Genomic DNA, 288,358 nt, shown 5'->3' with positions numbered 1-288,358 from the left:
CACTGGACTGCTTGACCGTGTGCATGGCATTATGAAGTCAGAAGACTAACAACAAATTTTGCAGCATAATGTAGGGCCCAGTGTGAGAAAGCTGGGTCTCCCTCAGAGGTCATGGGTCTTCCAGCAGGACAATGACCCAAAACACACTTCAAAAAGAACTAGAAAATGGTTTGAGAGAAAGCACTGGAGACTTCTAAGGTGGCCAGCAATGAGTCCAGACCTGAATCCCATAGAACACCTGTGGAGAGATCTAAAAATGGCAGTTTGGAGAAGGCACCCTTCAAATATCAGGGACCTGGAGCAGTTTGCCAAAGAAGAATGGTCTAAAATTCCAGCAGAGCATTGTAAGAAACTCATTGATGGTTACCGGAAGCGGTTGGTCGCAGTTATTTTGGCTAAAGGTTGTGCAACCAAGTATCAAGTATTAGGCTGAGGGTGCCAATACTTTTGTCTGGCCCATTTTTGGAGTTTTGTGTGAAATGATCAATGTTTTGCTTTTTGCTTCATTCTCTTTTGTGTTTTTTCATTTAAGACAAATTAAATGAAGATAATAATACCAAAGAATTTGTGTTTGCAATCATTTTCAGGAAGAAACTGAGTATTATGTGACAGAATTGCAGGGGTGTCAATACTTTTGGCTACAACTGTAGGCCCCTGGTCGCTTTAGGCCTGCAGCCTCAATAATGGCAGGGACGTGCACAGGATGTTAGAGATCTGGCGCAGGTAGCGTGATGATGTCACCACATCATTCCATCTTCCTCTGAGGTTCTGACCATGTTGGTGGACTCCTTAGAATCCTGTGTTAGGTGAGTATATAGTGTTTCTTGTTTTATTTTATCAGTCAGTACTTCAGTGGACATTATACTTTTTTGGGGTTGAGCTGATGAAGCAGCGTACTTTGTAGGGGTCCTGTGGGGTCATTTTATGGTGTGTGGGACTGTGGGGGAGCTGTGGGGGTTTTATCCTGTGTGGGGATCTGTGGAGGCATTATACAGTGTGGGGGCTGAAGGAGCATCATTCTGCTTGTGGGGGGCATTTAATAGGCATTATTACATTATAGGGTAACTCAGGATATTGTAATCATCAATGGGGCACAAAGGAGGCATTATTACTTTCTAGGGAGCAAAATGTGAGCACTATTACTTTTTAGTATTCTCACAGAGGGCATTAATATTAACTTGTCAGCAATTTTACCATCTAAATGGCACAAAGGTGGCATTTTACTATATAAAGTGCACAGTGGTAGGCATTATTACGTGGGGCGCCGTCTCTGCCTGCAGTCTGCTTCCCCTGCAGAGACGCCTGCGTACTCACCACTGCGGTCTCCATCCTGCTCCTTCCGTTTGCTGCTACCCAAGGTGTGTGCATGGCACGTAGGTCCCCAGGCACTGTGCTTAGGGCATGTGCACACTTTCTCTTTCTTAAAGGGGCCACGCGCGTTCCTCCAAAGTGTCCACAGCCAATAGCTGGAGGACACTTACTATTTAAAGCACCTCCTCCAACATGAAGGTGTCTGTGCCATGTTGTGAGTTTGTTTAGTAACACTCTTGTGAGTTCTCAGGTCCCAGTGTTTGTATCTCAGCAGCTGCACCCATCGGTTCTCATCTCAATGGCTGCACCCACTAATGCTCATCTCAACTAGTTGGTCCAGTTGCACCTGCCAGCACTCATCTCAACGGCAGCTGGTCCAGTTGCACCTGCCAGTGCTCATCTCAACAGTGACCAGTCCAGTTGCACCTGCCAGTGCTCAAATCAACTGCAGCCGGTTCCGCTGCACCCGCCAGGCTCATCTCAATGACATCCAGTCCAGTTGCACCTACCAGTGCTCTTCTCAATAGTAGCCGATCCAGTTGCACCTGCCAGTACTCATCCATCCATCAGCAGGTCCCATCTGCATCTGCGGTACCTGTCATCTTACTCCGCCTGTCTGCATCTGTTGGATGTACCATTGAGCTGCCCCAGCTGCCTGTCCCTAGGGGTCAGCTGCCATCTACCCAAGGTCAGTCCTGGAGTAGCACCTGGACCACCACCCTTGTCTCTCCTCAGATCTCGGTGTCATTGGCTGCTGCTTATCTATGGTCAGTTTGGGTGAAGCTCCTAGTCATACCCCTCCAGGTCTTCCTTGGGCTTCGGCACAGTGGTTCCACCACCCAGCCCATTACAGCAGGTCCGGTAATAGGGATAAATATGGCAGCAGCAGGCATAGGATTGGGATGACAGTAGGATCAGGAGTTTGTGCAGGTTGGGAATAGATGGGGACAGTGCTGTAAAAGTGAAAAGTCAAATGTGTCCTTGTTGTAAATTGTAAATCGTCATAAGCTGAGAGAAACTTAAAACCCCCAAATGGACTATTATTTCCCAAATTGCGCCCCCAACACCTCATTCCCATAATCCCCAATCCCCTCCCCGTCACATCTATTTTCCTTACTTTGGCAACAATAAATGTATTTTGGTCCAGTCAATAAAGCCAGTTTGAGTAAATTCCGCAGATGAGTTGTGGCTGGTAGAAGTTGTCTTGGCAGTCTGTGCCAGATGCGAAAATTGGAAAAGTAAATGACGCCATCAGAAAGAACATCACCTCCAAATCACTATCTTCAAATGCACTGTAGTTTCTTAATATGATCTGCAGAGCCCATCTCTATACGGTTAATGTATAGCAGTAATATCAGTCTTGGTCTTTGAAAAGTGATATTTTTTTCTCAGTAACAGCATGGTGATCTGCTATAGCCACTATGATTAGGGCTGACCACTGTAGTTATGAACATGGTTACCTACTGTATGTTGGGGGTTCACTCAGATGTTTTGTCCATCCCATACTGAACCCCAAACTATTTGTCTGCCAGTCAGGAAATTTAACCAGTAGGAAAAAAATAAAATTATTAATGTAAATATAGTTATTCATTCTGACAAATATGGTGCAAAACTTTTATTATATCAAACTGTTGCAATCCAAATTACATAAATAGTTTATTTCCACAATATTTGAATTAAACAACCAAATTTATATACCGTAAATGTATCCAATATTTCTCAAATTATGGTTATTACTAATTAATGTAGAATAGTCCTCCATAGATTCAAGCTCATTCAGACACTAGAATATCATTATGGTCGGTCACTGTTAGGTAATGAGGCAGGGCTCCCAGCTAACCTTCTAATTCTTCCCAAAAGTATTCAATGTGTTTGAAGTGTGAGCTGAGTACAGACCAGTTGGGTTAAACTAATTTTATACATTTGGCTTTGTGCCCACTGCCATTGTCATGTTAATACCAAAGCCTTCCCCACACTGTTGGAACCACAAAATCCTGTATGAACGTTATATTAGGAAGTCTAAATGATGAAACACCTTCTCTATCAATTTGGCAAATGCAATAAAACTATGATTCATCCAGCTGGTGAAGAACCATTAATTACTACAGAGGGCACATATGGTGGATTGGTGGGCTTTACATAACTCCAGCCAGTGCTTGGAATTCCGCATGGTGATCTGAAGTCTTTATGCGGTCTATTAGCCATATAAATTCAACCCATGAAGCTTTCGAAGAATAGTTCTTGTGCTGATGTTGTTTCCAGATGCAGGCTGAAACTCGATAGTGAGTGTTTCAAGCGAGGTCAGACAATCTACGCAGCATGATCTTCTGGACTACCCAGGCTGTTTTGTGGTTTGTATCTAAACAGAACGTGCAGTTGACCTGGGCTGGGTGTAAGTTTTTTGCTCTATTGTGAAAGGTGTGCCAGCATCTTTCATCTTTCTCCTGCCCAAAATGTGCCGGTGAGCACATCATGATGATGAAACCAGTAACATGTCTTTACTTTCAGCATTAGAAAAACCCTTGACTGCAGAGCAATTTTTTTGTAAGAAACTTAATAGATAAATCAAAGTGTGCAGTGGCTTGTGATCTCTAACATCCAATAAGTTTGTGCCCAGGTCATTGGTATCCAATAGTTTAGTTTTCAGACGTTTGGTGCCCCAGTTCCTTGTACTCAACAGGTTGTAGTTGTGTACCTTGGTTGCTTTGTGACTTGGAGTCCAGAATATCTGGGCATTCAATGACTTAGAAATTGAATTCTTGGTCCAAACATTCCAATCGTTGTTTAGAATTGGTTGGCTATCCCAGTTCCTAGTGTATTACCAAATTACATCTACTTTTCTGTGGCTGGTTATAGGAGAAATCTGCAATAGTCCCCACACAACCATCTGATGTTTTATGAGTCGGTGGTGTCAAGCATTAGGTCAGTGACAGGAAGTATTAGGTACAGCTGAAAATTTCTTGCAGGTAATACCGTGCTGTGATTTTTTTGTGTGGGAGGTTTACTCCCTAGAAGTGACAATATCTGCACTTTGACTGTAAGTAAAGAGCCATAAATGATGTGGAAAGGCTTGTAATCAGTATCAGCAATAAATACTGTGCCCCCCATGACGTTCCTTGTTATATATGGATACGAATCCTTCCATGTATGGCCCTGCATAAATGAACATTCTGTTGCTGACTTTGATCCAAGCAAAAATTGACTACATCAAACTGAGCATTTGTGAAGTTACTCTCATAGGATATCATCAATGACTGATCTTAAGTTGCCCTGAATACCAACTTAGCATTTGAATCAAAGTCCGGTTATGCTTTGTTCACCTTAGGTTGAAAGACAATACACATCAGACATATGTACAACAGTATATAAGTGAATATCTTCAGGCTTCATTGATAACTGTGAATAGAGTTGTAAAGGAGCAGCATCTTTATCAGAAAAGGTGCAGCAGGGGTCAAAAAAGGCAAAAAAAAAAAAGAAATGGTGTCTATGAGAAGCCAAATTTACCAATACCTGTATGTAGACTATATCTAAATTCATGATGGCTCACAGCCCCCATGTATATTAGATGGCTATCAGCCAAACAATGCATCAGTTAATGCTTCAGCCAACAGTCATCTACTTCACATCTCCCATACACAGGAGTGCTCACTCGGCTGAACAATCCTGTGTTTATGTGAACAGCTGCCAAATGACACGTCAACCAGCGGCTTATCACATAGGAAACAATGTGATCAGCAGTCCAAAATAAGACATACCCAATCTACATCTCCCCGAAAATAATTTTGCCCCCCATACACATTAGGCTGGGGTCACACTGCGTTATGCAGTCCGTTAACGCTGCCATTCAGCCCCATTATGTGGCGCATCGCGACGCATGCCGTAAAGCGTCATGCGTTCGCAATGTGCCGTCATTCACTGACGGAGCCTCGGACGCGGGCTGCAGCGTCTGAGGCTCTGTCACCGCTAGCACTGATGAATCATCAGCGCTAGCGGTATAGCATAACGCATATCACGTTATGCTATAGCGTTAACGCAGCCCGTCAACACTATGGGTTGAACGGGCTGTGTTATTGCAATGTGAACCCGGCCTTAGTGTCGGTCAAACAAGTTGATATTTGTGGGTGCATCCAACATTAGTCTAATGTGTATGGGGGCTTAGCTTACATGTTCAGGTAGAGTTTTTAGTGCATTTCTAAACAGTTTAGGCTAGTTTCACATTAGCGTTTTTTTGCGCAGCGCATTGTGCGCATAAAAAACGCAAAGAAAAACGCAAACCAAACGCGTGTTTTTTTAACATCATGCGCACGCTGATGCGTCAAAAAAACGCAGCGTTGCTTGCGTTTTACATGCGTTTTTGCATGCGTTTGCTTTTTTTTATGCACATGCGTTTTTAGGTGTCACATTTTTTCCATTGTCTGGAGAACATTCTAGACTTGTTTCACTCAAAAACGCATGCGCAAAAAAACGCAACCGTGCGCAAGACCATGCGCACGCATGCGTTCCCATAGACTTCAATGTGTTGTTTTTGCGCATTCCGTGCGCAAGCGTGCGCATGCGTTTTTTTGCCGAGACAGGGCGCACCAAAAAATCCAACATGTTGCGTCTGGCGCGCCTGGCGCAAAAGACAAAAAAACGCATGCGCACGAAAACGCAAGTGTGCGCAAGACCATGCGCACGTCATGTTAAACATAGGTGCACGGGTGCGCACGATGCGCAGCGCACAAAAGCACAAATGTGAAACCAGCCTTACATGTTAATACTGACTTACGCTAAAGGCCACCTACATTTTAGTGTTGACAGCCGATTAATCTCTGTACTGGCCATTTAACAGCGAATATATATTTATTCAGGAACAAAAATAGCACAGCTTACAACTGGTATGTCTTACAGCTTAGCATCTTGTCTGTCAGCTTACAAAGTGAAAGAAAAATTTGCTCCAGCTACATACACACAGTGACCAGGAACTTTTTTTTTTTTAACAATACATTATTGACATTATAACATTATTGATGGATATAGAACTCATGCACTATTAAACAGCAATGAGTAGTTGATGCAGTGTATAAAACAATAAGCCTAAAGGCCTCATCACACACAGCGATATCGCCAGCGAGATCGCTGATTTTGTGACGTCACAGCAATCTCGCCAGCGACATCGCTGTGTGTGACATGGATCAGCGACCGGCCCCCCTGGCAGGTATCGCTGATCATGCAGGATCGTCCTGGGCCGTTTTTTGATCGTTGGTCTCCTGCTGGCCAGCGCGCATCTCTGCGTGTGGCAGCGAGAGACCAGCGATCAGCGACGCTAATTCCCAATGTAAACAGCAGGTATCTAAGAGCCGCGCGGCTCTTGGTTACCCGCTGTTTCCCTTGGAAACCAGCATGCATGCTGGTCCTGATCGCTGGGGGGGCTGTCTATGTGACAGCTCACCGGCGATCAGCTAACTATGTCCCAGCGATCCCATCTTCGTCGGATAGTTGGTGGGATTGCTGGGACATTGATATGTGTAGCGGGGCCCTTACTCTAATACCTGCATTTAACAACTACTTATCCTGCTAATCCCATAGTGGTTCTAGATTCTTCAGATTTGTCTCTTGGAAGTGGCTTTATTATACCATCAGCTATCATTTGGCCAGCCTCGCAATAAACAATCTCAATTATGCCACGTTCTATCAAATCATGCAGGTGATGATGTTTAACCTGAATGTGTTTGGTTCTCGCATTGATCTTCTCACTGCATGCAAGTTTAATGCATCTTTGGTTGTTGGTTCATAAATCACCATCGGTTGAATGGATAGCTTACCAAGATTGCCTAACAATTGGTTTAACCAAATGACCTCTTAAATTGCGTGGGCTGCAGACACATACTCTGCTTCCACAGATGATAAGGCTACAGACACCTGTCTTCTGCTAGACCAAGTAGTTAAACTTTCTCTAAACTTGAACAAATACCCGCTAATCGATCTTCAATTACTTAAGTCCCCAGCCCAGTCTGCATCAACGTGAGTTTTAAATCTCCTGTTGCAGGTATATTTATCATTTGTGTCAACTTCTGTTCATGTTATCAGGCCAAAATCACCAGGGTATGTGAACTTTTGATCAGGGTCATTTGGATGACAATAAATGGCTTCACTCAACCACTGACCATGAGTGGAGAAAAAATTTTGGTGTTATCATTCACATTCTCTGAAAAAAGGGCAATAAAGCAAAAGTTATACTGGGGTATTATATATAATACATTCCAACAAAACAATTAGACTAAAGGTGGTTGAATCTGTTGGCAGAATTGTCCAGCTGACTAATATTTATGGGAGCCTCCTGACTATTCTCTGACACAGTAATATTACAGACTGGGGGGTGAAAGATGTTCCTACACATTTAAAACTTTGTCCTTAATCAGGATAAAAGACAGTCTGAAATGTGTAAGAAAGTTTTGCTTATTCCTATGTAATCTGGTTGTGAATTTTAACCTGGTATAATGAACTTGAATTTTAACAGTACTAACATGCTCCTGTTGCTCGACTGCAGAAACACTGTTACATTGATATTTTTCCATGGGTTTCACAAAACTCTAAGACCTGCCTAAATTGGTGGGGTACTAAAGCCATCATACACATTGGACTAATGTCGGCTGAGTCTGCCAATATTGACAAGTTTGTCTGACAGTCAAATATGTATGGAGGCTTGGACAGTTTTTCGTCAGGGAAAGTAAAGAGCTGGCATGTCTGATTTCAGACTTCTGATTATTTTGTTCTCTAGGACAGTGGTCCCCAACCTTTTTTGCACCAGGGACCGGTTTCAAGCAAGACCATTCTTCCATGGTCCGGCAGGGATGGAGGTGTGGCAGGGGCGGGGCTTTGGTCATAAGGGGGCGGGGCTATGGACGCGGTTGTAGTGTAGCAGTGCATACTTATAATTAAATAACACTTATAATGTGACTCAACTCACCATAGGTTTTGAATGAGTGCTCCATCACCCCCATCCTTGCCTGCTCCATCACCCCATCATTGCCTTGACCCCATCACTCCCTTCTCCCCATTATTGCCTTCACCCCATCACTGACGTCTCTCCATCACTCCCATCAATGCCTTCTCTCCATCACCCCCATCATGGCCTTCTCCCATTACACACTCATGGCCTTCTCCCATCAACCCAGGCATCATGGCCTTCTCCCATCAACCCAGGCATCATGGCCTTCTCTCCCCATCACGGTCTTCTCCTCATGTCCCCATCTCCTCCAGGGCCAGGCTCCACCTACAAAAACACACACACACACACACACAGACATACATGTACACACAGACAGACATACATACACACACACACATTATACATACACACAGACACCACCTCTCTCCTCTCACCTGTCGCAGCATCGCCCGCGCTTCCTCGCTCTGACACAGCAGCGGCCGCGCTCCTCTCTGTGTCAGTCAGAGACAGGAAGCGCGGGCGGCGGGCAGGAAGCTGGACGGGTCCTTGCAGCTCCGCTCCTGCTATTCCCTCTTGCAGAACAGACTGCGAAAAACCGACCTGATATCCAAAAATATTTTATTATTAAAACATATACAAAAGATGTATATATGTACACATATATATATAAAAAGGGTGGTAATCCCAATACCCGAATGGAGGAATACCGGGCAACAATATGGCATTAATTATAATAAAGTGTCCCCAAATAGAGTAATGTACTATAATTTAACTAAAATGTGTACAACATAGCATAATTGAATCGAATGGTGTAACCACCAATAATGTGTAACAGGTAACAGTACCCAAAAATATGGGCATGTATTATATTGCAAGCTAGTGCTAACATGAAAAAATGTATATAGATATATAATCGTACAGTTACATGTTACACATTTATATATTGTAAACAACTCGATAAGCACCAATGTGCTAAAGGCTGAATAGCCCTGCCATATTGCGCACACCTAAATCAAATGGAAAACACTGGAGTATATAATGCCACAATGCACTTAAATATATTTGAAACTAGTGCCACTTTATGTATATCAATACCCCACAAATAGAATAGCCGTGCCATGAGGCCTACAATTGTAATAGACACATATCCAAAAAAAAAAGGCTATAAATACCTTGTAACTGTTAATGCCAAGTTCCCAGTATACGTCCGACCCCGACGCGCGTTTCGGCGTCTGCCTTCATCAGGGGGTGGCGTCATACACATAAGGGTAGGTTTTTATGTGATATAGAACCAATGAGAGAGGGAGCGGGGGGTGTGACGCGCATAGGCATCACACGTCACCAGGAAATCCCGCCCCTCCGCCCCACGTGATCCCAGCGGCTGTGAATGAAACTCGCAGACACAGGGGACGTGAAAACGATAGGCTGGGATACCCGGGACGCCGACGTCAATGCACGTTCTGTCCGGCCCTCTGTCATTGGTGGACGGAAGTCATGTGACTATAAGGTCCTTTGACATACAAAGCAGTCGCGGGGCTGTCATTGGTGGACGGGAGTCATGTGACTGGAAGGTCCTTTGACATACAAAGAACAAAAAAATGTGAAAAAAGGAAAAAGAAAAAAGAAGAAAAAACATGCCAAAACTATACGCTACAATCGTGTATGCAATATAGATAAGAAGCAATACCCTATATTAAGTTATGTTAATATCATTAGTGCAAAAAATAGTGATAGATGACAAGAAATGGCCCTCTTACATAAATGGTAAGAGAGTCATGTGACAAAAGGGTCCTAAAAAATAAGACCAAAAAATAGAATGAAATAAAAATAAAAAATAAAATTAGTACCGAATACACTGTGATATATGCCATAATTAGGTACACACCACAATGATATCTAACAATCAGACATATATCACAGTGGTTAGAATAACACTAATAAACCACACATCCACGGATGTTATAGTGGTAGTGACCGTAATGAATGCTGAAAATATGCAATGCATATAACAACACTGTGAAAAATGTATACAGTGCAAAAACAAAAAATAAATAAAAAATAAATAAAATAAAATAAAAAAAAAAAATAAATAATAAAAAATAAAATATAAGTGTAAATAAAATGTGAAAATAGTGCCATGGCACACAGATAGATATTCGTACCATAAATATTACATATATGATAGTGTTATTTATTGAACATGACAAATTAACAAATTATCAAATTACTCCTCTTCACTCTTCTCCCCTCTTGCATGTAGATATATGAAGATAAAGGACCCAAGACAAAAGGACTCCGCCGAAGGTGGAAGGTATGATCATACACATAAAAAAGAATTCACCCAACCAAGATGGAATAACTAAAAATGAATAAAACAGACAAATAATTAAAAATCTCATATCAACTACATAAGCACAAAAAACCTACAAAATTATGAATAAAAACACTTAAAATCAGATAATCAAATGTACATAACACCAAATGACAAGGGTGGTCATAGAAACGGAACAAAGCTTATGTTCTCATTTAAACCAAGGGGATGGATAGTATTTAACGTCCATATCCATCTGGTTTCTATCTGGGCCAATCTCTGACTGATATTACCTCCTCGTATATTAGATGGAATTTTATCAATACCTCTGATCCTCAAAAGTGAGGGATCACAATTGTGGTACTGCTTAAAATGCTTAGGGATTGTTTTTAGGAACATCAGTTCTTCCTCATTCTTTGCGGCCAAAATACCATTAAGGCCTCTTTCACACATCAGTTTTTTGCCGTCAGGCGCGATCCGGCTTTTTTTTGTAAAACCGGATCCGGCAAAATGCAATGCCGGATCCAGTTTTTCCCCATTGACTTGCATTGGCGCCGGATCGCGCCGGATGGCATTGCGTTTCATCCGTTTTTTGCCGGATGCGGCAACTTGTCTCATTCCGGCGTCTGGAAAAAACGGCTACTGTAACGTTTTTTGTCTCCGGCGAAAAAGCCGGAAGCGCCGGATCCGGCGCTTCCAGCTTTTTGCTACAATGAAAGTCTATGGGCGCCGGAATGCGCCGGATCCAGAAAAAGACGGATCCAGCCACCGGATCCGTTTTTTTTAAGTCTGCGCATGCTCAGATCCAATTGGCCAGTCCCCGGAAACAGATATAACCTGCCAGACGGATCCAGCAAAAAAACGGATCCGTTTCTACAGTTCTCCAAAATTTATGCCGGATCCGTTTTTTCTAAAAATAGCCGGATCCTGCCTGACGGCAAAAAACTGATGTGTGAAAGTAGCCTAACATGTTCACGTGTCCTGATTTTCAATTGACGGGTTGTTAACCCTATATAAATTTTTGGACATGGGCATACTGCATAATAAATCACTGTCTTCGTCTCACAATTAATGTGATGGTTTATTGAAAATGTTTTCTGGCCTGTAGAGTCTACAAATTTGTCAGTCCTATCAATATTAGAACAGGCCACACAGTGACCACATTGGAAAGATCCCTTTCTCTGTTCAAAATTGGATAGGAAAGTCTTAGGTCCATTATCATAATGGCTCCTAACAAGTTTGTCCCGTATATTTTTTGATCGACGATAAGTGATGCTAGGTTCATCTGAAAGGTATTTGGATAATATATTATCCACCATGAGAATTGGCCATGCCTTGGCCAGAGCATTTCGCATTCTCTGATCTTCAGAATGATAGGTAGAAATGAATCGAACTTTCGATGTTTTCTCGGATTTAGGGGATGAATATAGTAGATCATTCCTAAGAGAATGTTTCGCCCTATTGTATGCCCTTTTGATACTACGCCGACTATATCCCCTCTCAATAAACCTCAATTTCATTTCTTCAGCTCTCATTTCAAAGTCCCCATCAGTAGAACAAAGGCGTCTTAATCTCAAAAATTGGCTCACCGGAATGGATCTTATCAATGATGCAAGATGAGCCGATGAAGCATGTAATATTGAATTTGTGGACGTACTTTTTCTAAAGATATCAGTTTGTAAAATACTATTGCTGTCACGTTTAATCAGAACATCCAGAAATTCAATTGAATTTCTATCATAACGACAGGTCAATCGAATATTTAATTCGTTCAAGTTCAATTCAGTGATAAATAGATCAAGAGCCTCAGCTGAACCCTGCCAAATGAAAAATATATCATCAATGTACCGTGTCCAAAAGAGGACACGGCACATTGACGGCAATTGATCAGAATGAAAAAGGTCCCTCTCCCACAGCCCCAGGAACAGATTGGCATACGCAGGTGCGTAAGAAGCGCCCATTGCTGTACCCTGGAGCTGCAGGTAGAAGGACCCTTTGAAAGTAAAGAAGTTATGAGTTAAACTAAATCCCAAGATCTCAATGATGAATTCCCTCATACTGGGACACAAATTTGACATAGACAAAAAATATTTAACTGCTTTGATCCCATCCACATGTCTAATGTTTGAATATAGAGACTCAACATCACATGTGACAAGTAGTGTGTCGGTCTCAATATGGAGGCCATCAATTTTCTTCAAAAATTCCATCATGTCTTTTGTGAAGGAAGGAAGACATTCGACCATAGGTTGTAATTTATGATCGATAAATAAATGTGTATGATCATACCTTCCACCTTCGGCGGAGTCCTTTTGTCTTGGGTCCTTTATCTTCATATATCTACATGCAAGAGGGGAGAAGAGTGAAGAGGAGTAATTTGATAATTTGTTAATTTGTCATGTTCAATAAATAACACTATCATATATGTAATATTTATGGTACGAATATCTATCTGTGTGCCATGGCACTATTTTCACATTTTATTTACACTTATATTTTATTTTTTATTATTTTTTTTTTATTTTTATTTTATTTTATTTATTTTTTATTTCTTTTTTGTTTTTGCACTGTATACATTTTTCACAGTGTTGTTATATGCATTGCATATTTTCAGCATTCATTACGGTCACTACCACTATAACATCCGTGGATGTGTGGTTTATTAGTGTTATTCTAACCACTGTGATATATGTCTGATTGTTAGATATCATTGTGGTGTGTACCTAATTATGGCATATATCACAGTGTATTCGGTACTTATTTTATTTTTTATTTTTATTTCATTCTATTTTTTGGTCTTATTTTTTAGGACCCTTTTGTCACATGACTCTCTTACCATTTATGTAAGAGGGCCATTTCTTGTCATCTATCACTATTTTTTGCACTAATGATATTAACATAACTTAATATAGGGTATTGCTTCTTATCTATATTGCATACACGATTGTAGCGTATAGTTTTGGCATGTTTTTTCTTCTTTTTTCTTTTTCCTTTTTTCACATTTTTTTGTTCTTTGTATGTCAAAGGACCTTCCAGTCACATGACTCCCGTCCACCAATGACAGCCCCGCGACTACTTTGTATGTCAAAGGACCTTATAGTCACATGACTTCCGTCCACCAATGACAGAGGGCCGGACAGAACGCGCATTGACGTCGGCGTACCGGGTATCCCAGCCTATCGTTTTCACGTCCCCTGTGTCTGCGAGTTTCATTCGCAGCCGCGAGGATCACGTGGGGCGGAGGGGCGGGATTTCCTGGTGACGTATGATGCCTATGCGCGTCACACCCCCCGCTCCCTCTCTCATTGGTTCTATATCACATAAAAACCTACCCTTATGTGTATGACGCCACCCCCTGATGAAGGCAGACGCCGAAATGCGCGTCGGGGTCGGACGTATACTGGGAACTTGGCATTAACAGTTACAAGGTATTTATAGCCTTTTTTTTTGGATATGTGTCTATTACAATTGTAGGCCTCATGGCACGGCTATTCTATTTGTGGGGTATTGATATACATAAAGTGGCACTAGTTTCAAATATATTTAAGTGCATTGTGGCTTTATATACTCCAGTGTTTTCCATTTGATTTAGGTGTGCGCAATATGGCAGGGCTATTCAGCCTTTAGCACATTGGTGCTTATCGAGTTGTTTACAATATATAAATGTGTAACATGTAACTGTACGATTATATATCTATATACATTTTTTCATGTTAGCACTAGCTTGCAATATAATACATGCCCATATTTTTGGGTACTGTTACCTGTTACACATTATTGGTGGTTACACCATTCGATTCAATTATGCTATGTTGTACACATTTTAGTTAAATTATAGTACATTACTCTATTTGGGGACACTTTATTATAATTAATGCCATATTGTTGCCCGGTATTCCTCCATTCGGGTATTGGGATTACCACCCTTTTTATATATATATGTGTACATATATACATCTTTTGTATATGTTTTAATAATAAAATATTTTTGGATATCAGGTCGGTTTTTCGCAGTCTGTTTTGTTTAGTTTTCCGAATTATCCTATATTTGTCCATTTGGTGTGCATAAATTGGTTTACTATAAGTAATATATTCAATCAGGATAAGCACTATTGTCTTGGAATTTTTCTTTTTTGTATTCCCTCTTGCAGGCAGCGGAGCTGCTTGGATCGCTCCCTGGCCGCTGCTACACATGAGGGCAGTCTAAGAACTGCTGCGCGCCGCCCCAGCCCCCGCTACGCCACTGACCGCCCCTGGCTCCCCTTGTGTCCGCGGACCGGCAAGGGCACTGCAGCGGCCCGGTGCTGGGCCACGGACCGGCGGTTGGGGACCCCTGCTCTAGGAGACATCTTGCAGCGGCTCTGTCAAAGAGAAGACAGGAGCGCTCAAGTGAACAAGCGCTGCTGCAGGTGCGAGAGCCACCCAAGATTTCTCTCTGCCGAAAATCAGCCAAACCATTGTTCAGCAGACAGCCAACTAATGGGTATGGCAGGCTTATCGGTGATTGAAATTCCCTTATTGTGCACTTAAAAGAAAGGATTAATGAAAAAAGACACTACAGTCTAGAAGTACTTCCAATGAAGAACTGAATACCATTGATGTAAGAGAATTTTTCCAGCATTAAAGATAAGGATGTGAGTTTTTCTAGAACAGCTTTACTCTTTGTGTGCGTTTCATGTTCATCTTGAATGTAGTTGAGGTTTGTAAGCTAGACCTCTGCTCTGTTCCTTGTCTATGGGACTGTTGGAGACACCTAAATGCTGTACTTGGCTTTCCCTGACAGTACCACAGAGAATTTATTGGAGGTCATGCATGCACATCTCCACTCCATCCAAGACGCTGCAGAGCCCTGTTCTCAGGATCCCAGCAGTCAGACCTCCAGCAGTTAGTAACTTATCCATTAACTGATGGATGTGAGATCATTTTCAATTTTGGGTATACCTAACAAGGTTTCAGGATTGATAGACTTGGACCCCATTAATTATATTAGGCCCCTGTAAAGGATCGTGTACACAATCGTTTAAATTGGATGAGTGCTATCTGTGGTTTTGATGGATAGCATTCATACCCATGCTCTTCTACGAGGCTGTGCATCTCTGATTTTTTTCCCCTCGGACGACACTCGCCCATTCAAGTCCATAGGACCATGAAAAAAATCAGACCACACTCGAATGATGTGGTCCGACTTTCATGGACTGACAAAGGGAGAGAAATGTTTTGCTTTTTTTGTCTCCACCATGTGCTCTACACTTATCAGTGTGACTGGCGCTCAATACAAGCCTTAGGCCGGGGTCACACTGTGTTAATGCAGTCCGTTTAACGGATTGTGTTACACCGCGGCATATCGCAATGTAACGCAATCCGTTAACGCAGCCATTCACTCCCATTATTGGGAGCATTGCTAACACGTGCCATAATCGGTATGCACTAGCGATATGCAGTCATTCTATGATGGACCCTCAGACGCAGTCTGCAGTGTCTGAGGGTCCGTCACCGCTAGCGCAGATGAAGCATCTGCACTAGCGGTACAGCATAATGCGATCGCGTTATGCTATAGCGTTAGCGCAGTCCGTCAACGCTATGCGTTGAACAGACTGCATTAACGCAGTGTGACCCCAGCCTTATCCGTGTGCATTTCTAAGACCAGACGACCAGCCCCAGTGAATGGTAGACGTGTGCATGGTTGTTTCATCGGTATTTTGCACCTGTGCTGCCTCAGCCTTTATCATAGGGGGGCTGCGACGTCCTGCAGCAAATTAATATTGTGTCTTAAGGTGCTGTCACACTTAGCGATGCACCAGCGATATGACGCGGTCAGGATCGCTGGTGCATCGCTAAGTGGTCACTAGTGAGCTGTCACACAGGCAGATCTCACCAGCGACATCGCAGGGGACGGGGGTCGCTACTTACCTGTCACACCAGGCGATCCTGCATCCTCCCGCCCGGCTCTACGCGTCGCTCGTCGTCATAGCAGGAAGCTGACGACGAGAAACAGTCCAGGACGTTCTCGCGCGATCAGCGATAACCAGCGGGGGAGCCGGTCGGAGGTAAGTATCAAACATAGCGATATCGCTAGGAATATCGCTATAACGTCAGAAGTTATAGCGATATTGCTAGCGATATCTCTTAGGCCTCTTTCACACATCAGGTTTTCGGCGTCAGGCGCGATCCGGCGCTTTTGACTAAAAACGGATCCGGCGAAATGCAATGCTGGATCCGGTTTCCCCCCCATTGACTTGCATTAGAGCCGGATCGAGCTGGATGGCCATGCGTTTCATCCGATTTTCGCCGGATCCGGCAATGTGACGCGATCCGGCGTCTGGAAAAAACGGCTACTGTAACGTTTTTTGTCTCCGGCGAAAAAGACGGACACGCTGGATCCGGCGTGTCCGGCTTTTTCATACAATGAAAGCCTATGAGCGCCGCAATGCGCCGGATCCTGCGACAGCCGGATCCGGCTGCCGGATCCGGTTTCTTTGGTCTGAGCATGCTCAGTAGCTCTGCCCACAGGACATATATAAAAGCAAGACAATGGGACCCTCAGCCACACCCAACATGCCACCCAAGCCAAGAACCAGGAGCAGGAGAAGGCAGCAGACATCTGCAGCAGCAGCACCATCAGCACCACCCCAAATGGAGCAGCATGCTGAACAACGGGAGGGGAGTCCAGCAGCAGATGAGAGACGATAATTATCAAATCCCCCATTCCTCCAAACTAGGGCTATGGAATATCAAGATATTCATTGGCCCTTTGTTTCTCTTTATTCAACAGCCGCCCAATAGATGCAGCAGCAGCAGCAGCAATGGCAGCAGCAGAAACACCACCCACAGCCATGGAGTCTGGCCATGAGGAAGACAGCACATCTTCTGGGAGCCCTCCCTCGCATCGTCAGCGTTTGACGGTAAGTTTTTATTTCCAAAATCCATCATCTCTGTAATATATGTGTATTCATTGCCTTTTATTTCAAAACAGGAATCACAAGATGAAGAGGAGCTCCCAGAAGAAGAAGGAAGGGGTGGACAGACACTTGGAGTGGGCTCACAATTGGTAAGTTTTTTGCATCAAACGCAGAAACACAACATCACACTACACACAACACATAGAAAACAATATTCTGCAGACCACACACAGCAAACAAATGCCTACATCCAAAGACATAACATTTTTTGTTTTCTTCTCTAGTCTTCCCAATCTGGTGCTCGGCCAAGAGGTCCTCGCAGTGCCTCCCAGGGTTGTCGGCGACAGCAACGCGGCAATCACCAGCGTGTAAGTATAAATATTTTTGCTTTTTTTTTTTGCACTTTTTATTTCATTTCTTTTGTGGAGGCTAATTATGTTATTTTTGTCTTTTTCTTTAACAGCTTTCACAGCGTGCTCCCGACTCTGACGGTGAGGATGGAGGGATTGATGTGGACCGCCTCATCGATCTCGTCAGAGAAAGGGAGCCGCTCTGGAATATGGCTGACCGCCGCCACGCTGACCTGATCGTTACCCGACGACTCTGGGAGGAAATCTGTTCGCTCCTTGTGGACCGCTGGGAGGACCTCGAAGCTCGGGCCCAGATTAAAGAGCGTAAGTATATACAGTACCGGTTGATTTAAACCAGTGTTTCCCGAACTCCAGTCCTCGTGGTCCCCACGGATCATGTGTTCAGGATTTCTATTTACTTTGGAAATCCTGAAAACATGACCCCTGGGGACCATGAGGACTGGAGTTTGGGAAACACTGATGTTGTATACTAACCACTTTGTCCTTTCTCGTTTCAGGGGAGAGAATTGTGAAGCGGTGGCGGTCTGTGAGGGATCGTTTCAAGAAGGAGTTCAATAAAGAGATGCGGGGCCCGAGTGGATCTGGAGGACGCAGGAGCAAGTACAAGTACGCACGAGCCCTGTCGTTCCTCCGGGAGACAATGCTCACCAGAAGGTAAATATTACACACCACATGTGACAAAAAAATGTTTAGATGTAACTTTTTTTTTTCAGCCAGGGCCATACCATGTCACTATTTTAATTGTTTTTTTTTCTCTTTATTCCACAGCACGGTGAGCAGCACTCGGGAGCCTGCACGATTGGACCCTTCTGAGGCGATCCCTGAGGAGACCGGCACCGAGGGACACTTCGACCGCCCCGGTACATCTGCACCTTCCCACACATTCGACCCATCTGTCCCATCCACCAGCACAGGAGCATCGTGGCCGCCTACATTACATGAAGCTGCTGGTGAGGAGATCGCTTTCCCTTTACCCCACCCTTCTGCCCCTGCCACCTCTAGTACACCTGCGGGTACTGGGCGGCAGCGGCAGAGGGGTCAGGAAAAGACTTATGCGCCAGAGTTCTTGCATCTGAATGCATCTTTCCAGAACTGTCTAAAAGTCTTGTCAGAGCAAATCTCCGCAGGCTATCAGCAGATCAACTCCAGCATTCTGGAGGTGAAGACACTTCTGCAAACCATGCATTCAGAAGCAAGGTCTGTTGTGGAGCGCATGGAAACGCTCTCTCCTGCCCAGCAGATGCATGTAATGCATTCATGCCACGCTGCTCTCCAGCAAGTTACCTCCCAACCTCCTCCTCCCACCACAGTAGTTCCTCCACCTGCACCCCCTCCAGCCACTTTCCATCCTCCCCCTCCTATTACATCTACACCCCCTCCAGCCACTTTCCATCCTCCCCCTCCTATTACATCTACACCCCCTCCAGCCACTTTCCATCCTCCCCCTCCTATTACATACCATCCACCTCCCCAGCACCAGCAACCTCCCCAGCACCAGCAACCTCCCCAGCACCAGCAACCTCTCCAGCACCAGCAACCTCCCCAGTACCAGCAACCTCCCCAGTACCAGCAACCTCCCCAGTACCAGCAACCTCCCCAGTACCTGCAAACTCCCCAGTACCAGCAACCTCCCCAGTACCAGACATCTCCCCACTTCCAGCAACCTGCCCCGTACCAGACATCTCCCCACTTCCAGCAACCTGCCCCGTACCAGACATCTCCCCACTTCCAGCAACCTGCCCCGTACCAGACATCTCCCCACTTCCAGCAACCTGCCCCGTACCAGACATCTCCCCACTTCCAGCAACCTGCCCCGTACCAAACTCCTTCCCCATACAACTTGCCATCAACATCATCTGCTCCTACAGTCCCTGCCCAACCCTCCACTCCACCACCCACCACCTCTTCTGCTTCCCACATGTCCACCCATTCTGTAGTTTTTTCCACACCTTCACCTCTAACTGTTCCTTCCCCACCACGATCCCAGTCCTCTCTCCACACTCCCAGTGTCGAAGTGTCCCGCAGCCCCTCCAGCAGTATTTCCACCACACACTACACAGATTTATAATGTGTGTATTTAAATAAAAATGACCAGTTTTATGGTTTCAAAGCTTTATTAAACAAGTTTATTAAAATTTAAAAAAAGTTTACTAAAAAAAACATTTTTCAATAAAAGTTAAATTATTTTACACTGGTTGTCTGTCATTTCTTTCTGCGGCGAAAAAGGTTAAATACAGGGTATTTAAAAGGTGAAATGGTATTCAAAACTAGGTATATAACTGTGGGTAAATTTTAGCTTTTTGCCACAGTTGTGTTCCTGGTTGTGTTTGAAGCAAAGTATTTCACCTAAAAAGTTGTGTTTATTGTTGGTGATTTCCTAACAATGTACACAACTTTTGTTAAAAGGTGAAATACTTTGCATAAAACACAACCAGGTACACACCTGTGGCCTAAAGCTAAAAATAGAGACCATGACAAGATAGCCAACTTTGGTTGGCAAAGGTATATACTGTTGGTACAGAAGGTACACAAGTTTGGTTAGGGCACAAATCTTTCACACTCTGTCATCCTGCCAGTGTACTCTGCCTTGAGGTGACATAAAGTATAGTGCAAAATTGTCCCTCATTACTGAAACCGTCACAGAACTTCTAGTGGTAATGTCCTGGTAATCTTGCAAGGTGGTTTCTTCAGAGGTGTCCTCAATGGAAATGGGTTCCTTGCAGATAACAAAATTGTGGAGTACCACGCACGCTTTGATCACCTCGTCCACAGTTTCTGTCTTGAGGTTGATCGCTGTCAATAGGACCCGCCATTTGGCTGTCAGAATACCAAAGGTACATTCAACCATTCTTCTTGCTCTTGTGAGGCGGTAATTAAAAATGCGTTTTGGTCTTGTCAATCCTCTGCTAGAGTACGGTTTCAAAAGGTGTTCTGACAGCTGGAAGGCTTCATCCCCTACACAGACAAATGGCATAGGTGGACCAGATGTTTGCGGCAGCGGTCTAGGTGGTGGGAACTGGAAGGTGTTTCCATACAGTTTACGCCCCATGGCAGATAGTTTGAAAACTTGAGAGTCATTGGAGCGGCCATAGGCCCCAATATCAACCGCAATAAATTTGTATTCCGCGTCAGCGATGGCCATGAGGACAATTGAAAAATATTTCTTGTAATTGAAATATTCCGATCCCGATCCAGCTGGCTTTACAATGCGGATATGTTTCCCGTCCACAGCGCCCAAGCAGTTGGGAAACTGACATATCTGTTGAAACTTGTCAGCAATTTCAATCCACCTCTCTGTTGTGGGCTCTGGTAAAAACTCTTCAGCTAAGGAGTCCCACAGTGCACGGCATGTGTACTTCACAATTCCAGATATGGTGGAAATCCCGAGTCTGTACTGGAAATGCAGTGACGAAAGGGATTCTCCAGTTGCAAGAAATCTGTGGGGAATTAAAAAACAATCAATTAGTTTAAAATCACAGCATTACATACCAAAACTGAGCTATAACACTTGGAGATACAAACTACCACCAACAAGATTGCAGTGAAAGTGTGCTCTGATGCGATCGCATCCAATATTAATGTGGCTTACCTTAAAGTCACCATCAGACGCTCTGCGGGTGAAACAGAGAAGCGGCAATAGGTGTCCGCTTTTCTTATGAGGTGTGCAATGCGCTCCACCAAGTAATCAAAATTCTCCATTTTCATCCTAACATATCCAAAAAATTTATCCGGGTTTCGTCGAAGGTCCATGCAGAGTGTAGAATAGACCCCACACGTCATTCTCTTGGCTGTGATGGGGTGGATCCACAAACGTCGTCTACGATGCCTGATGCGCTGCTGTCTCGCTCTCTCCTTCTCCTGAACAATCACCCTCAAACGATTCGCCTCCGCTATAAAATCCGCCAAATTCTTCAAAATATTTCCAATGACAACATCCATCTTCGCCAGTAACTTGCTCTTCTCTCCAACCTGCACTTTCTCCTCGACAACCTGTCAAAGAAGGGCTGTAGGAACACTCCATATATAGTTTTCCAGTAGCCAATCCCGTTCGGAAGGCCACAAGGGTCAATTTTAAAAACCGGATCCGGCGTAATCCGTCGAAAAACGGATAGAAAAACGGATGAACCGGATGAGACGGATCCGGTTTTGTTTGTCAAGAAAAAGACGGATCCGGCAGAAAACCGGATCCGTCACATCTGGTTTTACTAAACATTTGCCGGATCCGGCGTTCCGGCAGGACGCCGGATCGCGACTGACGCCGAAAACCTGATGTGTGAAAGTAGCCTTAGTGTGACATGCCCTTTAGTGTTGGCAAATATGGCTGCCTTTTTACTATGATGTCTGTTGTTTGCTGACAAACAGAAAATCCAACTGAAACTGGAATGTCTCCAGGCAGTCCAGCTGTAGAAATATTTTTTAAGTCTTCCACAGTTTGTAAATGAAAGTGCCTAAAATGACTTACCAAAGGGAAAATATTAAGATATATGCAAAATATTTAAATACAAAATAGTTTTGTCATTAAATGCAATTTGCCAACGTTGTCAAAGAAGAAATGTACTTAATTTGGTGAAAAACAAATCAGTCTTTTATGTGTGCTCCGTGTGCGGTAACGTACATTAGAAATGAGGCTGTGGCAGTTTTCGAGTGACAACACATCTCATATTTGATGTCTGAAGTGAAATGTCTTGTTCAAGGTCAAAGCATCTGACAACTGAGGAATGACTCACCCAACTATAAAATCAGCTAACGGGTCCATTACAGTCATAACACCTAGTACTTAGAGCTCACGTCATGGCGGACATTTCCCACAATACTGTCAACCCAAAGCTCAAAATGTGATCCCTCTGCCTTAAAGCCCGCTGTCACCTACACCCATCTACAGATATCTGCGAGGGAGGAAAGAACTAACCTTATTCTTTCATTTACTGTGTGTTATAAGAATATTTTGTCTTCTAGTCAACTCTTAGCGGGCCACAATATCGTTAGCCATCTTGTGACTATTCGGCCCATAGGAGTTTCCGCAGCTCATGTGCTGGCAGAAGCTGACTGTTCTGAGGAAATCAAGCAGGAGCATTACATAGCTGCTCGTTTCCTACAAGACCTTATTGGTCCAATACTGGACCCAATCATTTAAATGGGAATTGAAGTATGGTGAAAAGTCTTCTGTTTCCCTCCTTTCCAGTTTTTCAGCTGGGTCTAAAGAACATGGTCTGCAAAATTTCCTTATCTGGCTGAAAAACGGATGACAACTGTATCAACGTGGTGTATGGGAAGCACATCATAATGGATGGTTCTGATTTTTCATCCTTGTTCGCTACTTTTGTAATCCATGTGCATGCATTTAAAAAAATAAATAAAAATACTAGATTGATGAAAAACAGATGACACCTGTACAGGTGAGCAGAGCTGAACAAAATTGCAGAGTACTTTACTTGGCCAAAATAATGTTATCACCACAAAACATCACTCCAAAGTGTTGGTTACTAGTTATCTCCATCCTGTCTGACCTGTTGTCCAATGGCCTGTTATCAAGTACAAGCCCTTGAGATGGATTACAGGAAATGGGGGCAGAGTTTTGTATCTTTGCTTCTGCTCTCCTCTCTGTAACACTGCATGCAGGCACAACAGAAAGGCAGGCATTCATGTTGGAGCCGTAGGACAATGGCTGATGAAACGTATGCTGAAATGTGAAAAGTTCTGATTCCTATAGTTTTGGCAGAATGCTGATAAAGTAAACATACCCGCAGAAAAGGAATAAATGGCATGGTCCAGACCATAGATATACTAGTCCATGGGGCAGTACCATAAAGGCTTTAAATGCTGGTGATGCATGTATATGGCAGTTTCCTGACTTTGATGGTGGGGGCATTAAGGATCACCTATGTTGGATTTCAAAGCCTCTGACACCTCTACTAAACACTGGGCAAGTTTTATATTAACATGATAAGCTCTAGGCCAAAATAAGCTTCATTGGTGCTGAAGTAGGTAGTTTTATACCATCCTTGGTCCCTGAAAAATTGCATAAAGCTATCAAATGGACAATAATTAAATTATCCCCTGTTGCACCTCTCCCCACTATTAGGGCACAGTCAGATGGCTGTATAAATCAGACCGAAACAGGCACGGTGTGATGTTTTATTTATTCTGCACTGTATTATAGTGGATAACTTTCTGATCTCTGGGGGTCTCCCTGAATGAACGATTCCATCACCCAAAACGGTGGGATCTCTATATTGATAGGATACTGAGACTGTTCGTAATGTCACTGCCATCCTATATACAGTTGTGGCCAAAAGTATTGACACCTCTGCAATTCTGTCAGATAATACTCAGTTTTTTCCTGAAAATGATTGCAAACACAAATTATTTGGTATTATTATCTTCATTTAATTTGTCTTAAATGAAAAAACACAAAAGAGAATGAAGCAAAAAGCAAAACATTGATCATTTCACACAAAACTCCAAAAATGGGCCAGACAAAAGTATTGGCACCCTCAGCCTAATACTTGGTTGCACAACCTTTAGCCAAAATAACTGCGACCAACCGCTTCCGGTAACCATCAATGAGTTTCTTACAATGCTCTGCTAGAATTTTAGACCATTCTTCTTTGGCAAACTGCTCCAGGTCCCTGATATTTGAAGGGTGCCTTCTCCAAACTGCCATTTTTAGATCTCTCCACAGGTGTTCTATGGGATTCAGGTCTGGACTCATTGCTGGCCACCTTAGAAGTCTCCAGTGCTTTCTCTCAAACCATTTTCTAGTTCTTTTTGAAGTGTGTTTTGGGTCATTGTCCTGCTGGAAGACCCATGACCTCTGAGGGAGACCCAGCTTTCTCACACTGGGCCCTACATTATGCTGCAAAATTTGTTGGCAGTCTTCTGACTTCATAATGCCATGCACACGGTCAAGCAGTCCAGTGCCAGAGGCAGCAGAGCAACCCCAAAACATCAGGGAACCTCCGCCATGTTTGACTGTAGGCAGGCCCGGATTGGCAATATAACCAACCGGGCATTTTCCCGCTGGGCCGCTGTCACGTGGGCTGCGGGCGGCAGCGCCCGATCATCTGGCCGCTTGCCAGCTGCTGCGGCCACTGTGGCTCCTGCCGCTGGCCCTCCGCGGGCACGGCGGTGATAGTTTCAAGTCCCTCCCGCACTGCAGGGAGATAAGCCGCCACGCCCCCCCCACGCACCCCATCCTCGCCTTAGCATGAGACCCCCTCCCCCCGCAGCCACTCACAGCGTCGCACTTGCTTGCCTGCTCGCTCTGTTCGCAGGACCTGTGATGAGGTCACAGGAGGGGAGGAGTCAGGGGGTCACATGATCAGGAGCCTTTGTCCAGACCCCCGATCATGTCACCCCTGACTCCGCCCCTCCTGTGACCTCATCACAGGTCCTGTGCACTCAGCCTTGCCTCTACCGTCTGCAAGACTCTGCTTTGCTGTTGTCATGGTGCTGGTTGAGGTAAGTATGTGTGGGGTCAGGATTTACAGTGTGGATGTAGCAGAGCTGTGTGTATGAGGTGTACGGAGCGGAGCCGTGTGTACGAGGTGTACGGAGCGGAGCCGTGTGTGTACAAGGTGTACGGAGCGGAGCCGTGTGTGTACAAGGTGTACGGAGCGGAGCAGTGTGTACGAGGTGTACGGAGCGGAGCAGTGTGTACGAGGTGTACGGAGCGGAGCCGCGTGTACGAGGTGTACGGAGCGGAGCCGCGTGTACGAGGTGTACGGAGCGGAGCCGCGTGTACGAGGTGTACGGAGAGGAGCCGCGCGTGTACGAGGTGTACGGAGAGGAGCCGCGTGTACGAGGTGTACGGAGAGGAGCCGCGTGTACGTGGTGTACGGAGAGGAGCCGTGTGTGTACGAGGTGTACGGAGCGGAGCCGTGTGTGTACGAGGTGTACGGAGCGGAGCCGTGTGTGTACGAGGTGTACGGAGCGGAGCCGTGTGTGTACAAGGTGTACGGAGCGGAGCCGTGTGTGTACGAGGTGTACGGAGCGGAGCAGTGTGTACGAGGTGTACGGAGCGGAGCAGTGTGTACGAGGTGTACGGAGCGGAGCAGTGTGTACGAGGTGTACGGAGCGGAGCCGCGTGTACGAGGTGTACGGAGCGGAGCCGCGTGTACGAGGTGTACGGAGAGGAGCCGCGTGTACGAGGTGTACGGAGAGGAGCCGCGTGTACGAGGTGTACGGAGAGGAGCCGTGTGTGTACGAGGTGTACGGAGCGCAGCCATGGGTGTACGAGGTGTACGGAGCGGAGCCGCGGGTGTACGAGGTGTACGGAGCGGAGCCGCGGGTGTACGAGGTGTACGGAGCGGAGCCGCGTGTGTACGAGGTGTACGGAGCGGAGCCGCGTGTGTACGAGGTGTACGGAGCGGAGCCGTGTGTACGAGGTGTACGGAGCGGAGCCGTGTGTACGAGGTGTACGGAGAGGAGCCGTGTGTACGAGGTGTACTGAGCGGAGCCGTGTGTACGAGGTGTACGGAGCCGCGCGTGTACGAGGTGTACGGAGAGGAGCCGCGCGTGTACGAGGTGTACGGAGAGGAGCCGCGCGTGTACGAGGTGTACGGAGAGGAGCCACGCGTGTACGAGGTGGACGGAGTGGAGCCGTGTGTGTATGGAGTGGAGCCATATGTGTACGGGATGTACGGAGCGGAGCCATGTGTGTACAAAGCATACAAAGCGGGCTTTTCCCACGGACACAGGAGTACACGGCGGAGCCCCGATGAGCATTTTAAAACACACACATGACGTTCCACCTGAAGTGATGTGCTGGAAGCTGACCGGAAATGAGATAATTTCTTGAGGAGATTGTGACGGAACCAGGAATGCTTCAGATCCATCACCGTGTCCTCCTCCGACAGTGCAGACAGCAGGATCGCCTTGGAATCGCGGATGTCGGCCATGTGAGCGGATCATGATAGGTCCTGCACCGGGAGGCTCAGGTGGGCACTACAATGGGAGCCAGGCTGCTATAGTATCTTTGTAGAATCTTTCTTTATTTCTTTCTCTCTTTTTCTTTCTTTCTCTGTTCTTTCATTCTCTGTTCTGTCTTTCCCTCATTTTCTTTCTCTCTCTAATCTTTCTTTCTTTCTCTCTCTGTTCTTTCTTCCCTCTCTTTCTCTGTTCTTTCTTTCTTTTCTTTACTTCTTTCTTTCTCTCTCTGTTCTTTCTCTGTCTCTCTCTGTTCTTTCTTTCTTTCCCCTTTCTTTCTCGCTCTGTTTTCTTTTTTCTCTCTCTCTCTCTGTTTTCTCTCTTCCTTAGTGCCAGTCAGTGTGCCCATAATGCCAGCCACTGTGCCCTCAGTACCAGTCAGTGTGATCAGCAGTGCTAAATGGGTGCGATTAGGTGTGGACATGGGTTTGACTAGTTGTGAAATGGGTGTGGCTGGGCGTGGCCAAAAATTTCCAGCGGCGCGCAGTCTTTGTCCATCTTTCCCTTCTTCAAAAGTTGGGAGGTATGATAGGGGCGGCTATGACCAGGGGGTCTGGTTGCCCAATAAAGAGCAGTTCTGCCAGGAATTCTGTAATCATGCATACAAAAGGGGACAGAGATTTGGGAGGAGTACTGTACCTAAAAGCAATAAATAGGACTGAGCTGAAATACTGGGCACAGCTGTGACTACATGTTATATAGTTGTGTTAATCCTCTCACTTCTTGTAAACTACAAGTGTACAAAGATATTATATAGTCACCATGTGACTAGTGGGCCTGTGTAACTTCAAATGCCAGGGCTGAATTTTAGTCCCAGTCCGGCCCTGACTGTAGGGACTGTGTTCTTTTCTTTGAATGCCTCTTTTTTTCTCCTGTAAACTCTATGTTGATGCCTTTGCCCAAAAAGCTCTACTTTTGTCTCATCTGACCAGAGAACATTCTTCCAAAACGTTTTAGGCTTTCTCAGATAAGTTTTGGCAAACTCCAGCCTGGCTTTTTTATGTCTCGGGGTAAGAAGTGGGGTCTTCCTGGGTCTCCTACCATACAGTCCCTTTTCATTCAGACGCCGACGGATAGTACGGGTTGACACTGTTGTACCCTCGGACTGCAGGGCAGCTTGAACTTGTTTGGATGTTAGTCAATGTTCTTTATCCAACATCCACACAATCTTGCGTTGAAATCTCTTGTCAATTTTTCTTTTCCGTCCACATCTAGGGAGGTTAGCCACAGTGCCATGGGCTTTAAACATCTTGATGACACTGCACGGTAGACACAGGAACATTCAGGTCATTGGAGGTGGACTTGTAGCCTTGAGATTGCTCATGCTTCCTCACAATTTGGTTTCTCAAGTCCTCAGACAGTTCTTTGGTCTTCTTTCTTTTCTCCATGCTCAATGTGGTACACACAAGGACACAGGACAGAGGTTGAGTCAACTTTAATCCATGTCAACTGGCTGCAAGTGTGATTTAGTTATTGCCAACACATGTTAGGTGCCACAGGTAAGTTACAGGTGCTGTTAATTACACAAATTAGAGAAGCATCACATGATTTTTCGAACAGTGCCAATACTTTTGTCCACCCTCTTTTTTATGTTTGGTTTGGAATTATATCCAATTTGGCTTTAGGACAATTCTTTTTGTGTTTTTTCATTTAAGACAAATTAAATGAAGAAAATAATACCAAAGAATTTGTGTTCGCAATCATTTTCAGGAAGAAACTGAGTATTATCTGACACAATTGCAGGGATGTCAATACTTTGGCCACAACTGTACGGGATACGTCAGACCTACTGTTAAAGATAGAATACTTGTTTGTAGATGATAATGTGCTACTGGTCTTGATCGATGTGGAAGCCTTGTACAGCAGCATTTCACACGATATGGGGATTCGGGCCACAGAGTTCTATGTAAGATCTAGAGGAATACATCTAATTACACATAGTAAATTTGTCTGTGAACTGCTGAAATTTATATTTACATATTGACATACAACTACTTCGTTTTTGATGGTAGTTTCTACCACCAGCTCAGGGACACGGCCATGGGAAGCCCTTGTGCTCCCACCTACTCTAACTCGCTCCTGGGCTGGTGCGAGGCCATGAAGGTATTTGGAGATGAGGGGTGTTCTTTGTGGTGCCCCCCAGAATTTATTCTGGGGGCAATAAAATAGGTGACATTATTGTATTATGATCTGGCGACGCAACTTCTTTTGACAGTTTTGTCCACGAACTTGACAACATCATAGCTCTAAAATTTACATTTTAATTTAATCCTAGGTCAATAGACTTCCTGGACATCAACATCACTAAGGATAATGAGGGACGTCTACAGACTAAAATCTACTGAAGACCTGCCTCAACAAATAACTTGCTGAGATGGGACAGCCATCATCCCCTCAACCTTAAGAGAGGTATCCTCAAGGGGCAAAATTTGAGGGTTCAGAGAAAGTGCTCCTCACCAAAAACTTTTTATACTAAAGCTAGGCAATTGAAGGAAATATCTCTCTCTCTCTCTCTCTCTCTCGAGAGAGAGAGAGAGAGAGAGAGAGAGGATATCATAAAAACATACTCACTGAGGCCTTTTGTAATGCATCCTCCTGGACTAGAGCAAGCTTATTAAAGCCAAGGGAGAAAGATCTTGGGTATTCCCTTCTTAGGGTGATAGAGAATTTCAATGATTGTTCCATAGAGGTCTGACAAATATTGAATAGACACTGCGGCCTACTATTGGTAGACAGTGACATTGCTGATTTCCTTGCTACCACTTCAACCATCACTTTTAGAAGGGATAGAACCATTAGGATCAGCTTGTACACAGCACCTATACTCCCCCAAAGAGGGCTGGCACATGGTTGGACCAAAGAAAAAACGACACCTTTAAATGTGGGAATGGTAATTTTTGTAAATTTGTGAGGGTTGGATCAGTTATAAAAACAAACATTTTGCCAACTGCAAAACAAAAGGTGATTTACCTATTCCAGTGCTCCTGACCCTATAATTTCATTGGCAAAACCAAGAGGGAGTCCATGAAGAGAATGGCTTTGAACCATTTGGGTGACATCAGAAATACACCTATCGCCAAATATATTAAAGAGAAACATTTTGGTGATTTCAGATCTGTCACATTCTCGGTAATTAAAGTCATAGCCCAATCCAATTGAAGAGGTAACCGGACTTGGAAAATCCTTCAGAAGGAACTTAATTGGATCTATAGGATGGATTATGTTCAACCTAAGAGTGTAAATGAACAGCTGCATTTTGGCTGTTATTTGTAACCTCGCCACCCATAAGCATTAATTCTGTTGGAACACCTGTCCATGACATATTGGCCCTAATGGGTGTGAATGTCGTGCTATGAATTATCTACTCTCATTTACAAATCATACTTATCTGTCAGTAATATAAAAGAATCCACTGATATCATATCCCTTTAATTTAATGTCATTATCTATTGCCCTGCTAAAACATACATATAGGTTCATGGAAAAGGATGATACCCCCATTTGGTGTGAAGTTCATTCTCAATATATGGGGCACCTCCTTGGGATTAATCATGGGTTTTCACCTGAAGTATGGACCGCGATTCCACTGATGTTCCACATGGGACGATCCTCATTATAAACCCTCTGCTCAATTAAAATGTGAGGAATATTTGATGATAGCAACGTGCCTCCAATTATGTGGAATGCAGTGTGACACAAGAAGGATTGTGGAGAACATGCTTAGAATGCATGGCTGTCACGGTCACGCGCAGCTGGACACAGCGTCCCCAGCAGGGCGGATTTAGATGACACACGTGACCCTATATACACCGCCTCCAGTGGGGCGAATTTAAATAATAAGTCGTGCAGCTGGATACGTCGCCTCCAACAGGCGAATTTAGGTAATACACGTAACACATAAATCTTGAAACCCCGCCTCCAGTAAGGCGAATTTAAACAATAGAGGAAACCTGGGTAACAATAACAATGGTGGGCCTGCGATAGGGAAACGGGGACGTGGAGACCTCCTGCACTCCCCTGAGTCAGTGTCTCTAAACTCCTAACGTTCCCGAGGCCGCTTCCGCACCGGGCGCCGATCTGGATACCTGATATCCCTAGCTCGCCCTGCACCTAAACCCTCACTAGGGAATTGGTCGGTGCAGAAACTAATCCCACCACTGCACTAAACACACATAAGGAAAAATGACAATACAGGGGAACACCACTTAGCTTTGCTCTGTTGCTTACGCTCCTAGCAACAGAGCCCACCACCTGCGTGTATCTTTTCCTCCAACCGGGTCCAACACCATAGTGCAGCCTTGGAGCAACCAGAGTCCACCATCTCCATGCAGCTGTCCTGAAACGGAGTCCCGCAAATGAGTCCAGATTTTCTGCCAAAAAGTCCAGCATGCTTGAGTCCAGCTCTCAACAACCAAGTCCAGCACCGTGAGTACAGATCTACACTGCAACTGCCACTCCACCAAGCCATGCAGGCACTCCTTGCTGACACCATCGCTGCGACTCCACCACGCCATGCCAGCACTCCTTGCAGACACCATCGCTGACACCACCAATCCACTCTAGGACTCTCTCTGAGCTGCCCGTGACTCTCCTCTAGCTCCATCCTTCACCCAGGCTTGCTTGCAAATGAAGACCTATCACCAACAGTGATTGCCACACCTGATACTCTTTTATAGAGCTATCACACCTGTTACCTAATCACGTGCACAAACTAAAGTAACCAAACTGCAATGACCCTAATTGCCACTGGGGGGAAAACTACAACTGAAATCACCACAGTGCAATGACCCTAATGGCCACCGGGGGCAAAATCACCCTTTGGCACACAGCCAAAGGAAAAAAAGTTACTTTGTGCATTTAAAACTGTCAGATCCAACCTGGATCATGACCATGGCGATACACATGGAGGTTTGACTTCCGGACATGCTCGATGACTGGATTACTCTCCAGTTGCGTGGAGCCTACTACCAGTCATTTGGCATGCATTGTGGCATGCAAGGCCACTGCTGGACAAGCTGGATAACGACCGGTTTGCATCACGACAGGCTATCTCAAATGATAGAGTGCTCCAAGCCTACTTTTGATACACATGGAGGTGTGGTTAATGACTGAGTGTTCCAAGCCTCCTTGTGGCAAAAAAACACACATTGAGGTGAGTTTAACAATACGCACATAGGCTTAATGAAACTGTATAAAGGGATTTGACTCAAAACCATGTAGATCATCTCTGAAATCACATACTCTCTATATCTGGAGGGGCCTTATCAAATGGCACTTCTGATAAGTTAGGTTTTTACCATTATGCACTGATTATATTACCTGATTCATCCCTCCTGATTGTTAGGAATGGCGGAACGCACTAAATAAAAATAAATAATAAAGTGTGTTCGCCGCTCGGGTTCCACCATGCAGTAGGTGTTACACCGCTGTTAGGTAATGGCAGACGCACAATATGGCGGTATATCGCGCACGGGTTGAACGTCACCCAAGTGCGGTAACCAATCTCTGTTTGCTCACAGTGATATCAGCAGAGTTAAACACAAAAGGTTGAGCCTGTTAGTGTCACAGGACTCAGGTAAATGCAAACACGGTATCTGGTCACAAGAGCAGGACCCAAGACAGAGGAGCTGCGTCTGTCTAGACCTATCGTGCGTGCGGCGTCGCTACTGTGGACGCCAAAGAGGGCTTCAACTGCAGCGCGGCGTAGAACACTGCCGCTAGCCGACAAAGCAAGGAAGCAGGCGCAATGTCGGACGCTAGCACTGTGGATGATGCTGTAGTGGCTTGAGGCTTGCCACGCGCTAGCGCTGACTCTAATCTAAGTCCCTGTACATATTCGTAATATCAAAGGAAGGGGATCTTAATGAGTCATTCGCAGGTTCATACATCCATCATCATTCACACTGTAGCAACTAGAGACTATACTAGTGCATGGCCAAACGGTCATTCGCGCTTTTTATAGCCGGGACCTTCCGGAAGCTTCCAGATCTCCGAGACGGACCAATGAGATCTGGAGCAGGGCCTGGCCAATGGGAGATCGTCTCGTGAGCATGCCCAGTAGAAGAACAGAGGGACTTAGTCTCTGGAGCGATCTGCTGCAAAGCCATCTCCTCTGCGGTAGACAGCAGGAGACCACAGAATGTGAGGCTCTGGATTCCTGCAGAGCAGATGCAGAAACCTGATGCCTAACACTGATGACCCTCTGAAAAGGGGAAAGACATTGAGTTTGTTATATGGTAATGAGCTTTGAACTTGTCATATGGTGCTCAGCCTTTGGGTCAGGCAAGGAGCTTTACCTAAGGCTCTGTATGTGATTATCACTACTCTAGAATTCTAAAGAGCATACTGCTTGACCAGCTATCTCTATCTTTGATCTGATTGATGGTCTGATGTACTCCTTCCCCACTGAGATTTTGTATGGCATACTGATTATCTGCTTTCCGATGAGTTATTTATAATGGCACTAGCACTTTATATATTTAATGTCTGTAAAATGCTGTGGAATTAATGGCACTATATAAATGAGTAAAATAAATAAATAATGCTAATCCCACCCTTTGTTAGGGCATAACAGGATAAGAAGGGACAAGCGCCAAAAAGCAGGGGCATCATCTGCGCAGGGCTAGGGTGTCAACCTTCGCTGAAAGGTAGGGGAAAGAGTGAGAGTGTGAACAAGGATTAAACTGTGTCCCCATAGGTTTTTATATCACAATTGGCGTATGCATTTTGTATTGTATTTTTAAAAAATAATGATTAAAGGTTATATTTTACTATCCTTTAAAGTACAACAAATGCAGTGATTAGGTTTCAGTGAAGGAACCCCTGCAATACCAAGATTGGGGCTTTAGAACCCCAAGAACGTGCAGTGACGGCTGGGGCTTGGGCACGGACAAAGGTCATTGCCGCATCTCTATAGGCCAGGACTTATGACTGCGTCAATGCCAGAGCTGCTCGTCATAAGTTTGCGATGGTGACTTGCCTTTATGACAAACAATAAGTTCAGGCCTGAACACGGACGGTAGCCTGACCTATAGTGAAGAGACCATGGATGAAGAGTGGTGCAGCGTAAAAAATAGTTCTGGACAGCGGCCGGAGAGGTCAGCATTGAGGCAAGTATATTAGGGGTTTTTTGAATATCCAACATTCATGACAAGAGGTCATAAATTAGTCGAATGTTAGTAAATTGGGGACAATTTTTTTTCATTTTAAAAGTCTTCTATTTCAGTAAATAACACTTATAATACACATTCGTCTATCTGTAACAAGAGACAGAAAATATTACGTAGAAAAAATAAAAGAAAAGGAAATGTATATTGCGCCATAAATTAAGTTAATAAAGTACAAATGTGAATCTCAAAATATTAAAAATAAAATAGCGACAAATCCCACCCAAAAATATCAATGGAGATAAAAAGTTATTTCAAATGGAATTCTAAGGACAGAAGTAAAAAACTAAATTTTGGGCTGCACCCTGATGGGATGAGGGTGTATTAAATATCACCGCGGTATAAAGTGTATCCACCTTATGACAAATAAGAGAATATTAACCTGTATACCGTTTTGTGTGACCGATGAAACGCAGTTCAGAACTTGCATAAAATGAGCTACTTCCCTTACTAGTGGATTATCGTTTAGAGAGGTATGTGAGCAGAGCACAGACAGGATTCTCAATTCCTCATTCTAAATTAAGTAGAGTCAAAGGGATGAATTGTTGCTGTGAATATCTACTACTGAAATCATCCCACTCCTCATTAGATGACTATCATTGTACTTCTTGGAATTCCCCACGAAGACCTATATAGACAAATATAAGTCATTAACATGTGAAACAAAGGGGGGGGGACCTCATTACCTATTAATCCAAATTGATATCTAAAACGCACATTACCAATAAGTCTGGAAATTGTCTTATTTATAAGAAGTGTGATTCATTTACTATAACATAAAGATTTCAAATTCTCTGTGTCAAGTGAAATAACATCAGATGTTTGTATTATTACATTCATATTAAGCCTAATATAAAAATGTGTCTATTTTACTGCATCCTTGAAATATCAATATTGATGTATCCATCCACTAAATACCGTTCCCACATTTTATTATACAATTTGATAAAATATAAAAAAAATAGATTTTCTTGTGTTTTTAACATTTCATCTGAATGAATAATATGTACAATATATAATTAAAGCAATAAAGTATTTCTTAACAAAGGTATCTTTTTTTGTTTCTTCAACTCCACATTCTGCTGTTCCTCTAGTATTCCTTCTGAAAATATTTTAATAAATCAACAGCTTGGTTTTCCTGTCATGGCCCTGATGTACAATTGTTTGGACGATAGCTATCCTCCTGACCCCCCCATATACAGTAAAATTCGGCTTGGCTGCCAATTCCCCCTATGTTCTCTATGATAGAGCCACTGCCACACTTCTCTGGCAGCAGTTTATCTCTGCACCCGACAAGAGAGGTGTTGAAATTCAAAAGACAGGAGTCTCCTTTTGCCCGACCATCATCTGTTGGGGAGGTGGGGGTGTTGGTAGTCATCCATACACTTTAGATCAGTGGTCCCCAACCTTTTTTGCACCAGGGATCGGCTTCCAGCAAGACCATTCTTCCATGGCCCAGCGGGGTGGATGTGGGGCGGGGGGGCTTATATATACATATACATACTGTGCATACACACACACACACATACATGCACAGATACACACACACATACACACACATGCACAGATACACACAAATGCAGACATACATAGATACACATATAGATACACACATACATGCACAGATACACACAGATAAACACACATACATACTCACACATACACACACAGCATACACACACAGATACACATACAGCATACACACAGATACATACACACACAGATACACACACATGCAGATACATACACAAACACATACATACACACACATATATACATACACGCAGATAAACACACATACACACACATACACAGATACAAACATACACACACATACATACACACAGAAACACACACATACATAAACACACACACACATATATATATATATATATATATATACAAAAAAAAACCTCTCTTCAGTCCCTGCTGCTTCAGTCGGGCCACGGCTGCAGTGTTACTATGGCCACGGGCGGGAAAGCAGAGGGCTTGCTCCCTGCCCACAGACAGCGCTGACACATAACAATGTCAGCGTGTTCCCGCCTGCAGCCACACATGCATATTGCAGTGTTCACATGTGATGAGCGCTGCGTGCCTCTACGCGCGACTCACCCGGTGATAATGAACAGCCAGGGCAGGCATCTGCAGTGTGCTCTGAGCCGCCGCAGAGCACACTGTCAGTGTTTACTGCTGGTCTGCGGCAGCTCAGCGGACCGGCAAAAGAACCCCAACGGCCGGTTCTGGGCCGCGGACCGGTGGTTGAGGACCCCTGCTTTAGATAGTCTGCCAAATTGTTTAGCTGACTTTTTTGTAATGTGTCTGGAGGCCTCTTCTCCTGTCAATGAGACTTATGTCTGCACTTTCTGACACCGGTCAGTTGCAGAGTCTGTACGGTCTTTCTCCTTTGGTATATTAAAGCAAACCTGTCATCTGTTTTGGCCGCTATAAGATACGGCTACCGCCTTTCAGGGCTTATCTATAGCATTCTGGGCCTTTAAATAATTATGCCCAGTTGACAATTTATTTGCAGGAGGAATAACAGAAATGTGACAAGATGTAGAGTTCTAAGAAAAGATACTGCAGAAGTGGTATTTTATGGAAAATGCAAGTGGTTACTAAATAGGATATGTGATCAAGCTGACAAGTTTTCTTGAAATTTTGCAGTGTTAGGCTATGTGCACACGTTTCTGAATTGCCGCGGAAAAACTAGCGTTTTGTAAGCGTAATTAGCTTGCAGAATGCTCGCGTTTTCCAAGCGATCTATAGCATCTAAGATCTAATGTTAACCCCTTCGCACCCGAGCCTGTTTTTGCCTTCGTGACCTGGCCAATTTTTTCAATTCTGACCAGTGTCACTTTATGAGGTCATAACTCTAGAACGCTTCAACGGATCCTGCTGATTCTGACTTTGTTTTCTCGTGCCATATTGTACTTCATGATGGTGGTAAAATTTCTTAGATATGAACTGCGCTTATTTATTAAAAAAATCGAAATTTGGCGAAAATTTTGCAATTTTCAAACTTTTAATTTTTATGCCCTTAAATCAGAGAGTGATATCGCACAAAATAGTTAATAAATAACATTTCCTACATGTCTAGTTTACATCTGCACAATTTTGGTAGCATAATTTTTTTTTTTAGGAAGTTATAAGGGTTAAAAGTTGACCAGCGGATTTCTCATTTTTACAACAAAATTTACAACACCATTTTTTTTGGGACCACCTCACATTTGAAGTGAGTTTGGGGGGTCAATATGACAGAAAATACCCAAAAGTGACACCATTCTAAAAACTTCACCTCTCAGTGTACTCAAAAACACATTCAAGAAGTTTATTAACCCTTCAGGTGCTTCACATGAATGAATGGAATGTGGAAGGAAAAAATAAACATTTAACTTTTTTTCACAAACATTTTACTTCAGAACCATTTTTTTATTTTCACAAGTATAAAAAGAGAAAATGAACCACAAAATTTTTGGTGCAATTTCTCCCGAATACGCCGATACCCCGTATGTGGAGCTAAACCACTGTTTGAGCACACGGCAGAGCTCAGAACGGAAGGAGTGCCGTTTGACTTTTTCAATGCAGAATTGGCAGGAATTGAGATTGGATGCCATGTCGCATTTGGAGAGCCCCTGATGTACCTAAACAGTGGAAACCCCCCACAAGTGACCCCATTTTGGAAACTAGACCCCTTAAAGAACTTATCTAGATGTGTTGTGACACTTTGAATCCCCAAGTGCTTCACAGAAGTTTATAACGTAGAGCCATGAAAATAAAATATCATTTTTTTTCCACAAAATGACCTTTTAGCCCCCAATTTTTATTTTCACAAGGGTAACAGGAGAAATTGGACCCCAAAAGTTGTTGTCCAATTTGTGCTGAGTACGCTGATTATTATTATTATTTATTGTTATAGCGCCATTTATTCCATGGCGCTTTACATGTGAGGAGGGGTATACATAAAAACAAGTACAATAATCTTAAACAATACAAGTCATAACTGGTACAGGAGGAGAGAGGACCCTGCCCGCGAGGGCTCACAATCTTCAAGGGATGGGTGGTAATACAGTAGGCGAGGGTAGAGCTGGTCGTGCAGCGGTTTGGTCGATCGGTGGTTACTGCAGGTTATAGGCTTGTCGGAAGAGGTGGGTCTTCAGGCTCTTTTTGAAGGTTTCGATGGTAGGTGAGAGTCTGATACCCCATATGTGGGAGAAAACTACTGTTTGGGCACACGGTGGGGCTCGGAAGGGAAGTAGTGACGTTCTGGAATGCAGACTTTGATGGAATGGTCTGCGGGTGTCATGTCGCGTTTGCAGAGCCCCTGATGTACCTAAACAGCGGAAACCCCCTACAAATGACACCATTTTGGAAACTAGACCCCCCCAAGGAACTTATCTAGATGTGTGGTGAGCACTGTGAACCCCAAGTGTTTCACTAAAGTTTATAATGTAGAGCCGTGAAAATAAAAAAAATCATTTTTTTTCCACAAAAATGATCTTTTAGCCAATTTTTATTTTCACAAGGGTAACAGGAGAAATTGGACCCTAAGAGTTGTTGTCCAGTTTGTCCTGAGTACGCTGGTACCCCATATGTGGGAGAAAACTACTGTTTGGGCACACGTCGGGGATCGGAAGGGAAGTAGTGACGTTCTGAAATGCAGACTTTGATGGAATGGTCTGCGGGCGTCATGTTGCGTTTACAGAGCCCCTGATGTACCTAAACTGGAAACCCCCAATTCTAATTCCAACCCTAACCCCAACACACCGCTAGCCCTATTCCCAACCCTAACCATAACCCTAACCACAAACCTAACACCAACACACCCATAACCCTAATCCCAGCCCTAGCCCTAACCCTAACCCTATCTCTAGCCCTAACCTGCGTGCCTGCTTTTTTTTTTTTTTTACTTTTTTTTTGTGACAAGATCACTGCCCTGCGATCTGACTCATAGTAACGCCACTTCTCCTCTGATCTCACACTGACAGATGATCAGAGGAGAAGCAGCATTACTATGGGACAAGATCGCTGCCTGGCACATAGTAACGCGACTTCTCCTCTGATCTCACACTGACAGATGATCAGAGGAGAAGCAGCGTTACTGTGTGACAAGATCGCTGCCTGACATATCGCGGTCTCGCGAGACCGATACGGTATTGCGAGACCGCGACGTCATCAAAGGTCATTGGCGCAATGCATCACTGGGAACGGCACCTGCCGGGAGCATCGCTGAGGCCTGGTGACGCTGTGAGGGACATCGGAAGGTGAGAATATGACGATTTTTTTATTTTAATTCTAGTTTTTACAGGGATATGGTACCCAGAGCCCGGAGGAGAATCTCCTCTCCCCAGATCGTGGGTACCATCTGCAAATGTTCTGCTTACTTTTCGCATGGTGGGCACAGCCACATGCGGAAAGTAAGCAGAACAATGCATTCCTATGTGTGCGGATTTTCCTGTGATTCCGCACAAAGAATGAGCATGCTGCGTATTTTTCCGCGATGCAATTCCACCGCGGAAAAATCCGCAGCATTAGCACAGCATGTGCGGAATACCATGGGATTGCATGGAATGCTGTTTTTTTGCATTTTCTAGGCAAAATCGCCGCGAAAACGCAAAAGAAAGCTATGTGTGAACACAGCCTTAGTATCATGGGCAGCCAGTTTATTAGGTCACTTTCACACATCCTTTTTACATGTGTGTCTTGTATGTTTTTTTAACAGATAATACTCACAAATGAATTATAGCTTATAGTTGTCTCACGTGACCTTTTTTTTTTTTTTTGCTCACCATTGTTCCTAAAAAAACAGATTTGTAGATGTTACAAAATTGCCCAATCAAGTGAAGTGAGAAAACAATGACAACACACCGATGACAACTAACAAGTTGAATTTGTGTGATTTCAGCTTTTCATTTCTTTTTGCTTACGAGACAAATGAAACGCTGATGGTACAATGGGCACATAGACCAAAAAAAGAACAAAATCAGATCCAGCACACTGATGAAAGTCAGACGGGTTTTTGTATATGAGAATAAAACTGACGTTGATTTGTCATTAGAAGCATGGTTGAAATTCTACCATCAATGTGGTCATTTTGACTGCAGTATATGGTTTTCCTGTTGATCTCATGAATGTCTTACTAAAATGCAAAATTGCAGATCACACATTAGTAATATCATGTCTACATCTGAAGCTAATCACCCAACCATAGAGCAAAGTTCTCATTCATCAATTGATGATTTATAAGCTTCCTTAAAAATCATTGTCCTTGGCAGCACATTGCTTTGTGTAACCAGGACATGTGCTGCTGAGAACCCTGCCAGCCTATGTGAACCAGGATATATATTTTTAAAACTGTAATTTTTATTGTGATTTTTGACAAATCACAAATAGCGAGTATAGAAACAACATTCACATGAAGTTTGTATAGCAGAGTAAAACACAATGAAACTTTTATCCGTGTGTACTTTATGTAGCCAGTGGGGTCCAGGCAAGAACGATAATCCATTCCAATGCAGACACAATGGTGGCAAGCTACTTTTTTGCTCTCACTATGCCACTTCATCATTCCACATTGTATTCGAGCTGTGTGCAGACAGAAGTGGTGCCGGTGGATGTCATGCAAACCTTTGGCTACGCAGGATGTGACGTCATTATGTTGTCAGTAGTGACCTTGTGTCCTAAATGTCCCCATACACATTGGATGGCTTTTGGACAGTCGTTCTGCCTTCTGCCAAAGTCCGTCTTGGCCGTCAACATATCACAGTGATTTTGAAACAGTTTTGTGACATATTTTACTTTATGTTAATGGTGAATTTAGGGCAATACGTTTTGTACCTTTTTTAAAACGTTGTCAGACATTTGACATAAATTATTATCAATTTTCAAACTTTTGTGTGTCATTCCACAAAAAAAAGTTAATAATAACGTTTAAGACATGTCTACGTTACATTGGCACCATTGGTCAAATGTCCTTTTATTGTATTAGGATGTGAGAAGGTTTAGTGGTCATTTTTCCTTTTTTTTTTCTCAACGTAATTTACAAAATTTATTTTTTTAGCGAGCTATTCAGTTTTGAAGTGACTTTAAGGGTCCTATACACTGAAAAATCCCCCAAAATGTTACAATTTTAAAAACAGCACCCCTCACCATGTTCAAAATTGCTGTCAAGTAGTTTATTAACCCTTCAGGTGCTTTTCAGGAATAAACCCAAAGTGCAATGACAGAATGAAAAAATCTATTTTTACCACTGAAATGTTGCTAACATCTGTACAGGTCACTATAGCTAAGGCCATTACTTGGCTTTGGATTGCCATGGAAACCATCAGGACCACATAATCACAATAAGGGTGCTTATGGTATTAAAGCTCCCACATGCTATTAACCATCTAGATGCCGTTGTCAGTAGAATTTAAAAGGTTAAATGGCCCTACTTGACGCTAACACCATATAGTGTACAGCTGCTGCATCTTCACCTGTCGGGGGATTCTTTTCTCTTTTATCCTAGGCTTTCAGGTATTTTAGGACCCCTACAGCACTAAAATGTTTCACCTGACTCCGGTTCCCATGAACTATCTTCTGGTCCATAACCCCTGTATTGCACCAAATATTGTAGGCCTCCTCTAAATCTTCTAGAGTCCAGAATTTTATCCACAATGTACTTTTCTTCACCATGGACATTTTCTGATGAAGGAGGTGGCTGAGTTCTTCCTGGAAACAGTTCTCACTGAATGGTTTGATCAAGGATACATTGAACATAGTGTGAATTTTCAGGCTGTTAGGAAGTTTTAAGCGGAAAGCAACACAGACACCGAATGCAAAGATTGAGTCAACTTCTCCCCTTTTAATCTGGTTTCAGGTGTGATTTTCATATTGCCCACAACTGTTACTTGCCACAGGTGAGTTTGAACAAGCATCACATGTTTGAAACAGTTTCTTTTACCCACAATTTTGTAAAGGTGCAATTTTTGGTGTTTTGTGTGAAATGATGTCCAATTTGCCTTTGTATTGTTCTAACTCACACAAAGGAAATAAACATGTGAATAACAAAACATGTGTAATTGCAATCATTTTCTTGGAGAAATACTTCATTTTCTGGAACAATTTCAACTGTGTCAACACTTTTGGCCATGACTGTATGTTTACACGTTTTACTTCTGCACAGGATGCAAAGTGCTTTAAACCATTACATCTCATGGGTGCAGGTAGCAGGTAGGACCTGTAGACTTAGGTCTATTCAGCCTTATGACTTGGATAGATGCGATGCTCCACTTTGTACATTCTTTGCAACTACTTGTGCATTGGTACAAGATTAAGTGATTAGATGGTCATAGACAGATCTTACACAGGAGCACTATTTCGTCGGTGTACGTCACAAGTGTGAGGTCACAAATATGTTTCCTGTAAGAAAATGTTGCAGCATAACAGTTAATTGCTATGACATCACAAGTGACATCAATCATGTAACTGCTATGACATCAATCAGGTAACTGCTGTGATGCCAGAAATGTGGTTATATTAAATTAACTTTTGTGACATCACAAGTGAGTTTCAGTTAAATAAGTTGCTGTGACATCACAAATGTGTCAGGCCGGGAGCTATGACATCAGAAGCGTGTCAGGCTGGTAGCTGTGACATCACAAATGTATCAGGCCGGGAGCTATTACATCATGAGCGTGTCAGGCCGGTAGCTGTGACATCACAAGTGTGTCAGTCTGGGAGCTATGACATCAAAAGCTTGTCAGGCCGGTAGCTGTAACTGTCAGGCCGGTAGCTGTGACATCACAAGCGTGTCAGGCCGGGAGCTATGACATCACAAGCGTGTCAGGCCGGGAGCTATGACATCACAAGCATGCCAGGCCGGGTGCTATGACATCAAAAGCATGTCAGGCAGGTAGCTGTGACATTACAAGCGTGTCAGGCCGGGAGCTATGACATCACAAGTGTGTCAGGCCGGCAGGTGTTACTAGTGTCATTTAGGTAAACTCAAGTGCAGACACACTATATGTACCATTGAATTAGGATTTGAAAATCAAGTGAACCCTATATACTGTTCTCTGCTTTTTGGTGTCTGAACCTGCTTCAGTGGTGTACATGCGTGCCAAATACTAGGTGTTATTATCATCTCTTGGTGCTGAGTGTCTACGTATTCTGTGTACAGTGTTGCAAAATAAGTGGCACAATAATATTAATAATAATAATAATAAACATTGGTGTTTTTTACGTTAAGCAAATAATTATTAAGTGTCATATGTTCTATGTGCCTTAAATCACAATTTCTATATAAATTTATAAGATTTCAGCTTATGGCATTCAACTATTTTGTTGATGTGGACGCAAAAAAAAAATCAAGCCATAATGACATCTAGTTGCTTGTACCAAGAATTCTTACATCCATAGCCAGCTTTATTGTAGCACCTGAGACTTTCGCCATTAGCTGAATGCAGTCTGCGGTGCTTCATATGCGAAGGAAGCGCTCACTGCTGCAGAGGCGAATGGGCAGGAGGCTCAGAACCACGGGAGCTGTAAACTAAATGAAGCATCTGCCAGAAACGGCTTTCATCCAATGAGGCTTTGCACATATTTCTTGACTATAATCTGAGCCGCCTGAAAGTTCACCAGGTACATTTATCTGCAAAATGTTTGAGCTCCTCAGAATATAATGAGTCTAAGGTAAAACTGTGGAAGACAGAATGTTTGGCAATCACTGAAACTTTGCAGTGCTGTATGGGTTGAACTTATTGATAACTACATAATGAAAATACAGGTAAAATAATAAGTACTAGGCTTTTACCGCAATCTAAAAAGGTGCTTTAAGACAGCCCAATCTTGAGGAAAATCCCCTAAACCATGTTCAATGGTGTGAGTACACTGTTGTGACCCCTAAAAATGACCAAAGCACTGCAGTCCTTTTATTGATAGGGAACCCATCAGTCAAAATGATTAACGAATATATCTTATCAGATAAATTTACTTCTGTCTCCTCTTGGATTGATATTTCTCTTTCAATATGTGGGTAAAATCTGTAAAATAGGTATTGGGTGAATACAGTCATTCCATTAACTGAGATTGGTCCTTTTAAAAGTCTATGAAGAGGACAAATAGGGCGCTAACAGCAAACACACATTCTGCTGCAAGTTCTCCTGAAACAACAGTTACAGTTCTCCATAGAAGTTTCTGAGCAGAAAATCTCCTAAGCCTTGTTCAATGGTGGGAGTACACTGTTGTGACCCCTACAAATGACCGGTGCACTGCAGTCCTTTTATTGATAGGGAACCCATTATTCAAAATGCTTAAAGAGTATTGTGAGAATCATGTGGGAATAGTGGATGAGGGCAGGTATATCTCGCCCAGATTCCTTTCCTATGTGGCCTAGTCTGGTCAGTATCGCACCTGCTTGCTAATAATGGGAGGTGGATATAAAAGGTTGCAAGGTGGTTGTGTGAGTGTCTCAGCCTGGGAACACAGAGAGCTTGTCTGTGTGAGAGACACACACGTGAGTGAAAGCAGTGCCCACTGCAACTGTGGTTTGGCTGGACAGGAGAAGCCCGCCAGTTGGTAGTTAGGTTGTCCATTGTTTAGTTAGTGCCAGACAGGCAAGGATTTGTTTTATGTTTTATTTCCTTTTGCATTGCTTTCACCATTAATAAACCTGACCCAGGGTCAGTTACACCCGAATCCCAGCTCTGCGCCTGAGTTTCATGCGGAACACACGTGACCTTTGACCCCAGCAAAGCCGATTCCGGAGTGTTTTATCACATTGTGGTGGAGAACGCGGGCATCACGTTGCAAGCATGAGCATGGAGGACGTGGTGAAAGCGCTGCTACAGTCCACCGCCGTCGAGCAAGAAGCTAATCGGGTGATGATGGCCCAGCTGAAGGAGTTGGTGGACATGACAGTTACCGATCGTTCGCTTCTCCAGCAGGTGGCGCAGCGCTTGGCAAGCTTACCTGAGCTTAACCTGGAAGCCGAGTCGAGAGTGATTCACGTGAGTCGGTACTGGCAGAAAATGACGACCGAAGATGACGTCGAGGCATACCTGACCACGTTTGAATGGACGGCGGTGCGAGAAAAATGGCCAAAGGCACGATGGGCCGGCCTGATTGCCCCGTTTCTTTCCGGTGAGGCCCAAAAGGCTTATTATGACTTAGAGCCTGAAGCCGTGCAGGACTTTGACAAATTGAAAGCCGAGATCTTGGCCCGGCTGGGAGTGACGACTGCTGTCCGTGCACAGAGAGTGCATCAATGGACTTATCAGCCGGATAAACCACCGCGGTCACAGATGTTCGAACTGATCCACGTGATGAAGAAGTGACTACAACCCGAGGTGCTGACAGCGCCAGAGATAATCCAGAGAGTCGTCATGGACAAGTACCTGAGAGCTCTACCGCCAGCCCTGAGGAAGTGGGTAAGCCATGGAAATCCTACGACGGCAGATCAACTGGTGGATCTGGTTGAACGCTACTCCGTGGCGGAAGGACTCCGAGACGACGCTACCCCACCTCGTTCTTCATCATCTCCACGTGGAACCGGTAAGACTGTTCCAGGGAGTAGGGGAGAAGGAAAAATCCCTAAGACAGTGGGGGAGGAAAACGGGACTGTCCGCACTGCGAGGCCGAGAGTAACGAACTATGGTCTAAGCAAGGGGCCCGTTAGGTGTTTCCGCTGCCAAGAGATGGGACATATTGCTGCGAACTGTCCTGTCACTACTGAACCCATGCAGTGCGACCTCACAGACTCTAAAAACCGCATGTCTATGGTTGCACGGGTAGTGAGTGTGAATGCCAGTCAAAAGGATGTGGAAAAACACTTGTGTGATGTAACTGTTGATGGCAAAAAGGTGGTGGCATTGTTAGACTCGGGAAGTGTGGTGACTCTGGTGAAGGCCAGTCTGGTGTCAGCCCCGACTGGACCATCAGACAAATTTTCTGTAACGTGTGTGCATGGAGACACCTGTTTGTACCTCACCACGGTCATATGCATTACTACTTCCTATGGGTCTGTGCAACATAAAGTGGGACTCGTCCCGGCGTTATTGCATGATGTTATCCTGGGCCGGGATTTTCCCCACTTCTGGCAATTGTGGGAGAATCAGTTGATACCCCAGGGTAATAGTGTACATGATTCTTCTCCCAGGGCGCGTGTGGGTCCCGAACCCCTGGAAGAGGTCTCCCCGGAAGACTCTGGGGAAGAGTCTGCGGGAAATGACCTGCAGTTCCCGTTTTCAGTCATGGCAGGTGATACGGAGGAGACCGGGGAAGAGGAGGAGGCCGACAGCCGTCCACCTCCCCGTTTGCCGGATTTAGAAGTTCAGAAAGATGACTTCCAAAGCGAGTAAATAAAGGATCCTACCCTTTCTCAGGCTAGGACAAATGTAAAAGTGATAAATCGGGTACCCGTAGAACCTGGCTCTAGGCTGGCATATCCTTACATGGTTCTGGAGAATGATTTACTCTATCAGATAGAGAAAAAGGGGGAAGATACGGTGCAACTATTAGTCGTGCCAAAACCCTACCGGCGGCAGGTGCTGGACCTGGCCCACGGACATGTGATGGGAGGTCACCTGGGAGTCCAGAAAACCACCGAAAGGATATTACACTGTTTTGTTTGGCCATGCATGCATCACGATATTCGAGTATATTGTGAGTCTTGTCCTGACTGCCAAGCCTCTGCACCTAAGCCCCGTTTCTGTAGCCCTTTGGTACCCCTACCTATTATTGAAGTCCCGTTTGAGAGGATTGGGATGGATTTAGTTGGGCCCCTTCCACGGTCTGCACGTGGACACCAACATATCCTGGTCATCTTGGATTATGCCACTCGTTACCCGGAGGCCATCCCTTTGCGTAACACGGCCACCAAGACGATTGCCAAGGAACTGGTGCATGTGTTTAGTCGGGTCGGTATACCAAAACAGATACTCACCGACCAGGGGACCCCCTTTATGTCCAGGATAATGAAGGAGCTCTGCCGATTGTTACAAATCGAACCGTTACGCACATCCGTGTATCACCCTCAAACAGACGGGTTGGTTGAACGGTTCAATAAAACTCTGAAGCAGATGCTGAGAAAGGAGATAGACAAGGATGGGAAGAACTGGGACTACTTACTTTCGTATTTGCTTTTTGCCATCAGGGAAGTACCCCAGTCTTCCACGGGATTCTCGCCTTTCGAGTTATTGTACGCCCGACGTCCTCGCGGACTGTTAGACGTTGCAAAAGAAACCTGGGAGGGTCAGGTCACTCCGTTTAAAACAGTGATAGATCACGTCACACAAATGCAGGACCGTATTGCGGCTGTTATGCCTATCGTCAAAGAACACATGATACAGGCTCAAAGAGCCCAAAAAAGAATCTATGATAGGGGCGCCAAGATCCGTACGTTTGCACCCGGAGATAGGGTGTTGATCCTGGTCCCCACGGTGGACAGTAAGTTCCTGGCAAAGTGGCAGGGCCCCTTTGAGATCAAGGAAAGAGTTGGTGAAGTAAACTACAAAGTATACCAGGCAGGTAAACGGAAACCTGAACAGATTTATCATGTAAATCTGATAAAGCCCTGGAAGGATCGGTCTGCCTTGTCAGCGGAGCTGGCCCGTCCTGTCTGCTCGCATACCGTACTGGAGGTACGGGTTGCAGAGACTCTCTCGGAGCGGCAAAAGACTGAGGTCAGGCAGTTTCTACTTCACAACCAAAAGTTTTTCTCAGAAAAACCCGGGCAGACTATGCTAATGAAACATGACATCTGAACGAAACCTGGTGTCACAGTTCACGTAAAGCCCTACCGAATCCCGGAAGCGCGCCGTGAAGCCGTTTCCCGAGAAGTGAAGGCAATGTTAGAGTTAGGAGTCATTGAGGAATCGCACAGTGCGTGGTCCAGCCCGATTGTGCTAATTCCTAAACCGGGCGGCACCATCCGGTTCTGCAATGACTTCAGGAAACTGAATGCGGTCTCAAAATTTGATGCCTATCCTATGCCCCGGGTCGACGAGTTAATAGATCGCTTAGGAAAAGCCCGGTATATTACGACCCTAGATCTAACAAAGGGGTATTGGCAGATCCCTCTGGCTGAGGCTGCCAGAGAAAAGACGTCATTTGCTACGCCGGAAGGTTTATTTCAGTATGTGTATATGCCGTTTGGACTGCACGGGGCACCGGCGACCTTCCAGAGACTGATGGATCGAGTCTTGAGGCCACATAGGCGGTACGCTTCGGCCTATTTGGATGACATTGTCATTTACAGCTTGGACTGGGAGACTCATCTCCAAAAAGTACAAGCTGTGATTGACGACCTGTGGGAGGCAGGTCTAACCGCGAACCCCAAGAAATGTCACATCGGGCTAGAAGAAGCCCGGTATTTGGGGTATGTAATTGGGAGGGGTGTTGTTAAACCCCAGGTTGATAAGATTCAGGCGGTTCAGGACTGGCCACAACCTGTCAACAAGAAGCAGGTGCAAGCCTTCCTGGGGATCGCCGGCTATTATCGTCGGTTCATACCCAATTTTGCAGCCATCGCTACCCCCCTGACGGATCTTACAAAAGGGAAAGACTCCGTCATGATTAAATGGAGTTTAGCGGCTGAAGAAGCCTTCCATAGCCTAAAACGGGCACTTTGCTCTCAGCCAGTACTGGTGACTCCGGACTTCCGCAGCGAGTTTGTGGTACAAACGGATGCCTCTGATACCGGTATCGGGGCCGTACTCTCACAAGTGAGGGACGGAGTGGAACACCCAGTCCTCTATCTCAGCAGGAAGCTGAATAAACACGAGCAAAGGTATGCAGTCGTAGAAAAAGAGTGCGTCGCCATTAAGTGGGCTCTAGAGGCCCTCAAATATTACCTGGTGGGCCGAAAGTTCAGGCTGATCACTGACCATGCCCCTCTCAAGTGGATGCACTTGAACAAGGAACGGAATAGCCGGGTGACCCGGTGGTTCCTTACCCTGCAGGCCTACACTTTTACGGTGGAGCACCGCCCAGGGGTACAGATGGGGAATGCAGATGCCCTGTCCCGAGTGCACTGTTTGGCGGGTGTCATTGCTCGACCAGAGTGGTCTGAGCAGAGGGGGGGGATATGTGAGAATCATGTGGGAATAGTGGATGAGGGCAGGCATATCTCGCCCAGATTCCTTTCCTATGTGGCCTAGTCTGGTCAGTATCGCACCTGCTTGCTAATGAATAATGGGAGGTGGATATAAAAGGATGCAAGGTGGTTGTGTGAGTGTCTCAGCCTGGGAACACAGAGAGCTTGTCTGTGTGAGAGACACACACGTGAGTGAAAGCAGTGCCCACTGCAACTGTGGTTTGGCTGGACGGGAGAAGCCCGCCAGTTGGTAGTTAGGTTGTCCATTGTTTAGTTAGTGCCGGACAGGCAAGGATTTGTTTTATGTTTTATTTCCTTTTGCATTGCTTTCACCATTAATAAACCTGACCCAGGGTCAGTTACACCCGAATCCCAGCTCTGCGTCTGAGTTTCATGCGGAACGCACGTGACCTTTGACCCCAGCAAAGCCGATCCCGGAGTGTTTTATCACAGTATATATTATTAGATAAATTTACTTATTTGTCCTCTTGTCTTAATATTTCTTTTTTGGGTAAAATCTGTAAAATAGGTCTTTGGTGAATACAGTCTTTCCAATAACTGAGATTGGTCCTTTTAAAATTCTATGGAGAGGAGAAAGGAGGCGCTAATAGCAAACAGACATTCTGCTGCAAGTTCTCCTGAAATAACAGTTACAGTTCTCCATAGAACTTTATGAGCAGAAAAGCTCCTATCCCAGTGAAGGGAAAATCTGTAGTTACTAAGGTCAGATTTACTGTACCTGTGAATTAAAAATGCTGTGAATGAAAGATCATTTGAGGAGAAGAAAGAGGCAGATTTGCTTAATAAGATCTATTACATTCCAAAGTTTATCTTCATGTGTACTACTGATTTATGGAAAAAAAAATTAAAACGAAGGTTACTCTTTAATTGTTCTAGCAATATGCCATTAATTCTAGAATGTGGAAAGATTAGAAGCACTGATATAATGTGCCCCTCCACCAGGACTTCTCTTGGGATGAGCTGAGGGGTTTGGCAGACTAGGCAGCTGTCTAGAGCACCACTGAAGGGGAATTTAACAATTTATGGATTTTTACATGTAAATTTCTTTCTTTAACTACCGAAATTGGGCGCTTTGTCAATTTAGACTGGGATTTTATATATTATTCAATGAAATTAAGCCTAGAAAAGTGGCTCTCCCAACACAGCTATCATCAAAAAAGAATTGCGGAAGCATATAGCCATAAAATACTAGCGTTTTATTTAATCAATGCAAAAGACACAAAGACAAGACATATGTAAAATAAAAGGAGATGAGTATCCAATATCACACTACAGAGTACGTATGCACTATATAAATGATATACTCAGTGCTGACACTATGCACATCACCTGTAAACAATTATGCAACAGAGATTCAAAGAATTTAAAAGTGTGAAGGTCCCCGACACACGTTTCGCGTGAGCTTCGTCCAAGGGGGTGTGTCTTACCCCCTTGGACGAAGCTCACGCGAAACGCGCGTCGGGGACCTTCACACTTACAGGTGGTATGCTCTATCTTCACTTTACCCTTCTAGGTTCTTAATTATTATACTCGTGCAATTTGTTCTGCATATCCCAGTTGGATATGCATACAGCCATCTACCTCTCAGTCCACCTTTTTACACCTAGTTATGTATGGCAGTGACAAGCAATACTTCACCAGTGCTCTAGTTGTTGTAATCATATTTCTAGCCCTGTCCACCCACTGCTTGGTGGAATTATTTTAAATTTTATTCTATAGTAAGAGGGCTACACATTGGTGACTTTTTGGCTGTATCACTTATAAATTCTTTGAATCTCTGCTGCATAATTGTTTACAGGTGATGTGCATAGTGTCAGCACTGAGTATATCATTTATATAGTGCATACGTACTCTGTAGTGTGATATTGGATATTCATCTCGTTTTATTTTACATATGTCTTGTCTTTGTGTCTTTTGCATTGATTAAATAAAACGCTAGTATTTTATGGCTATATGCTTCCGCAATTCTTTTTTGATGAGATTTTATATATTTTATGCAACTTTATAGAAAAGAATGTAATGAAGAGATGAGTATATTTGTTCAGTAGCAAGGAATCTCCTGTCATATACAACTATAAAGCAACACCGTCGCCTGAATGGCACACTGCTTATCAACCACGCAAATTATCTCTATAAATCTCATGTTTTTTTTCCTATCTGAATAACATATATTTTTGTGAAGATTGATTTAGCAAAAATGTGTACCCTGTCCATACTTAGGATCCCCAACAGAGAATAATGCTGATACAGAGATTTATACCTAGTTAGCTCTATACAAAAGGCGACCTGTGACTTGAAGAATGGCATTACACTAGTGCCCAGTTAGGATGGGTTGTAAACTCCAGACCCTGCCCTGTGCCCATGATATTACAGCACTTTTCATACGGCTCATTGCTTCCTTACCATGGGAACGAATAACCTTTCATTTCTTTCTTGTGCCTCTCACTCTATAAGTTTCCATTTCTGATGATGTTCAATAGTTTCATAACTTCTATTTCATATAAGGACTCTCTCTATCCCTTCCCCTCTCGCTCTGACAGTATCTACCAATTTGTGACCTTCAAGTTCTGTATAACCTACATATCATTAAAAGCTAAGAAACACCAGAAAATGAAACTATGTAAAACAATGTAACACATGGTAGAATTCTGTGTAATCCTCAAATGAAAATAAACTAGAACTCAATTTTTAAAATGCTCATATCAATATCAGATAGGTAAAAGTTGAAAAAAGGATAATAATGGTTCAGTAATCCTTATATATAAATGACCACTGAGTCCAGCTAAAGAGCCAGAGCTTATGAGTTCAAGCGATTTAGTCTCCACCCACCCAGCCTGACAGCTGCAGCTTGTACTGAGTAGTGTGTGATCTCAGCAACAGCAGCAGGGAGGAGGGACACTGAGGAGCCATCACTAAAGCTAGGTGGGCGGAATTTTGAACTAGCATAAAGGATTATACAGCCATTCTGACATGGATCAATGTAAGTACCCCTGCCTCATCAGCTCTAAGATATCAATTTATTTATGTATGCAGTTTATGTTGTGAAATCTAATGACATATCCACTTTAAGAGAAAGGATAGATGAGAGCGAGAGGAAGAGAAAGAAGGGGAAGGACCCTTGTGGGGAAAATATAAACTACTGTAAAGCAAAAAACTAGATAGGTAGATATTGGATAGGTAGACAGATATATAGATATTACATAGAGATTAATCAAATGGATCACATAGAACAGATCAGATAGATAAACACAAATCAATTAGATGACAAATTGAGAGAGATAGCTAAATTAGAAAGATAAAGATAGATCAGATAGATATGGAAGACATAGAAATTAGATAGACGTGAGAGTGCTGGATAATACAGAAAATATGTAAATAAATACAAATAAAAATATATATGGAATAGATAGATATGGGATAGATAGATAAATAGATAGATAGATAGATAGATAGATAATAGATAACAATGGAATAACTAGATAATTATGGATTGATAAAAAATAGATAGATATTGGATACATATTACAGACATGAATGAATTACGCATAAGATATATAGATATAAATACATCAACTATAATTATGCACACATATAGTAAAAAGAAACCAAAACAAATATAATCAAGAAAAATCTAAAAAAAGAAAAAATATATTATTGCCGTTCTAGAAAGCATACATATTGGATGAATTCTCTGTTATGCTTCTTAACCCTTTCTTAGGATTTCTTATTTTTTTCCAAATAGAGATGCTAGTGGGAGATTTAAAGCAGATTATGCTGTGTGCTGTGCCTGCAGTGTTAAACTTTGCATGCCTGACCATAAATGATTTTTATACCTTCGACCTATTTTACAGCGAAAGGCAATTTACAGACACAGCAAAAGGACGGGTGCAGTTGAATTGTGGCCGTGTGTAATGGAGAGGAGGAAAGTGCAATGGCGCTGGCATCTTTTTATTTTCAAATTACTGCAGCTCAGATAGAAGAATCATACACGGGCTGATCTTTATCATGGATATATAAAATTGGACTGCAGTATTTATAGGGAAAAAAAAGTCTGGATGCCTGGTTATACAGAATATACCAAATATGTCACAATATGAGAGATATTCTCTTCCATTTCTACCCTTACTACCTTGTGTATATTCATTATACCCACTGTGCTATTTAGAATTTATTTCATGAATTTCAAGAGGCCCATGGATCTTAAAGGGATTATCCATTTGGCACCTCTAGCCATAAATGGAAAGCATCTTTAATCATCTCTTTGGAAACCATTGCATTAGGCTGGTTTCACATTTGCGTTTTTTTTCCGCGGTAATTTAGCGCTAAATAGCGCATGCGTTTTTTTTTCCTATACTTTGCATGGGATGTGCTTATGTGCGCATACACATGCGTTTGTACGCGTTTTACCGCGCATGCGTTTTTTTGCGGTATGCGCTCGGGCGCACAAAATGCAACTTGTTGCATTTTTTGTGCGTCCGATTTGCCTCAAAAAAACGCATGCGCGCGCAATGCGTTTTTTTACAGCAAGACACCCAATATAAGTCTATGGGTGCGCATATGTGCGCATTGGCATGCTTATGTATGCGTTTTTTTGCACATGCGTTTTTTTTTTGTTAACCATGGAATTTAGGGGTTTGGGTTAGAGTTAGGGTTAGTTAAGGGGGTTTAGGGTTAGGGTCAGGGTTAGGGTCAGGGTTAGGGTTAAGTATGGTTTGGTTAAGGGTTAGGGTCAGGGTTAGGGTCAGGGTTAGGGTTAAGTATGGTTTGGTTAAGGGTTAGGGTTAGGGTTAAGTATGGTTTGGTTAAGGGTTAGGGTTAGGGTCAGGGTTAGGGTTAAGTATGGTTTGGTTAAGGGTTAGGGTCAGGGTTAGGGTTAGGGTCAGGGTTAAGTATGGTTTGGTTAAGGGTTAGGGTTAGGCTCAGGGTTAGGGTCAGGGTTAGGGTTAAGTATGGTTTGGTTAAGGGTTAGGGTTAGGGTTAGGGTTAGGGTCAGGGTTAGTAAAGTCATGGTTTGGGTTAGTGTGAGGGGCCACCTAATGTTGGAAAAAAACGCAAACGCGGTAAAAACGCACTAAAAACGCATACAAACGCATAAAAACGCTGCGTTTTTTTCATGCATGCTCATAAAAATGCTTGAAAAAAACGCAGCAGTTGTATGCTTTTGTATGCGTTTTTCAATGCGTTTTTTTGCGGGAAAAACGCGCTGCAAAAAAAAGCAAGTGTGAAACAGGCCTTAGATGGATAACCCACTGATTTCTGTAATGATTAGTGATTTTCTAGAAATTGTCAAAAGGAGAAGCCCCTTCAAATAAAATAGATTGCAGTCATTTCCTATACAAAACAAATATTCACGTTTTTAATACGGAATGGAAGAGCAATTGATCCGTTTATGAATCCCTTTGTTTTCAATGGCATTTTTGCTAGTTACTAGAAATGAGCGAACATGCTCAGATATCGTGTTATTGGAGCATGCTCAGGTGGTATCCGAATGTCTTCGGTGAGCTTGAGTAATATGTTCGAGTCCCGCCGGCTGCATGTCTCTCGACTGATAGTCGCAACACATGCAGGGATTGCCTGTTTGTTAGATAGTCGCAACACATGCAGGGAATGCCTGTTTGTTAGATAGTCGCAACACATGCAGGGAATGCCTGTTTGTTAGATAGTCGCAACACATGCAGGGATTGCCTGTTTGTTAGATAGTCGCAACACATGCAGGAAATGCCTGTTTGTTAGACAGTCGCAACACATGCAGGGATTATCTGTTTGTTAGATAGTCGCAACACATGCAGGGATTGCCTGTTTGTTAGATAGTCGCAACACATGCAGGGATTGCCTGTTAGACAGTCGCAACACATGCAGGGATTGCCTGTTTGTTAGACAGTCGCAACACATGCAGGGATTGCCTGTTTGTTAGATAGTCGCAACACATTCAGGGATTGTCTGTTTGTTACACAGTCGCAACACATGGAGGGATTGCCTGTTTGTTAGACAGTCACAACACATGCAGGGATTTCCTGTTAGACAGTCGCAACACATTGAGGGATTGCCTGTTAGACAGTCGCAACACATGGAGGGATTGCCTGTTTGCTACACAGTCGCAACACATGGAGGGATTGCCTGTTTGTTAGACAGTCACAACACATGCAGGGATTGCCTGTTAGACAGTCGCAACACATTGAGGGATTGCATGTTAGACAGTCGCAACACATGGAGGGATTGCCTGTTTGTTACACAGTCACAACACATGGAGGGATTGCCTGTTTGTTACAGTCGCAACACATGGAGGGATTGCCTGTTTGTTACAGTCGCAACACATGGAGGGATTGCCTGTTACAGTCGCAACACATGGAGGGATTGCCTGTTTGTTAGACAGTCACAACACATGCAGGGATTGCCTGTTAGACAGTCGCAACACATGGAGGGATTGCCTGTTAGACAGTCGCAACACATGGAGGGATTGCCTGTTTGTTACACAGTCACAACACATGGAGGGATTGCCTCTTTGTTAGACAGTCACAACACATGCAGGGATTGCCTGTTTGTTACACAGTCGCAACACATGGAGGGATTGCCTGTTTGTTAGACAGTCACAACACATGCAGGGATTGCCTGTTAGACAGTCGCAACACATGCAGGGAATGTCTGTTTGTTAGATAGTCGCAACACATGCAGGGATTGCCTGTTTGTTACACAGTTGCAACACATGTAGGGATTGCCTGTTTGTTAGACAGTCACAACACATGCAGGGATTGCCTGTTAGACAGTCGCAACACATGGAGGGATTGCCTGTTAGACAGTCGCAATACATGCAGGGAATGCCTGTTTGTTAGATAGTCGCAACACTGCAGGGAATGCCTGTTTGTTAGATAGTCGCAACACTGCAGGGATTGCCTGTTTGTTAGATAGTCGCAATACATGCAGGGATTGCCTGTTTGTTACACAGTCGCAACACATGGAGGGATTGCCTGTTTGTTAGACAGTCACAACACATGCAGGGATTGTCTGTTAGACAGTCGCAACACATGCAGGGAATGTCTGTTTGTTAGATAGTCGCAACACATGCAGGGATTGCCTGTTTGTTACACAGTTGCAACACATGTAGGGATTGCCTGTTTGTTAGACAGTCACAACACATGCAGGGATTGCCTGTTAGACAGTCACAACACATGCAGGGATTGCCTGTTAGACAGTCGCAACACATGCAGGGAATGTCTGTTTGTTAGATAGTCGCAACACATGCAGGGATTGCCTGTTTGTTACACAGTTGCAACACATGTAGGGATTGCCTGTTTGTTAGACAGTCACAACACATGCAGGGATTGCCTGTTAGACAGTCGCAACACATGGAGGGATTGCCTGTTAGACAGTCGCAATACATGCAGGGAATGCCTGTTTGTTAGATAGTCGCAACACTGCAGGGAATGCCTGTTTGTTAGATAGTCGCAACACTGCAGGGATTGCCTGTTTGTTAGATAGTCGCAATACATGCAGGGATTGCCTGTTTGTTACAAAGTCGCAACACATGGAGGGATTGCCTGTTTGTTAGACAGTCACAACACATGCAGGGATTGCCTGTTAGACAGTCGCAACACATGGAGGGATTGCCTGTTAGACAGTCGCAACACATGCAGGGAATGCCTGTTTGTTAGATAGTCGCAACCCAGGCAGGGATTGCCTGTTTGTTAGATAGTCGCAACACATGCAGGGATTGCCTGTTTGTTACACAGTCGCAACACATGGAGGGATTGCCTGTTTGTTAGACAGTCACAACACATGCAGGGATTGCCTGTTTGTTAGACAGTCGCAACACAAGGAGGGATTGCCTGTTTGTTAGACAGTCGCAACACAAGGAGGGATTGCCTGTTTTTTAGACAGTCGCAACACATGGAGGGATTGCCTGTTTGTTACAGTCGCAACACATGCAGGGATTGCCTGTTTGTTAGAAAGTCGCAAAACATGGGGGGAATGTCTATTTGTTAGACTGTCGCAACAAATGGGGGGATTGCTTGTTTGTGACCTCAGCACTGTGGGAAAACGCCAGTGATGAGGTCACCGCAGTTCAAGCTCAGTGTCTTCACAGCAGAACACCATGAGAATTTTTAACGGTGATCTGCTATGAAGACACTGAGCTTGAACTGCGTGGGACCACTCTATTCTTGATAACTAGCCTTGCTGAAGCTGTGTTTTGCCTAGCTGGTTACAGAATATAGAGGGGAACCCATGCCGGGTTTTTCCATTTATTTATTTAAAGTGCAAGTGGCGGGTGAGGAATACTCTCGTCAGCCGCTCCTGCTGTCACTGTTATTAGTGGCAGCAGGTGTAGGCTGATGGGAGTAATAGTTCCATCAGCCGCCACCTGCTGTCATTGTTATCTCTTGAATACAACGCTTATCATTTTCCCCTGCTTGCAGTGATCAAGAAGCAGTGTAGCGCTTCTTCCATGGCACTGTTGTGTGTCACAAGGATGACATCCATGCGTGTTCTCTGTGTTCATGTGTGCAGGACATTTTGCAGCCAGTGTTGACAGTAAAAAACAGACAAGTCAAAGTGTTTTGCCCACAGACACACAGTCCATGGTATCACAGTGACATGTGCACAGATCCATTCACATGAATGACGTGTACAGGAGACAAAGATGTGTGAAAGAGGCCTAAAGCCCCCGTTACACACTGCGATATCGCTAGCAATATCGCTGTAAAGTCACTGATTTTGTGACGTTGCAGCGATATCACTAGCGATATCGCTGCATGTGATACTTACCTCCGACCCGCTCCCCTGCTGGTTATCGCTGATCGCGCGAGAAGCTCCTGGACCATTCCTCGTCGGTCACTTCCTGCTGGGCTTCCTGTGGCGCCGACGAGGGACGCGTGGAGCCGGGCGGAGGACGCAGGATCGCCTGGTGTGACAGGTAAGTAGCAACCCCCGTCCCGAGCGATGTCGCTAGTGAGATCTGTGGCAGCTCATTAGCGACCACCTAGCGATGCACCAGCGATCCTGACCGCGTCATATCGCTGGTGCATCGCTAGGTGTAACGTTACCCTAATGTCACCTCTCTGTGTTATGCAGAACAGGTTGCCCAGAGTGACAGATGAGCTTTGTAACCATTCACCTCTCGCGCCAGTACATGAGGATCTTGAACAGAAGACCCCCTCTAATAACTAAATTACCCGAAAGGGTATATGCAAATAGTTTTCCTAAACTGAACAACCCCATTAAAGTTGATACCCAACATAGTACTACACTCATGCCCCCTCATATTCTCCTCACACCACTTTCCCTGAGACAGAGACACCATGCGGCCGCCAAACTGAGATCCCCACTGCCAGGAGGAAATTTACTTTATTACCAAATGTCTGGAAATTCCATGTAACTCCATAAAAATGGGGCACTTTTCACCCTATTCGTAATTTTTTTTAAAGGAGTCTGTGATTTTTTTGAAACTGAAAAAACTTGTCCAGATTATTTTTACTGCAATTACAAAGGTCTGCAAGGGTAACACTGTTTGAAAAGTAAGAGGTGATTTTTTTATATACTTTCAATAGCTGAACTCAGTAAAAAATATTGAAACAAAAATCCACATGTACAGTTTTTTTCACAAACACTGACTCATAGGCTTTTTCTTGCCCCACTTTGACTCCTTTGCGTGACCTTTGGTGGATGAATTTTGGTGCCATTAGATTGGTTAGAAATTAATGGATGCTGTGGGCAGAGGAGATTTTCTCCAAAGAGTGTGATGGTGTCCATAGCATTCAATCATAGCAGTTTTCATTTTACATCAGCAGTATAAGAAATGTAAGTTGAGCTGTGATTGGTTGTTATGGGGAGCAAAGGCAGATTTTTTTTTTTAGTCACAGTTCATAACAGTGAGGAGGTGTCCATAGCAACCAATCAGAGCACAGCTTTCATTTTACCTCAGCAGTCAGCCGCACAGTGACCGCCATTTTGCAGTGAATGCAGCTGATGTCTTCATATCAGAATTATGGGCTGTAAACACGGATCACTGGTAATCTAAATCATTTATTCCGGTTTTCCAATGTGTGTGTCCATAAAAAAAATTCATTTTTTGATAAATTGTCCAGAAAAAAAAATGAAAAGTCAAATTGGCAACCCTGGTATGTGGTTTCCTTTAAGCCTCACGTAGAATCCAGTTCTCGTTTCTCAGGCTTTTCCCGCCTTTTATTCATTTTTTTTTTTACTCTTTCCAATTCACTATGAAATTGGTATGAACGTTTTCGATAAAAATATTTTAACCACTTAGTGACTGGACCAAATTTTTTAAATCTGACCAGTGTCACTTTATGTTGTGATAATTCTGGGAATTCTTCAACAAATCCCAATGATTTTGAGATTATTTTTTCGTGACACATTATACTGTATGATAAAGGTAAATTTAGGTTGATATGCTTTGTGTTTATTTATAAAAAATATCAAAAATTTGACAAAAATGTAAAAAAAGTGAAATTTTCCAACTTTGAATGATTATCCCTTTAATCCAGATAGTCATACCACAGAAAAACATTAATAAATAACATTTCCCTCATGTCTGCTTTACATCAGCACCATTTTTAAAATGTTCTTTTATTTTGTTAGCCGTTTAGGAGGTTTAAAAATCCAGCAGTCATTTTTCATGTTCTCGAGGAAATGTACAAAATTTATTTTTTTAGGGACCTATCGATGTTTGAAGTGACTTTAGGGGTGCTATATATTGGAAGACCCCCAAAAGTGATACCATTTTAAAAACAACGCCCCCTGACATATTGAAAACTGCTGTCAGGTAGTTTATTAACCTTTCAGGTGATTTTCAGGATTTAATGTAAAGTGACATGACAGAAATAAAAAACTGTATTTTTACCACCTAAATGTCTCGAACTTCTGAACAGGCCTCTATAATCGGGAGACTCTAAGGCCGCTATTTGGCCATGAACTGCCATGGCAAACATCAGGACCACACAATCATGATCTCTGGGTGCCGATGGGGATAAATAGGAAGCCCCCACAACAGTTTACCGTTTATATGATGTAGTCAATTTTCACAGCAGCATCTAAGGGGTTAAACAGATATGTACGGTATCAACGCTGATCGTGGCTGATACAGCAAGTTGTCAGGCATAGTGGAGAGCCGACAGCTGTTGGATTGACACCTGTGTGGGTAGGCTATTCTCTTATATCACAAGTCAGTAAAAAGCCGTTTTGACGGTCATTAAGGGGTTAAATCTTCTAGTACATCAGATGTCTGTCATAAAAGCTGATAAACTGTCACTGCAATGGGGTTCTGCCTCTGTACAAATCCCTGGTTAGACCACACATGGAGTACTGTGTACAGTTTTGGGCACCGGTGCTCAGGAAGGATTTAATGGAACTAGAGCGGGTACAAAGGAGGGCAACAAAATTAATAAAGGGGATGGGGTAACTACAATACCCAGAGAGATTAGCAAAATTAGGATTATTTAGTCTAGAAAAAAAGATGACTGAGGGGTGATCTAATAACCATGTATAACTATATAAGGGGGCAATACAAATATCTCTCCGAGGATCACAAGGTGGCATTCTCTGCGTCTGGAGGAGAGAAGGTTTTTCCACCAACGTAGGAGAGGATTCTTTACTGTTAGGACAGTGAGAATCTGGAATTCCTTGCCTGAGGAGGTGGTGATGGCAAACTCAGTCGAGAGGGTTAAAGAAAGGCCTGGATGTCTTCCTGGAGTGCTCCCTCTTCACTATTGCATTCACCTTTAGTAGTACCCCCTTTTCTCTGGTACCAAATCCTAATTGGTGCTCCCTCCTCACTATTGCACCCACCTTCTGAAGTGCTCCCTCCTCACTATTGCACCCACCTTCTGTAGTGCTCCCTCTTTTCTGGTACCCCCTCCTCATTGGTGCCCCCTCTTCACTATTGCACCCACCTTCAGCTGTGCCCCCTCTTCTGTTAACCCTCCTTACTAATACACCCACCTTCAGTACTAGCCCCTCTTCTCTGGTACCAACTCTTAATTGGTGCCCCCTCCTTATTATTGCACCCACCTTCTGTAGTGCTCCCTCCTCACTATTGCACCCACCTTCTGTTACCCCTCCTTACTAATACACCCACCTTCAGTAGTGCCCCCTCCTCTTAGGCCTGTTTCACACTTCATTTTTCTGGCGTCAGTCAAAATCCGTCAAAGTGTTGAAAAAACGGATCCGGTGCAGATTGTAAAAAACGGATGCACTGGATCCTTTTTTTTTACAAATCCGTCAAAGTAGCATTTGGTGGAATTTTAAAGGGACAGGATGAGAGAGAGAGTGAGAGAAAGACTTTTTCAGTGCCAGAATAGCTTTTGGGGTTAAATGAAGAGAAATTGTTCTGGGCACGCTCAGTTTGAAGAAACGGAATGCGCCGACGGATTCCGTCATATGACGATGGCGACGGATCCGTAAACGGAAGACCATCCTTCACAATCCGTTGCTAACACAAGTCTATGGGCTCATACTCGCATGCGAGAAACTCGGAGGAGTCTCACACGTCAAAACCCGGCACTCGGATCGGAGTGTTTAGCTGCATATATTTCTATGCAGCTGAACGCTCCGATCCGAGTGCCGGCGGCAGTGCCGGGTGTTAACGTGCGAGACTCGTCAGTTTCTCGCATGCGAGTATGAGCCCTACAGGAAAAAAAAGAATCCGCCAGGCAAATCCGTCGGATCTGTTTTTTTCTGCTACCGACGGATTTTGACTGACGCCAGAAGACTGAAGTGTGAATCAGGCCTAGGCGATCCCCTCCCGTTCTCGGTGACTCTTCAACAGACTGCAGTGACCGCTCTTCTCCGTTAAGACTCCGGACTCCCCACTATGGGGAATGTTGCTGTGACCGCCATTGCTATCAGCTCTCCCTGTGTCTGCGGTGACACACACACAGTGTGATGCCTGGTACAGTGTGCTGAGGGGCCGGGGGTGTGAGAGCAGCAGTGTACACACAGTAGTGGGGCACAGGCGCGGGGCCCTTTAAGAGCGGAGGAGGAGGGGGACCTGAATGAAAAGCACTAGTGAATTCTTGCATAAATTATGCCTGGTGGCCGTGTGACGTCACGCCTGTGTGGCAGGGGAGCGGGGGGAGGAGTGTAGTGTGGGCGGGGCTTCCTCTGAGTGTGTGTGAGAGTTGTCGGGGGCGCGCTCGGTCCTCGGGGAGGGCACATGCACGCGGCTGGAGCTGGTGCCCGGAGTGAGAGGATCCCGAGCAGTGAGTGTCCGGCGGGGCCGCGGGTTCGCCTCCTTCGTGCGGACGCGCTCGTACACTATCGGATTAAAAACTTGAGGCGAAATTAAAACACAAAGGGAAAAAGAAGGGAAGAGAGAAGAAGAAGGAGCAGAAGCCGGGGCTCAGGACGGGGATACGGATACAAGGTGGAGTGTGGGAAAGAGAGCGTAAACTCCAGGCGCACACACAGCGCCTCCTCCCGCACAGCCCGGACAGGAGGGACGGGGCAGACAATAGGCTCCGGGGCCGCTCTCTGCCCGGTAAGTTGGGGTTGGGGAGTTGTGTGGTGGCGCGGACACCGGCCACAGCGTGGCCACAACAATGCCCACGGGGCAGCGCATCCTGCCGGATCCACGCCAAACTTACTGCTCCCGGGATCAACTTTGCTGGTGACGCCGGGTGTGCGTGGCCCGGGTGGGGGGTCCGGGGTCTGTGGCCGGAGGGGGGAGGGCTCCTGACCGCATGAGGTGCCTGTCCTATCGCGACATCTCGCCTGCTGCGGGCGATCACTATCGGGGTGCTGGCGATCAACTTGTGCGAAGTGTGTGTGCATCCTCCTCCTCTGTACCCATAGATGGAGGGCACTGCTGAGGGGACGTGTGACTGCCATTCACTCTGGGGGGAGGGGGCAGAGCACGAGGAGCCCAAAAGTGTCCAGGAGAAGTGATGGTGGCTGCCCCAGGTGTCCAGGATGCCCATGGCTGTGTGTGCCCAGTGATGGCGGCTGTGTGCTCACGCCCCCATCACCTCCTCAGCTGGGATAATGGGGGGCTGATGAGAGAGGAGGTGGGTGTGGGTCATTGTCCTCTGCTGGGATGTGATGGGAGAAGACATGGCCTCCTGTTTATTCCCCTGCTGCTCCTGGTGGTGGAGCAGGGGGGTGGAGGTGGGGAGGGAAGGATGAGGCTCATGGAGAAGGCGCTGCAGGCTACCAGCAGCCATCATTGCTCTGTATTCATCTCCTCCTGATGGCCTTTCACTGGAGGGTACCCCTGGGTAGGAGGAGGAGTGTGGGAAAGAGAGCGTAAACTCCAGGCGCACACACAGCGCCTCCTCCCGCACATACAACATGGCAGCTCTTCCCCTGGGTATGACTCACATACCCCATTCACTTGTGCACCTCTCACTCTTTTTTTTTTTTTTGCAAGTATTTTCTTTCACGTAACAAACAATAGACAAAGGACACAAAGTAGCAGTTGAGGAGGAGTTTCCTTTTGAATGGGAGAGATCACCGACCCGCACCATGCTCTGTCTCCTGTTCCTCCCCAAACTGCAGATCATCTCCATGTGGGGCAGGTGCTGGCCCACAAAACTTTTATTCCTTCTTCTCAATTTGTTACTCTGAATATGGAGATGTCCTCATCATTGCCCAATATAATGTATGTCGGGGGTGTGCGTTGTCAGCGCAAACCATAGAGCTGGGTGCCACACATGTCACCAAGTGAAGGCACGAAAAGTCCCAATCTTCCCCCCCCCCCCCCCCCAACCGTCTCATCTTTCTAATTTTTTTTTTTTTTCTCAATTTGAGTTAGAAAATTTGTCTCAGCTTTTCCAAATACCTATAAAATCCCATCTAGCGCTAAAAAAATGAATTAAAATTTTTTTTTTTGTATAGTCAGCCTAAATGTTACAACTTGAAAGTGACGGTGAAGTCGCCTCATCTGCTACAAAGATTGTTTTATTTCCCAAAAGTTGTTCCCCTATTCAGGGCTCCGTGTGCTTTGTACACAGCAGCCTCCCAGTCACCTAAAATGGCAGCTTTCATTTATCCGGGACCTATTCAGTGACACTGATAGCACCACAAGGGCACAATGGCCTCGTCCCAGGTTTTGTCCTGCGCCGTGAAAGCCAGATTTTATTAAAAGTCCCCTTATATCCATCACAATGTTTTAATGGAATTTAAAATAAGCTTTTTCTAGGATTTTTTTTTTTTTTTTTTTTACTCTTAAATATTTATATAAAGTTTCTACAGCACAGATGGATGCAATGTAAGAAGTCCAGATTTGTTTTAAAAAATATTTAAAACTAAGAATATGGAGGGAGAAATTTTTCTCAAATATAATTTTGTTAAAGAATTATAAAGTTCCATACAAGGACTAGATCAACACACAGGCGAAAAGTTATTTTTTTTTTTTCTGATCGGTGCAACAGGCTGATTGTAAGGGATGCTGAAAGATTAGAACATTTATTTTTCTGTAATTTACTATTACGGTAATCTAAAACTAACATGACAGTTCTGTAGGATTGATACTCTAGTAAAACATGGATGTGTTTGTGAATAGGATTTGCTTCAGGGACCATAGGTCACTTGTTTACAGAGTTATCTAGTGTGTTTCTGAAATTAATTGACATTTGTATATTTCAATATTCAATTTTTTTTAGGTTAGCAGGAAAAAAAGTATAGTTTTAAATGGCTAAAGTGGATTACAGGAGTCTTGTTTGTTTTTCCTTTGGTGGCCAAGATTTCAGAGCAAATGTTCTGATATTTAGTTGATTTTCTTTCCTTCTTTTGGGAAATATTTCCTGTTCTTTATGATTACAAACATGGTGCTCTGCTTCATCCTGGGCAAATCATTTGGATCCAGTTTTTCTTAGTCAAAAATGAATCCTTTTTCTGTTGCATGCATGTAATCCTTATATATAATTTTGATTTTGTCTCACTGGCATGGCGTTTTAGTTTTTCCTTCTTGATGTTTGTTTTTATTCTTTTATATAATTTTTCCCGCCGATTTGTTATCGTCTAATTTACCCAAGGAATTGTGCCATGCTGTGTGCTTTGCTTACTTCTGTGGACTCCACTTGTTTCCTCTTTGGGGGGGGTATGATGACACCGGACGGTGTTTATCCGCAGACGGTGATGGGAATGATGACATCACATGCTCCTCAGATGCTGAATGTGTTCAGCTGGGGGGGAGGTTAATTTGCCATCAAATGGCAATAGTTTTACATTATTTTGCCCGTATGATCAGTGTAGAGATTTTCTATATTCACCTTAATATTTTATAACATAACCCCACAGTGTACCATTGAAATGATCTCTCGTGTTAAACAGCGTTCTGGCAAATATATGCCATCTTTTCTGCTGTACGACTATATTTTTATTTCCTTCAGAGATTTATAGCATGATCTTGATATGTTGGCAGATAAGGTGGCAGAATATATGAATTAACATCTGTCGAGGATGGATGTCGGCGTTTAACCCTTAGTTGTCCTGTGCCGATAACGTGAATGCGATGGGTTACTTAATGAAGGCTGTGCCCAGCAACAGAAGGAAGTCTCCCTTTAATGCAGCCAATAGTTAATGTCCCTTATCTTGTGACAAATGTAACCAGAGAAGGCTGTGCTGGAACCAGAGCCATATGTGGAGCGCTGGTGAAACTGTAGAGAGGCTGGTCCCGTGGAGCCCATGTATAATTTACTATTGGGAACTTTGCTGTGACACTTGCTCAGTTAAGCTTGCAATTGTGTCTGATCTTTCATGTTCTGTCCCAGCCAGCGAGAGTTTACAAAGCAGAGTCTGAGCTGCTTCTCTGCATTTCTCACCGCTACTCCTGGGGCATCATGTACAACAGGTTACTGCACACTTTTTACTTTTCCTATATATATATATATATATATATATATATATATATATATATATATATATATATATAATTTTTTTTTTTCTGCTCAGAAATTGTCTTCCCAAGCTAGCTCAACATGCTGAGGCAGGAATAACCAATCTGTTCCTTGGGCCTTTAATAACAATTTATCCTGTCATTTAGATAGAGACACATTGTTTCCAAACCCTTTTTTATAAAGACCTTGGAAACTGTACTTTATAATTATTGTCTGAGCCACTTGGCTTTTGTAATATTCCTTCCGCAGTAATACTTTGCAGGTGTAAAACTTTGCCAGTAATTCAGCTTTGTCTCCAGGACTGAGCTTTAGCTTGGATGTACAGAAGTTTTAGAAACGTTTCCATTTCTTAAAAGTGCTACACTTTAGCGTGAATGTTGGCGTAAGAACTGAGCAATGTGAGACAAGCAGATGCAGCGGAGCTCAGCCTGAATCTGATATTTTACACAAGAATCAGCTGGTCTAATGGAGACATGGTGACCCCATTTTGCCTTTGTCATGTTTGTACCTCAGACAAACATGTTTCCCATGGATGGATCACGTACGTGTTAAAGTCTATGGTCCTTTTCACGTGTCTGTTTTTTTTTTTTTTTTTGTGGACAATGAGTCCACAAAAAAATATCAGAAAAACGTTTGTTTTTTTTATATTTATTGCATTAATGTTCAATCAATATGCTGTCCAAGATTATAACTCCAATTTATAAGATTAGAAATGTAATTTTTTTTATCAGTCAAAATCACTGCTGTTTAAAACTGACGAAACTCGGACTATTTTTTTTTTTGGGTCAAATTTGGATATCCGGGCGCAAATCATTCTGAGATCGGACGGCAATGCATGGACTGGCCGCAGGTCTCCCGACTTGAGCATGACTGCTTCATATATTTGTTTGAAGCCGTTGCGCTCGGATTGGGAGAGCCACGGCCAGTTCATTGTGGTCCGATATTGGTCTGATTTGCACCGATGTCTGAATGCACCTTTTGATTGCATGAAAAATCATGGACATCTGAGTAAGGCTTAAGAATGCAGGATCTTAGATGTTTACGGTTAAATATGACCGAGGCACTAATATACTCACTGTCAGCATTCAGCTCTGCTTGCTGGTTCCATCAGTCATCACATGGCCACTTCATGTGATTTTCAGACTTAGGATCATGTGACAATGAGCTTCTCTTCCTGTTTCGCTCAGTTTTTCACTGAATTATGACGAGCCGGTCGTTGGCACGTGACTAAGTGTGCAAATCGCATATGTGCTTGGGGTGGGTGCCAAACTGAATTCTTGTCCATGGTGCCAGAAAACCTAGATACACCTTTTGACTTTGCATTCTACTTGCTGCTTTTCCTGGCTCCTGCTCCACAGAAGTCCTCCTTGACGTGAAAGAGATCTTACGATTTACGTTATTGCTGTACTAGGTTTCTGCCTACCTGCACCCGCAACACATGTCCTTGACAAAAACAGCTGGAAATTGGACCATATCTGTTTTTGACTCTTTGCCGGATCTAAATAAACTATCACTGCAGCAAGACCTACCGTCTCATTTTCTTTAGTGGTGCTAAGGTTCCTTTTTCAACAAGTCTGGACCACAAGTCCCTTCCTCAAGTTCACAATTTTTGAATGGGACAGTGTGACCGTCTTTCTCCTTCTAATGCGTGTCAGAAGAATTAGGCCATGTGCACACGTTGTGGAGTCTACTGCGGATCTGCAGCGTTTTTGGCCCTGCGGAAACGCAGCAGATTTGGCTACGTTGTACAGTACCATTTAAGTCTATGGAAAATAAAAAACACAGTGCACACGTTGCGGATTTTTCTGCGCGGATTTGCTGCGGTTTCAAAACCGCAGCATGTCAATTCTTTGTGCGGAATTCGCAGTGGTTTTACACCTGCTCCGTTGTCCTGGTGTCAAACCGCAGGTCTTTTGACCTGTGGATTTACCTGCGGATTTTTCCAAATCCGCAGCACCTTCCACTACGTGTGCACATGGCCTTACATATTTCTCTCTGATGAACAGGCAGGGGTTAAACAGCTGTCCTGTATGATAAGTAGGCTACCTATGACAACAGGGCTCTTAAGGATGTTCTCCATAAGTATGGGAAAGCTGATTAGATCAGAGCCGCAGTAGCTGGTACTAGGTAAGATTTAACATCTGAGATGCTAATGGGACATAACATTTATGAAACAACATCAAAGCAATTTTTACAAGTGACACCCCCACTATACCACCCCTTGATAAAGGATGTACAATATAATGGTTACTGGAGGGTATGGCTAGGCCTGTGCTGCCACTATGCTGTAATCCCACCTTCAGTGTATGTTTTTTACCCGGTCCTTCACTAGGTTGCATTACAGACTTGTAACAGTGGGTTTACACTTATTGTGAAATTCCAAATCTCAATATTCATTTAAAAGGGCTTTTCCCATCTGATCATTATATATCCATATGCCTCCTACCATAGATTGTTTCTGCAAGGCCTTGTTCACACTGCCGTACTAAAAGTGGGGCCAGTCACCGCCACAATTTGCTGCTGTGATTGGCTCCGTGTGCTCGGACACATAGCTGAATGACCCAGGAACTGCCTACTTTGGATATGCACCAGTTCGGTCCAGAGACCAGACTAATGTATGCTGACTTTTCTTTTCTTAACATGGACCATTTACATTTACCTGAGGTCCATGTGTCACATAGACAAACATTGGGTCCTTGCACTGTCTGTTTTTCCGCACAAAATGAAAATTTTAATCTGAAGGTTGCCAAAACTGAGAGCTGCTACAGAGTGAGTCCTTTTCTGGAAAATATCGTATTTGGGTGCATTCATATGGGCTGATCCACCGTGGCAAAAGTGCATCAAACTGTGCACCTCTCGTGGTTTTCATTCACTTTGATGCTGGTTTCATCCTGTGCACAGTGAAAATCTTCAGGATATGGGAGCATCAACACAGGCCACATACTTGCTCATTGTGGCCAAAAAACAGTGTAAATTGAGCAAAACTGCTGATTTGACATCCGCAGTCTTTATCAATTTATGGTGTGGATTTTTCTACCGATTTAGCATGGATTTCGTCTTTTGCTTTGCAAAGGATGCAATCTGTGTTTATTTTGCAGTGAAATCTGCACCATTTACTAAAATTGAATTGGCATATCTACAGAACATGTGCCCAGTGTGACTTTGTTTATGGTAGGTTCACATGCATTAGTTAGTTTGATGAAATTTCTAACAAAAAATGAGCTCCATTCATCTGAATGAGGATGTTTTGGGGGCAAGCCCCGTTCAGTTGAATGGGATAGCTGTATAATTTATGGCAATAAGTCAGGTGTGTGTAAATATGCCATCATGCGGAAAAGTTGTCCTGATGAAGAGGTGTAGGGTGCAGACCACAGATCTACGGTATGAGCCTAGAGATGAGCTGTATGTGTCCTCTCACTAAGGATTTACGAGTAGTGGTTACCTTCAGCCAATATGAAGTTATTAATCTTTTTTTATTAGGAATGGCTTTAATGTGAATCTTGAAGTAAAGTATTGATGACACTGTAATACTGCTCCATGTGGATTCAATGCAGATAGCACTAACTGAGCAAGATACAGTAATAACCACCGTGTCTCGGCTATTATTCCTAACCTACAAGTCACAATTGCAGGTTGAGAAGCACTATTTATTTTTCCCCATTTACTTATTTCAGTTGTTAATCGGTGGCCCATCCTGAAACTATATCTTGTAGAGTTTGTGCTTGTCGGAGCTGTCAAAAGGCAGAGATGGTGCTTTTCACATTATCAGAGTGTTATTGTTCATCCTCTGGCATATAATCCATGGAAGCTAAGTTATTACCCCTTCTTACCATTTTCTGTGTGATGATAAGCCTGTTGTCAGTCTCTTGCATGTTATATCTTAGTGGTACCAAAATCTCTTGCCTTGTACAGTGTGGGCGGCAAATGAATAACCTTTTTCATGTTTGGCAAACTGTTCTAATGTGAAGTAATTTACTGATTGCTATAATTTTGATGGGCCAGGACGATTAGCGTGGAAGCCGATTATTGATGGTATGTGGAGACCCTCAAATTTCTTACAATGCTAAAGAGGTTGAGCTGATTTGTGCCTCTCTCGTACAACATGGATGGTTCCATGTACTGTGGGTATCTAATGCTAAGTGACTCATGATAGTTTTTTGAGGAGTCTTAAGTTAGCACTGAAATGTAACATATACAGTTGTGCTCAAAAGTTTACATACCCCGGCAGAATTTTTGCTTTCTTGGCTGTTTTTCAGAGAATATGAATGATAACACCAAAACTTTCTCCACTCATAGTGGTTGGGTGTAGCCATTTATTGTCAAACTGTGTTTGCTCTTTTTAAATCATAATGACAATCCAAAACATCCAAATGACTCTGATCAAAAGATAACATACCCTGGTGATTTTGGCCTGATAACATGCACAGAAGATGACACAAATTGGTTTCACTGGCTACTATAGGTAACATCCTCACCTGTGACCTGTTTACTTGTAGTCAGTGTGTGTGCATAAAAGCAGAGTAAGTTTCTGGGATCCAGGCAGTCTTGCATGTTTCATCCAGCCACTGACGTTTCTGGATTGTGAGTTACGGGTAATGCAAAAGAATTGCCAACGTGTCTACGGGAAAAAATAGTTGAACTGTATAAAATGGGAAAGGGATACAAAAAGATATCCAAGGAATTGATAATGCCAGTCAGCATTTTTCAAACTGTGATTAACAAATGGAAAATCAGGGGCCTGTAAAAACAAAACCATGGTCATGTAGACCAACAAAAGTTTTGCCCACAACTGCCAGTAAAATTGTTTGGATGCAAAGAGAAACCCACAAATAACATCAGCTGAAATACTAGACTCTCTGGAAACTAGCACTGTGGCTGTTTCAAGATGCACAATAAGGAGGCACGTGAATAAAAATGGGCTGCATGGTTGAGTCGCCAGAAGAAAGCCATTACTGTGCAAATGCCACAAAGTATCTTGCCTACAATACGCAAAACGGTACAGAGACAAGCCTCAAAACTTCTGGAACAAGGTAATTTGGAGTGATGAGACCAAAATTGAACTTTTTGGTTTTTGGCCACAACCACAAACATTATACTTGAAGAGAGGTCAACAAGGCATATGATGAAAGGAACAACATTCCTACTGTAAAGCACGGAGGTGGATCGCTGATGTTTTGGGGATGAGTGACCTACAAAGGCACAGGAAACTTGGTCAAAGTTGAAGGAAAGGTGAATGCAGCACGTTATCTGCAAATACTTGAGGCAAATTTGCAATAATCAGCCTGGAAGCTGCGCATGGGATGTACTTGGATGTTCCAACATGACAATGATCCAAAACACAAGGCCAATTAAACCTGTCACTGACTACAGCAGAGCAAAGTGAAGTTTCTGGAGTGGTCATCTCAGTCTCCTGACCTCAATATCATTGAGCCACTCTGGGGAAATCTCAAGCGTGCAGTTCATGCTAGACAGCCCAGGAATTTACAGGAATTGCAGGCTTTTTGCCAAGTAGAGTGGGCAGCTTTACCATCTGAGAAAATAAAGAACCTCATCCACAACTACCACAAAAGACTTAAAGCTGTCATTGACGTTAGATAGGGCAATACACGGTATTAAGAAATGAGGTAGGTAAACTTTTGATCAGGGTCATTTGAATGTTTTGGGTTGTCAAGAGAAAACAGTGGTTTGACAATAAATTGCTTCTCCCAACCACTAACCATGAGTGGAGAAAAAGTTTTGGTGTTATCATTCATATTCTCTGAAAAAAGGCCAAGAAAGCAAAATTTTGCCGGGGTATGTAAACTTTTGAGCACAACTATATATAGGTGTGTTTTTTTTTTTTTTTTTTGTAGGGTAATGCCCAGGATGTTTGTATGCAACATCTCATGGAATTTGGCCATAACTATTTTGGCTAAAAGCGCGTAATCTACATAGACTTCATCTAGATACACTTCAGGAGCCTTAATGCTTCTGGAAGTGTGCTACTGACTACATTGTAGGAAGATGAATGTGTAACCACAAAAAGCAAATTCTCTTGTGGAATTCTCTCATGGAAAGAGAGGTTCAGCTGTCATCTAAAGTACAGTCTCACTCTTAGATGGATATCAGCAGTATAATGGGCTCGACTGGGCAACTCAATGAGTTTGTGTGCCAGTGCCATACAATTCCAACTTTCTAAGAGAGTTAGTTACAGAGCTGGATCTAGTGGTCATTGATTACTGAAATGAGCCATTGGACAGTAGGCACCTCAGATCTTCGAGGTGCACGAATGAAGAACACGTCACTGCTGGGGACTCTATGGAGCATACTGCCTATGAAAGCCACATTGGCTCAAGAAGGTTCCACCTAGGACAACATTTTTGATTTTATTGGGCTAGCAGAAACATACAGGAATGTCAAGGAATGGCAAGCATTGGCTGAGTTTATCTACAGGTTTTTTCTCTGAGCTGTAATGGTATTTTGTGGATGCCAGGAGAGCTGCTCTTGTTCTTCCCGTGGCTGTGGTGTTTGGAGATGGATGACTAATGAAAAACTCTTTCACGGTTGGAGCTGGGCCTTTCTTGGTTCTAGTAATGAAGTAGCAGCTCCTTTTTTATATTGGTAAAATGCTTGTTGAGCCTTGGTTCTGGCCATCTCCTACATGTCCATGTTGTCAGGAGGTTTGCGTACAGTCTATACTATTCAGTATTTTGCTCTATCTTCTTGCCTAGACTTTTTGTTAATATATACGGCCAGGAGATTATTTTGGTTAGTTGAGAAGTCTGAAGACCTCATAAAGCTTTGTTGGCTCAACAACATACATGGGAGCGCTTGCTCTGCCGTGTTCTCTTGGGCTTTCTGACAGATGTCACTGGTGGCTTATCTCAGGGAGAGCAAAAAGGACGACAGTCTGAAATCCGATATGCTGGATCCTTAACTCCATATTCAAAAATCCAGTACTGTTTGATATCTTCCAGTGCTTCCTTTATAAAGCTACTTTTCCGTAACTTAAAAAATCTTCAGTGTGTAACGGAATAATCAATCGCCATTCTCGCCCATGTGAATTAGTCCTTTTTCTATGCTGCTGGCCCTTTAAATGATGAGCTTGTGCATTCCTTTATATCAAGGGTGATTACATTGAAAGGGGTCCTTGGTTTGCGGAGTTATCGTGTGTCTGGAGCCCCCCATTCACAATAGACCCGTCAGGTTCAGCCATTAATCTATTGCAGGGATACACAATTCCAGTCCTCTAGGGCCACCAACAGTGCATGTTTTCAGGATTTCCTTATTGCACAGGAGCTACGGTAATTTAATCATCTGCACATGTGATGATTCCAACACCTTGTGCAATACTAAGGAAATCTTGAAAACATGTACTGTTGGTGGCCCTTAAGGACTGGAGTTGTGCATCACTGGTCTAATGAGTATTGGGTGGCTTTAAGACTCCTTACACATTATATGCCTATCAGACGAACGATTCTTCAAGTGATTATATGGCTGATGGCCATTTCAGCCAACTCTACAATACACTGGAGCATTTATTTGTCAGCGCTCCTGTGTTCTCTAACACGTCAACCTGTGGCTCGTCTCTGAGAGAACAAGGCGATCAGCAGTCTGAAATCGGACATGCACTATCGACATCTCCCCTATCAGTTGGCCGACACTACCAAAAACATTTAGATTTTTGGCCGAATCTTTCAATATCATCGGGTTTGTCCAGCATTAGTCTAATATACAGCTCTGGCAATAATTAAGAAACCTCTGCAAAATTTTCAATTTGTCTGATTTTTCTCTTTATAGGTACCATATATTTGAATAAAATGTAAATTGCTCTTTTATTCTATAATCTGTTGACAGCACGTCTCTGAATTTCTAAGCATTAAATTTTGGATTTACTTTCGGAAATTGCAACATTTTTCATGTGTCTTGGCATACTTTCCACCAGTCTTTCACACTGCTTTTGGGTAACCTTATGCCACTCCTGATACAAAAATTTAAGCAGTTCTTTGTTTGATGGCTTGTGACTATCCATCTTCCTCTTTATTACATTCAGAGGTTTTCAATGGGGTTCAGGTCTGGAGATTGGGCTGGCCATGACAGGGATTTGATGTGGTGGTCCTTCATCCACACTTTGATTGACCTAGCTGTGTGGCATGGCGCATTGTCCTGCTGGAAAAACCAGTCTTCAGAGATGGGGAAGAGAACTGCCTGAGCAGAAGGAATGGACTGTTTTTCCAGATAACCTTTGTATGCGGTTTGATTCATACGTCCTTTGCAAAGATTAACCTGCCCAATTTCAGCCTTGCTTAAGCATCCCCAGATCACCGATCCTAAACCAAATTTCACAGTGGGTGCAAGACACTGTGGCTTGTACTCCCCTCAATGTCTAATCATTAGACGACTAGGTGTTGGGCAAAGTTGAAAATTAGACTCATCAGAGAAGCTTGCCTTACTCCAGTCCTCTATGGTCCAATCCTTATGGTCTTTGGCAAACTTCAGCCTGGCTCTCCTTTGCTTCTCATTGATGAAAGGCTTTTTTCTAGCTTTACATGACTTGAACCCTGCGTGCACTTCACCCCAGTTGCCATTTGCCATACCTTTTGTAGGTCACTTGATGTCCTCCTGCGGTTGCTGAGTGACATTCCAATAAGATGACGGTCATCCCGTTCAGTGGAGTCGTTTTCACCCTCTGCCGGTCTGTAGCTTTGCCGTCCCCAATGTCTGCTGCTTGACCTTGTTGTAATGGACATCCGTCTTAGAAATTTTAAGGATGGAGGCAACATGACGCTCACTGTATCCCTCTGCTAGTAAAGACAGAATTGAGTCCTTTTCCTCACTCAAGACTTTTCTTTTCAACTCCTTTGGCAAAAGTTATTTTTTCATTCCTATTACTTTTGGGATGTTACTAGCACTTGTTTTGCCATCCAGCTTGTCCTATTGCAAGAGGATTGTGAACACCATAGCAGGGTGTTTTTTTTTTTTTTTTTTTTAATACTTTCCTTCATTAAATAAGATTTGGTTCAGGTGACCCCCTAATCAGAAGCACATTAAGTAGAATGAGGTGTACGCTGGTTGGAATTCAACTGACACTGGAATGGAATGGCTGTCAGTCATGTAGAGAATCTGATTTTTATTAAACTGTGCAGTGGTCTCTTAATTTTTGCTAGAGCTGTATATATGGGGGGGAAGGAGAGACTTACCTTTCCATATGTTTTAATTTAGTAGTACATTGTTTTATAATGCTAGGGTTAAAAAATAAGTCTAGCACTTTTTTTTAATGTTGATTGTGAATGACCATATGATCGGCTGAGGTCAGTACTCTAAAATGAAAGATTAGTGGTTTTTTTTTTTTTTTTAAATTGGGATATAGTAATTGTCGAGGTGCATACAAATTAATCTCTGTTGATTTAAAGAATCAGGAATGCCCCTGGTATGATTTTTTTTTTTTTTTTTCTTTTTAAATTAAGATATGTAGTCACTTATAGTAATTATATTTTGTGAGGTACTTTATGATTGGCTGCAGACGTAGACACATGCAAATTATCTTGGTCAAGCAAAGGTTTTATTGGCCGCAGTTTAAGATTTAGGGTGTGTGCACACGCTGCGGATTCTGCTGCGGATCCGCAGCGGTTTTGGCCCTGCGGATCCGCAGCAGTTTCTGCTGCGGTGTACAGTACCATAATATCCTATGGGAAATGGAAACCGCAGTGCAGACGGTGCGTATTTGCTGCGGTTTCTAATCCGCTGAAAGAATTGAAATGTCAATTTCTGTGGATTCCACTGCGGTTTACCATCTCCTCCATTGTAGAGGTGATAAACCGCAGGGCAAAACCGCAGGCTAATCTGCAGATAAAGCACAGGTCTTTTGACCTGCGTATTTTGCAAAATCCGTGCAGATCAATCCGCAGCGTGTGCACGTACCCTTAGGATGCTCATAGGGTTATTAAACCAGCTTGCCACAGATTCTGAATGGCACTGACTGCTGCAGTGTTGTAGCATTGGAACGTGTGCACACATTCCGTATTTTGTAGCAGGAAAAGCACTGCGTTAAATCTGCATGTTTTTGATGCGTGTTCTCTCCCCCGCCCCCCTTCATTTGAATGGGTGAAAAACACCGATGGGGAAACTTCTTGAAATCTGCAAGTTAAAAATAAGCAATGTTTTCACGAGACTTCGTCAATCTCATTCACTTTACGGGTACTGTAAAAGGCTGCTTTTTTCATGGCAAAAAAACGCAGCGTGTGAACATACCATTACAGTGCCTGATACCTGTGCACATGATGCTTTCATGCTTGTACTTTGGTTCATTAAGCAGGAGCCTCATAACGAATTCCCCCAAAGTTCTGTGCGTCTGTTTTGAATGCCATTTTATTTATTTGAATTCTTCTTAATTTATTTTCCATTTTTATACACTTTGAAGCATCTGTGATTACAGATCAGCAGTGTCTGACAAGCATTGTAGTGTTCTATACCTCCTATATAGCAGAGTAACGCTTGTCCTTACAGTGGAGGGTTTGGCACGCTCGTCTCTTTTCATTGTTGGGCTGTTATCAATGTCATTTGTGTTCTGCTCCGAATGCTCGGACTCCACCCTCTGTTCCTACTAAATAAACACGTGTACTTGGTTTCGTTGGCAGCTCTCCCCTTGATTCTTAGTAGGATGTTTAGCGCAGACCACCATCTACTATGCTAGCCGAGCGCTGTTCTTAGATTTTCCTTTCTTGTGTGTGTGAGCCTCCGGCACTTTGGTTCAGGAAGCAGCGTTTTAATTCATGACTGCTCCTTAAAGAGTTCGCCTAAGGAGTTAAAAATATCAATATTTGTGTCAACAACCGGTGAGCATGTTTTGTAGACAGAAGGGGAAGTGAGGGGTGTAAGTACAGAGTGTATGTACTGTCTGCAGGACGATGGCTTCATCAGCTCACAATGGAGCAGAACTCCAGCACTGGAAGGAAGCTGGCTCTACCTTTCTACAGATTTGTTGCTTATAAAAACCTTGACAGAAGTTATTCTTTTATCTTTAAATGGTTCTGTGTCCCAGAATTATGCATTTGAGCTTAAGTGTGAGTTGTACAACTTGCTGCCGTTCAGTTAGGCCAGGGGCCCCTAACATTATGTATCCGCTCCATCCCCTTCACTTCCAGTATGTGAGCAGGGCGATGGCAGTTGGCTGTGAATTAGCCCTGTTCACACACAGCTCTGTATGGCAAAATAGCGTGAGCAGTACTGTAGAGGGTGTCGAGGTAGTTTCCCACACCATGTGATAAATATAAAGAACCTGGCGCTCTACTTAATGCTGTGAAAAGTTGATTTTATTTGTAGTACTAGCAAATAAAATCAACTTTTCACAGCATTAAGTTGAGTGCCAGGTTCTTTATATTTTTGACACACAACTCTGGTCATGTGCCGACAGTCAACTGGAAGTAAAGCTCCTGCAATGGAGTGGATAACTAACAAACGCTCTCCCCTACCAGCTTGACTAATCAAACTATATTGGTTCTTGCAGAAGAACATAAAAATCGGACTAGTAATAGTAGTAATTGACTGCTAACATTCGTCCTCATATTACTCTATGGGGCCGTGCACATTTCCATTTTTTTTCTACGCAAATTGCAGCAAAAGTTGGGTACAATTATCATATCACACCCAAGTCTATGGGTCCATGGAAAAAATCAACCTCGCTTGGATGACATTCAAGTGCGGTCCGATTTTTCACGGACTACCTGATCACGCTCTGATTTGCTTAATTTACCGATTTTTCTCGGATGACATGAGAACAGTCACGTGACCCTACCCTTTTAGTAACTCGCACTCATGGCAGATGGTGTTGTCACCCTTGAAATTATTCCAGAAAACGATGTGTTTCTCAAAGAAAATTTTCAGTTATATGTTTTGTTATACACATGTGTTTATTTCCTTTGTGTGTATCGGAATAACACACAAAAAAAGGGCAAATTAGACATAATTTCACACATAAATGCAAAAATGGGCCCGTCATAATTGTTGGCACCCTCAACTTAATATTTGGTTGCAGATCCCTTGGAATAAATAACTGCAATAAATTGCTTTCTATAACCATCAACAAGCTTCTTACACCTCTCACCTGGAATTTTGGACCACTCTTCTTTTGCAAACTGCTCCTGGTCTCTCATATTTGAAGGATGCCTTCTCCCAATAGCAATTTTAAGATCTTTCTACATGTGTTCAAGGGAATTTAGATCAGGACCCAGAGCTGGCCACTTCAGAACTCTCCAGCGCTATGTTTCCATCCATATCTGCGTGCTTGTTTGATGTATGTTTGGAGTCATTGTCCTGCTTGAAGACCCATGATCTCAATCTCATAGATTGTAAGCTTGCGAGCAGGACCCTCATTCCTCTTGGTATCTGTTATGATCTATGTGATTATTATTATGCTGTAATGTCTATCGTCTGTACAAGTCCCCTCTGTAATGTAAAGTGCTGCGGAGTATGTAGGCGCTATAGAAATAAAATTTATTATATCTAGAACGTACACCCAGCTTTCTAATACTGAACACTAGATTGCGACCCAAAATTCTTTGTTAATCTTCAGATTGCACACAGTCAAGGCACCCAGTGCCAGAAGAGGCAATACAACCCCAAAACATCTTTGAACCTCCACCATATTTGACTGTAGGTACTGTGTTCTTCTTTGTAAGCCTTACAATGTTTTTTAGTAAACAGTAGCATGATGTGGTTTATCAAAAAGCTCTATCTTGGTCTCATCTGTCCACATGACTCTTTCCCAGAAGGATTTTGGCTTACTCACGTACTGTATGTTTTGGCAAACTGCAGTCTAGTTTTTTTTTTTTATGTCTATTAGTAGAGGGGTCCTCCTGGGTCTCCTGCCATAGCGTTTCATTTTAGTCAAATGTTGACTGATAGATCGTGCTGACACTGATGCACCCTGAGCCTGCAGGGCAGCTTGAATTTGTATGGAACTTGATTGGGGCTGCTTATCTACCATTCGGACCATACTGCGTTGCGACCTTTCATCAATTTTTCTCTGTTACTTGCCACTGGTGAGTTTGAACGAGCTTGAGACAAAGTTGTTTACCCACAGTTTCGGAATGCTGCTAACAATTGTCTGTACGATTATTGAGGTTTTGTGTGAAATTATGTCCAATTTGTGTTTTGTTTTCCCTGTGTTTGTGTTTCAATAAACACAAAGCAAATAAAAATGTAATTGCAATAATTTTCAGGTAGAAATACTTACATTTTCTGGAACAATTTAAAGGGTGCCAACACTTTTGGCCATGACTGTATATAATATATTCTTTAAAGCTCATTTTTGATTGCCAAACCCCTTCATGGGGAGTTAATTTGGTGCTTTACTTCTTTAGAAAATGTAGTTTCTAAAAGCCATCCATTGTCCCGTGTGGGAGAAAATAGTGCACAAAATACTTGAAGGTTGCCCATTGTGATATTACATGTGAAAATGGGCAACGCATTAGCTGAAACGGGCTGATTTTTCTCATTGGAACAGATTTAATGTCCATAGGAGAATTTACGGTCTCCCAATGGCAAATTTTGGGTTGAAGGTAGGATTGGTCATGTGGAATTTCAACCAATCTTTAAAGGTGAAGCAATCAGAAAATGACCTACGTAAATCAGGTTTTTGAAATAAAAAAACAAAAAAGCAAAACAATAAAAAAACAAATTAGAAGTTTTCCAATATGTACACTGATCACTGGGGGCTTATTTGAACACATTCTCTTTGAAAGGCATGTACAGTAGACTAGTTTCATTGGACAGACTGACCCCATCTTTTATATTGAATCCTCTAATGAGCGTGTGCCAGAGTCATTGTGAAAGGAGGGGAGCGGTGCATCGCCTCTTGTGAATGGTGGATCCTGTGTTTTATAGCCCAGTAATTTTTCCTCTCATAATGAGCCTGCTGGACACTCTTCCTGAAAGCAAAGTACAAAATGCCCCCAGTGTGAAAACTGCTAATTTTTAAGTTTTTTTTTTTTTTTTTTTTTTTTACATGTAACACAGACCTGATTTAAACAATAGGTCATTTTCTGATAACTGCTTGACTTTAAAGCGAACCTGTCAGTTGTTTCAGCCACCATAAGATGCAGCCACTGCCTTTCAGGGCTTATCTACAGCACTCTATAATGCTGTAGATAAGCCCCCAATCTGACCTGCAAGATAGGAAAGCTGAGTTTTATTATATTCACCCGGGGGGGGTGACGGTGTGGTCCGGTCCAATGGGTGTCGCAGGTCCGGGTCCTGTGCCTCCCATTTTATTGCAACGCTGCCCTCCAGCTTGCTTCATCGCTCCCTGGCATCACGCTCCTGCACAAGCGCACTTCTCTGCCCTATTGAGAGCAGAGCAAAGTACTGCAGTGCACTGGGAAAGGCCTGCGCATTGCAGTACTTTGCTCTGCTCTCAACAGGGCAGATAAGTATGCCTGCACAGGAGCGCGATGCCGGGAAGCGATGAAGCAAGCAGGAGGGGCGGCGTTGCAAAAAGATGGGAGGCGCTGGACCCGGACCTGCGACACCCACCGGACCGCCCTCCACCAGGTGAGTATAATAAAACTTATTTTTCTTATCTTTCAAGTCAGACAGAGGGCTTGTCTACAGCATTATATAATGCTGTAGATATGCCCTGAAAGGCGGTGGCTGCATTTTATAGAGGCCAAAACAGGTGACAGGTTCACTTTAAGCAGAGGGGTGTAGCAGTGATTTATTTTCAACATTAAATTAGATTCTAGACATTGCCACGATGAATTTTAAACAAAACTATTCAGATGCAGTTGAAGTTCAGACTTTCAGCTTTCATTTGAGGGTATCCACATTAAAATTGGATGAAGGGTTTAGGAGTTTCAACTCCTTAACATGTGCCACCCTGTTTTTAAAGGGACCAAAAGTTATTGGACAATTGACTTCCAAGGCTATTTCATGGACAGGTGTGGGCAATCCCTTCATTATGTCATTCTCAATTAAGCAGATAAAAGGCCTGGAGTTGATTTGAGGTGTGGTGCTTGCATTTGGAAGGTGAGCTCTCCATGCAGGTGAAACAAGCCATCCTTAAGCTGCAAAAACAGAAAAAATGCATCCAAGAAATTGCTACAACATTAGGAGTGGCAAACTCTACACTTTGATACATCCTGAGAGCGAAAGAAAGCACTGGTGAACTCATCAATGCAAAAAGACCTGCGCGGCCATGGAAGACAACAGTGGTGGTTGATCGCAGAATAATCTCCATGGTGAAGAGAAACCCCTTCACAACAGCCAACCAAGTGAACGACAGTCTCCAGGAGGTAGGCGTATCAATATCGAAATCTACCATAAAGAGAAGACTGCATGAAAGAAAATGCAGAGGGTTCACTGCACGGTGCAAGCCACTCATAAGCATCAAGAATCAAAAGGCTTGACTGGACTTTGCTAAAAAAACATCTAAAAAGGCCAGCACAGTTCTGGAAGAACATTCTTTAGACTGATGAAACCAAGATCAACCTCTACCAGAATGATAGAAAGAGAAAAGTATGGCGAAGGCGTGGTACAGCTCAAGATCCAAAGCATATCACATCATCCGTAAAACACGGCGGAGGCAGTGTGATTGCTTGGGCATGCATGGCTGTCAGTGGCACTGGGTCACTAGTGTTTATTGATGATGTGACACAGGACAGAAGCAGCTGAATGAATTCTGAGGTATTCAGAGCCATACTGTGTGCTCAGATCCAGCCAAATGCAGCCAAACTGATTGGTCGTCATTTCATACTACAGATGGACAATGACCCAAAACATAAAGCCAAAGCAACCCAGGAGTTTAATAAAGCAAGAAGTGGAATATTCTTGAATGGCCAAGTCAGTCACCTGATCTCAACCCAATTGAGCATGCATTTCACTTGTTAAAGACTAAACTTCAGACAGAAAGGCCCATAAAACAAACAGCAACTGAAAACCACCGCAGTGAAGGCATGGCAGAGCATCAAAAAGGAGGAAACACAGCGTCTGGTGATGTCCATGAGTTCAAGACTTCAGGCAGTCATTGCCAACAAAGGGTTTTCAACCAAGTACTAGAAATGAACATTTTATTTACAATTATTTAATCTGTCTAATTACTTTTGGTCCCTTTAAAAACAGGGTGGCACATGTTAAGGAGCTGAAACTCCTAAACCCTTAATCCAATTTTAATGTCGATACCCTCAAATGAAAGCTGAAAGTCTGAACTTCAACTGCATCTGAATTGTTTTGTTTAAAATTCATTGTGGTCATGTCTAGAACCAAAATTAGAAAAATGTTGTCTCAGTCCAAATATATATGGACTTAACTGTGTGTGTGTGTATATATAATATATATTATATTTTTATCTATAGACAACATCCATTGCTTACCCAGCTGTTGGGGCCCGGTTTTCTATTGGAACGTCTCATAGCATAGAACTAGTTTTTGACATTTCCGGTAATGTGATGTGCTGCCATAATGGATCACTTGACAAGTATACAGTGGTTGCTTTGATATGGAAGTGTTACTATAGGTCTCTTTGATTCGTCTTTGAAGCAAATGTTCAATTTTCTGAGTGCTCCTGTGTCTTTGGCACATGATTAGGCAAATCCAGATGCAGAGTGAGGTAGCCGCGTTACTGGTAGCTAACTTTCTATTGATGACTATGAACAGACTGATTCCTTGGCTTCGAAAATCAGAAACTTCTGTGGTCAAACTCATGGAAACGTGAAATTGGATTTGAAAAACACTACTACCTCATGAGAAGGGGGGAAAACTGCTGTAAGGCTACTTTCACACTAGCGTCGTGCACTGCACGTCGCTATGCGACATTGCAGTGCACCGGCGCATAGTGTGGAAGCGCCGCACAACGGGGGCAGCGGATGCTGTTTTTCATCGCATCCGCTGCCCCATTGTGAGGTGCGGGGAGGCGGGGGCGGAGTTCCGACCGTGCGTGCGCGGTTGAAAATGCTGCAGACGACGCACCAAAAAAGTTACATGTAACGTTTTTTGGTGGCGACGGTCCGACGCAACCGTCGACGTGTGGCAATGCGTCGCACTGCGTCGTTAATAAAAGTCTATGGAGAAAAAACGCATCCTGCAAGCACTTTTGCAGGATGCGTTTTTTCTTCAAAGCGACGCATAGCGACGTGCAGTGCACGACGCTAGTGTGAAAGTAGCCTAATCCGTTCTGTTCTTAGTCTGTTTAAATTTGCGGCAGGTTGGTGATTGTGGATACAATCTAAATGGGGAAATAAAGAGCACTAGCAAAGTCCGTTTGTCGCAGTTATTGCTCCAGGTTTTTGATTGATCCACAGCAGACTCATAGTGGGGTGGATAACAAAACAAAAGCGGCCTACCTCCCTGGGGCTCTTTTGGCTCATTTGCCTGCTCTCCTGCTGGTGATGGTGTTCTTGGCCCATCTGACCGTGGTTACCAGATCCCAGGTTGCAGAGATTAGCATCTTAAGATCTCACCAGAGGTGACTAGATTATGCAGGGACTAGCAGTGCACCAAGCAAAAGACCCACGTAAGCACTTGTGGAGGTCAATATAAAGGGGTGTTTTGTTTTTTTTTGTTTTAATATTGCCCTATTCAAAACAGTGAATCGACAAACTGTTACCTAAATTTACACAATTTTATTACATTTTTCCACAGCGGATGTCTTTACATTTTCTATATAAAAAAAAAAATTCTTCCGCCCTATGTAAATATACCTTTTACCATTAACATGTATTTTTTTTTTTTTTTTTTTTGCTGTGGCTTTGAATCATGGAATTGTAGAGTTGGAAGGGACCTCCTGGGCCATCTGGTCCAACCCCCTGCTCAAAGCAGGATTCGCTAAATCATCCCAGTCAGATGTCTGTCCAGCCTCTGTTTGAAGACTTCCATTGAAGGAGAACTCACCACTTCTCATGGCAGCCTGTTCCACACATTGATCACTCTAACTGTCAAAAAGTTCTTTCTAATATCTAATCTGTGTCTCCTCCCATTCAGTTTCATCCCATTGCTTCTAGTCTTTCCTTGTGCAAATGAGAATAAAGTTGATCGTTCTACAATGTGACAGCCCTTTAGATATTTGTAGACAGCTTTTAAGTCTCCTCGCAGTCTTCTCTTTTGCAAACTAAACATTCCCAAATCCTGCAATCTTTCCTCATAAGACAGGGTTTGCAGACCGGTCACCATTCTGGTCGCTCTTTTCTGAACTTGCTCTAGTTTGTTGATGTGTTTTGTTTTTTTTTGTTTTTTTTTATAAATGTGGTGCCCAAAACTGGACGCAATATTCCAGATGAGGTCTGACCAAAGAGGAGTAGAGGGAAATAATGACTTCACGTGATCTAGACTGTATGCTTCTGTTAATACATCCTAGAATTGCATTTGCCTTTTTTGCTGCTGCATCACTGTTGACTCATATTCAGTCTGTGATCTATTAGTATACCCAAGTCTTTTTCACATGTGCTGTTGCTTAGCCCTATTCCTCCCATTCTGTATATGCTTTTTTCATTTTTATTGCCCAGATGTAGTACTTTGCATTTTTCCCTGTTAAAAACAGTTCTGTTAGTTGCTGCCCACTGCTCCAGTTTATTTATATCTTTTTGAATCCTCTCTCTCTCTCTTCTCTAGTATTAGCTATCCCTCCTAGCTTTGTGTCATCAGCAAATTTAATCAGTTTACCCTCAATTCCTTCATCTAAATCGTTGATAAAGATGTTGAATAATACAGGGCCCAGGACAGAGCCCTGTGGTACCCCACTTGAGACATTCTTCCAACTGGATGCGCAGCCATTTACGACCACTCTTTGGGTCCGATCACTAAGCCAGTTATGAATCCACCTAACAGTTGCCTTGTCCATTCCATACTTAGTCATTTTTTCAATAAGGATTGTATGAGATACTTTGTCAAATATTTTGCTGAAGTCAAGATATACTATATCTACAGCATTTCCTTGATCCACCCAATCAGTGATTTGCTGCTTTGTACCCTAAAATGAGGATGAGATTGGAAGTAACCGCTGTGTCCCTGGATCCTTCCTGATACAGTAGACCAGTTTTATGTTAATCAGCATGTCATTTGAAATTTTCCACTTCACGGACCAAATCGCGATGGCGGCTCCTCCGTTTTACCAGGACCTGTATGTCAATAATTGCCATTTTCTTGCAAATTCTGTCTAAAGCGTTCAGGGCTCTGTTTGCTCGTGGTGCAGTGGAGTCGAGGGAATCTGGCTTTGACAAGCATGTTTTAGTCCAATTCGTGAATAGCAAATCGTGTTGTCTGGTAGTAATTTGTGGTAAATGGTAAAATAGTTTTCCTAAGTGAATGCAGCCGTCTTTCAAAACTTTGGCCTGCACTCAGGCTACTGGACATGGTGTAGAAATTGAAACCACTTCCAGGAACTCCGCGATCTGATCTCGTACACTTTGCACTATGTCTTTTCCAGGTGTTGCACCACATAAAGCTGTAGAAAAGTAAAATGTGTCGGTTTACTATAACCTAATGTTACCATTCTATAGTGTCAACATTTTTTTTGTTATTTGGAAAGATATTAAACAAAAAACACTGCTTTCAGCTGTTCCTCTCGGTATCTGGTTGGTCCATCGTAATGTAAGCACTATATGTAGTGTAGCCGACCTCTTGTCACACCTGACACTTCTGATTTGAAGTGTGATGTGGCCTAAGTCACATATACTGCTGACAACAAACTTATACTTGCTGTACTCTCATTAAATGAAACGTTTCCAATTTATCACCCATTTATAGAAAAGGTGATAACTCGCTGACAGTCACTGCCCTCACCTTTTCTGTGAAAACTGGGACATCCACATTCCTGCGCATGCGCTTTGCAAAGCCCCGCCTGACTCGTAGAGGTTGAGCATGCGCACTGCTATGGGACAAGCGGAGATGGCAGTGTACTGCACGTCATTATTTCTAGCAGTCTCAGGTGATTAATTGGAAAAAAAATTGGACGGTCCCTTTTAGACTAATCTTACACATGAAGTAATTGTTGTAGATATTTTGAAAATATGCATATATGTAAACATTAAAGGGAATTGGTCAGTGGGATCATCCTTTCTAAGTCATCTATATGGGCATGTAGGTCATAGGAAGCTGAAAATTATACCTTGATATCTGATGTCTTATTCCAGAGAGAGAAATACACATTTTTTGTAAATGAGCTGTTGAGGACATTGTTCTGTATGAGAATCTGCCTTCAGAGATTATTGTACATTAAAAGGGAGTGAGACCTTTAATGACTGACAGTCTGCTCTCCTGATCTACATGTGTCGCACTGGTAATGTTTCCTTTCATTCAACATCCCTGGAGGCAGATTCTCAGGGAGATCTGTGTCTGGCCCAGAGCCTGGAACAGCTCATTTACATACAGTTGTCCTCAAAAGTTTAAATACCCTGGCAGAATTTTTGCTTTCTTGGCCTTTTTTCAGAGAATATGAATGATAACACCAAAACTTTTTCTCCATTCATGATTAGTGGTTGGGTGAAGCCATTTATTGTCAAACTACTGTGTTTTCTCTTTTTAAATCATAATGACAACCCAAATGACCCTGATCAAAAGTTTACATACCCTGGTGATTTTGGCCTGATAACAAGCACAGAAGATGACACAAATGGGTTGGAATGGCTACTAAAGGTAATGTTGTCACCTGTGACAAATGCCAGGAAAATTGATCAGTATTCAAAGAAACCCACACATGACATCAGCTGAAATACTGGACTCTGTGAAAACTAGCGGTGTGGCTATTTCAAGATGCACAATAAGGAGGCACTTGAATAAAAATGGGCTGCATGGCGAGTCACTAGAAGAAAGCCAAATGACCCTGATCAAAAGTTCCCATACCCCATTTCTTAATACCGTGTATTGCCCCTCTAACATCAATGACAGCTTGAAGTCTTTTGCAGTAGTTGTAGATGAGGTTCTTAATTTTCTCAGATAATAAAGCTGCCGACTCTTTTTGGCAAAAAGCCTCCAGTTCCTGTAAATTCCTGGGCTGTCAAGCATGAACTGCGCACTTGAGATGTCCCCAGAGTGGTTCAATGATATTGAGGTCAGGAGACTGAGATGGCCGCTCCAGAATCTTCACTTTTGTTGTGCTGTAGCTAATGACAGGTTGGCTTGAACTTGTGTTTTGGATCGTTGTCATGTTGGAACGTCCAATTACGTCCCATGCGCAGCTTCCGGGCTGATGATTGCATATTTGCCTACAGTATTTGATAACGTTCTGCATTCATCTTTCCTTCAACTTTGTCCAAGTTTCCTGTGCCTTTGTAGCTCACAGATCCCCAAAACATCAGCGATCCACCTCCGTGCTTTACAGTAAGAATGGTGAGCCTTTCACCATAGGCCTTGTTGACCTCTCTCTCCAAATATAATGTTTATGGTTGTGGCCAAAAAGTTCAATTTGGTCTCATCACTACAAAATACTGTGTTACAGAAGTTCTGAGGCTTGTGTCTGTGCAGCTTTGCGTATTGTCAGCGAGATACTTTGTGGCATTTGTGCAGTAAGGGCTTTCTTCTGGTGACTCGACCATGCAGCCCATTTTTATTCAAGTGCCTTCTTATTGTGCATCTTGAAACAGCCACACCGCTAGTTTTCAGAGAGTCCAGTATTTCAGCTGATGTTTGTGGGTTTTTTCTTTGTGTCCCGAACAATTTTCCTGGCAGTTGTCACAGGTGAGGATGTTACCTTTAGTAACCATCAAACCCATTTCAGGCCAAAATCACCAGGGTATGTAAACTTTTGATTAGGGTCATTTGGATATTTTGGATTGTCATTATGATTTAAAAAGGGAAAACACAGTAGTTTGACAATAAATTGAGAATTTTTGTGTTAACATTCATATTCTCTGAAAAAAGGCCAATAAAGCTAAAATTCTGCTGGGGTATGTAAACTTTTGAGCACAACTGTATAAGATAAACATGGATTCTCAGGAATAAGACCTCGGATTACAGATATCAAGGTATAATTTTATTCCTCTTCTTTTGACTTTTATGCCCATGTAGCCAACTTAGGAGGGTTGATCCTACAGACCGATGCCCTTTATGGTCTCCTTCAGACATACATCTGTGTGCTGGATGAGGTTTTGATCAGTTTTTGGGCTGTATGTCTGTCAGTCATTACCATCATGTTTCATCAGTTTTCCTTGTTTGCTGCCCCATCTATTATAATGGGTACATGTTTTCTCCCATTTTTAAAGGATCAAGCATCTGAATGAGGCCTGAATTTGAAAGCTCCGTGGCCTCACGGGTCTTGCACTGACTTCATTGTATGTTATATGCACGGACGTGTCTGCTTTTCTGGCGTTAGGTTACAGCATGGAGCATAGCAATATAACGCAGTGTGGTTTATGTAAGGGTTTGCAGATTAAATTTAGAACAGTAGCTATATATTTTTTTTGCCGAATAATAAACCCTTCCGAAAAAGCCTACAGTGTGGATTTTCTCTGTGAATTACAGACTTTTATGCCAAATCTGATTGACTTTTTATTCAGACCATATGTGCTCATGTTTTATCCAGGCTCCCGCATGAAGTTAGGACTTCCACATCCCACTCATTCCTGATCTGGTCCAGGGACAGTGGGTGGCCACAGTAGTTGGGCAGCACTTGAGTCCTAGTAGTCTTTAGTTAGTGGGGGAAGCTTCTGTTTTTTTCCGTTGCCAGATGTAAAATCTTTAAATGGAAGATTTTATACATTTTCTATCCAAATTACGGTACATTTCATGATTTACAACTCATGTTTTATGCTTTTTTTTTTTTTTTTTTAATTTGTATTGACATTTATTTCTATATTATTTTTATTTTTTTTTTTTATTGGCATTTTTATTTTTCCAGACTGATTTCTGTGTGTAAAATGATTATTTAAAATACCGTATTTGCATCCCTGTTCTCGATTCTCTGTAGTTGGCAGCCTGTAGTCTGACATGTGAGTGTGTACTAAGATTACACCTGTGAATTTCTATGTCAAACTTAAGCAGGGAGACTTTGCTATTGGGTTATAATTTTTACAGGCTGTGCCTTGAGCAGAACTGTATGGCCAGTACAAACCAAGCACGATATGGGCACATGCCCCAATGGGAAGGATATCTGCAGCCAGTTATGGTCACGTGAAACTGGCCTAACCCTAAATTCAGATGTATTGTTATCAGGATCAAGTAATCTGCTTGGGGAGAGATGGGCATGTTGTCCTTCAATTAAGGCTACTGTCCCGTAATGAGCTTTTGGTTAGTTTTTAATGTGTATTTTTGCTGCCTTACAATGCAGCATTTTTTAGTTGCATCAAGGTGGATAGGATGTATAGAAATCTCCTGCCCACTGTCCTTATTTTTAATGCAGCGTAAACTGATCTGCGGTGCAGGTTTCAAATTGACATGTCAATTTCTCTTGCGGGTACACTGAGTTATCTGTGCGGATTTTTCCCACAGACTTACGTTATGTGCAGAAATTCCACAGACAAAAAAACGCACATACATTAAGTGCGTTTCCGCTCCGGCAACTCATCAAAAAATGCATGTAATCTGCACTTAACTCCTTAGTGCCCGTCACACATAGTGACTCACCAGCGATCCCGACAACGATATGAACTTGTCAGGATCGCTGGTGTGTCACTACATGATCGCTGGTGAGCTGCCAAACAGGCAGATCTCAGCAGCGATCAGGACAGTGACATGCGGGTAACAAGCGACGCACGTCGCTTAGTTACCGGCAGTGTATGTTAAGATACCAGCGCGCTGGTAACCAAGGTAAACATCGGGTTTCTAAACACCGCGGGGCGCTTAGAAACCCGATGTTTACCTTGGTTACCAGCTCCAGCTCGCTAGTCTCCCACCTGCCACATGCAGCGATGCGTGCTGGCCAGCGGGAGACCAACGATCAAAAAAATGTCCAGGCTATTCGAGCACGATCAGTGATACCCGGTAGGGGGGCCGGTCGCTGATAAGTGTCACACACAGCGATCTAGCTGGTGAGATCACTGTTGCGTCACAAAACTTGTGACTCAGCAGCGATCTCGCTAGCGAGATCGCGGTGTGTGACCGGGGCTTTAGAGACAGAGCCAATTTGGTTACTTAATGACCATGCCAATTTTTACAATTCTGACCACTGTCACTTTGAGGATATAGCTCTGGAACCCTTCATCGTAGCCCACTGTTTTTTCGTGACATATTGTACTTCATGTTGGTGGTAAAATTTCTTCAATATGACTTGCCTTTTATTTATGGGGAAAAAAAAATCCTGGAAATGTGGCGACATTTTTGCAGTTTTCAAACTTTTAATTTTTGTGCCCTTAAATCAGAGGCATATCGCAAAAAATATTTAATGTTTCCCACATGTCGACTTTTACAGCAGCACAATTTTGGAATTTTTTTTTTTTATTTTTTTGGGACCACCTCACATTTGAAGTGCGTTTGGGTGGTCAATTTAACAGAAAATATGCAAAAGTGACACCATTCTAAAAACTGCACCCCTCAAGGTGCAAAAAAAAGCATTCAAGAAGTTTAACCCAGGTGCGTTACGAGAATTAAAGCAATGTGGAAGGAAAAAAATGAATGTTTTACTTTGGAGCCAAACTTTTTTATTTTCACAAAGGTATCAGGAGAAAATGGACCACAAAATGTGTTGTGCAATTTCTCCTGAGTACGCTCCGTATGTGGGGGTAAGCTACTCTTTGGATGTATGGCAGGGCTCAGAAGGGAAGGAGCACCATTTTGACTTTTTGAACGCAAAATTGGCTGGAATCAATGGCGGGCGCCATGTCCCATTTGGAGAACCCCTGATGTACCTAAACAGTGGGACCCCCCCAATTCTAATGCCAACCCCAACACACCCCTAACCCTAATCCCCACCCTAGCCCCAGCACCACCACCCTAGCTCTAACCGCAAACCTAACTCTAATGGAAAAAATACATTTTCTTTTATTATTTTTACCTAACTAAGGGGGTGATAAAGAGGGGTTTGATTTGCTATTTTTTTTATTTTGATCACTGTGATAGGGTCTATCACAGTGCTGAAAATGAACCAATAGGAAAAATCTCCTATTGTTGGTGGGTGCAACAATCAAGTGGTGGAAGGATAGTAGTAGTCCGCCCTGCTGTGCTAGATTCAAGAAATCTAGAGGAAGTGATGAGGAATTAGACCATGCGGTTTATGCTTGGCGCGTTTCGTAGTTAAACTAACTTCTTCATCGGGAGAATCACAACCTAGCACAGCAGTGCAGACTACTACCCCTTTCCTCTCACCAATTGTTTTACATGGTGGGATCTCCCAACCTGAGAGTACTATAGCAACGGTCATATTTTTTTTTTTTTTTTTTTTTTCTTTTCAGTTGTGGACTCCCAAAATGTGAGCAATTGTTTACCTCTCACCTAGACTGATTTCTTCACCGGATAAGACCCTATTGCGCTTGATGTCTCCTCTTCTTTCAAAAACTACACAAAAGCTCATCTTGCAAATGTAGCTTGGTAGGGTTTTGTAAGCCGTTTCACATGTGAAATATTCAGCCATACAGAATTGTATGCAACACATACCAGTTTAAGATGGAAGGTAGACTTGTTAGGCTGTGTGCACACGCTGCAGATTTTGCGGTTTTGGCCGCTGCGGACCCGCAGCAGTTTTTGCTGCGGTGTACAGTACCATGATTCCCTATGGGAATCAAAAACCGCAGTGCAGACGTTGCGGAATTTTCCGCGCGGATTATCTGCGGTTTTCAATCCGCAGAAAGAATTGACATGTCAATTCTTTCTGCGGATTCCCCTGCGGTTTGCCATCTCCTCCATTGAGGAGATGAAAAACCGCAGGGCCAAACCGCAGAGCAATCCGCAGGTCTTTTGACCTGCGGTTTCACCTGCGGATTTTACAAAATCCGCGCGGATGAATCCGCACCTAATCCGCAGCGTGTGCACACAGCCTTAGGTTACAGGTTGAACTTGATGGACTTGTTGACCTAAAGGCCCCCTTTACGCCTCCCTATAATATCGTTTTGGATCAGTATCATCAGTGTGTCACTCTTTTTCTTCTCTTATGGCTTCAGAAAAATACATTCTAAAGCATCCCCCCTACTCATCCCACATGCCACCCGTGTGCTTGTATGTGTTTTTCATGAAAACTTAGCCTTGTATTGGACCTTGTTTTCCCTGCTGCTGGTAAGACATGGACATGTGAAGATCACCGTAGGTTATAATGACTACGTGTGGTATCCGTGGGGGAAAAAACGGTGCTACATGGACATGTCAGGGGTCCTAAAGCAGGGTTTCCCCCAACTCTAGTCCTCGTGGCCACTAACAGGTCCTGTTTTCAGGATTTCCATAATGTTGCATAGGTGAGAACATTCATGATGCCTTGATACTTCCATCACTTGTGCAATACTAAGGAGATCCTGAAAACATAACATGTTGAGGTCGTAAGCACTGGAGTCATGAGAAACGATCTAAATGAAGGCAGAAACCCCATGAGGCAGACCCCAACAGTATGTGCCCACGATCCAGACGTCAGCGCTTTGGATGCAACATATGTTCGCTGCATCAAAAGCGCTGTCTTCTATTGAACACAGGTAAATCCGCATGTGTTCACCTATCAGTGCGGATTTACCGCATCCAACACATTCTATTGATTATATTTCTGCAGAGAAAATGACATGATGTGGTTTTAAAAGACGTGCTGCATATTGGCGTCTGCGGGTGATCTGCAGGAGACTATGCACACATCCTAGAAATCCCATCCACTATGCTGTAACATCTGACCGCTTCAGGTTTGACGCTTCATAAATACGCACAAAAATTCTTGTTCGTGGGCACGTAACCTCAAAGCACCATATTATGCCACCTTCAGTATTTTACATCAATATTTGTAGCCAAAACCAGAAGTGGAATGATCAGAGGAAAAGTATAAGGGTATGTTTTGGCATAGGTGGTTTCCATTGGAGACTGCCCTTCCCGTGGTTGTTCCTTCCCGGGGAAAGACCTGGCTAGTCATTGCTTGCGTTAAGAAACGTGATGGTGTCTCCGCGGCTTGTATTTTGCATATTTTACATATTTCCCTTAAGGGATGGGGGCATTGCTCTAGAATCACTGCGTTGAGAAACGTGATGGTGTCTCCGCAGTGTTGGCTGTTGATCTCCATAAGTTCATTCATCTTCATTTTTCACAGTCTTCTACTAGGCATTGCTCCTACTGGCCAGTTTCTTACTCCACACTGATGAGGGGCAATACCCCGAAACAGCTGTCTGTGGATGGATACCATGTTTTGGCATAGGTGGTTTCCTTCATTGGAGACTGCCCTTCCCGTGGTTGTTCCTTCCCGGGGAAAGACCTGACTAGTCATTGCTTGCTTTGAGAAACGTGATGGTGTCTCCACGGCTTGTGTTTTGCATATTTAAGGGTATGTTCCCACTGTCAGTATTGGCAGCGCTTTGGATGCAGCACATGTCTGCTCCATCCAAAGCGCTGCCGGCTTTTGAACGCAGGTAATTCCGCATGTGTTAATTGAACCGTGCGGAATCATCTCGTTCTATACATTGTACGGGTGACTTTATCTTGCGGAGACTGAGCGTCTCTGCAAGATGGACATGCTGTGGTCTGGAAAGATGTGCCGCATGTGCGTATACGCAGGGAAGCTGGATACGTCTCTGCACGCATAGTGGACATGGGATTTCATGAAATCTCATCCACTATGCTGTAACTCTGGATGCTGCGGATGTATGCAGCGTCCAACCCGCAGCGTTTTAATGACCGTGGGAACATAACCTATTAGAAACACTTGCACCACTTCTGCATTTTTTTTTTTTTTTTAACCCACTCTGGATTTTGGCTTACAAATACTGTTGTATTGATGTGAATACTTTTTCTGCTGAATGATAAAAGTATTCTCGGCGTGACACCTGAAATATACTGATGTAAAATACTGAGAATTTGAACGTGGCGTTAGGGGAAACATTCCTTCCTAACGCCACATACAACAGAATAGATCTCTGGATCAACGTCTCATCGCAGAATCTAGTGTCCATAAGCTATAATATATTTTTAAAGGAAGGCATCCAGACGCTTCTGGAATTTTTAGTAGTGAATTGTTGTGAGTTCATTTTCCCCTTCATTACTGAGGCCCGAGGAACTCCCTCTTCTGGTAAAGAAAGGTAGTGAGCCTGATTATCAAACACCTGAGGCTGATGATGATGACTGGCTGAGTGGAGTTACGGACTGGATATAAGGCTGCCGACGCCCTTCTGCCCTGCGGGTGATTTCTCTGTGGGATCCTTGGAGACCAGTCTGAATTCCTGCTCCTCTAAAGCTAAGTTTGCTGCTCGGCTTTTTGCTTTTGTGCTTTGACTTTGTTTTGCTTTGTTTTTCTGGATTTCTGCCATTCCCTGCTGGGGTGTGCTGAATTCATTTAGCTCTGTCTTCTGAAAATACCTGAGTGCTGATTTAGTTTTTGAAGCCTAGCTGCTTCAGGGCCTTTTTCATATCAGCTTGTTGGCTTATGTCTTTGATAGGGTTTTGGCAGATTGCAGACAGCAGCCTTCCTGTCCTTTCCTATCTAGATAGTTGCGGGCCCCGTCTTTGCTCAGTCTATCTTTCTGTCTGTGTTAGTATTTTCATCTTGCTTCACCGTCATTATATGTTGGGGGCTGCCTATTGCTTTGGGGTCTGCTCTGGGGCAGTTTAGATTTCCCCTTTCTTTCTTTAGGCCTATGTAATTCTACGGCTGTGATCGAGGGGTCTAGGGCTTCATAGGAAGCCCCCACGGCTACTGCTAGTTGTGTTGATAGGTTCAGGGGTCTGCAATCTGATAGTTGCCAACTTCTCTGGTTTTCTGGACTTAACTTGTATTTCTGCTTTTGCCTCCTACGGTGACTCATTCATAACAGTGAATCAACCATGACGTGATAGAGTTCCATAGTCTCACTGCTCTTACAGTGAAGAATCTGCATCTGTGTTTATGATTAAACCTTCTTTTCTCTATACAGAATGCCTTCTTGTCGCAGGCCTAATTGTAAAAAGATCATTACAAAGATATCTGTACTGTCCCCTCATATATTTGTATATTATTATAAGATCATAGAATGTTAGAATTGGAAGGGACCTCCGGGGGTGGGTTGACATGTCCAACCCCCCTGCTCAATTCAGGATTCACTAAATCGCCTCATACAGATGCCTGTCAGCCTCTGTTTGAAGACTTCCATTGAAAGAGAACGCACTACCTCTCGAAGTAGCCTGTACCACTCATTGATTACCCTCACTGTCAAAAAGTGTTTTTTATAATATCTAATTTGTATTTTCTCCCTTTCAGTTTCATTCCATTGCTTCTCCTGTTTCCATATGTAAATGAGAATATGGATGATCTCGCTATACTGTGACATCCCTTTATCTATTTCTAGACAGCTATAAAGTCTCCTCTTAGCATTCTTTTTGCAGGCTAAATGTTCCCAGATCCTTTAGCTGTTCTTTGTAAGACACAGTTTGCAGTCCGCTCACCATCCTGGTAGCTCTTCTCTGAACTTGCTCCAGTTTTTCAATGTCTTTTTTTTAAAATGTGCTCAGAACTGGACACAGTATTCCAAATGAGGCCTGACCAAGGACTAGTAGAGGGGGATTATTATTTCACGTGATCTAGACTCTGCTTCTTTTAATACATCCTAGAACTGTGTTTGCCCTTTTTGCTGCATCACAGTGTTGACTCATTTCCAGTCTGTGATCTAAAGCAGTGGTCCCCAACCTTTTTTGCACCAGGGACCGGTTTCAAGCAAGACCATTCTTCCATGGCCCGGCAGGGTGGGGATGGAGGTGTGGCAGGGGCGGGGCTTTGGTCATAAGGGGGCGGGGCTATGGACGCGGTTGTAGTGTAGCAGTGCATACTTATAATTAAATAACATTTATAATGTGACTCAACTCACCATAGGTTTTGAATAAGTGCTCCATCACCCCCTTCACCCCATCACTCCCTTCACCCCATCACTCCCTTCACCCCATCACTCCCTTCACCCCATCACTCCCTTCACCCCATCACTCCCTTCACCCCATCACTCCCTTCACCCCATCACTCCCTTCACCCCATCACTCCCTTCACCCCATCACTCCCTTGTCCCCATCACTCCCTTGTCTCCATCACTCCCTTGTCTCCATCACTCCCTTGTCTCCATCACTCCCTTCACCCCATCACTCCCTTCACCCCATCACTGCCGTCTCCCCATCACTGCCGTCTCCCCATCACTGCCGTCTCCCCATCACTGCCGTCTCCCCATCACTGCCGTCTCCCCATCACTGCCGTCTCCCCATCACTGCCGTCTCCCCATCACTGCCGTCTCCCCATCACTGCCGTCTCCCCATCACTGCCGTCTCCCCATCACTCCCTTCTCCCCATCACTCCCTTCTCCCCATCACTCCCTTCTCCCCATCACTCCCTTCTCCCCATCACTCCCTTCACCCCATCATTGCCTTCACCCCATCACTCCCTTCTCCCCATCATTGCCTTCACCCCATCACTCCCCTCATGGCCTTCTCCTCATGTCCCCATCTCCTCCAGGGCCAGGCTACACAAGCACAGACAGACAGACAGACAGGTGTACACACACACACATACGTGTGTACACACACACACACACACACACACACACAGACATACATGTGTATACACACACACACACACACACAGACACAGACATACATGTGTGTATACACACACACACACACACACACACACACACACTTACATGTGTACACAGACATACATGTGTACACACACAGACAGACATGTGTGTACACACACACACAGACATACATGTGTACACACACACACACAGACATACATGTGTACACACACACACACAGACATACATGTGTACACACACACACAGACATACATGTGTACACACACACACACACACACAGACATACATGTGTACACACACACACACACACAGACATACATGTGTACACACACACACAGACATACATGTGTACACACACACACACACAGACATACATGTGTATACACACACACACCACCTCTCTCCTCTCACCTGTCGCAGCATCGCCCGCGCTTCCTCGCTCTCACACAGCAGCGGCCGCGCGCTCCTCTCTGTGTCAGTCAGAGACAGGAAGCGCGGGCGGCGGGCAGGAAGCTGGACGGGTCCTTGCAGCTCCGCTCCTGCTATTCCCTCTTGCAGGCAGCGGAGCTGCTTGGATCGCTCCCTGGCCGCCGCTACACGAGGGCAGTCTAAGAACTGCTGCGCGCCGCCCCAGCCCCCGCTACGCCACTGACCGCCCCTGGCTCCCCTTGTGTCCGCGGACCGGCAAGGGCACTGCAGCGGCCCGGTGCTGGGCCGTGGACTGGCGGTTGGGGACCCCTGATCTAAAGTATACCCAAGGCCTTTTCACACGTGCTGTTGCTTAGTTCTATTCCTCCCATTCAGTAGATGTAATTTTCGTTTTTCTTGTCCAGATGTAGAATCTTGCATTTCTCCCTGTTAAATACCATTCTATTAAGGCTCCGTCTCACATAGCGAGATCGCTAATGTGTCACCGATTTTGTGACGCAACAGCGATCTCGCCACATGTGACACGCAGCAGTGACCGACCCACCTGCTGGATATCGCTGATCGTGCAGGAGTGTCCTGGGACTTTTTTTTCGTCGTCGGCGTCCCGCTGGCCAGCATGCATCTCTGTGTTTTATTGCTGGATCTTTTCTGCGTTGCTGAAGAGATCTGCCTGTTTGGCAGCTTACTAGCGATCATTTAGCGAAGCTCCATCGATCCCTACCAGGTCGTATCGTTGTCGGGATCGCTGGTGCGTCGCTAAGTGAAACGGGACCCTAAGTCGCTGCCTATTGTTCAATTTTATCTAGATCCTTTTGAATCCTTTCTGTCTTCTCTAGTGGTAACTATCCCTCCTAGCTTTGCATTGTCTGCAAATTTGATTAGTCCTTATCTAGATCATTTATAAAAATATTGAACAACACTGGGGCCAGGACATAATCTTGTGGTATTCCACTTCAACCACCCTTTCAATTGGATGTGCTACAATTTATCACCACTCTTTGAGTACAATCACTGAGCCACTTATTAATTCACCATAGCCTTTTCAGTCTCATACTTGATCATTTTTTTTCAATAAAGAGATTAACAAATTCTTTATCAAATGCTTTGCTAAGTCAAAATGTACTATATTTACTGCATTTCCCTGATCCACACTGTCTGTGATTCCATCATAGAAGGAAATTAGATTAATCTGGCATGACTTGTCTGCTACAAAACTCATGCTGGCTTTCGTTAATTACTGAGCAACATATTCCACAAGAAGGTATATACCTTCTTGTGGAATATGTTGAGCTCCGTATTGAAGTGACTTTGCCTTTCTAAAAAAGGACTGTGAGATTTATTTGGTTAATTACTGTATTCTTATCCAAGTACTTACATACATGCTGTTTAATAATTTGTTCAAAGATCTTTCCTGATCTAGAAGTCAGGCTCACTGGCCTGTAATTTCCTGGCTCCATCTTTGATTTTTTTTTTTTTTTTTTGAAGATGTGAACAGCATTTGCTCGTCTCCAATCTTCTGGGACTTCTGTTCACCAGGATTTTTCAAAGATTCTGGTTAGTGGTGCTGCAACTTTCTTGAGCTTTCTTTCAGTACCCTAGGATGCAATGCATCTTGACCAGTAGATTTATATTAATTTAGATTGGCTAAGTGTTTCCTCACCATCTCTCTATTTATAGTGTGGATTCTTGTATTCCTTCGATGGCATCAATTGATGGTACAATTGCTTTCTTAGAGAACCAGATGCAAAATAGGAATTTAGTAGTGTGGTTATTTTTGACCACTTCACCCTTTTCATCCTGTAAAGATCCTATACCTCAAAATCCTTTTTTTATTGCTTTTTGTCTCACTTGCAAGCTTTACTTCATTATTGGCTTTAGCTCTTTTAACACTTGTCCTGCATTCCCTGCAGACAGCATTATATTTTTCTTTACATATGCCCCCCTCTTTCCATTTAATATACATTTCTTTTTTTCTTTTCTAACTTATGTTTAAGTTCTGTATTCATCCATCCTGGTCTCTTTCAATGCTTCCAATTCTTCCTGCTTAGTTCGCCCCTAAGCATTTGTTTTTCCAAACTGAATCACCCCAAGTTTAATTGGTATTGCAGCGCACCCATTCCATTAATAACCTTGATCGATTATAGAAGCTTCTGCTTTTGAAAGTTCGCTCCACTGGGGTTGTTCTGTAGCAAAGACAAGGATTTCTTCAAGACCCCTGTTCACATTTATGGGACAGTTGTAGAAACGTTTCCAGTACTCTCAACTGCACTGGTTTTATGCAAATCGAGTGTTTTTCTCACAAATTTCATATGAATTTGACAAATAGCCGATGGGGGATATGTAAATATACTCCATAACTATGGCTGTAGTGCTGTACACGTGGCAGTGAGCAAAATCCATGCGACTAGGGAGCCATAACTCTGTTCACTGCTCCTTTCCCCATGTATGGACATTCTACAGAGGTGGGTGATAGAGGATGGCTAGTCTTCACATTTTTTCGGTTTCCAGTTGTATCAAGGGTTCGGCAAGAATGGTGCCGTCTGCTCCGCTTCTCTTGTGTGCCATTTTGACTTCTAGAGCCGCTATGGAAATTTGGTGTCCACCATTATAAGTCTATAGGATTGGTCACAGCCCCAGCGTCGCTGTGGTGGCTCTGTTACCCAGGCCATGGCTAGGCTACATACTTCAGGCTCTCCTGTTATATGCGAATAGTGAATCATGCACATCTGGCTATTTTTTTTTCTGCACGGAAATGGTTTGTGTGGCCGGTATTTATTCAATGGTCACGTTTTTTTCTCTATAGTACATTGTGTGGTTCACTGCAGCAAAATGCTTTGGGTAATTGTGTGTGTGTGTGTGTGGTGGGGGGGTGGATGAGCCTAATACCCTCCAGCTCACTAGGCTGACCTTTGCCCTTTTGTATCCTGTGACACTCAGCCAGGCTTTGTGCTGCAGTTTATTCATGATGGTTCTGTTTCCCCCATCACATATGCCACAGTCTTCCAAAGAGAAGAGATAAATTATTTTCAGCTGCAGCTCCGGCAGAAGAAAAGGCCTTTGGAGGTGTGGAGAGGGGGAAGGGTTGACCGCACATTCTCCAGAGGATGGGCAGGTTATTGTAGATGCATGCTGCTGCCTTTCCTAGGCGCCTGTCCTCTGTAGGGCCGAGGTCACACATGCCATGCTGATAGGGTTTTTCTGCTGTATTGCATCACTGTCGAAAAACCACAACAGCCTGATGAGAGTTGTAGTGACTGAGGCTTTGTTGTTTGGAAACAATGGTGCAGCTTTGTTAATAACGTGCCAATATTTTGGTGCAAAATATCAGTGCGCGCTAGCGCATTTAGCGACTTCTCGGCCAATCCACATTTTCTGAACCCTTTTCCAAACCTTTGAGTGAGTCGTGATGTGTCTAAGCCACAATTTACACTTGGCACACAGCGGGTCTGACACTTTATTTCTGCAATTTGTTCCAGAATTCTGGAGCATTTCACTCTATGGCTGGAATGTCAAGACTGATGGTGGGAACACTGGAGTAAGGTGTACCAGATTTGTTAAGAGCGCACCCTTTATTAATTCTGTTGCATTGTCCAGCTGCTGTGCACCAGTGTAAGGCAAGGTCTGGGGAACATGGGTCGTGATTTACGCCACTTTTATTGGCTATAGTACGATTAATTTGCTGTAGGCGCTTAACCACGTCCCCATCTTGCAAGCTACATCCAACCCCACGTGGGTATCAAAAGGATGGGCAGCACAGGCATAGGGGGTGGTGGTAAAGCAAAAAAAAAAGCCAAAAGCCTCTATCTTTTTTTTTTTTTTTTGCAACTCTGTTATGACACTTTAAGACCACATTCACACGTTCAGTATTTGGTCAGTATTTTACATCAGTATTTGTGAACCAAAACCTGGAGTGGGACAAGCGGTGGAAAAAGTAGAATAGAAACACATCACCACTTCTGTATTTATCACCCACTCCTGGTTTGGGTGCTTACAGACACTGATGTAAAACACTGAACGTGGTCTAAACACCAGAGTTCAACATGGAGAAATCTAGGGATTCAGCTTTTAGGACTTTAAAAAAACCCTCTACATTGTGCAAATTTTAAAGAGATTTTTGCTTTTCAACTTTTTTTTATTTTTTTATTTTTTGTTACTAATTCATGGTGACTGTATTAAATAATAAATTCCTCAGTTATTTGCCCAGGTCCATTTCTGTTTCTGCCACTGCTCTGGAGATTGTGTATAGACTTCAGCAGCCAATTGCTCGGCTCAGGCTTTGCAGCTACATTTCTTTATTCCCCTTTTGTGTTGTGTGTGGTTTTTTTTTTTTTTTTTTTTAAACCCTTCTAAAAGCTTTCTGTAAGACCACGTTCAGTATTTTACATCAGTATCTGCAAGCCAAAACAAGGAATGGGTGATAAATGCAGAAGTGGTGACGTGTTTCTATCATACTTTTCCTCTGATTGTTCCACTCCTGGTCTTTGGCTTACACTGAGGTAAAATACTGAATGTGTGAACGTGGCCTTAGACTTGTACACAGCCCTGTGACGGCACCTTTATTTTCACTGGCGTTTCCATCCTTGTGTGCATGAAATCTGCTGTGGAGGTCTGATGGGGAAAAAAAATCCTGTACTGGCACGCAAGCTAGCCTGGGTTAGTGAGTGCAGGTTAGAGGATTTTTCCATGCTCCCTAGAACCACCCAGCCTGTATTGGGCAGCCGCCTCTTGAACCCTCCAGTGGCTGCTTTGTGCACAAGTGTAATTGGCAAGAGATCACTTGATGAGTAATGGCCGTATTGTGACTGCTCCTCCACACTCCTCCTATCATAATCTATGGAGCATCCAGTCTGTGCTGACACAGAGAATATCGGCCTACGGACGAGCCGAGCCGCATCTGATAACCCAAGGATCAGCAAGGACGCTGCTTCTATCAGAGCCGGATCTATCGAAATTGTACACAAAATGTCGGAGATTACAGGAACCTTGTACCCGTAAAGCTGTCTGTGGCTGTTCTCAGGAATCGTGGAGACTTCTCCTTCATAAGGGCCATTATTGGTTCATTTGAACTCTAAGGCTATGTACACGTTGCATTATTGCTGCATGGGCTTTTTTTATATTCAATTTTTGTTTTACAGCGTTTTTTATTCAAATTAAAAGCTAATTTTTACGATACCTGCAAAAGCCGAGATGTCATGCATGTGACTTTTTTTTTTTTTTTGCAGCATGTCAATTTTTTTCAGTTTTTACACCCACAGAAAGTAATGAATGCAAAAAAAGCTATTAGGTGTCCTTCACAGGTGTCTGGGTTTTCAGTACGTGTTTGTATCTGCTCTTTTTCCCTCCACAAATAACACACCCCCCATTATAATCTTTGATCGTCTTCACATGTGTAAGTGTTTTTATACAGACTGCATCCATGAAAATCATACGGGAACGTGCATTTTTTTTTTTTTAATTTTTTTTTTGGAAGCATGAATGACAAGAATGAATACAAGTCTATAAGTCCGTGAAAAACACAGCCTCAGTGTACGTTCCGTGTGCTGTCCGGGCGTAACACTGCAAAATATAGGAGAAGCTTCATCATTTGTCTGTCTTTATCCATATTGGAAATCACTGGTGAAAACGGACACTCGGGTGGAAAACGCTGATGACACTGTTTTTTCACATGCGTGTCTTATAATGAAGATGTTTGAAGGAGGTCTTAGTGCAATGAACCGTTTTTGGTGAATTAAACTGACTTAACTAAACAATATATTATAGATTAATTATACAAGTAATCGCTTACCAGAAAATTTGCCGAAAGTGATATGCCAGAGAGGGGTTGGACGTTCCTAGAAATGCACTTTTATTTTCTGCTGATAATTATTTTATGCTGCATTTTATATTTCATACTTTTGTTAAGTACCAAAAGACCTCCAAATAAAATCCTGTCAAAAAACCCATAAGGCCTGTTTCACACATCAGTTTTTTCTGTCAGTCTAAATCCGCCAAAATAGCGGAAAACGGATCCACAGGCGGACTGACAGAAACGGGGGTCAGTGGATCGGCGGATGTACGGATCTGCCGATGGTAAAAATTTAAAGGAACCGCGCCTGGGGAAAAAAATAAAAAATTAATACCGCCGGATGTAGTGGTATCCGGAAGAGCATCTGCGGTGAGTGATCATCTCGCGGGATGTGGGTGAGCGCGCGATGAGAGACCATGAGGGAGGAGATCGCGCGATGAGAGACCATGAGGGAGGAGATCGCGCGATGAGAGACCATGAGGGAGGAGATCGCGCGATGAGAGACCATGAGGGAGGAGATCGCGCGAGGAATGGAGGAGGTGAGAGAGATTTTCATCCAGCAGCCAGAGAGAATTGCGGGTTAAAACAGAAAATAGCAGATCCGGAGAGAGAAAAAATGTTGCAGGGTCCGTCCGGTCAGGACGCCAAAATAATGGCGGATCTGCAAAAATGCGGATGCTACGGACGACCGTCAGTCAAAATCCGCCGATAATGAAAGTCAATGGGGGAAGAAACGGATCCGCAAAGAAAAATGGCGGATCCGTTTTTTTTCCAAAGCGGCGGATTTTGACTGATAGTGACAAATGGATGTGTGAAACAGGCCTAAGCTGCGGATGGTTTTTGTGGATTCTGTTGTGGATCTCTGTTAGAAAAAAATAAAATAATGCAGAGGACCGTACACTGATTTCACAGCCGTCTGAGTTTGGCTTTTTTTTTTTCCTGGTGATGCTCGTACAAGATGAGCTCCCTTTTGGCCAGTGTGGTAGGCGGGATGGCCAGGTTTCGTTATGTAACGTGCTGATGTCATTCATGGGGATTGTGGTCTCCATTGGACTAAGGCCTGTTTCACAATTCAGTTATTTGACGTCAGTCAAAATCTGCCGTTTTTTATATTTCTGGCGGATCCAGTTTTTTACACCATAGACTTGCATTAGCGGTGGATTTTGACTGATGGTCGTCCGTTGCCTCCGTTTTTTGACGGATCCGTTAGAATTTTAGCGTCCGCGGGCTGGAGTAGACGAACAATGTAACGTGTTTTTTTTTTTTTTTTTTTTTTACAGTGGCGGACCGCTATTTTAAACTGCGCGTGCCCAGAAGATTTTCCCTTTCATGCAGTGTAACCCTTAACGGCGTTCTGGAAGCGGCAAAAAAAGTCTGTGTCTCTCTCTCTCGCGCTCGTTCGCTCTCTCTCTCTCTCTCTCTCTCTCCTTTTCCAGAGATCGGTTCCTTTAAATTTCAGGCACTTAGTGCCTGCAGTGGATCCGTCCAAGAATCGGATCTGGATACATCAGTTTGTTGCAAAACGGAAACGGATCCGATTTTTCACACTTTGGCAGTTTGCAACTGACGTGAAACAACTGAAGTGTGAAACAGGCCTAAGAAGTGCTGGAGAATTATATGTATCCAGTTTAACTCTGGGGTCCGAGCTATGAACTTTATTGGTCTAATTGATGTGCAATAAAATGCATTTCTGCAGAATGACTCATACAGGTTATAGATGTGTAATGTGAATTCAGAACCTTATGGACATCTGTTCTCTGTCCTTGGACAAATGGGGATGCTGGGAGTTGTAGTTAGTCATATAGATGGTCAGACAGTTTGTCGGGTATGCGTTACATTGTGCACTACACATACAGTGCCTACAAGTAGTATTCAACCCCCTGCAGATTTAGCAGGTTTGATAAGATGCAAATAAGTTAGAGCCTTCAAACTTCACACAAAAGCAGGATTTATTAACAGATGCATAAATCTTACAAACCAAAAAGTTATGTTGCTCATTTAAATTTTAAACATACAAGTGTGGGTCAATTATTATTCAACCCCTAGGTTTAATATTTTGTGGAATAACCCTTGTTTGCAATTACAGCTAATAATCGTCTTTTATAAGACCTGATCAGGCTGGCACAGGTCTCTGGAGTTATCTTGGCCACTCCTCCATGCAGATCTTCTCCAAGTTATCTAGGTTCTTTGGGTGTCTCATGTGGACTTTAATCTTGAGCTCCTTCCACAAGTTTTCAATTGGGTTAAGGTCAGGAGACTGACTAGGCCACTCCTTGATTTTTTGCCTCTTGAACCAGGCCTTGGTTTTCTTGGCTGTGTGCTTTGGGTCGTTGTCTTGTTGAAAGATGAAATGACGACCCATCTTAAGATCCTTGATGGAGGAGCGGAGGTTCTTGGCCAAAATCTCCAGGTAGGCCGTGCTATCCATCTTCCCATGGATGCGGACCAGATGGCCAGGCCCCTTGGCTGAGAAACAGCCCCACAGCATGATGCTGCCACCACCATGCTTGACTGTAGGGATGGTATTCTTGGGGTCGTATGCAGTGCCAACCAGTCTCCAAACGTCACGTGTGTGGTTGGCACCAAAGATCTCGATCTTGGTCTCATCAGACCAGAGAACCTTGAACCAGTCTGTCTCAGAGTCCTCCAAGTGATCATGAGCAAACTGTAGACGAGCCTTGACATGACGCTTTGAAAGTAAAGGTACCTTACGGGTTCGTCTGGAACGGAGACCATTGCGGTGGAGTACGTTACTTATGGTATTGACTGAAACCAATGTCCCCACTGCCATGAGATCTTCCCGGAGCTCCTTCCTTGTTGTCCTTGGGTTAGCCTTGACTCTTCGGACAAGCCTGGCCTCGGCACGGGAGGAAACTTTCAAAGGCTGTCCAGGCCGTGGAAGGCTAACAGTAGTTCCATAAGCCTTGCACTTCCGGATGATGCTCCCAACAGTGGAGACAGGTAGGCCCAACTCCTTGGAAAGGGTTTTGTACCCCTTGCCAGCCTTGTGACCCTCCACGATCTTGTCTCTGATGGCCTTGGAATGCTCCTTTGTCTTTCCCATGTTGACCATGTATGAGTGCTGTTCACAAGTTTGGGGAGGGTCTTATATAGTCAGAAAAGGCTGGAAAAAGAGATAATTAATCCAAACATGTGAAGCTCATTGTTCTTTGTGCCTGAAATACTTCTTAATACTTTAGGGGAACCAAACAGAATTCTGGTGGTTTGAGGGGTTGAATAATAAATGACCCTCTGAATAAACTTTTCACAATTTAAAAAAAAATTAAACAAAGAAATAACATTCTTTTTTGCTGCAGTGCATTTCACACTTCCAGGCTGATCTACAGTCCAAATGTCCCAATGCCAAGTTAATTCCGAATGTGTAAACCTGCTAAATCTGCATGGGGTTGAATACTACTTGTAGGCACTGTACACTTTGGTTCCCTTCTACCTATTGCTCTTAGACTTTGTTCATATTTGCACAATAGCTGCCATTAGATTCTGTCAAAAAGGATGGGCAGGAATGCACAATCTTCTTTTTTTTTTTTTTTCGTCTGCAAAGTACGGACACCGCAACTTAAACACGGCAGGCGCTATTATAATCTATGGTGCCTCACAGTTACTGTTGGTGTCCATTGTATGATAGTGCAGATTAAATAACGTGACGGCGGGGCTCCCTGGAAGTTACGACTCGGATGTGGACAGACCCTTACATTGCACTTTGTATGTGGCCAGATCACGTTTGCAGAATGGTTGTAACGCCTTACTCAATCCCGCTTCCCCCTCATACACGTGCTCTTGTCCTTTTTATTAGGTTTTTGTTATTACATGACCTAAATCATGATATTCCTTGAAAAGGTCCTCTCAGGGACTGCTCCATCTTAAGGCATGGTTCAGTGCTGTGGTAATTTAGGCCATGAAGGGGTTAATCGCCCTTAATGCCCGTGCAGCCATCTGTGACGCAGCCTATTCCTGGGGAAAGTTTTTGGAGGAGTTATGAATCCAGCTTCTTGTTCCCATTGCGTACCGCAGAAGCATCGGCCCACGACCATTAATGCTTGGAAAGAAAAATAAGATTATGTGTTGGATTCGTCGTGACAAATTCCTAGCATGGCTCAGATGCTTCAATACTCTCTTGTTTGCTTCGGTTGCTGAATTAATCATTTACTTTGCACTTTTTTAGGTTTTTTTTTTAATGTATTTCCCCTGCAGTAGTAGTAGTAGCTGGTAAGGGTGACCTTCTGGGGCTGCGCTTCCATCACAGTACTGGTGCTCTAGCTCCGGCATCAGCACAGAAAGGGTTCCAAGCATGAAGCGTCTGGAGACAGTAGTCCTTGTTATGATGGGGTAGTCATACCCTGTCTTCCTTGCAACTCAAAATGCCGAGAAATGGCCCTGAAATGTCGTGGTTTTTTTTTTTTTTTCTTGGCTGTGAGCTGTGTTTTCAGCAGTGTCCTTCTTGGTAGCCTAATCATCCTTCCCCTAATTCCATCTTGTAGGATCACACTGGTGTAACCGCACCATGAATCCAATCATTCAGGCAATTTGACCTTGAGCAGAGGTGCTAGAAGTCGTGGATTTGCGGTTTCTGTTGGAGGTGCTGTCCACACACACACACACCCACCCACGTGGTTTGTGGAAGATGCCGGACAATATTGCCCTACATGCGGCACACGGGTGGGGGTGGGGAGAAAAGGCTTCCACAGATCTGGTTTGAAATGTATTTTCGACTGCTTTTAAAGAGTCACTTTCCACCTTCTGGTGTTTGTTAAATGGACTAGCAGATTCTGCTAACTTTAGCTTATCACAGCCCTGGATGCTGCTGCTTGCTCATCTGATTACACTCCTGGGGGAATAAGGTTAAGGACACGCTGTTGGTAACTAGAGCATTTTCAGGGCTTTAGTTTAGCAGATGGGATGCTTGGCTGTATCCATACATCTGTCCGCCTGCTGTGGCAGCTGATGCTACGGCTGCATTTTGTTCTTTTGTTCTGTTCCACCCAATGAATGCGGCACAGCGTTCGTGTCTGTAAGTTTTAGAACTTTTTTTTTTGCCCTCTTTGTGCATTTGAAAGGTCCCATTCATAGATGGATGTTCTGTTTTTCCACAATTTTTTTTAATCTGATTTTTATAAAAAATGTTAACAGTATATTTTTTCCTCTTCTTTTCACAGGGACGGACCCCGTCTGCCTGACACTGCATGGTCCAAAAGAATTAAGACAATATGGAATGACATGAAAGAGATTAACTAAGGATTAACGGCTCTGAGGACTAATACCTCTGTTGAGAGGTGAAGCACAATCTTGCGCTCGTGGCTCTAAAGAGCTGTGTGCAGAAGCAAAATGGCGGATCCCGGCATGATGAGTTTATTTGGAGAAGATGGGAATATGTTCAGCGAAGGGTTGGAGGGCCTGGGTGAATGTGGATATCCTGAAAATGCTGTCAACTCCATGGCTTCGCAGATGCCATTGGATCAGGGTTTTGGTTCTTTACAGTCTCCGCTCCACCATAATCCCAGCAGTCAAACCCAAGCAAAGTTGACCCACTTTGATCATTATAACCAGTATGAGCCCCAGAAAATGCACATGATGGACCAGCCTAACAGAATGATGGCTAACGCTCCTGGAAATGGGATTGCCTCTCCACATTCGCAGTATCACAACACATCGGTTTCTCAGGTCCCCCATGGTGGTGGCCAAATGGGAGTTTATCCTGGTATGCAGAATGAAAGACACGCACAGTCATTTGTAGACAGTGGTTCCATGTGGGGACCTAGGGCAGTGCAGGTGTCTGATCAGATAAGACCACCTTACCAGCAGTCGCAGTCACAGCAGCAACCACCCACACCTTCCGGACCTCAGGGTCCCCCTCACCCTCAACATGTTCAACAAATGGGTAACTACTTGGTTCGAGGAGATTTCTCAATGCAACAGCATGGTCCACTACAGTCACAAAGGATGAACCAGTTTTCTCAAGGACAAGATGGTCTTAATCAAGGAAATCCCTTCATTGGGGCTGCAGGACCTGGTCATATGTCTCATGTACCCCAGCAAAATCCTAACATGGGGCCCTCACTACGTCATGCGGTCCAGCAGTTTCATCACCATCCCCCCACTACTCTCCATGGAGAATCTGTTGCTCACAGTCCTAGATTTTCTCCGAATACTCCTCAGCAGGGTGCAGTTAGGCCACAGTCCCTTAATTTTAATTCTAGAAACCAGACTGTACCTTCACCTACTTTAAACAACTCAGGGCAGTATTCCCGCTATCCTTATAGTAACCTTAATCAGGGATTAGTTAATAATACAGGGATGAATCAGAATTTAGGCCTTACTAACAACACTCCAATGTCTCCGTCTGTACCTAGATACCCAAATGCTGTGGGGTTTCCGTCAAACAATAGTCAAGGACTGATGCACCAGCAACCAATTCATCCTAGCGGCTCACTTAACCAAATGAACACACAAACTATGCATCCTACACAGCCTCAGGGAACCTATGCTTCTCCACCTCCCATGTCACCCTTGAAAGCAATGAGCAATCCAGCAGGCACCCCTCCGCCGCAAGTTAGGCCTGGCAGCGCGGGGATACCTATGGATGTTGGAAGTTACCCAAATATGCCCCATCCTCCAAGTCACCAGCCCCCCGGCAGCATGGGTATGGGACAAAGGAACATGGGTCCCAGAAACATGCCGCAGGGTCAGACATTCATAGGCATGTCCTCAACACCAAGGGAGATGGGTGGGCATATGAGACCAAATGGCTGTTCTGGAGTTAGCCATGCAGATCCACAGGCAATACAAGAACGGATGATGTCTGGCCAGCAGCATCCCGGTCATCAATCTTTTCAGCAGCAAATGGCAAACTGTCAGCCTCATCCAGCTATGCACCATCAGTCTTCACCGCCGTCACATTCTCATCACCAACCATGGACTTCGCTTCACCAGTCACCTCAGAGTACCCCCCAGAAAGTGCCTGTCCATCAGGTAAGTGTGTCGGCACGCTGCATTCAGAACACAATGTACTGTTAATGTTTTGTTTTTTATTTTCCTTTCCCCCTTTCTCTTGTTCTTGCTGGTACGTGTGGCTTTCTCAAAACCAAGCTTGTGAACTTCCTGCTCTGCACGTTACTCTGATTTTTAAGAGGGGACAGAGCCGTATGCAACAACAGGAAGCTATATATCAGTAGCGTCTGGTTATGAAACAGCTGCAGATTCACAAATTCTTGGCAGTCGTCAAATAACTTCTTCTTTTTGCAATATATTGCCACTTGCCATTTCAGTTTTGTATTCTTCAGGTAAAAAAATAAGGATATACATATAGATAAATATATATATATATATTTGTTAAATTAATGAAAGAACATTTTTGGTGAAGGTAATTAATGAAATCTAACATTTTGTATAGTTTAATACAGTGGTCTTGCAGTAATAATGCCCAATCAATACCATTACCTTGTCTAATAAACAGTAAATGAAAGGCAGGAGGTGCCTGTTCCTTCAGCAGCTTGATGAAACAACTGACTGCATTTACAATCTGGCAGGGGTTGTCACCAAAAGCCCATAGCCCTGAATTGTGCTAAAAATGTAGCGTCTACACAGCCCCATGAAGGTGGAGGTTTGCGTAGACAGGAATGTTTATGGGTCTGGGATCATTTTTATAAAATGGACACTCTTACCGGAAAGGATGGGGGGTAAGTGCGTAAGCCTGGACACTTTCTTTTAAAGGGTTTCTGCGCTGCTCCTCACTTCAGCGTCAAGAGTTGAGTGGCGCTAACAACATTGTGATAAGTGCCTGCTAGAAAGCTAGTCTGGCCTACGGATTTCGTGCACCTGTCCTGTTCACTAGTATAGGAGGCGTTCATGATGCTTACCAACCATGCACAAAACCCCGGAGACACTTATTAATGCACACCAGTTTAATTTCTCAGATGACAATGACAGCTGATGCATGCTGCCCGAACCATGGCACGCATGTATCTATCAGACACTGGCTGTATGTCCTCAGCTATGGATGTGTGAAGCGCATTTTGACAACATTTTTAAAATCGGTCAGAGAGGATTTAAGGGTGTATCTATTCAGTATGGTGCCTAAATTGGTTGTCTAGTTAAAAAAAAAAAAAAAGTGATCACCTGTCCGCATGATAGGTGATCAGTAACCAGTTGATGAAGGGGGTGAGTGGGGAGTCCGAATGCTGTGACCTGCACCGATCAACAAAACTGAGAACTTTTATCCCTGCTACAATAGACCTAGACCAGCACTTCCTTCCTTCCTTCCTTCCTTCCTTCCTTCCTTCCTTCCTTCCTTCCTTCCTTCCTTCCTTCCTTCCTTCCTTCCTTCCTTCCTTCCTTCCTTCCTTCCTTCCTTCCTCTTTTTCAACAGCACCATACAGCCGGACATCCAACCTTCCACTCTATTTTGTAATGAAATTAATGCTCCACATTTGGGATAAATATTCCTTGTTCTGAGGACAGATTCAAGTTCCAGTGGTGGAACACCTAATAAACTGGCAAGTTATCAACGATCCTGAAGATCGGTGATAAAACTTATTTTAACCTGACAACCATTTTATCAGTAGGGCCACTTTGAAACAATAGGTAAATTATCAAATTTGGGTTATTTTGTGAAATGTGTGGGGACTATACAGTTGCCAGAAAGGAAAAATCTATCCTCTCGCCCAAAGTCATAACATTTGATGCAGTAGTTATTTGCTACCTTTCTCCCTGGCCGGACATTTATTTATTTTTTTAATAAGTGGATGGAGTTTGCCGTGAAGTATGGTGCCTGACCGATTTACTGTAATATATAACATTTAAACTGGCATGCATTATGGCTAAAATCTACACGGACAGTCCAAAGAGCTGAACAATTTTATTTAGCAGTGCGGCTCCTGAAGGGAATCTGTCACCATGAAAATGCCGTCTGATCTGCAGGCTCCATGTTATGGAGCTGAGCAGATTGATATATAATTTTGTGAAAAAATTCAGCATAACCTCATCATTTATACCACTGCTCTTTCTGGGATTATCGGTCCAGTGGGCGGTCTGATCAGAAGCTGCAGAAAAAAAGGTTCGTTTTCCTTGCAATTTTTTTTGTACAGCTTTTGCTGCGGTTTTGGCAAGATTTGTCTCTTGTTCATGCTGATTAAGTTTAGTGTTGAAAGAAAGGCCTATTCTATACAATCAGGTTTTGGCACAAAAAACGCAGCACAACCTGATACCTGCATTTCTGGTGCTTTTTTTTAAGCATTTTTTTCACCACCCATTCATTTCAATGGGTGAAAAATGCTGAAAGAATTGACATGTTCCATTGTGCAAAAAACAAAGCAAAATCCTGACTTAAAAAAAATCAAACTGTGCATGAGACTTCTGAAATCTCATGGACTTTGCTGGTACTGCAAAACGCAGATGAAAATTTGCATAATAAAAGCCACAAAAAGGCCCAGTGTGAACTTATGCTAAGTGCGTACAGAGATGGGACCGTCCCGTGGACTGATGATCCCAGAAGGAGCAGAGGTGTAAATGATGAAAACACCGATTATACTGAATCTTCTCACAACTATTTATCAATCTTCTCAGACCCCCTGCATTATATCACGGTGCCCGCAGATCGGACTGCATTTTCAGGCTGACTTGGTTCCCTTTAAATTAAACTCTAGTAAAGCATTTGGGTTCAAGGCTGGAATATGGAATGTGAAAACCAGCTTTGGGCTTTGTTCCCATGATGAGCTTTTGGGGCAGTTTCTTATGCTGTGTATTTTCGAAAAAATGCAGGTGACGTATTTTACTTAAAGGGTGTCGAAATGGTGCAGAAAATCTAAAAAGCTTACTGTGGGGATGTAGCTTTAATAGATTTCCTGCATGTAGTTGTGTGGACTAGTGAAGTCTTGTTCATGGCTACAGTCATGGAAGTTGTGCGGTCGCAACTTGTAGTACGTAAATGTCGATCACAGATCTTGTCTGTTATGATGTCACTGTGTTGGGTTTCTCCGCTTCTCTTTTCTAGAAGTGTAAAGTATAGAGTCATAAAAGCAATCTTCAAGTGCTTCCTACACCAGAACAGCAATGGTCATCCCCTGTATCTTCATACAGAAGTTGGCACAAATTCTTAAACGAATCACTCTGAAGAATTATCCATAAACAGGAATGAACATTTTGTGCCACCCTGGAAAATAATAAGATCTTATCGGCTGTCACTCTGTTTGTAAATAGCAAAGTTCTATCAAATTGCTATTAACCAGTTGTCCCTTTATTTTTAGCTGCATTTCCCATTCATATTATCTTGGGATAAAGCACCAGGAAATTCCAGACATTTTTGTGACGAAAAGAAAGCTGATTTTTAGTTGTGTGTGTGTGTGTGTGTGTTTTTTTTTTTTTTTTTTTTTTAATGACGGTTACAGCTGTCATTTCATCATGAGCAAAGGTAGTTGTGTATCTGCTCCATTGACTTTTTCTGGGTGAGGAGCTACATTTTTGGGGCACGCTCAGATTCTCGATGGGCAAAGAGGTTTAATGAAGACTAGTCCCCGGTGGCCAATGTGCCATGTACTCTGCTACCCACACCTGATGTTTTTGGTTTGTGTTCTGAAAAATAGTCAAAATATCTATTCCTAGGAAATGTTTTTACATGACAGCTACATAGGGGACCATGAAGACAGGCACATTTTTTACCATGAATTAGTGGCTATAGATAGTCCATCGGTGCTTGTTTAGGGGCTCATTCACAAGGTAGGCAGAATGAGGACGATTAATACAATTGTCCTGCTCCAGTACAGCAGGCATATTGTCCATAGCACCTCCCCTGTTTATACATGGTGATGTGCTCCTGACAATGTTGAGTTTTGGCAGTAGAAAATGTCCAATCAGTCGAGGAACAAGTGTTTTTTGCTTGTTCTTGAAAATTATTTTTTTTTTTTTGGGTGCTTACCTGCTAATGTAAATGGACCTTTATACAGAACATGATTGCGCACTGCAGATGTGTAAAATAATGGGCAGTTTCCCTATTTATAGTTAGTACATCTTGGGGAATCTCAAAAAAATAGGGCATCCCAAATACCCTATAGTTCTTTGTAAACTATTCCTTTTATTTTTTCTTTCTAGTTTATTAATACAATAACTGCTTTGCTTAGTAAGATCAGATCAGATTAGGTGAAGTTCCCATGATGCGTTTTTAATGCGTTTTTGACTCTGCATATTTTCTATGTGCAAAAAAAAAAAAACGCAACGTCTTAGGCTGTGTGCACACGATGCAGAATTCCTGCGGATTTTACTGCGCAGAAACGCTGCAGATCCGCAGTGTGATTTACGGTAGCATGTAAATCAATGAAATAAAAAAAACGCTGTGCAGACACTGCGGTTTTTTTCCACGTGGTTTTCCTGCGGTACAAAATCCGCAGCATGTCACTTCTTTTGTGCGGTTTTCCACCTCCCCAGTCTCCAAATCCGCAGTGGAAAACCGCACAAAAACCGCAAGACAACCGCATTAAAAATGGAAGAAATCCGCAGGAAAAATGCAGGTCATTTGACCTGCGGATTTCTTCAATTCTGCGCGGAAAAATCCGCAGGGCAAAAAAGTACGTGTGCACTCAGCCTTAAAGTTCCAGCAAAGTGGGTGGGGTTTATAGAATTTTTTTTTTTATTATTCTGTGTAAATCCGCAACTTGTTAATTTCTCTCGCGAGTACGCTGTGTTTTATGTGCATATTTTCCCCATAGAATTGCATTAGATGTGAACAGTCCACAGTAAAATAAAGCAAATGTTTTTAGTGCTTTTCTGTTGCCTAAATGCACTAAAAGTGAATGATATTCACACTGAACTGGCTTTGACAAAACTTATTAGAAATGGGCGGACACCTGGATGTTCGGGTCCAGCGGGTTCCACCGAACAGTTACAAAAAGTTCAGGTACCAGAACAGTACCCGGACCCCATTCATTTGAATGGGGGGCCCGAACATCCAGTTTTTGCTGTGCTGTCATGTGCATGGCAGCGCGGCAAACACCGCTTCTGATCGGTGGTGAAATCATCCCCGCTGGTCAGAGAGCCTGTGGTTCCCATGCTGTCAAAAGACAGCGTGATCGCTCAGCTGTGATCGGAGGTATAAAGTCCGGTCACTAGTGTCAACTGATGGGACTACTGATGCCGTTATCCAACACTTGCTGCCGCTAATTACAGTGAGAGCAGGAGCTGCAGATGGGAGTATTCGTCAGCCACTCCTGCGCTGTAAATAAATAAAAACTGGCACGGGTTCCCCTGTATTTTTGCTAACCAGCCAGACAAAAGTCACAGCTGGGGGCTGCAACCTTCCGCTGTGAACTTCAATAAGGCTAGTTATCAAGAATAGAGGGGTCCCTACGCTGTTTTTTTAATTATTTAAATAAATAAAAAAAACGGCGTGGGGTCTCCACCATTTTTTGACAGCCAGCCTTGCTAAAGCAGACAGCTGGCGGCTGGTATTCTCATGCTGTTAGAGGGCCATGGATATTGGCCCCTCCCCCAGCCTAAAAATAGCAGCCCGCAGCTGCCTAGAAAAGGCACATCTATTAGATTTGCCAATTCTGGTGCTTTGCCTGGCTCTTCCCACTTGCACTGTAGCAGTGTCAAGTGGGGTTCATTTTTTTTGGGGTGATGTCACCTTTTTGTATTGTCAGGTGATAACAAGCCCACGGCTTAGTAATCGAGAGGCGTCTATAAGACACCCATCCATTACTAATCCTGTAGTTGTATGGTAAATAAAGACAGAGCTAGAATAAAGTCCTTTATTTAAAATAAGACTAACAGCTGCAACCCTCCGCTGTCAACTTCAGCAATGCTGAAGAGGCGCATGCATGGCTTATAAGTCTCCTCACTCTGCCATGCCAGGCCTTGTCACTCTCCACAAGGCGAAACATTACCCTTTTAGACCCCAGTATTAAGTGTCTCTCCTAGTTAAATCAGATCTCATAATTTTCACTGACGAGGGGCAAAACACCATGTCTGCAAATTGAGATTTTAACCAAGTCACAAGAAGTATAAACCCCCCCCAGCAGCTTTATATAAAACGTAACAAAAAGAGACAAAAAATGCACAAAAACAAGGAAAAAAAACCTGCAAGCAATCTACTGATAATTTAGCTAAAAAGTGCAGAACCTACCTCATTGTGGGATTTTAACCTTAATTCTTCGCCCCAATAATCCTCCCCCTATAATGGAGCCTTATATCTAGGGTTGGATCTCTCCGTGTTGTGTAAATTGTGTCCTTATGCAGCAGCTATAATAAAGTAGCAGTAACGGGAGGAATGCGTCTTCTGCATGTGAATTATGGCAGGCTAAGGTAGAGGCAATGACAAGTGGCAAGCTTCTCAGTCTGCTCGGGTCTAAACCTTGGATCCTAAGATGCTCTCTGCACACATTGCCGCTCATTGAGCCTCTGGAAGAAATTATTTGTTTTTCCTAGTACATAAATTGCTACTTGATGCTAAGACTTTTCTGAGACTTTTTTTTTTCCTTGCCTCCAAACCACAGTGTTCCCAGTGATGAAACCCTGAACAGAGTAAATAAAACTGTCCACTTTTTCTCCCGTGGTAAGGAAATGCTTCTGGTGGCCAGCAAACACAAGGTATTTTTGTGAAGTTGCAGGAAATCTTCTGCCTGCTTTTCCAGGGAGGAGGGGGTCGCTGCGCCGAGCTGGGAGACTTGCCCAGACTTCTAAGAGCGGAGAGAGGGGGCTACTTCTTCTTTTTATATCTTTTTAACAGACGCTCTGACATCTGTTTTATGTCTAGCAGTTGATCACCATTATTTCTGTTGTAAAATGACAGTGCAAAGGAGTCTCATTCAGCACAATGTATTGCAGCCTCACTCCAGCCCACTGGGCCCGGGGTTGTGCGTCTGCGGCCATGTCCCTGCTTGTCGCTGAAACACCTGTGGAGTAATCAATCTCTGGGTAAATATCGAAATTTGATTTCCAGATGCACTCTGTAAGTGAGAGTGGTGCTGTTTGTGGACTTGACCAATCCATAGACTACATGGAGCTGAAATGAGGCTCATATACATTAGCGGCATACCAACCAAACCGCTACGGTCAGCTGAAAATCAATGAAGGTGATGTGACTCCTTCCTTGGTGTCAGGGAAAGAAAAATCAGGCATGTTGAATTTCAACATGCCCAATCTTTTATTATTATGGGAAATAAGTTGCCATGCTTTAAACATGCCACAATCACGCCTATCCTTAAAAAGCCCACCCTCGACCCAACCGTTATGTCCAGCTATTGCCCAATATCACTGCTCCCATTCGCTTCCAAAATCCTGGAGCTGCACGTCCACGCTGAACTTTCCTCCCACCTCTCCTCTAACTTACTCTTTGACAATCTACAATCTGGTTTCCGCCCCATCACTCCACTGAGACAGCCCTGACCAAAATTACTAACGACCTACTTACAGCCAAAGCAAACGGACAATACTCTATACTCCTCCTTCTAGACCTGTCCTCTGCTTTTGACACAGTTGACCACTGCCTCCTACTACAGATCCTCTCCTCCTTTGGCATCAAAGACCTCGCCCTATCCTGGATCTCCTCATACCTTTCAAACCGCACATTCAGCGTCTCCCACTCCCACACTACCTCCTCATCCCACCCTTTCTCTGTGGAGTCCCCCAAGGCTCTGTTCTAGGACCCCTACTCTTCTCAATTTATACCCTTGGCCTGGTTCAACTCGTAAAGTCCCATGGATTCCAGTACCACCTTTATGCTGACGATACTCAGATCTACCTCTCTGGCCCAGACGTCACCTCTACGCTGCCCAGAATCCCGGAGTGTCTTATCAGCCATATCCTCCTTCTCTTGCTTCCTCAAGCTCAATGTGGACAAATCTGAACTCCTCATCTTTCCTCCATCTCACAGATCTTCCTTACCTGACCTATCTATCACAATTAATGACATCACGCTTTTCCCAGTACCGGAAGTCCGCTGCCTCGGAGTAATCATTGACTCTGCCCTGTCCTTCAAACCTCACATCCAATCTCTTTCTACCTCCTGTCGCCTCCAGTTCAAAAATATTTCCAGAATTCGTCCTTTCCTCAATCTACTAAAATGCTTGTGCATGCCCTCTTCATCTCCCGCCTCGACTACTGCAACATCCTTTTCTGTGGCCTCCCTCATAACATCCTTAACTCTGTTGCCCGACTAATTCATCTCTCTACTCGCTACGCCTCCGCTTCTCCCCTCTGCAAATCTCTTCACTGACTTCCATTCCCTCAGCGTATCCAGTTCAAATTATTAATACTGACCTACAAGGCCATCTATAACCTGTCTTCTCCATAGATCTCTGAACTAATCTCCCGATATCTTCCCTCACGTAATCTCCGGTCATCCCAAGACCTCCTTCTCTCCTCCACACTTATTCGTTCCTCACCCAACCGCCTCCAAGACTTCTCCCGAATAGCCCCCATCCTCTGGAATTCTTTTCCCCAACATGTCCGGCTATCAACCACATTCGGATCCTTCATACGGACCCTGAAAACCCACCTCTTCAAGAAAACCTACAGCCTGCAATGACCCCGCTGCCTCCTTGTCTCTCACCACTACCGGAGATATCACCTCAACCAACACCTGAACTGCTGCAACCCACCAACCTACTGTCTCCTTCCCCACCATCCTGTAGCATGTAAGCCCGAAAGGGCAGGGTCCTCTCCCCTCTGTATCAGTCTGTCATTGTAAGTTTGTTTACTGTAAGTGATATCTATAATTTGTATGTAACCCCCCTTCTCATGTACAGCACCATGGAATCAATGGTGCTATATATAAATAATAATAATCAAAGGTGTCTGGAAGCTGCTTATTCCCTTGTATTCTCGTTTTGGGTATTTGTATGGAGGTGGTGTAGAGGAATAACTTTTTAAAATGTATGGACAATTTTTGGATGGCTCTACAGTTAAACTTTGTAGAGATTGCATCCAAGTTTCAGCTTAAAGGGGGTTTCTCAATTTCTTCATGGGTGCTTCGGCCCCAGCTTTGTTTTTTGGAGAGAGTGGTGTGTTCCTGAAGATTAATAAGCGGCAGGATCACATTACTGATCCTATCTGTGCGTTCACAGGCTGCCGACATAGGAGCAGCGCGGGGGCACTGAGACCGGTCTGATCAAGTGATCCAGCCAGCTTCCAAACAGCGATAGACCGCGCTAAAGGAGAGTTTCTGCTGGAGGTCCCGCGCTCCCTACAGGGGTAACCCGCCACTTCTCACAATGCAGTTTGCAATTTTAACATATGAATTTTTCATCCCCTTTAATCACAGTACATATGAGGCACTATTTTTTTTTTTTTCCCTTTTAGAGTTTTTTTTTTATATATAAACTTAAAATGTGTGACCCGTCCATACAGCATGTGTGTGTCCCAATTATAGAGCCGTATGGATGAGTCTGGTACATGCAGATTAAAAATTAGTCTCCTGGGGTTAAGCAATCTCACATTGCTGCTATATGACTATTAAATCAGCACTGTTTGCAACCATCAGTATAGGCTTTAGGCCTCAGTCAGATGTCCGTTTTCACAGATTAGACTATAATAGGTGCATGTCCTTAAAGAGAACCTGATAATGTGGACATTGGCTGCATGATATCGGCGGGGCATATTTAACTGAAACGCAGCAGTGTTTCTGGGAAAAATGTATTTTAAGGGCCAAACAGTGCGGACTACTAGGACAGGCAGGTCCCTGGTGGCTTTTACACTCCAGTTGTCCTGGATTGACAGGTCTCCGAGACTTGTCACTCCAGAGCAGCGGGTGGGGTGAAGGCGCTGGGGATCCGCTGGTTTGACTAGTCTCCAGCACGGTCTCTGTCCCCAGTGACTGTTATAGTATGCTGTCCTCTGTAATGCCGTAACGTACCTCGCTGATATCATACATGCTGCTCACAGGTAGATCAGTATGTGTCAGGTGCACTGAATTTTTTTTTTTTTTTTTTTTTTAATTATTTAATAAGATTTTTTTTTATAATATAAAAAAAACCCACATGAGATTGAACCTGATTCATTTATATTTTTTTCCCCTAATCATGACCCTGATTTATCAAATCAGACACTTAGATAAGTTGCAAAATTCTTCTGCAACTCGATGTTGCTCAAATATGATACAACTGTGGTGGGAATGGGGTTGAATTAAGGTAGTGATGTAACAGCTTGTCTAATTCGTGGCGAACTGTGGCGTACCAGACACTTGTGATGAGGCGCGTGCGTGTTTCGGACACTCCTGATTCATTATGAAGCGTGCTCCTCTTAATTCAGGTGACTGACTCCGCACACCCCCTCAAGACCATTGTAAGCAACGACGGTCTTGATGAATCAGGACACTTGTCCGGTTAAAAAAAAAAAAAAAGCAAATATGTAAACTTGTTTTTTTTCCCCACTTCACATCTCAATGTGACCCACACAAGTCTATGGGTTAATGAAGATCATGGACACAATCTGTGTGCTATCCATTTATGAAATTGTAACGGATAGGAGAAGCTTGAAATGTATTTATTTTAATTTTTTGGCCTGCAAAGAACAGGAGAAGCAACATAGTTTTGGGGGCTGGTTACTCTGCATTATTTGTGCTTCCTCTTCAATTTCAGATTGGAGTTTGGTTAGGGAATGTGGCCAAAATACAGCATCATTGCACATTGCATCACCAGTCTTCCAGTAATTTGATGGCACGAATAGTGCTTCACACCAATGTAGTCGCTGTCAAAATATACCAGTATGGGTACTAGAATAGCAAAAATGGCAATGTAAAAGTGGATCTGTCACCAGATTTAAAAAGACAATCTGCATACATCTTTAATGATATATCTGAGGCTGGAGGAATTACTGTGTAAATCCATGTCCGAATGGCTGCATAATCCTTTGTGAAAGTTGAAATCCCCTCCCACCAACCCTGAGTGGCCGCTCCCCAGTGTCCCTCCTTCCCGCTGCTCCTGAGATCGCACACTGCTCAGTACAAGCTGCAGCTGTCAGTGAGGCTGGCTGCGCGGAGACAGATTACACTTGGACTCATGAGCTTTTTAGCTGCACTCATATAATGCTCATTTTAATATAAGGATTACAAAGCCATTTTGTCATGGATTGTCAAAGTCATCACACCAGTCTGATCAGGTCCAAGAGATCTATTTAATAATGTATGTGGTTTGTATTGTAAAATTCTGTTGACTGCTCCCTTTTTCTCCATCATGGGCCTGACTTGTTGTGAAGTGCCTCTGAGTGTTAATATCGCTTACTCCTAATCATATGCCATCTGCTGGTGATGGGACTGATGTCACCCATGTTGCTTTTCCAACTCGCAGGACTTGGTCAGCAGCCACACACTATGCTGTATGTCAGCATGGCTCGGGGAGGCAGACATTACTGTGGACGTCGCTCTGTCCTCTCATGGAGGACCCTTTCCTTCCCTCTCCTCTCTGACTCTGGGTCGAGTGTCTCCTGGCGCATTATCGATCGGTGTTCTGGATCATGTGTGATATATAATATAAACGCTCGGCATCCTGTGTACAGCATTTCTCCAGCCACGACTCCTTATCTTCCTCATTCCTCTTCTCCATTACACATACATAAGGGACTGTTTGCCCTTGAGCATGAAGACCTCTGGATGATTCCTCGCTCAGGTACTCTGTTGACTGAGTAATTGGTGCCATTCATTATCTGCTCACCAGGCCGGTTATAGCCAGTTCTCCCCATTAACATAATAATGGGAGTCAACAACTGCATTGTGATTTGGTGGTGGCTGAAGTCACCTGGCCTGTTAGCAGAGGTTAAAATGTTGAATGAAGGTGATGCAGGGGGATGGAGACCACCCTTTCTCTGCTGCAGCCTCTGGTGTGAATCTGATTTTCTTTCAGACCTCTACTGTGACTGTCTGTACAGATCATCCATCCCCCATGAAGGAGAGAAGCTGCTGAAACGGAAGCCGTCTACACACGGCAACGTATTAGTACCCCATGAACCAAAGTTTAAAGTCCACTGTCATCAGAAAATTACCTATGGTGTAGAGAGAGGACCTCCCGCCAGTTTGAGCACGTTAAATTGGTCACATGATGGAATAGTGGCCGCAGAGCTGAATAAAAGTAGTTTTTATTTCTTAATTTCTACAGTCCATTGCTGAGATATTGGCTTCTAAAATCTAGATTCTATTTTATGATAAAGTCCAACAGGGCGTGACCAAAGATTTGTCTCCTAGGGTCGTATACTTCTTCCCCTGCATGACATTGAGCAATCATAAGCAGGAGGCGTCATACAGGGGACAGGAAAAAGAAAAACACCCCAAGCGGAGGAAGGATGAACATACTTTCTACTATGAAATGTGTAAAGACAAATATCCCTGATCTCTGCAGCTACTATGTAGAGCAGAGCTGAGTGCCATTATGAACACTTACAACTTTTCATTTCATGGCAGTCATTAAGAGGGGAGTACAGCAGAGTTGACAGCGCTTTGAGAGGAGAGCTGCAATAGGTATTTCTACTGACTTCCAGCCGTATCTCCCCACACACTACACTGACTGCAGTAAGGTGAAAGCTGGAAGTGTTTGTAATGACTTTCTACTGTACCTGCTCTACAACACTAGTACTACTGTAAGGTCAAAGCTACATGTGTTTGTATTGATTCAACCCTGCTATACTGGATGGAGTAGCTGCAAAGATCAGGGCTCTCGTATCTTTACATGTCTCTTGGGAGAAGGCATGTTCTTCTTACTTTTTGGGGTTGTTGTATTCCCCAAATCCATTGTTGATGTGCTTCAACCAAGATAGGCTCTATTCTAGATTCTCCGCCCATGTCCTTTAACAAATCTGCTGCGTTTTTGGCAACAAATCCGCAAACCTTTTTACACCTGCGTTTTTGCTGCAGATTTGACTGACTCAATGGAAGTCAATGGGTGAAAAACGCTGCAGATCCGCAAAAAGAATTGAGATGCTGTGGAAAATAAAATGTTGCGAATCTGGACTGAATTTACCGCATCTTGTGCACAACAATTCTGGATTCTCATTGATTAACCTTTCTTTAGGAATCGTTTGCGTTGTTGGTGAAATTCCACGCAGAAAAAAGTGCTACGGAATCGCAACAAATCTGCATCGTGTGCACATAGCCTAAAGGATCCTACTTGCTGTCCTTCTGGAAGAGTTTTCAGCAGACTCCTTATAATAACCAGGACTACAATGACAGATGATGGCGTTGAGAAAGCATCCGAGAACTTGAAATGATTGTGGCTGCTGCTACATGTTTGTCTCCTGCGCTTTATCCTGTAGGCCCTTTATTCAAATAAATTAAGCTTTTTGGATGATATTTTTAATGTGGCGAGTGCCGTGAATCTCTCCCTACATGAATGATGTCGCAGCTGACCCTACTCACCTCCCTTCACAATGACCTTTGCACAGGCTCAGCAGATACTTCAGTGCAGAAGATCAGGTTGGACTCTGACTGTAAGGCTATGTGCCCAAGTTAGAGTTTTTAAATGCTCAGAAAACCGGACTTCTTCCCAGAAACCGTGCGTTTTATTTCCGTTTGTTTTTTTTGTGCGATTTTTGCACAAAAAACATGCGTTTTTGATGCATTTTTTTCGCGCGGTTTCTGGGAACATTGTAAATAGCTTAAAACGCGGACCTATGCGGAAAATAATGCGCATACAGCGTTTTTAGCCGCTAAGGGTTTTCTGAGCGGAAAAAAACACATGCATTGGCACAAAGCCAAAAATGTATTAAATTGAATGGGAAGCTTCTTTTAAGCGTTTCTGAAGCGTCTGATCCGGCACAAACGCTTCAAAAATGCTTAAAAAAACGCAGCGTGGGCACACAACCTAAGGAATAAATGCACATAGGTTTCCTTGAAAAAAAAGAAAAAAAATCCTTGTGGTCAGTGTGAAAACTGCAAGATTTCTATTTTTTATTTTTAATACAGATTGTAATGTATTAAGAAATATTGCTAGTTAAAAAGAAAATATTGAACACAAAAAAATATTTATATAACAGGTTATTTTCTGCTGATGTGATACATCAGGAAGTAGTTTCAATTCTAAAAGGTAGGGCTTGTCCCCTTTCAGATAGCGTTCATCCCGGGCTGCATTTTGTTAAAAAATATAGCAAAAGAACCCCATTAAGTGGCATTATACTTTCCTTCCCAGAGTCTACTGATGAGTGTTCACCATTACGTTGACAGCGTTGCAACCATTCTGTAAGCTCAGCTTTTCTGCAGGAGGAGCCTTGTCTACTTGGGCAGAGCCGATGAGTTCAGAGAATAGCTGCCTGGCCATCGCTGTGATGTTAGCGCCAATGACAGACACTAGGAGCAGCACCGGAGGCTCGATGGTGGACTTGGGGAAGAGGAGTACAGTGTGGTTTATTTTTGAACCAACTGCAGCTGGGACTGGACATTACATGAAGGGGAACAATCCCTTTAAAGCTTGTGATGAAAGCCTTTAATGTTTAATGTCACACTTGCACAGCCAAAATAAAATTAGTGACTATAAAGGGACTTTCTGTCAATTGGTTTAAATATCTACATTACTCCTTTTAAAGAGGTTTTCCCACAAACAAAAAGTACATTTTACTCAGTGTATCTTGGAATAATACATTAACAATTGGATGTGTTAAAAAAACATATGTTCCTGTGCTGAGAATCTTATAAATGTGCTCCTGCTGTGTAGTGTGTAATGGCCGTATCTGTCTGTACAGGACGGGGGAAGCAAAACACTATACAGACATTACAGCAGGGATCACAGCTGCTGCTTTCTGTGAGGTAAAACATTTCCCTGCCTGTTTAAAAACCTGTTTTACCTCACAGAAAGAATCAGCTGTGATCCCCATGCTGTAATGTCTGTATAGTCTTTTGCTTCCCCTCCCCAGGAGCATGTTCCAGCACAGTCGGACACGGCCATTACACAGTACACAGCAGGAACACACAGCATTTTCTCAGCAAAGAAACACATTCAATTGTGGAACTTATTTTCATCCCAAGCTCAATTAATTAAAATATATACTGTACTTAATCCTTGGAGCAACCCCTTTTAATGCCCATAACGGCAGTGGAATCGGGGTTTGTGCAGCAATGTGAATTTAAGGTGATGCCCCTCCTGTGTTATATAGTGAGGATGAAGAGGACAGCGCTCTATTTTAGCCCTGCGTAGTCTTCTAAGAGATCTTTGCATAGCGGTGTGTATGGGACTGTAACCAGCACACTGCACCGCGGGTGACCAGACCATCATTGTGCAGGGGTAAACCGGTGAAGCATTATACTAGCGCTGCGGCTGCCTCATTGTTAGGGGGTATCCTAGTCATATACAATTGCTTTCTGAATACCCCTTTAATGTTTAAAGTAGTAAAAACAAAGTAAGATTGTTTTCTCTCACACTCTCCACTAAACTGTGTACACGAATCCGGTAGGTGCACAAGAGAATTGTGCGAAAGTTGATCTTTAGTGTTAAGCCCTCAACCCTGGGCCGGAATATTGACTATACATCTCTCATTTATAGTCTCCCTACCTGGTGCCCTCCGTTTGCCTACAGCCGCCTCCTCTACACAGATCGGTGTTCCGTTCCTTCTGCTTCCAAGATGGCCGCCGCAATTGCATGGGGAGTCCTGTGGTAAGCCTTCCCTGTGCTATGGGATAGGTAAGGCAGGAGAGGGTATATTCACACATTGCAGATTTTTATAAAGCTTATTTGCAAAAGAATCTGCAGCAAAATCTACACATTTCCCGTGCGGGTTTGGGGCAGATTTCATCCTTTTCCACCGCAAAGCGTGAGATCCGTGCTGATTCTGCATAAAGTGTTGACATGCTGCAGATTTTAAAATCCACACCTCAGATCAGTGTCTTTCCAAAAGCAACATGTACAGAAGATTTGTTGAACTCTCATCTGCGTTGTATTATGATATAGATTTTTTTCCCCTTGCAAATCTGCAACGTGTGAACCCAGACTAAAAGGGAATGTGTCTTTTTTATATATTTCACTAATTAAAAGCAGGTAATAAAACTTACCGTATATTTTATTTTCCTAATTTGTTTTTTTGCAGAGCGTAGAGTTTCATTTTTATGCTGTTTTCTGTACATTATCTTGCCTTCAATGCTGTTAACATCTAGAGCTGCTTTGTACTTGGCCCCTGGGTCATAGGAGATGCATCAGTTTTCTAGGCGCTGGTTCCATACATACTGCTCACTTGCAGGGTTCATTCTTGAACTCTTATGGCCATCGATGTGTCATTAGGCCTGGCGTTACTGTAAGCTGCATGTGATTGCATCAGTCACTTTCAGTGGTGATTCTGTGATTTTTTTGAATGGGAGTCACATGGCATCACTCAATATTTCCCCTGTAGTCACTGGCCCGGTCATTGCATTTTGTGTGACTTGTCACATCTATGGTCCCTACCAATGGCTTTCATTGTATGACCCATGACGTTAATAAACAGGATATATCCTAATGTATTATCCCGGCCAATATGTTGTTTTTCTCCACCAAGGAAATAAACAAAAAACAATAACACTTTGAGGCCGGCGTTCTCTGCCGAACGCAACAGATCCGTGGGTTTGAGCGAATGTTCAACTAATTAACTTCTCGCTGTGTGTTATGTCCACTTTCTTGGCAGCTTGAAATTTTCACATTCTTTTCAGCTTCCGAACAAACGACTCTTTAAAGGGAATCTGTCACCCCTTTTTTGAGATATCATATAATGATGTCATTCAATTGTGTGTCACATAAGGATTCTCTTAGTACTTTTGCTTCCCCCTGACCCCGCACCTTTCATGCATAAATACCTTTTTTATATCGGTTCAGATGTATGTAAACTGCCGCGGTCCGGTCCGCTGGGCGGGGCTTATTCAACTGCTCCCCCTCCCTGTCTTGCAAGAAGAAATGCGTAGAGCAAGACAGGGAGGTGGGGAGCAGGTGAATAAGCCCCTCCCAGCGGACCGGACAGTGGCAGTTTACATACATCTGAACCGATATAAACAAGGTATTTATGCATGAAAGGTACGTTGTCAGGGGGAAGAAAAAGTACTAAGAGAATCCTTCTGTGACACAATTTAATGATATCATATGATATCTCAAAAAAGGGGTGACAGATTCCCTTTAAGCTTCAGTATGATGTCACCGGCTTCCTTTCCGTGGTAGGTCCTGGGGTACATGCCGCTATGTGAGCTTTCTGCACAGTGGAAGGGAGCAGCTCCCTGATGATGGTGCACAATCACAGGCCGTGATAGGCAAATTAGTACAAACATCCTATTGAACTGAACATTTCGCCTTTCTTCCACCCTTGTTTACTAAAGCACAAAGAACATGAATCACCATTGCATCATAGAGGTGAATAAAGCACGCAGGCATGTACCTGGTGTGCTGCAGCCGGTTTCCAGGAGGATGTTTGTGTACAGGACACGATTACCATATTGTGGGGCAAATGGCAGGTTAGCAAGAACGTCATGAAATCCATGATTTTCACAGTTTAGTCAATGTTTTTGGACATTGCAACATTATTTTTTTTTTTCCAACATTGAATGACTTGCTATTTGCCTTGCCACCGTCAATAAGTTAATAGTTAACTTCATCACATAGTGCGCTCACCTCTTACAGGCGCTGTGACCCAGATCACGGACACTTCAATTTAGTCACTTACAGAGATGGTCCAAATGTACCCTTGTTTTAAAGTTTGTAAATCAAGAGGTGTCACTGTATGTGCCTCTTAGTTTGTTTTTATCAGTGCAACAATCTTTTTTTGCGATCTGTTTTTTAGGGTTGATTTGGCAAAGCTTTTGCGCCAGGAAACTGACAAAAAAAGCTTTGAAAAGGGAGTTCCTTGTTCAAAAACTTGTCAATTTTGGAGTCTTCGTGCCAGTTTTAGATCGACACTATTGAAATGTGTGCATCCTGGATGGGGCTTGACCACCCCATGAAATCAATCAAAAAATGTTTGAGCTTTGTACATAAAAAATGCTGCTCCATTAACTGTACAAGCATTTCTGGTGTGGCGTACTCCCAAAGTCATTGAGTGGCGCTCAGGTGAGTGTACGCTTCACCAGTCTTGATGAATCAACCCCATTGACTTGAATGTGCGATCTTGGTCCGCAAATAAGATCAAAATTGGATATATCCTCATATTATATATTTTTATTTTATACTGACAGTTGGGCCAAAAACCCCATTCAACCTATTAAAAGCACCATAGTCCATTATGGGCACATGTGTTATTCGTGAAGCACATACTTGAATAATGGGTATTTGATTCCTTGGGTGCCAGCAGCTAATTTCCTGGAAGAAGTAGGAGTTGGCTGGGCTCTGCTCACCTGTCCATTCATCTGTCAGTTTGTCTGTTCTGGTTTTGAACAGATAAATTGAATTGGCGTCTTGTGCGTCCCTGTTTCAAGCAGAAGCAGAGGGGCTCCTTTGATTTCTGTGGGATCCGTTTGGCCTCCATTTTTTTTTTCCGTTCTAAAGATATGTTCATGCAGGACTTTTTTCTTCTGGAGAACAGAGAGACCCCACGTAACTGAATGAGGCCCCTATGCTTCTGTGTGAAACAGGAATGCACATGATGTTAATTCTTTCTTTTCCCGTCCGTCTGTTCAAAATGGAACAGATACATGGAAAAGATTAACCGAGGAGAAAGAGTCCTAGTGGGTTAACTTATGCTTTTTGTAATTAGATTTGATCTAAATATACTTTCTGTCTCTACATATAATGGGCATGTGTGTGTATCTCGCTATGACGAGTTTGAAGGTACAGCGTTGTCATAAAAATGGCTTCTCATTTATCAAACTTGGTTACTTAATCACGTAATCTCATTTTAAATATAAATTCGGGGACAGCTGTCCTGACTCAGATAGGATTAACCCTTTCGGGCTAGGGAAGGTGGAGATTACACTGTTCTAGGACGATGCTCATCCTGCCAGTACAGGGGTTAAGGAGTGTTGCTTAGCAGGCTTCCCAATAATTACATCCATGCTGACAAGCAGTTGGTGGGAGAAAAAAATAATTTAATCCTGGCTGAGCTCTCATACTGCAAAGTCATTTAAATGGCGGCTGTTCTACAGAAAAGGTGTGTGCCGGTCCTTAGGAGGACAGGTAATTGTCATGTGATTGCTTTCCATGAAACCTCATGTTGATATCCTACATTTGCATTGAGGTCTACATGACCTTGCTGATGGAGGCCTTAGGAGACTGACTCAAGAGCTACAGTATGTGTGGCCTGACCGCCTAGACATCTTTAGCATATACATATATTTGGGGTCATGATTTCTGTTTGCGACCAAATTTATCCTTGACAGAATAGTTCTTGTCATAGTTTTCAGTTGCTTAATTGAATATTGTTGGCCATGTAGATCTCTTCACAAGATGCCTTCAGAAGGGTTGAAAATTCCAGTTTGATGTTTTGTAAAATTGCCCTCTGTTACATAGGATCGCAGGCCCTATCTATTTCTTATAACTAAGCAGACGATAAAAAAAAAAAAAAAAAGCACTAGACACCTTATCTGGCATGAAATGGCCTCGAGGCTTTGATAGGGTTACTTTTTTTTTAAATATAAAAATCAATTAATCCTAAAATAACCAAAGTTATCAAAGTCCATATAAGAACCAATGAACGCAGGACCATTTTATAATTAAAACTTTCCCCACACGGACACACCGGACATGAGGTGGCCACCACCCAAACCCCTCAGACATTTCTCGACTGCAGACTGCAAACTCATATTGAAAATATCTAACCCAAGGTCATCTAAATGCACACCATCCCGGCGATAAAGCCCCAGTAAGAAACCCTTCAAATTGATGTCGATGTGAAAAACCACACACCTTGGGCATAAAGCGCTCCAAAGACTTATTAAACCGTTTACGAATGGCCTCCAAAAATTGTAAATTATGTGAAGATTGTTGTGCATTCGCTTTCTGGCCTCCCTCTGGTTATTACTGAAGGTAGTGGAGCTGGTCATATCGACAGAGAGTTCTCTTTCTGGGCTCCCTTTGGTGGTTACTGGAGTTGATGGAGCTGATCTGATTGACAGAGGCTTGCCACATGATGATGACAATTGGAGATCTGGGGTTTCAGATAGGGATTTAAGACAGCCGACTCCCTCTATCCTTGCTGGTAGTTTTGCTTCCTGTTCCTCCAGAGGTCTGATTTCTCCAGCTCTGTCCCTGCATGTTCAGCCAAGTGGTTTATTTGCTATTCTGTTTGCATTTGATCTGGTTTTGTCTATCTTTTTTTGGTGCGGGCCAGCTAGCTCTGGCTGGGGCTGTGCTGAATCACCACCCATAGATTACTGCTTGTGCGAGTTTGTTTTATCCCCTGTTAGATTGGTCTCTTTTTGCTCTGCTTTCAGAATATACCAGAGTGCTGATATAGTGGGGGATGAAGTCGTGTGACTTCAGTGTTTTTTGCATCAGACGTGTTGGACTTTTTGCAGGGTTTTTTGCGTGATTGCAGACAGTGTCTTTCCTTTCCTGTCCTGTCTAGTCAGTGTGGGCCCCCATCATTTGCTCAGTCTATTTTCCTGCCTGTGTTTGTGTTTTCATCTTGTCTCACCGACAATATATGTTTGGGGACGATCTATTCCTTTGGTGTCTGCTCCGGGGCAGTTTAGATTTCCCCTTTCTTGCTTTAGGCTTAGTTAGCTCTCCGGCCGTGCCGAGGCGTCTAAGATCATTGTAGGTACGCTCCACGGCTACTACTAGTTGTGTGGATAGGATCAGGGGTCTGCAATTCGCTTAGGTACCAACCTGTCTGGTTTTCTGTGGCTTAGCCTGGACCTGCTCTCCTCCTCGGTGACCCATTCATAACAGAATCACCAGCCTAACTGTAAACTCTAGGGTATTCAAAGGAAGGAAAGAATTAAAAAAAAAAAAAAAAAAAAAGTGTCAGGATTTTTTTTTTAATATATTTTTTTCCCCCTTTTTTTTTTTTTTTTTTCCTGGGGCTGCAGGAGATTTTTTTTTTTTTTCTCTAAATGGAGACTAAAGGGGGTTTTACACATAGCGATATCGCTAGCAATATCGCTAAAGCATCACCGATTTGGTGACGCAGCAGCGATATCTCTGTGTGTGATACTTGCCTCCGACCGGCTCCCCCGCTGTCCATCGCTGATCACGCAGCTCCATTTCTCATTGGGCGCTTCCTGCTGGCGCCGACGAGCGACGCGTGGACGCGGACGGAGGACGTCAGGATCGCCTCATCGGAAAGGTAGGTATCGTCCGCTGTATCGCTGCTGCATCGCTGTGAGATCTTACTGTGTGGAAGCTCACTAGCGATCATTTAGCGATGCACCAGCGATCCTGACCGGGTCATATCGCTGGTCGGGATCGCTGGTGCATTGCTAAATGTAAAGGAGCCTTAAGCAATTGTCTGATCGGGTTGAGCAGCTCGCTGCTGAAATGATGGGGAATTTCTGCCTATCTCGCTCAATCATTTGCTGTTGAACCAACAATCCCTACTCCTGATGTGTTTTTTGGGGATCGGTCTAAATTTTTGAATTTTAATAGTAATTGTAAACTATTTTTTTCCTTTGAAACCTAACTCATCGGCAAGCTCTGTGCAACAGGTTAAAATTGTCATTTCCCTGCTGCGCGGCGATCCCCAGGATTGGGCCTTTTCTTTGACACCCGGAGATCCTATTCTGGCTAATGTGGACACGTTTTTTCAAGCCTTGGGGTTGTTGTATGATGAACCTAATGCTGTTGATCAAGCTGAGTAAACCTTATTGGCATTGAACCAGAGTCAGGATTCTGCAGAGTTATATTGTCAAAAATTCCGAAAGTGGGCGGTCCTTACTAAATGGAATGACAATGCCCTAGCAGCTCGCTTTCGGAAGGGTTTGGCAGAAACTGTAAAAGATGTTATGGTGAGATTTCCTGTTCCCTCTGGTCTAGACGATTCTATGTCATTGGCCATTCAAATTGATCGGTGTTTACATGAAAGTAAAACTACACGAGAGGCGTTGCCGCCTTTCAAACGAACGTCTGAACCCATGCAATGTGATAGGGTTTTGTCTAGGGCGCAACGTCAGGAGTTTAGAAGGCGTAATAAGCTGTGTTTTTTCTGTGGAGACGCCTCTCATACTATTTCTGCCTGCCCTAAACGAGAAAAGCATTTTGCTCACACATTTGCGGTGGGCAGTGTATAGCCTAAGTTTCTTTTGGCGATTACCCTGATCTGCTCCTTGTCTACATTTTCCACTAAGGCTTTTGTAGATTCAGGAGCAGCTTTGAATCTGATGGATTTGGACTTTGCTAAACGTTGTGGTTTTCCCATGATACCCCTGCGGACTCCTATCCCTTTGAGGGGTATTGATGCTACTCCTTTGGCAGAGAATAAACCCCAGTTTTGGACCCAGGTGATAATGCAGGTAGCCCCAGACCACCAAGAATATTGTAAATTTTTGGTTTTGCACAATTTACATGATACTATTGTTCTGGGTTTTCCTTGGTTGCAAACTCATAATCCTGTTTTGGATTGGAAATCTGTGTCTGTGGTGAGTTGGGGTTGTCAATGTGTTCTCAGTGACACTCCTGTTTTCTCCACCTCTCCGCAGTCTCATGATATTCCTGACTATTTGGCTGATTTTTCTAATGTATTTAGTGAGAGTAAAGCCCCCGTTACACACTGCGATATCGCTAGCAATATCGCTGTAAAGTCACCGATTTTGTGACGTTATAGCGATATTGCTAGCGATATCGCTGCATGTGACACTTACCTCCGACCGGCTCCCCCGCTGGTTATCGCTGATCGCACGAGAAGCTCCTGGACCATTCCTCGTCGGCCACTTCCTGCGGCGCTTCCTGTGGCGCCGACGAGCGACGCGTGGAGCCAGGTGTGAGGACGCAGGATCGCCGCGTCTGACAGGTAAGTAGCGATCCCCGACCCCTGCGATGTCGCTGGTGAGATCTGCCTGTGTGGCAGCTCACTAGCGACCACCTAGCGATGCACCAGCGATCCTGACCGCGTCATATAGCTGGTCGGGATCGCTGGTGCATCGCTAGGTGTAACGGTACCCTAAGTCTGCGTCTTTGCCTCCTCATAGGAGTTATGAATGTGCAATTGAGTTAATGCCCTGGTGTAAATTTCCCAAGGGTCGGCATTTCAATTTATCGGTACCCTAACATGATGCTATGCGATCTTATATCAAGGAGTCATTGGAGAAGGGTCATATTAGACCATCCTCGTCACCTTTAGGTGCTGGGTTTTTTTTTGTGGCCAAGAAAAATGGTTCATTAAGGCCATGTATTGACTATCGTTCCCTTAACAAAATCACTGTTAAATATCAGTACTCTTTACCCCTGATTTCTGACTTATTTTCCAGAGTTAAAAGTGCCTGTTGGTTTACCAAGCTTCACCTCAGGGGGGCGTATAATCTTATTCGCATCAAGCACGGGAATGAATGGAAGACTGCGTTTAATACTCCGGAGGGACATTTTGAGTACCTGGTGATGCCTTTTGGGCTCCCCAATGCCCTTTCTGTCTTCCAATCTTTTATGAACGATATTTTCCGGGACTTTGTGGATAAGTTTTTGATTTATCTTGATGATATTTTGATCTTTTCCAGTGATTGGGATACTCATGTGGAACATGTCCGGACTGTGTTCTGGATTTTGAGGGAAAATTCTCTATGTTAAGGGATCGAAGTGCCTTTTTGGTGTACAGAGGATTTCATTTTTGGGATTCATTTTGTCCCCGTCGGCTATTGAAATGGACCCGGCCAAGATACAGGCCATTTATGATTGGGTTCAGCCCACTTCTTTGAAGGCTTTCCAGAAGTGTTTGGGTTTTGCTAATTTCTACCGTAAATTTATAAGTAATTTTTCTGGTATTGTTAAACCACTGACTTGACCAAAAAGGGCACTGATGTGGTGAATTGGTCTCCAGAGGAAGTCTCGGCATTTCAGGAGCTTAAGCGGAGATTCACTTCTGCTCCAGTTTTACGGCAACCTGATGTCTTACTCCCATTTCAGGTGGAGGTAGATGCTTCTGAGATTGGTGCAGGAGCCGTTTTGTCCCAAAAAGATCCGGTGACTTCTAAGATGAATCCCTGTGCCTTCTTTTCTTGAAAATTCTCTCCATCTGAAAGCAACTATGACGTGGGGAATCGGGAATTGTTTGCCATGAAATGGGCATTTGAAGAGTGGAGACATTGGTTGGAGGGAGCTAGACATCAAGTTGTGGTCCTCACTGACCACAAGAATTTGATTTATCTTGAATCAGCCAAACGCTTGAATCCTACACACAGGCTAGGTGGGCCTTGTTTTTCACGCATTTTAATTTTGTGGTCTCTTTTCTTCCGGGCACTAAGAATGTTAAGGCGGACGCCCTTTCTAGGAGTTTCTTTGCGGATTCTCTTGACGTGACCGAGCCTACTACCATTCTAAATGAGGGTGTAGTTATTTCCGCCATCTCACCCGATTTGAGACGTGCCCTGGAGGAATTTCAGGAGGCAAACCTGAACGTTGCCCTATGGGAAAATTGGATGTCCCTGACCAGTGGATGAAAAGAGTAATGTCTGAAATTCATTGCTCCGCGTTGGCTGGTCATCCAGGTATTTTTGGTGCCAGAGATTTGGTGAGTCGGTCTTTTTGGTGGCCTGCCTTATCTCGTGATGTCAGGAATTTTGTGCAGTCCTGTGGGACTTGTTCTCAGTCCAAGCCCTGTTCTCGTTCTAGTTGGTTGTTGATGCCCCTGCCGGTGCCCAGGAGGCCATGGACCCATATCTCAATGGATTTTATTTCCGATCTTCCTGTCTCTCAGAGAATGACTGACTGTTATCTGGGTGATTTGTGATAGATTTTCTAAGATGGTCAATCTTGTGCCACTCCCAAAGTTGCCATCTTCTTCTGAGTAGGTGCCCTTGTTTTTACAACAGGTGGGTCGGTTGCACGGGATTCCTGAGAACATTGTGCCGGACAGAGGAGTCCAGTTTGATTCCAGATTTTGGAGAGCTTTTTGTTCCAAACTGGGAATTCAGTTATCTTTCTCCTCTGCATTTCATCCTCAGACCAATGGGCAGACTGAGAGAACAAACCAGACTTTGGAGTCCTATTATTTGAGATGTTTCATATCTGCTGATCAGGGTGACTGGGTCTCATTTTTGCCTTTGGCTGAATTCGCGCTAAACAATAGAGCTAGTTCTGCCACTTTGATGTCGCCCTTTTTCTGTAACTTTGGGTTTCATCCTCGATTTTCTTCAGGGCAAGTGGAATCTTAGGCCTGCCCAAGTGTGGACTCTGTGGTAGAGAGAATGCAGCAGATTTGGGACCAAGTGGTGGATAAGTTCTCACACTCTCAGGAAAAAGCCCAACGGTTTTCCAACCGGCATAGGACCGTTGGTCCCTGGTTTAAAGTGGGTGATATGGTTTGGTTGTCTTCAAAGAATATTCCTATGTAGGTTGCGTCTCCAAAATTCAAGCCAAGATTCATTGGACCTTATAAGATTTTGGAGATCCTTAATCCTGTTTCTTTCTGATTTGGCTCTTCCAGTTACGTTTAAGATCATAACCTGTTTCATAAATCTTTGTTGAAGAGGTTTGTGGAGCCAGTAGTTCCTATGGTGGCACCTCCTGACCCTGTATTGGTTAAAGGCAATTTGGAGTTTGAGGTAGAGAAAATATTGGATCCTCGTCTGGCTAGACGGAGACTCCAGTACTCGGTCAAATGGAAGGGTTATGGCCAGGAGGATAATTCTTGGGTCTCTGCTTCTGACATTCATACCGAAAGATTGGTTTGTGCTCTTCACCGGGCCCATCCTGATCGGCCTGGTGGCGTGGATGAGGGTTCAGTGACCCCTCTTCAAGGGGGGGGGGTACTGTTGTGAATTCGCTTTCTGGCCTCCCTCTGGTTATTACTGAAGGTAGTGGAGCTGGTCAGATCGATAGAGGGGGGTTGAGAGTTCTCTTTCTGGGCTCCCTTTTGTGGTTACTGGAGGTAATGGAGCTGATCTGATTGACAGAGGCTTGCCACCTGATAATAATGATGACGATTGGAGATCTGGGGTTTCAGATAGGGATTTAAGACAGCCGACTCACTCTATCCCTGCTGGTGATTTTGCTTCCTGTTCCTCCTGAGTTCTGATTTCTCCAGCTCTGTCCCTGCATGTTCAGCTAAGTGGTTTATTTGCTTTTCTGTTTGCATTTGATCTGGTTTTGTCTCTCTTCTTGGTGTGTGTCTGCTTTCAGAATATACCAGAGTGCTGATATAGTGGGGGGGGGCAAAGTCGTGTGACTTCAGCGTTTTTTTGCATCAGACGTGTTGGACTTTTTGCAGGGTTTTTTGCGTGATTGCAGACAGTGTCTTTCCTTTCCTGTCCTGTCTAGTCAGTGTGGGCCCCCATCATTTGCTCAGTCTATTTTCCTGCCTGTGTTTGTGTTTTCATCTTGTCTCACCGACAATATATGTTTGGGGGAAATGTATTCCTTTTGGGGTCTGCTCTGGGGCAGTTTAGATTTCCCCTTTCTTGCTTTAGGCTTAGTTAGCTCTCCGGCTGTGCCGAGGCGTCTAGGATCATTGTAGGTACGCTCCATGGCTACTGCTAGTTGTGTGGGTAGGATCAGGGGTCTGCAATCCACTTAGGTACCAACCTCTCTGGTTTTCTGTGGCTTAGCCTGGACCTGCTCTCCTCGGTGACCCATTCATAACAGAAGACGTTAACAAGCGTGGGACGATCTCGGAAAAAATGATCGCAATTTCAGAAAACCTAGTATGTGCCAATAACAAATCTTGGCTGACCTGAAAAAGCAATTCATGCCGGCATATTTTTCCGAGATCATTACAAGCCAGATGCAGAATAATTAAGTCGGGTTGAGGACTTTGAGGTGAGACAAAGCAAAAAAAAAAGTGTCATAATGTGAAGCCCACCTTATGCCCCTGCGCCTATACCAACAAATATGCACGGCATCGCGCCCGAAACCAAGATTACCTGAATAAGGTCATCCTTGGGCTCTCTTCTTTGCCCAATATATATATATGAATGGCCTACAATCCAAATAGTCTCCTTGCCTGTGATGGGAAAAAATGTAAAAAATTAAACAATACTGTCAGGCCGAATGTACAATCTAACTCTTCCTGACGCCCATCTCCCAATCTTCCTAATCTTGCTCTCTGGTAGACCTATCATGGCAGCCTCAGTTGCTGCGCCGCTACGTAAAGAGTGGGAGGAGAACTGAAAATTCTCCAACCCCAATTTAGACATAAAACTTTGCAATACTGAAGAGAACTGAAACCGAATCAGAGGAAGACCGTTTTCATGAATAAATAGAGGGCCGTAAATCTTTGGGCGAGCCGATAACCAAAATCGAGTGCGGGCAGAGTGCAGAACCTGGAATCGCCTGGAGGTGAACTGACCCTTTACCCACTTGATCCGTCTTAGATTTACAAACCCGAGCCACATCTCGTACTTCCAAACCAGAGTATCAAACTTAAGCAGATCAATTCGCCAATGCGAAAGGCTCCAAAAAAATGCAAGAGAAAAACACACCAAATGTAACACATCCCATAAGCGAGCCATTAAATTAATGGTGATAGCTCTTCTCCCATCCAAGCGGGAGTGCTGCTTCCTCAACATTTTGAGGAATTGCTTAACAGGGAACCGTGACAACAAAGAAGCACCGTTTAACTTAAGAAAAAACTATATGCCCGATATACCATTTTGTAAATGCTGGAATGGCCGTAACCCTTGGCCACCCATCCTTCCAAAAATCGTAAAACAGCTGAAACCCTGGCGAACAGCGGAGGTATATGTTCCAATGTACAAAACTGCAACCATTGATGCCATGCGGCTGAGTATGCAGCCCGTGTTACAGGAGCCACAGAACTACGAATGTAGTCACCGGCTAACTTGGGTATAAACACCAAAGATGTGCCGGGCAAGGGATCCCTTCCCGTTCGTTGCCCGGAGAGGGCTCTGCTGGACTCCTTCGAATCCTGAGGAGAGAAAAAAATCTCTTGCCAAAACAGGTAGCTCATCCGGTAAGGAGACCTTCAGCCAGATGTTATAGGTTAAACATAACAGAACTAAATGTCTTAGCAACTCCGTCACATCCGGAACTCTTATATGACATCATATTGATGGCTCCGACAAAACCAGGGCTTCTTGACAGCAACGTGATCTGCTTATTAGACAAGTTAGACCCCCATAAAGTCATCGCCACTATGACTACAAAAGTTTGGTTTAAAACCAAGCAATGTCTTACTGGTATACTGAATGAATGAGCCGGGAACCGCTCAGCAACCCGATACTGATGAAGCCGAATGTGAAAACTCACGTCCGACACAAAATCCAAGAGCAAACCCACATCGGTCGAAAAAACAAATGGGTCTTGTAAGCAGCAGACACCATTAAATTGACTCAAAAAAACGAAGCCAAGTTGACAAATCCGTTTGGACCGCCGCAGTCACACTTATATGCGCGAACGGGGATGAAACTCATACTGTCATATAACCGCCTACAAAACACCCGACTGATCGTCATAATATGCAAAGCAAAATTGAGGCTGCCTAAAAGTGATTGCAACACTTTGAGGGTGACCTTTACGGCTGTAAGCAGTTGCTGGATGCCAACAATTAGATTCTCCACTTTCTCAGCGGAAAGACGAAACTCCATGCGCTTGGAATCAATGACTATGCCCAAAAATTCAATGATACGACAAGGGCCCACCGACTTCTCAGCAGCCAAGGGAACACCAAAAGTATCGGCATTATCCCAAAAAGCTGACACTAAGCGATGGCAATAAAGAGTCACCAACACAAAAAATCATCCAAGTAATGTAACATACTACCCCAGGTGCTATGGACTGCTCAGTTACCCACTGTAAGAACGTGGCAAACGCCTCAAAACAGTAACAGGATAAGGAAAAGCCCATCGGTAGGCACTTATCGAAGAAAAACATACCTTGGAACTGAAAAGCAAGTGAGTTGAAACCGGAAAAATCTGAAAGGCAGATTTCACGTCTGTTTTGACCATGTGCACGTAACAGGTCGACGGCGACGTCAAAAGAAATGTATGAAACTGACACGTGAAGCAAGGATACTTCATCATTCAGCCAACGCCCAGGCGGGTACAATAAATGATGAATAATCCGGAAGGCTCCAGCCTTTTTCTTTGGTACCACAACCAATGGGGAAACTCTAAAATCCAAAAACGGGGGACAGCAAAAAGGGCCCTCAATGTGACCCAGAGATAACTCTTTCTGAATGTAGTCCAAAACAACAGAATCGTGACTGAGGACCGAAACCAAGTTGAACAACAATCCGGTCCTTGAAACTTGGCACGAAAAAAACATTTGAAAATCCATTGAGCAGGCGCACCTTCTCTCGATCTGGGTAGCGGTCGAGCCAAGGATGCATAGCGTCCCGCCTCACCGGGGTCTGTCCCTTTTGAAACAAAGAGAGTTGTGCATTGGCGGTCTGTTTCTTGAAATATTTAGATATTGGGTGCGTTCTGCCACAGTTGGAACATTCGTGGCGAAAACGACAAGTGTTTGGCCATTTACACTCAGCGTCATTAAATGAGAAGCGCACACCTTTTTTGAAGGGCTGCTGTGATGCAGGCCTCTGGGTCACGTGATGCTGGGGCAGCATCAAGTTGATCCACAGCGCCACGACGTCCTTAACACCCCAACTCACAGTAGAGTGAACAGTAAGTTTTTGCCTGAATGCTTCATCATAGGCCAACCAAGCATTATCACTGAAATTGCGGTATGCTTCCAATATTCTATCCTGGTGTTGAAACAAACCAGAACAAAAGTTCGTTTTTTCTCACCCAATGCGGAAGCATAAATGGAAAACACCTTTATCCAATTGCGGAAAGACTTAAGTCTTTCTTATTGGAAGCAGGTTTATAATTTGGGAGCAAGGTAAATATATCCATATAGTCCTGCTGCCAAATCTTCGCTCTAACAGAAGCTGACAAGTGAAAACCTAATGGTGACATCTTACAAATCATTGCTTCTTTCAGCAAAGATTCAGCTACGCCATGTGACCCTGGTATATTGGGAGGATGCAGCTGAGGCATCGGGTATATACCCAATGTAGCCAAAAGCCTGGCTAACTACTTTCTGTAGAAACTCAGCTACCCTCCCTTCATCCAATACAGCAGATCCCCGACCCTCATAGGAAAACAGCTCACCAACTCCTGCAGGAGGGGGACAAGCCATGCTCTCATCTGGTCCTGGGAATGATGTCTCAGGGATTCCCTGTCTTCATCGCTGGAGGAAGCATCATGAGCAGCCCATGCCTGGGCCGCTGCAGCACTGACTGTTGGCGCAGTCAGCCTGTGATGTCGATCCTGATGTCGGGGTTCATCAGCTGGCTCCCTGTGGCATGAGAAAGTAGCGAGCGGAGCGGCCGACGGTGACACAGGCCAGTCTCCGCTGGCCCACTCTGCAGGCTTCACCTCTGGAACGCTTGCTGCTGCTGAGGCCAGGCGCTGTGTTCGGGCCGGAACCCTACGAGAAACCACAGATGGTAGGTCCTATGATCGACTATAAACACGCGAGAGTACGGGCCTCCTCTCGTCCTGGTCCGCCATGACAGGACATCTTCCTCCTTGCTGTGCCGAAACCGCATGTCTCCTGACGGGATGGATCCGGTGAATAGATAACCCTGGAGCGCCGCTTCCTCTTCTCCCTGCTCCTGGATGGCCTGTCTAGTGGCAAGGGTCCTCGGTCACCGCTTCCCCCACAGCAGCCTCCACGGGCACAGAGACAGTAGTAGGAACAGGAAGGACAGGGGAACCCATGTCTTATAAACAGGAATGAAGCCAATCCATTGGTGTCCATGGTGACAGATAATTCGTCTCGTCAGAGACACTGAGGAGAAAACCTGAGGGCAGGGTATAAATAGCTCACCTTCCTGCACTTTTTCCACCAATCAGAGTGACATCTGACAGACGACCAGGCCAGCCAATCAGGGTGATCGCCCGTCTCCGTTACTTGACAACAGGGATTGTTAACCCTTTACCGTTTTGCTCATGAGGATCCTCATGAGAACTTAAGGTATCTATAAAAACAAAAACTGGAAAACGGCATAACAGTACTAACCCTCGTTTAACATCCTTTAAACTTTAAGTGCCACAAACCCATGTAGTCCCCACTCTAATTGCTGTGGGGGCTCTCCTTAATGAGCGGAATGAATTTGGGCATTAAGGTGATACTTGTAAGTGAGGTAGAGGAACCTTTATGTTCAGTACCAGACTTGGCAGATGTGGAACATCCCTCTGTAGTGTCACTTTCCATTAAGCACCCTGCATGAGATGTCTCTTTAATGCCTTCACAGCTCTTTGATCCCCATGGAAAATGGGTTAATCTGGACAAGAAGTAACTACTCTTCTTGGTCTTGGGTAGTCCCACTGTATCCTGGGTCTGATGCTTTCTTCTCCTGGTCACAAGCAGAAAGGTATTGGATGCACTGCTACAAGGCTTTCCTATTACCATCCATGGCACCAGTGTACTGGAGTCGCCTTTTTCTCCCACTGTTCTTCGGGCCTTAGTATCTGTTGTTCCATACTGTCACCTGGAGTAACTTCCATTTTATAGCTTTAATTTTAATGTCATATATTGAGTTTATACCAAACTATCCCAACGCTGCCCCAAATGACATGTTCAGTTGTGCCGAAGCACCCATCCTAATATATATTGAACGTTTCTTTATGACAGGCAATATGACCACTTTAATACCATAGGCCTTACCACCCGGCTTTCTCAGGTCCCAGAATGGCAAGTGATGTACTAGGATGCCTAGAGAATCAGTTCTGCCAGTTTCAGAAAATGTAGATGCCTTCACCCAACCTTAGGGTGCCATTATTTATTAGACTAAAGTTCACAAAAATGGATGATTTCAGCCATAGTCAGTTCGTTGGGTAATATTCCCATCTCCAAGATCCTATCCAAATATGTAGTAGTAGTAGTAATTATAATAATTATTAACAATAGTTAATGGCAAATACTGCAATTTAGGAATGTAGTGTAGCTTTTCTGATTCACTGTGCCTCTTTCCTCATGTGCAAGCATTGCAGAACCTTAGGTATCCATGGTTACGACCACTAGCAACTAGCTAACTGTCACTATATCAGTGGTCATAACCATGGATACCTTAGGTCCTGCACATGAGGAAAGAGACATAGCGAATCGGAACAACTATACTTCATTTCTTATTGAAAGTATTTGCTATTATTATTATTACTACTACTAGATGTGTGCCCGATGCCATCGCATCGGAAGGGCAGTAACATCACGATGGGGGCAGCTTTATGGCGCTGGGGTGGCGGCCCACACACTTCCGTGCAGTCAAAACTGGCAGGAAAGACGGTGTTTTGCGGCCTGTGCTGGAGATGGTGTGCGGCGCCACCAGAGGGTGGCTGCACCCAATCTCCAGCACAGGCCTCAAGCCGCGGTCTTTCCTGCCGGCTGTGACTGCATGGAGGTGGGTGGGCAGTCAGTGGCGTGATCCGGCGTGTGTAGTCAGGCTGTGGGTCCTGGCGGGGGTCCGGCGGCAGCATCCCTCTCATTACTGCCCTCTCATTACACCCTCTCATTATAGCCCCTTCATTACAGTCCTCTCGTTATACCCCCTCGTTACAGCCCTTTCACAGCCTTGTGATCGCAGCGGCGGCTGGGGTCCTAGCGGCGGTTGGGATCGCAGCGGTGGCATGGATCCAAGCGGCGGTTGGGATCGCAGCAGTGGCCTGGATCCGAGCGGCAGCTGGGATCGTAGCGGCGTTCGGGATCGCAGCGGCGGCCTGGATCCGAGCAGTATCACTTGGGTGTTCCAAGATGGCGGTCGGTGTACTTCTGGCGCGGTGGATTGTGGGATTCGGGGACATCCAGACGGAAGTGGATGACAGTTAATTTAAGGCAATTATTTTTATTATATATTATTATTACATCTATTAAATCTATTACATATTGGGATAGGATCTCGGAGATGGGAATACGCCTTTAATGATAAATGATTTTGTAGCAACCAACGAGTAACACATTAATGCCTCATTCAGATGTCCCTGAATGATATGCCTGTCTCACAGAATATGTGCCCAATAGACTATAGGGCTGTTCACATGACTGTTTATTATTATTTTTTTTTTTTTTTTTTTCTTTCTGTAGCTTGAGTGATCTACAAAAAAATCATGGCAGCATGTCCCAGTGATTAATCAAAATTGCAAATACATGTCTATTGGTCTGTGACAATCACTGATGACACACAAAAGGCATCAGTATGCTGTCCATGGAAGCTTTGTAATGTATTGATTCACTTTTAATCTACTTAATCCAGAAAGAAATCTGCTCTTATTCTTATGAAAGTTCTATCTTTCCCTAAAAGGATGTCCCAGAAAAATGATTCCTACCTGGCCTGGTGTCACTGACAATGTATGGCTGGATTGAAAGACTACTATGTACAGTTAGGTCCATATATATTTGGACAGAGAACATTTTTCTAATTTTAGTTCTAGACATTACCACATTGAATTTTAAACAAAACAATTCAGATGCAGTTGAAGTTCAGACTTTCAGCCTTCATTTGAGGGTATCCACATTAAAATTGGATGAAGGGTTTAGGAATTTCAGCTCCTTAACATGTGCCACCTTGTTTTTAAAGGTACCAAAAGTAATTGGACAGATTAAATAATTGTAAATAAAATGTTCATTTCTAGTACTTGGTTGAAAACCCTTTGTTGGCAATGACTGCCTGAAGTCTTGAACTCATGGACATCACCAGACGCTGTTTTTCCTCCTTTTTGATGCTCTGCCAGGCCTTCACTGCGGTGGTTTTCAGTTGCTGTTTGTTTGTGGGCCTTTCTGTCTGACGTTTAGTCTTTAACAAGTGACATGCATGCTCAATTGAGTTGAGATCAGGTGACTGACTTGGCCATTCAAGAATATTCCACTTCTTTGCTTTAATAAACTCCTGGGTTGCTTTGGCGTTATGTTTTGGGTCATTGTCCATCTGTAGTATGAAACGATGACCAATCAGTTTGGCTGCATTTGGCTGGATCTGAGCACACAGTATGGCTGTGAATACCTCAGAATTCATTCTGGCTACCAGACGAGCAACGGAAACTGCGTCTAGCCCGGTATACCCGTACCTCACACCCACATGCCTCACATGGGTCTCCTTTTCTACCGTGCTATACAGATATAGCACCAACAGGCAAGCAGCCTCAGTACTCCAAGGAGACAAATTCTATACCCAGTGCCTCAAATACATTTTAGTGTTGATTTACCAGCACAGCATGTTCTAGTGACAGCTGGAAATATAACACAAATCTGCATTATACCCCAAAGCAGGAGTCAACATAATTCTTGGTTCTATATCTGGTCATTATATCGTGATAGCAGTCGGCAGACTGACGAAGGCCGATTGTAGGCCGAAACGTCTCTTCTAGGACTGCATAAAAAATAAAACTTAATTTATAAAGGATCATTCAGTTGAGTGCCAAGTTACTTTATTATGTTTTTCCAGAGTAGAGAGAAGCTTGGTACGTAATGGTGGTCACATAGCTCATCCAACTTCCAGATCCATTAAAGGGGTTGTGGATGGCTGTGGGTCCCACTGACAGGGTCTACACAGATCCCATGGTCCGTGTTTGTGCAGCACAACACCATTCATATCTGTCTCAGGTGGCAGGACCCCTGAAAGCGCAAGTTATCAACTATTCTGGGGATAGGTGATGACTTATATTTATAGTCTAACCTCTTAAAAGTCGTCAGGAGGACAGCTCCACTTTGTGCTGAAAGCATGCACTACCCATGGCAAACATGCAGTAGTGGTGCTCATCACTGTCGTCATAAAATATACCGTCCTGGGTAGTTTTCCAGAAAATGGCAGCAGACAGCGAACTTCCCATCCTTTTATTTTCAGAGTAAACAGAGCTGTGCAAACATTGCAGGATCAGCTCACCATCTGCTATAACATATCGTACATTTAAAGGGCAACTACTTGTCAGATAGATCTCCATAAAGGCGTGTGGTGTAGTGGCTGCACAGCTCGCTGCTCTACTTCCCAGACCATATTGTACAACTGGGCGTTCGCACCATTGTGACCCGAGCTGGAGGAGGATGTGCAGCGTGGCAGTTATTGGTCTGCTGGCTGCAACCTGCGTCTTTAGTCACTGCCTGGTCTTACTCTCTACCTGACAAATCTGTTTAGTGTGAGAGATTCATGGTGACAGTATTGTGCAGCATGCCACAATTTTCTTTTTGCTTTTAACACCTTGTATCCTTGCTATGCTGCTAACATATGCAAAGAAAAAGTCATGGTGTTTTAGCCTTTAGAAGCCTATTGCATTCAAATGAAAGGCACGTGGTTCTATAGTGGTGTAAACAGGCCTCCGGCTGTATATTTTGGATATGTGTAATATTTCTCTTGAGACTGTACGGTGTGTCACCTGGAAAGACGTTGACTGACTCTTTTGGGTCTACTTTTTTCAGTGTTTTATACTAGTTAATCAGCTACTCTTCCATTTCTCCAGTCACCTTCCACGACAGCTACATCGGAGGAGGTCTTCCCCGCCCTAATAGGGGACAAGAACACAAAGAGGTTAAATACCCCTCCCCTTCCTGCAACCACCAGTGTTTTCCTGTCCCCTCTGGGGCATGAAGAGGTCTAGGATGGTGCTGCCGTGGCCGGCGATCGGGAGCACCCCATGTCCAGTACCAGCTGGAGATACCTGTCAGATGCCGGGCAGCCGAGGTCGGGGGGCCTTGCTCTCCTCCGGTGGCTGCTCCCGTCTCCGCCTGCACGGTGGGACTCTCCCGCCTCTCCTGCGCCTCCTTCGGGGGTAAAGCGAGGCAGTGATGTGCGCGCCGGGGCCTCCAGATAGCTCCCCGGCTTCCTCCTCCTCCTCCTCCTCCTCCTCCGTGCTGCCGGTTCCTGGGGGCCCACACTGGCCGGGGGTGGTGTTCCTCCACTTCGGGCGTTACTGGGCTTTCCACTGGGGCGCACATCGCTTCCGGTTTGTCTCTATGGGTGCCACGGTGGAGCGCGCGACGGGGAGCATGTGGTGTCCTCATGTGGTTCCCCCATTGGGCCAAATGGAGGAGGAGGTGCACAAACAACGCTGGACCCTCGATCTTTCAAGGTCCGGGTGAGGAGATCACCAGGTAAGACACCTGTCTGACACTGACTGTAGACGGCATGGACGGTGACAAGCCCCCTCTCTACGTCGGCGGAGCCCAGCGTACCCCCTCCTCTGTAAGTAGCAGGCGTCGGCCCTGGCTATCCAGCATTTATTTCCTAAAATGGCGTAGCATACCTCGCGCTCTCTCTCTAATATGGGGAGAAAAAGGTCTCTGACCCTAAGAGGACTAGCTACAAGTGTAAAATGTGTGCTGCCAGACTCCCTCGACATACAGGGAAAGCTCTGCCCGTCCTGTACAGAGAGGTCCTTCACGCTGAGCAGCCCTCTCTCCTGGATAGCATCAAATACCTCATAATACAGGAGGTTCACTCCTCCATGGCTCCCTTCTCCCAGACTGCCTCCCTCTAGGAGGAGGAAGAAAGTTCTGATAGGATCTGACTCTGACTCAGGCGAAATTCATTCCTCGGATTCAGATGACGCTCGGGAGATTGAGGATTCATCTTCCACGTCCACCCCTAAAACCAGGGAGCAAAAAATATCACTTGGTTCTGAGAATATGGGTGAGCTAACCAGTATGGTTAAGAGCACCATAGGGGTGGAGTAGGAAGAAGTTAAATACATGGTACAGGACGAAATGTTGGGCTGAAGCCCAAAGAAGTTGTCCTGTACACGAGAACATACAGAATCTGATCCTCCATAAAAGGAGGCCTCCCTGATTAACAAAAAAAATAGCCTATCCCTTTGACGACTCCTCCCAGCTCAAAGATCCAATGGATCAAGAAAAAAAAAACATTTTTGAGAGCTTATCAAGGAAGTCCTGGGACACCTCTGCAAATCTACTAGAAGCTAATATAGCTTCCACATGCCCTGTCTCTATGATTACGCACAGACTCAGTGCACCTCAGGGGAAACGATACCTGACTCCCTACCCCTACTGCAGAAAGCGAGGTTCCTAGCCGATGCTTCCGCTAGCGGTCGCTAAACAACTTAAGACCAGGCCGGGTCCAGGATGGAAGACCAGCCTGTAATTCTCAGGTCTCAGGTAATTCTTTAATGCATCGGCTCTTCTAGGCGGAGCGTGACTGCTCTCGTCAGGTCCGGGTAACCGCAAAAGCGGCCGTCCTTTCTAACTCCTCTAGAGGAGTGCCCTGGTTAAATTCCTAAGGGAGGCGACTTGTCTCCAAATGGTGCGCCATCCCCTTCCAGGGCCACTATGTGTTCAAGCCTGTCCTGGATAACATCCTAGACAAGGCTTCGGACAAAAGGATCTTTTCCGGAACATAGAAATCCTAGGAGACAGATTTTTCATCCCTCCCGTGACCAAACCTCTGTCAACAGCTATTCTAAGCTGAATTTGCATGCCCTCGTCAGATCACAGCCGCTAAGCAGCTTCAGGCTGGGCCAGTACCGGCATGAGAGACTGGCTGGGAATCCCTGGTCCTGTTGACATACTCAGGAAGAGTATAGGGGGGCAAGGGCAGGAACATCCTTGTCCCTAACCGTCAACAGACCCCAGATAAGCAATGACGCACGGTTGGGGGTCGTCTCTCGCTCTTTTTTCACCCGCTGGCAGTACATCTCCACAAATCAGTGGGTCCACCGTACCATACGAGATGGACTAAAAATTGGGTTTGTGAGTCCTTCCTGTAATGCTTAGGGGTAACCTCCCTACAGCTTCCACACCTTCAGGGCTCCTTACCAAGAGATCTGCTCCGGTAGAACGCTTGGGTGCCAAAGCGGGAGAAGGACACTGCCATTACACACGTCCCTTCCTGGTGACGAAGCCATCAGAGAAAAACCGAATCATCATAAACCTGAAGCCATTAAACGAATTGGTCCGGTACAGGCAATTCAAAATGGAGTCAGTCAGGGGGGTAGTGGCAACGGTATATCTGAAGGGTGCATATTGCCATGTGCCAATCCATCCGACCATGTATCTCTCAAAGATCATGGCGGAAGCAGTGATTTTCATCTGGTGCCAGGGGATAGGCATTATCCCATATCTGGACGACTTCCTCCTCACTGTACCATCTATCTCATGTCAGAAGATGGACATAGGAAAGACCCCGGGGATATTAAGATCCCTGGGTTGGATACCGAACCTGGTCTATCCCTCCACGAGAAGGAAGTTTCTGGGAGTTCTGTCAGACTCGAGGGGAAAGACATCCTTCCTACCTAAGGTTTATCAGGTCGACCTAGTCTACAAAAGAACCTGGTTGAGGGAGCAGCGGGCACCGACCCTCAGAGTCAAATGTATGCTCTAGGATGTCTGAAAATATGCACCCAGGCGGTTTCTTGGGCTCAGGCCCACACCCAAATTCTGCAAAGCCACGTGCTTTTACATTCCAGGATCCACCTGGCCTACGCGGTGACAAACTCCATTGTCCGGAAGGATTCCCCTCCCTGGTCAGGTTAAACCGGCCCTGAGGTGGTGATTGAACTACCGAAATCTTCAGAAGGGAGTCAGCTGGGTTCAGCTTCCCCTGAAAACACTCCGCTCAGATGCCAGCCAACGAGGCTGGAGCGCAGTAGTAGAGAGATCATATTTTCAGGGGTGATGGCTGCCGAGAATCAGCACCAATTCCTCAATTCTGAGCGAACTGAAGGTGGTAGGAAAAGCGCTAAAAAACGTCATCATCGCTAATCCAAAATCGCCACGTCTGCATCTACTCGGACAACATGACCACAGTGGTCTATCTCCATCCACGAGGGTACGAAATATGCCAGCCTGAAGGCAATAGCAGCAAGGATCTTCTCCTGGTCAGTGCGTCTGAAAGGATCAGACAACACCCAGGCAGATTTCCTCAGTCGAGAAGCCGTTCATCCGGAGGAGTGGTGCCTGGACCAGACGGTATTCTTGTCCCTAGCCTCAAGATGAGGTGGACCTAGTCGCCAACAGGCAAAATGTGAAGACAGGTGTATTCGTCTCCCTCAACCACATGGACGGTGTGCAAGGAATAGATGCCCTTCACCCAATGGTGGGATTCCAACCTCGCGTATGCCTGCCCACCCATACCGATGCGGGCAAAAAACATTTCAGGAAATCCGGACGGACCGAGTTTCCACAATACTAATCACCCCTCTGTGGCCCGGAAGAAGTTGGTACAGTGCCCTACTTGCCATGGCCCAGGAAGGTCCTGGCTTCTACCCTAAAAAGAGCGACCTCCTTCACCAAGGTCCTCTGCTGCACCCGGACGTAGGCAAATGGAACCTGGCAGCACGGTTATTGAGGCCGAATTCCTAAGAGCCAAATGGCTCTCAGGGTAATCCAAACCCTTCAGGAAAACCAATAACCAAGGCCATCTATGCCAAGGTCTGGGAAAAGGTTTACGCCCTGGTGTTCTCCAGGCACCCCTGATCCCTTCCATTCCAGTGCAGCACAGACCCTAGACGTTTACAAAAGGTCTAGAACAGGGCCTTATCCCCAGCACACTAGAGGAATAAATATCAGCTCTTAGCACCTTTTTTTTTTTTTTTTTTTTTTTTTTTTTTTTTTTTTTTTTTTATCTTGACCTGGCCAGCCACCGCTGGATCAAACTATTTTATGGCTTCGGCAGCCAGGATTCGTCCTAAACTCCGCAGTCAGGGGCCTCCTTGGAACCTCAACACCGTGCTCAACACCCTAACCTAAGATCCATTTGAGCCTCTAGATTCCATGACCATGAAAACCTAACCCTTTAACCATCCTCTTAGTCGCAATTACTGCGGCTAGACGTATAGGAGAATTGCAGGCCCTGTCAATTCAAGAAGCTTACCTTGCAATCATTACAGATAATATTACCTTGAGATTAGATCACGCCTTTCTACTCAAACTTTCATAGGGATCAGGACATTGTACTGTCCTCATTCGGTCCAAGCTCTTCCAACCCTAAGGAAGAGACCTTCCACACTCTTGACATTTGCAGAGTGGTCCTGTCTACCGACAATAGAGAAGCCTAGCGGATTCACCAGAATTTATTCATCCAGTTCTCAGGACGAAATAAGGGCAAGAAGGCGTCAAAGAACATGAACGCGAATTGGATCACACAATCTATCTGCCTGACCTATGCATCACAGGAGCTGGCTCCACCCGCCTCGCTGAGGGCACATTCTACCCGTGCGATAGCAACATCATGGGCAGAAAGGGGGAATGCTTCATCAGCGGATATGCAGAACCACCACCTGGTCGTCCATCCACACGTTCACCAGGCGTTACAGGCTAAATTTCAACGGGGATTTAACATTTGGCAGACGAGTGATGCAGGTAGACTTTCCGGTAATTCGGTTTCTAGGAACCTTCCACGACAGCACTAATTTCCCTCCCTATCTGATATTCTTATTGGATGATTCATGCACTTTGGTGGTAACTATTCATACTGGTGTCCAGGAAAACACTGGTGGTTGCAGGATGGGGAGGGGTATTTAACCTCTTTGTGTTCCTGTCCCCTATTAGGGTGGGGAAGACATCCTCCGATGTAGCTGTCGTGGATGCTTCGTAGAAACCGAATTACCGGTAAGTCTAATTCTACTTTTTCCTCTCCCAATTGGCGCTGGTGCTGAAGGTCCTAGTGCCCTACACGTTAGTGCTGAAGGTCCTTGTGCCCTAAACATTAGTGCTGAAGGTCCTTGTGCCCTAAACTTTGGTGCTGAGGGTCCTAGTGCCCTACTCATTGGTGCTGAGAGTCCTAGTGCCCTACTCATTGGTGCTGAGAGTCCTAGTGCCCTACTCATTGGTGCTGAGGGTCCAAGTGCCCTACACGTTGCTACTGAGGGTCCAAGTGCCCTACACGTTGCTACTGAGGGTCCAAGTGCCCTACACGTTGCTGCTGAGGGTCCAAGTGCCCTACACGTTGCTGCTGAGGGTCCAAGTGCCCTACACGTTGCTGCTGAGGGTCCAAGTGCTCTACGCGTTGCACTTTGCATACAGTTCAGTTTTCACTTCCCCCCCCCCCCCCCCCCCCCCGCTCCTGAATTTTCCATCGTAGCCAGGGTCGAAGTTTCAGCTAGCTTTGTTTGGCTATGATGCATTCCCGACTCCTATGGGAGTGATGGTTTGGCCTCACTTTATAGCATGTTAATCTATTTAGGCTCCAGTCTTACATGCAGAGCCATTCTCTGTAAGTGTTTCCGACAGGTCTGATTATAAACCGTCGTTTTACGCTCTCACCTTCTGTCAAGCCACTAGCTACAGAGATGCATGAGGGCTTGTTCAAGGTGACCTTTCCTTGAAGATCCCTTAATGATGGCTTCTAGCTTGGCTGTTTAGTAATTGTGCAATGCACGGATTCCTAGCGTCATGACTAGAGAAGCGTGCCAGCTTTCCTGCACTGCCTGTGCCTGTGACCAGATACCGCCAAAGACTCTTTCTGAAACCAGCAAAATATACAGAAACTCATCGCATTTCTCTACACTTTAATAGAAAATAGTCTTGAAATATATAAAGGAAGACTAAAAAAAATCCCCTGGAGCCGTAGTTTTTGTGCATGACATTTACTGCAGAAGATTTTTTGGAGATTTCTGTTGACCCTTTCCCCTGTTGAAATTCTTTGGACCAATTTTGGTAGATCCTAATCTTACACTGAGAACACCCTTACAAAACCTGCTGCTTCAGAGATATTCTGACGCAGTCGTCCATGCAGCTCTTAAGCCTGCCCATTTGTTTGGCTTCTAACACATCGAGTTGAAGAATTCCACCCCTTAACGAGCCCACCTATTTGAAGGGAATCTGTCACTAGGTTTTCACTATGTAATATGGCAGCAGCATGATGTCTGAGGGTCCTAATTCCAGCGATGTACCACTTAGTTTACTGGGTACAGTAGTTATAATAGAATCAGTTTCTCGGCTTCAGATCTAGCAGAGCATAATTGTTGGTGAATATAATCCTTCCCCCAATACTGACTGGCAGATTTCTGTGTATATTGACATAAAGCTGCTAATCCTTTATGGGAGTGGGACTGGTCTAGGAGGCACAAGACACCTAGTCCTCTATTGATAATCTCTGCTGATAAAAAACTGTATAGAAACCTCAACAGCTCATTAAGTGTAATATCACGGGAATCAAGATCTCTGCTCCTACATTACTAGGGTCTATGATAACATGGCAAACATCTGCTGACGGATTCCCTTTTTATGTTACTGCTTTTTTTTTTTAAAGATATTTCCCATGGTGATGTCTTGTTTCTCCAATTGTGCTTTACTTGAAAGATAATAAAGTTTTTGTAAATGTGCCTTTAAAAAAATAATACCCCCCTTGTCAGTGTAGACATTGCTTTTATAGTTGATTGGTCATATGTACAACTTCTAAGATTTATTCTTTACATCTCCGAGACCAGTGTAAGCAGATGGCGTGGAAGTGGCTGCTCTGTCTGACCTTCTTTATAGATATTAGATATTTTGAATCGACTCCGATTGCTGTCTCCTCTCTTCCCATGAGCTGGCTTGCAGACTAAAATATTAGTGATCTACTTTCAGGAATACTTCAGCTTAAGTGGATGTGTTTCAAATAACCTACTGTACGCTCTCACAGGAAGGATTTGGCCAGTAGCAAGCAGTCTGATGTAGGGAAACCTTCAATAAATAGCATCGTCCTTCAGTGTCGTAGTGTGGAAGCTGTCGCGGCTTTGCTTATTATTAAAGCACCCTATAGGTAAATGATGTCTGCGGGGAAGGGTTAAGTAGGGTTGTTTGGGTATAATCCGGATTGAAAGCACGCGGCCTTCCCCTAGTTTTACCTTTTGTACCTTTCATTGAATTAAATCCTCATCCTGCTATCTTTATATAATAGACCCAGTTTGTTGTAAACCAAAAGCCTATGTCACTTGCTTTGTGAAAAGTTGCTCTACAGGCGGCCGGTCACTGTCCTACTTTGTAGTGTTGATTTACTGCTGGAATATGCTAAGCTTTGCTGTAGTTTTTTATTTTTTTATTGGTGTAGGTCATTGAAATGTGTTTTTTTTTTTTTGTTTTTTTTCAGGAAAAATAACATTCTTCATACCCCTAATGCCAATGCCCTATTTACCACTTTGCCCAGGTCTTTGTAATAAATATATATATATATATTGCATCTGAGATTTTACTGCTGTTTCCAGAAATTAGAAGTGTTCTGCATTATGTGGCAGATTTTGTTTTTTTTTTTTTTTTTGAGTCCCATTTTATTCTCTTTAGCGTTGCATAAATTAGGAATTTGTTAGTCAAGCAAGGAATGTATTAAAGGTACAATATTAATGCTGGTATGAACAGAGTTTTTTTTTCTTATATACAGTGGGGGGAAAAAAGTATTTAGTCAGCCACGAATTGTGCAAGTTCTCCCACTTAAAAAGATGAGACAGGCCTGTAATTGACATCATAGGTAGACCACAACTATGAGAGTCAAAATGAGAAACAAATCCAGAAAATCAACTTGACTGATTTGACAAGATTTATTTTTCCACTTATGGTGGAAACTAAGTATTTGGTCACCTAAAAACATGCAAGATTTCTGGCTCTCACAGAACTGTAACTTCTTGTTTAAGAGGCTCCTCTGTCCTCCACTCATTACCTGTAGTAATCAGGGCTGTGGAGTCGGAGCTCATAAAATGGTCCGACTCCTAAAATATATAATAAATTGGGTACAGTAGTTCAATGCAGAATGTGCTGAATATTTTTTCATAGGAATTTGGGAAAGTTATGAAATGTCCTATAAATGGCTGTTCTATTCCTGATCTAAGGCTACATTCACACACAGCGTTTTTTGAGGACACGTTTTTCAGCTGCAAAAGCAGATCAGCTTTTTAAAAAAACGCATCACCTGAAAGGTTTTTGAGCTCATAGATAACGTTTTCAATAGCAAAAGCAGATTAGAAATCTGCTCTATCTATCCATTTATCCATATCTGTCTATCCATATCTTATCTGTACCAAAAAGAATGAAAGCTGGGTAGCACACAGACTAACACTCCTGTTTTTTTTTTTTTTTGCCACAGTCAGGTACACCTCATAGCTGCCCAAAAGGACGCCCAGGACAGGCATTGCTCGTCTTCAGTAACACATCAACATCAATTGATAGTTGGAATAAATAGACTGCATTCACCACATCTTAAGGTGCAGGCTTTATTTTCAAGTGTAGGGGTGTGCAGTATAAGGTTCTGCAGCAGCTGAGGTGTGCAGTATAAGATTCTGCGGAACAGTATGAGGTTCTGCCCCCCCCTAGTTTTGATCCTGGCTAAAACCGTTTCTTATAGATATGGCGAACCCTCAGGTAACCATAAATGAAGGTCAATGGACACAGGTGGCTGAATTGAAGGAATTGCTTAATCACCTATTTACCGTGACTAAAAAATTACAAGCTGAGGATTTAACTCCTGGCATTTTCATAAGGGAGTGGAAGAACTTGCTATTTTGCCCGTCCCAAAGAGGAGATTTAATCGCAGATGGCATTTCTGCTTCAATGAAACGGAGAGAGACACAGCTATTGGAAAATAAAATTTTTCTGGCAGCTGTTTGTGGACCCAAGTCATCGTATATTGCTTGATGATCAACAGCTTACTAATGGAAAAGAAGCTCTGACTGAGGTAGCAGTTAGGATGAGTGGCCTACAGGAGGACAGCCAGGCGCAAGAGGACTTTGGTCCTGACAGTGCTACTGCTGCCATATCTTCATCCTCATCGGATGAGGAGTTTGACTTTGACAAGTATTTGGATGATATGGAGCAGGCAAAGCGTTGCTGCAAGGAAAAAGATTTCACTCCGTCTCCTATAGCAAGCAGATTGACCATATTTCAGCAAAATGTTTCACTTGCTCTCAAAGAAAAATTCAACCGTTCATCAAAACTGACTGTGCATGAGGCAATTCCTTTACACCTGGAAATTGTTAGAGATGTTGCCCGTGTGGTTACGGCTTTACCTCCAACCCAAGTTAGTGTAGAGAGGTTGTTCTCTGGCGTTAAAATTATTAGGTCAGATTTTAGGTCATCTATGAAGGAGGATCTGATGGAGGCAATTCTATTTCTTAGAACAAATTCATAGACTGCACAAATGTTATTTAGTATGTTTTTGTTGAAAACTGTTTTTTGCCACTTACATAGTTTATTACATAGCTATGTATGTATGTGTGTGTGTATATATATATATATATATATATATATATATATATATATATGATATTACATAGTGTATTACATATTTATAATTTATTACAGTTTTTTGTGTTCTAAAGTTGTATTCCAATAAATATATATTATGTTCTATCTAAATGTCTTGATTATTGTATCATAAAAATGATTAAATGTCTGATGTTCACATTGTACTACAATAAATTTTTCACTTAAATATAAGCAATATATGTTGGAGTCGGAGTCAGTGGAAGGGAAATTGAGGAGTCGGAGTCGCAGGTTTGGCTTACCGACTCCACAGCCCTGGTAGTAATGGCACCTGTTTGAACTAGTTATCAGTATAAAGACACCTCAAACAGTCACACTCCAAAACTCACTATGGTAATCTCACTCACTCACTCACTCACTCACTCACTCACTCACTCACTCACTCACACACACACACACACACACACACACACACACACACACAGTGGGGGAGTTAATGGCACTTTATAATTGAGAAAAATAAATAAAAAATATATTTTCTATAATCTGCTAAAAGTGCAAGCACAACATATTTTGAATAGGAGAGCTGCACACTTTTTTTTATTTTTATTTTTATGTTTAGCTTCAGCTTTCTGCTATGAGGGCCACAGTAAATGGGTCAGATTTCTATTTATTGATTTTCTGGGCTATGTTCACACAAAGTAACTACACAAAACTCTTCTGAAACAAGACTTGCACAGAATCCTCTCACTCATGCATCCGTATGATGACTAATTGTCCATTTGATTTTATTCTTTGTATAAAAGTGGATATATGGCTTGCCAAAATGCATGATTTCCTTTTTTTAGGCCTCATGCAGACAGTAAGACCATGTGCACTGATCCTGTAGGGTGGCATATGGCGTCCCCACAGGTGGGTGATACAAACTAGCTTATGTCACAACATGTAGTGCCACAATTTTATTCTCACAACTGTGTATGAATTGATGAGCGAAAACCCTGTCTATCTAATAAAATGCATATCGGAATAAGGTGTGAGCTCTATGTGCACCAAATCATCATCCCTGCAACACGAATCCATAATAATCATGTGCGGGACGCTTGTGGTTTAGTTACAGGTATTAAAAACCTTCTCTAGGACTGGTGCAGATGTCTAACCACAGACTTTTCTGTTCAGTAAATACTTTATAACTGAAATGACAAATTTGGAACTTTTATTTCTTAGTTCTGCATTCTGTTTTATTCTAGAAATATATTAATTACAAGTAGGTTACCAATTTGGAGTCTTCCCCTACATATTCTAACACTAATTAGTGCTGTCAGTGTAAGGGCCCCGTCACACACAGCGACTCGCCAGCGATCCCGACAACGATATCAACGTATCAGGATCGCTGGTGAGTCGCTACATGATCGCTGGTGAGCTGTCAAACAGACAGCTTCACCGATCAGCACCTGTGACGCCGAGCGCGCGGCGTCGCTGTGTACTTTAGTTACCAGCGCGCTGATGCAGGGAGCTGGTAACTAAGGTACACATCTGGTTTCTAAGTGACGCACGTCCCTTAGATACCCGATGTGTACGTTAGTTACCAGCTGATCGCTGGTCTCCCGCCTGTCACATGCAGCGATACGTGCTGGCCAGCGGGAGACCAGCAATCAAAGAAATGTCCAGAGCTTTCCAAGAGCGATCAGCAATACCGGCATGGGGGCCGATCGCTGTCACACACAGCGATCTCGCTGGTGAGATCACTGTTGTGTCACAAAACTTGTGACTCGGCAGCAATCTCGCTAGCGAGATCGCTATGTGTGATGGGGCCCTTAGACATTGCTTTGACAAAGGAATGGAAACACCAAGTTTCCAATTTATTCATAAAAGGCATAACAAAGAAACAGCCCAAATAGGAAATGATGAAAGTTTTGACCCCTTACCATGATGCGACAAAATCTGCTCAGGAGCACCATAACCAGGGCATGTCGTACACAGCCGACATCTCCCTGTAAAAGCTAGACCGGAGGCATGTCTTATTTTTTATCTGTTGCTGTTGAACTGTATGCCATTGTGAATCACTGACCTCCGCTATTAAACGGCCTAAACAAACAGGTAAAAAATATACATGTTTGGAATCCTTGTAATTGTACTGACCTAAGGAATCATGTTGCCAGATCATTTTCGCCACATCGTGAACATCCTAAAAGCAAAACCTAAACAATGTTGGGTTTGCGTGGTTTTACTACACTTTTTTCTTATTTTTGTTTTCCTGTTTTCCAGTACATTGTATGGTAAAGCGTTGTCATTGAAAATTGCAGCTTTATCTGAAAGATAAGCCTTCACATGACCTGTTATGGCTCTTGGAAGAAGAGTAGGAAAAACGGAAGTTTAAACACTGAAATAATTGGGAGGAGTTAATAACACTTCTATATTCTAAGAGCTGACCGGTCATCTTTAAGTGGTCTGTATAAGAAATCTACACCGTATAGACAACCTGACACTGTCCTTACATCCTGTAATTCCACCACAAGACATCCAGAAAGTCCTCTTTGTGGCCTCTGTTGGCCACTGTCATACTGCCAGTTAATGCAGAGGGAAGGCAATGGCTCCTCAGCCAGAGAGGGGGTTGGATCACCATAGAAAGGAGGTGTATATCACGTCTCTGAAATGGACTGGAAAAATACTGTAGAACTGTCTAGTGCATTCACAGAATCAGAGAATTTTTCTTTCCAGACATAGAGATTTGTAAAAATCAATTGATAGTTAGACATTTGCTGATGCCACTTGGTGCATTGCCGCCGTGATTTCCGGAATTGCTCCATACCTGTACCCTACATTGTGTAGCTCTGCCCCCACCTCTCCATACGTTCTCATGTGTGCAGTGGAGTGGAGAGCGTGTTTCCTGCACGTAGAATGGCAGATCTCATAGCGGGCTAAACTGTTCACATCTTCCCTATATTTATGGGAAATTAGGCTTTCCCACATGTACGTGAGCTCTGTGCACTTTGGCTGAATCCTAGTTATGATTGTGGAAAGGAAATCGCAAACAAAACTATTGAAAGACATTACGCCTAGTTCACACAGGGGTTAAAACAGATTGCTAGTGTGAATAATTTTATTAAAGTCAAGCCATTTCAAGAGTTTATTATGGCAGATACTTGTTTCCCAGCTAATAGTTTTAGGGTCACAGCTGTTAGGGTGGAGATACACAGTTCACTGATGTCATCAAACGTCTCTTCCACCCTGAAACTCTCTAGTTCTTCTTCGAATCCATGGTTAACTCTTGTGCCAAGTATCTGAAGTTCATCTGTATGGTTATTTTTGCAGAGTTTATTAGGCCCCGGAGTACCTATGCAAAGCCTCACCTCTGATTTTTAGGTTTTTTTTTTTTGTTTTTCATGCTGATGAAGTAGGTGATGCCAATTGAGCCTTGACCAGTTTTGTTGTTTTTTTTTTTTTTTTTTTTTTAGACTTTTTGTTTTTGTGTTTTTTTTTTTTTTGTGGGCATTAAAGGAGCTATGCAGTTGGGCTTTTTTCTGAACATGATTAGGAGAGACCATCTGTTCTTTGTTAAGTGTTTACAGAAACAGCTTTCCCTAGAAGATGCGAGACGTTGCTGGTCTACGAAACATTGCTAAACTTCAGCCCCCCACCCCACACTTATCACTGGTTTATGTTTCAGATTTTACATAATCATCTATTAGTGGATGTGGAGTTTACGCTCTGTATAGTATCTGCTCTTTTCTTGCATTTCGCAGACCTAATCGGTTTGTGTCTGGCTACATCTGACGTTTTATGGCACATGATTGAAGAGATTTGCTGAGTCTTGTAAACCCAATCAGACTTAAGGCCCCCATACACATTAGAGAAAAGTCAGGCGAAATGGCAGATTTCAGCCACAATGAATGAGCACTGGCGAAACGGACAATTTTTCACTTTTACCGATGACTTACCGGCAAGTGTCCATTACCATTCAACAGGCTCATCGGGCATTTTGGATTTTTCTTTTCATCTGTTCACAAGCACTGGCTGTTTTGTCGGACGAAAAAAATCCAACACATCCGTTGTAGTCTGAGATGGGTTTTTTTTTTTTTTTTTTTTTTTTTACCAACAATCCGTCATGCCTCTGCCTGGCTTTGTCTTGTGTATGGAGGTCTTCATGATCCTATTTCACTTAAAATTTTTGTTTCAGATCATTAACCAACACTCAAACGATAAAATTGTTTTATCATTAATCACATCTTATGTGCAGGCCTAAGTATAATCTTTGGTCGGCAGCACATCTTCCCCTGTGTAAACATGAACTGTGCTGCAGACCGTAATGGAAACTGTACAGACTCAACAAATGTATGACTGTTCCTTTCCAACCCTCCCAATGATTGCAGCATGTATAATGTTTTGTGATGAACGCTGATGGACTGATGGACTATTATGTGCAGTGTATCTGTAAAATGAGCCCAATGCTGGGTGTGTGTGTGTAGGTGCAGATTAATCAGCGGTCGTGTTATAGCCTGAATACATGGGCCAACTGAACTTTTATGCGCATAAAATGGTGTTTCATGTGTAAAGTCTAACCTTGATCGCAGCAGCACATATCCTGTATACACAGGAGGATGTGCTGCCTAGAACTATAATCGCATCAGACAAATGAGCATTTTGCATGTTCCTCGGGTGATCCCCCATCCTGTTTAGATGCCCTGATAGTTGGGAACAAGCATGCCCAATTATTGGCCCACTAAAAGCTCTTTCCTGTTAGGGTCCAATTTGTGTTTAATTTGCACATTTACTTTTAATTGGGAGGAAAGAAAAACTTCAGTCTGCCTTTTTTTTTTTTTTTTTTTTTTTTTTTTTTTTTTTTTTACTTTTAGTGGGTTCAATTTAGATTCTGCTGAATGCCCTTTGTTGTGAATTAATAGGCAATTGCTAAATTAAATGACAATATTCCAAAGCGATTAAAAGGGAAATTGACATCTCCAAATACATGCAACAATATAATGCGATACTACACATCCAACTGTAAAGCTGCTCTTAGTCAAGAACATTCATGTGACTCTCTGAACCACAATAATCCTAATTTGTCATTTCCCCTTCCTCTGTTACATTTGACGCCAGTGGCTTTGACCATCTGGACCCTTGCAAAATGTCCACAATTTCTATAATAGAAGTGGCTTGTGTACTTGTGGTGGTTTTCATCATATTGTATCATATAACACATATACTGCTGCTTGGAAGACGGTAAATTTAATTTTTCTACTCCTTATGGGATAGACTGTACATAATGTTATAGTTTGACTACTACCATACTAAATAGTATGTTTTATGTTTCAGCATTCCCCATCGGAACCTTTTCTTGATAACTCTGTGCCGGATATGACTCGACTTGGTGGCCCCAATGCTCCTTTAATGACCACGGAAGACTTTTTGCCGTCAATGCAGTCTCAGCCTCCACAGAAGAAAAGGAAGAAAAAAAACAACCACATTACTGCGGATGGCAGCAAAGTTTTCGGTCTGGAAGGTTTCCCAGGAGAAAACCCAGAGTTCTTCATTGAGGGAGCACCGGATGGGAAGAAAAAGAAAAAGCCCAAGGTTAAAAAAGAACCCAAGGAGCCAAAGGAGCCTAAAGCAAAGAAGGAGCCAAAGGAACCCAAGGCTCCTAAACAACCCAAAACTCCCAAAGAGCCAAAAGAGAAAAAGGTGAAGTCATCTACACCAAAAGCAAAGACCAGCAAGAAGGCAAGGTAAGCACAAGCCGTGGCTTTATTTCAAGGTGTAGCCATATGCTGAATTGGTAAGATAATGTTTTCTTTCATGTAAAGCTAGGTATTGCTTTTCAGAATTGGTAATAAATCCTTCTAAGGGTGTGTGCAGACGCTGCGGATTATCTGCGGTTTTGCCTGCGGTTTGGTCCTGCGGATTCACCATCTCCACAATGGTGGAGATAGGAACCCGCTGCGGATTCCGCAGAAAGAATTGACATGTCAATTCTTTCTGCGGTTTCAAAACCTCAGCAAATCCGCGCGGATTTTTCCGCAACGTCTACACAGCGTTTTTTTTTTTACCATTCATTTGAATGGTACTGTACACCGCAGCTAAAATTGCTGCGGGTCCGCAGCGGCCAAAACCGCTGCGGAACCGCAGCGTGTGCACATACCCTTAGACCTACAAACATTCTCCTCGCATTTGTTGGTGAATGTAAACTAGTATTGGCAGAAAGAGAAGGAAACTGTCAGAGTGTTGGTGTACACACATTCCGCCTCTTGCGTTGGCACATCACAAAGTGGAAGTGGGTGAGCTGTAATAATTTGGTGACTGCCGGATATCTTCCTGTGCTGGACATCACCTTCTGTATTTCTGTGCTGTTCTGTCATGTAGCCGTTGTAGATATTATCGTGCTCGTTTCTCCTGTAGATTTCCATTGGTTGACACAGGGCTGTGGAGGTGGAGTCGGAGTCGGTGCTCATTTTGGTGGAGTCGGAGTTGGAGTCGGTATAAAATGGACCGACTCCTAAAATATATAATAAATTGGGTACAGTAATTCAATGCAGAATGTGCTGAATATTTTTTCATAGGAATTTGGGAAAGTTATGAAATGTCCTATAAATGGCTGTTCTATTCCTGATCTAAGGCTACATTCACACACAGCGTTTTTCCTGTGTTTTTTGAGGATACTTTTTTCAGCTGCAAAAGCTGATCATCTTTTTAAAAAACCGCATCACCTGAAAGGTTTTTGAGCTCATAGATAATGTTTTCAATAGCAAAAGCAGATTAGAAATCTGCTCTATCTATCCATTTATCCATATCTGTCTATCCATATCGTATCTGTACCAAAAAGAATGAAAACCGGGTAGTACACCAATATATATTCTGTTCTATCTAAATATCTTGATTATGGGATCATAAAAATGATTAAATGTCTGAGGTTCACATTGTACTACAATACATTTTTCACTTAAATATAAGCAATATGTGTGGGAGTCGGAGTCGTGGAGTCGGAGTCGGTGTAAGGGAAATTGAGGAGTCGGAGTCGCAGGTTTGGCTTACCGACTCCACAGCCCTGGGTTGACAACTATCTGTTCACCTTTCAGAGACCTTTTACATATACCAGTCGTTCACAGCTGAATTCACAATTCCACCGGAGTCAGAGCTGACATATCCATCTTGCTTTCCGTCCCCTGAATCCGCACAGTAATCGGGTGTTGGCATAGCATCCTCCCAGCACTATAGAAGCACAGTAGCCCTCTATGGGAGCTGTATGTAATGTGGCCTTGTTGATTGTTTCCTTTGCCAACCAACAGAGGTGCTAGACTGTAATACAAGTGGCTCGGGCCAGCTGCTATGTTTGAAGTACGTGGCTACAGGCACCTGTTTTGATTAGTAAGCGCCCTCAGCGTCATCGGCGTGTGCGCCTGATAATAACGTCTTGGAGCCTACTAATCACAAGAAACACCTTGGATGGCCAATGACTACCACTGTGGCCATTAGACCAAGGTCCTGCAAATCTTTCTGCTTGCCTCTAATACAAAACGAACGATGTAGTGCCTTTAAAAATGTATGCAGTGTTATGTTTTGGGGTTTTGTAGCTGCACAAAATGTTAGATTGTGTGAAATGTTCTATAAATCTTCTATTGTTCAAATATGCCAAAATATCCCAAGATCTGTTCCCGTCTTGGACCCATTGCCATTTGCAGGTTTGTACCAAAGAGAGCGAGAGAGAAAAATAGCTCTTGTCCTTCCCTTTCCCATCTGTCTTGGCACATACTGTAGCTACAGACATTCTTTAAAGAGGACTGTCTATTTCATGGCTCCCACCTCTTTTTCTCACGTCTGATGTAGAAACAGAAGGGGGCTGGTTTAGCTACTGAAATGAGCCAGACAGCCTGTCCCCTTCACAGACACTGCCCCCACAGAAGGTTGGGTATATTATATGGCATTTCACCTACAATGAAACTTGCTGGGATAATCCCATTCCTTCTAAGCTAGTGTGAAACGTGGACATATCTGATCAGAACCAGTTTTATTTTCTGAGGCTGGCGAGTCCTGTGTCTTTTGCACAATGTAATGTAGTAGTAAATTGGATATATCCATCTGTTTAGGTGTGACTAGTAGTTGCCAGTAAGGCATTAGGATGTACAGATAAAGTCTAATTTTTGTGTTCACATTTCAAAAATGTTTTACAACTCCTCCGAACATCTGAACCTGCCTTTCAAGCTGTGGCCAGTGTTGGGAAGTCTATAATTTCCAGATGGAGGCACAGTCTGAAGTGCCTAATCCAAATCGGCTCTGAAACACTGTTTTCATTAGGATTAAAATATACGTCAGATTAGTGTTAGAATTTACAATGCTTTTTGAGAATTTTACAGTTTTCAGGCTTTGTGGAAAAGCCTTTAACTATGAAGTGTCTGCGCGTTGCATTTCCTGTCTTGAAAGAACAGTCGCGCCATGTATTTCTATGTTCAGGGAAGCCTCTAGGTGTCGTTAAGGCTATGTGCACATGTCCGGAATTTCCGCGGATTTTATGCGTTTTTGCCGCAAAAACGCTGTAAAAAAATCATAAAATAAACAAGCCATTGTATTCAATGGCATTCCACACATGCTGTGCTAATGCTGCGTATTTTTCCGTGGCAAAATCGCATCGCAGAAAAATACGCAGCATGCCCATTCTTTGTGCGAAATCGCGGGAATTCCGCACACATAGGAAAGCATTGTTCTGCTTACTTTTTGCATCTGGCTATGGCCACCATGCGCAAAGTAAGTGGAAAATGTGCGGATGGTACCCAGGGTCTGGAGGAGAGGAGATTCTCCAGGCTTTAGGTACCATATCCCTGTAAAAAATAGAATTAAAATAAAAAATGGTGTTATTCTCACCTTCCAGCGTCCCCCGCAGGGTTCGCAGGCCTCAGCGATGCTCCCGCCAAGTCCCGTTCCCAGTGATGCCATGCGACAATGACCCCAGATGACGTAGCATCCCTCGAGACCGCTACGTCATCAAAGGTCATTGTCGCAAGGCATCACTGGGAACGGGAGTTGCCGGGAGCATCGCTGAGGCCTGGGGACGCCGGAAGGTGAGAATATCATGATTTTTTTTTTTTTTTTTTTATTATTTTTAACATTATATCTCTTGCTATTGATGCCGCATAGGCAGCCTCAATAGTAAAACGTTGCTCACACTTGTCAAACACTATGTTTAACGAGTGTGACCAACCTGTCAATCAGTTTTCCAAGCGATTCTACAGATCGCTTGGAAAACGCTAGTATTCTGCAAGCTAATTACGCTTGCAAAACACTAGTTAAAACGCGGTAATTACACATGCGGAATTCTAGCATATTTCCCGCGGCAGGGAGTTGCGGAATTCCTGTGGAAATTTCTGCGGCAATTCCGCAACGTGTGCACATAGATCTGTTTCACGAAGACCGAAACTCTTAGGCTAAGTAATTAATGTTAAAGGAAAGATTGTTACTCTAAACTACAGAGGGGAATCTCTTTTTTTGGGGTTGCACAGGAGCACACCATTTCCTGTCCTTGGCACAGTTCCTAGTGGTAACCAGTGATTGGCAAATACAGTGAAGATAACGAAAATGAGGCTTCAGATTCTGGTGGCACTGGCTCCCACTCACATATTTTATTTTAGGCTCTGACCATCTGCACTTGTGTAGGCCTGGGAAAAGTTCCCCATATATAAAGTTGTGGCGAAAAGTTTTGGAGCTGACACAAATTTTGATTTTTCTCAAAGTTTTGTTGCTTGTGTGTTTAGATCTTTTATAGTCAGATGTTTCTGTAACATTTTAAGCTTTTATTAACAAATGCTCTTACATATTTATCAAACTAATGCTATATAATTCTTAGACAGCAGAAACTTTAGAATCTCTAGTCTTGACATGCTCCTAATTTTCCATAGTTGTGAATTCTGTTTTGATAAATGTTTTACATCTTTAGACTTGTGGTAGAGCTCAGTGAATCTCCTGAAATTTGGTTTTGGCAGATTGGCTTAATTTGGGGAAGGGCGTAAGGGAAGAAGAGGCGGTTTCTTTTGACACTTAATAAATTTGATGCAAATCAAATCTATACTCTCCTTCCCTCAGCTCTCACCATACCTGTCCTGCCACTGTCTGGTCCTCCCGGTGCCTCTTCTTTTGCCACTTTTTCCTTCCAATCATTTTGGGGTCATTTCTATGGCGTGACACACCTGTTTGGCAGTGATGATCTTAATCTTTATTTTAATAATCTTAATCTTTATTTTTTATATAGCGCTAACATATTCTGCAACACTTTACAGTTTGCACACATTATCATCACTATCCCCGATGGGGCTCACAATCTAAATTCCCTATCAGTATGTCTTTGGAATGTGGGAGGAAACCCACGCAAACACGGGGAGAACATACAAACTCCTTGCAGATGTTGTTCTTTGTGGGATACAAACCCAGGACTCCAGCGCTGCAAGGCTGCAGTGCTATCCACTGAGCCACCGTGTTGCCGCAACGTTCATTGTGCTGCATGCGGTCACTTACGACATGACGCATTTCGTGCTATGTCGCTGCCTTGTGCCCAGTCAGCAGTGGTGCCATGAGAGAGAAGACCCAGAAGTGGACTGAAGGAGGAGACTAAGGGTCCCGTCACACATAGCGACTCACCAGCGATCCCGACAACGATATCAACTTGTCAGGATCGCTGGTGAGCTGTCAAACAGGCAGCTTCACCAGCGATCAGCACCAGCGACGCCGAGTGTAACATTAGTTACCAGCGCTCTGATGCAGGGAGCTGGTAACTAAGGTACACATCGCTGCTTAGAAACCCTGCGTTTACCATAGTTACCAGCGCCCTGATCGCTGGTGATCAGGGCGTCCTGATCGCTGGTGATCAGGCACGCAGCGATGCATGCTGGCCAGCGGGAGACCAATGATCAAAAAAATGTCCTGGCCATTTCAGGGCGATCAGCGATAACCGGCAGGGGGGCCGGTTGCTGGTCAGTGTCACACACAGCGATCTCGCTGGTGAGATCGCTGTTGCGTCACAAAACTTGTGACTCAGCAGCGATCTCGCTAGCGAGATCGCTATGTGTGACGGGAGCTTAACAAGGAGTTGATCAGAGGTCTGGGTGATGGGGATGGCGAGGAGAGACAGACAAGCGTAAAACTTTTTTTTTTTTTTTTAAATTAATGCGCTTTCCTGATCCATAGAAACCAGCAAGATGATGGCCGGCTAGTCTGGATTGTGATGGGTTCGCACAGTAAGATAGTTTGGCTAAATTTGTAGCCAAATTCGTTAGTTTAGAAACATTGCTCATCTCTGCTGTATAGTTTAATATTGAACCACCTATTAATTGGCTTGCTTCTTTCCATAAATGTATGCCAATGTTTTGTCTTGTGGTATTGCATATTAGGCCATGTCCCTTTTCAGCGAGCTCACACCTCATGTTGGACAAGGCGCAGAAACTGTCTAAAATGCATAATAAATATGCTGCGGGCCATAAAAGATTTTTTTGGCCACAAAATATGCCAGAATTGTAACGTATTCTAGTGTGATAAATGCGGCCCTTGGTGATTTTGGAAGGCTCTTTACTGCGGGCGGCCTTCTACAATAGTTTGGTCACGGGCGGAGCTGTTCCTATAACCTATAGAGCAGTGTCATTGTGCATCTCAGCACCATCACTCTGGATGACATCTCCGATCAGTCGTGGAATGAGTTATGTAATCGATCGGTCCTCACTCATCCAGGTAAGATGCGCAGGCTTGGAGAATGAGAAGTCTTCACCGTTGTATATGGCAAAGCCAACGATACGGCTGGTGGCGTAAGAAGTGTAAGAGCACAGATCACAGAAGTGTTTTATCATTAGACGGTGTGACTCTCATGAAAGCGAATAAGAAAGCCTTGTCCCAAATTCTTTTTAACATGGAGGACCTTTTACCAGGTGATATGTGGGCGTTTTGTTTTCTTTTATTCCTGCTGCTCCTCTAAAATATTATTCATATTTATTTTTTTTAAATCCTTCATACAAACCAGACATATGGAGCTTTGTATGTAGTGCTACTTTGTGTCGTCTTTGCTAAGGGGGCGAGGCTCAGTTATTATGAACAGCATCCTAAAGACCCTCCCCCACCAAAAAATCCTGTGAGCCACACCCCTTTGTTAAAGGCAAGAAAAATTTGCACTGCATAAAATGACCCAAGATCTCTGGAATAGTGTGGCGGACTTAAAAAGAGAAAAGAAAAACTGCCAACTCTTCACCTAGTGTAATGTCCTCTTTAAGGGCGAGTGAAGGTTTCAGTGCATGTACAAGACGTATTGGGCACTGCCGCCCCTCCTCTACCTCTAGACCTTATAGTATTGTGTCTGCACACATTTGGTGACGTCTTATATACTACTGCATGTTCCTTTGCACTGTGTACACATGTACCCAAGGCTTTACCTGTTGCCAATTGTTTTTGGAGCCAAAGTTTTATGCGTGTTAGTTTCTTGGTGTAATTTTTCAATTTTTTTTTTTTTTTAGTAGCGCCCTCTATCATTCTCTTACACATTGAACAGAGTTACAAAATGCAGGCTACCTGCAATCGCCACTAAGGGAGGCATAGAGCTAATCACATGTGGATTTACTATTGTTGAGCACAGTAGGATGAGTAAGCTCCCTCTAGTGGTGACTAATAGTAGCTGGAGTTTTGTCACGATCATTACTGACACTGCAGGGGATTGACTATAACAATAAAATACTTAACTTTACATGGAATGAAAAATGTATTGGCAAGCTGTGGTTTAAAGGGAATGAGGGATCCAGGACTTTGCTTATTTCGTATTTGGCTAATAACTTGCACCAAGTTGCTAATTACCTGTCTGTTTTGCCCGGTGATAATCTCTGCCAGCTCAGGCAGTGGCTCTCTAGCTTCATTTCGCCTCACCTCAACACAGCAGTAATTCCTTTGCCCGTCTGCTTTGCTGACGGGCTCCACTGCTGGACGTCATGCTGATTAACAGCGGGCTCGCCACAGTTGAGCTGTGACCCCTCTGAGTTCACAGTACTTGGCACTGGGCAGAACAAGCTGTTAATTAAGAAACTACCTGCCTGTAAGTGCTTCGCCCCATTGGGAAAAAAATAACCAACGTTCTAGAAAACCCCCTTTCAATAAAATTTAAGGGTTTTTTTTCATACCCAAATCTATGCCAAAATCTATATATAGAGAGAGAGAGAGAGCTGTGTGTGTATATCTATCAAGCTACACCCACTCCACATAGCCCCGCCCACTGGCGGCTGGAGAGCTGGGTTGCAGAGGGAAAGTGCGGGATGCGGGTAAAGAGCGGAGCTGCGAGGAAGAGAGCGGGGACGGCGGCTGAAGAGCGAGGCTGCAGAGGGAGAGAGCGGGATGGCAGTTAGTTACTATGCCTGGGCAACGCTGGGCTCTTCAGCTAGTAAAATTAAAATTAGAAATCCTGCTATTTTCACCGTGGCCATTGGGCTTTTTTAGACTCAAGCCTACTGTTCCAGGAAATCCACATGTATATTAGCAGCAATGAACGGACTCTGATCTTTTTTTTATTTTTTTAAGGCACCAAAACCTCTGAGTGTGCCTCAGGCCATGTGCACACGTTGCGGATTCTCCCGCGGATCCACAGCGTTTTTGGCCCTGCGGGTCCGCAGCAGATTCTGCTGCGTTGTACATTAGCATTAAAGTCAGTGGGTTTTGAAAACCGCTGTGCACATGCTGCAGAAAAATCCGCGTGGATTAGCTGCGAGTTCATTTCCGCAGCATGTCAATTCTTTGGGCGGTTCTGCAGCATTTCGGCACCCATTAACTTGCATTGATCCGCAGCAAAACCACAGTTCTCAAAAAGATCTGCGGCTTTGCTGTGCATGAAACGCTGCAGATCAGGAGGGGGGAAGAGTGTGGGCGGTGAGTGTGTACGTGTATGGTGTGTGGGCGGTGACTGGGCGTGTATGCGTGTGCGGGGGTCTGCGGGGCTCATCGGGCTGGGGGTCTGGCGGGGCCTGTGCGATGGTCATTGGGCTGTTGGAGGTCCGTGCGGGGCTGTCGGAGGTCTGTGTGTGTGTGGGGGGGGGGGGGGGGTGCAGGGCTGTGTATGTATGTATGTATGTGTATGCAGGCATCGTCCGATGGGACTACACGTCCCATCCGGCGATGCCTGCTACCCTGACAGTGATTGACACATTAGCCAATGATGGGACAGTAGTGGTCCCATCATCCGGCTAGTGTGTTGAATGTAAAAAAAAAACAACAGAAACCTAAAAAAACATACATACAACATATAACACACAGAACATACATATAACACACAGAACATACATATAATACACAGAACATACATATAATACACAGAACATACATATAATACACAGAACATACATATAATACACAGAACATACATATAATACACAGAACATACATATAACACACAGAATATACATATAACACACAGAACATACATATAAGATGCAGAACATATAAGAGATAGAGAGAGAGAGATATATATATATATATATATATATATATATATATATATATATATATATATATATATATATATATATATATATATATATATAATCTAATATATAAAGCTCAATTTTGTGTGTATGTTTGTTTGTATGTCCGGGATAGGCATCCGCACCGTCGCAGCTACAGCCACAAAATTTGGCAGAGTCGCACGTCTGGACCCCGAGAGCGTCCTAAGCTATGTTGTGAGGCGAAATTTTAACCCCGCGCGTTACAATTCACCAAACAATGTTGGCCCTATCTACATACTGGGGGAAAAAGTGTGTGCGCGTCAAGCCCTGCCCCTCATTGTGATGTCACAATGCCCCTATTTGCATACCGGGGAAGCAGTGTGTGCGTGCCAAGCACCGCCCTCATTATGATGTCACAATGGTTGCCATGGCGACGCTGATGTCATCAAAGGTTGCAAGCCCTGCCGCCGCTCATTATAATGTCATAATGGTTGACTATGGATTGGAGGATGTGTGATGAGTATATGGGCTATGGGCACCGGACTATGGGATGGAGGATATGTATATGGGCACGGGACTATGGGATGGAGGATATGTATGACAGGTATATGGGCATGGGACTATGGGATGGAGGATATGTATATGGGCACAGGACTATGGGATGGAGGATATGTATGATGGGTATATGGGCTCGGGACTATGGGATGGCGGATATGTATATGGGCACGGGACTATGGGATGGAGGATGTGTGATGGGTATATGGGCACTGGACTATGGGATGGAGGGTATGTATGACGGGTTTATGGGCACGGGACTATGGGATGGCGGATATGTATATGGGCACGGGACTATGGGATGGAGGATGTGTGATGGGTATATGGGCACTAGACTATGGGATGGAGGATATGTATGACGGGTATATGGGCACGGGACTATGGGATGGCGGATATGTATATGGGCACGGGACTATGGGATGGAGGATGTGTGATGGGTATATGGGCACTGGACTATGGGATGGAGCATATGTTTGACGGGAATATGGGCAAGGGACTATGGGATGGCGGATATGTATATGGGCACGGGACTATGGGATGAAGGATGTGTGATGGGTATATGGGCACTGGACTATGGGATGGAGGATATGTATGATGGGTATATGGGCAAGGGACTATGAGATGGCGGATATGTATGATGGGTATATGGGCAAGGGACTATGAGATGGCGGATATGTATGATGGGTATATGGGCACGCGACTATGAGATGAAAGATGTGTGATGGGTATATGGGCACTCGACTATGGGATGGCGAATATGTATGATGGGTATATGAGCATGGGACTATGGGATGGAGAATATGTATGATGGGTATATGGGCATGGGACTATGAGATGGAGAATATGTATGATGGGTATATGGGCATGGGACTATGGGATGGAGGATGTGTGATGGGTATATGGGCACTCGACTATGGGATGGAGGATATGTATGATGGGTATATGGGCACGGGCCTATGGGATCTTGGATATGTATGATGGGTATATGGACACGGGACTATGGGATGGAGGATAATTATAATTTTCTATAACTAACCACAGTTAGCTACTATGCCAGGGCAGCGCCGGGCTCTTCAGCTAGTGTGTGTATGTGTGTGTGTGTGTGTGTATATATATATATATATATCTCATACAGAACATACAACATATAACACACAGAACATACAACATATACATATACAGAACATACATGTAACATACAGAGCATATAACCAGGGCTGTGGAGTCGGTAAGCCAAACCTGCGACTCCGACTCCTCAATTTCCCATCCACCGACTCCAACATATATTGCTTACATTTAAGTGAAAAATTTATTGTAGTACAATGTGAACAGGGAGCTAGTCTGATTGCCATATGTGGAGTCTTGAAGGAATTTTTTTCCCCCAATGTGAAGCTTACTGTTTGCCACATGAGGTTTTTTTGCCTTCCTCTTGATCAACATATTAGGGCAGGTTAGGATAGGATACGGGTTCAACTAGATGGACTTAAAGTCTCCCTTCAACCTTAATAACTATGTTACTATGTTTATAGATGACCTAAAATCTGACCTAATAATTTTAAGGCCAGAGAACAACCTCTCTTCACTCACTTGGGTTGGAGGCAAAGCCGTAACCACATGGGCAACATCTCTAAGGGTGTGTGCACACGCTGCGGATTCTGCTGCGGTTCCGCAGTGGATTTGGCCGCTGCGGTGTACAGTACCATTATTCCCTATGGGAATACAAAACCGCAGTGCAGACGGTGCGGATTTTTCCGCTCGGTTTTCCTGCGGTTTTGAAACCGCAGAAAGAATTGACATGTGAATTCTTTCTGCGGAATCCGCAGCGGTTTCCTATCTCCACCATTGTGGAGATGGTGAAACCGCTGCGGATTTTACAAAATCCACGTGGCCAAATCCGCACCCCATTCCGCAGTGTGTGGACGTAGCCTAGCATTTTCCAAGTATAAAGGAATTGCCTCATGCACAGTCAGTTTTGATGAACGGTTGAATTTTTCTTTGAGAGCAAGTGAAACATTTTGCTGAAATATGGTCAATCTGCTTGCTATAGGAGACGGAGTGAAATCTCTTTCCTTGCAGCAACGCTTTGCCTGTTCCATATCATCCAAATACTTGTCAAAGTCAAACTCCTCATCTGATGAGGATGAAGATATGGCAGCAGTAGCACTGTCAGGACCAAAGTTCTCTTGCGCCTGGCTGTCCTCCTGTAGGCCACTCATCCTATCTGCTACCTCAGTCAGAGCTTCTTTTCCTTTAGTAAGCTGTTGATCATCAAGCAATATACGATGACTTGGGTCCTCATAAACAGCTGCCAGAAAAATTTTAATTTCCAATAGCTGTGTCTCTCTCCGTTTCATTGACGCAGAAATGCCATCTGCGATTAAATCTCCTCTTTGGGACAGGCAAAATAGCAAGTTCTTCCACTCCCTTATGAAAATGCCAGGAGTTAAATCCTCAGCTTGTAATTTTTTAGTCACGGTAAATAGGTGATTAAGCAATTCCTTCAATTCAGTCACCTGTGTCCATTGACCTTCATTTAGGGTTACCTGAGGGTTCTCCATATCTATAAGAAACGGTTTTAGCCAGGATCAAAACTAGGGGGGGCAGAACCTCATACTGTTCCGCAGAATCTCATACTGCACACCTCAGCTGCTGCAGAACCTTATACTACACACCCCTACACTTGAAAATAAAGCCTGCACCTTAAGATGTGAATGCAGTCTATTTATTCCAACTATCAATTGATGTTGATGTGTTACTGAAGACGAGCAATGCCTGTCCTGGGCGTCCTTTTGGGCAGCTATGAGGTGTACCTGACTGGTGCTAAAAAAAAAAAAAAAGTGTCTGTGTGCTACCCGGCTTTCATTCTTTTTGGTACAGATAAGATATGGATAGACAAATATGGATAAATGGATAGATAGAGCAGATTTCTAATCTGCTTTTGCTATTGAAAACATTATCTATGAGCTCAAAGACCTTTCAGGTAATGCTGCTTTTTAAAAAGCTGCTCTGCTTTTGCAGCTGAAAAACGTATCCTCAAAAAACGCAGCAAAAACGCCGGGTGTGAATGTAGCCTTAGATCAGGAATAGAACAGCCATTTATAGGACATTTCATAACTTCCCATATTCCTATGAAAAATATTCAGCAAATTCTGCATTGAACTACTGTACCCAATTTATTATATATTTTAGGAGTCTGAGTCGGACCATTTTATTCCGACGCCACCAAAATGAGCTCCGACTCCGACTCCACAGCCCTGCATATGACATACAGAACATATAACATACAGAACATATAACATAGAGTACGTACTCACCACACACACCTAGGTCCCCGAAGCCATCGATCTCCTGTAATAAATATAAAATGATAAACCAGCCTATATTTACTTTTCCGTCGTAGTCCAATTAATATAGAGGGTCCCGCAACGATCTCCCGAGGAGGAAAGCCGCATCAGCTGATGCGACCGCTCTCCAGCGGCTCCAGCACTGAAATGGCAGGCGGAGGTAATCCTCCGCGTTGTATATCCCTCCGCCGGGAAAGAGGTCCTGTAACCCTAGCCCTATCCCTAACCCTATCTATCCATCTATCCTTCTATCTATCTATCCTTCCATCTATCGATCCATCTATCCTTAATAATAACCTTTATTTTTATATAGCGCTAACATATTCCGCAGCGCTTTACAGTTTGCACACATTATCATCACTGTCCCCGATGGGGCTCACAATCTAAATTCCATATCAGTACAGTCATATGTAAAAGTTTGGGCACCCCTATTAATGTTAACCTTTTTTCTTTATAACAATTTTGTTTTTTGCAACAGGTATTTCAGTTTCATATATCTAATAACTGATGGACTCAGTTATATTTCTGGATTCAAATGAGGTTTATTGTACTAACAGAAAATGTGCAATCTGCATTTAAACAAAATTTGACCGGTGCAAAAGTATGGGCACCCTTATCATTTTCTTGATTTGAACACTCCTAACTACTTTTTACTGACTTCCTGAAGCACTAAATTGGTTTTGTAACCTCATTGAGCTTTGAACTTCATAGCCAGGTGTATCAAATCATGAGAAAAGGTATTTAAAGTGGCCACTTGCAAGTAGTTCTCCTATTTGATTCTCCTATGAAGAGTGGCATCATGGGCTCCTCAAAAGAACTCTCAAATGATCTGAAAACAAAGATTATTCAACATAGCTTTTCAGGGGAAGGATACAAAAAGTTGTCTCAGAGATTTAACCAGTCAGTTTCCACTGTGAGGAACATAGTAAGGAAATGGAAGAACACAGGTACAGTTCTTGTTAAGCCCAGAAGTGGCAGGCCAAGAAAAATATCAGAAAGGCAGAGAAGAAGAATGGTGAGAACAGTCAAGGACAATCCACAGACCACCTCCAAAGACCTGCAGCATCATCTTGCTGCAGATGATGTCACTGTGCATCAGTCAACAATACAGCGCACTTTGCACAAGGAGAAGCTGTATGGGAGAGTGATGCGAAAGAAGCCGTTTCTGCAATCACGCCACAAACAGAGTCGCCTGAGGTATGCAAAAGCACATTTGGACAAGCCAGTTACATTTTGGAAGAAGGTCCTGTGGACTGATGAAACAAAGATTGAGTTGTTTGGTCATACAAAAAGGCGTTATGCATGCGCTGTATTGTTGACCGATGCACAGTGACACCATCTGCAGCAAGATGATGCTGCAGGTCTTTGGAGGTGGTCTGTGGATTGTCCTTGACTGTTCTCACCATTCTTCTTCTCTGCCTTTCTGATATTTTTCTTGGCCTGCCACTTCTGGGCTTAACAAGAATTGTACCTGTGTTCTTCCATTTCCTTACTATGTTCCTCACAGTGGAAACTGACAGGTTAAATCTCTGAGACAACTTTTTGTATCCTTCCCCTGAAAAGCTATGTTGAATAATCTTTGTTTTCAGATCATTTGAGAGTTGTTTTGAGGAGCCCATGATGCCACTCTTCATAGGAGAATCAAATAGGAGAACTACTTGCAAGTGGCCACTTTAAATACCTTTTCTCATGATTTGATACACCTGGCTATGAAGTTCAAAGCTCAATGAGGTTACAAAACCAATTTAGTGCTTCAGGAAGTCAGTAAAAAGTAGTTAGGAGTGTTCAAATCAAGAAAATGATAAGGGTGCCCATACTTTTGCACCGGTCAAATTTTGTTTAAATGCAGAATGCACATTTTCTGTTAGTACAATAAACCTCATTTGAATCCAGAAATATAACTGAGTTCATCAGTTATTAGATATATGAAACTGAAATACCTGTTGCAAAAACCAAAATTGTTATAAAGAAAAAAGGTTAACATTAATAGGGGTGCCCAAACTTTTACATATGACTGTATGTATTTTATAATCCTTCTATCGATCCTTCTATCTATCCTTCCATCTATCTATCCTTCCATCTATCTATCTATCCTTCTATCTATCTATCTATCCTTCTATCTATCTATCTATCTATCTATCCTTCCATCTATCTATCTATCCTTCCATCTATCTATCTATCCTTCCATCTATCTATCTATCCTTCCATCTATCTATCCTTCCATCTATCTATCCTTCCATCTATCTATCCTTCTATCTATCTATCCTTCTATCTATCTATCTATCTATCTATCTATCCTTCCATCTATCTATCCTTCCATCTATCTTTCCTTCCATCTATCTATCCTTCCATCTGTCTATCCTTCCATCTGTCTATCCTTCCATCTGTCTATCCTTCCATCTGTCTATCCTTCCATCTATCTGTCTATCCTTCCATCTATCTGTCTATCCTTCCATCTATCTGTCTATCCTTCCATCTATCTGTCTATCCTTCCATCTATCTGTCTATCCTTCCATCTATCTGTCTATCCTTCCATCTATCTGTCTATCCTTCCATCTATCTGTCTATCCTTCCATCTATCTGTCTATCCTTCCATCCTTTGTCTAATGGAGTGTGGGTTGGACCAATGTAAATGAGGTGGTTGGACAGAAATGACATCACAAATCCTTTTTTTTTTTTTTTTGTTAAATAACATATCTTTATTTAGCTTACAAAACTGCATACAAATCCGCAGGAAAAACCGCATCAAAACCGCGGCAAAACCGCACATGCGTTTTCTGCCAAGAGCTGCGTTTTTTGTGCAGAAAAATCCGTGGGATACTCCACAACGTGTGCACATAGCCTCAGGGTCATTGTGAAGGCAGGAGGAGCAGTGTCAGGTGCGACATTCCCTATTGTGAATGATGGGTCCGGTTACCAGCTGAGTATAGAGGAGTTCTCTATAAAGTTGGGTGGATTGATTTGCATTGCTCCTGTCCATTGGTCAGTAGTCTCTGGTCGCTAGATGGAAGCCTAGTGACTTACCTTCCGTGATCCCCTTGGCTGCTTTTGATTAGTTGGGCTGGGACAATGTGATCACTGTGGCATTATGCACAGATGATGCCACACCAGCTCTGCTAATCAAAAGGGTGCGAGGGGGATCCGAGCCCCCTGTCTAGCCATCAGAAACTGCTGACTTTGCCGATGGACCAAAATTTCACAAATTGATCCACCCAACTCCAGTTACCTGTCATTGTATTCCTGCCTCTGCTGATAATGAGAATACTGAAAATTCTTCAGTACAACAACTACTGAAATGTCTACCTGTTTTGGAAACTTCAGAGCAGTGTTTGCCAACATTTTTAACCTTGAGAGCCACTTTCAACTCAGAGATCGTCTCGAGCCACATCCAGCACCTCTTCATCCCCACAGTAGTGATCAGGGCTGTGTCGGTAAACCCAACCTCCGACTCCTCAATTTCCCTGACTCTGATCCCACAGACCTACCTCACTACTGAGCATGTACATAAAGTGCAGCACAGATTCATCTCAACTAAAAACCCAGATCTTTAGACAAGGAACAGAACAGACATTTATAGAACACCAACTGTGGTTAGTTATAACAAATTATAATGATTATATTGCACATAAAAACATTTCACATCATATATTCAACACTACAGATTTGCAACACAAATTAACTAAACAATTACCCAAGTATTGATAGTATTTTATTTTCAACTCATTCAAGATTTTTGGTTTTTCCTTTCGGTGCAAAGATAAACAGATTTTTGGCAGTTCCAACTCTTGAACTGACCACGTAAAGTTGACCATGCGAAAAGCATGGAGATTGCAAATCGATCCCTACTACTTTCAAGGCCTGTCCCTGAGCATTGTTAATGGACATTGCAAATAGCAGTTGAACTGGAAACTGGAGGCGTTTAAAATAAAAAAACAAATCAGATGGAATGAGTGGAATTCTTGGAATGAAAATGTCCTCTCCTTTGGCACATCTTGTTTCTGAGCTGTGTATCTAACCCTATCCTGTATGATACTTTCTGCTGAGCCATGTATCTAACCCTATCCTGTGTGATTCTAACTGCTGAGCCGTGTACCTAACCCTATCCTGTGTGATTCTGACTGCTGAGCCGTGTACCTAATCTTATCCTGTGTGATACTGACTGCTGAACCGTGTATCTAATCTTATCCTGTGTGATACTGACTGCTGAACCGTGTATCTAATCTTATCCTGTGTGATACTGACGTCTGAACAGTGTTTCTAATCCTATCCTGTGTGATACTGACTGCTGAACCGTGTATCTAATCTTATCCTGTGTGATACTGACATTTGAACATGAACAGTGTTTCTAATCCTATCCTGTGTGATACTGTCTGCTGAGTCGTGTATCTATTCCTATCCTGTGTGATACTAACTGCTGAGCTGTGTATCTAATCCTATCCTGTGTGATACTGACTGCTGAGCCATGTGTCTAATCCTCTCCTGTGTGATACTGACTGAGCTGTGTTTCTAATCCTATCCCGTGTGATACTGACTGCTGAGCCGTGTATCTAATCCTATCGTGTGATACTGGGCTCCCCCTGCAGTCTGTGTCAGAGGGTGGTCTATGTTGGCACGGTAATAAATTGTGTTATTTCCAGCTTTACAGAAGGACGATAACACCATAGAAATGATAAGAATAATAGGCCAAATTGTTTGGTGAATTGGAACGCGCGGGGTTAAAATTTCACCTGACAACATAGCCTATAACGCTCTCGGGGTCCAGATGTGTGACTGTGCAAAATTTTGTGGCTGTAGCTGCGTCGGTGCGGATGCCAATCCCGGACATACATACATACATACATACACACACACACACACACACACACACACACACACACACACACACACACACACACACACACAGCTTTATATATTAGATTTCATAACTTTCCCAAATTCTTCTGAAAAAAATTACAGCTCTTCCTGCATTGTACTACTGAGCCCAATTTAATATATACGGTATTTTAGGAGTCAGTCCATTTTATTCCTACTCCATCATAATGGACATCAATTCCACAGCCCTGGTGGTGACACTCAGAACCCACCATGACCGGTGTGATGATAGTCAAAGCGTTCCGACAGAAAACAGACATTTTTCCCTCATCCCATATAGGCAGTATATGGTATTCCTGTATCATGCACACTCACGTGATTATTGCATACAAGTATCTGTTTGGACTATCCGTGTCACCCTTTCTCCAGGTTACCATATTTATCTCTCCATCCCATAGGCCAGTATATGCACATCTAGATTTGCTCTTCTGTCCTGAAATATTCGCAAAAGTCAGCATCTGGAGACCTTACCTTCCTAACTGGTTGCTAAACCTGGTAGACAGCTGCGAGCCACACATGCCACATGTGGCTCCAGAGTCACAGGTTGGGGACACCTGCTTTAGAGTTTATCGCAGATCACAAGATCACATATAGTTTTTTCCTTTTCAGCTAAATTAATAGTACAAGCAGCTGTAAGAAACTGTAATGTGTATTCCAAGAGAAATCTGTCCCCCCCCCCCCCCCCCGCTTCCTGAACTCGCCATCAGTTTTACGAAAACAACTCGACTCATCTTGCTTAAAGATAAGATGGACGGCCAGCATAGTGAGGTGTCAAAATATGTTTCCTCTTGTACTACCTTATGGAGTGGGTAGTTGGAGAAAGTGTAGAGGGAGAAACAAAGTTGGTGCTGCAAAGCTTTTTTTTTTTTTTTTTACAAGCTTTTACTTCCTGCCAGAGCTGGATTCACATCTGCATAGCTCAGTACTGCTGATTATTGTCCTACACACTGCTGACACTTGTTTTGTGCTAATTAAGGAATGAAGAGCAGGAATCCCTAACTTTGTGATGCGTGAAAGACATCTTGGCATCAGCTCTCCTCCCACTTACTCGGGGTCAGTTGGAAATTGAGAGAATCTACACTGTGTTCCAAATTATTATGCAAAAAATATTTCCTCATATTTTCTCTAAATTACCTATATGAATTGCAGTCATTGTTATTTTCCAGTCATCTAATATTCTAGTATAATTGCAATGTTTTTGAACAAACTGCCTATGAAAACAGTATATTTTTAAAAATAAGAAACTCAAAATGCATGTTCCAAATTATTATGCACAGCAGAGTTTTCAACCTTTTTTATTTTTATTTTGAACAAAAAAATGGTCAATTGTGAAATTATAAGCATTATCAGCTTATTACAAAATGAAATCAAGCAGTTTTCAAGTCAAAGCTTTATTCTAGGTGATGTTACATTTGCATATAGGACCCCTTGTTCGAAAGAAGCTTCTGAACTCTCTCGTCCATTGAATTTGTCAGTTTTTGGATGGTTTGTGCTTCAATTGTTTTGCATGTGGACAGAATACCCTCCCAGAGCTGTTGCTTAGATGTGAACTGCCTCCCGCCATCATATACACTCCTTTTGATGATGCTCCAGAGGTTCTCAATGGGGTTGAGGTCAGGGGAAGATGGTGGCCAAGCCATAAGTTTGTCCTCTTTTATGTTCATAGCAGCCAGAGATGCAGATGTGTTATTTGCAGCATGAGACGGTGCATTATCATGCATGAAAATGATCTTGCTGCGGAAAGCACGGTTCTTCCTCTTGAACCATGGCAGGAAGTGCTGTTTTAGAAACTCCACATAGATTATGGAGTTCATCTTTACCCCTTCAGGGATCCTAAAGGGGCCGACAATCTCTCTCCCCATGGTTCCAGCCCAAAACATTACTCCACCGCCTCCTTGTTGGCGCCTTAGCCGTGTTTTCATGGGATGTCCCATCAACCAGCCATCCTCCACTCCATCCATCTGGACCATCGAGCGTTGCACGGCACTCATCGGTGAACAAAACAGTTTGGAAGTCAGTCTTCATGTATCGTTTGGCCCACTGGAGCCGTTTCTGCTTGTGTGCAGTGGATAGAGGTGGTCGACAGGATGGCTTACGCACAGCTGCAAACCTCTGAAGGACCCTGCATCTTGTTGTTCGGGGGATGTTGGAGGCACCGGCAGCTTCAAAAACTTGTCTGCTGCTATGACAAGGCATTTTTGCAGCTGCTCTTTTAACCTGACGCAATTGCCTGTCGGAAAGAGTCCTCAATTTTTCCTTATCAGCACGCACACGTGTGTGCTGGGAATCAGCTACATACTTCTTGATTGTGCGATGATCACGATGAAGTGTCTTGGCAATGTTAATTGTAGTCATACCTTGGCCTAAATACTCCACAATTTGTTGCTTCTCAGCAGCCGACACATCCTTTTTCTTTCCCATTTTGGCAAAAAATGTAGGCTGCTTAATAATGTGGAACAGCCTTCTTAAGTAGTCTTGCCTTTATTTGGACACACCTGCCAAACTAATTTGCACAGGTATCTGCAATTGCTTTCAGTGATATTAAGAGCCCTGACACACATCACCATCAATGAGTTTAAATGACAAACAAAATTCTAACCTTATCACTCCTAAACTCTTTTTGCATAATAATTTGGAACACAGTTTTCAGGTGCCCTTTAAAAGGAATGGCTCATACAGCCAGCTAATATTAGGGAGTTGCAGTTTATGCAATTGAAAGTTCACAAATGATTTTTGTAATGTTTTTCGAAACTACAACGTTATTAATAATGGCGGTGTTTATGTGTTGGTAGATAAAAATTGCGACACTAAATAATATAAGCCGGGCTCGTGGCCTGCCCTCCACATAAGCCGCCATTCTCCTGTTTACAGATGATCTGTTCTATAAAATTAAGAACGCTGTGCATGAATATTTATAGGGAAAGCTTTGATTTTCCTCTTTACGGCTTTGTATGTTTGGGATGGAGTTAAAGCTTGAAAGTTGCCTCTGGTCCTCTTCAGTAGTCGCTCAGAGGAGGGGGCGCTGGCTCGTAGGGCGGGCAGGGTTAACCTTTTATGTGCTGGCCACTGAACAGCCACCAGCGCTTTACTTTTGACCCTTTCATACCAGCATCTCTGGATTGATCCTGGGAGGTAACGAGTCCCCCCCCAGTATTCGGGCTTTGTATTTTTTTTTAAATTTTGTTTGCTTGTTTGTTTTTTTTTCCTCCTCTTCTGCTCTGGTTCACTTGGAAACTAATAAAAAAAATATATAAATAAAAGGGGACCACAAAGCGCAGCAGCGCAGGTGTCGCCAATGTTTGAAAGCTGATTGAGGGAAGCAGATGGCTCGAGTCAATGGCATCCAGCCAAAAGAGCAGGTGCTGGTCACGTGAGCACCGGTTACCAGGGTAATGTGATTGCTCTTGGCGTGCAGATGAAAGGAAAGGGGCCCAGCGTTCAGCTGTAGTGTTGTATAATTTGTGGCAGTTAGAGCGGAAATAAAGGCTGGAAATGGAGCCTCATGCTACGGGAGACTTCTGTCCATGGGCACCACAAGCACCAGGACTGTGGGGAGACTCCCGGATTAGGTTCTGCAGAAAGCTCAAGCTTGGGATTCTTTAGTTTTTCTTTTTTAGGTTTCTCCTTTTATAGGAAACTTTTCCTATGTCTGTCTGATCATACATGTACGGACTGCAGACTTTAGATCCTGGAAGTCGGAGCTGCTGCTCAACTCCAGCTTTCAGCCTAATCATTCCTTCCCGTAGAATTTATGCGTAAAATACTGATCCTGAAAAAAAGATCATAAATATGATTTCAGTTTAACTGTCAAACAGTAATGCAGGCGTCCTAAGGCAAGCTCAGGCAGGCCAGAAACCTCCTGTGGAGCACACTGGCTCAGTGGTTAGCAGCACTGGGGTAAAATTACATGACCACATCTGCCAGGAGTGTGTATGCTCTCCCTTTGTTTTTGTGAGTTTCCTCTGGGTTCTCCGGTTTCCTCCACAATCCAAAGACATACTGATGGGGCTCACAATCTACATTCCCAATCGGGGACAAGGATGAAGTCTGTAAACGCTGCGCAGTATGATGGCGATATGTAAGCAAGTGAAATATTTATTAACCAGAAAGGGAAGCAGGGAAATGTGTTGAAGGGGTGGGATAAAAAGGGAAGAGTCCAGCAACTCTGTTACGTTTACATATAATGGTATACAAAAATGTATCCAGATTAATCGTTCTTGTATAGGAATAAACCTTTCCCTCAATAAAAAGGGTTTAATTACTGGATATGGTATAATTAAGCCAGAGTTTAGATTCTAGCCTAATCTAAACTTTGGAATATGATCCATTTTTTTTTTTTTAATTTCTATTTTGGTGGCATAGCGACAACATGTTCCATAGCGCTGTACATAGTGTCCTCCCACATTCTATTTTGCTTCTATCAGAGGTTAATCAATTGCCTTTGACTTTAGGAGCCAGTGTTTATTTTTTTTTAGTTTTTGGCCAGGCACCCAAAACTTTAGACGACGAGATTTGCAGTTGTCCTGTGTGTGACCCTATAAGGCCATGTGCACACGTTGCGGATTCTGTTGCGAATCCGCAGGGTTTCAGGCTCTGCGGGTCCGTAGCAGATTTAGGTGCGTTGTACAGTATCATTGTTTTCAATGGTAAACTGAAAAACGCTGTGCCCATGCTGCGGATTTTTCCGCGCGGATTTGCTGCGGGTTCAAATCCGCAGCATGTCTATTCTTTGTGCGGATTCCGCTGCGGTTTCACACCTTCTCCATTGTAGAGGTGTGAAACCGCAGGGCTAAACCGCAGGCTAATCCGCAGGTAAACCATAGGTCTTTTGACCTGAGAATTTACCTGCAGATTTTTCCAAATCTGCGCGGAAAAATCTGCAGGATCAAAAACTACATGTGTATGTGTACATAGCCTAAACATTGAATGAATGGGGAGTACTGCAGAAAGCAAAACATTGGCACGGTAGTGGCAAAGTTATGTCAGACAGAAACTTCAAAATGTTCCCTTACTTTCAAGTTATTTTTGTGAAAGCTTGAGAGAACCTGTTGACTGTGGGAAGAACAAATCGCAGCTCGGGAGAGACTAGTCAGTCACTTCTAGCAGCACTGGGATAGGCCAGCCAAGGGTGGAACAAGGATTAGTCTAGCCTCTACCCATGGCCAGACCTTTTGAAATCCTATTTTCTCTGGAATACTCAAGAAAAATATACAGTAGTATAAATTATATTTCTTCACGAAACAATCACTGACCTCAGGGAGACCAGTCAAAGAAAACACTGCGGCAGCCGGCAAAGGCGCTCAATCAGTGAAATCCTAGGTGCAATGCTCCCTGGGAAAAACGAATATGCAAATAAAGTCCGTGGAGCCTCATTTAAGAGTCTCAAACACGGGACTAGCCAGATCTTCCTCCAGGGAAGGACCCAGCCAAGGGGTGTCTCCTTTCGGAAACCACCATTAACCACCATATTAAGTGGCCCTTTAAGTCAATATCCAGCTCTTTACGAGTTTACAGATATGACAAGGGAAATACCAAGGCCAGGTATCCATCCACAGACAGCTGTTTCGGGGTGTTTCCCCTCATCAGTGTGGAGTAGGATTCTGGCCCCTACTCCACACTGATGAGGGGCAACACCCCGAAACAGCTGTCTGTGGATGGATACCTGGCCTTGGTATTTCCCTTGTCATATCTGTAAACTCGTAAAGAGCTGGATATTGACTTAAAGGGCCACTTAATATGGTGGTTTCCGAAAGGAGCCACCCCTTGGCTGGGTCCTTCCCTAGAGGAAGATCTGGCTAGTCCCATGTTTGAGACTCTTAAATGAGGCTCCACGGATTTTATTTGCAAATTATATTTCTTGAAATCCCTTCTCCTTCTATGCTTAGCAGTCAAGTGGGTAGTCCTACTTGGTGATGGAAAGGTTTCTCTGTATACACAGGGTTCTAGTCACGGACGTGGACCGCCCACCGGACTCCTAAGCTTGTAAAGAGAAGGGATTTCAATGAATGACACTTTCCCATAGACCTATACTTCAGCCTCCTCGGCTGTCTGCTTTCTAACCTTCTGTCTGGGGGTCAGGCACCATGTTCAGTGGAACAGGTTCCTTTGGCAGTTGAAAGTTATTAATTTATAATTTTTTTTTTTCTTATTTTGTGATCACTTTTTTTTTTTTTTATTGATTTTCTTTCCAAATAAATGAAGGTCACAAAGCTTGTGTCATTGTGAGCCGTTATTACGCAATTGGGAGGCAGAGAGAGGTATTTCCCAAAGGAAAAGTGTGTATGTGGGTCAAGCCCAGAGTGTCACGCTCATAAAAACAGACAGAAACCACAGGCTTGTTATAAATTAACAGATGATGAAAGAGCCGCTGATGTCATCACCTGAGAGGAACTCAATACATATGCAGACATGTCAGATAGGGCCATGCACGCGGGAGCAGCCGGCTGCAGCTCCATGCACCGCCCGGCCCCGCCGCCCAGCTACTCTGCTGTGCAGGGCGCACATTCACCCACTGATCGAATGACGGCTTTAAACAGTTTTTTGCGTTCTTTTCTTGTTGGTAGTTAATCACTTTGCGTTCTTGTGTGCTAGTTCTTACACAATTAACACACGTTCCCTACCTGTATTCTCTTGCATATGTATGGAATAGCTAGAATACTTTAGAGACACTCTGACTTCTTCTGGCGTAAAAAAAAAAAAAAGGTCTTATCTGTGAGACATTTAATTGAAAAGCTCATCTCTGAGAAGAGGCAGATGTCTTTCCAGAATGACCACTAGGGGCACTGCTTCCATATAGTAGATCCTGTAGTGCATGAAAGCTTGTTGATCCGGAGCGATCGCTGATTTGCAGTGATTCCTGCGGTTTACGTTGGTGAAATAACTGGTCATTTCTTTTCATGCGATATTGGCCTGAGGATCGCTGACATTATATGAATATAGAGCTGACAAAAACGTCCGACACATTTAAGGGGATGATCATTATTTTTCATTTTTTTAATTATTTTTTGGAGTCTATGGATTGCACAGAGGCTTCTGAAATCCAAGAGATGACCCGGTATTGGCATCTGTGGTCTGCATGGCATATACAGAAGGGTGGTGGCCTGGTGGGGGATTGAACTTGCAGTGCCATGTCCGAACAGAATAGTCTTTCATTGTGCTAGGAGCAGAGCACAGAGAATGTAATCAGATAAGGATGAAAGAGGCTTTATACCAAATACAAGCAACAAGTTGTCTATTTCTCAGGCCTGTCCCCTGCTGCTGCAGCCTGCACCGCGCGTCTAGGCCAGGAAAGATGCTCCACAAACTCCTCCTTTGCACATGTGATTTTATATTCGGCACCATTTGCGTATTATTTAGCGACAGTAATTGGCCCCTTATCCATAGATTTTAATGTCTGCCACGATGGTATATGGCTATGTAGTGAGACAGTGTGGTTAGCACTCTCAGCACGAACCGGGTCTCTCTGGTAGGGATTATTGCACACAATATTGAAGGAAAACCAAGGCACTCCAAAATTGCAGATGAAATGTAGCATGTTAGTTTTATTGCGTTATCAGCATGTTTAGCTCCAGCAGTAAAAAAAAAAATAAAAATTGGCCAACGTTTTGGTTCTCATCAGAGCTTGACCACAGCCCCCCCCCCCCCCAAAAAAAAAAAAAAAGTGTCATATAGATGAGTTTTATTTTCCCTTTCCTTCAAGATCTGATATGGAGCTAACCATTGGCCACTTCTGTGCTTCGGCAGCTACATATACTGATATGCTGATAATGACTCAATGAAAAGAACACTTTCTCATCTGCTGTTGGTGTACTATGGTATGTGGTAATGGTCTTCTGTTAGGGGGGCTGGCAGTGAGAGGAAATGCTACGCTTTGAGGTGGCCAGTAAAAAAAAAAAAGAAAAAAAAGGTGTAGATAATTTCCTTCATCTGTCTTCTCTTTTCTCCTATGGTGGACATTTTGAAGGATATTGCATACACTGTAGTGCAGACTTTTTTGTTTTGTACGTGTGGTGAGGCAGTATATCCAACTGGACGGCTGTACCCATATACACAAGAAACATTCAGCTTGTTGCCTGATCCCTTTTATTTATCTGTTTTGGTCTTTTTAAATCTCATCACAGAACAAGGTTTTCGGTGAACTGGTCTAGAAAAGTTTATTTGAAAGAGTAATTCCAGTGGAAAGGCTGGATGTGTAGATGTTGATAATGATGCTCTCGGTATTTAGATTTTATTTATTATACAGTAATTTTCTGCTGACCACTCTCGTAGTCTCCATTCACTGCGGCAACCTGAGCATGGGCCTGACAAGTCAAAAAGTAAAGGCACCATGATGTGGTAACTTTCAAAATAGGGATATGTTCATGCTGACTTTTTTTAATTTCTTGATCAAAAGCTTTAAAAAAAAAAAAAAAAAATATAAAAAAAATCATTGGAAGATCAAAACCCATGAGTTTTGATTGGACCCATTTCTGCTCCAAAACTCTTTGGGGAAAAAAAATTGTGAATTTTCCCTAGAACAACTGCATGACCCCAGAGAGATTTTTTTCCTCTGCTGTCTGGTAATAAACTGTGCCTGGGCCTGCCGTTTCCCTGCCTTTGTTATGATTGAGATAGCAGGCTTTTATGAGAGTTTGTATAATGGTTGTCATTTCCACTGTGCATAGAACTGAGATGGGTTTACCTTCAATTGAGTTAAATGAGTAATGCTTACAAGTGGCTTGGTTTTCAGTACAGATTTTTTTTTTCTTCCTTTTTTAAATATATATTTTTACTATAAAAAATAATGCACTTTGTAATCACCCGATTATGGAGGAAAAATGCACACCACTTATCATTCAACCTTCAGCCTTGAACACGTTAGATAATACGTCGTACCGGCTGTTGTTACAGCTGCATTGTAAGAATTTTTTAAATGGAATTTTTTTTTTCTGTCAGAGTAGAATGTAATTCCTGCCATTACCTGAAAGATGCCGGCGTCAGACGCTGATCTGCCATTCATTAAATTTAACTTTGCTTGTTAGGATAATCATGTTTACCATGGCAGTACCAAGAGCAGTCTGTTGTAATGTCTGTCTGTCATCCTAATTGCCCATTCAGACTCACCGATAATCGGGAACAAGCTCTTTTGCTGATTATCAGTTTGTCGCTTGTTTATCGGGTGATTGGATCCTTCATGTCGGCTTTGAATTTCTCATCGTCCTGTCCAAACAGATGATGTGCTGCCGATAATACGATTCTCCTCTGCATGTACAATATCATTAACGATCGTTCTGTACACATGGAATATTGGTCGACCCATCTATATATAGACTGTTAGAAAACGACCACCCATTTGGCTTTTATATAGACAATCAGACGGACTTTAATGGCATCAGAGGAGTTGTTAGATTGCTTGTTGATTACTGGCTTGTTTACCGCATTTACACATTACAGATGTAAAAGCACAATGTTCTGCAGCAAACTGCACTTTTTTTTGCTGCTGCAATGTGTGAATGGAGCTTAAACATACTGGCGGACATCTGAAGAACAAGCTGCCATTAGCTCGTCTTAATGGGCCCTTACAGGTCTTCTGCTCTTATGTCCTAAATTTGGGTTCATACGAAGAGTTATCTTTTTTCAAGTAGGTTTGGAGCGGGTCCATTCTGAAACCTGCCTGAGAAAGCATACAGAAAATGTGCAGAAGAATTAGCATATTAATTTCTTTGTAAAAACTACTTGCTGTTCATATGATCAGGCTTTTGAACGTCTTCTAACTACTTAAAGCCCCCGTCACACACAGCGATCTCGCTAGCGAGATCGCTGCTGAGTCACAAGTTTTGTGACGCAACAGCGATCTCACCAGCGAGATCGCTGTGTGTGACACTTACCAGCGACCGGCCCCCCTGCCGGTTATCGCTGATCGTCCTGGAATGGCCAGGACATTTTTTTTGATCGCTGATCTCCCGCTGGGCCAGCACGCATCGCTGCGTGTGACAGGCGGGAGATCAGCGATCTGGCGCTGGTAACGAAGGTAAACACAGGGTTTCTAAGCGGCGTGCAGCGCTTAGAAACCCGATGTGTACCTTGGTTACCAGCTCCCTGCACCAGCCCGCTGGTAACTAAGGTACACCATGGGTAACTAAGTGACGTGCGTCGCTTGTTACCCTCGTGTGTTGTTTGGCAGCTCACCAGCGATCATGTAGCGACACACCAGCGATCCTGACAAGGTCATATCGTTGTCAGGATCGCTGGTGCGTCGCTATGTGTGACGGGGCCCTCCAGGCAACTGAAAGTGAGCGAAAGAAAAAGCCTAAGAACGCAACAAAAAACTTTTGCACACCTTACCAGTAGATATCTGCGTAACGTGCACCTAGGCTCTTCAGGGGAAATAAACCTGCTGGCATTTCCTGGAGCGGTTTCCACTAAAAAACCTTGTTTGTTTAGCCTGACTGTTTAGGATTGTTGTGTGAACATACCCTTATGTTTTCTTCCTGTGAGCAGATTGTAGCCCTACTGGCGGAAGGTAGGAGGATATTTTAGTAAGAATAATGACTACAAATCGCTCTTCCATTTGGGGTATACTTTTTTTGACGGCAAGAACCTTGTCTGCTGCCAGTGTTTGCCGTCATGTACTCAGAAACCGGGCACTTCATTGCAGTCAGTGGGATCCATCAGGATAACATGTGCCAGATCTGCATTCACAATGCTGGCCATGAAGGTATTGTGACTCCTGTCCATCTGATATGGCATGTGGAGAGGCACAACTACACTCCTGATGGGCCAGTTGCAGGGCAACCATCCGGCCCTACCTAGCTTGGTGTACGGCTACCTTATAGCATGGTGCACACTGTTTGCTGAGCGGTTTGGCAGGAGTGAGTGTCTGCAGGAACACTTAATTGTAACGCCTTATACCATATCCTTTATGAATAAACATGAACTTTAATCAAGTTTTCTTTTTTTCACTTTCCAGTAATAAGTCTGATGCTGAAGGAAGTGCACAAAAGAAGAAAGCTGTTAAGGTTAAGCCTGAAGGTGTGGAAGGTTCAGATTTGGACAAAACTACTACTAACAATGCTACAACTACTACTACTACTCCCCCTCTTTCCCCGCCACCAGAGGAAGAGGATGACTCTGGCATCCAGGTAATAAGAGGATGTAAATTACTTTTATAAATGTGTATAGATGGCTAATGCAAGGTACTCACCCTCGCCCCATCCTCCGAATTGACACTTTCTCGTTCGCCTTATTGGGGGACACAGAGACCATGGGCGTATGCTGCTGCCACTAGGAGGCTGACACTATGCACAAAAAAAGGTTAGCTCCTCCTTCGCAGTGTACACCCCACCGACCGGCAGGGAATTCCTCAGTTTAGCTTAGTGTCAGTAGGAGGTGGACACGGGTCTTTGATTAGACCCATATATACCTCGATGTGCGTCGTTCCTTTTCAGGTTTTTCCGGAGGGATACAGAGTGAATAGTCACATCTGTACTCCCACAAGGAGTCTGTGAGTACGGCGTGTACTGCCACCCCGTATCCTCGCAGTTCTCCGTAGCAGGACCAGCAGCCTTCCAGGCGGACGCCAACACGAAGACGTGTCAGCGATTCATAGGGTCCTTGTCAGTCTCCCACCCACTCGCCTACCAGAGCCTGTCGGTTGGACGAGATGCAGACATCCTTCAGGAACATGGTACCCGGGACGGGTGAGTATTGGGACCCTTTGGTCTCCTCAGTGGGCACGGTGGCGGCGTTCTCCTTGGAGCAGGAATGCGGTAGCGCTGCGGACACCTGCGGTCATCCTGCGCATCCAGGCAGCTACCGCTCTCTCTTACAGTTCCCTTCTCCCCTGACTGGTTTCTTTTGCGGCAGCGCTCATGCTGCGGCACCTCCGCGCCGACCCCGTGCTGACAGGCGGCCGCCGCTATTACTTTAGGCACCAGCTTCATTTCGGGCCTACTCCAGCATCGCGGCCACGCCTCCCGCCCCTTTCTACTAATCGGGCTTCTCTCCCGCCCGTTCCAGGACCTCCCACCGCCTCTTTCTTGCACCCCAGCCTGTTTTTGTCCAGCGAGCGGTGCCTTTTTCAGCCTGGCGGTTAGCTCCGCCCTTCTTCCCCTGGAAGCGCGCGTCTTCCCCATTCCTCTCAGGCGGTCGCCATCTTCCCAGCCTGTCAGCCGGACACCGTTCTGTCAGCCGGATTTCGCTCTGACCTGCAGCTGCAGACAAGTCGGATAGCATTGTCTCTGGGGACACCGGACCGTGAGTAGCTCTGCATCTGCAGACTGACACCCTCCTCTGCCTTCTGTCCCCCAACCTTCCGGCACTACCTCAGTTTTCACTGTCTAACTCTAAATCTGATCGTACCCGCTCTACGGCTCCCCCCTGCACTCTAGTCAAGTACTTTGCGTGCTCTTCTTGCAATCGCAAACTTCCCTCAGGTCAGTCCACTCCCCTCTGCCTGGACTGTAGCAATCCAATTCAGCCTGACGCCACCTAGGAGCCATCTATGGCCCCAGGTGAGAGTGAACCCCCCATGCCTGGCTGGGCTTCATATCTTTCACAATCAGTGGCAGACCTCAGCAGGGTGTCTCAGTCCCTAGTAGCCGTTCTGGATAAGTTGCCCCTGGACACTTCTGCAGGGTCCAGCAGGTCTCAAGAGATTCCTTCTGAGTCAGCCAGCGTTAGTCGCAAAAGACCCAGGCAGCTCCGGAAGCCTCTCCTCGTCCCATCTCACCGCAGAGTCCTTCTCAGCAGCCTCCTTCCCAGGCCTCCTCTCCCGAGTCAGGTGAAGCGTTCTCGGACAGGTCTTCTGAGGGGATTTTAGAGCTGGATTCGGACCAGGATGCGAACATGAAGGTTACGGTGCAGAACCTCATTGCAGCGATTCACCATACCTTCGAGATTGCTGACCCCCCTGCGAAATCCTCAGATCAGGAGGTTTCGTTCAGACGGGCGGAAACACCCTCCAGGGTATTTCCTTTCCATTCCGAGTTTGGAAAGATTTTTACCAGGGAAAGAGAAGATCCGACCAGACGCTTTCAAAGAGGAAAGCGTCTCGGCGTACTGTACCCGTTTGCTAAAGAGCTCACGGACAACTGGTCTGCTTCTTCCTCGGTGTACCCGCCCGTGTCCAGACTTTCTAATAACACGGTTCTCCCCCTTTCAGGCATGGCGTCTCTTAAGGATTCTAATGATAGGATTATAGAATCCCTAACTAAGTCTGCCTTCAAGCGGCTTCAGCGGCGGTATGTCCAAGCTTTGCTTCATCTTTGGCAGCAAAGGCCATAGCTACTTGGGCAGAGGATCTTTGTCAGGGCATCCTAGATAAAGCACAACCAGAGAGGTTGGCCGATCTTGCCAATCAGATTTCCCATGCGGGGGATTATTTGCTTTCTGCTTCTTTGGATGCCGCATCCTGCGCAGTTCAGGCGTCAAGCAACGTTGTGGCAATCCAACGTACAATTTGGCTCAAGGCCTGGCAGGCGGACTTGTCTTCTAAAAAGTCTCTTACTAATCTGCCTTTTCAGGGAGTACGCCTCTTTGGATCCCAATTGGACCAGATTATTAAGGACGCCACCGGAGGCACGAGTTCCCTCCTCCCTCAGTCCAAGCCTCGCAGACCTCCACTAAGGCGTCAGTTTCGACCCTTTCGGGCTTTCCGCCGTTTCAATACGGCGGAGAACCCATCCAACCAACAAAGACCGCAGGCGCGCCAAGATAGAAAGAAAGTTTCCTTCAGGCCCACTCCCTCTTGGCGATCCCACTCTTCCCAGGGCAGACCATCCAGATCCAGATCTGGACGGTCTACATCTGCATGACTATCGTCGGACTCCCGAGGGTCCCTTCCAATTGGGAGGTCGACTCCTCTTCTTCAGGGACATCTGGCTGGCCTCAGTAGAGGACGCTTGGGTCAGGGAGGTTGTATCGTCAGGATACAAGATAGAGTTCGTCTCTCTTCCACGTGATCGTTTATTCGAATCCCGTCCTCCAAAAGATCCAGCCTTGATCCCGCGATTCTGTACGGCCATCGCCTCTCTCCTCAGTTCCGGGGTGATTGTGCCCGTTCCCGACTCGGAGCGGTTCACAGGGTTTTATTTGAACCTTTTTGTGGTACCGAAAAAAGGCGGGGCGGTCCGACCCATCTTGGATCTCAAGGTTCTCAACACGAGAGTCCGCCTCCGACACTTCCGGATGGAGTCAGTTCGTTCGGTAATCGGTTCCATGGAAGAGCAGGAATTCATGTGTTCAATAGACATCCAAGATGCCAATTTACATGTTTCCATATTCTCCGGACATCAGAAGTTCCTGCGTTTTGCGATTCGCCAGGAACATTACCAGTTCGTCGCGCTGCCCTTCGGTCTCGCCACCGCTCCCAGAGTCTTCACGAAGATCATGGCTGCGCTGATGGCCTTGTTGAGGATCAGAGGTCTCGTTCTTTTTCCGTACCTCGACGATATTCTGATCAAAGCTTCCTCTTTTCAACAGGCTCGCCTAAGTTTTACGATCGTCCTAGACACCCTTTCCAATTTCGGGTGGATCGTCAACAGGAAAAAGTCCTGTCTGATTCCTACTCAACGTCTTGTGTTTCTGGGCTTACTGTTCGACACTCGTCAGTGAAGGGTCTTTCTCCCACGAGAGAAGATTCTTTCCCTGCAGCAGGATGTACGATCGCTGCAGACCACACGATTTCCGTCCCTCCGAACAACTATGAGGGTCCTGGGAAAGATGGTGGCGGCGATAGAGGCAGTTCCCTTTGCCCAATTTCACGCCAGACCTCTCCAGCACGCCATTCTGTCGAGGTGGAACGTTTCGGCTCTGTCCCTGGATCGCCCTGTTCGTCTTTCATGCCGGATCAAGCGGTCACTCAACTGGTGGTTGATGTCACCTCTCATCCTCTTGGGGCGGTCTTTTCTTCCCGTTCACTGGCAGATTGTAGCAACGGATGCCAGCCTCCTCGGCTGGGGTGCAGTGTTCCGCAATCACACTGTTCAGGGTCGTTGGTCGACTCAGGAATCAGCTCTGCCGATCAACGTCCTAGAGATACGAGCGATCTATCTGGCTCTCGTCCACTGGGAGAGGCTGCTCAGGGGCTTGCCTGTCCGGATTCAGACAGACAATGCCACAGCGGTGGCATATGTCAGTCGCCAAGGAGGGACACGGAGTGTCTCAGCTCTGGCAGAAGTGTCCAAGATTCTTGATTGGGCAGAGATTTCTGTCCCGACAATTTCCGCGGTACACATTCCCGGCGTAGACAACTGGGTTGCTGATTTTCTCAGCCGCGAGGGTCTCGCGGCGGGAGAGTGGCCCCTACATCCGGAGGTGTTTCATCTGCTCTGCCGTCGATGGGGAGCCCCGGATGTAGACCTGATGGCGTCTCGCCTCAACAGGAAAGTCCCACAGTTTGTTTCCAGGTCTCGAGACCCTCTGGCAGTGGGCGCCGACGCTCTGGCCGTTCCTTGGTCGCAGTTCGAACTCCCCTACCTGTTCCCTCCTCTGCCGCTTCTTCCCAAGCTGTTGAAGATCAAAGCAGAAGGAATTCCAGTCATTCTCATCGCCCCGAATTGGCCCAGAAGGTCTTGGTTCGCGGACATTGTCAACCTTCTCGCGGACGCCCCCTGGAAGCTTCCAGACGGGGCAGATCTGCTGTCTCAAGGCCCGATTTGCCACCCCAATTCTCGGCCGCTCAATTTAACGGCGTGGCTGTTGAGACCGAGGTTTTGAAACGGGCAGGATTCTCCGATCAAGTAATTCATACCATGATCCGAGCAAGAAAGCCATCATCTTCCAAAATTTATTATCGTACTTGGAAGGCCTATTTCACCTGGTGTGAGGCCAATGACATCGTGCCCATGTGCTTTTCGCTCCCTTCTGTTCTGGCGTTTCTTCAGGCAGGGTTGGATGCGGGACTTGCCCGCAGTTCTATGAAGGGTCACGTTTCGGCGCTGTCTATTTTATTTCAGAAGACGTTGGCCTCCCGTCCTCAGGTCAAAACCTTTCTTCAGGGCGTGGCTCACACGGCTCCTCCGTACTGAGCGCCCGTGGTTCCATGGGATCTTAATCTGGTTCTTGAGGTTCTGCAAGGTCCTCCTTTTGAACCTCTCAGGGATGTTTCTCTTTCTATCCTTTCTTGGAAGATAGCTTTTCTGGTGGCCATCACTTCCATCCGGCGCGTGTCGGAATTGGCGGCTCTTTCTTGCTGCTCACCTTTTTTGGTACTTCATCAGGATAAGGTAGTTCTGCGGCCTCCGCCCTCTTTTCTTCCGAAGGTGGTGTCCTCCTTTCACTCAATGAGGATATTGTTCTGCCTTCCTTCTGTCCGAGTCCATCTCATCCTCGGGAGCGGTCCTTGAACAAGCTGGATCTGGTCAGGGCGCTGAGAGTCTCTGTCTAGGACGACTTCCTTGCGAAAGACAGACTCTCTTTTCGTCATTCCAGATGGGGCGCGGAAAGGTCACCCGGCCTCAAAGGCTACTATTGCTCGCTGGATCAGATCGGCAATTTTGGAGGCCTACCGGGTTAAGCATTGAGTGGCTCCTCCGGGGATCAGAGCGCACTCTACCCGGTCAGTGGGTGCTTCCTGGGCGGTACGCCACAGAGCTTCCGCGCTGCAGCTTTGCAAAGCTGCAACCTGGTCATTGGTTCACACGTTTGTGAAATTCTACAAAGTCCACACCTACGCTTCAGCGGACGCCAGCCTAGGTAGAAGGATTTTGCAGGCTGCGGTGGTGAGTCCGCTGGCCTGATGGAAGTATGTTTCCCACCCCAGGGACTGCTTTGGGACGTCCCATGGTCTCTGTGTCCCCCAATAAGGCGAACGAGAAAACAGGATTTTTGGGTTGCTTACCGTAAAATCTGTTTCTCGGAGCCTTCATTGGGGGACACATGTTCTTCAGCTCCTTCTTCCTTTGGTTGATTGTTCTGCTTTCAAACAACTCAACTGTAACCAATCTATTCTGTTGCTTCTCCTACTGCTTTCTCACTAACTGAGGAATTCCCTGCCGGTCGGTGGGGTGTACACTGCGGAGGAGGAGCTAACCTTTTTTGTGCATAGTGTTAGCCTCCTAGTGGCAGCAGCATACACCCATGATCTGTGTCCCCCAATGAAGGCTCCGAGAAACAGATTTTACGGTAAGCAACCCAAAAATCCTGTTTTTCTCATCCACTTTTCCTATATCCTAACAGGAATGGTAGTTGTGTAGTCAGCTGCCATATTGATGCCAAGCACAGTGATCTGTATCTGGTGGCACATATGGTGCAAGTCCAGCTCTATATGCTTAAAAAAGCTTTATGTTCAAAGAACTTAAAACAATAAACTTTTTTTTTTTTTTTTTTTCAATTTTTCAGAAAAGGCGGTCCAGCAGGCAGGTGAAGAGGAAACGCTACACTGAGGATCTGGAGTTCAAGATTTCTGATGATGAGCCAGATGATGCTGATCCCTCCGGGAGATATTCTCCATCCAATACATCGCAATCTGAGCAGCAGGTTAGAATTTTTTTTTTCCTTCAGTACCTCCTCTGTCTTGAATATATTTTTATGTTTTGTTTACAATACCCCTCTTAGGAATAAGGTATCAGGCCTGGTGAAATCCACACTGCCCAATACCTCTCGTCATCAACCTCTGCTGGTGGAAAGCATGTAAGAGGTCCTTATTTAGCCCAAATCAGGGGACTGAGCACTTCCAGCTCTTGTGTGTGGCCAGCTGTATTTGTTGGGGATTGGCCATTAATAAAAAGTGCTGCCAGTGTAGTTAGACAGCGTGCTCTTACTACATACACAGAATGAGGGTTTCTTCATTCTTCTATGTTGGTTGCTCTCTCGAGCCCGGATTTGCCATGGCAGAAACTAAGAAGTGTGAGAATCAAAGTGTTCTTTGAACCATCACAAGCCATTACCGTCCTTCCATTCCTGATGTAAACGTGCTTGCGAACATTGAGTCAGCAGAAAATTGCCTTAATAGAAAGCACTGGTGTATTTTACAGCCTGGACTGCAGGACTTTAGTAACCAACCGCTGCTATAATGTCTGATTCATTACTCTTTATTTTCCTGCCATTAATGTAAGTGGCGTTATCTCGCCAGTCTCCTGTAAAGTAGGCTTCATGTGTAATGTCTCATAGTGAGATGCCAGGCAGAGCATAACTCCTGCAAAGCAGTCACATAACCTTTTCTTCCAGTATTGCATACTAATTTGATTAGCAGAATAGACCTTTGTGTCTTGACACTGACACAGCATATGAGGGGCAGCCACAACCCATGTGATCAGGGATCACAGTAATTAAAAATGTGCTAAAATTTTAACAGGGCTACTGGAAACCAGAGATATGGCAGATGTTGATGGAAAGAATGATCGGACATGTTGAATTTCACCCAGCCCGATCCTTTGTTCTACTTTGAAGCAGCTTACTTCCTGCTCTCTATTAAGACAGGCACACTCGGCCCGAAACATGAGTGCTAGTTATCGGTTTGTTGGAAGGTTTAAAGTGGTTGTCCAATATTTGGACAACCCCTTCCCAGTTACTATTTGTCCCCATGTAAAATAACTGCCTGTAAGCTGCTTTGGTGCTGATGCCATTCCAATGCCAAGTCCCCCCCGGGGCTAGTGTAACATTAGTATGTCACGTGAGCCCTGCAGCCAATCTGCCACTGTTGATTCATATGACAATAGAGGACCAATCCTTTCCATATTTGAAGTCATCTGGTTTTTATTTTTTTTATTTTGGTACTGATCTTCTCTGGTCACCTGGTGCCTTGCTCAGGAGCTTGTACTGATCAGGTCATTCGTTGGGCTCTGCTCCCAGACATTGGTGCTGGTAACTGGATCCGGTGCTGGTTCTTTGTGCATTCAACATTGGATTCATGTATTTAGGACATCAAATGTGAAGTTGTTTTTCAATTTTGAAATTTTATTGTAAGTAACTGAGGATATTCCTTTTTTTCCCCTCCTTAGGAGTCTCTAGATGCGGAAGGACCTGTTGTGGAGAAAATAATGAGCAGTCGTGTAGCAAAGAAACAGGTGAGTCTGTCTTGAATTCTCAGTGATGAGCTGCTATGTTAATTTTTGCTTGAAGGGTAAAGAAAACCGCTCTTTAAGAATAAGCCTAAGGCTGTGTGCCCACGATGCGTTTTTGCCGCTATTTTCGGCACGAAAACGCTGCGAGAAAGTTTAAAAATCTTGTACAGAACGCACCCCATGCATTCCGCACATGCTGTGCTAATGCTGCGCTTTTTTCTGCGGCGGAATCGCATCGCGCAAAAAATCGCAGCATGCTCATTCTTTTGTGCGGAATCGCAAAGAATTGCCGCGATTCCGCACCCATAGGAATGCATGAGAATCGCTTACTTCCCGCATGTGGCTATGCCCACCATGCGCGAAATTAAGCATCTCATGTGTGGTTGGTACCCACGGTGTGGAGGAGAGGAGACTGTCCTCCAGGCCCTGGGTACCATACCCCTGTAAAAAAAAGAATAAAAAATAAATCGCTTGGAAAGTGCTTGAATATCGCATGCGAACATAATCGCGGTAAAATCGCACGGAAAAAACTGCGCGATTTCTGGGAAGGAGTCCGGTTTTGAGTGTCTGGATTAAAACGCAACGTGGGCACATAGTCTAAAAAGTAGAAAAAAAAAACAAACAAGCAACAAACACTTGTGCCTGGACCGTTTACAGTTGCGATTTCCCTCCCATCCAACGCTACAGTTTTTTGAGTGTAATGAAGTAATCTGACTAATCGGCGATGGGCGTCTGTTTTATAGTCTAGTATGTTACTTTTAGTGCAATGCTTTGACTAATGTTTAGTAAGATTAGGCCTTTCTCAGATTTATAGGAAAATGTATTTTCAGCAGGAAATGATGAGAATTTTCCTAGAAGTGGAGAGGGAGGAGGTTCTTCTTGGCAGATGTGATTTAATCAAGTGCTTGGATAGTACAACAAACCTCTTATATATACTTTGTTCCCTTGCATAATATTCATTGCTTATTCAACACCCTTTCAGTGTGCAGATGTTAAGTAATATTTTTCAACGTTTCATAGACCAGCATAGGCTCCTATATTAGTGCCTTATATATGACTGCAGGAAACTTGGCCAATTGCCGCCAATACCTCTTATTATTGGAGTGTACCGAAGGTGCCAGTTCTTTCTTTGGCCATAGTAAGAAACAGTATTCTATATACACAAATGCAATTTTTTTAAGACGATACCAGTAGAAAATTGAAAAGGAAGGACCAGTATAAAGGTGTGGGTGTGTATACACACACACACACACATACATACATGCATGCATGCATACATACATGCATGCATGCATGCATACATACACACACACACACACACACACACACATATATACACACATGCACGTATTATATATATATATATAATATGTATATACACACAAAGAGAGAGAAATATTTTGCATACATTTTTTTTTGTTTGGTTTGAGAAACTGCTTAATTAACCTATATTTGGCCCCATCCTTAAGAGGATCTGTTGCTTAGCAGGTCTCATCAGTTATGGTCATTTTACTTGGGTTATAATCACATTGCTTCATTCTGTCCCTGGTGGGCCCTCACCTAGAGGCTGTCCCTGGTGGGCCCTCACCTAGAGGCTGTCCCTGGTGGGCCCTCACCTAGAGGCTGTCCCTGGTGGGCCCTCACCTAGAGGCTGTCCCTGGTGGGCCCTCACCTAGAGGCTGTCCCTGGTGGGCCCTCACCTAGAGGCTGTCCCTGGTGGGCCCTCACCTAGAGGCTGACAGGGAGGTAGTCAGTGAAGGCAACGTATTCATTGCCACCATGGTCAAAGACATTCATGTATGACAAGTTATGTATGATTATTTCTTCTCCACTCAATGTCTCCAGTGTGTTGGTGAGAACAACAAAATGACATGTTATGGCAATATATCCCCTTAACGACCGCCGATACACCTTTTAACGGTGGCAGTTACGGGTACTTAAACCACAGCGCCGCTTTTTAACGGCGCCAAGGTTTAAGTGTATAGCGCCCCCCAGAGTCGGAATTTCTCCAGGGTCTCGGCTGCCGGGGGTAGCTGAGTCCCCAGAGAACATGATTTGGGTTGGTTTATTGACCCCAGTGTTGCGATCGCCATGTTTAACGGCGACAGCAAAAAAAAGTCAGATTTTCCATTTAATTTCTCTCTCCTCTGATGTGATCGCACATCAGAAGAGAGAGAAATGGGGTCCCCAGATCTTCCCCCTGTATCTCTGGAGTCCCTACTTGCCCTCGTCATGTCCCCCGGGCCACCGGCGTCTTCTTCCAGGAGAAAGTGGTGGGCGCATGTGCAGTGCGCCTGCCGAGATCTGCCGGCCAGCACCCAGCAACAATAGGAAACTATTCCTATTGGTTCATTTACATCACTGTGATAGACCCTATATCACATTACTATAAAAAAGATAGTAAATAAAACCTTCCTTTATCACCCCCTTAGTTGAGGGAAAAATAAAAAATATTTATTTCCATTTTTCCATTAGGGTTAGAGTTGGGCCAAAGTGGGTTGGGGGTGTGTTGGGGTTAGGGTTAGCGGTTTCCATTGTTTAAGTTCATCAGGGGGTCTCCAAACGCGACATGGCGCCACCAGCCAATTTTGCGTTCAAAAAGTCAAACAGTGCTCCCTTCCTTCTAAGCCCTGCCTAGAACCCAAACAGGGGTTACCCTTGGGAAAAAAAAATTGGGGGGCGAAAAAATTATTTTTCATTTTCACGGCTCTACGTTATAAACTTCTGTGAAGCACTTGGGGGTTCAAAGTGCTCATCACACATCTAGATAAGTTCCTTTGGGGGTGTAGTTTCCAAAATGGTGTCAATTGTGCCTTTAACAGTGAAAACCCCCCACATCAGGGGCTCTCCAAACACGACATGGTGTCCGATCTCCATTTCAGACAATTCTGCATTGAAAAAGTCAAACGGTGCTCCTTCCCTTCCGAGCTCTGCCGTGCGCACAAACAGTGATTTACCCTCACATATGGGGTATCGGCGGATTCAGGAGAAATTGCACAACAAATTTTGTGGTTAGTTTTCTCTTTTTACACTTGAGAAAATAATTTAAAAAAAAAAAATGGTTCTGAAGTAAAATGTTTGTGAAAAAAAGTTAAGTGTTCGTTTTTTCCTTCCACATTGCTTCAGTTCCTGTGAAGCACATAAAGGGTTAATAAACTTCTCGAATGTGGTTTTGCGCACGTTGAGGGGTGCACTTTTTTAGAATGGTGTCAATTTTGGGTATTTTCTGCCATATAGACCCCTCAAAGTGACTTCAAATGTGATGTGAGCCCTAAAAAAAATAAAAATAATGGTTTTGTAAATTTTGATGTAAAAATGAGAAATCGCTTAACTTTTAACCCCTTATATTGTCCTAACAAAAAAAAAAAAAAATTGTTTCCAAAATTGTGCTGACGTAAAGCCGACATGTGGGAAATGTTATTTATTAAGTATTTTGCATGACATATGTCTGTGATTTAAGGGCATAAAAATTAAAAGTTTGAAAGTTGCAAAATTTTCAAAATTTTAGCCATATTTTAGTTTTTTCCCATAAACACAAGTTAATCTTGAATAAATTTTTACCCCTAGCATGAAGTACAATATGTCATGAAAAACCAGTCTCAGAATCCGTGGTATCCGTTGACGTGTTCCAGCGTTATAACCACATAAAGTGACAGTGGTCAGAATTGTAAAAATTGGCCTGGTCATTAAACTGCAAATTGGCTCCGTCACTAAGGGGATATTTTACGACATTTTCATTTGTGATTTGATGAAACGATATTTCACTCATTTTGAATTGGAATAGAAAATATAATAGATGCCTTTTAAGCTTTTATCATTTTCTCTATTGACTTTAAGGCTTCATTCCCATGATGAGCTTTTGGTGTGGCTTTGATGCAGAATTTCTGCACTATTTCTCCACATATTTAAATTGGGTTACTTCTGTTTTTCATTGCGTTATTGTGTGCTTTTTTTAAACGTTTTTAAACATGGGTTTATCGAGTTTTTGATGTTGCTTTTTTTTTTTTTATACTTCCAGTTTTTTTGCTTTTGCAAAACTTTGCTATACCTAGATGTGTTTTTGATGAGTGTTCGCCATGGAAACGGACTAAAAACTCATGTACACTTTAATAAAATTTTTTTTTTTTTTTGCTGCTGATTTTCTGCATCTAATATAAGTTTATGGGGAAAATCTGCACAGAAAACTTGGCTTACTTGCAAGAGAAAATGACATTCTGCGGATTTGAAAAATGCACGGCAGGTCAGTTTACACTGCATTAAAAAGAACCCGAATGGGCAGGAGATTTCTATAAATCGCGTCCACTTTGCTTGAACTGTAAAGCGTTACGTTTTTGATGCAGCAAAAACGCGCGGCGTCGAAAACTAACCAAAAGCTCATTGTGTGAACTTAGCCTCATGGTAAAATATCCACATTTAGGGATTTCGTTTTTAGGGGATTTTGTATACAAAATAATATCCATGAATGTGCACTCATGAAGGCATATTCTCAAGTTTGAAAGTTGTCCACTATTCATGGGATAGGATGTAACTTTCTGATCACTGGGGGTCCGACCTCAGGACAGTGTAAGTTCCCACGTACAAGGGTTCTGAAGAGCCTCATGTGAATAGCGCCGTGGCTGATCATATGTACTGCTGCATTTATTGTTCATGGGTCCCTCCGAGATAAGAATGCTGCACTTGGCTGGCCTTCAGCACTCCCATTAATGGGGCAGCGGGGCACATGATCAAACACTGCTGCGTTTACACGGGGCTCTGGGTTCTCGGGATTGATGGCAGTGCCAGCCGTCGTAAGTAGAATTAGGCTATGTGCACACGTAGTTTTTTTGGTGTGCGGATTTTGGAGAGAAAACCGCAGGTAAATCCGCAGGACTATCTGCGATTTTGCACAGAAACGCTGCGGAACCGCAGCAGAATCCGCATCGTGTGCACATACCCCTATGAATGGACTTTACTGGGATATTAGTTCTCATTTTATTAATCAGTAAAGTGTATTATGGATATTACCAGTGTTATATGCACTTTAGGGTATGTGCACACGGTGCGGATTCTGCTGCGGTTCCGCAGCGTTTCTGCAGCTGCGGGTCCGCAGCAGATTCTGCTGCATTGTACAGTACCTTTATTTCCTATGGAAATTAAAAAACGCTGTGCACATGCTGTGGATTTTTCCGCGGTTTACAATCCGCAGCATGTCAATTGTTTGGTGCAGGAACGCTGTAGTTTTACACCTCCTCCATTATGAGGTGCAAAACCGCAGATAAACCGCAGGACTTTTGTCCTGCGGATTTACCTGCGGTTTTCTCTCCAAAATCCGCACACCAAAAAAACTACGTGTGCACATAGCCTTACTGTGTAATATTGATAGCGCTCCCAACTAAATGAAGGAGGAGAATCCCCCCAATCCGTTCCTTTTAGGGGCTGTGTTTTCAGCATTAGCTAGAATCCTGTGTAACATTCGGTTTCGCTTTGCCGTTAAGCCATGACTCTTTCTAATACATGCCGGCTGACAGCGTCTTTCCAGGAATTTTCTTCCTTGCGTACACATTGGCTTCCTTCAGATTCATTCATCTCTAGTTAAAAACAGCTCAGGAGAAAGTGCAGACTCAGTCCTTCAACATCTCCTAAATGAATGTCTTAACTGGTATCTTAACCGCCATGGCGAGAGCTTTGTATCAAATCCAACTCAATCATGCACTCGCTGATGTCTTAAGTGCGAACACGAAAGCAATATAAATTGTAGACCACAAGCATTTTGTAGTCCGTGGTTTGCTTCCTCTCAACACATAAGCGCACACCCTGCAGAAGCCAATTGTAAAAATGCAGTAAGACTGTCTTCAGCCAGCCAAAAATAATACATTTGGCATTAGGGAGTGCAGTTGCTAATTGGCTGCTGCCTGAGAAAATGGTACGCTTGGCGTCTACTTAACGCTGTGGGTTTGGCAGCCGGCCAGGTAAAGGGTCAGGCTGTTGTGAATGAAACTGGCGTGTGGTGAGGGAGGAGTTAAAAATGATTCATGTCTCAGATATGACAATGCAGAATTGGACAGCTGTGCGTTCCCCAGAAACATTTGCTTCTTATTTCTAAGGATTTAATGGGTAATATGTGACTAGGACTGTATACGGCACGTGATTAACATTACCCCGTCTGAACATGGAGTCACGGCGAGCGGGGTCTGCCGTCCAGACTAATACAAATAGTTGTATCCCACCAGTCAGCCGTATGACTCGCAGCCTGCATTCTTCATTACAAGCGCTCCTGTGCGTCTTCCCCATCGCTTGCCTGTAGCCGTGATTCACATTAAAGAATGTCCTTCTGTCTTCTAGCTGGAGTCTGGGGAAGAAGTAGAAGTTGAAGAATTTTATGTGAAGTATAAGAACTTGTAAGTAAATGTTGTGACTTCTTCAATTTTTTTTTGTTTGTTTTCAAGAATAGATGTCTTAGCAGAAATGCTTAGGGTACGAGGCAGAGCAGACTTAAAATTCTCAGCGAATTACTGCAACACAAGTTGGATAAGATTTTGCCAAATTTCATCAACACATTACATGAAAAATTCTCTTGGGCGTGGAGACTCGGATCGATGCAAGTTTTTTTTTGTTTTTTTTTTCTTTTCCCTTCCTTTCCATGTAAATTTTATACTGCAGCTACGAATTGCATAGGGTGAAGTGCAGCAGCAAAATTCAAGGCGTGACTCGAGTGGATTTTGCTGCAGATTTGTCGTAGATTTTTGCATTTAGTTATTGTATGAACGCACCCTTACATAGATTTTACAGTTATGAAAATGCGCTATAACTATGTAAATGACAATCTCCCCAGTATGCATGTACGGGAGTGACCCAGTAGTATAGATGCTACTAAGTGTTGCAGATTCTCAAAATTTTAGGACAACTTGTTTTCTGTCTGCTAATGAATTGTCCTGGAAAGTTAGAGTATACTAAACTCTGTGCATCTACGTCATTAAAACATTAAAGTCTTGCGTTCTAGTCAGGGAGGTAAATATAGCTAAAGAAAGTATCTGAAAAATTTTCATAGTTATGCTGTTTGGCACCAAACAAGCACCTTCCTCAGGCCAGCCAGTCAGTGGTGTGGGCTAGACACAGCTCATCATTGGCAGGACTCGCTGAGCTGCATCAGATAAAGCACTGAGTTTATCAAAACTACAGCAAGAAGCCCAATAAGTGACCCTGAGATGGAAGAAGGCTCTCTGCTCTTCCTTTGTTCAACTGTTACACTGGGAAGCACGAACCTGGTGAGCACCTGCACTTAGTGAAGATTTCCCAATCTCAGAATATTTGTTCTCGAGTTGAGCGTTTTCAGTGTTCTGCGCTAATATCTTGAGTTTGGTCAAAGGGGTTGTCCACTACTCAAACCCCCCTTCTTACATTCTAAAATGCCCTCAATAAAATAAAAAATGCATATTGCTCCTGGACCAGAACTGTTCTAGCGATGGCGGCACCAAATTATTGTCTGGTGAGTACAGCAACCACTGATGGGCTGCAGCCTTTACAGTTATGCCTGACAAAATTGTGAAGGCTGCAGCCCATCAATGGCTGCTGATGGGCTGCAGTGCTCACATGACATGGCAGCGTCACCTGACCGCCTGACACTAAGGTGCTGACATCACTTAAATGGCACCAGCCCCGGAGGTGTGTGCTAATTTTTTATTATTTATTGGGGCTTCTTTTCATTTAATAAGTGGTTGTCCAGTAGTGGATAATCCTTTTTTTTAATAAGTTATATGCATTTTTCCGTTTGAAGAGACTGCCAGAGAGGGTAGAGCAGTCAATCCCATACAAGAGTATGCCGCCATGGTTGAGTGGGTACAAAACTGCTCCGTTCACTTAGTGTGTCTTAGAACCCCGATTCTAACAACAATCATTGGGGGGCCGTGCTATCAAACCTCCAGAGATAGTACATTTTTCACTTGGCCTGATCATATTTAGTACATTTTTAATAGCATCCCTTTTGAAAGGCATACAATGCAAATTACAATGACAGCTAGCAGAGAACTTGGAAATTGAATTAAAAAAAACCCAACAGTTTCTTTAATGATGAACCTGCAGTGTAGACAGAACGTGTCCCATGTAATCAGCTTGTTCTATGTTATATGATTGGGTCATCCATGCCATGTTTGTCACGGGAACGTCTCTTCTCTCTGTAGTTCCTATTTGCACTGCCAATGGGCCTCTGTGGAGGAGCTTGAGAAGGACAAGAGGATTCATCAGAAAATCAAGCGTTTTCGATCCAAGCAAGGCCAGAACAAGTTCCTCTCGGAGGTAAGTGGTACGGCCATATGTATGGATACGTTTGAGAGCTCTGTACTTTGGAGATTTCATTGTTGTATACAGGATACAAGTTGGCTTCCTGCTAGAATGTATAGTAATACATGTACTGTGAATAATGGTGGGATGTCCCGATCTCATGATTGACACCTCCCCACCCCCACCTTCAAGAATAATAGTTGCCGTTTTCACCTAATTTGTAAATGGTTTACGATTGAACCTTCGCCCCGAGGAATAATCCGGGGCTTCTCTGTAATTATTTTCCGTGAGCAGGTGTTTAGGAAACCGCCGTTATCGCATTAGATTCCTATTTATTTGCAGTCTGCACTGAATGTTTGGAGGGAAATCAATGCTCGTCTGATCGATCTTGTTTGATTTCAGTGCTCTTAAAGGCTGAATTATTTCCCAGTGCACCTCCTGAAAGGAAGGGTTCAGTCTGGTTCTTTGTAAAGTTCGCCAGTAAAATGAATCTGAAGCTTCTTCTCTCTTTTACTGATGGTTAAAGGAAAATTACACAATTCTCTATCTAGCAGTGGGTGATAGGAGATTTTCGCGTGGTTCACAAGCAAAATTCAGATGGAACATAGCAGGTTAATTAGCCGCTCTTAGCTAGAATTGCCACCCATATGTGATTCTGTTATCAGAAGGTCGCCTGGCACCAAGTAAATTACATGCTGCCGTCACGTATCGAATATTTCAATGATGCATTGTCATTTGCTGATTAATTTTTATTTTTCCTTCGAGTCCTGACAATCGTAAGGGTTAATGTGGGTGTAGTGTGTGAGCTGGAGCCACTCATGCATATTCTGGTCATATCTCTCCAAGAGCTAATTATGCAGGGGATTGTGGCTGGCCTTCTCAGATTTGGACAATTACCCACATGGGACTATGCTTCTGATCACCAATTTAATTTCACTTAGATCTGTATGTAGAGCCAGAGCAAGGGTCAGACGGAGGAAAGTCTTCAAGGTTTCTCCTCTTGGTCTACCCAAGAAGTGTAATACTTAAGTGTAATAACATAATAGGCCGAGCCTTAAATATATGCCCTCAATTGGGGAAAACTCTAAAATTAGCCGAGAGGTTCCTGTGCTGTCAAATTTGTCTTCCCTGACCTAAATTGATTAAATGTTATGGGCCCAAATAATGCTCCATATACAGTATAATGGGCCCCATTTGTAATGCTCCAGTGTATAATGTGCCCCCTAGATGCTGCTCCAGTGTATGATCTGCCCCATTTACAATGCTCCAGTATATGATGGGCCCCATGGATGATGCTCCAGTGTCTTATGGGCCCAAATAATGCTCCATATATAATGGGCTCCATTTCTAATGCTCCAGTGTATAATGGGCCCTGTAAATGCTGCTCGAGTGTCTGATGTCCCCCATCTGGAATGCTCCAGTATATGATGGGCCTCATGGATGATGCTCCAGTGTATGATGGGCCCTAATAATGCTCAATATATAATGGGCCCCATTTCTAATGCTCCAGTATATAATGGGCCCCGTAAATGCTGTTCCAGTGTCTGATGTCCCCCATCTGGAATGCTCCAGTATATGATGGGCCCTATTTTTAATTAACACAGGCATGGTATGTGAAAAGAGCTCCATGGAGTAATCTGAAGGGTGTGCTGCTGCATTCTTCACTTTTGGTGTGGGTGAAGAACACAAGGAAAGGGGTTGCTCCTGACCAGAAGCCTGCACTGACGACTCAGTGCTTGCATTTTTTTAAACTTCAGAAGAGGAGGCGATAGAGCTGGAGGCTGTTTCAGCAATGTAAGCCAAAAACAGTTCCTGATGCTCCGGCTTTAAAAGCAGTCTACCTATTCCCAGAAAAGGGAGCCTTGCAGGCCTTCCAGAACTACACCATGACGCAGGCTCAGCACCTCCTGCCTTAGCTGCTATTGTGTTTTTGGCACTACCAGCAGATGCACCACCATCAGTACCAGGTGGCCCCCCCATGCCCACGTCCGCATCCTCTTCCACCATACTTCATGTTTTGGAAAATGGACTCAAAATACCAGCAGATATATGGTACTGTATCAGGAGCGTACAGCTCTATACAGTCTAAGGATAACAGTAAATCTCTGTATATATTTCATGAGTCATACACAGACGCTCACAGGCTCAGTATGGATTACCTAATAAAACAACAAGTTGAAAAAGGGTACAGTATCACCAGATACAAGGTATATATAGTATAGTGTAAACATTAGGAATCTCCGTATATATTTCAGGAGGCAGACACAAACACTCTCAGGCCCAGTATGGATTACACAAGAATATGAAAAGCTGTAAATGGGTAATGTAACACCAGCGTACAACTGTATACAATGTTGGGGTAATCTTAAATCTCCAAATAAATTTCCGGAGTAACAGACAGACATTCACAGGCTCATTATGGATTACACCAGAATCTAAATAGCAAAAAAGGTTACTGTATCAGAAGCGTACAGCTGTATACAGTGTTGGCCAAATTTGAAATCTCTATATATATTTAACGGAGTCACCCTCGGACGCTCACTCAGTCTGGGTTTGACCATAATAAAAAATGGTGAAAAAAGGTACTGGATAACAAGATAGGAAGTATATATATATATATATATATATTATAGGGTACAATTGAAATCTCCGTATACATAGTCCCGTAGTCACTCTAAGACACTCACTCAGTATGGATTTGACCGTAATACTAAATGTCGAACAAAGGTACTGTATAACAAGATACAAGCTGTATAGGGTAAAAATTGGTATCTCCGATTCACCGTATATATAGAAGGCGTAAACCACACACGCTCACTCCCAATGGATGATACCGTAATAAAAAATATTGAACAAAGGTACTGTATCAGCACATACCAAGTGTATCCAGTCTAGGGGTAATTGTAAATTTCCATCTATACTTCCGGAGTCAGACACAGACACTCACAGGCTCACTATGTATTACACCAGACTTTAAAAAGTAGAAAAAGGGAAAGGTATTCGAAGTGTGCAACAGTATACAGTGTTGTGGTACTTTTAAATCTTCGTTTATATTTCAATCTCAGTAAGCCAGTCCAGACTCTCCGCTAGTGGAAACTACATGGATACAAGTACAGACGAAAAGTCGAGTGTTAGCAGAAATGTGGGAATTACTCATCGCGGAAAACCTCCCTGTAGATGTTGCAGAGGCGATGCAGACCCTCAATTACTGTGTCTATGGAGACAGCGAAAACGGTTCTTTGTGAAGAAAGGATTGCTTTATCGCAGTAGCGTGGATCACATCATCGTTACTCGTCTCCATCAAATTGTGATCATAGGGAGAGATGTAGACATGGTCCTCACTGCCTATCATGATGTGTCTTGTCATTTTGGAGTGCAAAAGACAGAAGCCAAGCCACAGGCCGTAGGCGATTCTATTGGATTGGCATGAGAGGAGACATTGAAAAATGGGGGCAGGAATGTCACACGTCTGTGACTATCACAATTGTGAAAGGTGATCACAAAGCACCACTGCATCTGCTTGTAAGTTGACGACCATTACAAATGGTAGCCATTGATCATCTGAAGGTAGAGGCCATCAGGACAGGCCATAGCTACATCTTAACCATCATTGATCAATACACCAAATTTCTAGTGGCCGTCCCTGTGAAGGATTTAACTGCCCAGACTACACAGCAGTGGAGCAGGAAGAGGTAAGTATTGCAACTTGCAAGTGCTGTGGCCAGGACTAAGCAGGGGCGGCACACTCGTGGTCGACGGTACTGGCGCACGGCCCCTCATAGTACGCTGGTGTGTCTGACGGCGAGTGGGCCCCCCTACCGTCAGAGACACTGTATTGTACTATGAGGGTCCCTGGGCCAGTACCGTCGGCCATCAGTGGGCCCATCCACCTGTTCAGAGCAACGGCACTTGCCCGGGGGGCGCCAGGTGTTGACCCCAGCCCTTGGGGGGGTGGGGGTGGGCAGCCCAGTTAGGGAGGTTTAAAAAATGGCATATGTTGATGTGTAGGCTGAATATTCAGCTGCTGCAAATGGCGGAATTGGGCAAGTCCGAGGAAGAGGAGGACAAAAGTGAGGCAGTTTTCTGGCAATCTATGTGTCATGAGGGGACAAAATCCTTTGAAACCCATGCATGCATGGTTCATTTTAATGAATGTTAGATCATCAACATTTTGGGTCCACAGACCGGTCCTTTTTTCTGTCAGGATTGATCCAGCAGCACTGAAAACTCTTTCAGATAACACACTAGCAGCAGGGCAAGCGAGCTCCTGTAAGGCATAGTGTGCCAATTCAGGCCAGGTGTCCAGTTTAGAGGCCCAATAGTCAAAGGGGAATGATATGGGAGGAGAAGTAGTTTGTAACCATAGTTGACAACCGCTGTCTCCTGTCACTTTTAATCGATGCAGTATTAGCAGTCGTCTGAGCGGTACTTGAGAAATCATTCCACAACATGGTCATTAAACCCCTGTCTCCAACGCCACTTCGGCTGTGTGCACCACGAACACCTCTTCCATTGTGCCCACTACGGCTCGTGGGAGAACCAGCACCGCTGCAGTGTGCTGGGAAAGCCTCAAACAAACGGTTTACCAGAGTTGCTTGCTTGTTAGCCAGTATTATCTCTAGGTTCTCCTGTGGCATGATGTTATGTAATTTACCTTTGTAGCGTGGATCGAGGAAGCTGGCCAGCCAGTAGTCGTCATCCCTCATCATTTTGGCAATGCGGGGGTCCCTTTTTAGGATCCGCAAGGCATAATCGCACATGTGGGCCAATGTTCCAGGTGTCAATAATGCACTGCCCTTGGTGGGTGGAGGAGCAGTTTCTGGCAAATCCACATCCCTACAGTCATGCACAAACACTGTACCTGACCTTGGAAAGCCAACATTTTCTCTTGCTCCCTGAGAAGCATCCTCCTGCCCAAAATAATCATCCCCCTCATACTCCTCCTCTTCCTCTTCTTCCTCCACCTCGTCCAGGACCGTTCCCTGACCAGACAATGGCTGACTGTCAGCAAGGTTCCCTCCTCCTCCTCCGCTGCAGACGCCTGATCTTAATGTGCGTCAAACTTTGCATGAGCAGACTCATAAGTGGGATGCTCATGCTTATGATGGCGTCTGCGCTTACCAGCCGTGTGCATTCCTCAAAACACTGAAGGACTTTACTGAGGTCTTTCAGCTTTGACCACTGCACACCCGACAATTCCATGTCTTCCTTCAAACTGCATGCCCGTGTATCCTCCCACAAATGCATTACAGCCTGCCTCTGTTCGCACAGCCTCTCAACCATGTGCAGGGTGGAGTTCCACCTTGTTGCAACGTCTATGATTAGGCGGTGCCTGGGGAGGTTGAGCAATCGCTGCAGCTTCTGCATACGACTTGAGTGTACGGCTGAGCGACGGATGTGCGAGCACAGTCTTCGCACCTTATGGAGCAGTGATGTTAACTCTGGATAATTAAGGAAGCACTGCACCACCAGGTTCAAAGTGTGAGCCAGGCAAGGTATGTGTGAGTTTTGCACGAGCTATGGCTGCCACAAAATTATGGCTGTTATCCCTGACTACCTTGCCTGGCTCAAGATGTAGACTGCCCAGCCATGACTCAGTTTGTCGCTGCAAGTAGTCGGCCAGTACCTCCGCGATGTGTCTGTTGTCGCCCAAAGACATCATCTTTAACACAGCCTGCTGACGCTTACCACTAGCTGTTCGATAGTGGGACACCTCGTGTGCCACACTGCCAGCTGCGGATGAAGTGCTCGTGCGACTGCGCTCTGTGGACGAGCTTTCACTTATGGAGGAGGAGGGACGAAAGCCTACAGCCAATTGTTTCCTATACCGTGGGCTAGGCAGCACTGTTCCACCGCCGCTGTCCCCTGTGGAGCCTGCATCCACCACATTAACCCAGTGCGCAGTGATGGACATGTAATGTCCCTGGCCATGCCTACTGGTCCATGCATCTGTTGTGAGGTGCACCTTTCCACTCACTGACTGTTTTAGTGCATGGACAATGCGGTCTTTCACATGCCGGTGGAGGGCAGGGATGGCTTTTCGAGAAAAGAAGTGCCGACTGGGTAGGTCATAGCGTGGGGCAGCATAGGCCTTGAGCTTGCGGAAAGCTTCGCTTTCAACGAAACGGTAGGGCATCATCTCTAATGAGATTAGTTTGGCAATGTAGGTGTTCAAACACAGTGTACGCGGATGAGAGGATGAGTACTTTCTTGTCCTACTCAGTGTCTGGTAGGGTGAGCTTGACTGGAAAGCTGCATATGGGGGAAATAGCGGTGGACCAGACAGTGAGAGGGGGTTGGTGATGGTATTGGTGGTGATGGCCTAGATTCAGTGTTGTGTTGCAAAACCATTGATTCCCTGAGTGCTTTGGCCTTGCGACGACACCTCCACATTTAGTGCTGGTGGTGTTCTTAACGGTGGCGGTGGTCTTAGTGGGGGAAGCGATGGAGCGTTGCTGGCTACCTTCAGTCGGAGCAGGTGCACATGTGCTACCTGAGGTTTTGTAGTCCATCCATGCTTGCAAGTGCATGTTGATTAAATGTCTAAGGATGCAACTGGTATTCAAATTTCTGATTTGTTTACCTCGGCTAAAGGGCCTTCTGCACTTCTTACAGGTAACCTTTGCCTCATCAGTAGGATTTTGGACAAAGAAGTGCCACACTGCACTCTTCCTACAATTGTATACATTTTCTGGCCTTGCACGCTGTGCTAAGTTGACAGTCTGGCCAAGCTGTCCTTCAACTCTTTTAGTTTTTGTTCCACGTTTCTGGACAGCTACGGGCCTGCCAGATAACCGCTGCTGCGATGTCAATGCCTGCTGCGGATCCTTCTCCTTATCTGAAATATTGCCAGCGCCACCCTTCTCCCCCAATGGATGCCAGTCCGGGTGAAGAACTGGGTCATCCATCACCTCCTCTTCAAAATCATCTGCACCTTCCTCTTTACCTTCCTCTGTGTCACCGGGTAAGGTGGTATAGTAAGGGGAACCTGAGTTTCATCAGGGTCAGATTCTGGCTCAGTAGACTGCGAGGGCAATGTAGTGCTCTGGGTCAATGTACCAGCAGAATCATCTAGCAGTGGCTGTGCATCAGTGCACTCCATGTCAGATTCATCTTGGACTGGGGAATTCAGGATTTGACTGGATAACCCAGGCATGGTATGTGAAAAGAGCTCCATAGAGTAATCTGAAGTGAGGGGTGCCGCATCCCTAACTTTTGGTGGGGGCGAAGGACACAAGGAAAGGTGTGTTTTTTTTTTTTTTTTTTTTTTTTTTTTTTTTTACCAGAACCCTGCACTGACGACTCCGTGATTGCAGGTTTCGAACGTTCAGAAGAGGAGGCAATAGAGCTGGTGGCTGTTCCGGGAATGTACGCCAAAACTTGTTCCTGATACTCCTGCTTTAAAAGCGGTTTTCCTACTCCAAGAAAAGGGAACCTTACAGGCCTTCTTGGGCCAGACGATGACGCAGGCTCAACACCTCCTGGCTTGGCTGCTATTGTGCTTTTGCCAGAACCAGCCGATGCACCACCACCATCAGTACCAGCTGCGGCCCCCTGCCCATGTCCGCGGACTCTTCCACCATACTTCCTCATGTTTGGGAAAATGTACCAAAAATACCAGCAGAGAGATGGTACTGTATGAGGAGCGTCCAGCTGTGTAAGGTGTATTTAAAAAATTAAAGCTACGTATATATTTTGTTAGTCACAGACGCTCTCCCAGTATGTATTTGACCGTAATTCAACAAGCAGATATACGGAACTGTATCAGAAGTGTACAGCTGTATGCGGTTTTTGTGTAACTAACAGTCTCTGTATATATATTTACGGAGTGTCACACACACGCTGACTCTGTATAGATCTTACTGTAAAGCGAAAGGCAAATATACAATACTGTTTGAGAATCGGACAGCTCTATACGGTGTCTGTATGGAAAATTGTCAATCTCCGTCTATTTTTATACGGAGTGACACACGCTTTCTCTGTCTACTTTTGACTGTAATCAAACAGCAGATATACGAAACTGTTTGAAAAGCGGACAGTTCTATAAGGTGTAGGTCTGGAAAAATGGAAAATCTCGGCTTGTTTTTCCAGAGTCACATCCAGATAGCTTCTATTTGTCCTTGATACAAGGCGGTACACGGGAGTGTGTGAGGAGCGTACACCGCTATACGGTGTGTGAAAAAATGAACGCTCGGTAACTCAGTCACCAGAACAAAATAATAGAAGTTGGAGTGCTTTGAAAAAAGCAGTTTGAACTGCAGTGTGCACACAGCAATGCAGCTATCAGGTAGCCTTAAAAGGCAGCCTAATCACCACAAGCGCTGCTGCACACAACAAAAATCCACCCCTTTCACTTCACACTAACTGTACATTAAAAATCACTATCATCAGAAGCATTTTTTTACTTCCTCCCTGCCTAACGCTCTCCCTATTCAGCACCTCTCCCTAGTCTAAGATCGGCAGAAGTATGATGGCGGTCACGGCCTTTTATACCCACTGTGACCACACAGAAAGCCAGCCAATCACTTCAATGCCCTTCTCTAAGATGGTGGTGGCCGCTGCCCATGTCATCGCGTTGCCCACAGTGTGCGTCCTCCATCATTGGCTGAGAAAAGGCGCTGGAAGCATTATTTAAAGGGAATCTGTCACCCCTTTTTTGAGATATCATATAATGATATTATTTAATTGTGTGTCACATAAGGATTCTCTTAGTACTTTTGCTTCCCCCTGACCCCGCACCTTTCATGCATAAATACCTTTTTTATATCGGTTCAGATATATGTAAACTGCCGCTGTTTGGTCCGCTGGGCGGGGCTTATTCAACTGCTTCCCCCCCCCCCCCGTCTTGCTCTACGCATTTCTTCTTGTGTAGAGCAAGACAGGGAGGGGGGAGCAGGTGAATAAGCCCCGCCCATCGGAGCGGACAGCAGCAGTTTACATATATCTGAACCGATATAAAAATGGTATTTATGCATGAAAGGTGCGGGGTCAGGGGGAAGCAAAAGTACTAAGAGAATCCTTATGTGACACACAGTTGAATGATATCATTATATGATATCTCAAAAAAGGGGTGACAGATTCCCTTTAAAACGCGACTTTGGCGCTCTGATCGGCGACCTCATGGCCGACCTCACGCTATGGTCGGCTTTCGATCGGCGAAACCCGACTTTAGCTAAAGTCGGCTATTTTTGAATTTGACCAACCCGTTTTGCTCAACTCTACTCAGGACCATTAGGCGTCCCAGTGGTTGGACCACCATAAACATAAAATGTTGGCTTCCAGCAGCTATGCCAGCAGTGAGTGGCCGCTGGTCCACAGGACTGCGAACATTCTATTATCTGTAACATCCCTGGACCCTCTTCTAAATAGTAGCCCCCTAAAACCTCATGCTTGCACAATGCCACAACATAGTGATGGTGGCCTACCCATTAGAAGAAGTGTGGAGGATCCCTATAATACATACAGGTTTGCAGTGCTCTGGTCTGGAGGCCTCTCGTCCAGGTGTTGCACATCTTTTTGCTCGTCTCTAATGTGGGAATATTCTAGTGATATCCCAAAATTCTGAGATTGGGAAAACCTCTTTAAAGGGCCAGTAGTGGTCTGACTTTTCTCTTTTTTTCTCCCATTTTTAATACACGATGATTGTCAAATGCATAAATATGATTGCCCTGCATTTATCCCCAGCTTCTCCCCTCTGTCAATCCCTTCACTGGCTCCCAATTGCCCAGAGACTCCATTACAAAACCCTAACCATGACATACAAAGCCATCCACAACTTGTCTCCTCCATACATCTGTGACCTCGTCTCCCGGTACTTTCCTGCACGCAACCTCCGATCCTCACAAGATCTCCTTCTCTACTCCCCTCTTATCTCCTCTTCCCACAATCGCATACAAGATTTCTCTCGCGCATCACCCCTACTCTGGAACTCTCTACCACAACATATCAGACTCTCACCTACCATCGAAACCTTCAAAAAGAGCCTGAAGACCCACCTCTTCCGACAAGCCTATAACCTGCAGTAACCACCGATCGACCAAACCGCTGCACGACCAGCTCTACCCTCGCCTACTGTATTATCACCCATCCCTTGAAGATTGTGAGCCCTCGCGGGCAGGGTCCTCTCTCCTCCTGTACCAGTTATGACTTGTATTGTTTAAGATTATTGTACTTGTTTTTATGTATACCCCCCTCACATGTAAAGCGCCATGGAATAAATGGCGCTATAACAATAAATAATAATAATAATAATAATAATTTATCAAATTAGACATCCTTGAGATCCCGCAGTTCCTAGTAGGGAATAGTAAATCTAGCACCAGCATCTATTTTTATAAACTGGCAGGAAAGTGGTTAACCCGACACCCGCACTTAAACCGCGCTCTTGCAAGCTGTAGATTTCGAGAAACGGTGTGAGCTATAAGCCCTTTTCGATTGCTCATTAGTGAATTGTAATTTCACACTTCATTTAAAATATTCTTCAACTTTCTCCTGCTGTAAAAGGTTTCACACAGTAATTAAGAGGCCCAGTTAACAAAGTCTGAGGAGTCTCTTACCCTCACGGGGAGCAATCCTGCAGAATTGTAGTATTTCAATTAGCATGTTTGAGGTTGTTGAGTCAGATTTCCGTGTTTCTGTGACCCTATAGGCACAAATATGTCCTTGGTGCAGAAAGGTTTTCCCTTCGGAGCCCAGTAAATAAGACTCTGATTTTCCTGTTTGTCAACAGATTGAAGATGATCTGTTTAATCCCGACTATGTGGAAGTTGATCGGATACTTGACATCTCCAATAGCACAGACGAGAAGGGAGAGGTAAGGATGGTCTTAATGGAATTTTTTTAAATTTTCCTTATAAAATATGAATTGAAATGATCACATTGTTTAATTTTTCTTCTAACCAGAAATGTGAAAATGTAAGTTAATATTGGAAAGCATTGTGAAATTCTAAAACATGGCTGCTTCATTCAGGAAACAGTGCTCCCCTTTATCTATGGGCCATGCCAGGTATTGCAACACTGTTCGTCAGATAGGACCGAGCTGCAATATACAGCTCCTAATTATGGCTATGGTCACACAGGTTGGATCTCGGCAGATTTTCCTCCATGCATCTACAACCTGAAAATCTATTGCACTGTGCAGTGCCATCAGTGCGGACGAGGTGGACTGGGGTCGTAGATGTGAAATCCCTAACATGTTTATTTAAACTCCTGATTTCGCTATGGATTTTCCATATAGGTAAAATCTGTAGTAAATCCAAATAATCCCCAGAATGATCCAGGGTGTAGATAAAGCCCATGTGGATGTACCACATGGTCCAGAATTTCACAGCTGAAAAATAGGGTTTTTGAGTTGTTGGTTTGTACTCAGTCAGTCCTTTTGGACATAAAAAGAAATCGGTCAGCAGGTTTTTCCTATGTAATCTGAAGAAAGCAGGAGATAGCGGCTGAAACACTGATTTTAGGGATGCCATTTATTAGGCTGTGTGCTGTTCACTTACAATGAAGGTTTTATGCTGCGTTCAGATGAGTTAGCAAAATCCTGGTGACAGTGAAGCCAGTCCAAAGCAATACGACCGAATGTTTTATATATACATATAAAATGATCATATTATGGTTATCTGTAACTAATTTGTTAGGAGGCTAAGTGCACACAAGTGTACAAAAAAAAAAATCATCCGCTCTCCATCCAGAAAAAAAAATGATGAAATCATCTATATTGTCATCTGTCTGGCATTTTTTTATATATGCTAGCAGCGATTTAATGTTTACAAGAACAAAAACCGTTTCCAGTGTTAAGAATTGCAGTGTATTTATAGAAGTTAGATGCTATATTGATCCACATGTGCTGTCCATGTAAGGTTGTGTTTTTTTTTTTGTTTTTTTTTTCCCAGACCACACCGAAAATACGGTGTGTGAACGTAGCCTCACTACATTTGAAAATAAAGCTGTCTGAAAAGAAAAAAAACAAAGATGTCTATTTATTCTTTTAATAGGAGTATCCAGCACTAACGGGCTGCTAGTTACTACCTACCTACCTATGTTGCCCAGCGCTATTCGCCACCACCACAGAGCGGTCATAGAATTCCGCTGATTCACGTCAACACAGCGGCAGTTTCTCTTCCTGTTGACAGGGCGGGACTACTGGTGTCATGCTGATTGACAGCTGGGTCTCCACTGCCTAATGGGGGGAGCTCGGCTGTCAATCAGCATGATGCTAGTAGTCCCGCCCTGTCAACAGGAAAAGAAACTGCATATTGTTGACGGTGAGCAGCTGACTCTCTGGCAGGCGTGCTCAATGACCGGTGCCGGGTACAACATGCAGATGGTTGCCTCTCTTAGCAACTACATGTCTGTTAATTCTTAGGTGTATATATATATATATATATATATATATATATATATATATATATATATATATATATATATATATATATATATATATATAATTTTTTTTATTTTAAGTCCAAGATATCCCCTTTAACATAGAGATAAAGTTGCCATGTATATAGATTTTCACTGTCCTTTCTTTAACACCTCCGTCTTGTCTCCGGAAGCCAATTACTCACTACTTGGTGAAGTGGTGCTCCCTTGCATACGAGGACAGTACATGGGAACTGAAGCAGGACTTGGATCCAGCAAAGATTGAAGAATTTGAGAAACTCCAGAGCAGGGAGCCAGAAACAGAGCGCGTGGTAAGAATTGGCACAGCCGACCAGTGTTTTTATTTGAAAATAGCTCAGTTATGTGGTCTTTCGGAAAACCACTAATGGGATTTACTGCATTTGAAACAGGAGCGACCTCCTGCCGACGAGTGGAAGAAATCGGAGAGTTCCAGGGAGTATAAAAACAATAACAGTCTCAGGGAATACCAGTTGGAGGGAGTGAACTGGCTGCTGTTCAATTGGTACAACACGTAAGTATTTTTCCCACTCTCCTAGCAGTAGCTTTACTAAACTTTAATGGCTTTGTTTCATGGCACAGTTTAACCTTACAGATTTTTATTGGCATCTTAGGACCGGAGTTTATACTCTATAAAAAAAAAAAAAAAATGTGGAAAACCATATTTTACTGCGCTCAGATCTTTTATAACCTCTGGCTTTGTGTGAATGCTGGAAAATGTTTAGACGCAGCATTATGCCGATATAGCCGTGTTAACCCTTTCCTCGAGCGTCTGTAGTGTGCATTTTCTGGTTGTGTTAATCAGCGGAGCACAAAGCAGCTGCCCCCCCCCATCTTATGAATCCCCCCAGCCTGTACACAGGCATGTAATGGGGGCATGTTCAGTCGCTTACAAAAACCCCGAATCACACAACACTACATCATCGCTGCTTTACATGTGCGCTATTCCAGCTGCTGAACGATGAGGCATACTTTCCAATCTGGAAGGCCAGTTTCCCCACTCCTTCTGTACAGTAATAAACTGGGCCATAATATATGTGCCATGTGTGACTGGTTCCTGGAAATGCGTCCTTTATTTGCCTTTTTCTTTTTTTTCTGCGCCAAGGATCATGGGAAATATAGTTCATCCACCGCTGTGGTCCTACTGCTTGGTACACAACCCATCGCAGACATCTTGTGCTTCCAGTTATGCAGATATAACATAAATCACAGAAATTGTGTGTGGCCTTGCTTAGTTTACCAACTGCAGGGTAGTAGGCTGAATGAAGATCGGTATTTTACTGATGTAGGGTTTCTCTTCCAGCGAGATCACATCCTATGTGGGCATTGGCACACAATGGGATCTGAATGGTTTGTGTAACTCCATACATTTCATGTACGTCCACGAGAATAAGGAAATCCTCAACAAATCTGTAACGGCACAATCTGTGCTGCAGATTTATCACTATGGAAAGGGGCGAAATTTGCAGCATGAAGTAACAGGCTATAAATGTCAAATATCAGTCGCACCATTCAGTTTACGTTGCTTATTTTTCTGGATTAAATTTCAATGGCAATCTCCTCTGCAAAGCTGATACTATCTCTGTGTATGGTGCAGTGCCCTTTGTTTTCCAAAGGATAGCGTTCTGATCTATGGGGGTCCGTGGCCCTCACCCACTCTGTAAAGCCTAATGGAGTGGAGGTCCATCATAAGCATAGTCTCTCTATTCCTACTTAAAGGAACTGTTAGCATAGAATGACTGTTCAGCGAAAATAGATGAGGAAACAAGCAGGTGGGACGGTGCACTTGAATGTTTGGCCACACCATAATGCACCGAGTTCCTGTGCTTGGTTTGAACAGTCATTCTGTGCTGACAGTCCCTTTATAACAGCGCCAGAGATTGCAGAGGGCAGCGCTCGGCTGATCTTTAAGCCTGTGTTGGATGCTAGCATATTGCTCCATGAACATATGATGGGACGGTGCTGTATAGCTACTGAGTACAATTACTCTTCAATCTTTTCTATCTAGACGAAACTGCATCTTAGCCGATGAAATGGGCTTGGGTAAAACCATCCAGTCGATCACTTTCCTGTATGAGATCTACTTAAAAGGGATCCATGGCCCGTTCTTGGTCATAGCTCCGCTCTCTACAATCCCAAATTGGGAGAGAGAATTTCGCACATGGACAGAGCTGAATGTGGTCGTGTATCATGGAAGCCAAGCAAGCAGGAAAACCATACAACTCTATGAAATGTACTTTAAAGATGCACAGGTTGGTAGAAGAATGGAAACTGAACAGAGCTTTATTCTTTTTCAATTTTTATTTAATAAGAAAAAAAAAGGCTAATAAAAATGACTTGATGGCTGTTCAATGTTCAGTGAAGTGCCTTTTTAATAAACTCTGGATCTGATGGATTCTTTTCACCTTTTGTAAAATGTAACCCATACACATTTCTACTCTTTTACAGAATGTTGAAAGGACATGGCTAGATAATGGTACAATTGTGTTCAGATCAACTGGCTTTGTGTGTGTGCAAGGCCACAGATCAGTGTATCAAAGCAATAAGCCAGACAACACCACCATGAAGAGTAGATTATACTGCTTCCTAGACAACTGCTCTCGTAGGACATAGCTGTGGTGAAAAGAGCCACAATTTGTGTTCTAGAAATAAGCAGGAACATGGTCCATGCTGGAGAAAATGAATGCCTTCGCCATTCTAAAAATATCCAGGGCCGATTATTAGGAGTTGGGGCTTGTATTTTTAGCGTTTCCCCCGCTCACTGTGTTTTCTGCTTCCTAGTTGGTCCTTTTGAATGACTTGATGTTCTTGATGTGTAACTTTCCAGCTGTTCCCAAACTACTAGAGCCACCTTGCTCGCACGCTCTCTGCTAGTTCCTTGGGGTTAAAAGGCAGTTGGAAAGTAGCAATTTGCTTGAAACGGACTTATCCACAACTTCTAATTTTACTGCCGACGGTTCGGAGCCAGGCTTATTTGTAGCGCAGCGAATTGTTAAGCACCAGCTTTAGGACGTTGTAAACATGTTGGTTTTCTGTGCTGAATATTGGGGAAAATAATATATTTATTCTAACACAACCCCATTCTTCCTGCTCCTTCTATCTGAAACCAGGGACGAGCAATAAAAAATACCCACCGGTTCCATGCCATCATTACAACGTTTGAAATGATTCTGACCGACTGCCCCGAGCTCCGAAACATTCACTGGCGTTGTGTAGTCATTGACGAGGCTCACCGGTTGAAGAACAGGAACTGCAAGCTTTTGGAAGGGCTAAAGATGATGGCTCTGGTGAGTACTTCCTACATGGCTTCTCCCTGGTAGGTGCTCCAATTCCCAGGTGGGTGCCTTAATATTTATAGCATCGTTTTGTTATATACGACTCCACGAAACACCTTCAAATTGCTTGGAATATCACTGTAGACTTTTTTTTATTTTTCGGAAGCATCAGTCTTTTAAACAAGAGCATTTTATGACAGGAGGTGCCACGTGTGATTGCTGAATCAGCACTGCCGGGCTCTGGGGCGAAAGTTGTTACCAGCATCTGTTCTTTAAACATTAGACTGGGAGAAAATGTCTTTTCTTACCATATATTTGTGGATTTGGATTCGGTGCTGCATTGAGGGTTATGGCAGCCGTTCATAGCTTGTGGCTGCCCAGCTATAAAACTGCACCTCCCAGCTGGCTCTGCTCCAAGCGGGGCTGACAGGAACATGTTCTCATTTATCTAGGTTTCCTTGCTTTGTTGAAGACTATATAACTTGCATTTTTGATTTTTAGCTAATGGCTAAACTAATATCTTTTTATAATGCACCCTTTATTTGTGCATCGGGATAGCCATAAAATTGCATCCATTTCCCTATAATGCAATTTGTATTTTTGTATGCCTTATCCATAAGCTTAGGACTGCTGGACATGTTTTATGCTGATAAAGGTTTGTTGGTTAGGTGTAGTGAAAGTTTGCTGCCTTTTGTTGTCATGTAGCTGCCTGTTCGCCGCTCTCATCTTTCCCTTGCTATGCTTTCAGGAACACAAAGTGCTGCTAACAGGGACCCCTTTGCAAAACACTGTGGAGGAGCTTTTCAGCCTACTGAATTTCCTAGAACCTGAACGCTTCCCTTCAGAGAGCAACTTCATGCAAGAGTTTGGCGATCTGAAAACTGAAGAGCAGGTATGACACTAGGCAGTCAGTCTACGGTAAGCCTTTCATATATCACAAAGTCTCCTATTAATACGGGACAATGACAGGGTATTTTACTTTCTCACGTTGCTAGGTACAAAAACTTCAAGGCATCTTGAAACCAATGATGTTAAGACGTCTTAAGGAAGATGTTGAAAAGAACTTGGCACCTAAGGAAGAAACTATTATCGAAGTTGAGCTGACAAACATCCAGAAGAAATATTACAGAGCCATTTTGGAGAAAAACTTTGCCTTCCTCTCTAAAGGAGGGGGTGGTGGACATGCGAATGTTCCCAATCTTCTAAACACTATGATGGAGCTGAGGAAATGCTGCAACCATCCCTACCTTATTAACGGTGAGCGCTTGTTAAGTCTGTCTGTGGTAGTCAGATTTTGGATTCTGGTGGTCGGTTGTTGACGATGGAGCCTATGGAGGTATTTAGCATGGCAGATTGCAGTGAACTACGAATGGGCACTAAAATATTATGCACCCAAAGTAGGTGTGCTCTGCACCTCCACGCATCTTCTGGATACATGGCATTGAAGAGGTTGTCTCATTATGAATCCCTTGTCTACAGTTAGGTCCATATATATTTGGACAGAGACAACATTTTTCTAATTTTGGTTCTAGACATTACCACAATGAATTTTAAACAAAACAATTCAGATGCAGTTGAAGTTCAGACTTTCAGCTTTCATTTGAGGGTATCCACATTAAAATTGGATGAAGGGTTTAGGAGTTTCAGCTCCTTAACATGTGCCACCCTGTTTTTAAAGGGACCAAAAGAAATTGGACAATTCACTCCAAGGCTATTTCATGGACAGGTGTGGGCAATTCCTTCTTTATGTCATTCTCAATTAAGCAGATAAAAGGCCTGGAGTTGATTTGAGGTGTGGTGCTTGCATTTGGAAGGTTTTGCTGTGAAGGAAACAGCGGTCAAAGGAGCTCTCCATGCAGGTGGAACAAGCCATCCTTAAGCTGCAAAAACAGAAAAAAACAATCTGAGAAATTGCTACAACATTAGGAGTGGCAAAATCTACAGTTTGGTACATCCTGAGAAAGAAAGAAAGCACTGGTGAACTCATCAATGCAAAAAGACCTGGGCGCCCATGGAAGACAACAGTGGTGGATGATCGCAGAATAGTCTCCATGGTGAAGAGAAACCCCTTCACAACAGCCAACCAAGTGAACAACACTCTCCAGGAGGTAGGCATATCAATATCCAAATCTACCATAAAGAGAAGACTGCATGAAAGTAAATACAGAGGGTTCACTGCACGGTGCAAGCCACTCATAAGCATCAAGAATCAAAAGGCTAGACTGGACTTTGCTAAAAAACATCTAAAAAAGCCAGCACAGTTCTGGAAAAACATTCTTTAGACAGATGAAACCAAGATCAACCTCTACCAGAATGAGGGAAAGAGAAAAGTGTGGTACAGCTCATGATCCAAAGCATACCACATCATCTGTAAAACACTGTGGAGGCAGTGTGATGGCTTGGGCATGCATGGCTGCCAGTGGCACTGGGTCACTAGTGTTTATTGATGATGTGACACAGGACAGAAGCAGCCGAATGAATTCTGAAGTATTCACAGCCATACTGTGTGCTCAGATCCAGCCAAATGCAGCCAAATTGATTGGTCATCGTTTCATACTACAGATGGACAATGACCCAAAACATAAAGCCAAAGCAACCCAGGAGTTTATTAAAGCAAAGAAGTGGAATATTCTTGAATGGCCAAGTCAGTCACCTGATCTCAACCCAATTGAGCATGCATTTCACTTGTTAAAGACTAAACTTCAGACAGAAAGGCCCACAAACAAACAGCAACTGAAAACCACCGCAGTGAAGGCCTGGCAGAGCATCAAAAAGGAGGAAACACAGCATCTGGTGATGTCCATGAGTTCAAGACTTCAGGCAGTCATTGCCAACAAAGGGTTTTCAACCAAGTACTAGAAATGAACATTTTTATTTACAATTATTTAATCTGTCCAATTACTTTTGGTCCTTTAAAAACAGGGTGGCACATGTTAAGGAGCTGAAACTCCTAAACCCTTCATCCAATTTTAATGTGGATACCCTCAAATGAAAGCTGAAAGTCTGAACTTCAACTGCTTCTGAATTGTTTTGTTTAAAATTCATTGTGGTAATGTCTAGAACCAAAATTAGAAAAATGTTGTCTCTGTCCAAATATATATGGACCTAACTGTATATGTGTTATAGCACACGGGCATCACGGATGAGCGATCATCCCTATCTGAGCCAGAATGGCTGGCCATTAGCAGTCACCATTTCTCATGTACTGCATGGATAGCTTTTTATTTCATTGGCCAGTATTGAATATCTCTTTTATAAGCAGTGTAAAATGGATATAAGTAGCCCAACCTCCGAATAGGGATTGTCATCGGGAGACAACCCCTTTGTTAAAGTGAATTTGTCAACGTGTTTGTTACCTCATCTGAAAGCAGAATTATGTAGGGGCAGAGACCCGGATTCCAGCCATGTGTCATTTTACTGAGATGCTTGCTGTAGTTTTGGTTTAATCACTGTTTCAACAGCAAGAGATTATTAATAGAGGACGAGTAAACCTGCTGCCATGTTGTCCTCCATATTTGTGTCATCCGATTGACTGCTTTCTGTGTACGCTGTACTAAGGCAGAAAGCTGCTAATCAGTAGTAGGGGCCTGGTTATACCGAATTTATGAATATAGAGGACTACCGGGCTGCTGGTTTACTTGTCTTCTAATGATAATCTCCTGCAGATGAATCAGTGATTTTATAAAAATAGCTGGCAGCTCAGTAATTGACATATAGCTGGATTCAGGGTCTATGCCCCTACATCATGCCGCTCTCAGATTAGCTGGCAAAAACCTTGTGATTGATCCCTTTTAAATAATATTTCTCTCTGGTTGACTGTTATATACTCTCCCTCCCCAAATAACTGCTTACAACCAAAGACTTTTGTGTCATGTTCGTTTGCCAATGACTTTTCCCTCTTGCTCTTATCAGGTGAATAGATGGGCTCATTAATCCTCGCTTTAGCTGACTAAGCCTCACAGTAATGGTAGAGTTTGACTTTGATGCACAAAAAGGATGCAGATCTTAACATCCTCGGGTTAAGGCACAAGATTGCCCATTCTTCCTAAAGCAAAATCTGCGCAGGCTTGTCTTCTGAACAGTGTCTTACTCATTCATCTTTATACAACACGTCGTTAATAAGCTAGCAATGACGCCTAGACACCACCTTATATTACATAGCAGTCCTAATATCCTTCTCCTTGTGACCGACAATTCTGAAAATACTGGTTAGACCTGACGCTACAACGTCTTTTTGAAGGAATAAAAACGGACAATGAAATCTGTTGCGTAATTACATGTATAATAAAAACATAAAATGGAATTTAAATTATTAGTTTGTATTTAAATTCTATGTGACAAACTAAAATGACCAATGTGGATTTCTGATTGGATTGCACTATATACATGTAATCCCGGTATAGTTGACCAGGTGGCTGACTTCCATTTTAGCGTTTTAGAACTGTACTGTACGTTGCAATTCTTTGCTCTGCAGTAAATGCATGTATTATATTGTGCCTGCTGAGATGTTTCACTAGATGAGAAAAGTCTGATGAGATTGCACAGTTCTTGTGGAGAGAGAGGAGAATGTGGGTGGCTGTCTCTTTAAGAGCGCATCTGCATTTCCACCTAACCCCCTCATAAAACTGTTTGCAAATTATATTTAATTACAACCTGGTAACCTGCAGTGATTGATGTGCGGCGTCCTCCAGCCCCCTATTTCCTTTTCCCTCAGGCTATGACTCTCGCTCACAATAACATTTTTAGACAAGGCTGTCACTCGTGGGGGTGGATTTCATCCTGGGCAGTTTGCCCCGGGCCCCTTGCTGCTGACTCAGTCAGGATTTGCTTGTGCCGTCAGTTTGGATGTTTGCTGGCTTGTGTTTTCCTCGGGGCCCCACTTGCTTTTTCTGCCCTTGGACTGTGAGCCCTCCCTTTAAGCATTTATGCTATGGCTTGCCATTATAGTAGTGATTCTCGTTTGTCAGTCCGACGGCGAACTAATTCTCGTCACATCCGGTTTCCAGACTCATCAATCAATTAGTGTGCACCCAATGCACTTTAGCATGGATGTTTGGTTGGCGAAGCAGTGAATCATGGCATAACTTGTGCCATGCAAGGGTTAACGGATCTACATGATTTCTACTAATTACAATATATATCATAGAATCGTAGAGTTGGAAGGGACCTCCTGGGCCATCTGGTCCAACCCCCTGCTCAAAGCAGGATTCGCTAAATCATCCCAGTCAGATGTCTGTCCAGCCTCTGTTTGAAGACTTCCATTGAAGGAGACCTCACCACTTCTCGTGGCAGCCTGTTCCACACATTGATCACTCTAACTGTCAAAAAGTCTTTCCTTGTGCAAATGAGAATAAAGATGATCCTTCTACAATGTGACAGCCCTTTAGATATTTGTAGACAGCTATTAAGTCTCCTCGCAGTCTTCTCTTTTGCAAACTAAACATTCCCAAATCCTGCAACCTTTCCTCATAAGACAGGGTTTGCGGACCAGTCACCATTCTGGTCGCTCTTTTCTGAACTTGCTCCAGTTTGTTGATGTCTTTTTTTAAAATGTGGTGCCCAAAACTGGACACAATATTCCAGATGAGGTCTGACCAAAGAGGAGTAGAGGGAAATAATGACTTCACGTGATCTAGACTGTATGCTTCTGTTAATACATCCTATATTTGAATTTGCCTTTTTTGCTGCTGCATCACACTGTTGACTCATATTCAGTCTGTGATCTATTAGTATACCCAAGTCTTTTTCACATGTGCTGTTGCTTAGCCCTATTCCTCCCATTCTGTATATGCTTTTTTCATTTTTATTGCCCAGATGTAGTACTTTGCATTTTTCCCTGTTAAAAACCATTCTGTTAGTTGCTGCCCACTGCTCCAGTTTATTTATATCTTTTTGAATCCTCTCTCTTCTCTAGTATTAGCTATCCCTCCTAGCTTTGTGTCATCAGCAAATTTAATCAGTTCACCCTCAATTCCTTCATCTAAATCATTGATAAAGATGTTGAACAATACAGGGCCCAGGACAGAGCCCTGTGGTACCCCACTTGAGACATTCTTACAACTGGATGTGCAGCCATTTACGACCACTCTTTGGGTCCGATCACTAAGCCAGTTATGAATCCACCTAACAGTTGCCTTGTCCATTCCATACTTAGTCATTTTTTCAATAAGGATTGTATGAGATACTTTGTCAAATGCTTTGCTGAAGTCAAGATATACTATATCTACAGCATTTCCTTGATCCACCCAATCAGTGATTCCGTCATAGAAGGAAATTAAGTTAGTCTGACATGACTTATTAATTACAAACCCATGCTGACTCTGTTTAATCACTTCATTCTTATCCAGCTACTGACATACATGTTGTTTAATAATTTGTTCAAAGGTCTTTCCTGGTATAGAAGTCAGCCTCACCGGCCTATAGTTGCCTGGGTCCACCTTCTTCCCCTTTTTGAAGATAGGAACAACATTTGCTGTTCTCCAAGAATTTTCAAAGATTATGGAGAGGGTTCAAAAATTTCTTCTGCTATCTCCTTCAGTACTCTGGGGTGTAATTCATCTGGACCTGGAGACTTGAATTAATTTAGGTTAGCTAAGTGTTTCCTCACTATCTTTCTGTTTATAGATATCCTGGATTCTTCTATTCCCTTAATAGGACAGTGAAGAACAGTTGATGTTACATTTCCTTTCTGAGAGAACAGATGCAAAATAGGAATTTAAAAGTTCATCCTTCTCAACACCTTGCTTACCATTTCATCATTTTCATCCTGTAAAAATGCTATAGCATCTTTGACTTTTCTTTTACTTTTGACATATCCCCAAAATCCTTTATTATTGCTTTTGACATCTCTTGCAAGCCTCAATTCATTGTCAGCTTTAGTAATCTGATGTGTGCCCTGCAGGTTCTGCAGACAGCATTATATTCTTCTTTAGATATGCCTCCCTCTTTCCATTTTATAAACATTTTTTTCTTCCTTTTTAGCATGTGCTTAAGTTCTGTGTTCATCCATCTTGGTTTCCTTAAATGCTTCCTATTCTTCCCTCTTTTCGATATTGTTAACAATTGTGCTTTGAGAATTTCATTTTTCAAGATTTCCCATCCTTCCTGGACATTTTTGTCTTTAAGGATATACAGGCATTGGATCCCTCCTATTCTCTTTCTGAATCCCTTAAAATCTGCCTTTCTGAAATCTAACCTTGACGTCTGAGTCTTCACAGGTCTTCCTCCTCTAGTTATCCAAAATTCTAAAATGGCATGGTCGCTACCTCCTAGGGTCCCAGCCACTTTTACCTCCTCAACCATTTCCTCCCTGTTTATACAGATTAGATCCAAGGTAGCAGTTCCCCTTGTTTTCTCCCCTACCTTTTGGAAGGTAAAGTTGTCAGCAAGAGAGGATAAGAATTTCCTTGACCTGTTAGTTTTGCCTGAGGGAGATTCCCAACAAATGTCTGGATAGTTGAAATCTCCCATGACAACTGTCATATTTTTTGGAGAACTTGGCCATTTGATGCATAAAGAGTTCATCCATATCTTCAGCTTGCACAGGCGGCCTGTAGTAAATGCCTACAATGGTGTCCTTTCCATTGTTCTGTCCTTGTATTCTTACCCAAACAGTTTCCACAGAACTCCCAGTCTCTGAAGCTTCAATCTCTGTGCAGATATACGCGTTTCTAACATACAATGCGACTCCTCCTCCTCGTTTATCAAGTCTGTTTCTTGCAAATAAGTTGTATCCTTCTAGTTTTGTATTCCAATCATGTGTATTGTCCCACCAAGTTTCAGTGATTCCAATGACATCATATTTCTTTTCCTGTGTTAGTAGTTCCAATTCTCCTTGTATGTTGCCCATGCTTTGTGCATTAGTATAGAAACATTTTAGTTTGTGATTGGTTTCTCTTTCTCCAATATTTGTATTAATTAGATTCTTTTGTCTTTGTTCTTCCTTTCCACTTCTAATAGCAGAGTTCTCAATAGCATTTGTCAGGTGTATGGCTTTTTCTGGTCTTTTGCTTCCCTTCCCATGTTCTAGTTTAAAGCTCTTCTTACAAGTGTAGCAAGGCGACTTCCAAATACATGTTTTACAGTCTTCGTAAGGTGCACCCCATCTCTAGCAAGTAGTCAATCGTATAGGTAATTCACTCCGTGATCCAGAAATCCAAATCGTTGCTGACGGCACCATCAACGTAGCCAGTTGTTCACCTACAGAATCTATCTTTTCTCGTTCGCCTTATTGGGGGACACAGAGACCATGGGTGTATGCTGCTGCCACTAGGAGGCTGACACTATGCACAAAAAAAGGTTAGCCCCTCCTCCGCCGTATACACCCCACCGACCGGCAGGAAGTTCCCCAGTTTAGCTTAGTGTCAGTAGGAGGTGGACACGGGTCTTTGATTAGACCCATATCTACCTCGATGTGCGTCGTTTCTTTTCAGGTTTTTCCGGAGGGATACAGTGTGAATAGTCACATCTGTAGTCCCACAAAGAGACTATGAGTACGGCGTGTACTGCCACCCCGTATCCTCATAAGTCTACAGCAGGACCAAGACCCCTAACATGGATGTGGCGTTCCAGATGGTCCTCGCTCCCCGTCTCCCACCCACTCGCCTACCAGAGCCGGTCGGTCGGTTGAGGCGCAGGATACTCTCCTTGAAACAGTACGCTGGATGAAACGGATCAGGAGGGTAAGTATGAGACCTGAGTCCCATTCTCCCCTGCGGGTTCCACGCCAGGCCACTCCATGGATTCTTCGGCAGCGGTCGCTGTGACAGTGCTGCGACGCCTCCGCGTCGCCTCCAGGCGGCCGCTGCAGCTATTTAGGCCCTGGCTGGTTATCGGACAGCTCTTCCCCCCCCCCCCCCCCCCTCTGCCGGGTCCTAGCTGTCCTCAGTAGCAGCCACCGCGGCGGTTCTGCGACGCCTCCGCGCCGCCCTGTGCTGACAGGCGGCCGCCTCTTCTAATCCAGGCCCCGGCTTCATCTGGGGCCTTGTCCGGCGTCGCGGCCACGCCCCCCTTCTCCATTCTCGGGCGGGCTTCCCTCCCGCCCGCTCTAAGCCCGCCCACGGCCTTCTCCCCTCAGGTTGAGCGTCCCGGAGGCGGCGCCGTCCCTCCCACCCTACCATTTTAGCGGGCGGCACCATTTTTATCATCGGCGCCTAGCCCCGCCTACCTCCCTCCTCTGCATCTGCAGGAAAGCGCGCGCTTCCTGCTCGGCTCCTCTCTGGCTGCCGCCATTTTCGCAGCCTGTCAGCCGGACGCTGTTCCCTCAGCCGTGCCCCTGCAAGCCGGACGAACCGTGCATCTCCATTTATTGGAAGCTGCGATAGGACACCGGACACCCTCCTCTGCCTCCTGTCCCCCAACCTTCCGGCAAGGCTTCAGTGACTGTCCGTCAGTATGTCTAATTCTAAGTCTGACCGCGCTCGTCCCCCTGCCTCCTCTGGCACCTTAGTCAAGTACTTTGCGTGCTCTTCTTGCAATCGCAAACTTCCCTCAGGTCAGTCCACTCCCCTCTGCCTGGACTGTAGCAATCCAATCCAGCCCGACGCCGCTCAGGAGCCATCCATAGCCCCAGTGGTGAGTGAGCCCCCCATGCCAGGCTGGGCCTCCTCTCTATCACAGTCAGTGGCAGACCTCACCAAGGTGTCTCAGTCCCTAGTAGCCGTTCTGGACAAGTTGCCCTTGGGAGCTTCGGCGGGACCCAGCACGTCTCAGGACGTCCCATCTGAGCCAGCCAGCGGCAGTCGCAAGAGGCCCAGGCAGGACCTCCAGGCGGAGTCCTCCCCTCGTCCTACCTCACCCCATAGTCCCCAGCAGTCTCCCTCTCGGGCCTCCTCTCCCGAGTCAGGCGAAGCGCTTTCGGAATCGGAAGGGGTCTTAGAGCTGGATTCGGACCAGGATGCGAACATGAAGGTTACGGTGCAAAACCTCATTGCCGCGATTCACCATACCTTCGACATCGCTGACGCCCCTGCGAAATCCTCAGATCAGGAGGTTTCGTTCAGACGGGCGGAAACACCATCCAGGGTGTTTCCCTTCCATTCTGAGTTTGGAAAGATTTTTACAAAGGAGAGAGAAGATCCGACCAGACGCTTTCAAAGAGGAAAGCGTCTCGGCGTGCTGTACCCGTTTGCTAAAGAGCTCACGGACAACTGGGCCGCTTCTCCCTCGGTGGACCCTCCCGTGTCCAGACTTTCTAATAATACGGTCCTTCCGCTGTCAGGTGTGGCGTCTCTAAAAGATTCTAATGATAAGATCATAGAATCTCTAGCAAAATCTGCCTTCGAAGCGGCATCAGCAGCGGTATGTCCAGTCTTTGCTTCTTCTTGGGCAGCAAAGGCCATATCCACTTGGGCAGACGACCTTCGGCAGGGCATTCTGGATAAGGCACGACCAGAGCATTTGGCCGATCTCGCCAATCAGATTTCCCATGCGGGGGATTATCTGCTTTCTGCCTACTTGGATGCCGCATCTTGCGCAGTTCAGGCGTCAAGTAACATCGTGGCAATCCGACGTACAATTTGGCTCAAGGCCTGGCAGGCGGACTTGTCCTCTAAAAAGTCTCTGACCAATCTGCCTTTTCAGGGAGTGCGTCTCTTCGGATCACAATTGGATCAGATTATTAAGGACGCTACCGGAGGTACGAGTTCTCTTCTCCCCTCCAAGCCTCGCAGACCTCCTCCAAGGCGTCAGTTTCGTCCCTTTCGGACTTTCCGCCGTTTCAATACGGCGGAAAACCCTTCCAACCAGCAAAGGCCACAGGCATGTCAGGAAAGAAAGAAGGTTTCCTTCAGGCCCACTCCGTCCTGGCGGTCCCACTCTTCCCAGGGAAGACCGTCCAGATCTAGATCTGGACGGTCTACATCCGCATGACTACCATCGGTCTCCCGTGGGTCCCTTCCAATTGGGAGGTCGACTTCTTTTCTTCAGCGACGTCTGGCTCGCCTCAGTAGAGGACGCTTGGGTCAGAGAGGTTGTATCAACAGGATACAAAATAGAGTTCATTTCTCTTCCACGGGATCGCTTCTTCCAATCCCGTCCGCCGAGGGATCCGGGCTTGGTCCCGGGGTTCGGTTCGGCCATCGCCTCTCTTCTCAGTTCCGGGGTGATTGTGCCCGTTCCCGAATCGGAACGCTTCACAGGGTTTTATTCAAACCTGTTTGTGGTGCCGAAAAAGGACGGGGCAGTTCGGCCCATTTTGGATCTCAAGTTACTCAACAAGAGAGTTCGCCTTCGCCACTTCCGGATTGAGTCTGTACGCTCGGTAATTGCTTCCATGGAGGAGCAGGAATTCATGGGTTCTATAGACATCCAAGATGCCTATCTACATGTGCCCATATTTCCCGGACATCAGAAGTTCCTGCGGTTTGCGATTCACCACGAACATTACCAGTTCGTCGCGCTTCCTTTCGGGCTCGCCACCGCTCCCAGAGTCTTCACGAAGATTATGGCGGCGTTGATGGCCTTGTTGAGGATCAGAGGTCTCGTTCTTTTTCCGTACCTCGACGATATCCTGATCAAGGCTCCCTCCTTTCAACAGGCCCGCCTAAGTGTGGCGATCGTTCTAGACACCCTGTCCAGTTTTGGGTGGATTATCAACCGGAAAAAGTCCTGTCTGGTCCCTACTCAACGCCTTGTGTTTCTGGGCCTTCTGTTCGACACTCGTCGGTCAAGGGTATTTCTCCCACAAGACAAGATCCTTTCCCTGCAGCAGGGCGTGCGATCATTACAGATCACACGATTTCCATCCCTCAGGACAGCCATGAGGGTCCTGGGGAAGATGGTGGCGGCGATAGAGGCAGTTCCCTTTGCCCAATTTCACACCAGGCCACTCCAGCAGGCCATTTTGTCCAGGTGGAACAGGTCGGCTCTGTCTCTGGATCGTCCGGTTCGCCTTTCATGCCGGATCAAGCGGTCTCTCAACTGGTGGTTGACGTCTCCCCTCATTCTCTTGGGGCGGTCTTTTCTTCCCGTTCACTGGCAGATTGTCACTACGGACGCCAGCCTCATCGGCTGGGGTGCAGTGTTCCGCAATCACACTGTTCAGGTTCGATGGTCGTCTCAGGAATCAGCTCTGCAGATCAATGTCCTAGAGATACGAGCGATCCATCTAGCTCTCGTCCACTGGGAAAGGTGCCTCAAGGGCCTGCCTGTCAGGATTCAGACAGACAATGCCATAGCGGTGGCGTATATCAACCACCAAGGGGGGACACGGAGTGTCTCAGCTCTGGCGGAAGTGTCCAGAATTCTTCAATGGGCAGAGACCTTTGTTCCAACGATTTCCGCGGTTCACATTCCCGGCGTGGACAACTGGGCCGCCGATTTCCTCAGCCGCGAGGGTCTCGCGGCAGGGGAATGGTCCCTACATCCGGAGGTGTTTCATCTGCTCTGCCGTCGGTGGGGAACTCCGGATGTAGACCTCATGGCATCTCGCCTCAACAGGAAAGTCCCACAATTCGTGTCCAGGTCTCGGGACCCTCTGGCAGTGGGCGCCGACGCTCTGGCCGTCCCTTGGTCACAGTTCGAGCTCCCCTACCTGTTCCCTCCTCTGCCTCTTCTTCCCAAGTTGTTGAAGAAAATCAAAGCAGAGGGGATTCCAGTCATCCTCATCGCCCCGAATTGGCCCAGAAGGTCTTGGTTCGCGGACATTGTCAACCTTCTCGCGGACGCCCCCTGGAAGCTTCCCGACAGGGCAGATCTGCTGTCTCAAGGCCCGATTTGCCACCCCAATTCTCGGTCGCTCAATTTAACGGCGTGGCTGTTGAGACCGAGGTTTTGAGACGGGCAGGATTCTCTGATCGGGTGATTCATACCATGATCCGCGCCAGAAAGCCGCCTTCTTCGAAGATCTATTACCGTACTTGGAAAGCCTATTTCTCCTGGTGTGAGACCAATGACATCGCGCCCTTGGTTTTTTCGCTCCCTTCTATTCTGGCGTTTCTGCAGGCAGGGCTGGATGCGGGGCTTGCTCTCAGTTCCTTGAAGGGTCAAGTTTCGGCACTGTCCATTTTATTTCAGAAAACGCTGGCCTCCTGGCCCCAGGTCAAAACCTTCCTCCAGGGTGTGGCTCACACGGTTCCTCCGTAACGAGCGCCCGTGGATCCTTGGGATCTTAATTTGGTTCTTCAGGTTCTGCAGGGTCCTCCTTTTGAACCTCTCAGGGACGTTTCCCTTTCCCTCCTTTCTTGGAAAGTGGCCTTTCTGGTGGCCATTACCTCCATCCGGCGCGTGTCGGAATTAGCAGCACTTTCTTGCCGCTCTCCTTTTTTGGTCCTTCATCAGGACAAGGTAGTTCTGCGGCCTCCGCCCTCTTTTCTTCCGAAGGTGGTATCTTCGTTTCACCTCAATGAGGACATTGTTCTGCCATCCTTCTGCCCGAGCCCAGCTCACCCTCGGGAGCGGTCCTTGAATAAGCTGGACCTAGTCAGGGCATTGAGAGTCTATCTAGCCCGGACGACTTCCTTGCGGAAGTCAGACTCTCTGTTCATCATTCCTGACGGGGCGAGGAAAGGTCACCCAGCCTCAAAGGCCACTATTGCGCGCTGGATCAGATCGGCAATTTTGGAGGCATACCGGGTCAAGCATCGAGTGGCCCCTCCAGGGGTCAGAGCGCACTCTACCCGGGCGGTGGGTGCCTCCTGGGCGGCGCGCCACAGAGCTTCCGCGCTGCAGCTTTGCAAGGCTGCAACGTGGTCATCGGTTCACACCTTTGTGAAATTCTACAGGGTCCACACCTACGCTTCGGCGGACGACAGCCTAGGTAGAAGGATTCTGCAGGCTGCGGTGGCGAGTCCACTGGCCTGATGGAAGTTTGTTTCCCACCCCAGGGACTGCTTTGGGACGTCCCATGGTCTCTGTGTCCCCCAATAAGGCGAACGAGAAAACAGGATTTTTTGGGTTGCTTACCGTAAAATCTGTTTCTCGGAGCCTTCATTGGGGGACACAGCACCCTCCCATGTTCTACAACTCCTGTTCTTATGTTTGTCGGTTTGTTACAGTTGAGTTGTTTGTTCTGTTCTCAATCTATTCTGTTACTTCTCCTACTGCTTTCTCACTAACTGAGGAACTTCCTGCCGGTCGGTGGGGTGTATACGGCGGAGGAGGGGCTAACCTTTTTTTGTGCATAGTGTCAGCCTCCTAGTGGCAGCAGCATACACCCATGGTCTCTGTGTCCCCCAATGAAGGCTCCGAGAAACAGATTTTACGGTAAGCAACCCAAAAAATCCTGTTATTCCACCTCCTTGTTCCATGGCCATCCACTGGGAGGATGGAAGAGAAGACCACCTGCGCTCCCAGTTCTTTCACTTTCTTGCCTAAGTTTTCAAAGTCTCTGCAGATGGTTTCCAGGTCGTTTCTTGCGGTGTCATTTGTCCCCATATGTAGTAGCAGGAATGGGTAGTCCTCTGTAGGTCTGAAGAGTCGTGATATTCTGTCAGACACATCTTTAATTTTTGCACCTGGAAGACAGCACATTTCTCTTGAAGTTATATCTGGTCTGCAGATAGCGGCCTCTGTTCCTCTCAACAGGGAATCCCCCATGACCACCACTCTCCGTTTCTTCACAACATTTTTCTTTCTCCATCCAGGAGGATTCTGAAGGCGTACAAGGTTATATATATCCTAAATATTACCTTTTTTAGTAAATTTTAAATGTGTGCCTCTGTTCTACAACGTGACCTCTCCATGGGACCTAATTGGTGTCTTTGTTTAAAGGGAATTTGTCATCATGTTTTTCTCATCTGACATAGCCAAAGAGACCCTGATTCCAACTATGTATCACTTAAATTACTGGGTGAAACCGTTGTGACACAATCCAAGGTTTTAGATTTAGCAATGCAGCAGAGCTGAGGAAGCTAACCCCGCCCACTCCAGGTTCTGTATATACAATATCCATAGACAGTGAGCTGCCTATCGTAGGAGGGGGGGTGTCGGACTAGAATGCATGTGCAGCTGTGTCCCAGCAATAATAAGCAGTCAGAGACATAGCTAAAATCTGCGTTAACCCCCACCTCATGCTGTCTTCAGGTTACATAGTAAGCACCTGCTCAGATTCCCTTTAAGGTGTGCAATATTGCAAAACTCTGTGCTAGCTATGGGTGGCAAACACTTCTAACTACACGGGGTTAACTGGAGAGAGCCCCCTATTAGAAGATTTTACATATGAGCGCTTGTCGTTAATCCACAATCTACCTAATTGGCTATTTTCTTTCTGAACACAAGTACAGCTCTTCCTTCACTTCTGCTATCCTCAGCGATAGATCAGAATTTCCACTTCTGAAATGCTGCACATCCCTCGCTCCCTTTTACCTTTACTCTCAAAATCTCCACAGGTGCTGAAGAGAAAATTTTGGAAGAGTTTAAAGAAGCGCACAATGGTGACCTTCCAGATTTTCCGCTCCAGGCTATGATCCAGGCCGCTGGCAAACTAGTCCTGATTGACAAGCTGCTGCCAAAACTGAAGGCTGGTGGCCACAGGGTTCTCATCTTCTCCCAGATGGTGCGTTGCTTGGACATTCTGGAAGACTACCTCATCCAACGCAGGTGAATGTGTGTGAGCGGAAAGATAAAGCGTATGGTCTGTTAGCAGATTTGTTAGTGCTTGACTGGCTAGGGAAGTTTGCAGTGTTGCTCATCATCATCAACTTTCATATCAGGATGTAGACTTTGAGCCATGTGGCTTTAAAATTAAAAGCAATCTACGTTTCCTGTGTGTTTCATATTGCCTACGTTTATTGATTGAGATTGAATTCCCAGAGCAGGCTCATATTCATTCTGAATGGCAAATGTGACTCGTAGCAGCAGGACTAGACTCGCTGCGGCGCTGCCAATCCGGCGGCCACGAGGCAGGCAAGCAGCAGCTCTCATTTCAATTCCGTTCACAAGTTTGCAGTTGAAATACATCAACCTTTTCAAGGAGGATGCTGTTGGCGGTTATTTTAAGTAAATAGAATAAATTGAAGTTCTGGTCTTGATAATAACCCGTCTTTTACAGATACCCATATGAGAGAATTGATGGCAGAGTGAGAGGCAACCTGCGCCAGGCTGCTATCGACAGATTCTCCAAGCCTGATTCTGATAGGTTTGTGTTCCTGCTGTGTACAAGGGCAGGAGGTCTGGGCATTAATTTAACTGCTGCTGATACTTGCATTATCTTTGATTCTGACTGGAACCCCCAGAATGACCTTCAGGTAAGAGTTGTCTTATTTCTGCATTGTTCGCTTTTTGTTTTTTTTTTTGTTTTGTTTTGTTTTTTCTTTTTGGGCTCATGTTTTGGGTGATGGATCTTAAGCAGAGAAAGTGTCTTAGAAGTTTTTATCTTGGCTCATGTAAATTTTATCAGGTCTTGTGTGTCATATGCCAAGTGTGCCTAAATATTTTTTCAACAAAAGGATGCTGCAGCTTTTCAGACTGTGAGGTCTATTCACGCAAGCGTCATTGTCTCTATCTTGGGCAGAGTCACGGCACCCAAACTGGATTAGTTTTCAAAGGTTATTGCTGAATCCCACATGACCCCATTGTCTTTAATAGACTGTCGGGGATCCTGTATTTTTAATGGCTGCTTTTCATAATGCAAGAAAGGCTAACAGTCCTATGCAGGCCGTATTCCAAAAGCGAATAGTGTGTAGAACATGACCCAAGTTTAAAAACGGGTGCAAAGAGACTTTAATCCATTCACACTAATTTATGGAAATGTAATTCTTAAGGCCCCCTATCGATATTAAACTGTCAGCCACATCCCCAACAAAATCTGCTAACAGACTATTGTATATGGGGTCCCACTAACAGACTGGCATGGGAGTTATGGATCTGGCTTGTCCTTTTTTGGATTGCTCATCCTGCTGTTCTTGCCGAAATAAGCCTCTGCCAGTGGAGCATGGCAGCAGCTCTTTCATAGTGAATACTGGAGCACTCCTGGGTCTGTAGATAGCTATCGACTAAAGATTTCTTCAGCTGGTTGCTCAGCTATCTATAGCTATGGCATTTTCCCATCCTCTTTCAAACACGCTATCATTACTCCAATATTAACCCCTTCATGACCAAGCCTATTTTGACCTTAATGACCAGGCCATTTTTTGCAATTCTGACCAGTGTCCCTTTATGAGGTAATAACTCAGGAACGCTTCAACGGATCCTAGTGATTCTGAGATTGTTTTTTTTGTGACATATTGGGCTTCATGTTAGTGGTAAATTTAGGTTGATAATTTTTGCGTTTATTTGTCAAAAAATCAGAAATTTGGTGAAAATTTAGAAAATTTTGCAATTTTCAAATTTTGAATTTTTATTCTGTTAAACCAGAGAGTTATGTGACACAAAATAGTTAATAAATAACATTTCCCATATGTCTACTTTACATCAGCACAATTTTGGAAACAAAATATTTTTTTGTTAGGAAGTTATAAGGGTTAAAAGTTGACCAGCGATTTCTCATTTTTACAATAAAATTTACAAAACCATTTTTTTAGGGACCACCTCACATTTGAAGTCACTTTGAGGGGTCTATATGGCAGAAAATACCCAAAAGTTACACCATTCTAAAAACTGCACCCCTCAAGCTACTCAAAACTACATTCAAGAAGATTATTAACCCTTCAGGTGTTTCACAGGAACTAAAGCAATGTGGAAAGAAAAAATGGACATTTTAATTTTTCCAACAAAAATTTTCTTTTAGCATCAATTTTTTCATTTTCACATGGGAAACAGGATAAAATGGATGCTAAAATTTGTTGGGCAATTTCTCCGGAGTACAACAATACCTCATATGTGGTCATAAACCACTGTTTGGGCGCACGGCACGGCACAGAAGGGAAGGAGCGCCATTTGACTTTTTGAATGGAAAATATGCTGGAATATTTAGCGGTTGCCATGTCGTGTTTGGAGAGCACCTGTGTGCATAAACATTGGAGCTCCTCCACAAGTGACCCCATTTTGGAAACTAGACCCCCCAAGGAACTTATCTAGATGCATAGTGATCACTTTGAACCACCAGGTACTTCACAAATTGATCTGTAAAAAAAAAAAAATACTTTTTTTTCACAAAAATTTTCTTTTAGCCTCAGTTTTTTCATTTTCACATGGGCAACAGGATAAAATGGATCCTAAAATTTGTTGAGCAATTTCTCCTGAGTGCACAGATACCTCATATGTGGTCATAAACCACTGTTTGGGTGCACGGCATGGCCCGGAAGGCAAGGAGCACCATTTGACTTTTTGAATGGAAAATTAGCTCCAATCGTTATCGGACACCATGTCGCATTTGGAGAGCCCCTGTGCACCTAAACATTGGAGCTCCCCCACAAGTGACCCCATTTTGGAAACTAGACCCCCTAAGGAACTTATCTAGACATGTAGGGAGCACTTTGAACCCCCAAGTGCTTCACAAAAGTTTATAACACAGAGCAGTGAAAATAAAAAATAATTTTTTTTCCTCAAAAATGATTTTTAGCACACTATTTTTAATTTTCACAAGGCTAACAGGAGAAATTGGACCACAAATCTTGTTGTCCAGTTTGTCCTGAGTACGCTGGTACCCCACATGTGGGGGGGAACCACTGTTTGGGCACACGGCAGGGCTCAGAAGGGAAGGAGCGCCATTTGACTTTTTGAAATGCAAATTACTTCCAATCGTTAGCGGACACCATGTTGTGTTTGGAGAGCCCCTGTGTGCCTAAACATTGGAGCTCCCCCACAAATGACCCCATTTTGGAAACTAGACCCCCTAAGGAACTTATCTAGATGTGTAGTGAGCACCTTGAACCCTCAAGTGCTTCACAAAAGTTTATGACGCAGAGCCGTGAAAATTAAAAAAAAAATTTTTCCCTCAAATTATTTTTTAGTGCGCAATTTTTTATTTTCACAAGGGTACCAGGATAAATTAGACCCCAAAATTTGTTGTCCAGTTTGTCCTGAGTACGCTGGTACCCCACATGTGGGGGAGAACCACTGTTTGGGCACACGTCGGGGCTCGGAAGGGAAGTAGTGACATTTTGAAATGCTGACTTTGATGGAATGGTCTGCGGGTGTCATGTTACATTTGCAGAGCTCCTGATGTACCTAAACTGTGGAACCCCCCACAAGTGACCCCATTTTGGAAACTAGACCCCCCAAGGAACTTATCTAGATGTGTGGTGAGCACCTTGAACCCCCAAGCGCTTCACAGAAGTTTATAACGCAGAGCCGTGAAAATAAAAAATATTTTTTTTTCCACAAAAAAAAAATGATTTTTAGCCAGCAATTTTTTTTTCACAGGGGTAGCAGGATAAATTGGCCCCAAAAGTTGTTGTCCAGTTTGTCCTGAGTACGCTGATACCTCATATGTGGGTGGGGACCACTGTTTGGGTACACGTCGGGGCTCGGAAGGGAAGTAGTGACATTATGAAATGCTGACTTTGATGGAATGGTCTGCGGGCATCATGTTACATTTGCAGAACCCCTGATGTACCTAAACTGTGGAACCCCCCCACAAGTGACCCCATTTTGGAAACTAGACCCCTAAGGAACTTATCTAGATGTGTGGTAAGCACCTTGAACCCCCAAGTGCTTCACAGAAGTTTATAACGCAGACCTGAAAATAAAAAATATTTTTTTTTCCTCAAAAAAAATGATTTTTAGCCAGCAATTTTTTTTTCCACAAGGGTAGCAGGATAAATTGGACCCCAAATGTTGTTGTACAGTTTGTCCTGAGTACGCTGGTGCCCCATATATGGGGGGGAACTATTGTTTGGGCACACGTAAGGGCTCGGAATGGAAGTAGTGGCGTTTTGAAATGCAGACTTTGATGGAATGGTCTGCGGGCATCATGTTACATTTGCAGAACCCCTGATGTACCTAAACTGTGGAACCCCCCACAAGTGACCCCATTTTGGAAACTAGACCCCCCAAGGAACTTATCTAGATGTGTGGTGAGCACCTTGAACCCCCAAGTGCTTCACAGAAGTTTATAACGCAGAGCAGTGAAAATAAAAAATATTTTTTTTTCCTCAAAAAAAATGATTTTTAGCTAGCAATTTTTTTCACAAGGGTAGCAGGATAAATTGGACCCCAAAAGTCGTTGTCCAGTTTGTCCTGAGTATGCTGATACCCCATATGTGGGGGATGACCACTGTTCGGGTACACGTCGGGGCTCGGAAGGGAAGTAGTGACATTATGAAATGCTGACTTTGATGGAATGGTCTGCGGGCATCATGTTACATTTGCAGAACCCCTGATGTACCTAAACTGTGAAACCCCCCCACAAGTGACCCCATTTTGGAAACTAGACCCCCTAAGGAACTTATCTAGATGTGTGGTAAGCACCTTGAACCCCCAAGTGCTTCACAGAAGTTTATAACGCAGAGACGTGAAAATAAAAAATATTTTTTTTTCCTCAAAAAAAATGATTTTTAGCCAGCAATTTTTTTTTTCACAAGGGTAGCAGGATAAATTGGACCCCAAAAGTTGTTGTACAGTTTGTCCTGAGTACGCTGGTGCCCCATATATGGGGGGGAACTATTGTTTGGGCACACGTAAGGGCTCGGAATGGAAGTAGTGGCGTTTTGAAATGCAGACTTTGATGGAATGGTCTGCGGTCGTCATTACGTTTGCAGAGCCCCTGATGTGCCTAAACAATAGAAACCCCCCACAAGTGACCCCATTTTGGAAACTAGACCTCCCAAGTAACTTAACTAGATGCCTGGTGAGCACTTTGGACCCCCAAGTGCTTCACAGAAGTTTATAACGCAGAGACGTGAAAATTTAAAAAAAAAAATTTTTCCACAAAAATATTTTTTTAGCCCCCAATTTTTTATTTTCCCAAGGGTACCAGGAGAAATTAGACCCCCAAAGTTGTTGTGCAATTTTTCCTGAGTACGCTGATACCCCATATGTTGGGGTAAACCACTGTTTGGGCACACGTCGGGGCTTGGAAGGGAGGAAGCACCGTTTAACTTTTTGAACGCAAAATTGGCTGGAATCAATGGTTGCACCATGTCACGTTTGGTGACCCCCTGATGTGACTAAACAGTGGAAACCCCTCAATTCTAACTCCAGCCCTAACCCCAACACACCCCTAACCACAGCCCTAACCCCAACACATCCCTAACCCTAATTCCAACCATAACCCTAACCCCAACAGACCCCGAACCCTAATCCCAACCCTAACCATAACCCTAACCACAACCCTAACCCTCTTTCCAACCCTAACCCTCTTTCCAACCCTAACCCTCTTTCCAACCCTAACCCTCTTTCCAACCCTAACCCTCTTTCCAACCCTAACCCTCTTTCCAACCCTAACCCTCTTTCCAACCCTAACCCTCTTTCCAACCCTAACCCTCTTTCCAACCCTAACCCTCTTTCCAACCCTAACCCTCTTTCCAACCCTAACCCTCTTTCCAACCCTAACCCTCTTTCCAACCCTAACCCTCTTTCCAACCCTAACCCTCTTTCCAACCCTAACCCTCTTTCCAACCCTAACCCTCTTTCCAACCCTAACCCTCTTTCCAACCCTAACCCTCTTTCCAACCCTAACCCTCTTTCCAACCCTAACCCTCTTTCCAACCCTAACCCTCTTTCCAATCCTAACCCTAACCCTCTTTCCAACCCTAACCCTCTTTCCAACCCTAACCCTCTTTCCAACCCTAACCCTCTTTTCAACCCTAACCCTCTTTTCAACCCTAACCCTCTTTTCAACCCTAACCCTCTTTTCAACCCTAACCCTCTTTTCAACCCTAACCCTAACCCTCTTTTCAACCCTAACCCTAACCCTCTTTTTAACCCTAACCCTAACCCTCTTTTTAACCCTAACCCTAACCCTCTTTTTAACCCTAACCCTAACCCTCTTTTTAACCCTAACCCTAACCCTCTTTTCAACCCTAACCCTAATGGAAAAAAATAAATAAAAATATTATCTTTATTTTATTAGTTCTGCCTACCTATGGGGGTGATAATCGGGGGGTTTATTTACTTTTTCTTTTATTTTGATCACTGTGAGAGTGATCAAAATGAAAGAATGGAATCTGCAGCCGGCAGATTCGGGCGGGCGCACTGCGCATGCGCCCGCCATTTTCAAAGATGGCGGCGCCCATCATCCGGACCCGAGGGACACCGGGAGGGACGGGGGGACACCGGAGGTACCGGGGGGGTGAGGGGGGGATCGGAGGCTGGCGGGGAGCAGAGGGAATGGGAGGGGGGCAGATGATGACAGCGGCGGCAGATCGCCGCTGTCATTCAGTTGCGGGGGGGGCGATCGCCGGTGGGGGGGTGGAATCGGTGTCTCCAGCCATGTCCGATGCTACAGCAGCGTCGGACATGGCTGGATTGTAATATTTCATCAATTTTCATTGATGAAATATTACTATCGCTCTGATTGGCTGTTTCACTTTTAACAGCCAATCAGAGCGATCGTAGCCACGTGGGGGCGAAGCCACGCCCCCTGTGGTGAATTACAAAGCCCCCTGTATCTGCGGGTCAGGTGACCTTTCAGTGACCCCGGTCACCCGACCCGCAGGGGGGGTTTGAAGTCATGACGCCACATAGGCATCACTGGTCAGATTTGAACCAGGTTTCATGACGCCTATGTGGCGTCATTGGTCGTGAAGGGGTTAAAGAAACCCGCTCTCGACCCATCCTGCACAAATAACTACAGACCAGTCTCCAATCTCCCCTTCATCTCTAAACTCTTGGAGTGCCTTGTCTACTTCCACCTTACCTTTTACCTCTCCACTCATTCACTCCTAGACCCTTCACAGTCTGGCTTCCGTCCCCTACACTCGACAGAAACTACACTCCTCAAAGTGACCAATGACCTTCTGACAGCAAAATGTGTTCACTCTCTGCTCATTCTTCTCAACCTTTCTGCAGCTTTCGACACTGTTGCCGCCACCACCTACTCTCTAGGCTCCAGTCACTAGGCATTAAGGACACTGCTCTCTCCTGGTTCTCTTCCTATCTTTCTGACCGCTCCTTCAATGTTTTGTTCGCTGGCTTCTCTTCATCTCCTCTTCCTCTCGCTGTTGGGGTATCTCAGGGCTCAGTCCTTGGCTCCCTTCTCTTCTCTTTCTACATGGGGCCAATAGGACAGACCATCAGCAGATTTGGCTTTCAGTACCATCTTTATGCTGATGACACACAACTATACACAACATCCCCCGACCGTACCCCCTCTGTACTACAGAACGCGAGTGACTGTCCGCAGTCTCCAACTTCATGTCCGCTATCTGAAACTCATCCTCTTCAAAACTGAACATCTTCTGCTCCTGCCGTCTACTAACCTCCCTTAATCTGACATTTCCCTCTCCTTGAGTGGCACTATAATTTTACTCCGGCAGCAAGCGTGCTGTCTGGGTGTTATGTTTGACACCAATCTCTCCTTCACAACCCAAATACAATCTCTTGCCGCTTACACCTAAAGAACATCTCTAGACTCCACCCTTTTCTCACCATGGAAACAACAAAAACCCTCACTGTCGCCCTGATCCACTCCCGCCTGGACTACTGCAACACTCAATTGGCTTCCCTGTTACTCAACTTTCCCCTCTCCAATCTATCCTTAATACAGCAGCCAGGGTCGTCCATCTGGCTAATCGGTACTCGGACGCATTCGCTCTTCACCAGTCATTACACTGGCTGCCCATTCATTACAGGATCCAATTCAAAGTACTTGTTCTCACCCACAAAGCTCTCCACAGTGCAGCACCCCCCCCTACATCTCCTCCCTCATTTCTGTCTATTGGCCTAAACGATCGCTGCGCTCTGCAAACAACTTTCGACTAACCTCCACACTAATCCGTACCTCCCACTCCCGACTCCAAGACTTCTCCCACACTGCGCCAATCCTCTAGAATGCTCTACCCCAAGAAATTAGGACCATCCACAACTTGCACAGTTTTAGGCGCTCCCTCAAAACACATTTTGTTCAGAGCGGCCTATCATGTTACCTAATCAAAGTCATTTTATGTGTAAGTGTGTGTGTAGCCCATTCACCATGTCTGTCTATTCACCACTTCCTCAAGATGCCTGGACCATCATTGTAAATACACACCTGTTCTCTGTGTCTCCCCCACCTCATTGTAAATTGTAAGCTCTCCCGAGCAGGGTCGTCTTATTTTGCTTTAATTATTGTATTGTTACAGTTGTTACTTATGACTGATGTTTGAAACTGTTAAAGGGAACCTGTCACCCCTTTTTTGAGATATCATATAATGATATCATTCAATTGTGTGTCACATAAGGATTCTCTTAGTACTTTTGCTTCCCCCTGACCCCGCACCTTTCATGCATAAATACCTTTTTTATATCGGTTCAGATGTATGTAAACTGTTGCTGTCCGTTCAGCTGGGCGGGGCTTATTCACTTGCTCCTCCCTCCCTGTCTTGCTCTACGCAATTCTTCTTGTGTAGTGCAAGACAGGGAGGGGGGAGCAGTTAAATAAGCCCCGCCCATCGGACCAGACCGTGGCAGTTTACATACATCTGAACCGATATAAAAAAGGTATTTATGCATGAAAGGTGCGGGGTCAGGGGGAAGCAAAAGTACTAAGAGAATCCTTATGTGACACACAGTTGAATGATATCATTATATGATATCTCAAAAAAGGGGTGACAGATTCCCTTTAAACTGTAAAGCGCTGCGGAATATGTTGGCGCTATATAAAGATTATTATTAGTGTATGGGGGACCACTTAGTCTGACATATTTTAAAAAATTCCAATGTACATCTATTATGTCTGAGACCTACGATTGTAACCAGGTAATGACTCGTACTTTGAACAGTGCTATACATTTTCTGAGAACTTAACGATCCTGAGAATTTTTTTGTACTTCTGTTACTTTTTCTTAGGCACAGGCACGATGCCACCGAATTGGGCAGAGCAAATCCGTTAAAATATATCGGTTGATCACAAGGAATTCCTACGAGCGTGAAATGTTTGATAAGGCCAGTCTTAAACTTGGCTTAGACAAGGCCGTATTACAGTCAATGAGCGGACGGGAGAATGCTACCAATGGGGTAAAACTACTGCTTTATTTTTTTCCCTGTATCCGGGTTGGCCATTTTTTGTTTATATAGTGGTATCTGAGTTACCAGTTGTGTGTATATTATGCGAATATAGATTTGTGTATGTGCAGTGTTATAGCCATCTGTGAGGCGCTTAGACACTTTGGCAACCTGTAAATGTGCTTCTATGTGCTTAATAACTTGTAAAATAAAGGTGTTACAAAAACTAATAAGCTTCACAATCATGAAATCGTTAGCTAATTGTCTCCATGAACTGCAAAGTGCATAACAAATGGACTAATTTGCATTTAACGCATAACCAATTGTTTCCCTTTTACTACCTGCAGGTACAACAGCTTTCTAAGAAGGAAATAGAAGACCTACTGCGGAAGGGGGCATATGGTGCACTGATGGATGAAGAAGATGAAGGCTCCAAGTTTTGTGAAGAGGATATTGATCAAATTCTCTCCAGAAGAACGCACACCATCACCATAGAATCTGAAGGAAAAGGCTCCACCTTTGCGAAGGTAGATTATCCTTAGATGGCATGATGCCTAGTCCCATATAGATTATCTGTGCAATGTGGTAAAAGCTTGTCTTTATCATATTTTGTTATAGACTGGATTTATTTGTGTGCTATATAGGCTGTTTTCATTTTTGTATGTTTATTTTAGGCCAGTTTTGTTGCCTCTGGGAACAGGACAGATATATCTTTAGATGATCCTAATTTTTGGCAGAAATGGGCAAAGAAAGCAGAGCTCGATCTTGATTTGTTAAATGGAAGGGTAAGTGTCTTAACATCCATTCATGTAAAGGGTACATGATTAGTCGAAATGCTTCATTTTTGATTTGGTTGGCCTCGTAGAACACTCTGGTAATTGATACCCCACGTGTAAGAAAGCAAACCAGGCTTTACAGCGCAGTAAAAGAAGATGAACTCATGGAATTTTCTGACTTGGAGAGTGATTCCGAGGACAGGCCCAACTTCAAACCACGTCGTCCTCAGGACAAGTCTCAGGGCTATGCAAGAAGTGAATGCTTCCGAGTTGAGAAGAATCTACTGGTCTATGGGTATGTTTTGTGCCTCTGATCTGTGCAGTGTGTGGCCACAGTTTGCTATGTGACAAAGCAGAATGGTTGAACATGTGCTTTTCACCACTTGGTTAATGAGAGATGTAATTCTGAGCTCACGTCGTCACCTATTAGGCATCTGAATTCTTATACAGCTCTCATTGCAGTTTGTCCTTTGGCACACAGTATGAACCCTTTTCAATTCTGTGGTAGGTGGGGCCGCTGGATGGATATTCTTTCCCACGGCCGTTTCAAGCGTCCGCTTTCCGAGCAAGATGTGGAAACCATCTGCCGTACCATTCTGGTCTACTGCCTGAACCATTACCGAGGAGATGAGAACATTAAAAGTTTCATCTGGGACCTCATTACACCAACAGAGGACGGGCAAACACGTGCTCTGGTGAACCACTCTGGTACGTTGCACAAAGCGAGCGTTGTGTTCAGATGTGTTAACCCATTATGGCAACTTGTGTTTAAACCATTCATCAAAAAAAAATGTAATTACTCTATTAAATGAAGACATTAATCAATATTTTAAAAAAGAAAAATTAAAAATCATTGTGTTGTTTGGCTACAAGGCAGGCAGCCCATGAGTGGCCACATCTAATCTGCATGATATTTTGCACATCTAGTGTTTCATACATACAGATGGAGCGTTGGAGCTACTTATTCATGCCTGCCTGCAGCATCTCCTGTCCATACTGTGATCAATACTCTGCGTTGGATTGTAGATTTTTTTTTTTCTCTCCTTAAATTTGTATCCCTTGCTAGCAATGGCCAGAGAGCAATGGACTATGCATTGCAATAGTTCCCCAACATTTTCTAGGCCTCTGCGTGATGTGAATATGGCTCTTATCCAATCACAATTGCACTTTATTTTTGCAAGATAAATTCTTTTCCTAGAGGAGTGCCCTGTTATGTTCATGGAGAGCCGCACATTGTGCTGATTTTTTAATTTATTTTTTTGCATAGGTCTTTCTGCCCCAGTACCCAGAGGACGGAAAGGAAAGAAGGTGAAAAGCCAGAACGCCCAGCCTGTGCTCAAACACGCGGACTGGCTCCAGAGCTGTAATCCAGACGCCTTGTTTCAGGAGGATAGCTACAAAAAGCATCTGAAGCATCACTGTAACAAGTGAGTAGTGAAAGTGGCTTTTTTCTAAGGTGTGACCACACACCGGGGGCAAGCAGCAGTGATTCACACTCTGCACCGAACACTGACCTTTCTGTGGTCAAAGAAAAGCGTTCCTATGATGGAGTGTGTGAAAACTCAGTGCATTGGTTTCACAGTTTTAGGTTTTTTGTTTTTTTTTTTTTTTCTTTTTTTAAGACTACGGTATACTGCTGCCTCAACATTTCTCAATTCTTGTGTCCTGGCTGTATGGAGTTAAATTGGTAATACAATTTTAAATGTGCGCCAGATGTCACGACTTTACGACCATCATTTAGCAAATATGTAGTAGGAAACATGCCGTTTTGGCCTTGGCAGCCCATTCCTATATAGCTTCCACTTTCAGCTTTGGATTAAAATCGTGTTAAACATTTCCTCCTAAAACACTGATATTTTTTTATTCTGAGGTTTTCAATTCTTAGATCAGTACTAAGTAATGTGATTTCTGATGGGGTCCCTGGTGCTTTAATTATGTAAAAAGGCATAGAGGTAATTTTAATTGGAGGCATTATGGAATCTAAAACTGGCTAAACTGATCCAGTTTGGGGGAAAATTAGCAAAAAGTGGATCAGCTCCCATAGCAAACAACCAAATTGCAGATCTCGTGTGTCCGGAAATGTCCTTGTGATATTACCTTCCATTTCCAATATGCAATTTTGTGTCACTGTGACTTGCTGCATTGCATTTGCTGAAAGTGTCTGTATCTGAAGGACTGGTGGCCGAAGTAAATTACATTTCTGAGAGTAAAACTTCAGCGCCTGCACGTCCCACGGCTCTAACCTGTAGCAGGTTGTGTAGGTGACATTTTTACGCTTATTTTGAGACTTATTAAGTACTGCAGCAAGGGCGTCCATCACCTCATTAACTTTAACAAGTATTGTCCAAAGGACTGCCACCTGCCGAGAGATGACGTTTCAGCTGAAGACCCACGAATGGCTTCTGCTGCGCCATACCACCTAGTGAGCCAGCATAGATAAATGAGTCAGCCATAACCCACAGACCTGCATTCAAGCAGAATCGCCTCAACATCTGGCTAACCGCTAGTCTCTGAAATAATGAATCTAGCTATTATGTAGCCATCAAGCACCAGACTCCAAGCTGTAGAGTCCCAATAACTGTGATTACCATGTGTAGCAGGGCGTTATTCCGGTTTTATAATGCTTCAAGTTGTTTGTTTTTCTTTGTGTGTTTTTTTTTTCAAAGAAGAATCTTGGGTTCGCAAGTCGGATATGTTTGCACAGTAAACCCCAAAACAAATTTTTTTTTAAATTTTTTAATTTTATTTTCACTAAAGACAAGCAGATTAGCCTAAATTCGAATTCAACAAATTTTGCAGATTTTACTGGGAAACTTGATTTGCCGTAAAGTTATTCTTTGGGAAATAAATGTTCCTTATTATGCTATGGGTTCGTTCTAGGCCCTAGAGTATAATTAAATGTGTCACGTAAAGATAAAAAATTGATCCCACCGTCTGCGTAGTCTGCTGTCCGATCCTCTGCACATCTTCTTTTACCTTTCGGCTTGATAAGACCTCCGACTGACGTCACTTCGTTGTGCTGTCACTCGGGCAATGTTTACTGCGACGGCTTGGCACACAAAGATGTCCGAGGCCATGTCAAGCCTGCGTACCTGGCAGGCTGCGTGGGTGGTGATGTGAGTATTAACAGTTTGCCACAGCTGGCCATCGTTTTTCTGAATTTGCACACAGCAAATTTCCAAAATATTGTATTCGGGAGAATGCGGTAACATGTAAAATTTGAGGAACATTAAATTCCACTTCAATTTGCTCCTCTCTAATTTGCGCCACGATCTAAAACTTTGCGTTTGTGGTGCCCTGAACTGCTGACGTTGCTGATCTCACCCCTGCTCTCGCCTTGCATTTATTTACGCCCCCCATGAACTTCATCTGACGTCTGACAAGGGCACACTTAATGAAGTTTTAGACTTGAGCGGCTTTGCTAGAAACAACACCTCAAGTTCACCTGCAAAGTGACATTGACGTTTCCTCTGTGCGGCATATAGTTAAACCTTGGCAGGCTGTGCGGACTTCCTGCAAGGAACGGGCTGCAAGTGGTTATAGCGCTATAAAACTGGCTTTCTTACAGAAAACAAATGGTTATATAATCTGAAAAACCCACCATCCCATTGTGAGGGTTTATTGTTCAGTGGTTTAAAAAAAACACAGGAGGAAAAAAAAAAAAAACAGATTATAGATCTCGTTTATCCTTGCAACTTCTGATGTGCTTCCAAAAATGGTATTAAGGCAGCAGCTGAGGAAATTTTATGAGATAATGAAGCAGAACAGTTACTGAAAGCCATCTGCTCAGTTGTTTACAAACTTGCTCCAGTACTTCAGAGGCAGCGGTGCAGTACGTGTCTGAACTTCACAAGCTGCACTAGGTAGGACTAAATGCAATGCGCCTGGGCTGGGCCCAGCCTGCTCCCTCCCTGTGCAGCGTGAGCGGTTGCCAGGCAGGCCCGTTGGAAGCCAGCAGAAAGCACCACACAGAGGTGATTATATGCCACCATCTGTCACGCTTCAAGCCTACCATACAGCATGGCTAATCAGCCTTGGCAGGATGATGGATGAACAGCAGCAGCTGCCAAAAGCCACTGTTGGCAAACAATTCTGAAGTTAAGAATTTCTCCCCTCACCCCCTCTCCTGTCTTCCTCTCCAGGGTCCTGCTGCGTGTCCGCATGCTGTACTATCTCAGGCAAGAAGTGATAGGGGACCAAGCTGACAGAATCGTAGAGGGTGCTGACTCAAGGTTAGTGAATGTTCGGCTTGTCCTTGTCACAGAAGAGCAAGGTCTGTACCTGCTGTTACTAATTATGCTCCTACGCCTCCCCCATTCCTTTTTCCTCTTCTCCGTTTTTTTTTTGTTAACCCTTTGGCAGCTGGGTCCTCTTTTGCCTGCAAATTGGTGCAGTGAAATACAAGTGTTTTTTTGCCACAAATGGAGAAATGGGCTTGTCACAAGTAGAAAACTAGAGAGGGTCATAGTTGGATCCTGCACTCAAAATCGGAAATGAGTAACGCTCTCATTTAGAAAAACTGGTGTAGCCATTGGATAGATCTGAATCTGTGCAGATTGGCGGAAATATGGGCGGCACACTGGCAACACCCTCACCAATGTTTACTTTAGTGGCTTTTTCTTATTCCCCTCCACTAGCCCATCTGCTTAAATGTTGCACCATTTTTTTCCTTACTAAACTTTTTACACTTCACTCCTAAAATTGACTTAACCTTTTCCTTTTTTATTATAATTTTATAATTTTTTTTTTTTTTTTATATAGCACCATTAATTCCACAGCGCTTTACAGACATCATCACTGTCCCCATTGGGGTTCACAATCTACATTCCCTATCAGTATGTCTTTGGAATGTGGGAGGACACTGAAGAACCTGGAGGAAACCCACGCAAACACAGAAAGAACATACAAACTCTTTACAGTTGTAGTCCTTGGTGGGATTTGAGCGCCAGCGCTGCAAAGACGCCGCGCTAACCACTGAGCCACCGTGCTGTCACCAACCTATACCCCCCTCACTAGTCCATTTATTTGCATTGCTTTTTTCCCTACTAAACTGTACAGCACTTTGCGCCTAATTTTGATTTGACCTTTTTTGCTGTGTTTAACTATTGCCATTGTTGAAATTGAGGTCTTATGTGTCTTTTACAGTGAAGTAGATGTGTGGATACCAGAGCCGTTCCATGCAGAAGTTCCTACAGACTGGTGGGACAATGAAGCTGATAAGTCCCTTTTAATTGGCGTCTTCAAGCATGGTATGTCCTGGTTTACGCTTCCATTGGCTCAGTCCCTGGCTTACGGGTCTCTATAACTGAATGATGGACAAGTTGGATCTTGATCTCTTTGAACATACACATTTCAAGAAGTACTAGTAACTATTTCTAGGGAGAATCTCACTTCCTCTCTGTAGGAAAAAAAAAAATAGGCCTGGTGTAAAAGCAGTGAACGTGACAGCCTGTTACTCTCCATTGACTTTATCACATTTTCCGTAGAGATAGTGGAAGCTCTGAAAAATACTCCACTTTTTTTTTGTGCAACGTCCAAGAGATGTGGGCGGGGAATGAAAATATTTAACTCATGTATAAATAAAGTAAATCCATATTTGTAGTAATAATGGCCGAGCGGCGCTATACATCTCCATAAACTTAGCTTCTAGCACTGCTTTTCTTGCTAACTTTGCCAACCAGTGTCAAAGTGGATGGTGGGCTTAACCTCTGCTATTAATCTGTACAAGTGCCTCCTGGGCTTTGTTCCAAGCAATATTTCACAAATGTCAGCGCCGAGAACTCCCAGCTCCCTTGAGTGGGATGCAGCCTTGTTAAGTTTGAAAGGCTCGGGGATGCAGAGCTGGCATGATATATACAGTGAGCGATTCCTGATTATAATCCCAATTCTCTGGAGGTCGCAGGCGTATTCTCAGCAGCATGGCCTGACTAAAGGGGAGAATGATGGCTTATAAAACCTTTCATGATTACAGTTTGGCTCCAGGCTCTACAGCAGTTAGGAGAAGTGTGTTGTAGTACAAATCCTAATTGAATTGTGCTGTTCTGCCTATGTACGGCCGCCTCGTGCTCCTCTCATAAATGGGGGGCCTCAGCTGAGGCTAGTCAGATCTAAAATCATTCTCCTGCCGTGCACTGTTGGGATCTGCCATTTGCTATCTAGTCACTTCAGCCGGTTAGAAAAAAGGAAAGCAAGTGTGTTAAAACCGTAGAGAGAACAGTGTCGTCTTTCTGACATACATCACATGAAACCTAATAAGACAGGTTTGATGGCCTTTCATATAACCCACGTTAGCTGAGTGAGTGGGGAGGGAAGAAGAGCAGTTGAAAATGAAGGCCGGAGCTTGGCTGAACGAAGGCAAACAATGGATTAGAATAAAGGGTGGGCCTTGTGAAGTAGACAATGCAAAATAAATCATTATCCTACTGTTCTCTTCCTGTTGTAGATGAAAATCAAATATATAGACCATGTTCTTCCTGTAATTGATGGCTACTTATTCCTTTTTCCTTTCTTTGTGTTACTATAAGCTAGAGGTAATGGCTAAACCGCAGTTAAGATCAGGTGTAGAGCATTTGTATAAAAAGGCATAATCCTTCGGCCTGCTATACATCCGATGAAGTCTGAGGCTTTTTCATACTTTAATTTTTCCATTATGTGACCTGAAGTCTATACAATTATACCTGTGTAGGGTACGAGAAGTACAATTCCATGCGGGCCGACTCGACTCTTTGCTTCCTAGAAAGAGTAGGAATGCCTGACGCTAAGGCGATTGCTGCGGAACAGAGGGGGACAGATATGCTGGCAGATGGTGGAGACGGGTATGTTACAGTTTAAGCAATATTGCTCTAAATGTAAATGATGTATTTGGTGGTGACACTTGTTTTATTTTCTTTCTTTGACAGTGGAGACTTTGACCGAGAGGATGAAGATCCAGAATACAAGCCTACAAGGCTTCAGTTTAAAGATGACATTGATGTAAGTAGAGATCGTTACTTCTCGACACATGGAATTTTTTTGGAACACAATTGTAAAATATTTTGACAACTTAAAAAGGCAGAAAGTTACGAGCAGACTCTCTGTAAAAGCAATCATAACAATGCTTTTTTTGTTTTCGTTTTTAGGAGTTTGCCAACTCTCCCTTAGAGGATAAGGAAGAATGCATGGACGTGGACATGCAAGGTAGGAAATTCCCATTTTGTAGTGGTGTCATGCCTGTTCAAAGTTTCCTATTTTTTAAGGTTGATGATAGATGTATGTCCATCGAGATCAACCTATAACCTAACATGTTGATCCAGAAGAAGGCAAAAACCCCATGGGACAGACACTAAAAGCCCCATATTATGGAAAAAATTCCTTCCCAATTCAACACAGCTATCAGTCTAGCTCCCTGGATCAACACCCCATCACATTATTTAGTACCCATAACTTGTAATATTATATTTTTCAAGACAGGCCTTCGTGAATTTTTGTAGTGAATCAACCATTACATCATATGGCAGACATTTCCATCGTCTCACTGCTCTTACAGTAAAGAATCTGTAATTATGATTAGACCTTCTCTTTGCTAGACATAAAAGATGCCGTCTTGTCTCTGTTGCAGGCCTAGGTGATCAATATCCATGCTAGTTGTTACATCCTTACTAGTTGCATATGTGAGATTGAACTTCATACTCTATTCATTCACTATAGTGCTATTCTTTTAGTTTAAAGTTTCTATAATTGAATTAGTGTTTTTTAGCGCTATGTCTACATTCATATATGTGATGCAGCTATGAATGATTCATGTAGTCTGAAGTTGATCTGATAGTCCAAATGCGCCTTAATAGGCTCAACATGTTTGAATGCATTGGGGCTAAAAGTGACTCAATAACTGTAGAAACCGTAAAGGTTAATGCAACCTGTTCATCTTGCAGAAAAGAGTGGTGAAGACAGTGCAGAGGGCAAACTATACTGGCCCCATACCTCCGCTCTCACTACTCGCCTCCGGCGGCTCATCACTGCCTATCAACGCAGCTACAAGCGACAACAAATGAGGCAAGAAGCACAAATGAAGACGGATCGCAGAAGGAGACGGCCTCGGGAAGAAGTAAGGGCCCTAGAAGCAGAGAGGGAAGCAATTATCACCGAGCGAAGGCAAAAGTGAGTCTTTACACTTTTGTAGATCTTGTTTTAGTTTCCATGCCAACGGATGAATACTAACACAGCTTATATTTTGTGAAGGTGGACAAGACGGGAAGAGGCTGACTTCTATAGAGTAGTGTCTACTTTTGGAGTGATTGTTGACACAGCTAAGCAGAAGTTTGACTGGAACCAGTTTAGAGCCTTTGCCCGCTTAGATAAGAAATCTGATGAGAGTTTGGAGAAGTATTTCAACTGCTTTGTAGCAATGTGCAGACGAGTGTGTCGCATGTCCAGTAAGCCTGAAGATGGTATGTAACATCGTTGTAACTGTGGGAACGGTGACGTTTCACAGCTTTACCTAACGATCTTCAGTCTTTTGTTTGTTTTTTTTTCTACAAATTTTGTCTGTTTCTGTTAACAGATTTTTGTGATATTTCTATGATGATTGAGCCTATAACTGAGGAACGCGCTTCTAGAACACTGTACCGCATTGAACTTCTGCGCAAAATAAGGGAACAAGTTCTTCATCACCCCCAGTTGAATGAACGGCTTAAGTTATGTCAGCCAAGCCTTGACTTACCAGAGTGGTGGGAATGTGGCAAAAATGACAGAGACTTGCTGATTGGTGCGGCAAAGCATGGCGTTAGTAGGACGGACTATCATATCCTCAATGATCCAGAGCTCTCTTTTCTGGAGGCACATAGGAATTTTGCTCAAAACAGAGGCAATGCACATCCCAACATGCCCATCCTTTTACCACCTGGGTCTAGTTATAGTGATACACCACCCATAATGCCCTCCACTCCAGTGCGGGATGAGAAAGCTGGAGAGTTGGAGGAGGTAAAGTCTGAAAAGACTGAAGATGCTGAAGTAAAAGAAGAAGCTGAGGTTAAAGAAGAGGAGCCAGTGGAGTCTGATGAGAAGCCTGTCAAGCAGGAAAATGAACCTGAACTTGTCCCCGTTAAAGATGAAATTAAGGTCGGAGATTTGATACCAGATGTGGATCCAAAATCCAATTCTGAGAAGGGCTCTGAAGAAGACGACGAAAAATTGGATGATGACGATGACAAGTCAGAGGAATCCTCTCAAGCTGAAGGTACATCTCAAGTTTCATCATTTTTCTCTTTCTGATATACTGTCCTTTTGCAAGCTACATTGACCCCATGATACTTCAGCAGTTTTTATCCACTTGCTTTTTTAGCTGAAGTGATACATCAGCTTGCCATTTCCAGTAATAAAAAGAGGCAGGAATTAGAGTTCCTAATAAATTTCTTGGGTTGACCTGCTCTTTAATTTCTTGAAGACTCTTCTTAAAGTCCTTTTGTAAAGGACTATAAAATTAAACTTGCATGACTCTCCCTTTATTTTAAATTAAAAAAAATGCAGTATTGGAAAAGCAGACTGACTGGATTGGCCATGATTAGAAAAATATGGTAACTTTCTTTAAAGAAAAAAACAAAAAAAACACCACTGGCATGCTTAACTCACTGATGCTGGGTACACAGCTGTGTTTCCACCACTGACCTGGGTGTCTTGTATTGGCTGCAGCACTGACGTTGTGTCGACAATGTGGCAGTCAATCAGAGATCTTAACGGCTCTCTGTGGGAGCTTCCGTCTCAAGGGCAGGGCCGCTGAGCTCACTGACTGCTTTGATAGTGCTGTAGAGAATACCAGGCACCAGGACCAGTCGCGGGGACTCGACACTGAACCCAGAGAAAGTGTAGTTTAATTTCTTTTAATAGCAAGCCGAAACCAGGGATCAAGATTTTTTTGAAAGGAGACATTCCCTTTAATTTGTCTACAGATTGTGTAGTATGGCAGCTCAGTCCATTTTAAGTGTAAATTGACTGTATTGTAAAGTGTTAACACTTTATTGTAGAATTTAGCCATTTTGGGGGCATATCCACTATATCCGGTCTATAGCCACTATAGGGTACCCAGATTAGGGTGCTTTCACACTGTGTTCAGTGGCCGCATCGGGAAAAAGGGATTCGGCCTTATGCGCTGACTGGGCCATAAACCATAATGGTGCAGATAGAGCAAACGTGTGCTGTGACATGCATCGTTTTTGGGCTTGTGCGCCGATTGGAGACGGACACTCCTACATTTTAGACTGATGGTTGTGTGGCCTCTTCTGGGCTCCTATTTTGCATATATATAATTTTTCCCTCTATATTAATTTGTTATTGTTTCAGCTGGTATAACGTCTCAAGATAAAAACTTTGATGAAGAAAGCAACGCATCCTTGAGTACAGCAAGGGACGAAACTCGCGATGCTTTTTACTTGGAAGACTGCGATCAGTCTGGACTTCATATGCTTCGCGAGAGGACATTTTCCTTTTCTTTTTGGCCTAAGGTATGTGGCGGTTTGGAGTATGCAATATACTCTGTAGTAAATGGCTGTGATGTGCTCGCTGTATGTTTTAGATTATAATAAGGCAAAAAAGCTTCCTAATCACCATGACATTGCCATCTGGTTATAAAAACAAGACACTAATAGGCTTATTCCTGTGGAAAGGAGGCGGTTTGCAGCAGCTGTTGTGCTCTGGTTGTGGTCTTTAAGCAGTGTCTCTGTTTTGGGAGGTTTTGCTTAAATTGCTTAAAAAAAAAAAAAAATACTATGGAGACATGATAATGGGCCCAGAACAGTGACTGTTGCTTATGTGTATGCATTTTCGTGTGAAGCCACTTAGACATTTGGGAGGTGGGGGTTCAAAATAAAAGATTTTTTTCATTTCTAAATTGAGGTCTGTGTTGCAGAGCAAGTTGCGGTAAGTTTTCGAGGATTCTGGGGAAGGTTTTCTAATGCTGAACTTTATTAGTATTGACGCTAATGAGTATCCACTCAGAAAAGAAGGCCGGCGTGCTCTGAAGAACGCCAGCGAGTGCTAGATACTGGAAGCAGATGTTTCTTTCTTTGCTCAACAGCTGATGATTCTAAGAAACAATGCTCTACAGCCTCAAACAGTAGGAGTTCGGCGTATATGCAGACACTGCCTACGATTTTACCCCCCACAGTAACTTTTCTTTTGTCTCCAGAATACACAAGGTTAAAAGGGCTTCTTAAATTCACACGGGTTAAAAGAATGGTAACAAAAAAAAGTAGTAAAAAAAAGCTTTTCTGAGAAATTGTCAGGAATGGCTTTATTGTAAAAACAGAAAAGAGCGAGTGCAACTTATTTTAATTTATGTCATATTTGCTTTTCTTGGTATAATGCAGGATCGTGTGATGATCAATCGATTAGACCACATCTGTGAGACTGTACTGAAAGGAAAGTGGCCAGTAAATAGGCGGCAGATGTTTGAGTTCCCGGGGCTCATCCCCGGCTATACACCAACTACCGTGGACAGCCCGCTGCAGAAGAGAAGCTTCGCTGAGCTCTCCATGGTGGCCCAGGGCAACTTCAGTGGAAGTGAAGATATCAGTGCTTCACCACAACTGTCTCAGGCAAGTTCTGCTCGCTGGCGATTAGTGCATGGTCTGCATTTTTGTTTTTTTCCTGGAACATTACAATTTTTATGACGAAAAACAAAAGGTATTCTATTCCTAGTGCTCTTTGTGCATGTTTTGTGGCCATGACGTATACTTACTATGTGGACAAAGCGATTAGGACACACCTGTTAATCATTGAATCCATACTCTAGTCATGCCATCTACCTTAACATACATTTGCGGAAATATAGGTGCTTCTAAAGAGTCCACTGATACCAGCGTGGTCCTAATAATATGCCACCATTGCAATTCAGATGCCTGTGAGTGATAATATTGAAATATGGATGGGTTTAGGAACCACACAAACTTGGTCACAAAGAGTCAGACCACGCAATGTTACAGAGCAGGATTGCTGAGGTGTACAGTGGATGAATGTCACCCAAGCTCTGCTGACTCCATAAGTGCAGGATAAAAACTTCCTCTGGCGTCAACAAAAACTACATACCGGGAGCTTCATGTCACAGATTTTCATGAGTGAGCAGCGGCATGCAAGCATTACATCTCCAAGCACCATATCAAATAACCAACGAAGTGGTGTAAAGCCGCCATTACTGGACTCTGGTGTACTGGAAACGTGTTCTGTAGATTGACAGATTGTGCTTTTTTATATATAGAATGGGAGGTCATAAAAGCTTCTGTAAGTGTTCCTATCTTCATATCTACATGGACCATCATATTTCATAATCCTACAGTATGGTTTTAATTTCTGAATATTCTCTCCTGTAAGGTTTTTTTTTTTCTTTTTTTTTTTGTAATCGTAACCGTCCTCTGTCTGTTTCCAGGATGCTGCATTGACCCTGTCTGTGCCACGTCAGCGCAGGCGGAGGAGAAGAAAAGTTGAGGTTGAAGCAGAAAGGGCTGCCAAAAGGAGAAACCTTATGGAGATGGTGGCTCAACTGCGCGGATCTCAAGTGGGGGCAGAAAATGGACAAGAAAGTGTTGTGGATTTATCAAATGCCTCAAGGGAGGCAACAAGTTCTACCTCAAATTTTGCATCTCTTACTCCTAAGTTTATATTGCCTAATTCATCTACCCCTGTCCCTGATGCCTTCAAAAGTCAAATGGAGCGACTGCAGGCAGGTCTTTCTTGCACACCAACCAGGCATCTTCTCAATGGTTCGTTAATAGACGGAGAACCTCCAATGAAGAGAAGAAGGGGAAGGAGGAAAAATGTAGAAGGTCTCGATCTTTTGTTTATGAGCAACAAGAGGAGTTCATTATCTGCGGTAAGGGAACATGACAATACTACAGATTATTCTTAAAGTTAACAGGCCAACTGGGGTATCTTATTGCTTTCTTGAAAAAAATAAATTATCTTAAATGTTTTTGGATTTTTTTATAAGGCGTAAGACATAAGTTCTTAATCAGTAAAAACATTGCATTTACAAAAAAATTGCAAAATTTATTAAAGTAAGTATTCCCTTTATTATTTTTTTTTAATAAAATGTAACAATTTTTGACTTCTAAAGGAGGATACTGACGTGACCAAAGCATACGAAGAAGATATTGAAACACCACCAGCCAGAAACATTCCATCTCCCGGGCAGCTGGAGCCAGAAACCCGGATCCCGGTTATTAACTTGGAGGATGGGACCAGACTAGTGGGGGAAGATGCGCCCAAAAATAAAGATTTGGTTGAATGGTTGAAATTGCATCCTACATACACAGTTGATATGCCAAGTTATGTACCAGTAAGTAGGATAAATTCTCATTTCATAACGTTAAGCTCTAAATATGCATATTTTTTCCGTTTTATATAGACTGTTTTTTTAACTAAAAATGGTATTTTTTTAAATGTCTTTAACAGAAGAGCACAGAGATGTTGTTCTCCCCATTTCAAAAGCCTAAGCAAAAACGTCATCGATGTCGGAATCCTAACAAACTGGATATTAATACATTAACGGGAGATGAGCGAGTGCCTGTAGTCAATAAACGAAATGGAAAGAAGGTAATGACCATTGAAAAAAGTACAATTAGTCTACTAGAGCTCCACACAGGATGTTCTCTCATTCTTGACGGAGCAATAGAATAATTTTCCCGTCTCCCATGACGGCACACGAGAGAGGGGATCCGCCCAGTCAGGACAGGAACCCTACTGAAGATAAAAGGGCGGTACCTCTCCCTCGCTTCAGTTGGGTTTCCTGTCCTGACAGGGACCCGTGCTGAAGACAGCAGGTCACACTTACCTGCCCCTCTCCCGTGCCGGCATAGAAGATCAGGCTGGGCTCCTGAGCGCTGGGCGTCGGGATGGAGGAAGCGCCGTCCGCGGGTCCTCCGGGGCTCAGCGTCCGAGCGGGCGCAGGAACAGCACGGCGGGGGTCCTGGGGCTCTGGCATGGCTGCCGCGCCGCCCTCTCCCCCTCTGCCGGTGATTCCCTACTCTGGAGCAGCTCAGGAGCGTTGAGGGAGCGGCCGCTTCCGGGTCGCGCTCCTCTGACGTCACGCGCAGGGCACGCTGGGGAAGGGGCGTGCCCGCGTGACGTCGGAGGCGGCGCCGACAATCCAAGATGGCGGCGCCCATGGTGAAGAACGCCGATCGGTGGAGAGAGATCCCGGCGGTATGGCAGGGGGGGAGGGGCTATGGGGGTAACCGGAGGAGGCGGAGAGTGCAGTGGATCCCCCTTACATAAGGGGGATGACCACAGAAGACGCACTCATGCCCAAGGCTTCAGAATGGAAGTGGGGCAAGACGAGCAGCGTCAGCAGCAGCGACAGCAGCAGCGTCAGCAGCAAGACCTCTCGCCAGATGCCAGGCCGAGCCACCAACATACCAGGAGCAGTCGCTCAAGTGGTGGGAGCGGCAGTCATAAGCGCAATCGGCATGACTCCGGGACGTCCAGGAGAAACGTCACGAGTGCATCTGAGGAGCCTCCGAGATCGGTACCCCTGATTGACAGCGGTGGTGAGTGATCTACGTGAATGTCACCCTTATGGTAATGGGGTTCCATTTTTTCTGTTTGATCACTAGGGGGCGAGGAAGGCCAGCAGCAAAACCAAAAATAGAGAATGCGCCCTATGTAAAAACCCGCTGGCAGATCAGTGGCAGAAAGATCTCTGCGCTGACTGTATTAACAGGACTATACAGGAGGAGACCCCTGATTTGGTGACTAGTCTGAAGGAGTTAATACATCAGGAGGTGAAAGGTTCCCTAAAGGCAGCCCTTAAAAAGAAAAGAAACCGTAGAAGGAGCTCCGATTCAGAGGCCTCGCCAAAGCAGAAGGGGCGGGATAGATCTTTGTCCCCCTCCACCTCCTCTTCCTCTACGCAGTCCTCAGAATCCTCCTCGGACAGCGATATAGGCGGCCGTCCATGTTTCCCAACGGAGGACGTAGAAAAACTGGTCAAGGCCATTAGAGCTACAATGGGCCTTAAAGAAGAAAAAACTCCCAAATCATTAGAGGATGTAATGTTTGGAGGACTGGAGGAAAAGCGAAAGCGTACCTTCCCTGTAAATGATAAAATAAAAGCGCTAATTGACAGGGAATGGAAAAAGACAGAGCGGTCAGGGGGCTTACCTTCCACATCAAAGAGGAGGTACCCCTTTGACCAGAAGGACTCAGAAACCTGGGAAAAAGTCCCAAAAATTGATGGGGCTGTAGCCAGATCCTCAAAAAAGGTATCCCTACCATTAGAAGATTCTGGCGTGTTGAAAGACCCGCTTGATAAGAAAGCAGATGGGTTTCTGAAGCACATCAGGGAAGCTTCAGCAGGGGGATTGAAGCCAGCAATAGCCGGTACCTGTACCGCTCGTGCCCTCATGGTCTGGCTGCAACAAATAAAGGACCAGATCAAGGATAGAGTTCCTAGAGACGAAATTCTAGCTAATCTAACATTGGTGCACGGAGCAGCGGCTTTCCTGGCCGATTCCTCTGCAGACTCCGCAAGATTGACAGCTAGAGCAGCAAGCCTGTCAAATGCGGCAAGACGAGCCCTGTGGCTTAAAGGGTGTCCCGGAGATTTACCCTCTAAGCACAAGTTATGTTCCATTCCATGCGATGGCCAATTCCTCTTCGGGAAAAAACTAGAAGAGATTTTGGAGCATGCGGGGGATAGGAAGAAAAGCTTTCCCCGATTTCCGGGAGAACCTAAGAAGCAGCCCTTTCGGAGGAGGAGATTTAACAGGGGTCGTCCCCCGGGAGATAGAAAAAGCTGGGACTTTAAAGAAAAAAGAGGATCGGGCTATATGTTTAAAGGGCCCTCCACTTCCTCCAAAAAATCTCCCCAATGACATTGGGCCGGAGGTAGGGGGAAGGCTTTCTCTCTTCCTTTCCGCCTGGGCAAATATCTCCCCCAGTACATGGGTCCTAAATATAATCAAGGACGGCTTAAAAATAAAATTCATCCGTCCGCCCAGGCATACCTTCATAATGACACCCAGAAGGAAAGCCAAAGAGCAACAGCTGGCCCTGGAGACGGAAGTCTTGGGACTAGTGAAAAAACAAGTCCTACAGGAAGTCCCAGCGCCAGAAGAAGGAAGGGGGTTCTACTCCCCCCTCCTCTTAATACAAAAACCAGACGGCTCTTGGAGAACCATTGTCAACCTGAGGAGACTCAATCAGTGGATAGACAATTGCTCCTTCAAAATGGAGTCAATCAACACGGCCACAAAGATCCTGTTCCAGCATTGCCTCATGGCAGTGATAGACTTAAAAGATGCCTACTATCACATCCCAATCCATCGGGAGTATCAGAGATATTTGAGAGTAGCGCTCTATATCCAGGGGCAGGTGAGACACTACCAATACGCAGCCCTTCCGTTTGGCCTGTCTACAGCCCCCAGGGTATTCACCAAAGTGATGGCCGAAGTAATGTCTTTTCTGCGATCCAGGGACATAGTGATGGTCCCATACTTAGACGACTTTCTGGTAATAGGGAGGTCGGAATCCCACTGCACACTTCAAGTGAAGGAAGTAATAGCAACTCTAGTAGGACTAGGATGGATAGTAAACATCCCCAAGTCAAGGATAACCCCAGTAAAAGAGCAATCCTTCCTAGGGTTGATATTGGACTCCGAGCAACAACGCTGCCTCCTACCAGAGAGGAAAGTGACCAAGATAAGAGGCCTAGCTCGCACAGCAATACAAAGACCAAATATGACACTGAGGAACGCAATGTCCCTTTTAGGCTCACTGACATCATGTATACCCGCAGTAACATGGGCGCAGTACCACTTAAGGCAACTACAGTGGGAAGTCCTGTCAGCGCAGAAACAATTAAAAGGGCATTTAGAAGGCAAACTATGTCTCTGAGTGGCTGTAAGAGATTCCCTGCTCTGGTGGACTGTAGAAAAGAATCTAACAGCTGGTGTCCCGTGGCAAAAACCAGTCGAGGACATCATTACGACAGACGCGAGTGCCACAGGGTGGGGAGCACACCTGAGATCCCATACAATACAGGGGACCTGGTCCTCACTAGAAAGCGACCAGAATTCAAATGTAAAAGAAATATGGGCAGTGGAAAAAGCCGTGAAACATTTCCTTCCCTTACTTCAGGGCCGCCACACCTGGGTCATGACGGACAATCAGGCAGTAGTAGCCTACATCAATCATCGGGGGGAACGAGATCTCGGGGCCTCATGCAAATATCAGATCTACTCTTCCAGCTAGCAGAACAACATCTGTTATCCATCACAGCATTGCACATAAAGGGGGCAGAAAATATACAAGCAGACTTCCTGAGTCGCAGGCATCTAAGACAAGGGGAATGGTCCCTAAACCCCCGAGTCTTCCAACAAATAGTTCAGGCCTGGGGCAGACCAGAAATAGACCTGTTCGCTACCGCACACAACCGGAAGGTCAGGAAGTTCTGCTCGCTAAATCCAAGGGAAAACCCCTTCGCAGTAGATGCCCTACAAATACCCTGGAAGTTCATCCTGGCCTATGCATTTCCCCCGATAACAATGATCCCAGTAGTAGTCAGCAAAATCAGGGAGGATCGGGCAAGAATAATTCTTATAGCTCCTTTTTGGCCGAAAAGGCCTTGGTTCTCCCTTCTGAGGCTCATGTCAGTGACAGATCCATGGATACTACCAGAGATTCCAGACCTGCTTTCCCAGGGACCAGTGGTCCACTCTCAGGTGAAGGGCTTCCATCTAGCAGCCTGGAATTTGAGAGGGCGCTACTGAGTCGCCAGGGATTCTCTCCAGGGTTAGTCTCCACCCTGTTGAAAAGTAGGAAACCAATAACATCCCAAATCTACGGTAGAACGTGGAAAAAGTTTCTAGACTTCCTGGGGGAACCTTTAGGGGATGTAGCTCCAGTGGGACCTATCCTAGAGTTCTTACAGTCAGGGCTGCAACTGGGGTTAGCCACTAACACACTCAAAGTTCAAGTCTCAGCTTTGGGGGCCCTATATAACTGCAATTTAGCAGCCAATAGGTGGGTGTCCCGGTTCATTAAGTCCTGTGGCAGGTCAAGGCCGGTCATTATCCCAAAGATACCACCCTGGGACCTGAACCTAGTTTTGGAGGCTTTAACCAAAGATCCCTTCGAACCACTACTAGAGCTGTCACCAAAGCTACTTACACTTAAAACGGTCTTACTGGTAGCCTTAACGTCAGCCCGAAGAGTCAGCGACCTACAAGCTGTGTCTATATGTCCTCCTTATACACAGATCTTGGATGACCGAGTGGTTCTAAGACCAGACCCGACCTATCTCCCCAAGGTAGTCCAAAAGTTTCATAGGACTCAGGAGATCTCCTTGCCGTCGTTCTGTAACAATCCCAGAAACCCGGGGGAGCAAAAGTTCCATACATTAGATGTAAGAAGAGCCATAATACAATATATGTCAATAACTAGTCAGTGGAGGAAAGATCAGTCCCTTTTTGTAGCCTTTCAGGGTAGTAGAAAGGGGCACGGGGTAGCTAAAAGTACCATTGCCAGATGGATCAGGGAGGCCATTATGTTATCCTACTCCGCAAGTGGCGCTCCAGTTCCAGAAGGCATCAAGGCTCACTCCACCAGAGCCGTGGCTACCTCCTGGGCAGAGAAGGCTGAGGTATCGATTGAGCAAATTTGTAAAGCCGCTACTTGGTCCTCACCTTCCACCTTTTTTAAACACTGCCGACTTGATCTGTCTTCCTCTACTGACCTAACCTTTGGTAGAAGGGTGCTGCAAGCGGTGGTCCCTCCCTAAGGTGTCTTATTCTACAAAAGTCTCTCATGTGTGCCGTCATGGGAGACGGGAAAACACCAAGGTTACTTACCGGTAGCCGGTTTTTCCAGAGCCCATGACGGCACCTGTATATTCCCCCCCCTTTTCACTCCTTTGGTGTGCACTTTAGTTTGGGTGTTTTTTTAGTTAGATATAATGTGGTGATAGTTTTACCATGTGTACTAACCCGGGGGGCCGCTCATGCTCTGTAAACCAACTGAAGCGAGGGAGAGGTACCGCCCTTTTATCTTCAGTAGGGTTCCTGTCCTGACTGGGCGGATCCCCTCTCTCATGTGTGCTGTCATGGGCTCCGGAAAAACCGGCTACCGGTAAGTAACCTTGGTATTTTCTCATAAAAATGGGGTTTGTATTTTGACCGGAACACTTAGCTATAGTAAGTACTGAATGCTGCACATTTTATTACCATTCAAGCGATTGGGGCTCAATGGACGTCACTACTCCCATGAGGGCTCTGTTTCTTTCTTAATACGGTTGAAAAAAAGTCAAATTTCCATCAAGTTCAAATGTAAAAAGCTAAACCTGTTTTGTTATTGGCTATAATGTATGTTCCGCTCTTGTGCATTACAGATGGGCGGTGCAATGGCTCCTCCTATGCGGGATCTTCCTCGCTGGTTAGAAGAGAACCCAGAATTTGCAGTAGCTCCAGACTGGACAGATATTGTTAAGCAGTCTGTAAGTACATGGTTTTAACCTAGTTTATAACAAGCTTTTTATTATGGGCCGCTGAGTTGTGAACTTTCAGAACCATGATATCTTGCAATCTTCTTGTAGAAGAGTTGGAAGTAGACTTTGTGTTCCTTCATGTTTAGAGTTGATGTAGTCTTTCTTGCTTTCTGTTTTTCGTTGCTAATTGCAAGTATTTTCTATTATAGGGATTTGTACCAGAATCCATGTTCAACAGACTTCTGACTGGACCTGTTGTAAGGGAAGAGGGAGCTAGCCGAAGAGGTAGAAGGCCAAAAAGTGAAATTGCCAAAGCGGCTGCAGCAGCTGCTGCTGCAGCTGCAGCAGCTTCCACGTCTGGAATAAACCCATTGCTGATGAATAGTCTGTTTGCTGGAATGGATCTTGCCAGTCTTCAGAATCTTCAGAATTTTCAGTCTCTCCAACTCGCTGGTCTTATGGGGTTCCCTTCAGGTCTCGCAACAGCTGCGGCAGCTGGAGGCGATTCTAAAAACCCTGCCGCAATGCTGCCTCTGATGCTGCCGGGCATTGCAGGGCTGCCCAACATGTTTGGGCTTGGTGGACTTCTAAATAACCCCTTAGCAGCTGGTAGTGGCAATTCTACTACTGCTTCCAGTCAAGGTGAAACTGAAGATGGCACTTCCAAGTCTGATGAGAAGGCGGCAGAAACTGATGAGGACGGCAAAGATACTGAGAAAACTACAGATACTGTTAATGCTACTGACTCTGGCGCTGCTGCTGCTGCTACTACCACCACAGCTGGGTTAGCTGCAAATCATCTGGCCTTCAGTCCTTTCCTACTGTCCACCATGGCTCCAGGCCTGTTCTACCCATCCATGTTTCTACCTCCAGGGCTTGGAGGATTGACACTGCCTGGCTTCCCATCACTAGCTGGACTTCAGAGTGCTGTAAGCTCTAGTGAAGAAAAGGCCACTGACAAAGGGGAAGCAGGGAGTCAGGAAGCCAGTGATGCAGAGGAGAACCTGGACAAAACTGCAGATTCATCCGTTTTGGAAGATGAAACAGCACATGGAGAAGAAATGGACTCGCCTAGTGCCGGAGATGAAAATGACAAGGACGATGAATAATCGTCTCAGTTACAGTGTTCTAATTTTTTTTTTTTTTTTCAAGTGGTAGTCCTACTGTTTACACTCACAGTAAATGTCCATAACTAGTTTTTATAAGCTGTTCTGTAAAATAGTGTAGCAAAAAAAAAAAAAAGAAAAAAAATCCAAGTCATGTCACACGGATGTGTCAAAAAGGTATTTTGGTCATAAGTATTGTGCAGTGCATTATTTATAATTTGTTTTGGAGGACAGATTTTTTTTTTTCTAAAGGAAATTTACATAATGCGCTGCAGCGGTTTATTTTTATTATTTTTTTTACCGTTGGTATTATAAAAAAGCAGCGACTTTTTTTTTTTTTTTTGAATAATGGTGCAACTCGAAGGACAGGCTGCTTAAGGAATTATGAAGTTATTTATCTTTTTTCGTTTGTCTTTTTTATTTTTCTTTTGCTGTGAAGGTCAAGACGAATTTCTTACATATCATTTACCTTTTTTGACTGTATATGAGGGTTCCACACACACAAAACCGTTTCAGACAATCTCCATGATGTAGTGACGTCTCTGTCTAGAGGCACAGCAATACAAGGCAGCTGTTGAATGTGAAAAGTATCCTATTCATTATTTTTTTTCTTTTTTTTTTTTTTCTTTATCACACACTGCTAAAGTCGTTACAGGACAAAACTACAGTTAAATCGTCTCATGAATTTTATAATGCACTGGTTTAAGCATAAAAGTAAAATCAGGTACCTTTTTGTTTTTTCCTTTTTATTTTTAATTTAAAGGACTTTGTTACTTTAGCCACAAAGCTAAACAGCATTACCTCAACTCTAAAAACTAGCCTTGAAGTTTACAGACATGACTTTGTAAATGTTTGTGTTTATTTTTCTTCTCCTTTTTTTTCTTTCTTTTTTTTTTTGAAACTGCTATCATGTAAGATAAACTGTAAATTGCTGCCAACAGTAGTAATGATGCTTTTAATAAAAGTGATCCATGAGATGCAGTGATGTAATTAGAAAACGTAGACGTGTCTAGGGAAACCAAATCAGAACTGGTGTACACCACTTTATATTTTGTATTCACAATAGAAGCAAATACAGTATTATTGCTTTTGTATATTTTTCTTTTGCTATTTTTCTAGTCTGATCATTTTTTTTTTTTTTAACGAAAGCGAACTGTTTATATTGTTTATATGGCATCCGAGGGAAAAGGAGGACACGACAAATATATCTTGTGTGGTTCAGCGTTGCGCTCTGCGTGTGCAATGACTGCAATCCCCTCCAAACATCGCTAACCTGGGAGCTCTCCAGAAAACAAAAAGGTCTGCACAGAGAGATGGAGAACTCTGGGCAACAAAGGGCTAAAGGAAAATGAGGCTTTAATAGGCACAATATGTAGGTCATTTATCTGTGGTTAATGGGTAGAAAAACAATACAATGGTGTCGGCTAGAGACTGACTCACTGGTATTCTGAGCACTGTGCAGCTTACATAGCCAGCGAGTACTGTGCCAAATAAACATGCGATGAAAATTGACCCAGTTTTCTGACAAGCAGAAGCTGTCTGACATAAAGTATTGATTTTTCAGTATCCACTGACCTCTGACATTATTCATATAATGTGGTTACAGACCCATGCTATTCCCCAGTGGAACTGCACAATGCAGCAATCGTGCTATCGCCTTATGGTCACGATGAGAAGCTTGTGTGCCCCATGTCCACCAAGATACTAATTTAACACTAACCCACAGCATGCACTTCTCCCCCTGTACCGGCGTAAACACTGGCTTATCCAAAATTGGGTAAATGTAAGCTTGGTTTGGAATATATCTTAAAGGGGTTTTCTAGGCTTAAGACTATTTCAGCCAATATCGGTGGGCTTAGCTGACAGTCTAATGCATATTGGGGAGCTCCCATCTCTCCCTCCCTCAAAAGATGATAATGGGTGAAGGACAAGAGAAGAATACGTAATTTCTGATTACAGACTACCAATCGTTTTCTTCTCGCTGATGTAAGCCTATACCATAGGGTTATGGTAGCAGCTCTCATACAGTTAGATCCAGGAATATTTGGACAGGCACAGAATCTTTGTGATTTCAGCTCTGCAGCATGCCACTATTTTTTATTTAAAATGAAATCTCTTTGATGCGACTGAAGAGGAGACTTTAATGTTTAAAGGAGTTGAACAAAAATATCCAGTGAAACGTTTAGGAATTGCAACCATCTTCATTTCAGAGGCTCAAAAGTAATTGAGCAAATTTAACTTTACCAGAAATAAATTGTTCATTTTTAAGACTTTGCAGGCAATGACTACCTGAAAGTCATGTACATCACCAAACGCTGGGTTTCCTTCTTTGTGATTCTTTTCCAGGCCTTTGCTGCAGCTGTCTTCAGTTGTTGCTTGTTTGTGGATCTTTCTGCCTTAAGTTTTGTCTTAAGCATATGAAATGCTGCTCAATGGGGCTGATGTCTAGTTATACTTGGCCATTGCATATTCCACTTCTTCGCCTCTTGTGTCTTTGGACAGAGCTTCACAGTACAGATGGACAATCAACCTTACTTTTTGCTCAGATTCAACCAAATAAAGCATCGCCCTGCACACTTCAGCAATTCATCCGAATGCTCCTGTCTACAATCACATCATCAGTAAACACTAGTGACCCAGTGCCATTGGAAGCCATGTATGCCCATGCCATCACACTGCCGCCACAATGTTTTGTAAAGAAAAACCAACAAGAAAGTATTCGAATTTTGGTCAATAAAGAAGTACCATAATGTAATATTTAAAATTCTGGATAATAAAAAAGAAACAATATCTTCCTTATAAAAATACCTTTATTTAAATAGGGTAACAATAGTACACAAACGTGTCCTCTGTGTAAGATAAAATAAAAGTAATAATTAAAATTATATCAAAGACATAGCAGGCTGGCAAATCATCAATCCATAATATATATATATATGTGTGTGTGTGTGTGTGTGTATATATGTATGTGTATATATATATATATATATATATATATATATATATATATATATATATATATATTATGTAAAAACCCTTCTCATACAGATATGTAAATAGATATAGTAATACTAGGATTTATATATAAACACCCTAAGGGGAGGAGGGGGGGGAGGAAATGGAAAACTTATTTGAAGTGGTCTCAAAGTGTGACTGTTCAAAAAATAAAATGTTTACAATCGTGATCTTAATGAAAGTGCCAAGTGCCAAAAAAACAAAGTGCAATATATAGCGCTGTTTCAATAATAATATATATGGCTTTTAAACAAAAGTGCCAAGTGCAATATGTAAACAGACAAAAGTGTAACCATTCAAGGTGCCAATGTGCATATAACTGGGATTAATGATGGGAAGGAATGAGAAGGGTATATACCTGAAGCACAGCCTGCCGGTCACAGAGAAATACAGCCCCGACGCGCGTTTCGGAATTAATCCGGCAGCTTCGTCACCCCCTGACGAAGGATTAATTTCGAAACGCGCGTCGGGGCTGTGTTTCTCTGTGACCGGCAGGCTGTGCTTCAGGTATATACCCTTTTCATTCCTTCCCATCATTAATCCCAGTTATATGCACATTGGCACCTTGAATGGTTACACTTTTGTCTGTCTACATATTGCACTTGGCACTTTTGTTTAAAAGCCATATATATTGCTATTGAAACAGTGCTATATATTGCACTTTATTATTATTTAATTATTTGCAATGGTCACATTGTTTTTTTGGCACTTGGCACTTTTATTAAGATCACGATTGTAAACACTTTTTTATTTTTTGAACAGTCACACTTTGGGACCACATCATATACGTTTTCCATTTCCTCCTCCCCCCCCCCCCCCCCCTCCTCCCCTTAGGGTGTTTATATATAAATCCTAGTATTACTATATTTACATATCTGTATGAGAAGGGTGTTTACATACCATATTTATTTATATTATGGATTGATGATTTGCCAGCCTGCTATTTCTGATATATTTTTAATTATTATTTTTATTATTTTATCTTACACAGAGGACACGTTTGTGTACTATTGTTACCCTATTTAAATAAAGGTATTTTTATAAGGAAGATATTGATTCTTTTTTATTATCCGGAATTTTAAATATTACATTATGGTACTTCTTTATTGACCAAAATTCGAATACTTTCTTGTTGGTTTTTCTCAATATTTCGAATGGTCTACCATTCTTTTAGCTGCTGTATATAGTATAACTATTAGGATAATTATAAATATTTGACGGGTGTATATATATATATATATATATATATATATATATATTGCTAAATTCAGGTTATATTGGTATTAATGTTTTGTAAAGGATGTGTTGTCCTTTGGATCATGAGACATGCCAAGCCTTCTCCATACTGTGTTCTCTCATCATTCTGGTACAGGTTGATCTTAGTGTCATCTGTCCAAAGAATGCTTTTCCAGAGCTTAGGTTTGCTTGTTTAGATGTTTTTTGACAGTCTACTCCGGCATTTATATTTTTAAGGCTGATTAATGGTTTACACCTTGTGAGAATCCCTCTGTATTTGCTCTCGTGAAGTCTTCTCTTTATAGTATACTTAGTGAAACACCTACAGGTGCATCTTACAAAATTAGAATATCATCAAAGTTAGTTTATTTCAGTTCTTCAATGCAAAAAGTGAAACTCATATACAGTCATTACAGACAGAGTGATCTATTTCAAGTGTTTATTTCTCTTAATGTTGATTACGGCTTACAGCCAATGAAAACCCAAATGCCATTAACTCAGTAAATTAGAATACTTTATAACACCAGCTTGAAAAATGATTTTAAAATCTGAAATGTTGGCCTACTGAAATGTATGTTCAGTAAATGCACTCAATACTCGGGGCTCCTTTTGCATCAATTACGGCATCAATGCGGCGTGGCATGGAGGCGATCAGCCTGTGGCACTGCTGAGGTGTTATGGAAGCCCAGGTTGCTTTGAAAGCAGCCTTCAGCTTGTCTGCATTGTTTGGTCTGGTGTCTCTCATCTTTCTCCTGACAATACTCCATAGATTCTCTTTGGGGATAAGGTCAGGTGAGTTTTCTGGCCAATTAAGCACAGTGATACTGTTGTTTTTAAACCAGGTATTGGTACTTTTGGCAGTGTGGACAGGTGCCAAGTCCTGCTGGAGAATGACATTTCCATCTCCAAAAAGCTTGTCGGCAGAGGGAAGCATGAAGTACTCTAAAATTTCCTGGTAGACTGTTGCGCTGACTTTGGTCTTGATAAAACACAGTGGACCTACACCAGCCAATGACATGGCTCCTGAAACAATCACTGATTGTGGATACTTCACACTAGACCTTGGAAATCAAGGTCCCAGAGTCTGGGGGAAGAGTATAGAGGCACACAATCCAAGCTGCTTGAGGTCTAGTGTGAAGTTTCCACAATCAGTGGTATTGTCAAGAGGAAGATGAGACACCAGGCCCAATAATGCAGACGAGCTGACGGCTGCTATCAAAGCAACCTGGGCTTCCATAACACCTCAGCAGTGCCACAGGCTGATCACCGCCATGCCATGCTGCATTGTTGCAGTAACTGATGCTAAATAGCAACTAAAAGAGGACTAAAATCCTCCAAAAATTCAAAAGACAGCAGAAAAAAGGCAGCAATGTTTTTACCTTCCTTGGCCTCCAGACAAATGCACTCTCAGGGCGCAGCAGGCCCATGTAGTTAAGATGGCAGTAACACAGGTGCAAAAATACTGATGAGACAGCCACTCACTACCTACCACTCCATGGAGGGGGTGGCTGCTTAGTATGTGATTGCATAATGAAAACTGTATGTGGCGCTGCAAATCATCCAGGTAAACTGTGGTGCCTGTTCATATGAGATGCATTCTGAAAGCACTGGGAAACTTGGATGCTATACATAACCATTGTGTAAACAGCGCCACATACAAGTCACCCCCTCCATGGATTGGTAGGTAGTGAGTGGCTGTCTCATCAGTATTTTTGCACCTGCGTTGCTGCCATCTTAACTACATGGGCCTGCTGCGCCCTGAGAGTGCATTTGTCTGGAGACATAGGCAGGTAAAAGCATTGCTGCCTTTTTTTTCTGCTGTCTTTTACAGTAATTGATGCAAAAGGAGCCCCGACCAAGTATTGAGTGCATTTACTGAACATACATTTTAGTAGGCCAACATTTTGGATTTTAAAATAATTTTTTCAAGCTGGTGTTATAAAGTATTCTAATTTACTGAGATAATGACTTTTGGATTTTCAATGGCTGTAAGCCATAATCATCAACAGTAATAAACACTTAGATCACTCTGTAATGACTCTAATATATTTTGAGTTTCACTTTTTGTAATAAACAACTGAAATTAACTTTTTGATGATATTCTAATTTTTTGAGATGCACCTGTACTTCTGGAGATTGTTCTTCACTTGGGTGGATGCTGTGAAGGGGATTTCCTTCACCATTTCAACATGGAAAGGATTTTGCGATCATCTACAGCTGTTGCCTTCTGAAGACACCCTGGCCTCTGAGTTCCCAAGCTCACCTTTTAACTGCTTAATTGATGATGGGTTAGTGAGGAAATGGCTCATGCAGCCCATTTAAAGAGTTAGATAACTGTTCAATTACATTTGGTTCCTTTATAAAAAGAGAGAGCTACATATTATAGAGCTGTAATTTTTAAGTCCTTACTAAAATTTGGATGTGAACACCCTCAAATTAAAGCAGAGATTAACCACTTTAAGCCACATTGAATTTTTAACTACTGTATATCTTGTGTGTTTTGGTAAACAGCTAAAATGACAAAACTTGGTTTACTGTCCTAATATTTTTAACCCGAACTGTAGATTCACACAGGAGTGGTCTGCAGACAGTACACATGTATGGAGGTGTCAGAAGAGATAGCTGTTAACCATCTCTCCAGACTCCTCCACACATGCTCTATCTTTACTGTATGAGGAGCTCTTGGTGTATAGAAGATCTCTTCTTAAGCAGAAGTATAAGGAGCCAAAGAGGACAATTGTTTTGACAGTGACTGTTCGCAAATACTGCAACTGAGCTCCTATTAAAGTGAACGTGATTTGGATCTGCAGTACCTTGGACCTGCCGTTAGACACAGCTGATCGGTGCGATGAGTTAATGTTAATTGACTCCTGTGACCCGGTCCATCGGTGATGTTGGTAATCTGTGGCCGCTTGAGGAGCCATGAGAATGGCCTCTAACCTGATGGCATCTGCAGCTCTTATTTTGAATAGCTAGCCTATTATGTCTTTGTTGTTGAAGCATGGCGCACCATGCCGGCTTATCATGACTCCTACTCAACTGCCACTGATAGATGTGGTTGATGAACTGGGTCGTGTGAATCAAACCGCACCAACTCTAAAAATACAATCCAGTTCTTGCCTATCCGCTATTTTCAACACCAGTGGCAGCCAGATTTAATCCATGTACGAAGCCATATAGCAGAACTGTTCAGTGTAAAGGCCCCGTTACACATAACGATGTCCCAGCGATCCCACCAACGATCCGACATGGATGGGATCGCTGAGACATCGTTAGGCTGATCGCTGGTGAGCTGTCACATAGACAGCCCCTCTAGCGATCAGGACCAGCGAGCACGCTGGTTTCCAATGTAAATAGCGGGTATCTAAGAGCCACGCGGCTCTTGGATACCCGCTGTTTACCTTGGAAACCAGCGTAGCTGATCGTTGCTTTCCCGCTGCCACACGCAGCGATGCGTGCTGGCCAGTGAGAGACTAATGATCAAAAAACTGCCCAGGACGATCCTGCACGATCAGCGATACCTGGCAGGGGGGCCAGACGCTGATCCATGTCACAGCGATGTCGCTGGCGAGATCGCTGTGGCGTCACAAAATCCGCAATCTCGCTGGCGATATCGCTGTGTGTGGCTGGGCCTTAAGGGCTGGTCCTGGATATTGTAGCTCCAATCATATTCACTTTATTAGGAGCTCATTTGCATTTTCTGAGAACGACCAATGATACTTTATAGGTCAAAGATGTCTGCGCCGTTGTTTTTGTTATATTTTACATTTGGTGTTCACGTATCATGCCAATTCTAATTAAGAATCATAGAATCGTAGAGTTGGAAGGGACCTCCTGGGCCATCTGGTCCAACCCCCTGCTCAAAGCAGGATTCGCTAAATCATCCCAGTCAGATGTCTGTCCAGCCTCTGTTTGAAGACTTCCATTGAAGGAGAACTCACCACTTCTCGTGGCAGCCTGTTCCACTCATTGATCACTCTGTCAAAAAGTTTTTTCTAATATCTAATCTGTGTCTCTTCCCATTCAGTTTCATCCCATTGCTTCTAGTCTTTCCTTGTGCAAATGAGAATAAAGTTGATCCTTCTACAATGTGACAGCCCTTTAGATATTTGTAGACAGCTATTAAGTCTCTCAGTCTTCTCTTTTGCAAACTAAACATTCCCAAATCCTGCAACCTTTCCTCATAAGACAGGGTTTGCAGACCGGTCACCATTCTGGTCGCTCTTTTCTGAACTTGCTCCAGTTTGTTGATGTCTTTTTTAAAATGTGGTGCCCAAAACTGGACACAATATTCCAGATGAGGTCTGACCAAAGAGGAGTAGAGGGAAATAATGACTTCATGTGATCTAGACTGTATGCTTCTGTTAATACATCCTAGAATTGCATTTGCCTTTTTTGCTGCTGCATCACACTGTTGACTCATATTCAGTCTGTGATCTATTAGTATACCCAAGTCTTTTTCACATGTGCTGTCACTTAGCCCTATTCCTCCCATTCTATATATGCTTTTTTCATTTTTATTGCCCAGATGTAGTACTTTGCATTTCTCCCTGTTAAAAACCATTCTGTTAGTTGCTGCCCACTTCTCCAGTTTATTTAAATCTTTTTGAATCCTCTCTCTCTTCTCTAGTATTAGCTATCCCTCCTAGCTTTGTGTCATCAGCAAATTTAATCAGTTTACCCTCAATTCCTTCATCTAAATCGTTGATAAAGATGTTGAACAATACAGGGCCCAGGACAGAGCCCTGTGGTACCCCACTTGAGACATTCTTCCAACTGGATGTGCAGCCATTTACGACCACTCTTTGGGTCCGATCACTAAGCCAGTTATGAATCCACCTAACAGTTGCCTTGTCCATTCCATACTTAGTCATTTTTTCAATAAGGATTGTATGAGAGACTTTGTCAAATGCTTTGCTGAAGTCAAGATATACTATATCTACAGCATTTCCTTGATCCACCCAATCAGTGATACCGTCATAGAAGGAAATTAAGTTAGTCTGACATGACTTATTAGTTACAAACCCATGCTGACTCTGTTTAATCACTTCATTCTTATCCAGGTATTGACACACATGTTGTTTAATAATTTGTTCAAAGATCTTTCCTGGTATAGAAGTCAGACTCACCGGCCTATAGTTGCCTGGGTCCACCTTCTTCCCCTTTTTGAAGATAGGAACAACATTTGCTCTTCTCCAGTCTTCTGGCACTTCTGTTCTCCAAGAATTTTCAAAGATTATGGAGAGGGGTTCAAAAATTTCTTCTGCTATCTCCTTCAGTACTCTGGGGTGTAATTCATCTGGACCTGGAGACTTGAATTCATTTAGGTTAGCTAAGTGTTTCCTCACTATCTTTCTGTTTATAGATATCCTGGATTCTTCTATTCCCTTAATAGGACAGTGAATAACAGTTGATGTTGCATTTCCTTTCTGAGAGAAAACAGATGCAAAATAGGAATTTAAAAGTTCAGCCTTCTCAACATCCTGTCTTACCATTTCATCATTTTCATCCTGTAAAAATCCTATAGCATCTTTGACTTTTCTTTTACTTTTGACATATCCCCAAAATCCTTTATTATTGCTTTTGACATCTCTTGCAAGCCTCAGTTCATTTTCAGCTTTAGCTAATCTGATTTATGCCCTGCAGGTTCTGCAGACAGCATTATATTCTTCTTTAGATATGCCTCCCTCTTTCCATTTTATAAACATTTTTTTCTTCCTTTTTAGCATGTGCTTAAGTTCTGTGTTCATCCATCCTGGTTTCCTTAAATGCTTCCTATTCTTCCCTCTTTTCGGAATTGTTAACAACTGTGCTCTGAGAATTTCATTTTTCAAGATTTCCCATCCTTCCTGGACATTTTTGTCTTTAAGGATATCCAGCCATTGGATCCCTCCAATTCTCTTTCTGAATCCCTTAAAATCTGCCTTTCTGAAATCTAACCTTGACGTCTGAGTCTTCACAGGTCTTCCACCTCTAGTAATCCAAAATTCTAAAATAGCATGGTCGCTACCTCCTAGGGTCCCAGCCACTTTTACCTCCTCAACCATTTCCTCCCTGTTTATAAGGATTAGATCCAAGGTAGCAGTTCCCCTTGTTTTCTCCCTTACCTTTTGGAAGATAAAGTTGTCAGCAAGAGCGGATAAGAATTTCCTTGACCTGTTAGTTTTGCCTGAGAGAGATTCCCAACAAATGTCTGGATAGTTGAAATCTCCCATGACAACTATGTCATATTTTTTGGAGAACTTGGCCATCTGATGCATAAAGAGTTCATCTATATCTTCAGCTTGCACAGGCGGCCTGTAGTAAATGCCTACAATGGTGTCCTTTCCATTGTTCTGTCCTTGTATTCTTACCCAAACAGTTTCCACAGAACTCCCAGTCTCTGAAGCTTCAATCTCTGTGCAGATATACGCGTTTCGAACATACAATGCGACACCCCCTCCTCGTTTATCAAGTCTGTTTCTTGCAAATAAGTTGTATCCTTCTAGTCTTGTATTCCAATCATGTGTATTGTCCCACCAAGTTTCAGTGATTCCAATTACATCATATTTCTGTTCCTGTGTTAGTAGTTCCAATTCTCCTTGTTTGTTGCCCATGCTTTGTGCATTAGTATAGAAACATTTTAGTTTGTGATTGGTTTCTCTTTCTCCAATATTTTTATTAATTAGATTCTTTCGTCTTTGTTCTTCCTTTCCACTTCTAATAGCAGAGTTCTCAATAGCATTTGTCAGGTGTATGGCTTTTTCTGGTCTTTTGCTTCCCTTCCCATGTTGTTCTAGTTTAAAGCTCTCCTTACAAGTGTAGCAAGGCGACTTCCAAATACATGCTTTCCAGTCTTCGTAAGGTGCACCCCATCTCTAGCAGGTTAGTATTCGGAGATCTGTTGTTCATGTGTGTGTCCTGTGTTCATGAATAGTACATATCATATAGCTATTAAAGGGAACCTGTCACTGTTGTCATATAACAAGTAATAGTATGACCTTATTCAGCGCTTGTGGTGCAGTCCATAAACCCTTATATAACCCCCTAACTCCCCCTGTATACCACCAAAAAATGTTTAAGTTCTCCTGCCCTCTATGGAAATCGGGTTGGTCCAATGGGTGTGGTTTCGTGCCTCGCCATCCTTTCTCCTGGCTGCTGATCACCATCTTTTTATAATTAATTTGGAACTGCGCACTATCCTTTGCCCTTCTGCGGGTGCATGTGCACTTAGTTTTCGCCTCTGCCTGCAGTAGGGCAAAGCATAGTGCGCAGGTGCAAGATTTCGGCCGGTAATGTGGATAACGTGAGGTGCCATCCATGGCAGCAGCCGGGGGAAGAATTAGAGAGGCCTGAAACCACGCCCATTGGACCCATACAGCACGGGAGAACTTAAAAGGGGGAGTCAAGGGGGTTATATAAGCATTTATGGAATGCAGCACAGGCGCTGCATAAGGTCATAGTTTTAGTTGTTAAAGGGAACCTATCACCAGTTTTGCCTTGCAAGTTAATTTTTATGGCAATGACTGCAAATTTTTCCAATTTAATTGTTCATTCTTCATAATAAGCTCGAGTTAATGCAGATTTCCACTATAAACATTGAAACTATGTGTATCTCTTTGGCCTTGACTGTAGATTCTGTGGTTAGATATTGATCCAGGCAACTAGTATCATTGCCATATTTTATTGAGTTGGAAGGAAATTTCTCCTTTTTTTCCCCTTTTAATCAAGCTTTTTTTTCCAGCCTTAAAGTAAACCTGACACTTGATATGTACATCCCAATCCATGGGTAGTATGTATCAGACCGTGCCTATACGATTTCATCCACATATGTTTAACTCTGAAACCCTGCAGCATTTCCAGAGAAAAACATTGTTTAAAAGATACTGGGGACCGAGCCACACACACAGCCGGTAGCTTCTCCTTTCAGTGGAGTTAAGCCCCCGTCACACATAACGATCTCGCTAGCGAGATCGCTGCTGAGTCTCAAGTTTTGTGACACTGTGTGGCACCAGCGATCCTGACAAGGTCATATCATTGATGGGATTGCTGGTGCGTCGCTATGTGTGACTGGGCCCTTACAGGTCTCTCCCTATTTACACACGAATAGAAACCGGTCCCTCCAGGGAAGCAGGTGGGGAGAAGTAGCCTGGGACCTTTTGGTCTGACTAAAGGTACTGTCACACTTATCGCTGGTCGGGATCGCTGGTACATCGCTATGACGCGGTCAGGATCGCTGGTACATCGCTAAGTGGTCGCTAGTGAGCTGCCACACAGGCAGATCTCACCAGTGACATCACAGGGGTCGGGGGTCACTAACCTGTCACACTAGGCGATCCTGACGTCCTCCCGCCCACGTCCACGCTCGTCTCCACAGGAAGCGCCGCAGGAAGCTGACGAGAAACAGTCCTGGACGTTCTCGCGCGATCAGTGATAACCAGCGGGGGAGCCGGTCGTAGGTAAGTATCACACAGCAATATCGCTATAACGTCATAAGTTATAGTGATATTGCTAGCGATATCGCTTAGTGTGACAGGCCATTAAGTCTCCTGCATAGTTTGGTCCTTGCTGCTATTAAGTTGGTATATGGATCAAGCAGCATATATCAGCTGTCGGGTTCCCTTTAACTGTGAAGACGTAAAGAACCAGTTGGCATAATCCTAATCTGTTTGGTGCTCTGAGGTTCCCATGCATCTTACAAGTAGGATAGTCCTCAAACTCCAGCAGTCAAATATAATTCAGTTTATTAGAATTTATTTTAAATTAATTATCTGTAATTTATAAACATGTTTAAAGAAATTGTGTATGGTGACCAAAACATGGCATGAACAGTGTAATGTATCCTGATCCCATTACTGCTCCATAATTTACTCTTGCCAACACAATAATCAGCAATGAAAGTATTCATCAGTGGTGGAAGCAGCACGGGTAAGTTTAGGTTTACGACCATTCTAATTTATATATCATTGTGCCGTTTTCCACGTGTTAATCTGTAATACCCTACTGGCAAAAAGTTAAGGATATTTGGCTTTCGAATTAAATTTTGGGATGATCCTAAAATGCCCTCTAACATTTTCAGTTGAACTTAATGAGACCTTCTCTAAACTTTTAAATGCCTGTGTTCAACTGTTCAATGTTTCAGTACTTTTCACCCAACTTACTTGTTTTCTAACCAAGAGCTTAATGGTAAAATTCATAACAGATGTTTGGTCCATGAATCGCCAATATATTTCGAGGTTCAATTAGAATTGGTATTAAGCAGTCCTCATCATCATGCTGTTCACATTTTGACATCATGAGACCTAGATGACACCTAACAACAGTACCTCGCCATTGCGAGGCTTCAAACAGGTTGTTCTCAGACGGAAGTGGCCATTGAGCTTAGAGTGTCAGTCATCGGGTTGCAACAAGAGCCTGGAAGCGTCACCGAAAGGCAGAGAAATGGATGTCCTTTACATCTCACACTGATGCCCGCTTCATTGTGAACAATGCTCTTCGGAACCGGATGATGAATGCCATACAACTCCATGCATGTTTAAGGAAGGTGAGAGGCACCCAAGTATCACGTCAGACCATTTGAAACTACATCAGTGTGGTCAGCATGCTAGACGGACCTGCGAGGATTCACACAGGAGAAATGATGGCCAGGTAGCATCTGAGCTGGGCAAAGGACCAGTGGGTCTCAGTGCTGTTCACTGCTAAAAGTTGATTCACACTGAGCAGAAATGATGGCTGCTAACAATGTTGGAGATGTCAAAGAGAGCACTAAGCATCAGTCACTGTTATCAGATGAGCCTTTGATGGTGGTGGTGTTACAATGTGGACAGGTGTGTCTAGGCAATACAGAACTTCTCTAAACTTTGTGAATGGTACAGTGACAAGCCTCTACTACACATCATTGATCCAGTCATTGTGGCTCTGCAAGAACAACATAGGCCTAACTGTATCTTCATGGATGATGTTCCAGCTCATCGAGGTGACATCATTAGAGAACGGCTGCTGGAGCATGGAGTACCTTAAATGGAGTGGCCTACCCTTTCTCCAGACCTGGAAATTATAGGCCATTAAGTCTAACCTCTATTGTTGGTAAAATATTTGAAGGGTTTCTGAGGGATGTTATTCTGGATTATCTCAATGAGAATAACTGTTTAACTCCATATCTGCATGGGTTTATGAGGAATCGTTCCTGCCAAACCAATCTAATCAGCTTTTATGAAGAGGTAAGCTATAGACTGGACCAAGGTGAGTCATTGGACGTGGTATATCTTGGTTTTTCCAAGGTGTTTGATACCGTACCACACAAGAGGTTGGTACACAAAATGAGAATGCTGGGTCTGAGGGAAAATGTGTGTAAATGGGTAAGTAACTAGCTTAGTGATAGAAAGCAGAGGGTGTTATAAATGGTATATTATGGGGTACCGCAGGGGTTGGTGTTGGAACCTATTCTCTTCAACATAGTTAACAATCTGGTAGAAGATTTACACAGCAAAATATTGATATTTGCAAATGATACAAAACTATGTAAAGCACTCAATACTTCAGTCTGATTCCGGCATCACCTGCTCATTTGGGGAACGCAAAATAAGTGATGCTTTAGGCCTGTTTCACACTTCATTTTTTTCAAATCAGTCAAAATCCGCCAAAAAGTGAAAATGGTGGATCCGCTTTTCTTGTGGCGGATCCGCCATTTTTTCCCATTGAGATACATTTGTGGCGGATGGTCGTCCGTTACGTCAGCTATTCGGCGGATCCGCCATATTCCAGGCGGATTCTGTCTGAGGTGGACGGAGCTTGCAACGTTTTATGGCGCCGTCAAAATGGCGGACAACGGCGGATCCGCCGTCGTCCACCATGCGGTAGAATGGGCGCTTATGGGCGGCGGATCTGCCGGGATCTGCTATTTTGCGGAATCTGCCGGCGGAATCCGCTAAATCGCACTGAGCATGCTCAGTAAAAAAGATACTTTTCCAGACAGTCCCAAAACTAAGGTGGGCTAACTAATCACTGGGCCCAGACATCTGGCACCAGCCAGACTGAGAAGACACAGAGCAAGCCAGACAGCATCTGCCCAGCAGAAAGACCCCCAGCTGAAGAAAGAGCCTGCCAGCCTGCCATACCCCAGCTGCAAGAGGCCTGCCAGCACCTGCCCAGCAACAAGCCAGGACGGAGAGGCCTGCTACCAAGCCACCAAAGCCTGCAATTTTGTGAGTATTAAAACTATTTGTGTGGGGCATGTCTGTGTGTGGCTTGTCTGTCTGTGTGTGTGGCCTGCGTGTTTGTGTGTGTCTGGTCTGCCTTCCTGCATGTATGTTCGTGGCCTCCCAGTGTTGCATGGTTTGTGTGTGTGTATTATGCTTTTTTTTTTTTTCATACTTTAATTGTTTTTCTGTTGCATGTGTACAGAATTTTATTTTCATACTAATGTAATTTTATTTTAATATTTGCAAGTATGCTGGGATTGTGTTATGTGTGCATTGTATGTGGTGTAATTGGGCCCAGACATCTGGCACCAGCCACACTGAAGACACACAGCCAGACATCTGGCACCAGCCAGACTGATAGGAGACCGAGCTAGAGCTATAAAACCTGCCTGCCCAGCTGCAAGTCTTCCACCTGCAAGACCCCTGGAGCGTGTGTGTGTGTGTGTGTGTGTGTGTGTGTGTGTGTGTGTGTGTGTGTGTGTGTGTGTGTGGTTTTTTTCATACTTTAATTGTTTTTCTGTTGCATGTGTACAGAATTTTATTTTCATAGTAATGTAATGTTTTTCCATATTTGAAATTGTGCTAAACTATGTGTGGGGCATGTCTGTGTGGCTGTAGCTTTTCTGCATGTGTGTGTCGCCTGTTTGTGTGGTATGCATGTTTGTGTGTGTGGTTTTTTTTTCATACTTTAATTGTTTTTCTGTTGCATGTATATTGCATTTTATTTTCATATTTGCAATTGTGGTGTGATTGTGTTGTGTATTGTATGTGGTGTATCTGTTGTATATCACTGTTTTTTTATTTTTTATTTATTGTGGTATTTTAAATAAAGAGCAGAGTAGCTCCTACTTGTGAAAAAAAATAGAAATTAAAAAAAAATTAATAAAAACTGTTTTTAAAAACTGTCTGTTGTATTTTTTAAAAACCAGTTAAAGTTAAGTATGGGTTTATGAAGTGGTTTTTTTTTGGTATACAAGTGTTATTCTCAAGTGAGAGTTTTTCAGGGAATTTACTCATGAAAACACTTACTCTCAGTGAGAGTTGGAATTTACACACAAAACACTTTCAATTTTACACACATGAAAAGACTTGGGTATACCCTCAGTGAGAGTTGAAGGGAATTTTACACACATGAAAATACTTCGGTATACTCTCAGTGAGAGTTGGAATTTACACACATTAAAACACTTTGAATTTTACACACATGGAAAGACTTGGGTATACTCTCAGTGAGAGTTTAGGGGAATGTACACACATGAAAATACAAGGGTATATTATATGCCTTTTGGGGAATTATCCAATCACAGTGTGCTACTCTCAGTGAGAGATTGTAAGGGAATTTACACACATCCAAACACTAAAAGTTTGGGTATACTCAGGAATTACACACATGCAATCACAGTGTGGTTACTGTCAGTGAGAGATTTTCAGGGAATTTACATTAATACCAATGAAGGTTTTATTTTTTCATGTTATGATAATGCTCTTTATACTTGCAGATCCGTTCAGGAAGCAGCAGCACCTCCTGGAAAAACACAGCAGCAGCAGTAGAAGAAATCCGCCAGCTAGGCCGCAGCAGTTAGCAAAGCACTTCTATTTTCCTGTAAGCATATTGACCTGAAAGCTTTGATATCCTTTGTATAGTAGCTTTACAAGTGTCTTTTATACTTGCAGATCCGTTTTAGGAAGCAACAGCACCTCCTGGAAAAACACAGCGGTAGCAGAAGAAATCCGCCAGCTAGGCCGCAGCAGTTTGAGAAATGTCTTCTTCTGGGAGCTCCCCCTCACAGCAACAGCCAACTGAGATTAGATAAATGTTTTTATTTAACTATTATTTATTCGGTCATCCATGACAGCACCACCTGAGAGAGGGGATCCGCCCTTCAGGAACAGGAAACCTACAGATACAAAAGGGCGGCACCTCTCCCACGCATCAGTTGGTTTCCTGTTCTTAGAGGACGGGACTTCCTTCAGATGGTCCGTCATGGAGTCATCGAGGGATTCCCAGGCCGGCAGACCGACCCATGTAACGGGGGGATCTCCTACCTCGGTCAAGCTCGGGGTCCCTGGAAGCGCCACGGTGGGGCCGGGTAGGTCGCCATGATAGTGGTTGGAGCAGCGGGTCCGGTGGACAGCCGTCTCCAGAGTGACGGCACCAGGAGGTATGTATGCCCTGGGCCCCTCCTGGTGTGTTCCCCCCGGGGTCTGGTCTCTCTTCCATCCGGGCCAGTGGTTGCCGAAACTGGAAGCCGGGTGCTGGCCGGCTGGCTTTCCGTTGTGCGCACGGCTGTCTGGGGTGGCGCGGGGAGATGGTCGGAGCATGTGGGGGGGAGGTTGCGGGGGGGGGTCCCGGGTGGGAGGTGCTGCGCCAGAACCCTGCTGACCCGGACATTGGGAGGCCTTAAAAGGCAGGAGGTGACGCTGCTGGGGTGCTTCTGAAGGCCCAGCAGTGGATACGACAGAAGCCCCCCATAGAGCAGCTGGACGAGGTGCAGGAGCTCCCACAGAAACAGACCATGGTAAAGCCTCATGCGAGTGGCCTTCAGAAGAAACAGAAACGAACGAGCGAACAGAGCCACAGAAGTTCCTCCAGACTAAAGGACCCTCTTGCCTCCCTCCGTGATCCGGTACCTGCCTCATCTGCATGGGTAAGAGATCTCCGTGAATGTACTCTGATGCAGTGTTCCTTTATGCTTTTTTTCGCAGGGGAAGAAAGCTACGGGAAAACAAGCACAGGGAATGTGCCCTCTGTAGTTGCCCCTTGCCATACGGCCACCCTAAAAAGTTGTGTCAGCCATGCGTGCGACAAACGGTAGCGGAAGAAATGCCGGACTTCACCACATGCCTGAGGGAGATAATCAGGACAGCGATGAAGGCCCTATCTAAAGGGGATTCTTCTAGGGAGAGAGAATTTAGTTTCTCAGGGTCGGAGTCCTCGGCCGCCCCTAGGAATGATGACTCCTCAGATTCCCTGGCCTCCACTTCGTCTTCTTCGGAGGAAGACTCGAGCCGATTCTGCTTCCCCTTAGACCAAATGGATAGGCTAGTTAAAGCAATAAGGTCCACCATGGGGGTAGCAGACGCAAAGCCAGAACTTTCGGCACAGGACGTGATGTTAGGGGGTCTAGATCCCAGAAAGCGCAGGGCCTTTCCATTAAATAAGGTCCAGAGCCTGATAGATAGGGAATGGAAGAGACCTGAAAAAAGGGGCTCCTTGCCACCTGCCTTCAAGCGGAGGTACGCGTTTGATGACCCAGTGGTAAACAGATGGGATAAGGCCCCTAAGCTGGACGCAGCAGTAGCCAAAGCCTCCAAAAAATCCTCCATACCTTTCGATGACATGGCCTCTTTAAAAGACCCGCTGGATAAAAAAGCGGATTCTTTTCTAAAGGGAACATGGGAGATGTCAGCAGGCGCTCTAAGACCAGCGATATCTGCCTCATGTATGGCCAGATCCATGATGGTCTGGCTAGATCAACTGGATTCCCAACTGAAGGACGGAGCCTCAAGAGCATCCATCCGAAAAACTTTACCGATCATCCAAAGTGCTGCTGCTTTTTTGGCTGATGCTTCAGACTCTGCGAGGATGGCGGCTAGGACCGCGGGTCTATCTAACGCAGCTCGAAGGGCTCTCTGGTTAAAATGCTGGCCAGGAGATATCCAGGCCAGGTCACGACTCTGCTCCATTCCATGTGAGGGGGAATATCTGTTTGGCCCCGTCCTGGATGAACTTTTAGAGAAAGCCGGGGATGATAAAAAGAAGTTCCCCAGTCTGCCGAACCCTTCTTATAGACGTCCCTTTACCAGGAAAGGATATTTCCGTAGAAGGCCGTCCAGGGATCAGGGCAATGGGATGACAAAAGAAGGAGATGTACAGGATTCATGTTCGGAGGAGGGGGGCGCCAGGAAGTTCCAGCATGTGACACTAAAAAGCCGCTCCAATGACTAGTTGCTCCGGTAGGGGGGAGACTAGCTGCCTTCTACCCAGCCTGGTCTATGATTTCTAGTAGTAACTGGATACTGGGGGTGATAGCTGCGGGTCTACGACTAGAATTCACCCGGGTTCCCCAAGATCGATTTAAGGTCACCCCACTCAGGTCTTCCACATCAGAACAAGCTGCCCTGGAGGCCGAGGTTCATGATCTTTGCCGCAAGAAGGTCCTAACTATGGTTCCAGAGGGAGAAAGGGGGAAAGGTTTCTACTCCCCTCTGTTCCTGGTCCGCAAGCCAGACAGCTCCTTTAGGACTATAATAAATCTTAAGTCCCTCAACGAATTCCTGGTCATACGCCCGTTCAAAATGGAGACAATTAATTCAACAATAAAATTGTTGTTTCAAAATTGCTTTATGGTGGTGTTAGATTTAAAAGATGCCTACTACCATATACCCATTCATGCAGCTCATCAGCGTTTCCTCAGAGTGGCAGTTCAGTTAGATGGGTCAGTTCAATATTTCCAATATGCGGCCCTCCCCTTTGGGGTGGCAGTCGCTCCCCGGGTGTTTACTAAAGTAGTAGCGGAAGTTATGGCCCATCTACGTGAATCAGACATTCTAGTAGTCCCCTACTTAGATGACTTCCTGATTGTTGGAAAAACAGCGAAACATTGTGTGGAACAGCTACAAAGGGCAATGTCTGCCCTAGAGCAGTTAGGATGGGTGCTTAACATTAAAAAATCTCGGTTACAGCTGGTGAGAGTCCAACATTTCTTGGGCCTGATCCTAGATTCTCAGAAACAGGAATGCCATCTGCCTCCATAGAAGCTTGTTCACCTACACTATCAGGTCCTGAACGCTTGCAATAACCCTACCATGTCCCTCAGGAAAGCCATGTCCCTTCTGGGTTCTCTTTCGTCCTGTATCCCGGCGGTCCAGTGGGCCCAGTTTCATTCAAGAACACTACAGGGCGAGGTTTTAGTGCATCAAAGAATCCTTGGGGGTTACTTAGAGGGCCAGCTAACCTTGTCCCGAAACACAAGGGAGTCCCTAGAGTGGTGACTAGACAAGGATAATTTATCCGGAGGGGTTCCCTGGGAGTATGACATATCCCGCATAGTCACCACGGATGATAGCCCTTCCGGTTGGGGGGCTCATATGGGTGAGATTCTGGTCCAGGGCCTATGGGAGCATCATCAGATAGAAATGTCATCTAACCTGAAAGAATTGACAGCAGTAGAGCAGGCAGCTAAGAAGCTACTTGTGTATCTACAGGGCCATCACGTGCGAGTGTTCTCCGACAATCAGGTCACCATGGCTTATATCAACCACCAAGGCAGGACTCATTCCAAACCCCTGATGAATGTGGCAGAACGGTTGTTCCGGCTAGCAGAGCAGCATTTTCTATCTTTAACAGCTCTACATATAAAAGGGAAAGAAAACATCACGGCATATTTCTTAAGCCGCAATCTGCTAAAGCAAGGAGAATGGTCCCTGAAAAACTCCATCTTCGACCTGATTGTACAAAAGTGGGGACAACCAGAGGTAGATCTCTTCGCCACCATGGAAAACAGAAAATTAAGACAATTCTGCTCCCTAAATCCCAGAGAGAACCCCCTGGTGGAAGATGCCTTTCTGATAAAGTGGGACTTCAGGTTAGCATACGCCTTCCCTCCCCTATCTCTACTACCCCTGGTGATGAGGAAAATCAGGAGAGACAGAGCAAGGGTTATAGTTATCGCTCCATTTTGGCCCAGGATGGCATGGTTCTCATGCCTAAGGACCATGTTGGTGTCCGATCCTTGGGTCCTTCCGGACATACCGGATCTCCTATCCCAGGGTCCAGTCTTTCATCCTCAGGTGGCT

The 288,358-nt window shown here is 44.0% G+C and overlaps 1 protein-coding gene across 2 annotated transcripts; it reads left to right on the top strand.

The window, feature by feature from the left end:
• Window positions 1-62,067: 62,067 nt before the first annotated feature.
• On the top strand, window positions 62,068-268,224 carry CHD7 (chromodomain helicase DNA binding protein 7). Of its 2 annotated transcripts, XM_073583947.1 has the most exons (39): window positions 62,068-62,494; window positions 107,804-109,616; window positions 125,093-125,203; window positions 160,028-160,437; window positions 188,872-189,043; window positions 195,243-195,380; window positions 196,844-196,909; window positions 203,228-203,283; window positions 205,063-205,177; window positions 215,892-215,975; window positions 217,717-217,854; window positions 217,954-218,075; window positions 219,570-219,813; window positions 220,672-220,848; window positions 221,585-221,728; window positions 221,832-222,093; window positions 236,163-236,373; window positions 236,825-237,020; window positions 245,644-245,811; window positions 246,147-246,326; window positions 246,474-246,584; window positions 246,665-246,870; window positions 247,084-247,283; window positions 247,843-248,002; window positions 250,718-250,807; window positions 251,721-251,824; window positions 253,261-253,390; window positions 253,475-253,547; window positions 253,694-253,751; window positions 254,486-254,711; window positions 254,793-255,001; window positions 255,115-255,789; window positions 256,890-257,050; window positions 257,915-258,142; window positions 258,970-259,413; window positions 259,657-259,878; window positions 259,995-260,135; window positions 265,927-266,031; window positions 266,232-268,224. In XM_073583947.1, the coding sequence occupies exons 2-39, from the start codon at window positions 107,973-107,975 to the stop codon at window positions 267,129-267,131; spliced, it is 9,081 nt and encodes a 3,026-aa protein (XP_073440048.1). In that variant the 5' UTR covers window positions 62,068-62,494; window positions 107,804-107,972; the 3' UTR covers window positions 267,132-268,224. The 2 variants fall into 2 exon arrangements, with proteins under 2 accessions (XP_073440048.1, XP_073440049.1); XM_073583948.1 differs by lacking the exon at window positions 125,093-125,203.
• The last annotated feature ends 20,134 nt before the right edge of the window (window positions 268,225-288,358 follow it).

This window comes from Dendrobates tinctorius, unplaced genomic scaffold (genome assembly GCF_039654945.1).
Source record: "Dendrobates tinctorius isolate UK_male_01 unplaced genomic scaffold, ASM3965494v1 ptg000082l, whole genome shotgun sequence".
NCBI lineage: Eukaryota > Metazoa > Chordata > Amphibia > Anura > Dendrobatidae > Dendrobates > Dendrobates tinctorius.
The sequence above is the reverse complement of the archived record's forward strand: the minus strand, read 5'-3'. Positions and strand labels throughout refer to the sequence as shown.

Coding starts and splice junctions, on each gene's coding strand:
- CHD7 (XM_073583947.1), top strand. CDS start 107,973: ATGGCGGATCCCGGCATGATGAGTTTATTTGGAGAAGATGGGAATATG. Junction 218,076..219,569: donor CTGTTCAATTGGTACAACAC/GTAAGTATTTTT, acceptor TTTTCTATCTAG/ACGAAACTGCATCTTAGCCG. Junction 253,391..253,474: donor CTGGCAGATGGTGGAGACGG/GTATGTTACAGT, acceptor TTTCTTTGACAG/TGGAGACTTTGACCGAGAGG.